Consider the following 220,193-nt stretch of genomic DNA (forward strand, 5'->3'; position numbering starts at 1 on the left):
GTTCTAGTAATGGCTTTGGTATTGGAAAATATATCTCAGATGTGGACTTTGCTTTCTAATCATTACTTCAGCTGCCTTCAAAAGAGCCCCAGAAAACCCAGGGCCAGGATTCAGCTTTGTCCTATTAAGAGATGATCTGCAAAAAACATCCTTTTGGATCCGACGTCTCACTGAAAACCTCAAATTGACAAAACTGATGAAGTACTATTTTGATTGGTTCCATGTCAGAGGAAAGGAAAGTATTCATTTATCCCTCCAATATTGATACCACACACTTGATTTCAGTCTGTGTGATAACTCACTTTTAGGTTGACAACTGGAAACTCTGATTGGATGGAGGAGAGATCTCAGTTGAATGTGCACCAGAACCTGGGTAAATGTGCTTGTGTTTAAGTAAATACCTTTGGCCTGATGGAAACCTACACTTCCTTTAGTGCATATTGTCTGCTCAACAGCTGGTAAATAATATAAAACAGTAGTAGCTGCCAATATTGAAGGACCAACGTGTAAGATTTTGTGCCATCTATCAGAACTGACTTGGCAGAAATGGAATATAATATTCATAAGTATGTTTTCATTAGTTTATAATCCTATGAAAATAAGAATCATTGTGTTTTTGGTACCTTAGAATGAGCCTTTCATATCTACATAGGGAGCAGGTCCTCTTCCACGGAGCCCGCTATGTTGCATCGGCATTTTTCTACAGTAGCCCAGAATGGACAAACCAAATAACCGACCAACCAATCAAACTGGCTCTAGAAGGGGCCCTTCACATTTTTCTGTAGGTTCTCCTACACGCTTGGAAGGGGAGAGGGAGGTGAATATTCAGTTGGATCTGCAACCTCACTGCTAGATGCCACTAAATCCTACACACTGGTCCCCTAAGTTATCAAAGCAAAATGACGTGCAAAGTACAGAAAAATAATATTTCAAATCACAATTCAGGGTTGGAAACCTGTACAATAAAACAAAATCCAATATAATAATTAGGGGTGTCAGTTTTGGTTTATTTTGCTTTCAACAGACTAACTACCAGTTTAAGAAAAGTTGTCCAACAGTCCCTCTTCTCTCGATGGCATGACGTAGTCTGGCTCGAGGTATCGAACTAGCTCTTTCAGTCCTTCCTGACCTCTACCACACTGATTGGCAGCACATCAGTCTCAATCATTCAGCACACCAACTCTGCGATGGCCTAATAACAAAATAACACCTACATTGTTATTACAAATAGACCATAGACTTAGCATGCTAGGCTAACAGTCCGTCAGCTGTGTGACTTTACATCCATGCCATGAAGTCTTTCAGAGCACACAAACACCGTAAACACACCTGTCATTTGCCCAGCATGGTGCTGTTAACCCGGGGACACTGCAGCTACACTTTATTTTCATACAGTATATGAGCTACACACAGCACGGCACGGCTATGCTAACAATGCTGGACATGCTAACTAGCTGCTAGTCACTGTGCAGGTTGGTAAAATGGATCTGTTATGTCTCTTTGTAACTGCGAGTTGGTGCTCCTGTCAGTATCAGAGTATCTGTGTGAGACGCTTTGGTTATTTCAGGGCTGCGCTCATCATTCTCAGTCTGCAAGGTACCGAAATTTGTCAACGATGATCTAACGTGAATAATGTGAAGTAACAAGTTCAGTACCCAGTATGGAAATTAACCTATAGACCAACATGCCTGACCAGTCAACAATATTCTTGACATCCATAACAACAATAGCTTCATGCAGTCAACATGCATTTAGATCAATATCTCTGTTACACACCTGACTCAAAATAAACAATGTATGTATTATTGAGTTTTTGCATTAAAGTTACAGTCCATCAAGCTTCTCTAATCAATATTTTTATTATGTGTAATGTGAAAGGGGTCATTTGTAGTGATGAACCTACAGATAATTATCGGCTAACTCTGCAGTTCTCCTCAGCTGTAAAGAGCATTTTAACATCTTTTAACTGATGGTTTTGGTCTTTATGGCCCACGATTTTACTGTTTTAGTTCACTCTCACTTCTCATCATTGTCTTTTCCAGTGAAGAAGCTCTGATAAACCCACTGTACGCTACCTGTCCAGTATCAAACTGCAGACAGACAAAGTCATTGACGAGTGAACACAGTGCAGCAATTAGAGCAACAGCTAAAGGACAGTGAATACAACAGTTGTCATGTGGCAAGTTTGTTGCACTGCACCCAAATGGCCAAAAAATCTGTACATTAAGATTTAAGATTTTCATTATGTTAGACCTCATTTTTGACATTCCTTATGGCTGGCGTTTTTCAGAAATATCCATCGAATGTATTTATGTATTCATAATTGTCTGTCTTTGTGGTCATTTTCATTGTCACTCATGTCTGCCTTTCTTGCACATGACTTAAATTACAGGCACACAAGGGATTCACAAAGTGATGCCTGCAGCTACTGGATGAGGGGAAATGCTGGTACATGAGTGCATTTCATGTACTGCAGGAGAAAACATACAACCATGATAGACAGAATTACTGACTATCCTTGTCAGTCGCTTTTATTAAAATAATGCAACGCAGTGACTGAGCCATTGTTTTCTCTGTGTAAGCTGTAAACAGATACATAAATCTTCTTCTGTCGTCTTTCTAACAGAGAAGCTGCTCGAGACATATTTTCTATCCTGAGTTTCGAATGGAATGCTGGACTTGTATTATCAAAATGAACTCGCCATGACACACTAACCATGTGTCAGCAGATCAACCAGGACTCAAATGTTAGAGAATAAGGCTGAAGATATTGACGAATCATCTGAAAAGACCAAAACCAATAATGAACAGATCCTATTAACATGTATTGTGTCTGTATACAAAGGCTGATAAATCTTATTCCTCTGTGCCGTAGAGCTCCAAAAACATTTCAATGAGCCACACTGTTGCACTGGGTGACATGTTCCTTCATTACCATGAACACACACACTGTAGTTTATTTTGACTCTATCCCACACACACACACACACACACACACACACACACACACACACACACACACACACATACACACCATCCTGCTGCCAGAAATACTCACCAGAGGCCCAAATGTGTGTTAATCTAACGCTGAAAATAGTCCCCAACAAATGCAGTATTTCCTCCTGTTTGAGAAACATTTGCTAAAAACTACAGTGCCCAGCTGTTTTTAGCAAACTATTGAGCCCTTTTTAAAAATAAAACTATATTTGTGAGCCTCTATTAAAGATCTGCATCTCCAGTGAGAACTAAAGGTCTTGGGCCACAGACGGTGTCGGTCAGTTGGGAAGTATTGAGAAAAGGACTAACCCACTTTTAGTTTTGGTCTTTTCATGGGATTTGTTGACAATAAGGATTTGTAAGGTCTTATCCTTTAAGGATTATAACTTTAGACTGTGTTGTGTTAAAGGTGTTGAAATATGACTCATCCTTCTAAAATCACAACGAATGTTGTCTGTGACTAACAACTCCCTTCCAGAAGAGGCTTTACTTACCTCTTTCCCCCTTTTGCGTTTCAAAGACACATCTGGGGAACTTGTGGATAACACTGTCTATTTAAGATGCAAATCCACATCCTCACATTAACAGGAGGAAACAATAAAGTGTTATTAAGACTTACAGTGCAAATATTTGGCAGCAAATAGGGCATCGTAACATGTCTTTCTTTTTTTTTTTTTTTTTTGCCACTTTTTTTCTCCAAATGTTTTGTTTTATGGATCTCTGAACCATGGCTGAGCTTTGAGGTTTTCAAAAGTGAGGCACTCCTCTGTTCTTAATCCATGTATGTGCCTTTAAAGCTGGTGCCATTCCCCCCGACCGCTATAAAACCATCCTTTGTATTTAATGCTATTAATGGTGTATTCTCTGTTTTATGGTGCACCATCAGTAGCCAGAAACCTAAAAGGGTCATTTTGGAGGATTTTGTGTAGGCAGCTATAATATGTGCTGTCATAAAGCAGGAACATGTATACAAATCGCATTTGGAAAGTAACATTAAAATGATTTCCTGTAGTTACAAATGTAAAATACATCCTCTTTAACACAGTTTAGACTGGATTCTGAAATTCTGATATACAACACTGGCATGACAACAGCTTTACCAGAGTGTGTGACTGCATAAATTCACAGTCATTTAAAAACAGAAGCATTTTTGGCTCCTTCGTTGACCCCGAGCTACAGAGCAAACCATTAATATCTCCGGCTCGTCTGCTGGATCCAGGAAGAGGGATGAGTCGACACACTGCGTTAGAGACCAGGTTCCTCTGGAATTCTGGGATCACAGTCAAATTGGCAGATTAGTCATATCAGTCTTCTGGCTGTTAACTGCCAAAGAAACCTCAGGCTGTTTGCCTCTCACTCGTGGCGCTCCCAGTGTGTGATTATGACTGCAACAGCCATGGAAATCCAGGGGGTAAAGGGGACAACCTGAGAGGAGAATAAAACAGAGAAACAATTGTTTTCTTTTTCACACAAGTCCACAAGGGAGCAGGGGTGGAGGAGGGGGGGCAGATGTGGGAAGGACTACACATGTGGCCGGCAGCCATATGTTTTTGAATAATAGCCATTAGTTTTAAGAGGATGATGTCATTGTAGGTTTGCTGTTCCAGTAACTATATTCCTCTATTCCTGGATCAGATCCCTGAAATGACTCGTGCAATGCATGATTCTTAGTCTTCACTGAGGAAGGTGAGGAAATATTTGTGATAAACATAGATTGATTGGTGAGTGTGTTTCCACAGGATGATTGCTTAAAATTATAATCAAATCAGGATCTTGTTGCATCGGGGGTTCAGCCTTCACGAGGAGGAAAAAGCCCACGGCTTCATCCAGCAGTGGTAGATTTTTGATTCACTCTGATTTTAATTCATAGCTTTCAGCAAGCAGTTAAATCTTTTCCTCTTTAGAAACCTCTCACTGAGTCTTGTCCTCTATGCCTGTGGACTTGGGCGAGGATGTGAGCAAATACGAGCCTCTGGAAGAAGTCGTGCGGTGCCAGTGTCAACATGGCCGTGCTGTTTTGGGAGCACTTTGCGGACTATCAATCACTAGTACCAGCCACAAGTTGTAAAAACATTTGGTGAAAAAAATGAGGATTTATGATTGGTCATTAAAAACCATGAAGACCTGTCAGAAATAACCACAGAGGGCAATTTCAAGTTGTGCTCCAATGGAAGCAGCTGGGTCAACTTTTGGGACCTGATCTTAAAATGTTTTGGTTGATTGATTCCTGGTGAGAATTAACTAATGTTAGATGCTTTTAGCAGACATCAGATCAGAAAAAAGTTGTATTTTAAATATGATTTTACTTTTGCAGCTGGTGATCATCAAAAACAAAAGAAATCCAGTCTACATTCCCACATAGCATTCATTTATGTCATCTTTCCTCACAAAACCATAAATTCACATAATGTCAATCAGTTTGCTACTTCTTGCTATAAAGATTGGCAAAATATTCCACAAATAAAAACGTAGGAAAACTAGAGTTGGGAGAGTTTCCTTTTTTTGCAACACACATAAGGCACATTTACAAAAAATTCTTCATCTACGTCAACCGTACAGCGCTTTAGTTGATGCATGAGGAGAGAGCTTCATGGCTCTGAATCAACCAAATCCATTATGACAGACTGTTAAAAGTTCAGTTGTTGCTCAATAATGCCTCTCCTGCGTCCAAAGCCAACAATTTTAAGTGAATTTCATAAATTGTTCCCCAATAAACCACAAGCAGCTGTTACTTAGCAAAGTTATGACCAGGATGTAGGGGAGGGTAAACCCGACCTAACTCACTTTCACCAGTATTTAACTGCACAGTGGAGGCAAGGCGAGGGAAGCTTATTTATAGAGTAACTTTTAACAACAAAGCAATTCAACGTGAAATATAAGAAAAAATATATTGTATACGTAGAATTTGAAACCAGATAAGTAAAATTAAGGGGGAAAATGGGGAAAACTGTATGTGAAGGGGTTAATCATGACTACACTGGTACCACCAGGAAATGATGGATATCAAATAAAGTAAAAATTTGCAACACTTCTATCAATTTCAAATGGAAAAGCTTTTATTTATTTGTTTGTGTGTATGTTTGTTCATTTATTTTTAGATTAGTTAGTTTTTGCCATATTTTCTAGTCTACAATGATGCAATTTCTTAAAGTTTTTTTTTTTTTTTTTTTGCTTTGGCTTTGTCTAAACTTTAAAGTTATAAAACATTGTTGGTGTTCCTTTTGACAGCTTCTTACCAAACGCTTGGTTTCACTGAGTTATTTCCAATGTGGTTTTTTTTGTTGTTAGCATGAACAGTGATTGCTGCCAAAAGACAAACAACCACAGAAATAAACAGGACAATGTGGAACTCAAGGTTTTATTGCCCTTTGAATTATGCCCACATCTTCACTGTGTTCAGCAATCAAATCAGTCTGGGGCTGTGCCCATTAACTCTGCTCATTTAAATGGGGACATCATCTTCCTACAAAGCTACATTCATGAAAAATAGCGTCAAAAAGATGTTGACAAGTGTGGATGAGATCGATGTAGCTGTACAAGTTGTTCATGTCCGTGTGCAAATGTAACAACTGGTGATGCAATATACAACACTGAGCTCCTCTAGATGTCGCACTAAAGCAACAGCATCTCAGACCAAAACAAATGTGCACGTTGTTTACTCAATAAAGAAAGCACCATCTGAACACACAGCTCACAAAACTCAGATCAAACTGTCAAACTAGGCAGTGCTGATCAAATACGGATCAAGATTTTGTTACTACATTGCCTTTTTCTTGCCTCAAATGTTTTCAGAAACATATTTTAGTGTATTGTTTAGCTATAATATGAGAAACTTTGTGACCCGGCCGCCATGTTGAAGATGGACGCAGGGAGCACAAGGAGGGATTCACATGCACTAACATGCATGCGCGCCCAGAGTGGCTTCCAAAACAAAGAACCGAGAATCTCAGATAACAACACACACAGGGGGAGTGTGACTTCATTCTCTGCTCAGGATGCCATAACTCCACTATATCTCTACATAGCAAATAGTTGTTTGCTGATATAGTGGGGGAGAATGTTGTGTAATGCACCTTTAAATCTACATATTTTGTTGATCAAAAGACTTTAAGTTAACTGCATGTAGAAATCACTGCCACAGCTTTATACCAACTGAGAATGACATTGGCTGCAAGGATACAGGAAATCAGTCAACACAAACAAAATGTCAGGCTGCATGAAAGAACTGCATCCAAACTGCAATTCAGCGTGATTATCAAACCATGACCCCACACTGTTCTCTGTCTGTGTTAGAGAGGCAGCTCTGATTTCTGCTTTTTATAGAAGCCTACAGGGAAATTGGCGGTGGATCCACCAGCAGTTACCGAAGGTTAGTTACTCATTTGTAACAGAACCTTTCACTGACCCTTGGACTATCTTTCTCCCCGGTTAGTTCCATCGTGTCCTTTGTAACTCCAACACAGTGGTAATTATTCTCCAGGTTGACTTTCTTACTCACTCCATGCGGCAGCTTTGAACTGCACCCGCCTACTTATTATGTTATTATGATATATTAATGCACAAAGATTTATGGGGGTTTTCCCCCTGAAACAAACGCACATTGCATTTTGTTTTCCTGGCACAGTTTCTTTTGGAAAATGATGAAGGTAAGGTGATCTTTGAAAAGTATAGACAAATTTAGGAGCTGTAATCATGAATGTACTATTTCCAGAGGTAGCAGGTCAAACTAAATGCAAGAGTCACTCAGAGGTGAAATAATGAACCATGTTTGATAGCTAAGTGCCATTTTTCAGGTACTGTATGTATCTTATGTGTTTAACCATGCACCAGAAACATGGCGGTGCAACATGGCGGGCTCCGTGGAAGAGGACCCACTCTCTGTGTAGATATAGAGGGCTCATTCTAAGGTAACAAACACACAACAATTCTAATTTTCAGGTGATTATACACTAATTAAAACATACTTATGAATATTATATTCCATTCCTGCTAAGCCCGTTCTGCTGGATGCGACTAAATTCTACACACTGCGCCTTAAATATGAGATAATAAGTCATTTAATGTGTATTATCATGCAATAGTATGTCACAACGGTTGAATTTTCCTTCTGGTTTCACTTTAACACAGAAAATTATGAAAGCTCCAGTCCTGGAACATACCCTTATCCTGAATTGTCAGGAATGGCCAACGTACAGTAAAACAGTGTATTACCATTGTTGATTTAAAGATTCTATATGTAGGAATCAGCAATTCGTTCTCATTAGTGACATCTGTGGCTGTTAAATGAGCTGCAGTCAACATCCTGGTGCTCGCACTTGCAATGTCATGCGCATGCTCAAAAAAAGATCTTTAACATTGTGTTTTGCACCGTGTTTCAACAAAGCATCTCTCACTCCCAGTCATTCAATAAAATCTGGCCTGGGTCCTTCACATATAAATATCATTCCATAGGCTGTCACAGACAATTGAGAAAGTGGCGGAAGGTCTCATTTTTTATGTTACAGTACTACCCGTTCACTTATTGGCAATAAAACACAATTCATACATGTAAATTGCTTCACAATTCTACATGTAAAACCTTTGATGTTTCTACTTGAGGTGACATTTATTGAACAAAAGCAGTGCTAGACAAAGCAAGCCTGAAATCCATCGGCAAGTAAGTCAAGGTTACCTGACTTAGTAAGTCAACATTAATGATTCAGTATCTCATGATTTAAAATCATGACTATATCTTACAATATCTCATCTTTTGACTTACCATGACTATTTCTATTTTTATCATTGCTAAATTCATTCATTGTTTTCCTTTTCCTGGCAGAAATGGGCTTCCATAAAAACTTGTTTCAGAGGTATAATGTGACACGTTTCCCCTCATCCAAAAAACAACTTCATCTTACAAAACCACATGGAACAAGGAGGAGAACGACCATAGCCATAAACATAACGTAGCCTAAAGGAGTGTTTACTGCGTGTGACAGGAAATGAAAATGGTCACTTAACAGGCATGATGTAATTGGTTGTTTTAGCTGGCTATATGAGCAGTTAAAACCCAAAACTCTGCACATCGCTGTCAGAACAAGTGGGTAAAAAAAATACTGCTCATTATTTGAATTCACACAGGGAGCCAAAGTCCTCACGTCACAGCTGGAATGCTAGCTGTTTTCTAATAGAATTGGTAAATCAATTCAGTGGCTCATTCAGGGTTTTTCACAGTGGTCTTTCTGAAGTTAAACGTTTTTCCTGAGGTTTACTATCTATATTCTAATATGAATACTACAGCACTTGATATTAGAGGTCAATTTTAAGTTAAACAATTATCTAGTAGAAAGAAATTGAAAAGAAATTTTCATTTGAGCAGTACATCTATATTTCTATATAGACAGGTAACAAATTAAAGGAATAATCGGTACAGGACTGAATGCTGGACCCCTACAGTGAGGGGATCTGGTGGCTCTGTTATGCTGTGGGGGCCATTTTGCTGACATGGTTTGGATCCACTTGTCCCCTTAGAGGGAAGGGTCTCTGCAGTATAAGGTAGCACTCACTTATACTCACATACAGACACAACAACCTAAACACACTCACATAGCAATGAGTGAACCACTCATGTATCCCGGTGCCTTTAATCACAGCAAACAGTGAAGGGACCTCACCAGTATGACTAGCCTCCCCCAGTAGACTGGCCCTCAGCGCCACCAAATCAAAGAAATAAAAAGAACTACAAACAAGGATAAACAAAATACAGATGACAGTTGGTTCAACCCCACTACAATGTTTAGAATACAACACAATGGCAACACTAATCACTTTTTTAATCATAGACTTGATGATCGACACTTACTGCCAGGGCCTAAAAATAGCAGGCACAGGTACCTGGGAGTTCATAGCCCCTATTGCTCAACTCCCTGCTACTTGGGGTAGGCAATGGAGGTTTGGGTGCCTCCCAGCATTAGCATGGGTGGTCCTTCTCAGGGATGCCTTGCTGTTGCCTGGGAGAACATCAGCTGCACCAGCTAGTTGATTTGCCTGGTGTTGGCTGGTAGAACATAGCACTGCCACCTCTGGCTGGGTTGACGGAAGGGATGAGCCTGCAGACTTGGTTGGCAATCTACTGGTGCAGGAGTAGGTTCAGGGACCAGCATGAACCATTCACCATCCAGCAAAGACTCATCCACTGTTTTACCTGGTGAGGGTCGTTCACAGGGGCAATGATGCACACTGATTCTCCCACTGCTGGAGCCCTTAGCACTTTGTACACTACTGAGCTCCAGATGCCTTGCATCTTGTGAAGTCCTCTAGCTCCAACATCCCTGCGATAGACCAACTGACCTTGCAGGGGAGCATCTTGCATATGTTGATCATAGTGCTGATGCTAATCGGCGGTAGCCTCCTGATGCTTGGTAGCACCCTCAAAAGCATGGCGTAGCCCGGTCTGGTGTTCCACGATCCAATCATGGATGCTGCCAGCTTCAGGTTCCTGCACTCTGCCCAAGAGGAAATCAACAGATAACTGAGGGTCTTGCCCAAACATCAAGAAAAATGAAGACTCAGTGGACTGATGCACTGTGGTGTTAGAGAAAATTACTTTTGGCAGGTGGCATGAACAATCCCTCTTCTTGGTGACAGGCAGCATATGTAGGAGGTTTTTTGTGGTGCATTTGAACTGTTCACATTGGCCATCAGCAGCAGGATGGTAGGGAGTGGTGTGGCTTCTCGATGCCGTACATACTGCAGAGTTGTTGGATGAGGTTGCTCTCAAAATTTCTGCCTTGGTCAGAGTGAATACGACCTGGCACTCCAAACTTGCAGAACCACTCGTTGGCCTACACCTTGGCCATTGTAGAAGCCCGTTGGTCGTGGGTTGGGACTGCCTGTGTATACTTGTATAAAATAAAAGAAATCTGTCTTGACAAGGACATTCTCCATCCCATTCTTCGATGGTTCCAGCTTGGTTAAGTCAACAGCAAGTATTTGATTTGGTTGAGAAGCAAGCAAATGGCCCGTGTAGGCGTAGGCAGCAGGTTGAGTGTCTTAAGCTACCTGACAGCATTCACACTTCCGACACCACTGCTTTATGTCCTGGTACATTCTAGGCCAGTAGCACCGCTGATGGACCAAATCAGTCATTCGTTTGACTCCTTGATGTCCATGTGCATGATGCAGCTGATGTAGGACCTGGCTCTTGAGCGACATGGGCAACACCTGCTGGAGAACCTCTTCTCCCTTGGGGCGGCAGACTCGGTGATAGAGCACACCATTTTGTTCTACTATCCGGTCCCAAAATCAAAAGCAAAATCAAATGCAGCAAGTTGTGCAGCCCAACACTGTTCTGTAGCACCCAGCTTGACTGTGCATGGATGACAGAGGGTTATTGTCCTTGTACACCACACATTTCTGTCCCAGAAAGTAATCTCTGAATTTCAGTCATGGCCCATTTGAAGGCCAGAAACTCCAATTTCATGGAGCTGTAGTTGCTCATGTAATGCGACTCTTCAATATGGGACAAGGGAAATGCATCCTTGCAGGTCTTACTATTCAAGAGCCAATAATCCACACACAAACGAAGGCTCACCACCTCATACTCTGAAGGAGAGATGCACCTTCTCTGGTGTACTGGTACCTCATCCACCAAAGGAATATCATGGAAGAGATTAATGCAACCTACATCTCCCTCAAGTGCCAAAAGGACTTTGCTATACTTTTGCAGTAAGAACCTGACCTGACACTGCTCCTGCTCTGCAAGTGCTGTTAGATCAACTGCAACAATCTTGTCCTGCACTAAACTGGTTACAGTTTGGGAGGAAACTGGCTTATACCTCCCTCTTCTCAAGACCTGTGGGTAAGCTCACGAGGTGGACATGACTCAGGGTGCCAGGGTGCAATACAACATCCTGGGACCCCACATCAACAATGGGAATGTAAACTGTACCTCTAGCGACATGGACCAGTGCTGGGGATGCTAGTAGATCTGCAGGCAAGCCATGGCTATGGGGCTCAAATAAGACATCTGCCACGTAATATTGGGAACATGTGGCTGCCACAATTTTCATGGTACCCCCTGGGACTCTGCAGAACCTCCCTCCCTTCACTTTTACTCAACCTGAGTGTTCAGGGGTGGCATGTGCCTGGACCTGGTGACACTGCTGGAGAGCCTGCCAAATTGGGGTGGGAGCCTGCAAAACAGAGGGTACGTTAAAGAGAGCAGGGCCATGATCTACGAACAACTTCCAGTAACATTCCTTGATAATGTTCATTCCTAGCACCCTAGGAACTGATGGTAAACTGCGTGGGGAATCCCTGACCACCAATGCAATTACTTTACCACAAAGCTGCACATCCAACTTGAAGTAGCCCACATACAGTATTGCTAGCTCATTAGCAGCACTTAGCCTCAACCAGTTGTTTTTCTGGGCCCTAAGGTTCAAAATGCTGTACAAAGAGACTCAGTTACGGTTGACACCACTGCCCCTGTGTCAACCAGGCATGGAACCCATTCCCCACCACATACACACACACACACACACACACACACACACACACACATACACACACATATATATATGTGTGTGTGTGTGTGTGTGTGTGTATTTTTTTTTCCTCCAACTGTTTGGCTGTAATTCCTGCTGCGTAAAAAAAATTATGGGGGCTAATTATGGCCCCCATGGACGTTTAACTCATGATGATGGGCTTATGGGAAATGGTGTGGACTTTTAGTAACTTAATTATTACAAATGTCAATGTGATTTTGTCTTATTTGTGGAACCCAAAGTTACGGTTTCACTTTGGCTCTCATTAAAGGGGACATATTATGCATATTTCCAGGTCTATATTTTTAATCTGGGGCTCTACTGGAAAGTCTTTGCATGATTTACAGTTCAAAAAGTTTCATATTTAACATTATTTAGAAAACTGAATGTTACTGAGAATTATGTTGTATATAATTTGTCCAAAAAGCAAAGTTCTCTGTGTGTCCAGTTGAGATCTGGTATTTTACTACATACTGTTGAAACTACTAGGTCAAAATCTAGTATGTGGCTGGACTGTGTATGAAACGCTAGAGGGCTTTTAGTTTGTACGTGGCCTGGTTACAATCAGACATGGTTATCGCAGCATTTTTAAGATGTTTGTTTATATGTTAGTTTGAGTGCATTTATTTGTATAGCACTTTTCATACAGTAGTTGTAACTCAAGGTGCCGTACACATAAGAAAAACATTAAAAATACATACAATATATTGCACCAGATTTTGGGTGTGGACTATAGGGTGCTGTTGTAAGAAGGGTTAAATTTTAGGCTATTTTTTAATATGTTTTATATATTATTTCACTTACCTTCAACCAGAAAAGTGCAGTAACTATCAAGTTAATCATTAATACTGAGTGTAAATGACTCCAATACAATGTGATTTATTTGTGTCAAGTTTGCATTCGTAAATGTATTTGTTATATTGCTTTTATTTTATTTACCATGAACACAGAAGTGCTTTATTTTGAGAAGACACTAGACACATGTTGCATGCAGAAATTGACAGGAAGACGGCACGACAGTCCCCTTCGGTATAAGTGGCAATATTCTTGCCTGAAAAAATATTAAAACTTAATAAAGTGACATATTAACAGTCCTACAGTGAAAATTGCAACAGCTTATTCTCTGCCATTGCTGCTTGCTGTCAGTTGGTGTGAAATACATTCTGGGATACTTTGGCTACCTTTGTCTGACCAATGGTGTACCTTCATCAGTCAGTCAGTCAGTGACTCAGTAATGGACAGACGCTTGTGTTGTTTTGTTGGTCTTTTTTGATTTTATTTTTTGTTTCTTTTATTTTCTTTTTCCACATGCTTCTGTCTATGCTTTGTTTATGCATTACCTGTAGATACATGTTTGGTAAAATACTGGTGTCTTGTAATCCCATGTGGAATGTGGGGGGGGGGAAATGTTTGGCATGACACAGAAATAAAAATAAAAAATAAAAAAAACTTAACTTGACATACTGACCCTTTACTCTGTCTAAAACCAGCTATTTTAGCTCCTGTCTTTTTAAGGTCCCCCATGTGAGGAGCCCACTCTGTTCTGATTGGCCAGCTCTTGGAAGCTGCACCTCATCAACAAACTATAAAAAAAAACTATAGTCGTAGGATTTCACTACTTTTTCTCGTTCTTTCCTCGAAATGTCAACTCCCCAAACACATCTGTACAAGTTCGAGCAGAAATCCAATCTGAAATATGAGAGTGGACAACGTGAGCAGCACATGGAAAAACCTTAGCAACAACGTTTGCAACCGAGGCTACAGAACGGACGGCAGTTAAGGGCTTGCACAACAAGCTGACGTCAGCTCGTTGGCGAGGTGGAAAATAAAGTCGCAAATGAAGCGTTCACAGCAGGTTGAAGCCCTGATTTTTGACTTGCAGGGAGTATTTCTACATACGCTCACCTCAAGTTTTGGACCTTTGACCATGTTTAACGCAGATATCTGACATCATAACAGTATATAAACAACAGAAAATCACTAAAAGCAGAATATGTCCCCTTTAAAAAATTTCACAGGAGCCAGTTTAGCCATTTGACTGACTTTGACATGGGTAGTCATCATGTAAACACAATGACAATGAGCTTGAAGGTTCATTATTGAGCCTGGATACAGTAGTTTGACAAGAAATTCTTAGCACAAAGTCCTCTCAGTGGAATTTTACAAAAATGTTTTTAGAAAATTGGAGAAAAGTGGAGCTAAGTATTTCTTGTCAAACTAAAATGACGTCCTTTCATCATTATTATTGTGAAAACACTATTTTGCTAAGGCAGGGTGTCATCTTTTCAAGGATAGCACACAACATCATGTATCCTTCTCTTTTTTTCAGTGTTTGTTCACTGCCACAGTTAAACACTGCTAGTGACTGCCAAGTCAAAGCTCATGAAAAAGAACCCGAGGCTGGTTGGCACCCTGTGATGAGACTATCAAGTCTGGGCACGGCTTTTGACAGTGGTTTGTTCACAACATGTCTGACGATTTGGATCTTTGTGTTAACTCTGATTAAATAAACTTGAAATCAGAAGCTGCTAAGAAAACACTCATAAATTTTATGTCAGAATGATATTTCAGTGGGAGGATTTTCCATCTCTATCTGTTTATATAGTGCACTTACAAAATATAAAGATTCCCTGTGGGCCTCTGTTTAATGTGTGTGGGTGCTCACACACAGACATACTGGCACACACATCTACTGAAGTGGAAGACATGCCTCATCAACTCATGTTTTTCTACACTTACTTTTCAATATACAGTGTGGTCTAACAGTCACAGAGTAGTCCAGGGTTTCTCAACCTTTTCTCACCAATCATCCTGTTTTTAAATGCACAACTTCTCATCATTCCAGCTGTCATGAGCACAGACAGAGCTCCGAACGTCCATACGTCAGTGTCAGAAATCTCCTGCAACTCTGTGTTTGTGCGTTATATCAAGTAATCAAGAAAACTGCTTGGTGTTCTAACCCTGAGCTTGAGAGACTTCATTCCTGTGATGTCTGTTGGGACCCGTTGACAGTCCTTTTCAGCTACGAACGGCCAAGCTGCAAGTTTCCATATTCAACCTTCTGATGCTTCATATTTTCATTTCAGTTGTGCTGTGCTTCAAGAAATAGTTGAAGACATTTATACTTTGACATTTATATTTTCACCCTTTCTGAATATTTGATTCTCCTCCACAGTTGATACTGGATTGTACAACTTGCTTCTTCCCACACTTTCCTGCAGCACTTTATAAGAGTGATGGTTGTAGATGTGATGACACACTTTCTTAACGCTAGAAGTCGGTTCCTGGAACTCAGATTTAGTAGTTCTACGTTCTGGGAACTAATGATGCCTAGCCGGTGAATGAATCGAGGTCTGACGTGGACTAGTGCAACAAACTGCTTTTCATTCTTGATATTTGGGTGAATAGGACCTTCTTCAGGACCTTCTTCAGTTCTTGTTCCTGTCCCAGACATATCTGAAGCGGTGTGAACATGTGATGCATTTTGGTTTGCTTGGATTTTTTTTCTGTGTGAAAAGAAACTGAACCGAGGGAAAAAGACAACAACTTTACCAACTCATCCACTGATGACAGAGCAAACAAAGTATAGGTGTGATGCCCTCAGTTGCTCAGGTTTTGAGATATCCACGTCTGAAAATGAAAATACAAGCGAGATGAATAGAATTTTGTTAATGGAGATCATAGCATTGACAATTACATTAAATCAACAAAACTTCTTCTTCTAGAATCAGTCTAACCCTGAATAATCCAAAGACCTCACTGTAAACAGTTCACATTGGAGCTACTGTACTTTCTACAGTCCCAATAAAAACTGTTGACTGTGTCTTAGGGTGGTTATCTCAAAACCTGTACAAATAAAGGAGGAGATTGTCATCGATGCTGCTGATCTAACAACAATGTTGTCACAACTTAACTTGAAACATTGGAAACATGATGTCCCATGTCCATAATATGACTTTGTAAGTTCAGTTTGAAAGGAGCAAAACATGCTGTCGTCCATGGAAACACTTGTTTTCAGGTACAAGCTCACATGTAAAAAGTAAATTAGACATTAAGTTGAGGAAATCACGTTTCTCTGTCACCCTACTCCAATTACAGAAAAAGAGTTTGTAGTTTACGTGATGTTTAAAAAATCTGGTTACTGCAGAAAAACAACGTTAACCCAAGTCCTTCAGTGCAGGTAAACACACTGTTTGAGAAGCAATGGAAATAACTAAAAAATGTAATTGAGCAAGACTCTAAGCCCCTATCTGCTTAATTATCAAATATCAAAGATGAATTTCTGTCACAATAGAGTGATGACAGGGTCTGAATGTGCCATAGATAACATAATTTGTTGAGCTGAGGTCATTTTTTCTTGGTACACATCACAAAACAATATCGTGTGAGCACTGTTTGTTCATTCTCAAGGTAGTTCTGCGAACATGGCAATGATTTGAGTCAAAACCAGCGCAAACCAGTTGAAACAAGGTTTCTAAATTTGTAGCATCACAACCTAAAAGTCTGCAGATTTGAGGAAGAATAGGATGTTTACAACATGCTGCCCCAAAAAACCAACAGGAACTGACTGACACTGGGGAGTCATCACAGACTAAAACTCCCATGAAGCCTTTCCAGCACCTTGTGAATCTGCAAACCTTTGAAGAATTCAGGCTGCACTCCATGCATCAAAAAAGCACATTTCCTTAGCACCAAATGACCAAATGAAAGAGATGACAATCAAGAGGCAGTTTGGCTCTGAAAAGAAAGCAAAATTGAGGGGGTTAGATGGATGAATGCCTTCACTTTAAACTATGATGATCTGCTTTTAATTCTAACCTCATGCCAGGATGTTTTCTTCTGTGAGTGAGGTTTACAATTTTGGTGGATTTTTTTTGTTATTTAACCATGACCAGAAGCTTACACTAATTTTAAATAAATTGTAGCTGTCAAAAAAATAAACCACAGCCTGAACCTAATCTAAAATCCAACTCAAGTATTTCCACTCCAGAAAACTTGGGCAGCATTTCATGTGACAAACATGAGGAAAAGGTGTGTGTTCGGCTCGTATTGAATCGCATAACGCTGTGAACACCTAATTTTTGTATGAAAGCAGCATTTTATAGTTCATTCATTTCACATAATTTTATGAGACTTTGCCAAGAGCAGGATTACAAGTGTAGGACTATAATGATTGAACTGGAAATATATTAACCCCACTCCTCCCCAGCAACTCCTAAGACTTCACACACCTATTGTAAGATTGGGAAACTTTACAGGAAATAAAGGAAATAATTATAAACAATTGAATGACATGTACATCTGCAATGGTTTGTGTTCTTTTTTGAGCAAAATATACAATACAGAAAGCTTTAAAGGCATTCAATATCCCATCCTAACAAAAAACAAAGAAAGAAAGAACAACTGTTAAAACTACAGCTGGTTCCCTGCCTGGTAACATAATGCATACCTTGTGCTGCGATGGCCATTATTAGCTCGGTTACAGTAGAAATAGAGGAATGCCTGTGCGAACCATGGACTGCAGGATAATCTGAAGAATGAGTCTGGAGAAAAGGCCGGATCGTGTTTCACTGGCCCTGAATGGGAGATTGAACTGCTATTTGTCCAAGCCTGCAGGGCTCATAGTGAACGACACGGCGCTGCTGTTAGGGCAACAGTATCAGGTCAGATCAGCAGCGTCAGCGAAAGCATTACTGACGAGGCTTCCACCAAGACAGCAAACCAGTTTTCATACCGAAGCCGCTGATGGTAGATGTACGTATACTGGAAAATGACAGACGTGTCAGTGTGTAAAAACCCTCAGAAACTGCATTTTAAAAAACCTCTAAATGAAACATCCATCAAATGGATAGTTGATGACACTAAATGATGTCTGGCATTTACCAAAAGGTCAGTATCGACGTGCTGATATCAGTCCAACTGCCTTAGAGAGGAAGAAAACAGCAGGAGGTGGATCCTGCTGTTGGTGGTACCATAGAGATGTCTCCTTGGATGGATTTTGTGCCAGCAGCAGCTTGTGGCAGAACAAAGCAGATTATGAAAGGAGAGTACAATATGGTTAAAATTTGGTTCACCTCCCTGGATATCCCTGTGGGCATCACACCCTCCATACATCTCCTTTTCAAACCTTTTTTTTTTTCCTCCTTTCCTTTTCAAATGTCATCCCACCAAAGGGAACATTTTCCATCACTGACATACAAGAGGAGAGGGAAACCCCGCATAAACTCACTGTTCCTACCTTAAAGGCTGACATAAATCTTAATTATGGAAAGGCACAGCACACATCACAGTAAGAAGAAATGCAGGGTTTTTTATGTGGAAAAGTTATAAATCAGTGTTTTTCTACAGAGAGAAGCGATTGCCTTGTGATGATTACTGACAGGCCGTGGCTAACACGTCTTTTAGTTTTCCGCTGTAACACTAATTATAATGCTTTATCACACACAACACTGTTGCTGTTCCTGCGAAAATATGTCACAATGACTAGATATGAGAGGTAAACAAGGTAGAGTATTTCTATTTTATGCTACTTTATCTGACAGTCGTAGGTACTTTTTAGAATAAAACTTTCATCCAATGTACAGCGTCAAAAGTTTGGACACACCTTCCGAGTGAATGAGAAGGTGTGTCCATGTATGTGATCATCTTATAAAACATGATGCATTACTATGAATATTTAAATTAGCTCCATCTCAACAAGCAGTTAATGCAGCTTACACACCAGCATAATAACTACTCTGGATGCTAATTTACTTTTATTCAAGTAAAGTTTTGAGCACAGGGATTTTTAAATTGTGGTATTTGTACTTAAAGCTGCACTAATCAGTATTTATATATCTAAAATATTACAACCATTATGGGTTGGTAACTAGCTAAAATCTTCTTTAAAGCTGCACTTATCAATATTTTTATATATACAATCGCTCAAATGACTGTGTGTAATATGTAATGTGTAGGAAAGGTGACCGTCACCCAACTCTGCTGCTTTTTCACAGTTTTTCAGCTCGTTGGTTTTGTTTTCCAGGATGAGAATTCGTAGTTTGATTCATTGTTGTTGCTCTCGAGTCCCTTTCCAGCACCCAGCAGCTGTTTTCAGCAAAAATGTTCTGATAAACCCACTGAACGAAACCAGCACTAAACAAATGACAAACAGACAAAGTTAGCGACTAGCTGGTGAACATAGCTGAGCATTTGGCAGCTAAGGAATCAATTATTTCCCTCAGTGTTATATGGAGACCAAAAACAACGCTAAAAGTAAGTGAATGTTGGACTCGGCTTCATCAGGTCGCTTGAAACAAAAAGGGTGAATGAATGCTAATGTTGCTCTGTGTGTGCTTGGTTGCTAACATGTTATACTATGAGAAATATGTTTGTGGAGCTCTGCAACCACGTAGTAAGAACAAAAAAAACTGATGAGTGCTGCTTTAAAAAGAGATAAGATAAATTAAGATAAAGAAAGGTAAAGACATACTTACAAACTTAACAACATCCTTACCGTCATTCATACATAAAATCCATGATGTGACGTATCTCCTTGCACAGCTGTTAACAAGCAGCTGAAAATCATGCAGTCGTCTATCGATCTATAATGTTTTATGTTGCACCTCTAGGCCATTATTAGCATTCATAATTACTCCCTGCCAGTCACATTATAACGGCACCATGACTGTTACTGAAGACATTCATCGGTGATAAGTTAGTGTTTTGTCGTGTCCACCAGTGACTCTGGAGGGATTTCATTCACAGAGGCCTGTTCATGCTGGTCTGAGGGTCTGGCATGGAGCTCCCTCTAGTGCCACATGAGAGTCACAGCAGGGCACAGCAGGAATCATGCAGCTGATACAGTGATAGGGACTTGGGAAAAGAGACTAGATCAGTTTCATTTGGTTTGTTTTTTTCACTCAGTTACAATAAAAGTGTATATGCTATTTTTTTCTGGGGTGACATCTACTGATATTCTAAACAATAAACAATATGCAATTGTTTGCATTAAAAAAAGAAAATTAACTTATGGTCTACATAGTAGCTTTTAGGATCTGAAGACGAAGAAAAGGGCAAGATTTTGGTTTCAAAGTATATATTTTGATACATTTACATGCTCTTGGACAACAAATGTGGCTTTTTTATGGAAACAGATTATTTCTTTAAATCGCCTGCATTTACCAGATTGGGGATTTTGCCACGTGGAAAAATACAGAAGTTATAAAAAGTTGACACTATTTCAATTTAGGATGCTTTTCTGGGTTACAACTGATCTGGCTGCCACGTTGTGGTGAATCCTACCAAACCGGGAGTCCAAGTAACTCAAACCAAATGATAAAATGATTCTCACATACTGCCTGACCTCAGGTCTGGTCTCTGGATACTGGTCTCTCCTTCTCTCGGGCTAGGAGAGGATGAGGTGAGATGCTGTTGGACATTTACACTGATATTCAATCCTCACCTTGGCAGCACAGGAGGCTCCTTATTCTCATTTCGCTCCAGGCCGGGATGCCAAGACAAACATGCAGCTGCCTGGCAGCCCTCCATGTCTGTGGGCACGGCTGGCGTACGACCGGCAGCCCCCCACCGACTCTCCCAGCCTTCCCTGCGAGGTGACGGCCATGTTTGTTCCCAGTGCGCTTCATTTTCTTTCCCTTCCAAGGTTAGGCTTTTTTCTGTTTTCTTTTTTTCCTCCTGGAATCTTGTTGTTAATTGGAAACAGTCCTGATTGCCTGACTGTGGTTGTTGGAAAGGGGTGGCGGTGGTTTGGGTTGAAATGCTGTCAAATGAGGTGTGGAGAGGTGAACCCTGATATATTTCTCTTCCTTTACTCTTTTCTTCCTCTACTTGTTTCCGTTCATCTCCACAGAGGAGGAAGAGTGAAATATAATAAAGTGAAATCAATTAACCTCATTTAATGATAAACGTTTATGAAAATTAATAGATAAATCCGAGTAAGTTATTTTTTAATATCTGTAAATAACATTTCAAATCATTCATTTTACAATCATCCAATGTATTTTTGAAGTTTGTGTGCCTGTATTTTCAAATAAAATACCTTAAGGGTCCAAGTGTGCACTGAATAACAGGCCTACCACTAATATACACGAGCATATAATCTGACTCACAACCACAGAGCAAAACAAGTTCTTCCTTCCTTCTCCCATCTTCACATCCTGCCAAATCTTAGTTTACATTAATGATGCTCTCTTGGACAGCTCAAATATACATACTTACCTTTGTTTTTATCACACTTAATAGTACTTGATACTTAATGACTTTTCCCACTTTGATGAGAATTGCTTATAAACATGATTTTAAACTGAAATGTTGCACAAGTCCACTATAAAAAATGACTCTCAGAGACTTCAGCTGTAAAACACAGTTAAATAAAATGCATTTTCATATTATCTACATCTGGTGACTGGGAGTATTTTTCATTTTATTTGACAAAGCTCTACCCCTCCCAAGTCCAAAACAAGTCTATGTGGGTTTCTTTTATTTGGGTTTATAATAGTTTGTTCTAACAGGGAGGTCTAAAGATGAGCAACACCCTGTTACATACATTTCTTACAAAGGAAGGAATATTTATCTTATGCACAGACCATATAACATGAAACATTACATATTATCTTCTGTGTAATAACAATTCTTTATGGTTTTATTTGCAAGCCCAGTTTGTGACAGAGATGAGGATTACCACTACAATACTTCTCTACATGTTGCATTTTTATAAGGTCAGAGGTCATACAGTACAGTGCTGCATGTCAGGGTGACGTACTGTTGTACTAACAAATAATAATTAGAATACAAATATTTTTTTCTATTAAAAATGAGGGAAAAAAACAAATAAATTCAATGAAATAAAAATTCAAAGATTATAAATTGTATTAAGTATGAAATGTAGGTGGGCATGCATGTATAAAAATGTAAAATGAACATATGTCACAGTTGTAAGGCAAACTATTTTTGCATTTCTGCATGTGCTCAAGTGCTGATATGAAAATGTACAGGGCGGTTTTTATTATTATTATTATTATTATATTTACGTCTAAAATTCAATCCTCCTGAAATATACATAATATAAATAATACATAATTTGTATGATCAAATAATGACTTGTTTTGACTAATGTATAATTTTCATGTTATGCTAATCATGGGGGAAACATGTTAAAAGACATTCAAATAACCTGGAGCCATTAAATAATGCACAGATTCAGTTCACATACATAAAAGATCTGCAGGATCTGCATCATCTATATGTCTTGTGGGCAAACGACCTCAGGATGGTGCTGTTCTCCAACACTACTGAAGACACCATCATATCTTTATCAATAACACTTCACTATAGGCACATGCAGTACAGTATATTGCATACTCCTCATATTCCTCTCTGTATCTTAACGTACATGCAAAAACTACATATGAGGAGGAAAAAACAGTCGTTCTTTGAGGTTCGGATGGACTGTCGCAAGAGTCATAGTTTATTCATCATCATGGACCAGGGTGGGTGGAAGAACAGGGCATCGGGTCCCATGTGTCCAAATGATTGATGGTATGTTTAACTGTGGAATATTGATCTGTTGGTACACAGAGATGTGGTGGTTTCCTCTCCTCTGTCGACTGTATCCTCCCCAGAGGACCGCTGATCCTCTAACAACAAGCCGTTCTGCTGGTTGAACTGTTAATCAGCAGCTGCGTGGTCCACGCTCACCACAAGCAGACTGACTCAAGGGACGGTTGTTTCAGTAGATGGAGGAAGACAAAAAAATAAAATCAAGACTATAAAAGTAGATGATTGAGGTTGCTGCTTTTGTGGTGAATCGACTGTTGTTGTCGACTGTCAGTCAAAGTTATTTACAGAACAATAAGGATTACAAAGCAGTTCAACCATCAACAGTTGTTTTTTTTTTAAATTTTGGGATGAGGTTGATATTTTAGTACAATGGATCAAATGACTGTACATAATGTGAAAGAGGTCACTCATGATCATGAATTATTACCCAACTGTGTTGTTGCCCTCAGTTCTGTGGAGTATTTTAGCATCTTTCAGCTCATTGTTTTGCTTTTACAGTCTGTTTTAGTTCAGTCTCACCACTCCCATCAACTGCATTTCTATCCCAGAGGAAGATAAGCTGCTCCAGCACCAAACGGCAGTTAGCAACTAGCTGGTGAACATAGTGGAACATTTAGCAGCTAAAGAGCCAGATATTTTTCTCAGGAGTTGGTGGAGATGAAACAAGAGCTAAAACAGTGAATACTGGACTGAAGCACAACTCAGATCAGTTCTAATGTCAGTCTGTGTCTGCTGAATGTGTAAATAGGTAACTGTTAGCTAACACGTTAGCCACATTAACTTTAGAAGCTGATGATATGTTGATCATGTGTAGAGCTTGTTCCACAGTCTTGTGTTGAACATGAAAGTTTATTTTTTGACTTTAGAAACAGTCGGGGGAAAAAACCTGACTCAAGGTGCACTTAGTATCTTCATGGGAGCTTTCAACCACACCTCATGGACTTCATCAGTGGATGGAGTCAACTCATTCAATTCTCTGTTTCACTTTACTATTAACAAATGCCATTTGCTGAGATGGTTGAAAGCTACAGTTGAACCTTGAGTTAGGTTGTGTTTTTTGTCAAAATGAATATTGTTTCCAGCAGTTTTCCATCTCCTCCTACTACTTCCATACAGCTAGTAATAATTATAGTAAAGCTTATTATATGTGTGGAATTGTCATTGATTTAATGTTGCACTGGATTTAACTCTTGGTGCCAGGCTTTCTACAGATAACCCCTGAGGTATTGATCAGTTCTGCAATCAATATATAACACACTGCATCATATTAATCATATTAGAGGTGGACAACATTGACAGGCTGATATCACATCTTCATAAAACTGCCAATATGTCCCTGACATGTGATTGTCTAACCCTTGAAACGGGCCCAGGTGATTTGAGCCGATGTGTCATTTGAGCCGGACTAGAAGCAGTAAGAAGTCTGTTTTGGTTGATGGCAGCTCGTCCTCCGCTAAAACCTTAATCAAGAGAATTGGAGGACCGTGTTGCTGATAAGGAATGATGAGCCCTCTGTCATGGCTGAGAGCTGGGGGATTTCCCCTTTCTGCCTCAGTTATCTCCTTTTGAGTTTATAATGAGGTTAGCGGAGGATTTGCTGAGTGTTTTTCACCTGGCATTGTTTTCTTCCCTTCACCCTGGCAGAGGTACTGAGCTTTAATCCTCTTCTCGTTTTTGTCTGTCTGGCAAGGTGAGGATAAGTGCAAGGTAACAGCCTGGGGATGATTTCAAGTAAATGTGATCCACTATCTCCTCTAGCAGCAGCTGCAACACCGCCACCACCATGAGAGCCAACAACAAGGTAGGCAAACATGTTGCCACCTGCAGTTGGCACAGTCCCCCTCTGGGCCAATCAGGTACAAATGTGTTGACCTGAAACTGTCCTCACCTGGAGAGAGTCTTAAAGTGCAGAGAGGCAGTGACAATGTGAATCATTTTTCCACGTTCATGTAATCAGAATCAGATGGAGATAGACAGCGAATGAAGAAACAAATGAACAAATGCAAACCAATCTTACAAACCAGTCTTAAGAATAACTCAGATAACCCCACAGCTGTCATTATTAATTTGTTCATTCTTCTGAGACCTACCTATTTAGCCTAATCCCTATCTGAAATAAGGATTTCGCACAAATTTCTGAACTAAATAGAATAAAAATCAAATAAACAAGCCATGCAACCCACGAAATAAGACAACCAGCACAACCTGTATGCTGTCAGATCTACCTACACACAGGTTTCTGCCTAGAAGGAGATACTGGGTCTGCTTTTAAACTGTTTCTCTGCTGCAAGCTCCTCTGTGGAGCTTTCACATCCTGATACCTGGCCTTGCCTTAACCAACTCAACTCAATAGCAGTTTATCTCGACCGCTGTAGCTGCCTCTCTGCCTCGCAGAAAGCATCCTATGATATGCCTCCACTCACCTCTCTATCTGGGCATTACAGTCGACATGAGCAATATTATTACTCCATCACACTTATAGTACTCATTTTTATCCAGATGATACAATCTTGTATGCACATGGCTCTTCTCCAACTCAAGCCATGTCTAGATTACAGTCTGCTTTTAAAGTTATTATTGGTACTGAAATTGAAGTTGTTAAATCTTATAAGTATCTGGGAATTTGATTAAATAGCAGTCTTACTTTTAAAACTCATGTGGAACAACTGGCACAGAATCTGAGGATAAAAATGGGCTTCATTTCATATTGGAATAAGCTTTTCTGTTGAGGACAGGAAAACCACTGTGCAATCGACCATCATGTACTGCACTTATGGAGATATCCTGTACTCTCATGCCGCTCCTTAAAATAACCTGATGCAGTTCACCACAGTGCCCTGTGTTTCATTACATTACATTACACACCACTGTGTAGTACTGTACAGGAGAAAGTAGGCTGGTCCTCACGAGCAACCAGATGATTGTTTATAGATGTTTCCTACTATCTCATCTGAAACTGAAGAACTACTGTTCATAAGAGCAGATCCCAGGTCCAGCTACTGCATTGCATTGGATGAATTTTATGGGGGTTTTTTTGTTGTTGTTTTTTATTTATTTAACATTTTATACATTTTTAGGTACATCTGTGAATGTTTTTGATGCTGTTTGTATGCACTGTGTGCTTGTGTGTGACTTGCTATATTTGTGTGTCTTATCTTTGTTCTTATTTCTTGTGCTGTACTCAGCTTCCTCTCACAAAAACAGATCTTGATCTCATAAATAATGGTTGTAATATAATAACAACTAGCTCCACCGATTTCTTTTAACATTGTTAGACTCATGATGGAAATGATCAAAACAGATGCAGTTGTCTTTTTATTGCACTCATTTTTCTTCCTTATCATAAGCTGGCACCTACATTAGCCAAAGGTTTTATGCAACTTTTTTCACAGATACAGTAGTCTGTTTAAAGGTCTACTCCCCAAGACCTTTAAACAGACTTTGATGTGTAAAATTGGTTGAATTTCCCTTTAAGTCTCACTTTAAGCACAATGACTTCCACCGTCCTGTAGTGATAATCTGGGATGCATGCTAAAAACTGGGGGCTACTTGCAGATTTGGCCCTTGACTAGTGATATACTATACAGAGTGCTATAACTTAGCGGGGTCCATAGTATATCCTCCATGAACGGCAGACTGGCTGATCAGAACTCGATTGCCTGCTCCCAATTTCACAGGGGCCTGACCACTTCATACCAGCACTCAGCCTGTTTTCCAATGATCACAGCACTCCTGCAGATGAAAACATCACGGTCTATACCTCCAAAAAGCTCCACGCCAAGCTAACCGCTCTCACTGCAATCATTTTAGGAGTCGAATCAAGAGGAAATTAACTGAAAAGTTCAGCTCTGTCAAAAGACTATAAATCAGTTCAGTGGAGGTGACCTGGACACTCTTTGCATGATAAGGCCTGACGGAGCCGTTCACAACCAATAGGAATCGGCTTTTCACACATGGCATGTTTCCAGTAATGGTGCTGGCATGAGACACGTCTGACCTGAGCTCTGTAGCGTAAACCTTAAAGCTGTGCCTCCACTGCACTAAATAACTAGCATGCAATTGGTTTGTTAGCACCCAAACACACATACTAAATAGTTTATGTGACTGAATACATATTTCACTCAGATTTTAGACATTTAGTGCAGGCTGTGTTTCAGAACGGTGAAAGCAAATATAGGTTGACTCTTGATTAATATTGGCTGTTGATGAGGACTAAATTTGTAAATTTGCCATCAGGCAACTCTGCTTCAGCATGAGTGTCAGAAGTTTGATTGGATTTTCACTGTTAGCTCATAATTGCTGCCCAATGTTAATTTCCCTCCCTCTGAGCAGAGCAGGGGGGAGGCATGATGAATGAGATTTGCAAACAGAGCCCACAGCCAGCCGTACAGGTCCGTGTAATGCTGCTGGGAGCTGATCTAGCATGTATTCCCTAATAAATCACCCTGTTGGACTGAAGGCCCACTGTGGCAGAAGCTCCACAGATACTGCACAGATGCCAACAACACAATCCATACACAATGCAGGAAATGGACACAGGAGGCCATCATCGGATCCTTCAGTCAATCCATATCATTGATTAATCCATCCAACAAAAAGAGGACACATACTGTTACGAGGGAGTGGGCATTGCTGTATATTTTAAAGGATGAATATTTTGTAAAGCACTTATTTGTGTAGTTTTGAACAACACACAGATTTGTGTTCTACTCAACCAGCTCTGTCTGATGAAAAGCTAACCTGATGCGTCACAAAATCTGAGAAGTCGTCCTTGGAAACTGTTTGTAAAAGGGCAGGAGCTTTCAAAAAATACTTGGCAGGTGATTGGATGAACCATCTGTCTATCACTGTCTCACCTTGTGAGGCAGCTGATTGGCCCAAAACCTGCTCAGCAGACAGAAAAAGTTAGCGATTAGCTGGTGAACAAAGTGAAGCATTTAGCTGTTAAAGAGTCAGATGTGGGAGCTGGTGGAGACCAAAACAGAGGGAAAAGGACAATAAACAAAAAAAACTCCAAATGATGTTGCACCATGTGTGGTAAATATGTGAATACGCAACTGTTTGCATGTCTAAAGTACCTGTCAAAAGTGACCAGTACTGTATATGAATAACAGCTTCATAAGGTCATTATTTGAAAAACATTTGTGTGATGTTTCAAAAAAAGGCAAAAAAAACCTAATGAATGCAGCTTTAAAGCCTCAACAATTACACTCAGGAAAATCTTTGACTTTGGCGCCCCCAGTGGTAGTATCATTATTTTATTATTAGTCATTATAGAAGATGTTCTAGTCAATATTAATAATAGCAGCAGCAGTAATAGTATAGTATAGTAGTTAACAATTAGTATTGGAAGCACAGTATCGTAGCCTACTACTAACACTGATGTGGTAATTCACATTAATAGTAGTAGTTGTCGATGTTCTAGTACAATAACAACAGTAGTAATAGTAGCAGCAGAAGTAGTAGAAATAACACAAAAAATAACCGTTAGTGGTACAAGTGGCAGTTGTAGTGAGCGGTAGAGGTCCTGGTCCTGGTAGTATCAGTAGTACTCTTGGTAGTTGTTCTGTGTAGTTTTTTCTGTTATAGAGTCCAGTAATGCAGAAGTGTAGTAGTGAAGCACCGAGGGTTGCAGTCCTCATTTTTTGCACTTCACAGAATTTAATTGCCTTTAATTCCCAGGTAGAGATGACTTAGACGTTCTGGCAGACACATTTATTACAGCGGCAAAGAAATGTCTGTACTATTGATTTATGCAGCAAAATGAAAAGCAAGCAATCTGGTTTTCACTGTCTGTCTGAGTATTAAAGCCTGTATGGGTGTGTGTGTGTGTGTGTGTGTGTGTGTGTGTGTGTGTGTGTGTGTGTGTGTATGTGTGTGTGTGTGTGTGTGTGTGTGTGTGTGTGTGTGTGTGTGTGTGTGTGTGAATGTGCCTGTTCATATAAGAGTGCACCTAAGTGGAATGTGTTTGCATGTATGTGTTGTCATGCAAACAGCTGCACCATGTTAAGCATAGTAAAGCAGTGTAATGGCTGGAAACATGCCATGTGTGTTTATGTGCATATTCACTGTTTCTGGACTCACATGTGAAATAAGGCACTGAGAAAAAAAAGTTCTGTATGAGCAGAGACAAAGAAATCTATTTAATGAAGATAAATGTACGCAAAGTAAAAACATTCACTAACTCCATTACCTGATGCCAGTAAAATGCTGGGGCTTATGACTTTTGTCTCTTAACATCCCTCATAAGAACAAACTGTGACTCTGATAAAGAAGGATGAATGAAAGGCAACAAAAGACGTCTTGAACTCTGCCGTACACCCTCCCAGCAGCAGGGACTCAGTAGTGGCCACCAGCCTTATACAGTGTGCAGAGTGATGCCTGTGATGACCTGCAGACTCTCACCCTTGGGGAGGAAAGATGGGAAGACAGTGCACTGCCAGGGGATCCCTGACTCAGACCTGGCAGTCTTATTTTGGGCTCAGAGTGCATGTCTGCCAGATAGCAGAGATCTTGACTCAGAGTCTGTAGAGTCTATATGACAGCACAAGGATTACCAGATCCATCCTTGGCCCTGTTACATTCTCCTCTGTCATTGTTGAAGACACACATGGCACAGATTGCAGAAATTACCACACCATGTTGTACATGGATGTGTTAAAGACTAATAGGGAATAAACACTTTGATGTTGTGTCACTGATCTCTTGGCTCTCAGGTCCATTTGAGAATTAGTGAAATAGAGAGTCGTGCTAAAAAGAAACAGATCGAGCTAATAAACATTTCAGCCATGTGGTGCTCATGAGTGTGTCTGACACATTAGAATTTAATACTGGATTGTCTTTACACTCCCTCATCCAAAATAGTTACAGATAAAAGCTGCACTTAATATTTTTTTTATAAGCAATGGATCAAATGATTATGTTTAATGTGATAGGTGTTACTTGTGTCACCCAACTTCATCTCTGCTGAGCATTTTAACGTATGTCAGCTCATTGTTTTGGTTTTACAGCAGGCACATTTGGTTTTTAGCTTCACTCTCACCATTCCAATCAAACTAGTTTCCAGCTGAAAACAGTTTCCAACAAAATATTTCTGGTAAACCCAGCGCAGAATACCTGGCCTTGCACCAAATTAGAGACAGACCAAGTTAACAACTAGCTGGTGAACCAGCTTCATGTCGTTGTTGCCCACTAATAGCACGGCTGTGATGCTTGAAACTGCAGCTCACACACAACATGTGGAAAACATTTGGCACAGTTTGATGTTTGTATACACTTAGCAAGCTAACCAGCCAGCATGGTTAGCCAGTTCTAATCATTTGTCATATTAGAAAAGCTTGTACATTTTTTTTACTTGTTTACAACAAGGAAAAACACAAAATTTGTTGAATTTAAGCGTCTATTAAAGCAAGACTATGTTAGCAGCCACTATGACTGTAATTACAGAATAATGGCCCATTGAATTTTCCTTAATTTCCCAAGATTGTCAGTTGCTCTAAAGGCATAATCATGAGGCAACATAAATAAGAGCGACTGCAATGGGACCACGAAAAGCAATCAACAATCAACAAACATGTCTGCTGATGAGGTGTGGAGTGTTTCCTTCTTGTTTTCCTCTTGCAATAAAAGAACTGGAATGAATATCAGTATCGTTCTCAAACACAGTGTAATGGCAGCACAATAGTAAGTCCCTAATCTGTTGCAAAGCAGGTTATATAAAAAAGTTTGCTAACATCAGCTAGCATTAGCCACCATAAGCTAAAGGCCACACCAGATCAAGGGAGGCTGTAGCAGAAAAAGAGCAAGAGTGTGTTTTATTGCTCATGAATTCAAATGTCTTCTTTCTGAACACAGCCTCACTTTAAGTCTAAATTTGTATGTTTAAAAAGGCAAACTGAGTTCTCTGATATATTCACATTGCCAGAAAAAGTTAATAGTTAATTGCCAGTGACAAAAGCCACGACTCAGTCACCAGCTGCAGACCTCCACTACGGTCACCTGCAAGCTCTTAATGCATCAGTGAGCATGTTCCTCTCCACAAAGTGTGTTTTGTGCTTGTTTTGTACTCAACCCCCAGCGCTGTTGTCTGTAAATGCATATTGTCTCATAATTGCAATGTGTGTGAGTAATTGCCTGCTGTGCTCCCATGATGCACCAAGCAATTTCAATCAAGTACTCAACAATGGAGCACTAGAGTGTGTCCAGCCATCTATGTCCGCTTACCGTATCTGTCCATTTACCACAAGGGGTCTGCACAGAATATAAATCAGAAGCCCTGCATTATTTAGAGAGTCAAAGACACACCAGAGAGGAGGGACGGAGGGAGAGAAGGATGCAATCAAACTCACTAGTCAACTGTGAAGCTGTGTGATCAGCCTGCATGTGATCTGTGTTATATTAAAGGATCTTACAGGAGGGGAAACTGCCAAATTAAAGTCACTATATTTGACGCTTTATATTTTTGTTCCTGAAATATTTATGGTTTACTAGTTATAAGAGATAAAAACACAGACCTAAAAAAAAAAACCCTGTCTCCCAGAAATGATGTTTATATACTTCTTATTTGCAACAGCAAATATATTTTGAAAGAAACATAACGCCACCCGAATTTCTATCAACATAATGGGGAGACATTTTTGTAATATATGTTATAGTGAGTGTTTCTGCAAAATGTTCCCTTAAAATGTATTTCATATGCTTTTCCTACATTATCTGTGTGTAGAAATATAATATCCACTTGTATCATCTAAGAGCAGGATTCATGTTTTTAGGTTCAGGTTTAGGCACTTAGTCAAGATATGACAGATGGTGACCTTGCTTAAATATTGAAAGAGTCAACTCCAACTTAAACAGGTATAATTTTTCAATATTTAACCAAATCACCGTCTTTCTCTACCCTTAACCAAAGTGTTTAAAGATGTCAGTGTGCTTCAGACAAAGTGCTTATTGGATTGTCAAAGAGCATCTGAAACTCTCTCACCTACACCTTCCAAAAGCAGTCAGGTATGTAGTCTGTCTTATTGTCCAAATTTCACAGTTTTCCAACTGACAAACATTTAAAAGGAGATAGATTTTGTCCATAAGAGGAGATGAAGGAGCAGGATTTACCGTGAGGAGAGGCAGTACTTTCACTTTAAGGAGGACGATGTCCTCCCCCAGCCAGAGTCACATGCTGTCCCTTCCAGAGTTCTGTGGAATAACTGGGAGGAAATAAACTATGCCAGACACAAATGACAAAAAGAAGTGGAGATGATGGATGATGAGTTGGAGTCTGTTTATGCTGCAGTGCTGGTGCAGGAACACGTCTACCGCTGCCGCCCTCCTCCAGGTCAGTGTAGCATGTTGCTAACGAATTACAGTCGTCACAGGAGTCAATGACAACTGAAATATTAACATTGTAGATAATTTGTTATATAAGATAATGTTACACAAACCTGACAACCTAATGTTTGTAATATAAAGTTATGTTAGTAGTCAAGCTAGTGTCAATTTAAACAGATGTAAGAAAAGTTCAACTCGCCTCCATGTAGGCTTCCAGAAAATCTAAGAAAATCTGATGTGACTGGTTTTTTTACTAGATAGAGTATTTATTCATCCCATCTGGAAATTTTACCTTTACAGCAGTTTAGAGCAAAAAAGACAAAGCAAAAAACTACAATACTTATCAACAATATCTTAAAGTAAGTGACTGTACATATATACATATGTAATTATCTACATAGTTATGGATCAGATGATTGGAAGATGTTGAAAGGTGTTTGAGTCCAGGTGAGAGTGTTTGTAGAATAAAACATGTATTTACAGGGACATTCTAACTGGTTTTATATAAATGAATAGATCATTCATGTAATTTACCAAATTGAAAGTTGACTGTGTAAGATTTATAACCTTGATTTTCTATATTTAAAGATGTATTTTAGAATAGAATAGAATATTTGTCATGTTTTTTTTACTCTTTGCTTTTATTTAATCAGGTGAACCTGATGAGGCCCCGGATGAAATACAGGAGGAACGAGTGAAACGCCTTATTTTCTCTGGACCACGATTGGAATCAATGATGTGTGTCAGTGATAATCATCTTTATATTCAGCACTGAGTTCCTCAATGTCTACTGGTTCCTCAATGTCTACTGGTTCCTCAATGTCTACTGGTTCAATGTCTACTGGTTCCTCAATGTCTACTGGTTCCTCAATGTCTACTGGCTCCTCAATGTCTACTGGTTCCTCAATGTCTACTGGTTCCTCAATGTCTACTGGCTCCTCAATGTCTACTGGTTCCTCAATGTCTACTGGTTCCTCAATGTCTACTGGTTCCTCAATGTCTTGCACTGCCAGTGAGCTGAGTACCACTGGTGCATCATGTTTTTCCTGTTAGACATCAAACATAGTAGATATAATAATATACAGTCTTAATAGTTATAAGGTAGTTATTGTTTTTCATCAGCTCTTATGTAGTGAGAACACACAACAGTCAGAGGGATCCCCAGAGGTCCAGGACCAGCTCTGGCTTTGTACACACACATGATCCACTCTGATAACATCTGTAGAACTTCTGTATCTTACAAGCGCCTCCTTGATTGGAATCAACATGGCTACTGAACATAATCCAGGAAGTCTGTTTCATCGAAGACATATATAGCAAACCAAATTAACATTATATAAAATAATTTTGATATTATTTCTACCTGTTTTTAAACAAGCAGCAAAAATGACTAAACATGTCTTCATGCACCTGAAGAGTCTCTGCAGTGATGTACGAGACTTTTGAGTAAAAGAAAGAGATTAATTTATAGTTGAAAAGTACGTTCAGATGTAAGTGCATGTGTGTGTGTGTGTGTGTGAACCCTGATGGCTTATTCCCCTGCTCCCTGCATCAGTGGAACTCATATTTCACCTGTCATCTAGATCTGTCATCTCCACCGCTGTCATGCGAGTCCCCAGAGCCCGATGTCTCCTCTGACTGGACTCTCTGTGCTTTTTTGGCAGATGTATATACATATATATATATGTGTGTGTGTGTGTGTGTGTGTGTGTGTCTCACCCCAGATGGACATTCCTCTCTGATCTAGTCACTATATTAAAATGTTTGTTTTATTTAATTGTTGTTGTTGTTTGTTTGTTTTTGTATTGAGATTGTGAAACTTCAGCCTGCCGTGTCCACGTTGTGCATAATTCATGCATATACCTTTGGGACCTTTAACTACATACAACATACTGTTAGTCAAGTTTAACAACCTGTTTAATAATCACTATTGAATACAAGAGGGGTCACTGCTCCGTGTTAGAGGTCTGTCCGTGTTGTGTTAGAGTGTGCTGACACCTACTGTGCAGAAGGGAACATCAGGTTAGCCCCCACACTGAGTGAGGAGATCTAAATTCTGAGCATAAAATTAAGGAGATGCTTAATCCTAACAGATAATGTGGGGCTGTTGATGCCAGAGGGGGTTTTGGCAGCAATGTCTGTAGTCAGAATGTGATGTAATGAATGGTGTCATTTTCTTCCAGCTACACAGCAGGTTGCAGTCCAGCAGTGGCACCTTCTGAAGCTGAGTCTAACAGGGTCACATGTTCTAGTTATATGAAATATCCATATTGACTGCATGTCTTGTAGAATATGTGTATCAATATAAAAAGTTACATTTTTACACAAAATATATGAATTCTTTGCTATTATGACATTTCCGATGGACGCTAGTAACGAATACAACAATCTGCTTTTAACATCCATCCAGGGCAGCAACATGATCTTAACCCACAGCGTAGCACCATGAAAGCTTCTGGTAGTTTCTTCAGATTACCTGAAGAAGAACTCGACTGATATTACTGGACAATAATAAAGATGTCTCGTCTTCTCTGTTGGTTTGTAGAGGCGCTTTGCATCCAAAATGTTGCGTTACCGCCTTCTACTGGATTGAAAATAAGACTCAATTCTCCTTGTTAATCTAAATTATTATATATAAAACAAAATAAATAAAGTTCTTCCCATTCTCTAACATAACTTCTGAGTTTAGGATCTGAGAGGACCTGAAAGCCTCTCTCAACAGGCAAGGCACGTCCTCCAGTCATTTCGGCGATATCCAAAAATTCTCTCACTGCATCCACAACTATCTCTATTTTCTTGGATTTCCTTTCTGCCTCAGCAGCACAGTTAATCACCATGGCCAGAAATGCTAAGAATTTAATCTTATCCTTACAAAACCAATATTCATCATGCTTCCCACCTGATTTGTTCTCCTTTACTTCTTGAATCTTTCCGTTCCTGGCTGCTTCCTCATGGCTCAGCCTTCTCTTGGACCTGATCCTCATGACTTCCATCTCTTTCTTTCTCTTTGGACCATCTGCTTTCCAGGTCTCATGACTCCCCCACACTGATTACGCTTGGGTTCTTTTTCACAGTTTCTGCCACTGCACTTCTCATCTCCACATTTATCACATATCCCCAAATCATGTCTACGCACAAGCGAGCTGTGTCCAAATTTCCAACAACGTCTGCACTGAAAGGGAACAAAAGGCCTCACTGGATGACTGATATGATCTAAGAATACTCTGTCAGGCAGATTCAAAATGAAACCTAACAGATCTAGTTGCACATCTTTCTCTGTCACTCATCCTGATCGTTCTAGGACTGTTAACAACTCTGTTACAACCTTGACCACGTCCGGCACTCCATCAACAACGATCTGTACTGGAACTCTTCTATGAAGTGGGAAACATGACACTTGGTAACCGTCTAACTTAGATATTTCCGATGCCATCTTCACTTTCTGTGACACACATCCAACAATGATCAGTCTGCTTCTTTTAACATCAACTAAGTTGACATTGCCAAGTTTGTCCTTAACCAAACTGATTATGTTTGTCCAAACCTGTCCTTGTTCCCAGTCAGTTTTATTCCAGCCAAGTGGATTTCTCTTTCCTTCTCACTATCACCACTGTAACTTGAAATTTCTCCTCTTTTCTTCTTTTTTCCTCCCTGATTTCTTCCTGCTGCTTCTTTCAAACTCATCCACCTCCATCTCTCCTCCTTGACTCCACCGTGTGGCATCAAGATGTCTCTGCATGGATGTGCTGTGTTATATGGGGAAGACTGGCCAGAGTGACTGGGAAGCTGGTAGGAACTGGCCAGAGTGACTGGGAAGGTGGTAGGAGGCAAGTCCAAAAAAAGTGATTTATTTACATGTGCCACCATAATACACACACACACACAAAAACACACAAGTAACCAACTTCACCCCTCATATTTGGTTTATCCCATGACCTCATCGATGATGTCAGCACTAGTGTAAAAGCAGGAAGTGGTTGAGTGCCTTTATCACCTGCAGGCGTGGTCAGTATGGTCAGCAAGAAAACTCAGGACTTAATTTCAATACAATAACTTAAACAATAGTAAGTCTGTGTTTTACTTTTACCAGAAAATTCTGCAACATAACACAATCATTCCTAAGATAGTGTGTGCTTGTAGTGCTACTGAAAGAGATAAAGACTAAAACAATTAACAACGATAGTTATGAGAATTGTAAATATAAATGGTGTCATTGTGTTCTCACCCACTTCGTCACATATTAAAAGAACTGGACAGATGATGCCCCCTCTATTCCAGTGTAAGCTGCTCAAGAGGGGCTTATGTTGAACAGCACGCTTTCCCATTTTTTTTTGGGGGGGGGGGGGGGGGGACACTGTCCATCATTTTTGTGCTTAATCAATCTGACATGTATTTGTATGAATATTATTACTTTAAAAATTTACATCTTTGCACATGTGACTGTCATGGGTGCAGCCAAGTGTAACTGGTGAAAGGATTTGTGTGGGAAATTTATATAAAGTGACAGAGCTAAAATGATCATTATTGAAGACAGTTTTGTGATTTCATACAGTATTTTGTCCTTGAAATTATATTTGCATCCCTGACATTTTTAATACCCAGCAACAAAAGTGCTGATGTATGCCATCCCATAACAAACAGGTCACACATACAGCAAAGATGCTGTAGCTCCTCTGATAAGATGGTCCAGTGTGTGAATTAGAAAACATTGTCTCAGTTTGAAAAAGTTTTTCCACTCATGAGTGTGAGATCCTGGTGTTTTGGGCCACTCGTCCTTTTTATTTCTGCATGCTGATGCATTCAAAATAGTTGCAGATTCAGTCGACACTATTTTCACCTCACACACACACAGAACAACTGCTGTGACGAGTAGAGGTGCCTTCATTTTTTGTTCCTGGTTTCAGGGTCACTGTCAGTTTGATGCCCGTGGTGTTGGTTGGTTGCTATGGGTTACGAGGCAGAGATTGACTGATGGTGGCATTCGCTCCCTTTGTGTGGCAGCTCATACTGGTGGAAAAAAAAAATCACGAATGGCAGGTGCCAAAACAGCATGCCAGCCACAGACAGGCATATGTACTGCAGGCTGACACGTAGGCTCCCACAACAAACTGGGCCAGTTTTGAAAAGCTTAATTGTGAGCTGCCTGCTGTGTTCAGAATAATCTAACCCCGTCCAAGCACACATGTTTGAACTTTTGGTAAAGATTCAATGTCTATGGAGAAATGATTCCTGCACCTCCTCAGGGAGCCCAGAGAAATTGTATTCTATTACCAGAGGCAGGGATTTCACCCATAAATCCACAACCTTTAGGAATGGCCTATATTTTGCTGCTCATGCTTCATGACATATGTGGGAGTTGGCGCTCTTATTTCCATGGTGTTTCCTCTTTGCATTCATATCTTTCCTCTGATGAGTGCAGCAGTTTGTGACAAACCTAGTCAAAACGCCACTGTGCATGCGGCAAATTTAGCTAACATACTAAGCCTATAAAGGAGGTGGAGATCTGATTTTGGAAATCATGTAAAAGATGTAAGAATTCATATTCAGTTCTCTGCTACAGCCACTCCTCCATAATGCATATCATGAATATATTACACTACTGAGTACTGAGTAATGAGATGCAAAGAAAGCTACAAATGAACAAAAATAGATCATCTGGCCCTGACACATTTTCTCTTCTCACAGCTATGGGAGGCGTTCAGTGGCCAACATGCAGCTGTGATCAAAGAACAGTTCTCCAGAGGGAGCACAGAGGCCTGGTGGCGAGGCAGGCTCTGTTCCTAACTGGAAGGTCGCAGGTTTGATTGCTGCAGCAGCTGAGGTGTCAATTATCAGCCAGGTACCACACTGAATGCCTAATGCTCGCTAACAGAGTAAGATGCTCCGGATACATGGCAAAAATGTAAATGTGGTGCACGGAGCCAAAGATATGACGTTTCCTGTTGCAGTTCCAGCTTGTTGGGACTGTCCGACCATCTGGACCATGGGCACTGTGCTCAAGGGCAGATGAAGGACATTTGCCTGTCTGCTGTAGCTTTTTTTTCTCCCCCTCCACCAAATGCAATTCTGTACTGACCTGGTATTCTGACCTACTTGAAAGAATCAGCAGTGGAGATATTTTACAAATTACATATTCGACCTACTTGTTTTACTCCAAGAGGAAGAGACAGGTTCATTTGTACAACTGTCAAAGTCTGTATACATGTACAGAACTTCCATCCTGACATGCATATGGCCATTAAACATGTTGTCAATGACAACTGTCACAACTGTATGACAGGAAGGCCACCTCCGTCTTGCCCCGTTTGTTTTGACTCTTGAGTTTTTAATTTTTTTTAATCATTTTTGTGAGCTTTTATTTTACTTATTTAACGTAAAGTAAAAGGGCTCATGCTGCAGTAAACACTTCAGTGTATTTTTGGACCTTTGATTCAGATAGTTGTCCTGCGATTTCTCTCTCTGCTTATTTAGCAGTGTGGAGCTGCATCACCACAGTGTCCACTGTTCAAGAACTTCAGCTTTCCAGTATCAGACAAAATCCAACAAACTGAAGGTTTGTCTCCTTCAGCGACAAATCCAGTTGAAGTCCCGCTCAGCCAAGCTGGATCCAGTAAATGGAGCTGCCTCAGACCCTGCAGGCCGTGACCCAACTACCTCGGCTTCAGCTCCCACTATACGACCAAAGCCCTTCTGCTGTTGAACCCCTTTGGTTCCTTCTCCACAGACAACAAACTTCTTCAGAAGATTGCAGAGTTGGAAACCAAAATTCACCAGTTAGAAGTGAACGTGGGAGTGAATGGACTATGTGGGAATGACACCACTTTAACATTGACTCAAAACAGTGGGCAAGAGCATGCTAACACACAGCTAATTAGCACCAACAAGACTCCCAAGAAACAGGAGGTGTACCAGGTAATAAATCTACAAGTGGTAGTCTTCTCTGGAACTCTCTTGGTGCAAAGTCTAACAGTAAATCATTCCACTGGGAAATGGGAGGACAGGTAACAGGCAGAGCCCAGCGCCCTGAGATTTGTGATGTGACTGGCTGGCCTGCGTTATCATCCAGGCAGAGCCTCTCTTCAACCCCTGCTCTCAGTAGGACACAGCTGTGGACAAAAGGGAGATCTAGCAACAAACCTCCCCAACGACTGAGTGTGCAACTGAAGAACAGATTTGCTCCACTGTTGCAGGACCCGGATCTCCATCTGATGACCTGGATTACATTTCATCTTCACACAGCAGGGTAAGAACTGAGAGTAACTCAGAAAGTAAAAGGCTACAGGGAAAGCTAAAAAAAACACCCAAATACTCTGTTTCCCAATGATATGGTCTCTGACATGACAGAAATAATCCTGCGTATCATGGCTGCACATCCAACTGTGAAAACCATCATGGGGCACATAGGGGGCAATGATGTTGTGAAACAACAGTCTGAAGTACTGGAACGAGACTTTATTGATCTGTTGAACACAGTCAGCTCCTTGAATGCTGAGGTGTTTATCAGTGGCCCTCTACCACCAGTCAGAAGAGGAGTTGAGAGATTCAGCAGTGTGTTGGCAGTGAACACATGGCTTTCAACAGCATGTATCATCCATTCAGTGCACTTTATTGTCAATTTCAACTTTTTCTGGGACTGCAGACATCTTTTTAAGGCACAGGACTTTGCCTTAACAAGTCAGGAGTAAAACTGCTCACCTCTAACCTATTTTACTTCCTGCGTCACCCATCTGTTCCCTCTGCCAAGGACAAGAGACAAGAGGAATCAAAACAGGAGGAAGACATAACACAGCATGGTAGAAACCTTGGAGAGCTGCCTCAGTGCCGCCTGAAGAGAGCTTTAAACATGAGAGACATCATTCAAGATTCACCTTCTTCACCCCCCCCAAACCACATCCAGGTCACCCTCCTCTCCAGTCACCCTTTCCCCCTCCTCCCCCGTCTTGGAGTTCACTGACCGGATGAAAGAGCCGGTCACTGCTGGGACCAAACTTACTTCCACAATCGGTTTTAAGTCCTCAGCCAGTTTTGACAGAATTGTCACACCCGCTCCCTCCCTCCATGATGGAATCAGAATCATCCTCTCTCTCCCGAGCCTGATAATAGCACAGCACGTCCAGCTGTCTGTGTACAAAATACAGCGAGCTCTAACTGATATCTGCTGGGTCCAGGCTGCAAGGTTGATAGCACTCATGACTCTTCCCAGGAGGAGCTGGAACCCAATGTGCTGGCAGCTTCCTCAGTTCCTGTGTTGATAGGTAATAGAAAAAGAATTGTGAATCTGCTAAGAAACAGGAAGCACTCAACCGGTTCTGCAAACTTATAAATTTAGCATCCATTCCCCGTCAGCCACAGCTTGTCGCAAAAAAATGGGCAAATAATGCTTTTAACACACGAAATCTAACTTTATTAATAACATCAGGTCTTTGACAGTAAAAACATATATGAAACTTGTTCAGATAACAACCAAGATAACAGTGCAGCTGTTCTTATCAAGTCGACCCCTCACAGCGTCAGTTTTATGAGTGAAGCTAGAGTGCGTAAGAAAGGAGGTGGACTCACCATTTTGTTTAATGATTCCCTCCAATGCAAGCAGATATCTGATGGAGATGTTGTTTATTTTGACTGTGTGACTCTTCAGCTGAATTCCTCCTCTGGAGTTTGTTCCTAAATATCTACAGGCCACCTAAATACTGTGAAGACTTTTTGATGACTTTGCTGAACTGCTGTCTATAATCTGTATTGACTTTGACTGTGTAGTTATTGTTGGTGATTTTAACATCCATGCTGACAACCCCCAGGACAGAGGACTAAAGAACTGTGTTGTGTTCTTGATAACTATGGACTGACCCAGCATGTGACGGAGTCCACACACAATAAGGGGCACACTCTGGACTGAATCATCTCCAGAGGTCTGAACATTTCTGAGGTTGTGGTGACTGATGTTGCTCTCTCTGATCATTCCTGTGTCGTCTTTGAGAGCATTATCTCTGTGCAGCCAAATGTTCAAACAGAAGTAATCACAATATATATAGAATATCACTGAAAACACCTGTGAAATATTTATTCAGGCTCTCTCTTCACACCTCCCTCTCTTGGATCTCTTGGTCAATGAGCTTGTAGATCATTTCTACTCTAAAATTACAAATGTTATTGATGCCACTGCACCCACTAAGGTGAAGGTTGTCTCTGGTAAGGAAAGATCTCCATGGAGAAACGCCACGCCGGTCAGAATAGAAAAAAGACAAAAACAAATCTCCAGGTTCGTTATGACATCTATAAATAGAGACTTCACATTTATAATTTGGAGCTGAGAAATGCAAGACGGTCCTTTTCTCTGACATCACCACCAAAAACAATAATAATGCACGTACCTTGTATGCTGCTGTTGACAGGATAACAAACCCTCCTGTGTCAGTAGCATCTGAACTTGCCTCCTTCTTCAGAATATTAGACAAACAGTCAGTGTCTCCATATCAGGTACAGGATATGTGTTGTCCCTTTGTCCACTTGAAATCAATACAAATAGTATGACACAATTTCTATTCATCTCTATTGTGCAGAGATATGTATATTTTAATTAATTTATAATGTTATACATTAAAGATGTAAAATTTCCTTCTTATATTTGCAATAAAATAATATAAAGTAAAACTACTACCAAAAATAGGCCATTTTCTCTGTGTGGGAAATTTAGTAATCTGGTGAGTAAAATTAAAATACAAGGAGGGATTTGATTGGTTCATTCCAATATTTTGGAAGGACTCAATAATAAAAATCTGCCTCAAATGATATTTTTGGCCATTATGGGGCAGCACAACATGATGTAAACCAAACGTTGCCACATCACCCTATGAAGTATTTTTAGTGAATACAGACACGGAGCAACTTCACATCCTTTACGAGTCGTGCTTGTGGCTCCTTGATGCTCTGGTTTGGTCTCCACCAACTCCTGAGAAAAACATCTGTCTCTTCAGCTGCTAAAGGCTCCACTGTATTCACCAGCTAGTCACTAACTGTGTCTGTTGTTTGGTTTTTAACTTTTTCACCGGAACCAGCTGGAAACAAAGCTGAAGAGCACGGTGAGAGAGAACCAAACCAGTACAACCCATAGAACCAAACCAGTACAACCCATAGAACCAAACCAGTACAATCCATAGAACTAAACCAATACAACCCATAGAACCAAACCAGTACAACCCATAGAAGTAAACCAGTACAATCCATAGAACTAAACCAATACAACCCATAGAACCAAACCAGTACAACCCATAGAACTAAACCAATACAACCCATAGAACCAAACCAGTACAACCCATAGAACTAAACCAGTACAATCCATAGAACTAAACCAATACAACCCATAGAACCAAACCAGTACAATCCATAGAACTAAACTAATACAACCCATAGAACCAAACCAGTACAACTCATAGAACCAAACCAGTACAACCCACAGAACCAAACCAGGACAACCCATAGAACCAAACCAGTACAACCCATAGAACCAAACCAGTAAGGGTTCATCCCAATGAGCCTTTCACATTACAAACAGTCATTTGATCCATTGTTGATATAAATATATTGATGAGAGCAGCTTGTTACTACTTTTAATCCAACAAAAGTAAAAATAAATAATGAATTACAGTATTTCTCAAAAAAGATTTTATTACTGGCAACATAGACAACCCACAAACAACATTTTGACTTTCATTTTTGGAAATAAATTTGATGAAAAATCCAAACAATTAATTGATTTTGACACTTTCCTTTTGGTGTTTGGTCAGAATTTTCTAAGGGGGAGAAAATAATTGCTACAGTCCTGCTGCTACTACTACTAATTATTATTATTATTATTATTATTATTATTATTATTATTATTATAAAAGGCTACACTTAAGTGCATCATCAGTCCCTGCTTGTGGTTTGAGTGCAGAGTAGATGATATTCTTCCTGACGCCGCTGATGAGCGCCGTGCGGCCAATAGGAGCGCAGCGGGGCGGAGAGCAGCGGCAGATTGTACTACAGTGTAGTACTGCTGCCAACAGTAGACGCGTCTCCCGCTCAGTCTGTCGCTATTCAGCATCCTCTGGTTAATGGATTATACAGTTTCCCTCCAAGTGCAACATCAGCTGGCGGTGTTCCCGACACACTTCTATCAGGGCTACAGTGTGGAGTTACAGGTACATTTATTTATGCTTCCTACTTCCCGTGTTGTTGTTGTTTTTTTTTTTTAAATTTCTCCCTTCTCCTCTCCAGTACTGTCAACGATGAGAGCCGTGAATGTGTGCAGAGAGTAGTGTGACTTTGTGGAGATGCGTTACTGCAGGGGGAAAGCGTGGTTGTCGTGTTGCATGCTGATTTTTCCCCCTTTCCTCACCGAGATTCTTGTTGCGTGCCGCCGGGAGATGGAGCGGAGCGGTGGCTGTCTGCGCGGCGCGGTGCGGTGCGGTTCACACGGGGGTTAAAAAGTAAGCAGAGCAGCCCGGAGGAGGTTGACCTCTGAGGGGCGTCCGAGGACACCCCAGAGTCCCTCCCCCGACTAAAAAATAAAACTTTCAATGTGTTTTTTTAGGATATGACTTTAAATAATCCAGCATGTTCAGCGCACCCGAGAGATAAAATCTCATCAATAGTTTCCCTTTTAGAGTCTGCTCTAGAGTTCCCAGATTCATCCCTCAATCTAACTGTGGACAAACACTATTGAATATTAATCAAAATAACAACGTCCGCAACAACACCCCCCCCCCCCTCTCCATCCCGGCTGGCTGAGGACAGACTTGTCGATTCTGTCAAGGTGACATTTAAGGTGGATTAGAAGCAGAGATGCAGAGATGTAGCGGAGAGAGCTGAACCTTCCTCACCTCTGAGGAAGAGTTTACAGCACCTGATCCTCATCAGATCAACTGACACAGTTTAAACTCTCAAACTGTCTGAAGAGACACGTGGACAGGAGATTGTTTTTATTTTTCTTTTGTGGTGGAGTGGAGGTCATCTGAATCACCATCAGCATCACAGGAGAAATGACTCTCATAGTGAAGTTGTTTCTGGAAATATTATTGGCAAAGATATCAATACTGCAAGAAGCTTTATTGATTCATGGTTTTGTCTATAATATGTGAAAAATGCTCAATATAATTTCCCAGAGCTCACAATGACTTTTTCAATTTGCTTGTTTTATCTGACTGTTAGTGGAAAACCCAAAGATGTTCAGTCATCTATCATATCCGACTGAAGCTATCAGGGACACGTCGTTGGCATTTCTGCTTTAAGGAAATGACAAACCATTAATTGATCATCAAAATAAATCAGTTGACCAGTCAATTCATCAGCTAAAGCTCTAAAACATATTAATATGTCAAATGAATAGTTGATTCGGTTTATTCCGTCATTTCTTTCTGGTGATTTATTTGCCTTTCAGGATTGAAGCAACCATTTCCCTCTTGCACAGCAAAGCAAACAAAACAAAAAATGTAGAGGAGGGTTGTTACAGTCTTTGCTTTGATGTCTCTCAGGTGGCTTTTTCTTCTTTTTTTTATTAGAAGCAGCATTAAAATTCTTGTAGCTTTGTTCAGTTTTTCCTCCTGCACAGCTACAGTCTGTTTGTTTTTCCTCCATCCTATGGGACGCACATTTTGCTATTTAAAAACAGGGCTGCAGCTAAAGACTGTTTTCAGATTAATCTGCAGATTATTTTCTCAGTGAATCCATAATTTAGTCCAAAAATAGTGAAAAATGTGCAGGTTTGTTACGTTCAACTAATGGCTGAAAACCCAAAGATCTGTAGTTCATAATAATAATAATAATAATAATTCATAAAAGACTAAAAGAAAAGCAGTAAAACTGAATCATTGTTGCTTAAAAATACTTGAACAATTAATTGATTATCAGAACGATTGCTGATTGATTTCAATATTTTACTGTTTCATTCAGAGCATCTAATGAACTGTGAAATGAGCTCTAAATGTGTGTAATCACACGCAGATACATGGGAAAGTGCCATCATTTGTTTTATGAATAGGTGTCATTTTATTCAAACAGTAGATAATTCATCTTCATTTTGAAACAGGAGCTTTCCTTTTCTCCTACAGCACCAGTTAAACACATACTTAAGATCCAGATATGGATGATCTATTTTATTCTGCAGCCTCCAGCGTGATGAGAGAAAGAATAATGCAGCATTTCACCAACCAGGCGCTGCGAGCTCCATCTCCATCTGCCTCATTTAAAGTTGACTTTCCCCTGAGAGGCTGCATGATATTATCGCCATCTCCTCTCGCGAACCACAAGATGGCTCCATCGAAGTCCCTCTAGAAATTTTTTTCTGTGACACAAACCTGTCTCCATCACGTCTAAGACGGCGCGTTAATGTTCTGCAGCGCCCGGTTGCTAAACGTTACAAACAGCCTCAGATAATAAAGCTCCTTCATCGACCCTTTCTTTAATATTCCAGTGATTCGATGCGTCTGTTCAGGCCCTCCAGTCATCTTTTCTATTTCTGAGAAAATTGAAGTGGGGAAGAAACACTTTCATTGCCCCGTCTGCTGTCTGTAATTTGTGATGCCTATAAATAAAAGACTTTGAAGCTCCGCGCTTCGATGTCATCAGTAATTGTTTGCTTTTGTAAAGTTAAAATTGCTCTGTTCCTTTGCTGCTTTTCCCGCCGTTGTTTTCAATTCTATCTCCATTATACTTTCATAGATGGTCAACTGAGATGGGTCACGGGATTTTTATAAATAGCACAAGTAACAAAGAGCTCCAATAATCAGAGCTGAAAATATTTATTTTGTAGAAGTGGTTTTGAAGAAGGCATTACAGACGAAAAATGTGTTCTTTATCAAAGGCGATGAATCTCTTCTTCCAGCTTCCAGAACACTAAATAAACCCAAAAGGGTCCAGATCGGCCTTTGATCTGCAGAACTTTATCTTATTAAAAACTAACTTGTGTTTCCAAAGAAATATCTAACAATTTGTGCAAAAGTGACGCTTATTAACAGTGACTGACAGCACTGAGTGGGGGGGGGGGGGCGGCTTGAGAGAGACAGATATTTTTTTAAATTGTCAGAATCGATGCAGCAGATGCAGAGATAACTTGCAAATCCATAAGACCACCCTCTGGGCCTGCAGACTGAGCCCTCGCAGCCATCGATCAAACATACTGTAATGTGTCTGAAGAGTTCATCGTGATCATGCCAAGTCTGTGAGGGCGCCGGGCCAGGCGGGCATGAAATGCACCACATGAGATACTGACTCTCCATGTTACATGAGTTTTTACTCAGTTTTGTCCAGCTGGATGAAAAACCTACCGTTGCTCGTCCAACTCTGCAGATGATGTGTTTTAAAGATAAATATTGCAAATATCAACAATAGCAGAGACTGGTTGTTCAATATTCATGTTGGTATGACTGGTTGGTCATTAATCATCTGAGCACAGTCTGGTGAAGTCTTCATACTCCTTGCTGACTTCATCATGACAGTTGTAGATACTCACAGACTCCCCAGGGATGTGACTGTGTGAAGTGTGTGAAGGGAAGTCCAGACGTTTGGATTCAGACTTTTAGCACCGAGTAATGATGCAGTGTTCTGATAAGTGGGTCTGTTATCAGTACCGATACTGACCTTATCAAGCAGGTCCAGTATCAGCCAGATGTGAGCGATTCTTAGTCAGTGCAGTGAAGTATACACCTTTTAAATGTGGGGAAAGAGCATCAGAACTGGTGACAAGAGACAAAGATTTGGATCAGTAGCAGTAGAGGCTGAGATATCCTGGATCCTACACTTCCCATGATCCAACTCAACAGCATCTGTCATTAGACCCTCCCTGGCTTGTGAACACCCACATCTTTTAAAGACCCCCTCCAGACATGTTTTCAAGACAAAATGACTCTGCTGCTTTGAATTATAATTTGTGTTTGATATCATTTTTCTTCAAAAAAGTACAATTACCTAGCTAGAAATCCAGACAAACATCAACAACATCCATTTCAAAAGTGTATCTACTGAAAAAAGATCATTCTGCACCAGAAAGTCTATTCTCAGTGTTTGTGCAGGTTGCATACTGGACAACGACTGGCTCCAGCCTAGTCGTCATGTCACAAATCATGCTCATAGAACTTGAAACTTTCCTCCTTCAGCAGATGAATGTGAAAGCAAACTCTGCACAGTGAAGCTCAAACATCCAAGTGAAGGAACAATAAGCAAAACACATTTTTGAGTGGACTTTAAACTACACTTCTCCAGTTTGTCATCTCCTAAACCCAAATGACACCACGTATGTCCACTTCCTGTGTCCGTCGTTTCAAATTAAAAGCCCTCTAGGGTTTCATACATGGTCCAGCCATACTAGGTTTTGACTTAGTCTTGTTAACAACAAGGCACACCTCCCGAACGGAGTTTGAGGTTGTTGTTTTTTTTCCTGCGACTTAACCGACCAATAAAAACTTGATCGACTAACGAACGGTCGACTATCAGGGGGCAGACCTAGATGTTACACAACAGTTTTCAGGCTGTGTGTGAGAGCAAAAGTCTCCTCAGTTCCTTTTCGGTCACCATTACAGGTTGATAAGTCATATATTACTTAATGACCTTTAAATAATGATTTCACATTCATATAATGTTATAAAGTAATTGAGCAGCTAACTGGTTGCATTTAATCTGCATGTTCAGGAGAAAATATATTATTTTGTATTCCCTGATGTCTGTTGCTGCAGCAAGAGAGTCTTTTAAATCTTAGATGGAGTCAGTAAATGGATCTGCACACTTCACCTTATAGTTAAGTGCTTTGAGAGTAAGATTTGTGAGCCTTTCATCAGAAAAAGAACTTAGCAGTAGAAAGCTGTACAGGGTGTAATCTGAGCGCTACTGAATCTACAGTCTCTTGCAACAGGTTATGGCTGTGATATTCAGGCTGTAGCTTTTCCTGGACAGCCGATGATTTGAGTTTGAATTCTCCAGCTTCATGTTGTGCCCACACCGGAAAGAATTAATGTCATTAGGCTGACCAGTGTCACAATTTTATTGTCGCACCGACTCAACATTTGCCCTAAATGTCTGCACTGGCTGAACACCAAGCTGATTATATTACTGAAGTGTAGGCAGTCTGCCCAGTGCGCGTGCTAATGTTTTCACTCAGCAGATCTGTGGACAGCGCTTAGGTCACACTGCATGGGAATAGGCCACTTAGCAGCAAACACAAAGTAACTGCTCATTGTTTTGACCTCCAGGCATGGCATTACAATTTGGCTTGCCTTCGCCTCCCCAAAGCTAAAGTGGCAGAATGATAGAGAGAGAATGGGAGGCAGATCAGTGCACAGGGCTCTGGGATGGGAAGTACAGTCTCTGCCTCATTCTCACTCACCCAGTCTGGCTAATTTGTTTCCCCGGGAGCGATGTTGGAGTCTGTCGCTGTCCCCGGAGCACCAGCTGGACAAAATGCTGATTATGATGGAGGTAACAGTTTTCATGGACCTCACAGGTCATAGTGAGCACAGAGAGGCCAGACAGCTGCTCTCTTTCATATATTAGCAGCAGTTCCTTACTAACTGAATGGCCTACAGTGATGTATCTACATGTGTATTCTATGTAAGATTTGGTTTCTTAGCTGGATTTATTCAAGCCAAGTTAACACTGAACTGTAAAAGGACAGTAAGTGACATTTAGTGATCTAAACGTCGACTGGAACCAACCGCTGACCATCCCTCCACTCCCTGAGCTATGATGGCCTGTAACTGAGTGTGTTTCCATGGACTTGAGTATCCTCGTTACGATGGAGTTTTTCAAGAATCCCGTTTTTGTGTTTATGCGTGTAAATATCATATCCTGATTTCAGAAACCTGGAAAAGCCCTGGAAAAGATACCCTAGCTGGAGTACTCTGATCTTATCCCGCTTTCTGACCGCCGCTGACTACCTGCACAGGCGCAGCTTCAGCCAAGTGACGAAACAGAAACACGAACAATGGCGGCAACAAGAGGACCCCACTTCTGAAGCGATGAAGAAACAGAGTTTTGTCTTTCGGTGATAAAAGAATTAATATACCTGACAGTTTAGACGGGATATGGGACGCTGGTTTACCAACACATACAGTAGAGCTGAGCCATGACTACGTGGCCAAACACCAAAACAGAAGAAGTGGCTCTGATCCAGCAACTGTCAAATTTTACAAAAAATCCACTGCTCCCTTGTCCTACGCGGTGGCGGTGACAGCCTGACACTGGTCAAAGTGGAGAACATGTCGTTCTCTTCTCTTCTATGATGGTATTTGTGTAAACATAAAAACAACAAACATAAAAGCCAAGCTGCTGGTGATGGAAGTCATTGTAGCATGGCCAGGTTTCCGCCAGTATATTCTGCCTTGGCTTAAGCATCAGGACATTTTTAATTGTATTTTTAAGATATTTTTTAAACTAAAATATGTTATACAAGTAGCGTAGCTCCTTTAAGGTTCTGTGAGCGTGTGTGATGGTAAGGCTGTCGACTGGAGCAGAGAGTATGAAGTTAGCGGTATAGCTGTAACATAGTAGTGCAACGTGTGCACAGTTTAGGCTAAGTTCCTGTGTCTTGCTTGCCACCCAGCTGAAGTGCAGGGGGTTAGCCCCGAAGTTAGCGACGACTTCAACTAAGGACCAGCTATTCTCATTTTAGTGACAATCTCAGCAACCTTTACCTTTGTCATCGGGACTAAACTCAAAATACTCGTGAACAGGGGCACTAGTCCTGTAACGTTATCCACACCAGCCACAGTCACCATATTTGTCAGCTTAGCTGCCTGTTCCACCAGTAGAGACTGACCTCTGGTGGCGAGTGTTGTGCACTACGATATATCACCTCAATACAGCATCTCTGCATCAGTTTAATAGAGAGAGGAACATCTAACTACCCTGTATACCATAGTACCTTGAACTGTTGATTTCGCTTCTCTGCATCCCGAAAGGCACCTGACTGTGGAAGCCGTTTAGCTCAAACTTGCAGAATACGCCTAGTATTGGGGTCAGAGGTTGGATTACATCACCGCCGCAAATAAACCGCTTCAGAATTCATTTGTGACCCTTTACAGGAAGTAGTCTTAGGTTGTTCTGCCCAAACGAACTGTACAAAGGATGAAAATCCAGAGTCTGATTCAACTGGAATAAACAATGCAGGCTTGAAAACACCTTAAAACTACTTTGTTAATGTGAACAATTACACATGCATAACAGAAACATTTTACATTGTTTTTTTAAGGAATTATGACCAAGGTGTTTATGAACGGGATATTTTACAGGTGAAAAATAATCTCGTCAGTGCTCTCTGGTGGACAAACTATGGAATGGTGATAGTGTTTCTAAATTACCCCAAACATTTCTTTAGCTTTTCTCTCTCTCTAGGATGGCGACTCTCTTTGCCCTACTCTGCCTCTGATTGGTTAGTACTTATTTCCTTCGTTGGTTAGGTTGATTAGGTTGGTTAGGTTCAGGCCTGGGGGGTGAGATGGTTAGGGTTAGGGTAGGAAGATCACGGTCAGAGCCAATCAGAGGCAGAGTAGGGACGGTTCTTTGCAGAACTTGACTTCGCCATCCTAGGAAAAAAAATACTGCATCCAGTACACGTCAAGATTGATATTCCTGGGATGAGCTAAAATTGATCGCTATGTCAGCCTGTGCCAATTTATCAGTCGGCTTCTTCCTCATGACCAAAAGAGGTCATTTGTCAGTAAAGCATGAGCATGAATTAAAAAAATGGCCAATCCCCTCGTCTTTCTGGTGAGCCTCAGAGTAAACAAGCCACAAAACAGAATTTAGTGGGAGCTTAAAACAGGAGATGAGAGCCCAGTTGATCTGTGGGTGGCTCCCAGTCCTTAAAGGGATAGTACCTGTATGTCACAGGACGTTAGTGGCCTTTGACAGACACATTAGTTGTAGCTGAGCCTCGGAGCTCTGTCCTTTTGGGTTGTGTGTTACTAAGCAGCGGACCACCCCGGCACTGCACCGGCTAACGAGACATTCAATTAGGCTGAACATGGGACCTCTACTGAGACTGAGAATGAGGTCTGTTGCAATCAAGCGGCAGGGTAATCAACATTCAGAGAATGGCTAGAGCAGTGATTACTGACACACACACACTTTGCAGTGGGAGATTGGATGATGATGACAGAGATGCTGATGAGGAGTATGAGGATGAAGATGATTAAGTTGGTGGATAAACTTGGATAGTGGATTAGTTAGGTGCCTTGCGATGGCGTGTGATGCCATTTAGTGTTCACTTTGGCATCTTAGTCCTTTGACAAAACTGTATATTAGCTTTAGTCATATTTTTGTTGTTTTATTTTTGTCATTTTAGTCATTTTGAGGCTACAGCTTTTACAATCTTTTGTTATGCACAGTTACCATAGTAACAGGTGTAGTTATGGTCTATTGTGAGGTTAGTAGAAAACGTGCTGTTTACTTGTTCACACACATAGGGGCCATGTCACTTTGCTCTGCAGTAATACACAATAATACAAGTGACTCTCCTCAGTAAATCCTGCTGCCATTTCCAAACTCTGGCTGTTTGAACAGAAGCCTTTTCACTCTGTTGTCTCTGTTCACCAAACACAACCACAGCTCCCCCTGCTCACTAAAATACTGCTCACTGCCTGGGTTTAGCTTGAGAGGAGAGGCTAAAACGTTGGATAACATCGTGATATTTCTTTAGTGACCATCATTTAGATGGTTGGATCTTACTCATTCCTTCTGATAGCAACAGGAAAGCCAGCCAATTGAAAGTAACATTAACATTACATCCAGCACTTAGTAATGTTATGTTAGAAATGTCAGCGTGCTTCCTGCATATCTTCCCAGTTTGTCATGCTGTTTTGTTGCCACTTCTTGTCTAATTTTCAGTGGGTTGTAGATGAATTTCTTCCATAAATCTGTTCCTTTCAAGAACCGCAAACATCAGATAACTTTACTGAAGATGCTTCTAATTAACAGTAGTGCAAGAGAACAACAGAGGAAACTGTTTTACTAAATGTATGATGTGATAAATATGTAGATACATACAGATGGAAGACTTTGCATTGAAACATCAGGATTTAGTCAGTCTTTCATGTGATTGTTTTATTGGTTGACAAAAAATGTGTTTTAGTCGTGAAAAATGTCAACAAATACTTTTTGTTATAGTTTTCGTTGATGAAATGAATTCTGGTCCAGTGCACAAGACTTGAAATGATAGCTGTACTTAAGTTAAGGCTAATATATGCAACCAATATTGGCCTTTTAGTTCTAACAAATGTTAATCAACTTTAGATGGTGAAGCAGATATTTATCGGCTTCCTTTCAAAACATGCCTGTTCGGAACAGGCTGATTGCTTCTTCTATATGTGTATCAATTGACGAATGTATCAATTAAAACAATAAGGATTTAATAAATTAAATGGTTTTAATCCAGACAGAACTTCACCAGTGAGACTAAACTGATGTTGAACTATGGAAGCAGTTTTATGGCCTTCCATTGGTTTATTGTGTCTGCACTCCTATTGGCTAGTTTTACTTTCTCCGTCTCTGTTTTTTCTCATGTGTGTGTGCTTGTTCGTCTCTCTCAGGCAGTTTAATTGAGTGGGATGCAGCCTTTGTCCTGCCCGGCTGTGATGTGACAGTGTTTATATCGACGAGTCCCCACTAAACTCAGACATGGAGCTCACTGTTCGCTTGTTTATTCAAAGATTAATATTAAACATGTTGCGTGTCCAAATTGCACCAAAAGACAGAGAGACAGACAGAGATTCCTTCCTTCAGTAGATAGATGTATTCAGTGTGAGGTATGATCATGTACGTAATGTTTTTATTTGTTTACAGGGCCACAAAATTGTTTCACATGAATGAAAAGGAGACTCTTTCTTGTTCTTGTCAGCTGACCTCAGCCTCAGTAGAGACAATGACAATCTCATGCTCAGTCTTTTGTTATTTAACCGACACGGATTTCATAGCTCATTTGTGACAGAAACACAACTGTGAATGTTTTTCTGTCTTACAGATTTACATCTTGCTCGAGGTGTGCAGGAAGCAATACAAACACAAGGATGTAACTACCTACTTGGGCTTAAAGTACCTACGTTTGTAGACTCTATAATTGCTTAAATTCATCTTGTTACCATTGGTGTTGTGACTAAGAGGATCTCAGTGTAGACCTTCCTAAGAGGGCAGCATCATCTTCCACTCAGGACTGAAGGATGGATTGAGTGATTGTCTCTCAGCGCTACAGTTTGTGACTCTCAGATGGCATCTTTTTCAGCCTGAGGACTCTTGCCTATGTTAGGTTTATACTGTCTTTCCCCAGAGAGCTGCACTGGAGAACCTCCAAAATTCATGACCGACAAGCTCACTTTATTCCTTATCATCATTCACTGTCAGCAACAGGTCAGCAAAGATAACTACCATTCATTTAAAAAGCACTATTCTGGCCATTGTACCATATCAGTGATTGATTCTTTCTGCTGCGCTGAGCATTTAAAACTCATCTGTTTCACTTGCAAAGTCAGGCAAAATGAGAAAAAATTAAGGTGGTGTGGAGAGGACTTACATAGCAATATGGTGGATATGAATATATAGTAGACCATGAGGACCATAACCTCTGACAACTTAATCACTGGCTGTGCAAATTCCAAATGTTGTTACTTTAATTTGCGACACATCAGCACTCAAACCTGGATGATGTATTGATTTTAGAAACGTATATTGAAATAAGCCGGCACAAAAGTAACACATGATGAAAGTAACAACCCATATAAGGTTGATATGTCTAACTGCATCAGCAACACACAACACACAACACAGACTCACCAGAACCTCAACACATCACGAGGATATGTTATACTACCTGAAAAGCTATTTTCAACCATGATAAGTAAATTCACACAAGCAGTAAAGTTTTTTGAATGACAAGTTGTGTTTATGATCATTTGACAGATTATTCAGTACTTTAACACAGTTTTTCAGTAAGTCAGGTTTAACTGTCAGGAGACATTGTCGGGTTGATAGTAACAGCTGTTTCTTTTGTCCCGCTGCTAATGTGGTCACACTGTGTGTGTTACAGCAGGCTCTGCTCTGAGCAAACCACTGCACCTGCGGTTTCTCAGGATGTCTGTGTGTGAGGAGACATTTGTGGGTGCAGAGTCTCTGCACTGGTCCCACGAGACACTGAGGGCGCAGAGCACTATATCTGTCACAACTGATAATAATACAGCAAATTAAAGTGTTATTTTTACACTGTTATTCTGTTAAATTATCTTTAAAAGTTATACTGTGAATTGAAAATGAAATGTAATAATGTCTTATTAAGATAAAGGACATAATATATTTGCAATTACATATGAACGAGGACATTGCTATTGATGAGGTTGAAAGTAACAATGTGCAACTCTTGTTCAAAGTCAAATTATACTGAAGTCGTTCCACATTTGTACAAAGTTCAAAGACCACACATGTACTTTCTGTCTGTAACATAACATGACATTTATATGAAAAGTGTTACTGTCATACCAGCTCTCCCCTATGAAGTGCTGCCTGAAAAATGCTTTATAACTAATAATTCCCATGATTACCAATATCCAAATGACTGTATGACAGTCCCACATCAGTAAAATGTTATGTCAGGTACAGTCTTGACTTCCACCATAAACTCATACTCGCTCATACTTCCTGGAACTCGTTATTGTCAGCGTTTCAAGTGTCTTGAGAAATATGCCGACTATGAGCCTTTTTTTAAAAACAGGACCTCATCATTACTTTTACTGCATCGAGCACTTCAGCAGTTCTTTATGACAGTAACTCAAAGCCACAGCTTCACAGCACTTCTCTCCCAAGCTGATTCTCTTAATGTGTGAAGCAGTTCATGATTAATTGCCAGTTTTACTGCTTGTAATACTGCATATAGAATGAATGAGTAACTTCTAATTTATGAGTTACCAGTCGTCCATGTGTAGTGATCATTATTAAACAGGTCTACACTTTATTATTTTATCCTGAGAATTGAGGGACATTCATTACAGCAGTCTGCTTCATTTATTTTAATCTTTCAGGGCATTACGTCATTTAAAGAAGCCTGATAGAAATACAGCAAAGGTGGATGGTGGAGCTCAAGAGGAATTTATGCTGTTATAACTGGGAATCAAAACACTTTATGTGGATATAATGTAGAATGTAAAATCCCAATGCAAAACCTAAAAAATTATTAAGCCTGTTCCCTCAAAATTCTTTTTCACTTTTGCAGTATAGGTTGAGAAACTGGTTGTCAGGCCCTTTTATCATTTTGGAGACTGATTTCCTGTCATTGAATGACTGTGCAGTGCCCAGTGAATAGGAATCCATCCAGCTGGCAGCCAACCACCCGGAGAAGTCTGTCTACAGAAAGTGTACCCAAGGACACTTTTTTCCAAACTCTGATATGGACATTTTTCATTCCACAATGCATTATAGCTAATCTGTGTCAATAACTTTCCAGGGTAAAATCTAAAAAAATATAATGCCAGGAATGATTTTGTATCAACAATGTATGCGTCATTGAAATAGTCGATCACAGTTTATATTTTTTGCCTTGTTGCATATGACAAACACAAAATTGACGCCACAGTGATGCAGCCATCTGTGCCTGTTGTTGTTGAGCTTATTAATAATTTATTTTAGTATTAATTAACATTATTGTTCTATTAAAACCTGATTGCTTTTTCAAATACCTGAAGGACACTCATTGGCTTCCAGGACTTGCAGATTAAAAGCTCTGTCTGAGGTGCTGTATAATTTATAGACTTGTTTAATACGGCTTAAATTAAAGTCTCTTTGTCATGAATTATACAAGGTCCTCTATCTCCTAAATTCAGTAATGACCACGGCAGACTGTGCTTCTGGAGTGTTTTAGGATGACTGGACATCAGTGGAACATTAACAATCAGTCGTCCCTACAAGCTTTGTTTTTGTGTTATTTGGACACTTTTTCTTTGTGTATTCGTTACTCAGTCATGTTCATGCATTTGAGTATTAATTGGAGTTTTGCAGTTTCTCTGTCTTAGTTCGAAACTGACAGTAGGATTTTGCTTTTCTTCTTCTTCATGGTGGTACAGTGACAGGTGTTTGGACTTGATGTAGAACTGTAGCCAATGTGTAACTTATAAGTACTTTTACCTAATGTGCAGCTGCAGAGGCGAGTTAGTAGCATTGCTTTTTTGTAGATAATCCTGGTAATGCTGTGTTTTCTTGGGTCAGCGGATGTGGCAGCCAGTGTTTGGGGACTATGTGGCCAGGTGTGCACAGAGCATCTACAGTATAGTTGGAAACAGTATTCAGGGCTGGTGTCAGTCATGACCTTTAAAAACATTTCCTTCTGTGCTCTGTGCTGCAGCTCTCCAACAGTCTAATGATGGAAAGAAGAGTCTGGGGATGATCTGCCTCAACAGCTTCTCACGAGATACTTCTGAGGTGTCTGTGTGGGAGGTGGAGAATCACCTCCAGTGAATACAGTAGCGTTCTAAATTAAATGAGCTAAGGAGGAGATGGCACATTTAGTTGTTGTTGTAGCTCATATTACTCCAGTTAAATGAGATCATTGCTCAGTGTAGGAGAAGATTCAGTGGTATTAGGCAGACAGACGTAACCGCCAGGACAAGAATAATGAATTATATCATTCATTGCCATCCTTAGAGCCATGCAGTTGGCTGGTCCACCACTTTGGTCCAGACTTAAATATCTTGACAACTGTTGGATGTGCAGATATTCATGGTGCCCAGAGGATGAACCCGAGTGGCTTTGGTGATTCCCTGACCGCTTTGTAGCGCCATGAGCAGGTTGACATATTTGGTTTTCTGTGAATAATCTCAACAACTAGATGGAAAATGCAGACATTCATGGTCTCCAGATAATATATCCTAATGTCATGTTCCCCTCAGGACGAACTGTAATAACTTTGCATCCAGCGCCATCATCAGGCCAAAAATTCTAATTTGTTGAATACTTTCATTCAAAATACTAGAAAAACTACTGACATTCACATCTGCCTCATTTGTAGCTTGTGTTCAGTGATAATTTTAGAAAATGTCAAGATGATAAACGTTATCAATCAATCAATCAATCAATCAATCTTTATTTATATAGCGCCATATCACAACAGAAGTCATCTCAAGGCACTTTTCACATAGAGCAGGTCAAGACCGTACTCTTTAATTTACAGAGACCCAACAATTCCCCCATGAGCAAGCACTTGGCGACAGCGGTAAGGAAAAACTCCCCTTTAACGGGTAGAAACCTCAAGCAGACCCCGGCTCTTGGTGGGCGGCCATCTGCTTTGACCGGTTGGGTTGAGAGAGAGAAAGAGAGAGGGAAATGGGGAGGGGGGACAGAAGAAAAACAATCACAACAACAACAACAACAACAACAACAACAAGCACGAGCAGCAACAGCCAGGGAAGGATGCCATCAGGACTGTGAAGGACCGCGAAGGTTCGGCCCGGGGGTCAGGTTTTCCTGTGAGATGAGAAAGCACAAAAAACTCCGGGGAAGAAGCAAAGTTAGTGACATGCATTGATGTTACATGAATGCATACAGATGGAGAGGAGGAGGAGGAGAGAGGAGCTCAGTGCATCATGGGAAGTCCCCCAGTAGTCTAGGCCTATAGCAGCATAACTAAGGGCTGATCCAAGGCGAGCCTGGTCGGCCCTAACTATAAGCTTTATCAAAAAGGAAAGTTTTAAGCCTACTCTTAAACATAGAGAGGGTGTCTGCACCCCGGACTGAATCCGGTAGATGGTTCCATAGAAGAAGAGCCTGATAGCTGAAGGCTCTGCCTCCCATTCTACTTTTAAAGACTGTAGGGACCACCAGTAAGCCTGCATACTGGGAGCGCAGTGTTCTAGTGGGATAATACGGTATTATGAGCTCTTCAAGATATGATGGTGCCTGACCATTAAGGGCTTTGTAAGTTAGGAGAAGGATTTTAAATTCTATTCTAGATTTTACAGGAAGCCAATGTAGTGAAGCTAAAATGGGAGAAATGTGGTCTCTTTTTCTAGTTTTAGTCAATACACGTGCAGCTGCATTCTGGACCAGCTGGAGAGTCTTTAGAGACTTGTTAGGGCAGCCTGATAATAAGGAATTGCAATAATCCAGCCTAGAAGTAACAAATGCGTGAACTAGTTTTTCTGCATCTTTTTGGGAAAGGATATGTCTGATTTTTGTGATATTTTGTAAGTGAAAAAAGGCAGTCCTTGAGATTTGATTTATGTGGGAGTTAAAGGACATATCCTGATCAAAGATAACTCCCAGATTCCTTACGGTGGTGCTGGAGGCCAGGGTAATGCCATCCAGAGTAGCTTTATCATTAGATAATGTGTTTCTAAGGTGTTTAGGGCCAAACACAATAACTTCAGTTTTATCTGAATTTAGTAGTAGAAAATTGCAGGTCATCCAGGTCTTTATGTCGTTAAGGCATGTTTGGAGTTTAGTTAACTGATTGGGTTCATCTGGCTTCACTGATAAATATAATTGGGTATCATCTGCGTAACAATGAAAATTTATGGAGTGTTTCCTAATAATATTACCTAAAGGAAGCATATATAAGGTGAATAGAATTGGTCCAAGTACTGAACCTTGTGGAACTCCGTGTCTAACTTTTGCCTTCATGGAGGATTCATCATTCACATGTACAAACTGAAATCGGTCTGATAAATTGGACTTAAACCAGCTTAATGCAGTTCCTTTAATGCCAATTAAATGTTCCAGTCTCTGCAAAAGGATTTGATGGTCAATTGTGTCGAATGCAGCACTAAGATCTAACAGGACAAGTATAGAGACAAATCCTTTGTCCGATGCAGTTAGGAGGTCATTAGTGACTTTCACCAGTGCTGTCTCTGTGCTATGATGCGCTCTAAATCCTGACTGAAAATCCTCAAATAAACTATTGTTATGTAGAAAGTCACATAACTGATTAGAGACTGCTTTCTCAAGGATCTTGGATAGAAATGGAAGGTTAGATATAGGTCTATAATTGGCTAAAACACCTGAATCAAGAGTAGGCTTCTTAAGAAGAGGTTTAATTACAGCTACTTTAAAGGACTGTGGTACATAGCCTGTTACTAAAGACAGATTGATCATATCTAGTAAAGAAGTGCTCACTAAGGGTAAAGCTTCCTTAAGCAACCTAGTTGGGATGGGATCTAAGAGACAGGTTGATGGTTTAGCTGAACAAATCATTGAAGTTAGTTCAGACAAGTCTACTGGAGAAAAACAGTCCAAATATATGTCAGGATTTACTGCCGTTACCAAGGTTCCTGTGTTTGGGGAGAGAACGGTGCCTGTTGAGGGCAGGAGGTGGTTAATTTTGTCTCTAATAGTTAGAATTTTATCATTAAAGAAGCTCATAAAGTCGTTACTACTGAGAGCTATAGGAATACATGGATCAATAGAGTTATGACTCTTTGTCAGCCTGGCCAAAGTGCTGAAAAGGAACCTAGGGCAGTTTTTATTCTCTTCTATTAATGCTGAGTAATAGGCGGCTCTGGCATTACAGAGGGCCTTCCTATATGTTTTAAGACTATCTTGCCAGACTAAGCGAGAATCTTCTACTTTGGTGGAACGCCAAATCCTTTCCAATTTTCGCGATGTTTGCTTTAATTTGCGGGTTTTGGAGTTATACCATGGAGCTAACCTCTTACGTTTTATTATCTTCTTTTTTAAGGGGGCGATGGAGTCGAGTGTTTGTCTTAGTGAGCCTGCAGCACTATCAATAAGATTACAGGTGCAGCAAAGCACACTTTTAACCACACCTTATCAAGGTTCAAGGTTTTTATTGTCATATACACAGAATAATAGCAGTCATGAGACGACACCAGCATCTACAGTCATACCATAGTAAACAGTAGAAAGTAGAAAGGAAAGAGCAAGAGGTTAAGGAAAAATGCAAGGTAGAAGAAAAGAAAAGAGAATAGAGAAGAATTATAGATAAAATATAAATGGCAATAAAAACAGACTATAATCCTGGGTATGCACAGTACCCTGCAGGTTGTATTACACTTGATATATTATGGTATTGCACTTGATATGATTGCACATTGATGCAAAAACAGCAGCTTAAAGGCGATTGAGATGGAATAAAACATTTTTAGTTTGTGCCCTTTATTTTCCAAGGACTGAAAGTTAACAAGCAGAATGATTGGTAGTCAGGGTTTAAAGCAGAGGAGAGGTGAGGTGAAACTTCCAACCAGAGAGGGAAATGAAACACTTTTCAGCCTGATGTTGAGATGCTCTTTAACATGTCAGCACGCTAACATAAATATAGAGCACAAAGCACTGCTGAGCCCAACTAACACAGCTACTAGTATGTCCATTTGTTCATCCACACACTGTCTGGCAAAAGCAAACAACATGACTGTGCTTTTGGTTTTGGACCTGATCTGGACTTCTGCAGAATCTAGTTATCTTTGAACTTTGTTAGTTGGTGTTGAAAGACACCTGGCCTTTCATTCAGACACAGTCAAGATGAAGGAGAGTCTCCCAAAGACACACGTTCTGGCACAAAGGCTCACCATGCAACACGGGCCATTACAAGAGTGTCCATTGGAGTTTATTACAAGAGGTTTTAGTCAGAATCTGTTGGTGTAATGGACAATGAAGGGGAAAAAGGATCCGATTTTAAACTTACAGTCTTCTTGTGTCACGACAGCAGCCGTGGAGGTCAGAATCCAGAATCAGAGCTTTCCTACTGAAAAGGCCAGTATGAGTCCAGCTCATCTATGCAGGCATTTGTCCAGCATCCCAGCTTAACACCCTCCCTAACGAATTACAACCGACCTTTTATAGCTGCAACATCTGCTGGGCACTCGCTGCTGTGACCTCCCTTTCATCTCTGCACTCCACCTCTCCCTCAGCCCCGGGCTTCCAGCTCCGCGCAGCTTGCCTGGGTTGATTTGCCGCCGGCTCGTCATAGTCAAAGGCAGACAGTAAACAGGGTTGACTAGGTGTGAGAGACAAGCTGGCTTCCTGCTAATTTGATCATCAACTTGAGGAGCGCTGCATTGGTCCCTCTATGACTCTTCTGTGCCGTGTTTCTCCTTGAGCTGACGGTGTTAGGCTGAGAGAGACCGGCTGTAACGATGTTGACAACAGCTGCTCTGATCAGATATTGATGATTGAATTGTGTAGAGAACCCCCTGTTGGGTTTACGATTGTGATGCATCCCCTTATCCAATAACACCGGGTGTAAATGAATATTTTTCTCAGCATCTCATTTAGAGGAGAGTCAACGTCTTGCAATCATAGCGGTGTATCTGACAGTAAAATCCATTAGCTTAATGAATTGATGGCCAAGGAGAGGGACATGTTAATTTGGTTGCTCTTTAGAGAGCTGAACTTCACACACAGCTGGACCTCGCTTCCCTTCCTCTGCTGCTGACTGATGGACACACGCAGGGACGAGGAAAGGGTTAAAAGTATCAATTTGGTTTATTATTTTTCAGTTTTTAGCTTTCATTTCAATCCGTAATAACAATATTGCTTACAATTACTTTCTTATTTGAAAGAGAAATTAAGGTGGACTTGAAATTATTACTCAACCTTTTTTTTATAAACATCTGTCACAGATTACAGACCAGAACTTCCTGGTTGAACTTTGACCTTCTCTACCTGTATGAGTCAGTAATCACCTCCTGCATGGTTACCAACTCCCAGGCTGAAAATTGGCACCGAGCTTTGAAATATGTTTGCCAGGAAACAATATAATTATAATAAAAAAAGAAAAAAAAATCAGGATAATTGTGTAATTTTATTTCCAGTCCAAACATTTTCCAACCTTAAGCTTTTTTTTCCAACTTCTCTGCTTGCTTGCTAACTAGCTTTCACATCCTCTCAGTCCAGTGATGGAAGATGTATTAAGATTTTTTACTTATGTAAAAGTAGCAATACTGCAGTATAAAAATACTCCTTTACAAGTAGGGCTGTGATGGTATGGACTTTTTCATACCGTGGTGAAAAAGCAAAGTATCCCTGCGGTTTTGGTGGTTTATCAAGTAGAAGTACCTCAAAACTGTACTTAAGTACTTGAGTAAATGTACTTATACATACCACTACTGTCTCAATCACAGCATGTGCTGTTAAGATGTTGTTGAAGGTACGTCCTGTTCAGTCGGCACATAGCTGCTAGCTTACCTCCAAGTACCATCTGGGCTAGAAGTACCTCTGTCACTCTGGGAATCGCTGTTATCGGCTTTTTGTTCGGTCCTTGAACTGAGCGAAGTCTGTTTCCTCGTCAGGTCCTGTAGATGCAGAGTGAGGCTCTCTGGCACAACTTCACCTACTTCTAAGGTGCACAGAGAAGGGAAATAAGTCTAGAAAGATGAGAACTCCAGCAACACTTGTAGTATGAGGAACAACTTTATTAGTTAACCGACGCGTTTCAGCTTGTGGCCTTCATCAGAGTCATCATAAAACACATTACAAACACCATTGAAATAAAGTAAGTTGGGTATGAAAAAAGGTAAAAAAAGTAAAAAAATATATATATAAAAGACAACCAATCATATACAAGTAGACACATATCAGCCAATGGGACATCTACAAAGATGTGTTGGATATATGGTCATGTGGTTTCAGGCCAATCATTGTCCAAGATTAACAGAGGCAAGTGGAGGGTGACGCCATATTTGGTCCCTTAACTATGATATAATTTTTTATGATATAATTTTTATGATGGAATTTTTTAATGATGTATTATGATTTTTTATTTTTTATCACTTTTTAATTTTTACTTTTTTTTTTTTATTTTTTATCAATGTATATTGTTGTACTCTGCATCTTTCTGCTCCCTCTATACACAGCACTTTATAAAGCCTGTATGTCATATCTAATAGGCACATTTTTGGATGAACCCAAGTACCTAGTTGCACCTTTCTAGTTAAGGGACCAGATATGGTGTCACCCATGTCCCTCATCAGGTCCTGTCAGACCCACAACAGAGAGAGAGGGGTGCGACATGCAACACAGGCCCCCCGGCCAAGAGTCGGACCACGGACACTGCGGTTATGTGGTGTGTGCCTGAACCATGAGGCCACCAGGGTGACCCCAACTGTATACTGATGAGGAACAACCTCCAGTCGCTGCAGTGATGTACAGTATATGAGTGTACTACTGTTGGCTGTGGTTAATGGTACAGCAGAGTACATTTGACCTCATTCATCAGTGATGGAGTAGAGACAGACATGAAGCTTTCAAACAGAGAGAGCAGTGAAACTCAGCTTTCAGTCTGTCGATCAAAAGAAAAGAAAATTAATCACCAACTATTTGGAAAATTGATTAATAGTAAAAGTTATTTTTCAAGCAAAAAGGCCAAACGTTCTCCTGATTCAGATTCTCAAATGTGAGAATTTGCTGTTTTTCTTTGTCTGACATTATAGTGAATGTAATATTTTTGAGCAGGATGTTTGATGATGTCACTATGTGCTGTAGGATAACGTGATGGGCATTTCCTTCTGTTTTCTGATGTTTTAATCACCAAAAGATTAATTGAGAAAATAATCAGAAGATCAATCAGTAATGAAAAGTTGCAGCCCTGGTGTGGTGTGTAACTTTTTAAAGTAGGTCATCAGTCAGTCAGATTGAGTACCCGACTCAGGGACTGGATCTGCATGTGCAGTGTAGCTATTACTGTAGCGACAAGCTAACATGAGTGAAAAAACAAAACTAATTGAGTTTTATAGAGGAGGGAAGATAAAAGACATAAAGTATGTGTTATCCAATTGTTTGCCCCGACCCCCCCCATCCCCATCCCCAGCCCAAACACCCCCACACACGACTGTCCACAGGAACTCAATATAAAAAGGTCGGGGACCTTCAGATAACCTGGCTGGCTGCTGTTGTTAGGATGTCACCTTGTTCCCACAATCACAGATAATACAGGAACATCAGAACATGTAGAAATGATTGTTTCTCTTCTAGTAACAGTAACATAAACTCCCATCTGGCTTTACAAGCAGACAAAAGTTTGGGTCAGAGGTCACATTTTGACAATGGATGCAGCTAAATGCTTCTTGCTCTGCGGCGTGATGATGCATTATTGAGACATGCAAGGGAAACAGAAAAACTGTTAATTGTCTTTATCTGTTTGTTCCACATTGCAAGGTCATGACAATTCAGTCTCCAGCCGAGCAGAAAATACAAACTGCACGATGACAGAACTATGAATAAACCCTTCCTCCATCTTTGGAAAATAACATCTGAGATAAGAGTGGTTTTATTTTTCTAGGCCGCTGCTGCTGCATCTCCTCGTCCTGCTGCTGCTGCTGATGTTGCCTCTGATGCTTCTTAATAGAATTTAGGGTGATTAATCATTCATTTCCAGCATCTGTGCACCCCCTGCTAAAACAGGCAGTGAGCCCAACTCTGGTGCAAGGTGATAGAGCTCTCAGAACTGCTCATTTATGTCATTTGTCCTGTAGAATCTGAATAGGAGACAGTGCTGTTTTCACTGATTACAAGACTGAGGAGGAGAGAGATTTATTTATATTTCTTTTCTTGCGTAGCCTTTTGTCTGCACACGCCTCAGCCCCTGACGTGTTTTATCCTTGTCCCGTCAGTTCGGCCGCAGCCTCTGGGCTGCTGGATACCAGAGAGCAGCAGGGCAGCAGCTTAGAGGCGTCCTGCTGTAACTCAAGGTCCTGGAAAGGTGACGCTGAATGCTAAAAGTGTGAAAGAAAGTCTGCAACTTGAAGATTATCCTGATGTAATGAAGACTATACATCGATCAATGAGATACATGAAATCAGCTTCATATTGAGATTTTTCTAATTTCATGAAAGCACGTAGGAAATAATATGAAGCTAGAGCCTGAGCTTTATGTAAAGGCCAATTTTAGCTCATCACAATCAGCATATATGTTGTTACATGACAAGACATTAGAGTACAGAAATGTCAAAGATGTTTTTCCAGCGAAAAAATGTATTTAATGTGCATAATATGGGCTTGTCCTCACCAAACAGGAGTTAATTACAAGGGCCAAACCAGTGATTTAGTGCTGCACTTAAATATAGGTAGAGAGACAGATTTTAAAAAAGAATAGTCAAAATCTGTACTGCAGAGTCTGACGCATCCTGAATTTTAGTCCCAAGTGTGAGTCAGGCTCTAGAAAGGCTGCATCCCGTTTCCCATAGTGCATCTATAACCAGTTAAATGAGATCCTCCCCTCCTGGTCCAGTCAGGTTCTGTGTCAGGTTGTTTATTTGCATATATAGCTTCCTCTCTCTGACTGTGTCTCAGTCAGTGTGCGTGTGTTGTAATTGGGTTCACGATGGCCAGTGAGAAAAGTAGAGATGCACCGATACTGATATGGGATATCAATCTGATACTGACTCACACAGCTGGATCGGGTAGCCGTGACAACGGGCCTATCTGGTATCGGATACCGTTATTTTAATAAATAACAATTCAGTAAATTTACATCTTTTATTTGTTACATTTTGTTTGACAAAGTTGAGAAAGCAATGTTTAAGTCCCAGTCTCTTCCAGACAGTGAGGCATACAGCTTATTATTAATTAAAGGGGGGGGGGGGGGGAATTAGCGGAATTAGCAAGCAGCTACACATTTCTCTGTTTTGTATTTATCTGTTTAGCGTCGTCATGCTAGGCTAACCCATTGTTGCTAACTCTGGAGCTAACACCTTCACTTTTCCAGCAGTTGTGGAAACAACAGACGTGACTTTTCATGGTTTTACAAGCTGCAGCGTTTATTAACTGACACACTGTCGTCTGAACTGCACATTTACCGCCAGACTGACAACTTCCTGTTAACCTTTTCCTCTGCTCCGCTCGCTCTCTCGCTTAACCACTCACTCGCTTACGCTCTGCCTTATTCCTTAAAAGGAGTTACGCTACCTGCAGTTTCCCCGGCAACAACACAGACCTTAACTCTTTAAAAAATTATTTTTTGGCCTGGCGGGGGTTCTCGTTGTACTATTATAGGGGAAACACTGCAGGCGTCGGTATGGGGACTCGCCAGTTTGCTTCATTAATCTGGTGAAAACATATATACATATAGCCTCAGGTCTGGGGTTGCGTTTGGGTCTGAGAACCTGGCGTTGGGTCTGGGAGTAGTGGGGTTATTTGTGTCGGGCAGTCATTGAATGCAACAAGACTTAAAGACTCAGCTACTGGACAGTGCAGGTCTCAGTTTTAGGCCCATGTGGAACTCTGGTTCCCAATAAATGATCATGTCTTTCAAACTCTGAGCCTCCAGCTTGTACCTCAGGCTTTCAGTTAAAACTCTGTAGTCTCCAAGCCTAAGCTGAGATAACCCTAATGACATCACAGACACAGGCTGAATTACTGCCCATTATGGGTTTACTGTAAAATGGGGAAATTCCTCTTTAATGTGGGTTGTAGTTCAGATTTTGAGCATTTTGCCTCACCCAGCAGATGAGTGGGGAGCTCTGGGTGCAGGCAACATGTAGGGAAGTCAAACATTGTTCATTTGCATAAACTAACCACATTGTAATGATACAATGCAAAGTTTCCTTAAGTATAAATATCTGCATCTGTTGCAGAAAAACAAAATAATGCTAGCTGTAATTTATAGAACATATGTCACAACACTGACAGCTGCGCTATGGTCTCAAAAGTTAAACATTAACTCCTTTCGCACTTATTTTCCATTTTCTTGAAGACTATGCTATAATGTTTCTATTTATTATTTACCATACCTGTAACTCCAGGCTAATAGCAACATGTTGGAGGAGAACTCATCTTTTATTTACACATCGCCAGGAAATGACGTCGGGGAAACACATCGTGCACCTCACAGCTTATAACATCCAATATGCTTAACTGCATTAAATAATAACAGAGGCTCTTATTTATGTAGTTAATGTCAAAAATATGCAGGTGTATCCACAAACAGGAGTCCAGTCAGCTGAAGAAATGAATCCTGCCCTCCGTTTGTGCCGTGGCTCAGCTTCCAGCTCTGTGCATGTGAAGAACTGATGATTGCATTCTCTCTGGAAAACATTTGAAAGCATTGTTTGTATGTGAATCTGAACAAACTACAATAACATTTAGCATGAGCTTCAAAGGTTCTGTTTTTGTCTTCTTTTTCAGTGAAGTAAAATTCCAACAAGTGGGAGAAAGTCTGCTTTTATATCCACGTGTTCTCATCTGTCCCGCTGCTCCTAATGAAGACCTGCATGAGTAAATGAGGATGAGTTGAGCCTGACTGCTTCCAAATATGAAATGTGAGCCCCTAATGGAAGCTGGGCTGAATTACGCTAGTAATAGAAAGCAGAAATGTCTGAGCTGTGTCCATGGAAAAGGAAACAAAAGCTTTCTGCAGCAGTCTGTCTCTGAATCACTTCTTCAGTTTTACATTTTAATGAATTTCCAGGAAAATCTCAGCGTCATTGTGATCTGTTGTTGTTGTTATTTATTGATCGTTGTCAAATATAATTTTGGTTACACGGCTGAAGTTGTAGTGGGATGTTTGTCCTCGGCGGATGCTCGGTATTAATGTTCTGAGTCATTGCTTGTGAGAGCTGCTCAGCGTTGGTCACTAACTCAGATACTTGTGATGAAATATTAACAGCGACCAGCGTATGAAATGAGATGATTGTTTACTTGCTCGATTACATCTTGGTTGGTTTGTCTGAGCTCCTCCTGCAGACCTACACAACACAAGTCAGATGGCTTTTTTTGTATAAATAGTTAATTCTATGGACATAACTTTAATACTGATGTATTTTTCAGTAATTGCTTTGGTGAGCGAACAAGCTCCAAATCTGGATGAACTTCCTGTTGGGACCTGTGCCAACGTTTGTTGTTGAACCCACAATACATAGTCGCACTCTGAAGCTGAAATGATTAGTCGATTAACATCAAAATGGTTACCAATTCATTTTCAAAAGGTGAATATTTGCCAGTTTTCCCAGTTTTCCATGAATTAAACTCAACACTTGGGCTTCAGGGAATAGTGATTAGGATTTTTCACCATTTTCTGACATTTTATACACTGAACAATCAATAGAATATAACTGTTAGAGCTATTAATAATGACAATAACCATTGGTTGCAGCCTCACAGTATTCCTCTGGTTGAATAAGGTTCCCAGTGTATGTGTCAGGCTGAAACATCGTTTTCATGGAGGCTTTTTCCATTTCGAGCTCTTCTTGAACTCCAGTAAGTGCGTCCATGTCAGTGATCACGTCTGTGTTTGTTTCTTTCTCCAGATGAAGTCAACAGAAGTGGACCAAGGGCTTTTCACAGACAGCTACTGCAAAGTGTGCAGCGCTCAGCTCATCTCCGAGTCCCAGAGGGTCGCTCATTATGAGGTGAAGACGCCCCCTCACATTACCTCACACGGCTGTGATACACTAATGAAAGGCTCAGGGTCACGCTGTTTTGGCTCTACCTCCAGAGACAATCAGCTGATCTATACACCTGAGCCCTGCAGCTTATGTACTGTCAATAAACACACAACACACCTGAGTTTACCCGCTTATTTTCTAATTTAACTTTAGCGGAGAGCAACACTGGAAATACAGTAATGACAGCGATGGAATTTTAATTTGCGTTGTAATTACCTCTTTGCTCCTGCTTGGAGTGGTGTACATGCATCATTTCCAAAAAAACACTTATTAAAGGTGCTTTGAGTTGCTTTGTAACCCCAAAAGATCATTGCCATATTCATTATGACACATTAGTATGATTACAGTAAACAACCGTCACTGAGAAGCTGCAATGCATTTTGCATTGTGTGGCAACCTGCTCCCATATGATGTGATTGGGTTTAAACTCTTATACAAATGTGTCTCACTTTGTTTTGCAAACTGAGGAAGTGTGTGAATACAGGTGAAGAAACTTCCTGATCAGTTGTTTTTACACCGGAATAATAATCAACTCCACATACTGAAGCCATTTCTGTCACCTGTGTGTTTTGTGGCCGTGTTTCATGATAATTGGATATTCCTGGTGATGTTTTTGGCTCTTGAGACACCATGAACTGGTGAAAGCTTTGCAGTTGTAGCAGTGTAGTCATGTAGCGTTACGTTTGTTTCATCGTCTCCTTCTCTCGCTGTCGACTGTCATGTGTCATTAAGTGTATTTCCTTCCACCTTTTGTATTTAAAAACCTGAGTGGAAATGCAGAAAATTCAAAAAAATCTTGGAAATGCTGCAAAAACATTTTTTATGCTTGTCTGAGGTGGTAAAAGTTAAATCATAACATCCAACAGTTAACACCCGACGAAGCCTCCGCTTCACTGAAGAGATGAAAAATGGCAGACAAAGACCGTCAAATAGCTCAAATTAATATATGAAATGGACATAAACTTTTTCACGTTGTGTTTTCTTCCTTGTTTTTCACCATTTGAGGTTCGATTGGCGCTCTGTTATTTACATCATCTTGTTAAGCTCCTTCTGCATCGGTTTAATGGCCCCAACTGGACAATTAGCAGCACCGGCTGTTTATCTCAATGCTCCAACTCCAATAATCTCAGAACAACAGTGGATGAAAACTCACATTAAGTCAAATTTCCTTCTGCTGATTTTCTGAAAATACATTGTTATGTGCTTTGTTCACTGTATACCTGTGTATACACACATTAATAAACCTTTATTTATTAGCATGATGCAGAGTGAGTAAAGCAGCCGCTTGGTTTCCTTCCTCCTGCCTGAGCCTTGTCAGGTTGTGGACCTTCCTTTCTCTGCAGATGCTGCCTCTCACTCACTGTCACTGTGACTAACAGGACCAGTGAGTCTGACTGCAGGCCCGCTGCTGTCGGACATTTGCAGTAACAGGAGTTGAAAGGACTCATATGAGACACTGTGGTCCACTCTTAAACCCCCAAACCAGTGGCTGTTGTTCCCTCGGAGACGAGCTTGAGATGGTTTAGCATTTTTATTGATTTTCTGTAGTCGTTCCTAACAGAGAGCAGGTTGCAACTGAGGTGAAATCTCATCAAAGGTTTATTAATGTTATTCCACAATGTCACGTTGTCCTTAGTTTGCTTTACTTTGTTTTTGAGTCAACTTTTCCTCTGCAGCTCTTAATAAGTCAAACTCAGGGCGATGTGCTCACTGTGCAGCTGTACTGTGCTATTTAAAGTAGTCTTAACTGTCCGTGGGTAACAGGAGAACTGCTTTGTTCTCCGGGGCGTTGCGGGAGACAGGAAGTGGCTGTACCAATCCAAATCAAATATTCATTTTGTTATTGTGTGGTGAATGCTGAATACAGCACTTGGCCTGTTGCCTCCTGGAGATGGGGCGTTTTTGGATTCTCTTTCAGCACAGTTAGGGTCTAATGCATCGTGACAAGTTTGGGTCATGGTGATGAGAGCAAGAACAAAAAAAAACAGATGGGAGGAAAGGATGTGCAAACTCAACTTTCATGCAGCTATAGATAGTTGTTTTGCACTTAAGAAGAGGAGTCATTTCAGTTCTGTTTGCAGAGCTTTATCTATAATTATTCCTTCTGTACTGTGTTTAATGATTCACTCTATAAAACACTGACAATAAAATCAAATCCACTTTGTTGAATATTGAGACTGTGATGTAAATAATGTCTTTTTCTAAACAGATTGTCCCTGACTCGCATCTCAACATGTAGCACAGCCAGTTTCTAAGTGGGAGAAGCTTTTTGGGCTCCTCTTGTTCTGTAAGTAAGGAGCACATTCATTTCCTCTACAGACAATGTGACAGTTAAAGCACCTCTGAATGGTTAAATCATCAGTGCGCGAGATGAACAACAGCATTAGGAAATATCTAGAGTCCAAAAGGTACAAGACTGTGTACATAAAAATGCAAAGTGAGAACTGAACTATGAAGAACCGTCTAATTACTGAGCTTAAAACTCTCCTCCATGTGAGGAAGCTAAAGATTACGCTGTTGAGAAAGGAGATAATCCACGCTGCCGCTTTCATCAATTCACTTCTGAATTTTGGGTCAATTTTGGATGAATTTGGCATTTATAAAACTGTGTTTTGTTCAAAGCTGCTATATCAAAGAGCTTTTCATTTGCAACAGCGCTAAATACTATAGCAACAGTAGCTGAGGCTCATGGGTATTATAGTGTTTAGAGCCGTCCACCGGGCCGAACTGAAGGAAAAAGCAAGATTTCTCTTCAATAACATGATTTTGACATGATGACAAGCTTCAGAAGTCCACTACAGAAAATGTCACATGTCAAATGTTTACATCATATTCTATACATATGTGATTGGTGTTGGCAGCACTTTTTATAGTTACAATAAGTTTATTTGTAATTCTGTTAGTGGAGTTTAATAAGTCTGTTCATCGTCAGTAAACATCAACTTCCTTTATCTGTGAATGACTTTTTATTGTTAGATTTTCCAATTATTACTGTTTTTTTTTTTTGTGTGACCTCAGAAGAACAGAAATCTCAACATAACACAAGGGTTAAAATAAAGATTTGAAATGGGAGAACAGAAAGTAGTAACTCTATGACGTCTCTCAGAGCTTTTGGTGGATGCTGGGGTGGAGGTGGGCTTTTTGCAGCAGCAGCAAGTGTTAGCGGAGGGTGAAAAAGGTGCGTTAGATATATGTTGCAGTGAGAACAGCTTGCCATATGAGTGCAGTGGGTGACTCAAGTTGAGGCTTCGCTTCTTTTCCATAATTTGTCGTGTGAAGACTACAAAAGCCGTAGAATTCTTGGAGAGATGTCGGGAAGGGAGTGGGATGCAGGAAGCAGGAGGCAACGACGGCTGGTTTCTCTTCCTGCCTTCCAGTGTGCACATTTAGAAACTAGGTCATACAGTGTGTTTGTTTGTTTGAAGCATAGTGAGACTAAAGCCAGGTGTGATCAGAAACATCTCACAGGACATCACTTAGTATTCCCATGTTAATAGATGCACAGCTGCTTTACTGGCAGTTATCTTGTGTGTTTTAAAGAAGGAAATACTTTATCTGAGCTTCCTCCGTGTATGAATCTCTATAGTTTATCTGGATGAGTTTAAAAATGGCAAAAACACTGATAGAGAAATCTTCAGTCTTTCAGTTTTTAAAGCCTTCAGATTTAGTCCATATCCCTCGTTTAGCTGAAACGTTTTTGACAGACAGGTCGTCTAACTTGCACTAATACGGTGATCTCTGATCAAGTCAGTGTCCTTTTGAATATTTGTACATTGCTGTTAATTGAATTTTTAAACTCCAGAGTTCAAGCAGTCCTTGGGTGACAGAAGAGACTGAAGATGTAATTGATCTTTAAACCTCCTTTTCAAACACATCAAAGCCGGAGCTCTTCTGCCGAGTGGATCAGAGCGGTCTCTGGTTCACAGTTCAAAGACTCATGTGGCTCATGTTAATTTATGCATCCGTCTCTTTGCATGTGTACTAGATTTGGTGTGCTGAAGCCTCTCTTGACAGGCTGCCCTGCCCTGCTGAAGGCGCCTCAGGAGAGCTTCTTTTAAACTACTGCCTGAGACTTCACAGGGAAAATAGAACGGGGAGTGACCGGGAATAGTCATTAAGCGAGGTGTGGGAGTAGTAACGTATGTGCGCTGCTAGAATACTAAATATCGAGGGACGATCAGACAAATCTATTGCAGTTCTTTACAGCAAATGACAATGCTGCATATTTCAAAAGTGAATGCATGATAATGTTTTATATGGATGTCCCGTTTCAAAGGTTTTCTCAAAGAGGTCAAGAAATACAGCCTTTATAAAATAATACAGCCTTTATAAAATAATACAGCCTTTATTCAATTCTCCTCCACTCCAGAAAGCCTTCAACAATAAAAGAACGAGCGTGTATGTAACCGCAACATCCCCAGTTTGATTAACTGGTTGCATGTCATGTTTATTTTACTGAAATTTAAAAAAGCAAGAATATATTCATGTAATGTAGTTGATGCAAAAATACACTGATTCACATTTATTTTGTTAAGATTAGAGTGCAACATCTTAATGCTAGCATAACTGTTCACTCATAAATACATGGCATGCAGGGCTATCTCTGGCTAATATAGTCACAGTGTTTTATTTAAAGCTGCATTCATATATTTTTGGCCAAAAAACTGTGACACATATTATCATTATATAAAGTTACACATTCAGCAGACTAGGAGAAACATTTATATTCATTTGGAGTCGTGTTTCTGGCCACCAGAGAACAGTAAGTCCAACATTCACTCTCCTTTTAGCTCTGTTTTTGGTCTCCACCACCTGGTCAGGGAAATATGTGGCTCTATAGTTGCTAAAGGCTCCACTATGCTAACCAGCTAGTCGCTAAGTTGATAGTCGTTTAGTGCTGGGGCAGATAATGGATTCTTAACTGAAAACAGCTGCTTGATGCAGCTGGAAACAAGGTTGATGAAAGCTGAGTTTGCAGAGTTTGTTTCTATGATCAAACCTCTCACACCACAGTCATCGGATCCATTGGTAATATAGAAATACTGATTAATGCAGCTTTAAAGGGCATCTGAAACCTGGGATAAAGTAGTGCAGCTTTCCAGTTATAGAAACTGAAAATCTTGAATCCTGAAAATGTCAAAATTTTAATTGAGGGGTTTCTAATGTACCACAAATTCTGATCATTATATATATATATATATACACACATAAGGATCACAATCCAGTGTTTAGTTGAGTAAAATTCATTTTTAAACAGTAATAGGATTTGTTGAGTGCAGCAGTTTGGTGTAAATGTGCACAATCCAGACACAAGCTAGAGACCGAGTGCAACTGAAATCTGTTTCCAGCGATGAGACATCTACGATAGGAAATATATCAGTGTTCAGGTCTTTGAGGATGATTTATTTAAAAGAGAGACCAGAAGTAGTGTATTTTAGCAGCATGCACTATACATGCCACAGCAGACTACCTTTAGCACCGTGTCATCCATCTACTGTGTATTTCATCCGCTTCAGCCCAAATAATCTCATCTCCCACATTCAGGCACAATGCCTGTCAGCTGCTATTTTTCATCACTTCAGAGCCTTTTTGCAAAATTCCACCACACTAATACAAAAGCTGTTGTGTGTTTGATTTTTTCTGTGCAAGTTGTGCTTGTACCACATTCACATTTTGTATTCTCAGTGCATTCAATCATGATTCTCCTCGCAGTATGGAGACGCAGCAGCCAGCCACAGTGACAATACCAGCAGTGTTCAGCTGCATGTTCTACTGTAGTTTGGCTGACTTCTGCTGCTCTGACTCCTGTGCTCTTTGTCTACTTCATGTCTTCACTAATTGGTTTCCATTATCTTGGATGCATTGCAAAATGAGTTCGCCTATCAATGTTTTATGTGGTGTTTTGTTAGTGCTGCTGACCGTAGAGCAGTTGTCTCGGCTGGTGTGCAAGAGGAGGAGAGGAGTTCAACAGATATACAGTGTAACCTTACAGTACATCATCAAATATAATGACGCTCAGTCCATTTTTTCCACTAATTACCCTGCTGTGGTTTGTAGGTTTAATGGCATGTTCACTTGGGATTACAATTAGATTATAGTACTTGTTAATAGGTAGGTAATAGAAAAGAAGTTTACGCTAAGCTTTTAGATTTTGACTCGCTCCAGTGAGTATGGTACCAATATATAAGTTAAAGTTGTGTGATCAGGATGTAAACATTTAGCAGTTCAAAAGGTGTTTTAATAGAGCTGTGCAATAATTTGAATTTATTAAATTAATGACATTTTAACACCTTGCATTAACAAGCAACCTGCATCTGGTTATCCTGCCGTGATAAAGAAAAACACGTTAATATGCGACTGGATCAGATCTCCGCCGGGTGTAATCTGTACATCGTGACCACATTCTTAAGAAGAAATCCACCTAAATCTGCCTCTTCATGCCGGCGTAAGTAGTCACAGTAGCTGTAAGTCTTTTGTTGACGAGTCCACCACTCCTGCTGAGCTAATTGCATATTGAGATCCAATCACAGTGGCTAGAATCAAGATAAGGAGAGCACTTATGAGGCGTGATTACAAAGACCCGTGGATTGGATGTCATTATCCAGTTAATATTCAGATCACATGTTGCAGTTGAGGCCTAAAAGCCCAGAAAACATATTTTCACAGTCAGCTTCTTACTACGTGATCACACAGTTGTCCACCAAAGTTTCAACAACTTATTTCACTTGAGAGATCACTGTATTAGTGTTAATGCTCTTTTCACTAGTGTGAAGTGAGAAAAGAGGATATTGCATACGCTGATGCACCAATCAGGTCAGGCCACTGTCAATCAAATGTGATTAAACCACACCCCCGCAGTCCTGATGACCTGTTGTTATGTGCATTGTGAAGTATCGTATTAGAAAAGCTTAACGCCAAAATTTTGCAAAAAAGTTTTTACGCTCACTTGAGGTGGATTTTGGACATTTCGACAAAGAGTTTATGAGAGAAATAGGTCGAATAAATAATGACGTAAAGAGCATTTAACACACATGACTGATCAGCTGTTTGGCGTCTCCAGATAGCATGAAGCTAATATTAGCTGACCACTGAAGACCTCTCTCCATCTTTCTCTCGTCAAGGAAATATAACTATTTGTTTTGTTTCTACTCTGTTTATTGGCGGATGATTTAAGCCAATACCGCCATCTTCTGACAGAACTACGTGTTGTGTAGCCGAGTTTATCCGCTTCAAACCATCTGATGGAAACAAACCTAATTCATATTTTCCTTTTTGTGGCGATTCAAATGTTCGCTTAAAATTCTCCTGGCTAGTGAACTTTTAGAAAAGATTATTCAATGTTATAGAAAAATAGTTAAAGTCAAGTTTTCAGGGGCTTTAATTTACTCAAATTGCATTTTCAATAAATTGAATTAATCTCATATAAATTCAAAATATATAAAAAAAATCTAAGTCATAGAAATCAGACTTTGCTTAATTGAAATAAACAGATTAAAAATGAGCCGACTCGGGTAAGGAAACATGATCTTTGTATGTATAGTTGTTTTTTGTTGCTATTTTAGGTCTAAAGTCTCAGTAACACACTTCCTTTATAAGTAGAGGCTGTTGTTGAATTCAGGAGTCGTCCAGAAAGTATTTAAAGGAGCAGTTTGACATTTGGAGAAATACAGTTAGTTGCTCTCTGGTTGAGAGTTAGATGAGAAGATTGATACCAAATATGTCGATCTGTTCCTTTAAATGGTGCGATTGGTTACATAACAGTCACATGTTGCTGTTTTTTTATGTGAAAAACAAAACAACAAACTGATGAAATGGTCCTGAGACTTGTTGGCCTTTATTCTTACTTTTTACTGTCCTGTAAATATGATACTGGTCCTCTCTTCTCTCCCCCTGGATGTGAAACACTTTCTCATCATTGTCCTGGATGCTCTGTTTGCAGTATCTCCACATTCAGCAGTCCAATCAGGCTGTTGAATATGTATGAGGCGTTAGATGTGTTTCTGCACTTTCGTCTGGCGATATCATCTGCCCTCGAGGAAGCCTGGATAACTGTCTCATCTCCAGTTTTCCCCAGTTTCCAGCACTTGCGTGTTGTTTGTGTCATCCTGTCAGGCGTGCGTGTCATTCAGGGTGAATGTGCACTAAGACGTGTGCCTTCTGCATATCGAGTGGCTAGTTTAGAAATGATGTTGTTGCTGTCAGACAATGCTGGCCACGTTTCATCATCTCATTTTAAGAGAAAAACTAAGGCTCATATAGCAACGCTAGAGACTTGCAGACATGCAGATTGACACTGAAGTTATATGAACAGTGAAGTCTGGTGGTGGCTGCAGCTGAGAGCTGAGAGCTGAGTTTTAAAGGGCAGAAACCAGGAGCTGTGGTTAAAGTGACTTTTTGATTATATTCATTTGTGACATTTGTGATGTTAGAAAGTCAGCAGGCTGTCTAACTAGTACAGGACACCTCAGTAGTGCCTACAGGTGTTGACAGCTGACATTTTAATGCTACTCTCATTACTACTGATAGCATGAAAGTGACACATCACAATTATTTTCATTATCTGATTAATCTATCGATTATTTTCACGAGTCATCGATTAGTTGTATGGTCTATAATATGTTGACCACTGTTTCCCACATCTGAACGTGTCGTCTGCAAATATCTGTCCAGTCCCTGACCCAAAGATGTTTACTTTACTGTCATAGAGGAGTAATGAGACCTCGGAGGAATTTTTCTTCTTGAAATTACTCAAAATGATGAATTGATTATCAAAATAGTTGGCAATCAATCGATTAATTGACTAATCGTTGCAGCTCTACACATCACATATAAAACCTTTGATGTTATTTTAACTTTTCAAAATGTCCCTGTGATGGCCAGCCTGTTTCTCTGGTTTGTCCCGACTGATAAATGTTGTCCAGGAATCTGTTACTCATTGACTGTTATCTTATACAGACTACGTAACGTTAGCTAACATCACTGGCGGAGACACAATGCTACTGAATGCAGGTCGAGGTGAACAGCTTCTGAAGAAGAGGAGATGGTTTTAGGAGGCTGAGGATTCAACGTGTGATGCAATAGAAGCATTCAGGTCATTGACAAAGACTTTTTACTTCTTTATCTGTCTTTATCATTTAACATAGCGAAATATCACGGGAATTACTGCAGGAGCACTTGCAGTAGTGCTTGTACCACAGAACTTGAATGTCAGGGATGTATTACATAGTTTTTGGTAGGTTACTTTGTTTTTTAGTTTTGTCATAGAACAGGGTTGTCAACATCTTTTTATTTGTCGTACGTTTTGTTGATGAAATGTACACAGCTGGAAGGAGGAGCAGACCTGAGTCTAATGTTGCTAAGCTACCACTGAGCAGACTGTTTGTTGTCTCTCTGACTCACATACATTCACTTTCCTCGTTCATGCTGGCTACTGCTGTTCATTTTCCACACAGTCACTTCGTTTCTGCTGCCTGAAACATACAACACACTTTTCTAGAATGATGCACAAAACCTGGTGTAGATTCAAGCCTAAAAACACAGATATGCATACACAGCCTTTGGACAGATATATAAAAGCCTGTGTTGGCATAGTTTTGTGTTATACATCTCAGTCATCATGAAATTGTGCTCATGTGCGTGTTGATTGATGACACATAGCTCAAAACTACTATTCACAGTGCTGAAAATATGAAATGTGTCCCAGTGTACAGTATATCAAAGCTAAGTTTAGCCCATAAAAGGCTGTTTCAGTTAACAAAAGAGATTATTTCTACTTCCACAGAAGATCTGCCTCTAAGAACTGATTCATGTGATTAAAACATTTAACCACTTTTACGCTTTTTCATCCATTGAAGGTGTTATTCATTCTGCATATTATTACCTTTCTGTTGCTATTCATCACATAATTGCCTCCCATAAAGAGAATGAAAACAGGTTTTAACAATAATAATCAGACTGTATAATGTCTGCTTGATACTGAACAAGAGTACTGGCAGCTGGAAAACACCTAGACAGTCACTGACAGACAGTCACTGACAGACAATCATTGACAGACAGTCATTGACAGACAATCACTGACAGACAGTCACTGACTGACAGTCACTGACAGACAATCATTGACAGACAGTCATTGACAGACAGTCACTGACAGACAATCATTGACAGACAATCACTGACAGACAGTCACTGACAGTCACTGACAGACAGTCACTGACAGTCACTGACAGACAGTCACTAACAGACAGTCATTGACAGACAATCACTGACAGACAGTCACTGACAGTCACTGACAGACAGTCACTGACAGACAGTCATTGACAGACAATCACTGACAGACAGTCACTGACAGTCACTGACAGACAGTCACTGACAGTCACTGACAGACAATCACTGACAGACAGTCACTAACAGACAGTCATTGACAGACAATCACTGACAGACAGTCACTGACAGTCACTGACAGACAGTCACTGACAGACAGTCACTGACAGACACTCATTGACAGACAATCACTGACAGACAGTCACCGACAGTCACTAACAGACAGTCATTGACAGACAGTCACTGACAGACAGTCATTGACAGACAATCACTGACAGACAGTCACTGACAGTCACTGACAGACAGTCATTGACAGACAATCACTGACAGACAGTCATGACAGACAGTCATTGACAGACAATCACTGACAGACAGTCATTGACAGACAGTCATTGACAGACAGTCACTGACAGACAGTCATTGACAGACAATCACTGACAGTCACTGACAGACAGTCACTGACAGTCACTGACAGACAGTCACTGACAGACAGTCATTGACAGACAATCATTGACAGACAGTCATTGACAGACAGTCATTGACAGACAATCACTGACAGACAGTCACTGACAGTCACTGACAGACAGTCACTGACAGACAGTCATTGACAGACAGTCATTGACAGACAGTCATTGACAGACAATCATTGACAGACAGTCATTGACAGACAGTCATTGACAGACAATCACTGACAGACAGTCACTGACAGTCACTGACAGACAGTCACTGACAGACAGTCATTGACAGACAGTCACTGACAGACAATCACTGACAGTCATTGACAGACAATCGCTGACAGACAGTCACTGACAGTCACTGACAGACAGTCACTGACAGACAGTCACTGACAGACAGTTGTTCTCTCCTGTGGTATTTCTGGTTCTATCAGTTATGATAACATTCTACTAACCATGTTAAATATTGGGATCTTGGGACGTGACGACACTGAAGAAAAGACAAGATGGGGCAAGAAATATGAACATTCAGAGAGGTTGTAAACAAACTCCCGGGTTAATCAGACTAATTTAGAAGAGAACGTGAGGATGACTGGTAAAAGTATTACCCAAACTGGATTATTAGTCTGGATTATTACTGATATTTTAGGGCATTTTTGTCCACATGTACCTTTGACTTCTGACTGGACGTTTGTGTTGTTCATATCCTGTTTCACTGTCTGACCAATCCTTGATTCACACCTAAAAACTAATCACTTATTCCTTGATTCCCCGTTGCCCAATTTAACTCCAAACTGCACTGAGATTTGTGAACAAGTTGAAATATTCTGCATGTAAACAGACAAACCATATCCAGAATGGACGCGCACATACAGTAGGTAGGTATCTGCCAACATTTCTCAGCTTTCTATTTTTTTCCAGTATGACCTCAGAAGGCCTGTGAGTTAACATTTTATAAACCCTGAGCTTCTACACCCCCTCCACTCACATGGTTCCAGCATGTGGGCGTAGGAGAGTGTGTCAGCTATCGACGAGCTAATCTGCATTTTCCATGCCCGCTCTGTTTGACCTTTACAAATATTGATTTGTGAAGGAGAGGATTAGTGAAGCACAGTAGCTCAGTCAGTACTAGTGGTTGGCCTCTGATTCAGATTACATCTCTGGACCCGACACACACAGAGGATGAGGAGAGGAGAGCTCTTTTTAAATTTAGAGATGAACCCTTTAAACTTACATTTCCCCAGTGTATCACTTTCACTAGCACTCGGCAAACATGTGACAGCTCATTTGTAAACACACCAACTGATCTGATTAAAGGAGAGCACATGCACTAATATATATATATATAATTCAGTGAATGTATACTGACGCAGGTGTTTGATATTTCCTGAAGGGCAAAGTTGCACTGCTGGCGGTTTCTGTGCAGCCCTGCTTGGTCCCGGCTGCACTGTGTCACAAGCTGAACGTGTTTGCCAGATAAAGAAAGAAACTAATTTCCATGATCCCTTCTTAATTACTTGTCATGCATCATTAGCCCATTGAGGTTTCGTAATAGTTGCGGCAGGTTAGAGTTTATAGATGCTCCTGTCTGCGTCTGCATGAGTGATGTCCACGCTGTCGCCATCCATCATCTGCTGTCATCTTCATAGGCTTTGTAGTTAATGGGATGGAAATATTAACCATTTGCTGCTGACAAAAAATAATCTACAGTCCTGAAATGAGACTGAATCATCACAGCGGCTGCTGATAATTGGAGAGGCTGAAAAGTGCAGTTCCAATGAGCCTTTGGTGTGATCAGTGAGGAACGGAGAACATAATCAAGAGTAAAGCTACTTATGAAGGTCCTTCTCATTAAATTAAAACGGAAAAAGACAAACGTGACCTCTTCAGGAGTCTGTCTCCATGCCATGTACTAATAACACACACACAAAAGGAAGGTAATTAAAATGCTTCCAAACGTGTTGGCACAAGGAGAAGTGGCCCAAAGCTTCTTGTGCAAGCAAAAACTGAACCGCTGAGATGCTTAGCCCTTTTTATTTAGTTCACTCTAATGCGTCGGCATTTACACAGTTTAATTATGAGTCTGTCTCACTGGGAAACAGTGGAGCGAAGGAGGGGTTATTAATAGAAATAGTCCTGAGAGATCAGTTGTTAGTCCACCCTTTAAAAAACGGCGCTGGTGAGTGGAGAAAGAGAGAGATAGGTGAAACGGCCCTTTCGGCTCTCAAAAGATGATTAAACAAGTTGGAAACAGCCTGGAATCTTTCTGACAGGAAGGCGATTAGCCGATGGGGCATGTCAAATTAAAAGAGCGTGAGATGCAGATTCCACTCGCACTTAGATTGAATTCTTTCACAGTTTCGGCATGACTCAGCTCATAATCCCAGGCAGGATTTTAATTTCAATATAACACCCCCCTCTTCTTCCCCACATGTGCCTCCAGCCCTACGAGGCACACATTCAAAACAACAAGCTGCGTTTTCAACATTGTGACTCTTGCCGTCGGTGGTGTGTTCAACTTGTTTTGTTGCATGCTATAATAATTTTGTGCTTTATGGTTGCTGTGACATTAGTGCAGTGCATGGATACAGAGGATGTGCAGTTTCCTTACTAAAAGCATTTAGTAAGGAAACTGCAGTCATTAACATTAGAGATGGAGGTTTGACTCTTATTCTGACTTGTGCTTTTATGAGTCAGTTTTCAAGTCTCCAAGTCAGTCACCAGAGCCCAGAGAATCCCCCAGCAGTGAACCAACACTCATCTACTGATTACAGCCTGCAAACAAATAATTAAATCTCATGAAATATTTCTCTTGAATAATGTTGGTGATTTGATGTTTCAGTGCTTGAATTAATAGGCTGATTTTACAGACTCAATCAGAAGTGAGTTGCAGTAGTAAACTACTAAAAAACGACAATTTAAAACGGTTATTGACTGCGGCGTGGAACTTCTAGGTTAGTGAGTGATTTGTGCAGCCGAGTTAAACCTTCAGCTCCTGGCTGGGAGAGGTCTAGGTTAATACAGTAATATGCTTGATACATCTCCACAAACACAGTTAATATAAGAGTTGCAGGATAGTGAGACGTTGTCTCGTCTCGTCTTTGCAGTTTGCGCTAGCTAGCTAGCAAGTCAGACAGGTGAGTTGGTGAACGAGTTAGTGGAGATGAGGACCTGTCACTCCTGAGTCAGTAAAAAGAGTTGCACATTTCAAACGTTTTGTTCATGACTTGCACATCACTAATTAACATATCTTACAGGACTTGATCAGGTTATTTTGAGGCTTGCGAGGGACTTTGATTTTTTGGTTGAGTTTGTTTCTTTAGGGACAGATTTGGACTTCATGGAGTCTTATCTTCACCACAAGGTTGCCAGGAAATCACTGAACCCCAGAGTTGTCGTTTTCACACTTGGATTTTTGTACGGATTAAATAGATAAGATATAACAGTTAGCTTAGCTGTAAAGCTGTAGCTTCATATTTAGCATACTGTAAAGACATGAGAGTGGTATCAATCCTTTCATCCAACTCTTGGCAACAGAGTGAATTGTGTATTTGTAGTAGATGTTTAACTCCTGGACAGATGTGAGGCCACATCCAGCTCTCCAGTCAAATAAAGATGAAAGCACAATACTCAGACCAGCCGGGTAAAATATAAAGTTCCAATGTAAAAACAGGCAGAAGTCTGGCAGGGAATGAATGTAAATGGACTGGTTATATATGAAGTATGAACAGATGTGCAGGTGGGTGCGGAGGACAGGTGATGGGGAATGGCGGGAGCACAGGGGTTACTGCAGGGCAAGTGGTGGCAGGATCTGAAATGACAGGAAAGTTAGTATACAGAACAACCTGGAGTAAAACATGTGTATAAGAATATGAGGCCAAGAGTAAGGAAAATCATGTAACCATTAATATATTTTATGGGCTTTGATGGAGTTATTTTGGAGGTTTTGCGAGGGATGTATTTTGTTCCATAGTGCATAAGAGGGAAGCGGTCCACACTTTATATTGCAGTGCTCACACTCTGTTTTCATCAGTCCAACATTCATGAGAAATCATCATGAAATCCACTGATGGAAAGAACAAAAGCTTTTTAAGCTCTGGGGAATAGGAATGAGATATAATATTAGGAGCTGTCAGAAGGAAAATCAGTGGAGTGAAAAGTCCTCAGGCATGGCGGGGAGACATTGTGCCGAATCACCCACAGAATCATAATATATTTACTCTTTACATGTGTGTCTGCTAGTGCTCCATTTCCCTTCAAACATCCGAAACCTTTTTCTGGAATGTAACTCTGGCTTTTATGGTATGGTCATGGATAGAGAGATATACGCAGACCTGTAAGAGAGTATCGTCCGTGCATTGACATGATTGCTCTGCAGGTGACATTTTCAGTGATGTAAAACTACAAGTGAGGCAGCCTGAACATCCGTATGATGCCACTTCTTTGGAAGCCAGTGAAATAGCCACATTTGTGCTTTCTAATATGGGATGTTGCATAAGGCCGACGGGCCTGTTCTCTTTGATCTCAGAGGGTTTTGTTCAAGGTACTGTGTTTTTAGTGGGAGTTTGAGAATTGACTGCATGGCCTACTTTCGTGACAGCGCCCTGTCAAGCATCTCGGGGTTTGCTCCTTACATTGTCTACTGATCTCTGCCCAACAATCCTCCGCCTACTGCCAGGAGGTTTTGTCTCATGTGAGAAAAGCCCTATCAGCTTCCAGCGCGCTGTCTTAGTGTGGAGAGGGTTGAACTTCACAAAAAGGCCCCAAAAAAGATCATGAATCCATCTAGTAGTCATATGAGGTTTCAGATTTGTTGTAAAAGCAATGAGGTTGTGAGGTTGCTGTTTATTCATATCAGACTGTCAGCAGTGATGAATGAAGTTGGTTCCTGTCCTGAGAACAAACTGAACTCCTGCTGTGATTTATACTCTGGTTGCGGTTGCTTGTGTTGGTTCAGTATGAGCCAGCAGAAGTAAGGACTGGTTGGCAGGTATTAACGTGACAAATGCAAGACAACAGTGGAAATTATTTGAAATGAGAGGTGTTGGGCTAATATATACGGCTTCTCCCAATGCTACTGATGGGACAAATGCAGGTTCTGGTGATGTATGGGTCTATTCCAAGCTCAGCTCAGCAGGAGCATGGATGCTCCTTTCCCCCGCCGCTTCTATTAGTCCTCCACCGTTTCTCATTCTATGTATACAGACATCTTATGAATTCATGATTCAGTGTGAAAAGTGTTTTGCAGAACAAGTTATTTAGTCTTGTGTTCTTTCTGCAAGTCCTATGTTTTTTAAAGCTTACTGTGAAACCCGTTTTAAACTGTAATACAGCAGGAAATCCAGTCCAGTGTTTCCTGGAGATGCTGCACCTCTTCACACGTTCACAACTCCTGACTTTTGAAAATAAGTCCTATGAATATGCAGAAGTATTTCTCTTAAAGTAGACAGACTTCGGTGTGCAAAATGGAAAAAACTTCTTGTAAAAGAAAATATACCCACATCACCAGATTGTGCTGCGTGAGAGTTAACCTGCTGACTCATGGTTAAGATAACATTCTCTCGTGCAGTATTTAAAACAGACCTCTTAACAAAAACATGCTGAAAAATGTCTGAACCAACAGTAGATGTGGATCAATATTTTATTGAACAATGAGTTAGCATGTGGTTGCTAACCTTAGTGACGATGTCAGCACTCTGTGTAAGTGCTTCAAAAAGTGGTTTGATTGTATAAAGCTTTTTAATGAAAATCAGCAATGCTGTAGAAAGTTTTCACTTCTGGTTTGCTGTAACACTAGCTGACCACAGTTACATGAAAAATATAATTAATTCATTAGTGTTATCTCATTTGGAGTATTGTTCAGTCACATGGTCTGCTGCAAATAAGAAAGACCTTAACAGACGTCACCTAGTTCAAAACAAGGCCTCTAAGAAGTAAAGCGAACAAGCTCTCAAGGAGGCAGGGATCATTTCATTGGTCAACACTAAACCTGGCCTTCTATTGGTTGGGGGATTTTGACAGCGTTGTTGCACAAAAAATCCAAGAGCAGAGGAGAAATCCGAGAGCAGAAGTTTCACGAGCGCGCAGAAGAAGAGCTGAAGCTGGAGCAGCAAATCTGTGCAAACAACATTATATTTGAGTGCAAGCACACAGTTTGAGCAGAAACAGAGCAAATCTGAGCTAAGCAGAGGCTATTTGAGTGCGAGGGCAGGGTTTTGATATACCACGCTCTTGAATAAAGATAGGGAAATAGCTCCATAACGCTGTGACATAAGCTAATAGTGATCCAAATAAATAAATATATAAACAGTTTTAATAGCCCAGCAAAGGAGAACGCACCAGGAAACAGCGACGCTACTGTCTAATAGGGGTGCGCCCGAATACAAATGCGTTATTTGGCAAAGCACAAATAATGGGGTTTTTTGTTTTGTTTTTTTTACGAATATTTGTTTCATACATATTATTCAAAAAATCATTTGTTTTCAAGAAGAAAAACAAAACATGTCAGATACCAGCGCGCAGGTTAGTTACATCACTATCTCAGTGTCTCTCCTCTGCTCCGCTGTGACGTCTATCAGCAGGTCTCAACGAGGGGAGTCACATCCACCTGCTACATGACGCACATTTCCTAATCTGGACATCAGTCCTGGAGTTGGGGGTGTTCCCCAGAGATAAAGCTGAACTACTGACACATGCAAACTGCTCCTAAAGGACTCTCCATAACCTGTTGTTCCTCTTCTCCTTTCACAAAGTTAGGTTGTAAAAAATAGGCAATAAATGAAAAGTGCAAAGCAAGAATCACCTTTGAAGTTCTTCTACATGTTACACACTGTGCTGTCTGTGTGTTATGGGTGTATAAATAGGTAGAGGTCTGTCTGCAATGAGGTGATGAGTAAAGTTTTATCTCAGTAGTCAGCGCAGTCGTCTATGATCTACAGTTTGAGACCCGGTGTGTGGACCTCCTTCATAAGGTAGTTTATTCATGAACACTTATTGCAACACTTTAATTTTCTAAAATTAAAAGTGTAATAAAAACAAAAACAGGATTTTTAAGCCTCTTTCCACTTTTACTTGAGTATAAAATACAAATACTGGAGTCTCTGCACATCCCTACTGCCTATTAGATACAAGTTTCTAGTCTACTGCTTGACCACAAATGTTGAACCAATCAGTTTAATGTAATGACACACTTGCAGGTTGCTAAGCAAGAGCAGAAAGCAGGTCAACGTGGGGCTGCTGCACACCACAGCATAGCTACAGCATGCCATACGGTACATTTCTGAAGGGCTTCAGAAACCAGATACCATGAAGGATGGTGTCATTATTTTCTTCTTTGTATCTCATTTTGTTTTTAAGACACAATTAATAAATGAATTGAATAAATATGCCGTACCAAAGAGCCACAGTGTGGGTACCTTATGATCCTGACATGGTGTCACAACTTGCCGCGTCAGTTTGGGAATGTAATTAGCCTGAAGTCACGCGAACATAGACTAAACCCATCTATGTGTGGTGCACATATTCATATGTTTTAACTTTAAAAAATAGTTGAATCTTATTTAAACGGTAATGTTCTTTAAACTAATAGATGTTCACATCAATAGATCAATAGAAGAAGCCAAATACAAAGAAAACAAAGGTTGAAGTATTTAATTTAAAGATTGAAGAAGCTAATATGGGTAAATGGATGCACTGCATGTAAAAGGTCGAGCTTTCATGTATTAACCTTTATTTTTTTAAGTGCTCACTTGAGAGCTGCACTGTAAAGGCTGGTCTCTTCACTGCTGTGTTCGGAAGCAGCCAATTAATGGAAATCAGTAGCGGCGTACTGATGCCTTTTACCAGGTAAATGTGCTGCTGATGTTAGGCAACAGTTGAACAATTATCTGTGCTCTGCTGCTGTGTTGAAAAGCTTTACCAGAACTTTCCTTTATTCTCTGCTGGAAGCGTCAAATCCTTGGAGGTCTGTTTGAGTAAACACACTGTAATCCCACCACAAAACCCTGCATAAGCCTGCTGTTTTGATGTAAACGAGCGATGATTCATGAGATAATGCCTGTTGGAGTGTGGACAGCGGTGCTTTTCCCAGGATTGCATGTGATGGAGAACTTTGTTATAGACCGGGGGGGGGGGTAACAGCACAGAGCCTGGGGCTAACTAGTATGCACAGAAACCCTCTGCCTAAATCATTGAGGGGCAGCTGAGTACGACAGCTCAGCCCAGGTCTGGCATGTCTCAGAGCTCACCTGACCTCTGTCATAACTGTTTTTGTCTGGCTCTCTATAATTAGAGGGCTCATCGAGGCTGCCGGCACATAGCCACTGGTCCAGTCCAAGTCACACAACACTCCAGGCTGTGTTTGGGTAAAAGGCTCCAAAAACGACCAGGGGGTAGCGAGGTGCATCAGAGTTGTATAACAGCCGTCAACACGAGGCAGTTCGGATGCTATGATGAGCGGAGACGGTGCTAATAATGGAGCTGGGCTGGTCCTTCCAGGCACATGACAGGCAAACCTTTGAAGTTGGAATGAAGATGAACTGCTTTGATTACATTTTTATAAAAAGGGCAAGTCAAGTTTAAAGCTGGTAAGGTTGTTTCACCCAAAGGAACCTAAAACCATGTTTTCTTAAAGCTGTAACACTAATCAGTGTTTGACTGACAAACCCACAGATCTGATCACCAGACACCTGCTCTACACTAGCATCCAGCTGCTGAACACATAGATTTTCTCAGGAGTTGGTTGAGAGGGAAAGAATATTGGACTTCATTTTCTGAGTTTGCCAGAAACCAGACTCCAGATGAATGCTAATGTTGTCGTGTGTCTGCTGGCAACTGTTTACAAAAGCAGCTTACGCTGTAAATACGGCCTACAAGCCCACATGCCATATTTAAAGCAATTTTGTAGACTGATGTGACATGATAAGCACCCCCCCCCCCCACACACACAACTTAAAATGAACTTTTTCACATTGTTTCATAGTTTATTGAAGTGATTTCATTTTGCTTGTGCACAAGAGACAAAGATAGAGAGAATACATTTATTACAATTATCTGAGTAGGCGGAACAAGTCGAGCATTTAATCTTTCTCTGCCTGTTCTACATTGTGCTGCTGCAGCCTTTAGGTTAATCTGACAGCAGTTATTTAGACTTGTGATGTGAAGATCTGAGTTCTGACTGAGATTGAGCTGTGTATGTCAGCCATATGCCTCTTTGTGGTCATTTATGTAGCATATACATTGTGTTTGACATTATGACCTTCTACAACAGCAAGTTAGCTCATTTGCATATATATATACAGGCCTTTCAACATATTCGTTTCAGTTTGACATGTCACTCCAGGACTCACACAGTGTTACTGCACTATTAACACACTGTGTGCACAAAGACACAAAGACGGTGTCGCTAAACTAAAGTGGTTTTGCTGTTTTCAAGGTACGCCTGCAGTACCACAACGTTTTTTTGAAATATGAGATAAAAGATAGAAGATATTGTTTTGGAAGCTAATGCTCAATGAACACAAGGAAGAGGATGCAGCCAAGCTCGTTTATAAAAAAGTGGACAACCAACTCTGCTGGTAAAGCTTAAAATAAATGTTGCTGCAGTAGATCTCATCAATGAGAGATGTGTACTGAATAATTATGAGCATTAGTATATACGTACTGTACCGGGCAGTCTCTCAACCAGCTGAGTGAGCTGCTGGCTGTGGTCTCTGAGGGGGAAACAAGGCCCCTGTGATCTGATAAGAACGGTTGTAAGCTGGGCTGATAACACCTCTCGTGCATAGTGGACGTGCCCTGGATCTGATGTCCCTGGCTGGCCTCGTCCACATTTCCCCCACGTCTCCAGAAAGATTTACCGACTGATGATGGTTGTATTATCAGTAATAATAATAATAAATGATCAGGTGATTGATATTTTTGTCAACAGCCTCGGCTTTTAACATACAACAGTCAATAATTCATTCATGTAGCACCACAGAATGTTAAGCGTATGTGCCGGGAAAGCTCCAGCAGTCTGTAAAGAATAACAGGGTCATTTAAAACATGACACGGTGCTTCTAAGTGTACATGATGATAGTGTTTGGAATTTCAGCCCAGTTGCATCCAGTGTTTATTTGGTTTTTTTTCATTATTTTCAGCACATTACATTTTTATTGCTTCATATTCTTACAGGTGAATATGTTCACTTCAAGGATCTGCATTCTGCTGCTGGCAGCTTCTGAGTCGCTGCAGTGGAGCAGTGTAGGGTGAAGTTCTTTACTCAAGAGTACCTGGCTGGCAACTGTTTAGAGTTTCCTGCTACACTGCTGCCTCCCCCACACATCATTTATACTACTGAAGATCAGTTTTTATATGTGAGAAGGGTCAGTTTTGTATTATTTCCTCTGTAGTCTTTCATCCAGTTCTACTATGATACACACTGTGCCCACATGGTCTCAGTAGAGCTGGTTTTTGGCAGTGGTGTTGCAGCTGGGTTGTGGATAGCGGGGAGTGTTTGTGCCCCGTCCTCTGCAGTGACCACCCCGGCCCCGAGGAGGGGGACGTCTGAACCATACAAGCGTTGATCAGCTCACTGATGTGGTGATAATGCAGTATGGATTTTTCGTCAGCTCTGATTATGTGAAGCGAGCTCTTAGCTTCCATCTCATACGATGTCGTCCCACTGAGGGCCTGTTTCGATATGGTTTAGTTACATTCCCAGTCTGTGGTCATTCTTCTCATCAGAGTCTTCAGACAAACCCATCAGCTGAAACATGCCTGTACAAGGCGACCTGCAGCATGCAGAGATACACTGTGTGCTAGTAACATCAGTCCTCCATTAGTCAGTATCTAATGATACATGTGTCTGCTCACTGATCTACCTGCACAGACCGTCTGGTCTGCTGGTTTCCTGTCACCTGCGTGTCTGGATTAATACTGTATAAAGTGTTTTAAATGCTTCCTTCATCCAGTCCATTAGCTTCCATTCGTTTTACTATGGCATGAAAATTCAATCTGCAAAGACTTGTATGTTGAACAGAAAATAATACAACATAATAAACATCATTTTGACTTGCAGTCATTGCACAGTGGTGCAGTTTGAGTTTTAAAAATACGGCAATGTGGCACATTTAAATGTAGGAACCTATTTAAGCTTTTAAATGACAAATATCTCAAATCTACAGATGGATTTGTGCAGAATTTTGTACAGACATCTATGTTCTGTTGGATAGATAGACAGAAATTTTGGCACAGAAATTGGTGACTTTCACGATCCTCTGACTTTTCATTTTGCACCATCATCAGGTTACAATTTCTATTAGTTCAAAACTTTGGTTTATGACCAAATACATACAGATCTAATGACATTCTCATCTTCCTCCACTAATTAGCAAATGTTAAACCTGCAACTGATTTTTTGGCCAGTTGAGGGCAGTGAAAACACAAACTCATGTCATCACCTTTGAAGTTAATATGTTGAACTTGTTAGCAAGCAGTTGCTTCTTTACACATCCAGCAGTTATGGAGCAACATTATTGGAGTCATCATGTAATGATTATCAGTAATATTCAGTCTCTTTTAGCTCTGTTTTTGGTCTCCACCAGCTCCTGAGGGAAATATCTGGCTCTTTAGCTGCTAAATGTTCACCAGCTAGTCTACAGCTAACTGTGTCTGTTTGCTGTTTGGTGCTGAGCAGGTAGTGCACAGTTGGTTTTTACAGCTTTTTCTCTAAAAACAGCTGCCTGCTGTGGCCCAAAACAACATTAATAGAGCAGTGAGAGTGAACAAAACAGTAAAGTTTCAGCTAAACAATGAGCTGAAACTCACTATAAAGCTCAATAAAGCTGAGAGGACTCACTGATAATTCTCTGTAGGTTCATCACTACGAGCAACACCTCTCACATTACACATTAGTTGATGCATTGTTAATGTAAAAAATATCCATTGTAGCAACTTTAAATGTTAGCATGCAAACAAGGTGACTTTAGCATTTATCTCAAAGCACCTCAGTGCCCACATACAGCCTCTCAGAGTTGCTAGCATTGCGTAGACTCTCAGTCTTGTTAATACAAGAAGCTGCCATATTATCTGGACCACCACCAGGACCTGAGCACACCACCCTCAGTCTGCACAGTCACCATATTTAAAATAACTTATTGGGATCTTTCTGCCTTTTGTAATCATCACATCTAACTCAAGCTTATGTCACACACACAAGCTATTTTTAGTATGTACACAGGGTTCAAGTATATATCAGTAGTTCTCAGCTTGTTTTGCAGTTTGGAAAGATGCATTCATTTGGTGAGGTACAGTGGGAGGAGGCAACAGGGGACATGCTGGCAGATACCAGAGCCAGGATAGAAACTCCCACGTGAAAGACAAACTCCTTCCAAAAGCACACTTTCATCAAATTTTCAAATGAACCAGTGATAGAGCAAACTAATCATAACGTGTGTCCATAACTTATTTTTCTACCAAAATAGAGACCAGTTAAACAAGGACACCATACGGTTGTACAGTAATAGTGTTGTTGTGTTGCTTTACTGTAAAACAGCACAGTTTAAAATACTGTGATTCCAACAGGGATGAAAATCATCTTTAGCAAAGTAGCTGAAACTGCTCCAAAGGAACTCTTCCCTGTAACAGATGTGGCCTAGATGTTTTGTGTAGTCTCCTCTGTAGGATGTTGAAGACTCTTCTGGGAAGTTTCCTCCTCTCTTGATCCCAGCTCATCCCAGAAAAAAACAGGAGCACTGGACCATCCTCAACGATGGCAGAGCCAGTCAAGTTCTGGATCCAGGAATATTGAGGATTTAGGAGTGATGAGTTATCAGATAAGGGGATTGGCATGCACGCTACGACTGCTCATTGTGATCTTTCGTCTTGGGATGAAAAATATATCACTTAATGTACAGCAGTTAGTCCGTGACCCACTAGACTCTGTGTTCTGTGTGATGTATTAACATCGCCTTGCCTCTGGGCAGAGTGCAAAACTAATTGCAGTTGCATATGCAGCTGACCTCATTCGGTCAGTAAGAAGTTATGCAAAAAAATGAAAAATAGTATATAATTATAATATTTAAATGAAAAGAATTTGCATATAAGTAGAATTTCAAAAGTGCAAATATAAAGGCCAATGTGCACAGCACAGTAGCCCAGTTACAGTTACCAGTAATGTATCTTTGTAAGCAAGTGAAAATTTCTATCCAGCTTGGAACCGGAAGTGTTTGCGATGTACAAACTCTAGAAGCTATCTGCTGGAAAGAAGAGACACATCGGGGTGACAGAACATATCATGATGTGTTCAGGTACCAGAAGTGCCGTTGATTCCAGTTAAATGATTTCAGGCCACAGATGATGATGTCCTCACTGGAAACAGATGTTAAACTTTGGTTGATTGTCTTGTTCCTGCTCCATGAACGGCAAACTCGTCATTATCTCTAATCACATGACAAAAGAGATCTGAGAATCGTATTTTTAGCACAAGAACAAACAGTTTGAACTGTACAAAGCATTATATAAAGAAGAAGCCCTGATATTTATTTTATGCTGACTGTTTAGTGGTAAGTAGGGGAGAAAATTATCATTTCAAATGCTCAGTTTTTGTCTTCTCTCTTCACAGGGAGTTTGAAACATTTCTGCTCCTGCAGTGGCCATGTTATATTCAAAGAGTAATGCAAAATGAATAGGACCACTTTACATTCCCAAAATACATAAGTAACAGGACTGGTCTTTATTTTATAATAGCAGAATAGGCTTTGTTCTTGTTCATTTGAGCTAAAAGTGTCATCATCATTTTTATGTAAGTATTGCAAATTATTTATTTAAAGGTGCAGTGTGCAGGATCTAGTGGCATCTAGAGGTGAGGTTGCAGATTGCAGCCGACTAAATATCCCTCCGCCTCCCCTTCCAAGTGTGTAGGAGAACCTACCCTCTCTAGAGCCAGTGTTTGGTTTGTCCTTTCTAGGCTACTGTAGAAACATGGCGGTGCAACATGGCGGCCTCCGTGGAAGAGGACCCGCTCCCTATGTAGATATAAAGGCTCATTCTAAGGTATTATACACTGATTAAAACATACTTATGAATATTATATTCTATCTCTGCCAAGTCTGTTCTGCTAGATGCCACTAAACTCTACACACTGCACCTTTAAAACAAAGCGGATCAAAACAGAGCAGCTTTTAATGAAAGATATACCGAGTGAACGACCATTTATCCTTTACGCTTTCAGAGCTTGATCTTTTTTTCCTTCTTGAAAAAGCAGCTGAGCTCATGTTGCCGAATCTCTGCCAGGAAACCAGACAGGCAAGACAAATAGATCCCTGCAGCCGCGCTCTCACCCCCTGACCAGGCGGGATGAGTTTGCCTGTCATGCCCTTGTGAGGAGAAGCCGGTGGCTGTCCTTCTGCCTGACAGACAAATGCGCCAGCCACCTGTCCACGCTGCAACACGCCTCACTTGTAACTATAAACTCTCTTCCTATCTCTATTGGAGAGCATGGTCTTTCAGTTTGAGAGCATGATTCACTGATTTCACATGCACATTTTGTAATTCTTTCCCTCAAAGCCCTGCCCTTGTACGTAAATAGCCCCTGCTTGCACTTAGAGTTGCTGCTCGTAGTGTATGCTTGTACTCAGACATATTGTTGCTCGCCCGGACTTCCTGTTCCAGCGTCAGCCTTCTCCTCACACTCAGGCTGTTTCTGTGAAACATCTGCTCTTTGATTTCTGCTCTGCTCCCCAATTTTTTGTGCAACAACCCTGTCAACATCCCCTGACCAAAAGAATGCCAGATGTAGTGTTGACCAGTGAAGTGATCCCTGCCTCCTCGTGGGCACGTTCGTTTTACTTGTGAGAACGTCCCGTACGGGCGGGTACTCTTTAACCAGGTTCATGCACTCCCGTCCTCCAGGGTTTTATTAAATATACTTCCTTTGCTTTCTTGTGCGACTATAAAAGGACAGTTCATGTATATAGCAGCACCTGTACTTATATAATAGTAGCTGTATGGCAGACCGTCGGTGTGCTGGAGGAGAAAACGACGTCCCCTTCATGACTCACGAGTCTCGCTGATCACCAAAGTCAAGGACCTCAAGTAAGTTTATTGTTTTAATGGTGCTGTTACTTCCTTCAGATTGAATATTTGTCATATTTGCGGCACAAGATACATCCATGATGATATGTTTGGCTTTCGAATGTTGTATGTTACGTGAACACTGTTGCTAGGCAACTAAAAAAAATGGACACCGCTGTATTTCTTTTTTTTAAATCTATATTTCATTGTTTAGGAACGCTAGCTAACACATGAAGACTTCAGTGAGCTATGAGCAGTGGTGAGGTCGTGTATTGTGTAGTTATATTGACTGTTGTCTTAATGTGTTAGCTAGCATTAGCTACTGCTGCTGTTGGTACTTTTCCCATTCCTAAACAATGGAATACAAGTTTTAAAAAAAAGAAACGCGGCAGCATCCTTTTATTTCAAAAGTCGCACAAGAAAGCAAGAGAGGTACATTTAATGAAGCCTTGGAGGGCGGGAGCAGATGAACCTGGTTAAAGAGTAACCACCCGTACGGGACGCTCTAAGAAGTAAAGCACACGCGCCCACAGAGAGGCAGGGATCATTTCATTGGTCAACACTACACCTGGCATGTTGCACAAAAAGTCAGAGAGCAAAAATTTGAGAGCAGATGTTTGATGAGATGCACAGACGCAGCCTGAGAGAGAAGAGCTGAAGCTGCAGCAGCAAATCTGTGCAAGCAACAATATATCTGAGCTGTTTAAATGTGAGGGCAGAGGTTTGAGGGAAAGAATTACAACACTCTTGAATAAAGATAGGAAATAATACCCCTGGTGATAGAATGAAAATATAACAGGAGGTTTTCCCCTTTGGCTGAATCTTACTGCAACCTGCTGTCTTCTTCTCCTTATACCTCCTCCTCCTCCTCTTCCTCCTTCTGCATCACATCTCTTGACAACCGAAGCTGTCCTCATGAAGCAGAATCATTCACAGATAAACTCATCTGTCCTTTCAAATCCTGTCTTCCCTCTGTTGTGGCTGTGCGATCAGATGCTGGGGGATCGATGGGCTGCTGGTTAGAAGACTCTTGCTTCACTCACTGTGAACTGAATGCTAATTATCAATTCAATCCAGCATCAGTGAGTAGCAGCGACCACTTCATCTGACAGTCTTCTCCTGGTTTTAATGGGCTAAGCATGAGCCAAATCTCTGAGACAGGAGTGTGTCTTGGTAAGGCCATGTTCAGGTAGACTCTTTGTAAATAATGTGTGACTTCCTCCAGAAAATACTCGTTCACACGTTGGTGCAGCAGCCCATTCATTCATCCTGGTTCAACATCTCTTGTCCTTTTGCTCTAAAAGCATATTTTAACAGGGAGTTAACTGAATTGTGAAAGCAAAGCACTTAACGTGGCAATTTTTCATCACTATATCATCAGTGTTATATATATATTATCCAGAGTGTTTATCCTCCGCTGCGACGGGGCGCTCAGGGTCCTGATGATGCAGATTAGCGTAGCAGGGTTTTAGTTGTGAGGATCCTTTATTGTGCTGTTTGACTGTGGATGGATGATACATTTTCTTCTTGATTAGTATTTTTAAGGAATAACCTGCATCACTTTAACACACTGACTGATACAACATAAGGTCATCATTTAGCTACGGATGCTCTGATCACACTTTTTCTCTCCTGAAGCCAATTCTGAGCTCCGTAATCGACTGATTTAAAGAACCAATCAGATACCAGAGGTATTTTTCCTTTTTGGCCAATACCCGATTTGTTTAATGAAATCAATACCAACACTGATACTGATTCAGTGGACCAAATCTGTAAAGTATATACATTTCCTGTTGAACACATCCTGTGTCAGGTAGGACGTCGGTGGGAAAAGGTTTGGTGTAGATAGTGTAGACTATGTGTTGGAAGAATTAACAGAAGAGCTGGAGAGTCAGCCTGAGCGATGGCTGTCACCTCGGCTTTACATAGAAAGGAAACAGGAGCTTGTTTGAAGTCAGTGAGTGTATTTCCACACCTTTAGCTAATAGCAAGAAACAACATAGCTTGGACCCATGTGTGAGCATGCAAGAGGACCACAAGGACTCCCAAATTTATCTGCAGCTGTGAGTGACAGTCGTTTGCGTTCTGTGTGTAAGGAGTGCTCACTAATCAGCCCCAAGTAAACAAATACTGTGTCTGAAATCACTGTGCTAGTGCACTTTATTTACTGTCCACTAGGGTTGTGCGATATGATGATATTAGATTGTGAATGATTAAAATGTCTCCACCATCGTGCTGTAGTGTACATCGAATCAGTTCAGCTCTGTGACGCTAGCAGGAGGCTAGCAGGAGGCTAGCAGGAGGCTAACAGGAAGCAGGAGGCTAGCAGGAGGCTAGCAGGAGGCTAGCAGGAGGCTAACAGGAGGCTAACAGGAAGCAGGAGGCTAGCAGGAGGCTAGCAGGAGGCTAGCAGGAGGCTAGCAGGAGGCTAACAGGAGGCTAACAGGAAGCAGGAGGCTAGCAGGAGGCTAGCAGGAGGCTAGCAGGAGGCTAAGGGGTCAGCATCAGTTGATATTAACAAACTTTATTTTACTTTTCATTTACAGTGTAAACAACAGAAATGAATAAGAATATATTTTTATCATGTTTGAAGACACTGATCTGATGATCACATGTTTCAGTTCTACATGAAACACAGTCAGTGACATAAACTGACAGTTATTCACTGAATAGCATTCGTGGAGCCTGCAGATGAAGGCAGGTGCGTTCCATTTTAAGTCTTCTGCTTCCCTTGGGCCCTGCCCCGGTAAGTCATCACCAGCGTAATGTAATATCAAGTGGCAAACAAGGGTAAGTGTAAGTAAAGTATAAGAAGTATGCACTATACAGTTTTGTGCCTTCACATGAAAGACAGAATTTTCTGTCCTGACCCGACCAGAGGAGACAATATCAAAACAAGAATCCACCACTTTAACTCCGCTTTTCTTATAACTCTTTTCTTTTGCCTTCTTCCAGAGTCGGAAACACGCCAATAAAGTGCGGCTGTATTACATGCTACATCCTGTGGATGGAGGCTGCCCTGCCAAGAAGCTCAGAACAGACAACGTAAGTCCGCTGTGAAATATACATGCTGTATGTTTCCCCACGGCCTCAGTAATCACTGAGCAACATGCACACATCAGTCTACAGCTGCCAGTCTCACATGGACACCTTTATTGTTAATGGATTTTCCTGCTTTTCCCAGAGCCGAGTGTCTTCATGACCCCCTACAGTCCCTCTGTGTCAGAACAGCTGACAGATAAACAGCAGTGCCATATTTCTAGACCAATGAACAATGCGACAGTGACGGTGCTGCTGTCGGATGCCAGGAGATGCCAACTTTTCATCAAACACAAAGACACATTGCTCGGTATCCGGCCCTCCCAGCCATGCCTGTCATATAAATTGAAAATACATGACGTGTTTGACAGACGCAATTATGTGGCCTGTCATTCCTTGTTCGATAAGCGTTTGGGTGGTTCTGTGTGCTGTTTGGTTAGTGTAGCCTTTACAGCTTGAAGCTACTTCTGTTCCTCTTTGTCTCCACTGGGGAAAGAAAAAAACATGGTTTTTACATCCACTTGCAGCTCAGCTCACACTCAGATAAGCATCATGGTGTTGAGATCTCACTGTCATTTTTATTCTGAGTTCCTTCAGAGTTGCAGGTTGGGGTGATAGAGGAGGTTAGGAGAGGCTGTAGTGGACACAATGGAGTGAGGGGACTCTCTGTTGTGGTTACTGGGGGGTTTTACTGGGAGCAGTCAGACTTCTCAACCAGATAAGGACACATGAAGGGATCCTGCCTCAGCTCAGCATCCAGTTTTACTGTTCTGTTTCTGTTTCACTGTGCGTTTTCCCATCGAACTCATCCTCTCTGGGTCTTTTTTTGTTCTCATCTCATCTCTGTTCCCCCTGTCGCATGCCTTCACTCATCTTTTTTCCTCCTGCCTCCTATTTTCCTTCCCTTTCCTCTAGTCTTCTGCTTGTCTGTCTTCATTTTTCTATTCCTAATCTCTTTCCTCCTACAATTCTCTCCTCCATTTCTATTTTTTCTTCCCCTTTCACCCTGCTCCTTTCATCCCTCCTCTGCTCATCTCTTCTCCTCCCTTTCTTTAGTCTTTTCCTATTTTATTTCCCCTCTACTCTCCTTTTATCTGACTTCCTGTCTAGGGCTGGGCAATATGGCAAAAATGCTATCTCTATTTTTTTTCCATATCAGTTTGATATCAATATATCAAAGTAAAAATGAAGTCAGTATTTCTGTCAAGTTAAAAGATTTCTGTAAGTTTAAAATTCAGAGTCGGAACAATTATGAGATTTGCATGAGCTGCAAACACAAAGTCTAAAAAAAATCAGTCAAATGAGTCAAACCCAAAATCACATCTTTTCACCTTCTGCCATAAAACATCATGTGATTTATCTATTGAAAGGGTCAAAACAGAGAAGAAGAGCAACGTTGCAGTTTGTTGCTGTTTGTTTCGAGGGATGGGTCTAACTTCTGATGTTTAACTGGAAGCGTTTTTGCTCAGTGTGCTTTATTGGATGGTAATTGTGAAAGAAGTGATGGAGAGCTGGTTGACCCAAAGTGCAGAACTTGTCAGGAGAACCAGGATGTCTTACGCAGCAACATTTATTGAAGCTTGATCAAGGAGAAACACTCAGTTCTGCAGTCTACTTCTGGACAAGAGTATTTAAATCCTCACTACCTCCAAATAAGGTTATTCTTCTCATGTCTATGCCTCTATTGGTTATTGAACTATAAACAAGACACTATGCTGGCTAACGTTAACTGAAGTCATGTAGTCTGTACACAGGTCCCTGAGAGGAGACCCACAGTAATCCTTCAGGTTTGACGCAGGTTCATGACAGAGTTTGTTTTTTTTTGGCCACTTCTGGGCAGCAGAAACACAACGCTGATATATCGTCACCTTTGAAGTTGATGTTGAACTTGTTTGCAAACGTTTGCCATTTCCACATCCAGCAGATATGGAGCAACATTATCTCTCATTTGGAGTCGTGTTTCTGTCCATCTGGTGAATTTACGTCCAATATTGACTCTCTTTTAGCTCTGTTTTTGGTCTCCACTGATTTGTGAGGGAAATATCTGGCTCTGTAGCTGCTAAATGCTCCATGACAATGTGTTCACCAGCTGATCACTAATTTGGTTTGTTTGTTGTTTGAAAACTGAAAACTGCTGCATGCTATCTGAAAGAACTGATGAGAGCCAAGAGACTCAACCAAAACAAACCAAAACAATGAGCTTAAAGACACTAAACAGCTCTGTAAAGTCCTGTCATGTTGTTTTGTGAATCCGTCACTATGGACGACCTGATATAAGCTGTTACATTTCCTCATTTATCCATTAAATTACTGTTGGGTTGTTGGGATGCAAATTTTAAGCAATTACTTTAACCCAAAGTTAGCTGCTTTAATAATCAATTATCAGTTATGTTATCAGAGTAGGCTACATTAGGAGATAAAAGAATAGATCAAGTTAACACCAGGTTACTCGAATGATAAACTAAATAACACAAAATTATGGAGCTCCCATCTGTCATTCAACAACTGGTTCAACAAAATCCAAAGTATTACACACAGCAAACAGCTGCACAACTTCCAGCTTCACTAGAGGACGTTAATTAGCTCTGACTACATGTGTTTGACAGATCTAACAATTAATTAACATTTAATCCAAATTGCTGTAGCCTTCAACAGTAAATAACCTGCAACATTATTGAATAAATATCAAACATGTTCCCCCAATAATCTACATACCTGATTTAGCTACATGATGGAGTGATGTGTGTTATTGACTGTAGCTAACGTTAGCCCAGCTGCTGGAAACAGCTGCTCAGCTGCAGCAGATGTCCTGGGGACGATCAATATGTCGCTCCGACTTCATCAGTCCATTTACTGCCACTGCTAAAATGCATTTATACTCAGAGTGGGAGAGTGTCACTTATACAGTTCATCACTTTTGTGTTGATTTTGTTGGAAGCATGTGTAATTACAGTCCTATCGTATGACACTCAGCTCTCAGCCTGCGTAAACTGAGCAGCTGCTTCTGTTGAAGATGCTAGTTTACCGTTAGCATGAGCCTCAGAAAGCTAAACCGGACAGCCACCAACAACTTCATCAACACGACACGGCGAGCAGAGTGAGGCAACGTTTGTCTTCCTCGGAGGAAGGAGGTGCGTTTATTTTACAGTTTGTGCGGCCAAACACAGCAGTAACTTCATACTGCAGCAAATCTACACAACATTTACACCACCCGTCCCTCATCTTCATCCCCTCCCCTCATTTTCACTAATCATTTTACTCCCTCCTGTTTTCATCCTCTTCCTCCCCTCAGCTCTTCTTTCATTTCCTCATCTCATTTTCTCCTTTTCTTCGACTCTTCCCAACTACACGTCCTTGTCTTGTCTTCTCTTCCTTTTCCCTCCTCAGATTTCCTCTACATAAGGTCCGTCTGTCAGTGTGTCTTTGATGTGTTTGTTTCTCCGAGACACAGGAGTCCACTCGATCTCCTGCCGGCGCTCCACTGATGCTTTTATCACTTGGGCTGAAACCATTTGGGATTCAGACCAAGTGAGCGATGAGTGATGTATGAACATGGACGTCACAGCTCATCATTCTTTCAATCTCTTTGTGTGTCCTATTACCTTCCTGTCATGCTACACAGGTACGACACACTGTTTGACCGTTTAATACACACTGTGGTTCTGTACTCTGTCACTTCATCGTCTCTTCTTTATGGTTGATATTATTGGTATTAGTTTGAAAAGGACATCATGGCACCACTGTGCTCCCAGTTTAAGCCTGGACAGGTTCATTTGTTGCACCTTTTCTCTCTCTTTCTTTGTCCTTATTTTTCCCGCCACAAAATACTGTTAACAGTAAAAATTATTCAGTGGTAGAGGAATGGTGCAGATCCTTAAAGGTATCCTGTGCACTTTTTGCCCACTAGTAGCAGTACAGAATAATGTTTTAATGTCCCCATTTTGTTTGTATCTTGTGCTCGCCAGGCTCCCCGGAGCAGCGCTGGGCTGTAAATGTGATTTTGGTGTAGAGGTCATGTGACACACACTTGCCCAAAAAGACTTTTTGCTTCTGAAGGACTTGCGACGCTGCAGAATGCTCCCTTTTACATGTAGGAAGAGTAGATAGTTACTTCATCAGGTACAGATGGATCACGGATGGCACCGGATGAAGAGTTAATGTAATAAAAATAATAAAATATTTTTAAAAAGGAGCATTTTAGTTTTACAGTGTTGTGAGTCTTTGGTAAACAGACAGTATCTGTGATTTCTTGGACTCGTGATATGAAAGATGTTCATTTTTTCTGCACACTGATTCCAAAAAAGACTTTTTCCCAAACACAATAATTATAAAAGAAGAGGCTATCAAGCAATGAGTGTTTCTGTGAGCATCACAAACTCCCTGAAACGACTCTTTTTATGATCAGAATTAAATGATCAGAACAGGAAGTCAGCCAGCTCAAAGTGACTCAGCACTTATCCTCAAAAGTCTGATATTTCCTCTACATGTATGAACCCAGTGAGCAACTTTCATCAGAATAAATAAACAGGCACCATCAGGAACTCTGTGTACAGTTTTATTAATACATTGATTATACCTGCACATGAGGATGTAACTTTCCAACCTCTCTACTCTCCTCCTTCTGTTTTCTTTCCCTCCCTCAGCTGTGTTATCTCTTCAATACTACTTCCTTCCTCACACGTCCTCTACAAAAGCTTGTTTTTGTCACTGTCTTGGACATCTGAGACACAAGAGACAGCACTCAGCTGATGCTTTTATCACTCAGATCAGCAGGGAACGAGGCAAGAAACTACTGGAAAATAAACATGGATGTAAACAATGCTTCAAAATATTCAAATGAATATTATAAGTATTAATGAATCAATGTGTAAGCTGCATTTTAATATTATATCTGGTAAAACTGAATAAATGTTGTGCAGTATTTCCTTTGAGATGTAGAAGTATAAAGCAGCAGATAGTTTCTAGCACTGCAGCATTCAAAGCACACCGGACACTAAACAGTTAATAAGGAACATATTCATGCAGAGTGATTCAGAATTGTGCCTGAGGTGAAAGCAGTTGTATTTATTGTATTTTTTTCCTCTGTGGCAGATAGTATTAGTCCAGCTGCTCTCAATATCAAAGCTGTTAGTATTTTGTGTATCGCTGTCAGGTAGATTCTGTGTCTGCTTTGTACCTGCTGTGTTAACAGAGATGGCAGACAAATCGCTTTCTACATGGATACAGTTGTTTCCCCAGCATCTCTGTCCGTACTGCAGCATCACTGAGCAGAGGAGTGAACAGGAAAAGAGCTTTCCAGCCTGGTTCATGTGAGGTGACCTTGATGGCTTGTGTCATTTAAAGGCCTTGGTGTGTGTGAGGGCAGAGCTCAGGGTTTTCCTGCAAGTCTATGTTGTAAAGGTCTAGAAAGCGCTTAGAATAAGTAAGACAACAAAAACATACACAGTGGATACACATCGTCACGCCATGTTTTACTACCTCGTACTCAATGACTACAGTAAGATGATTAATACAAAAGACTGAACATTTGTTTAAGAGATTTCTGCTTTTCAAAACTGAGATAAAACATGTCTACTCCCTGCACATAGTTGATCATTCCTGCTGATTTTAGTATCCAGTAAGCAGCTGATTATGTGTGAGGTTGTCCTGGAGACGGTGGGAAATATCTGTCATAAGAGTCCTATGCTAGGAAAAGACAGACATGCTGTGGAAATTCATCACTTCCTGCTATTAAATGAGACGTTCGTAATCATTTCAGTCAAGAAAAATGATTACAACAGATGAGAGGCACATATTAGCTCTCAATCCAATAATCCAGTGGCTTTTCATACAACGTTAAACTGACATATGCAGCAACACACTATTGATTGTCTCATGCACATGGTGACATTGAGGTTGCCAATATAAATATACACTTCACAAAGAAGTGTTCATAAAGGTCTTCACTCTGCAGTGTTGCATGTTGTACTGTAGGATGCTCTGCGTAGGTTGCATGTGCATGATTAACAGGCTGCAGGTAGGAAGTTATACTGTACACCTAAAGCAAACAACTTCTTACCACTTAGTCAGAAGGAAGATTTTTAGCCACGTCAGCGTTAGAAACGGCTGTTAGTAGTGGTGTAACAGAACGTAGTTGATCTGTGATCCGTACGGATTAACTGCAAAATGTAACGTCTCATTTAAGACAAACTGCTGTAAGTACAAGTCATGGACAGACAGCATGTCACCAAACCAGCATCTAACGGGTTCGAAGTGACATTCGTGTCATGTTAACCTGCTGTTTAACGTGCTGCAGCTGAGCAGCTAATTAGCTACCATAGCTAGCTGCTAACTGACGTTAGCGGTGAATGTTTGTTTGGTGGCTCATTTAACGAGCTGCAGGATAAGACGTGTGTTCATGATTGTAAGTTATCATCAAGTTCTGATGATGATGATGTGGACACAGGTTGTTGTTTGATTCACTACCTTGTTTAAAGGAGGAGATCAGGCCTCATATTGTAATCTAATATAACAATTGAGCATTAAATATTTTATATATATTAGGATTTTATTTAAACATTAGACATCTTGAATGTTGTTTTCATTTGAGACTACAAAGTGTTTTACAGAATATATGGAAAGCAGTGTTTTATTTGTTTCCCTCCTTTTTTTTCGCTGATCTGAAAATTGATCCGATCTGTGACTGAAATCCATGATATGTTCTGAACCTTGAGTTGTTTTTGTGCAGCCATGCTTGATTGTAACTCAGTGAAGGCTCAGATGTGCTCGTTTCAGGACCTTTTGCATTTGATCTGAGCTTCCAGACTAACTGTTGAGGATGTAGCAGCTTCATGTACAGATGTTTCCCAAATTGTCCTTGACTGACAAATTGAAGCATAAGAAAACTCTACTAATGGGATTAGGTCACTGACCTGCCTGTAAGCTTATTGAATAGATCAGGGTGCATTAAATTTGCCTTAGGATGTATTTCATTTCAGAGGTTAACATGATTTGTCTTTGGTATTTTAGGATTAGAGGTCCAGTGGGACTGGTGGATGTATCTGGGGAATCACAACTTAAATTCAATGCATATGCAGCCAGTTTGGGATTTTTCTTCAGGCTTTTTTTCTCTATATTTAGCTAAACTTTACATATTTATCTAAAGTTTACTTGTGTGTCTGCAGTGGTTTACAGTAAAAATCATCACAGTTGACACCACAGTGAATGTAGTGCTTGTAACGAGATGCCATCAGGACAGCGACCATCACATTCTCCCATAGAGACGAGCTCCCTCCCACTCTCACCAATCAGCTCGCTAACAGGCATGTGAACCTCTGTAGGATGACAACAGAAGAGTCTCGGGGTCGTGTAGCTCCGTGCTGAATCCTATCAAGTGTGAGAGCCAGGGGAGGAGTTTGGAGCTGATAAAACAACTCCTTTGAGCTTTACTGCCATTCAAATGAAATCAAGCTTGGGGTTAATATGTGTTCCAGGAGAGACAGAAGGCTCCTGTTTCACTGGGAGGAGAGGGAACTGGGGCTGAGTAACGTTGGGGGTTTGGACTGAGAGCGAAGTAGAGAACCATCCTTCGCTCTTCTCTGCTGCAGCTGCTCAGCTTCCCTCTGGGAGCTCACTGTCTGCAGTCTCTTGATCTGTTGTGTGTCATCTATTATGCATTTAGATCATGACGATGAGTTCAGTTTTACACCCAATATTTTACAGTGCATACATTAACGTTAAAAGTGGATCTTTGGGGTCCAAGAGAAGGTCACTGAGTAATCAAATGAAGGGCTAAATTGAGTTAAAACTGCCATCAGTCTGTCCACTTATTTGGCCCTGGAGAGTAACTGAGAAGATTGCTATTAAGTTTCTTTGGTTAGTGTAAAACTGTGAGCGGTTTGAGTTATTTCAAGCATTCAGGAGTAAAAGTCGTGTCGATTTTCTGCACAGGAAATGTTTGGTGATTTGAACACATCCACGTCTCGGATCATCAGTACAAAAGATGACCAAGATACAAGCATGTGTGTATAAAAACATGAGGATGAAGGTTAACTACTTTTCATTTGCTGCTGTTGGACAGCAAAAGTAAAAAACGGGATAAATCGTTCAGCAGTTTGAATCATTTTGGATTCTCAGTTTGGGTTCAGTAATTATGACACAGCTCTGGTTTGCACCTCTTACTGCCTCTGAGGCTGCGTCACATGGCTTTAGTATTTAAGAGATCAGTATGCTTCATGCTACCTCTCTGACACTGGCATTGCAATAGCTGCGTCTGACAATTTCTGTTACTTTCTGAGTCCGACGACCCAACAAGCGCAGCCTTCTCTTGCACCGACTGGCCGGATGTGTGCAGGTCAGAGAGAAGACAGGGTTTTAACTTCCCTCTTAAATTATCTTTTCATTCTGCACACACAGCTTTTTGCTTTACTTTTCATGTTTAAGGACCAAGTGAAACACCATTTATGCCTTGTGATGTTATCCCTGTTTGTATGATTCAAATTTTCACTCCCAAGAAGGTGAAGCCTTTTGATTTCAGTGAACTTTCCTCAGTACAAACGGTTTTATAAGCGCTGCTGGGAAGGCTCTAGGAGTAGCCTACTGCAAAGACTTTAGTCTTGTTAAAGTAAGGAGTAACAAACCTCCTCTATCTGCTATAAAACCATCTTAAACTTCTAAAGCCTCCTACCTTACTGCAGTTTGGCCTTTCTCAGTATTGAAACTGTGCAACGAAATTTGTGATCAAACCAGGAACAACCTCACACATTGTTTCTTCTTTGTTTTTTCAAGTGTCACTATAAATCTATGTTGGGTCTGCAGTCTGACCTTAGGCCCTCAGTAAAAGGGCACATTGCCTTGATGGGAGAGGGCTCCACTTAAACTATACAGATGTGATGCGACCAGGCTGTGCTTATAAGGTGGCACTGTCTAAAAATACACTCAGCAGCACCGCCTCCAGAGCCTGTGAGAGTGCGTACGGCCTGGCATGGCCCGGCGTCTGGACCTGGTTGAGCTGATGGCATCTGACAACTGTACACGCTGCTGGTCATGCTAGTTGCTGTGATAACCTGCTCTCATGCAGGGGGGAGGGGCTGTCAGTCAACTAGTACTATATGTTCTCGGGGTCTTGCAGCCATGGGGACTAAGATTGTACATTAGAAAACAAGTTAGATTATTATTTTTTTGCTAATGCATGAACTGCTGAACAGAATCCTGGTGATAGTCTGAAAGAAAATAATCAAACCTGTAAGACAAACAATGAAAGAAACATAAACCAGCATGGAGGCTGCAGTTTTTCCTGTTGGAGACGTTTTCAGTGTCGCTGGTTTCTCATTTGTCACTGCAGTTCTTTTAGTCTTCTGTTCTAATGTTTCGACAGCCGCCGGGGCCCCATTTAAATCTTTTTTTATGCAAATGATGAAATAGCTGTGTGAGAATTGCACATTTCAGCAAAACGTCCTTAGCAATGCTAACAAGTTTTCCGCTGCCAAGTGTGTAGGAGAACCTATGGTGCCAGTGTTTGGTTTGTCCATTCTGGGCTACGGTAGAAACATGGCGGTGCAACATGGCGGGCTCTGTGGTAGATATAAAGGGTTCATTCTAAGGTAATGAAAACACAACAATTCTTATTTTCAGGTGATTATACACAACTTCAAACATACTTATGAATATTATATTCCATTTCTGCTGAGTCTGTTCCGCTAGATGCCTCTAAACTCTACGCACTGCACCTTTAATAGGAAGTAATAGTGATTTATTAAACATGTGATGAAATGATGGATCCAATAATTGATTTTGTTTGTAATTGAGTTTGTTGAAAGAAAAATGATCTGACAGGTTTGACAGTCATTTGATATAAATACCAAACAGCTTCTCAGATGATCACAGAACGCCACTTTTAAACATCGGCTCCCAGGAACCATCACAGCTTTGTTTCTGCAGATGTTTTCATCCATCTCAGTATAAAATCTTTGTTGTAGACACCCATTAAAATGCAGACTATGTTTAGATGGTGCCTTGGATGCTTTGCATCCCCAGGGTTCTGCCCACACTAATATGGAAATGGTAGTCATCACATTACACCAGCATAGGAGGAGACTTCAGTCTCCCACACTGCTGCATAAGTAGAGGCAGCAGATGGCTACAGATCATGGTATTGATTGGTTTGGCACATCTAAGAGCAGCACTTCATGTCAGATTTGCACCAGATTAGTCTTAGACTAATCGTGTGTCCTACACATACTTGAAGATTAATAAAAGCCAATTTTCTGAAGAAATACATGAGCTTTTGGCAAATTAGCTCTTCCAGTGACTTACAGTCACAAAAGATTTACACAGTGCTTCAACTGCAGCATGGACCACAAATGAGTAAGAGAGGTTGGTTTTTAAGAGAAATGCTGATTTTAATTCTTGCAGCAGCTTAAAGGGTGAAAACTTAACAAAAATAATTGTTCTTTCCATCAATAATAGCCGTCAGCAGCCCTTCAACAGCACTTAAACCCAGAACTGCTCCCATGGAGCTGCTCACTGGTCACCAGTAGAAGACTGACTCTACAGCCATGCTAGCAGTACATGCTCAGAGTGACAATGCTAACATGTTTATGTTTAGCAGGTAGCATGTTAGTAGACAGCTAATAGCACCATCCTGAGGGGAACTTGATTATCTGTGCCAGTAGCTGTCAAGATAGAAACGTCAGCCTCATGGTGGCGCTAGAGGGAAAGTCAGGTAATTTGTATACATGGTTTAGGAATGAAATTTTGTTGTAATCAACTCCTACTGGTTGTAGGAGTTGAAATATTTAACTGGATTAGTGACAACTTGACTGGTTGTGCTGGATGAAAAGTCGAGATCTTCTGGGTTTGAACAAAATGTAGAAAATGTAGAAAATGTAACAGTGATCCATCCAACAGACCCTTCTCATGGCAGACATTTTGACTTGTCAGGTGGAATTAATAACTTTAAAGATGGCTGTATTGGTTTAAGGTGAACAGTGCTCATTCACTGACATGGCTTACTGGGACAATGAATGGAGTGGAGATATTGTTATTGATATTATTTACACCTTAATCTCATGCCTGGTCCTTTACTTTTACAGATCACTGGCAGCACTTCTGTCCCATCACCACTGACACCTCCAGTTATTCTCCACCTGTCTCTAACCCACACACAAAATCCCTTTCTTCTTTGCATTATATGTTGCGTTTTCTAATCAATGCACAATTTAGCACTTTGTCAAGCAGAAGTAATAACCATTATAAATGTTCACGTGTGCAGACTTGCGCAGTCGGTCGGCTGGTGCTGGTCTTCGCCTGTCAGTTTGTTCAACTGCCAGTTTCCATTAAATCAGGCCTCCAGCGTTGCCACTGGATCCCGATGGAGAGACGGGGCAGTCGTACTGGAGATGGCACAGGTGTACCGCGCTGCCTTGACTGAATAAGAAGTGACTGCAGTCTTATGCTTCGTTGCCTCGACCTCTCCTTGAGCAACATCCAACAGATTGCACACTTGACGCACACACACTTCTAGCAAGTACACACACTTCTTATATGTAGCATGTTTGCACACAATCTGTGGTGTGGTTGTGTGGTTGTGTTGGCCGGGGAGCATCAGGCACAGGAAAAACAGCTTCTGGAGCTTTAAGTTCAGAGTGAGATCGCATGCAAAAAGCTGGAACTGTAGGAGGAGTTGCAGCTTGAAATACTGCTGGCATGCAGTGACTATTAAGATAAGGTAACATACGGTGGCTCTCATGATCCCTCAGAGGAAATATACTGTATGTTGGTGCCACTGCCAAAACTACACCAAATAGTAGCAATACCCACATTTGGAGAACAAACATTTAAAATATTACAATACTAAGTATTACTGTACAAAGTCAAGTGCATGAATTGGTACAATAGTACACACTGAAACACAGAAGTGAATAAGAAGAAATGTCTGCAGGAGTAAATCAAGACAAATGTGATGCATAACATGAGAAGAATAGAATCAGATCTACAAATGGCCTGACTGTGCATAAAGTGCCCAGCTATGCTATTACTCAATCATGCCACAATATATGTGCAGACTACACACATTTGCATATTCGCATTACCACTTGTTCAGCATTTAAACAGCAGATGGAGGCAGCACCTGTACAGGACATACTGGATTATCTGTCTCATGTATCTTTGTTTCTACTCTTATGAATTTCATGTCAGGTTGCACAACACAAACAAAGATATGGACAGATATTATGAACAAAAACAGAAAAAAAAGGAAAATTAGACTGAAATCCTGCATGTCAATAAGATCAATATGGTGGATGTTTGTGTTTCTTCTGGAAAAATTCTAAGGATAATGAAAAATATAGTGTTATCGCTATATGCATATGATTATTGAGCCAGCCAATATGATTATTGGCTCAATGATTATTGAGCCAGTCTCTCTACTAGAGAGACGTGTCCGTCAGTTAGAGCAGCTTTGTTCAACCAGGGTTACTGTAGATGTGATGGGCGCTAGCTGTAGCCCTGCTAATGTTAGCACTAGCCTAGCCTAGTCTGGGTTCCCTGTTTACCCGGGGACAGGCTCCGACATAGAGGCTAATGTGAGGACATCCACTTCATTCACCGGTAGCTCAGACGGTGCTCTGGGCGCATGTGCTTTGACGTGCAAGCCAAAAACTGAAGACTGATTGGCTGTTGCTTGGTTTATTTCTGCTGTGTGTAGATCTGTCCATATCCAAAGTCTATCATCGTAATCAACATAACTTTTGTTGTGATCCTGTATCGAGACTGTTTTATTGCCTGGCTCTACATCGTAGTTTGGCGAGGCAAATTATTTAGTTGAATATTCGCGTCTGTTTCCTTAATTTTACTCATTGATTATGTGCTTCTTTCTGGCTCGCACGACAGCTGTGTTGGAAGAAACAGTGGTTGTGTCTTTATAGTTTCCAGTAATCTTAAACTCTGATCCTAGTTTGTCTGTATTCATGGCCTCATAGGAAGACGATGGGCTTTAAGATTAAACATGTCAGTCTGCACAGCCGTAACATTATTCTGTAGCATGAACGGCTTTTGAGTTTTCATGAAGTTAAAGATTTGCTCTGAACTCTGTTGTGTTCTGCTCACATAGTTTATAGAGACATTTTCCTGGAAACAAAGCTTTAAATCTCACTTCATCTGTATTGTGTGACATTTAAAAAAAGGACACTTAAATATCGCTGTAAGACTGAACACTGTTAGATAAATGCACATAGAATATAGTGCACAATGCTGAATACAAGTAAAGGCACCTCAGAGTCTTAGATATTATATATATGTATTATCAAATGTTTCCCAAGAACTGAAGTGTCAATCCTCTGCCAACTGAAAAATGAACAGAGGAGAGGATGAAGCCTTCTTTCCTCCCTAACTTCCACTCTTTCATTGTTCGTCCTCCACATTTGAAATGTCCTCTGAGCTACTTTGCAAAGGGGATGAATGTGAATTGCCTCTCTGTGAGGGAGGTGGGCCATTATTCCCAGTGAAGGGCTGTGATTTAGCAAAAACCTCACCTCGCAGGAAGCAGAGCCCGGCACAATGAAGGCGGGAGCCCAGAGGTTTGTATCTGAGGCTAATGAACCATCCGAAGGAAAAGGAATATAAACAATGACTGTTGAAAGAAAGACACATTTTCAGCTACAGCGAGATGTGAGAGAGCTGACAGCATTGTTCCTCCTGCACATGATCCCCAGACCACATGGGACTGTATCTCTAGTTTCTCTTGTGTGACGGTTGAACAATCAGTGAGATTTTAATATTCCTCACCCTTTCAGAAGAGGATGGATGGTTGGAGAAGCAGGTGTGAGGTCAGCTAGAGTCAGAAATTAACAACAAATTCCTCTTAAAATATGTTTAAAATTCCACCAGTTTTCTGTCTAAAAACTGGTGGAATTTGCAACATATTTCACTTTGGTAGACACGTTGCTGGATTTTGCACCCCGCTCACAGCAAGAGGTTTAAAACCTGTTTGGACTGCCCTGAGCACGTCTGGCAGCCTGGGCGGTCTGGGATGTTTTCCACAGAGGGACTCCAGTAGACTGAGGAGACACATCTAACATTAGTGAGTTCAGCTTTCTCTGTGTAACTCAGTACAAAGGTTTGGCTTTGAATTTATCAGAGTTCAATGAGGAGCACTCTTCTCTTGCAGCCCCAGTGTGGGATTTAGTCTGATTGGATGGAATTTGACATAAAGGGCTTGCGGGTTTTGGTTTGAATATTTGCTTATCAGTCCCAAGTCATCTTCAAACTGTGTGCTGTCTGGACCTCATCATCAAGGTGAAGAGCGACTCTGACAATGGAGAACTCATTTGGGTGAATATGTCAGCTTTATGTGGTTCATTAAAAGAGCTGAGCGTGCAATTATCACAGCTGTATGTTTTGCTGAGTTGGTGTAACTGATCAGAATATCCTCCGAGTCCCTCAGCTGGGTCATCCACAGTGTGAACCTGCTGTTCACAATTATGTTACACTGTGAAAAGCTTAGATAAGGATGAGCAGAGAATTGCTTAACCTTGTGGAAAGACAAAGAGAAGACAGGAGATGTGGGATGAAGACAAATGCGTCAATCAATGAGCCACATTCAAGGACCTAAATCTCTTTATTCTGTGAGTTCTGCCCATACGAGTGTTCAGTGAATTATTAACGTGATGAATGCAACCTGAACATGAGTTATGTCTTGGTCATGCTGCCATTTAAAAAGAGTTTCACAGTGAAATCAATTAATTTCAAGATTGGCTGCAGCGGCAAAGCAAATCTTTAGCGTCAAGTTCAACTTTGGTGAACATGTGAATTTGCACCGTCAGCAAACTCTCAGCTGGAGAGTCCAAAACAGCTCAACGCTTATTAACCATGTTGTACCCTGTACATCAACCTGTTGAGACATAGTTCTCAGACAAGTGACAGACAGTTAGCAAGCTCGCTACCTGTTGTGACGGGCATTTTCCTGTCTGGCTAGCTACATACTGGTTCAGCTCACCAGCTATAATAGTTCACCAACCAACCGTGCAGGGATCGACTACATCACCAAGCTTTTGGCACCACTTAATTCCTGAGGAAGGGTGGATGAACGTTGCTGACTGGTACGATCAGGCCTTATGTTTATGAGGATCAGTCATTTGCATAACTGATGCCCCCAAATGATATAAGCTGCCTGTTCGGCTGTATTTGTGGATAAATCTCATTCACAATAGTGTTACACAAGCGTAAAATGAAGAACTTCACACTACGGTGCTTTAGCTCCTTTTGTCAGAAATCAGCAGAGGTAAATATTATGTATCTAGCAGCATCAGCAGGGGACTGCAGGATCCAAAAAGCTAATAAATTAGAAAGTGTACAGGCGTCAATGCCGTGTTGTTAAAAGAAAACTACATTTAACAGTATAAGAATAGCTCTACGGGGCACAAAACACAAACAACAATCTCTGGTGAGTCAAAATCAGTCAGAAGAGAAAACAAACAGTAAAATTATTACCCAGACTGTCCGTTGTAAACATCCATCACACTTCACAGACTTACTGGTTTAACTTTGTCCCATGTTACTGTCTGTACTTGTGCAGCCTCACGGTGCTCCTGTGCAACACTACAGATGCACTCAGCAACCTCAGCAATGACTTTGGTCATTACCATGTTATTATAACCAAAGCAACAAAAATAAAACTCCAGTTGTAATAGTTTGTAGTTTTCTATTAATGGATTCACATAAAATCAGAGGGATGAGGAGGAGAATGCTTCCAGTTATAGGTGATGCTACACAAGCCTGGAGCACTTGTAAATTTCATTTCTGCCCAAGAGAGATTACAAGCATCAGTAAATGTGTGACTGCAACAAGTTCTCTTAAATCACTCCAATGAATATGATTGTACGAGGGATTCTGACATGATGCTCAGTGTTGTTAGACAAGAAATTAAAATGTGCCACTTTTACTCTGTATACAAATAATCATTTGTATTATCTGTCCCTGTTGCCTTGTGACACACTTTCCAGTGAATTCCAGACAGGGTTTGTCCTCTCTCCCTGTCGGTACCGCCTGCTGTTTAATGTGAAGGTCACTTGATTGTGTGTGTGGCTAAAGCAGCAGCAGCAGCAGCGACCACTGTGTCAGCCCTGCTTAGTGTTCCTCTGTATGCTCCGCTTGGCAGCAATAGACTACATTGTCCACAGCTATGTTAGGAGCAAGTCCTTTTTATCCTTTTTTGCAGGGATACCCTTGCACTTGGCTGTCCTGTTTCTTCTGCGAGTGCCTTAGGGGAGATGCACATGAGTAGTGAGTGTTCCCTGACCTCCAGATTTAGCCCAGGCATTATACGGTGCTAAGCCAGGCCAGGATCAGGCCAATCCAGTTCAGGCTTGCTGCAGCCCAAAGCTATTACCTCAAGGAGCGTTGCAGCTTGTTGACTTTGGTACTAGAAAGAAAATGTAGCATCCTAGATGTAGTCTCTGCAAGCATGAGCATGTTGGCACCGTCATATTTCTGACGCAGTGACAACAGGAAAGAAAACAACAGTCCAGCGCAGTAAGACATCACACAGCCCGTCTACATTATGCCACAAACACAGGCAGGCAAGGACACGCTGCTTCACTTAAACCAAGATGAAAATGTGCAGCGCAGCGCTGACAGCAAAGAGAATTTACTGCTTGCAAATCAAAAAGATTATTTTATTATGCTTCACATGAATGAGAATGAGGCAGACCCCCCTTCTCACTCACTCTCCTAAAAAAGGTTGTCTCTCTCTCTCTCTCTCTCTCTCTCTCTCTCTCTCTCTCTCTCTCTGTGTGTGTCTCCCTGCCTCCATCAGTTACATATTCAGAGAAGTGCAGCACAGCAGTATATTCTGCCAATGCAGAAGTCCAATTATTTCTCACTGTTGGGTTGAGATTACACACACACACAAAAGCTCCACCATACATGACTGCTGAAATATGGCAGAGGTTGGATGTGTTTCAGATGACTCACAGGTTTTATGGAACCAAACCGGAGATAGTTATAACCGTGTGTTGCCGAGCTTATCGTAAATTCCTCCACATTCCTGAATGTAGATAATCATTCCACATAAGAGTGATTACTGTGCTGTACATGCTCCATCTTGCAGGAATGTATGCACCCAAACACAGATAAAGCTTCTGTCAGGAAGGTTTGCACCATATTACACCATGATTGGTAATGTGGCAACATACACCTATCTACCGCTTCATTAATTACATTTCCCTGCAATTAGCTCCTTGTTTATCCAGTTTTAATTAACCATGAAATTATATATCCTTCCTATTTGGAGGTGACGTCTCATCTCCTGGTGTATTTTGGTCTCTTCCTGAATATATATTTGCTCATTATGGAGTCCTGCAAATAAGATGAAATAGTGGGTCTTCTGATCCTGCCGGTAGCTGAAGGAAGGGTGTGTGTGTGTGTGTGTGTGTGTGTGTGTGTGTGTGTGTGTGTGTCTACATGTGTGTGCTAAGAGTTAGTGAAGGACGAGGCCAAGGGCAGAGGGAGGGGCTATGTGTGTGTGTGTGTGTGTGTGTGTGTGTGTCAGAATGACTCAGAGTGCAGCAGTGTTTCTCTGTTATCACACTGTGGGAGGAAGAGCTGTGTCTTTGTCTTCTCCTCATCCACACACACATGCACACACACACACACACAGTGATTTGCACTAGATTACAGCTTACTACAAATAGCGTTTCAGTCAGGGGTCCAATATGAAATTGCAGTATGGAAGCCCCTGCTGGTACCAGCTTTGTTTACGATGTGAATTTCTCCAGTCAGAGATGTTTTTTTTCCTCTGATGTGTTCACATTGTTTGACTTGATATTCATTTGCATATATTTCAAAGCTGTGGATGATGTCAACAAAGTAGGGCAACATGTATTTTAAGATGTTTGTATTATCGTCCAGATCTGTGAGAGTCTTTAAGAATGTGACACGATAAATAAGCATGCTGTGATTGATCACAAGTCAGTACATCTGTACATTAACCCCTTAGGACCCAGTGTCCTTTGTAATAGACTTATTGATTGTTTTCAGCCAATTAAAATGCTGTTTTAAATGTTGACTGCTTGGTAACAAAGTAGCAACTTACTGATAAATTGCAGACTCTGACGTTCTTTTTAAATATCAGTTTACATCCATTCAGAAGTCACTTTTTTGAACTGCGTACTAAATAACCAAGGTTATATTTCAATCAGATCAACTGTAAGTGTACAACAATATTTATTGATGTCAGCAACAGAGACTGTGAAGCGTCTTCATGAAGTGAAGGCTCTCATGAGAATAGGAGACAGGAGACAGGCCGGGATCCCCCCAGAGTCCTGACGCTGTTGGTGCTGGAGTGAACCCAGCAGGGGGTTGATGGAAATCTTTGGATGAGTCTCCGTAGATACCACGGAGGTCATGGTGGTGATGGGAGGATGTGGGTTGCACACTAGCAGATCTGAAAGACAGAATGGCAGAACTGCAGCAATATTCAAAGAGACGCATCTAAAGATTGATTGGCTGGAGGAACTCAGGCAGAAATATGATTGGTCAGGTACCGTGATGTCAGAATTGTGAATGAAGTGTAATGATTTAAATAACTGTTGTGAAATAGAAGTGAAATGCAAGAGAGGAGATCTGCCCTCTTCAACTTCCGTCAAAGCTTCATTAAAAGTTCATTTTTTCTTTGATATGAAGAATATGAGATTATCTCAAACACACATTTAACAAATACATAGTTACAGCAACCATTGATGGGAGAATCATCATATTTGTTTACATCTCATATTTATTCCATTGTAATCGATGTGAAAAAATATAAAACAGCAAGATGAGTTGACTTTTTTATGTTTACATGTAGAAACAGATAAAAAACTGATCAGATCTGAAGGAGTTCATATATTAACGGCAAACTAAAGGAACAATCAACATAAATATAGCAGTGCATCTTCATCAGGGCCAGTACGTCTCCAGCTTCAGTGCTCCTTCAGTGCATCAACTCTCCAAGTATCTGGAACGCTACTGGAGAGATTAATCTTCCAAAAGTCTTTGAAGCATCGGCATATATAAGATTACATTAATTTGACTTTTTTTTTTCCTATGCATAGCTAGAGAGCATGTCCTTTCATTTATAAATGAAAACTAACCCAACATGGACAAAGCTTGATGCATTTCCAACAATTTAGAAATCCAAACACACAAAGTGGGAAAGGTAAGGAGTCACCTATCTGACCTTCACCATGACCAGGATTAGCGTGCTAAACAGTGTTTTTAAAACTTTTAAACTCCAGTTGCTAAAAGTTTAATGTAACATCAAACTGAGTTTTCGGGGCCATTTTCCTTCATCAAGCTTTGTTAAACTTGTAGTAAAATGTATTCCAACTATGCAAAGTATATGGAGTAAAGTAATTTTGCACACTGATGGTTTGACAGTAATGCATTCATTGTGCAGCACATGCAGGAAGTTCCGGTATGAACTGGATTGTGCCGTACGCTGGGATAAAACTGCATGATGTCAGGCTGATAACGGCCAGACCGGCCAGAGGCCCAACGTCTTCCACTATAGCACACAAACATGTATCCCATGTTTGTGTGCTATAGTGGAAGATGCCTACAAGCATGTTGTAATTTTTTTTGTACTGTAATGTTTTGTTGCCTAAGCTGACAACCTCATGATCATGACGTGTTGCAGTAACTGGCGTCTCAAGTTCTCCGGTATAAAGCACATAATGTTCTGGGATGTTCTCGTGGCCTCTCAAAGTGCAGCAAGAATAATCAGATCCTAATTAAAAAGCTCACCACCTCTTTCTGTGGATGATACATTGGCCAGATTGGCTTTGACACAACCACAGAAACACATTAACTAAATGTATCATCCCCCCCCTCAAGTGCTTTAAACATCCTCTGCCCTAAGCTTATTTAGGGAACTGGATGTTTGCTTACTGACGTTCAGCACCTCCCACACAATGACATTACTTTCCTCTCGGGAGACTCTTTTGTGTCTGAGCCAAACTGTTCTCTTCCATCATGAACATTCGGAGCACTCTCACATTGAGTGCACCGCTTATGAAAGGAGGGCAAGAGGTGATTGGATCAGTCACACTCACCTGTGTACTGCTTGATTACCTGTTGTACCTGTTAAAACATTAATTAGCTTAATTACCAGCCATTTTGTTGCATGTCCTGGTCATGTGGTTCATGGTCATGTTGCCATATCATGCCGAATGTTTATGAGGGATGCAGGTAAAAAGTCACATGACTCACTGTTATTGCTGGGTACCTAATGATGTGGAAAACACCGGCTGTCTGATGAAGAACGGGGATTTGAAATGTTAATGTAGTGGCAGATTTTCCAGATCAGAAGTGTTTGCATGCTTCCAAAGTAAACATTTTGTACGGCTGGAATATAATCATGAGTCAAGTCACACACAGTCGGCGCTTGTAGTTCAGTCAATCAATGTTGCTTTGATCCAGTGTATGAAAGCAAAAACAACACTGTCAGGTTTTTCCAATTTAGTTTCAGCAATATGAACATTACATTTCGGTAATTTAATGCATTTCTCCCCACAGTTACCACAGTGTCCAGTATGTATACCAGAGCAGCAGCCCTGCTGTAGAAAGTAGCAGGATTAGATGAGCAGCTTTGCCAACATATGGGATCATTTTTTGATTTTTATTAAAGAAATGTACTGGCCAGTTAAAGGAATTATTCAAATCAATATGGGAGTCACGCTCATCCGTTTGATTGCCAAGAGTTAAATGAGAAGATCAAACTGCTCTCATGTCTCATGTATGCTCAATACCAAGCTACTGCCAGCAGGCGATTAGCTTAGCATGAAGCCTGGAAACAGCTAGATTAGACTCATTAACACTTCATATCTCATTTGTGCCTCCTCTGGTTGAATGAACACTTCTACATCACTGCAGCAAGGTGACCACATGATACTGTGCTCAGGGTTTTACTTCTGATGGAAACAACACATGATAACAATAAATATAGCAATCAATTTAAACTTTTAATGAAAAATACTTTTAAATTTCAATACAAATAAATGTCGAGGTTTCTTCCTCTGAAAAGGGTGAAGAGATGATTCATTCTTTCTTTTACAGGTTGTGTTTGTTATTGTGTTTACTTTGTTATCTTGCATGTTGATACAATATGATGCAATGTCTGGTATTTTTTCTCTCCGTTTACCAGAAATGTGTTGGCTCGGTTATTTCCCGGGAAACTAAAAAATATGAAATTCCATAATATAGAATATTGATTACTAATATTAAGTAATAATACTAAGAAAGGGTGAGGTGATAAGAAGTTAGGGATGCGTGATACTTTTGCCGATATGCTGATATTTCTCAACTCATGTCAATACTGATATATCACATATTACACATGCAATCATAGATTGTACTAAGTATGATCAAGAAACACAATATATGAAGGACAAACTTCTGAGTTCCGGAGCTCAGCATTAAAACTGGCCAAGTGGGTTGAGCAGTAGTTTTCTTTGAGTGTATTAGATACGCTAGCCGAGGCTAGCCGGGGCTAGCTGGGCGGCTAGCGGAGCGTTAGCCGCAGCACGGCCAGAGGGAAGCACAGACAGCTAGCCTCCCCTAGCGTCCCAGCTAGCCACGGCTCTCTGTGTGGATCCAACCGGAGCGCAGAGCCCTGCTTTGCTATTCAGCTTAAAGTCGGGCAGCTGAGTGAAGTGGAGCCGGCGGAGGAAGCACAGCCAGGCAGCAGAGGAGAAGGCAACAAATCGGCCTGTCATATCGGCAGAAATGTTTATTTTGGGCCGATGCCAATATTTCATTTTAAGCCTAAAGATACCGCTGACGTGCCAATATTACTGTGCATCCCTAGAAGAATTCCTTGAAAATCTTCTGCCCATATTAGATGAATAATGAACCATTCCATTCATCCGTGTGTGCTTTCTTCAGGACAGTGAAGAAACTGCTTCTGTATATGAACTCATGGTTTAATGCAAGAGTCCTTCTGCTGGCTAATTGAAAGTGATTGAGTGGTGCTGAGAGTAATTGAGTGCTGCTGAAATCACCTTTGAGCAGAGTAAAAAGCAAATACTTTTTAAAAGGCTCTAAAATAAAGTCATTGTAAACGGGCAGCTGTTCCATTTGTCCCGGCTCACATCCAGCATTCTTAATGAGCACAAGCAGTGTAAAGATGGCTTAAATCACAGCTTTGCATTTGTAATTAGTTTGGCTACTGTCCAAATTATTTTTGACAGCAAAGAGAGATACATGTGTTAACCCTGAATTAGACCACTATTAGTTAACAAATGAGGTAAATCAACCTTGATTACATTAGACTTCAGTGTAGCCGACATGAATTTCAGCTAAGTACATGTGCTGTTGTCTATACAGGATATGATTACCACCTTTTAAAAGCCCTGGTTTAATTCAGGGGTGCACTTGCCTAAATGTTGCTTCAGAGGCATTTCAAGTCAATACAATATAATTGTTCAAACAACTAAACACAGAATCCATATCAATTTGTGACTGTTCTGGTGTCAGTAAAGACATGCTTCATCCTCTGGTCCAACCAACGAGCAGATGAACCAACAGCTGAAGGACTTCTTCTTTATTTAAGCAGCATTGTGCTGAATCAGATCCCAACGTTTCCACTCTAGCCTTCATCAAGGGCCAAACAGGAATACTGGGTTGAAAACAACTTTTTATATGTCTCCAACAATTTCCAACAAATTGTGTCAAAACTAAATAATAATAAACGAAACAGATGTACCAACATGCCAACATTGCCATCCCTTGAACCATGTCGGTAGTGTGGCTAAGAAATCATCATACTTCTGCTGCATATATATATACATATACATATATTCTTTTTTTCAAGAGGGGATAAAACCACTCATGTACATATTTTTGGAATCACATTTAAAGCTTGAGTTAAACTTCTGTGATGCCTCTGCAAACCCACACAGAGGAAGTTGTTAAGGGTAACCATAGGTCACAGAGGCTTGCAGAGGACTTGACCTCCCAGATCTCACCAAAGCAAGCTAACTGATTCATCCAACTCCTGTCAGGTCGCAAGTTGAAACAGAAATTAAATAAAATGTAATCGTATACTTAAAATCTGTATAAAAGAAACAGCCAAATGAACATCTGTGAATGACCCATGTGTACATTTGCCTGCATGCAGCATGTTCCATCTTTAGGTCACATTCAGACTGGCGATCGCCCTGCATGACAAAGTGCAGCATGGCGTTGCATCAGTGGTCCCAATGCAGGGTTGTCTTGTCACTGTGCATTGTTTTGGCATCTGATAACTAGCTAAACTTCCCAATATCATACATTGTGCATGCTATACCAACACCAAGGTCCTCAACATGTAGTGTTGTGTTTTTCTGTATTATTGAAATGAGGGTTTCTAGCTAGCGATGTCATTCTTTCACTACTTGTTAGGCTGTTTAGCACACTACTTTAGAGAGTTGAAATTAAAGTAAGTGTTTTAAAAGCTATTTCTGTGTCAGTCCACACTAAATTACATTATAGACATTTTCAGTTGGTATCAACATGACATTTTTGAACAGTTTTGGTGTGTTATGCTAGTAGCGGCTAATGTAGCCTGGAGCTGCTAGCCTCACGCAAAGATGAGGAGTGGTCTAAAGAAGTCTGGTAACCTCACTTCTTTCTGTCTCCACACACCCATATTTTTATTTTTATAGTTAAACCTGAATCTTCAGCCCCAGTTGACACTGCCTCAAGTGACATCACTTGAGGAAATGTATCAGATGTCGCACAGCTCAGGCTTTAAAACAGCTTTATTCACACATGCAGTCCTACTCCCCAACATCTTTAAACAGAATCTGATGTGTAAAATCAGTGCAGTTCCCTTTTAACAAAAAATTATTTTTAACTTAAGTTTGACTTTAATGATATTGAAAATGAAAAACATCAGTATCATTGACCTACAAAAATCCACATTAGCAGGAGTGCAGTGTAAAATCAAAACTGTTAGTGTGAGAAATACATCATGAAGGTGAACGGGCTCATTATCTCAGTTGGTCTCAAGCTGAGACAATTCAACTGAAAAGACATGCACACACTCACATTCCTCCACACTCAGGCCCACTGTATCTGGTCGAGTGCACCAGGCGGAGGAACAGACATCTGAATGAGGTCACGGAGTTCACGTGCCTCTCCTCATGCTCCACTCTGAGTATCAGCCCTTCCTTGACCCAGCCTGCATAGCAGGGCACTGTTTCCTCTCCTCCCTCTCACTTTACTGCAAAAAAGAATAGCATCCATCTCCCACTGCATGGCGGGCTGCTCTGTGTCCTCCACGTTCTCTGAGGATAATGGGTTTTGGTGCAGCTTGCACAGATGGAGGCTCAGGGAGTGGTCCACCATCAGCTGTATTGGCCTCACTATCACCCCTTAAAACACAGAGTCGACTCCATTTGCATCCCAACAGGATCTAAACACTTTAGGCGAGGAGTGTTGCACCCCTCCCCTCATCTGAATCAGACGTGGTAGAGATTAGTGATGTGTTCAATGTGCAGCTGTCTTGCTAGAATAGTATACTGTGCTTTCTTCAATTATATATTTGACATGTTTGATTGAATCCTGTTTTAAAAGCTCCTATAATGATGGATTCTTTGATGTATCATTGATGTTTTAAACTGGTGTCACTGTGTTTTTTTAGGGCAGCGACGAGGGCGATGTGGACAAGAATAAGTGCTGCACGCTGTGTAACATGTCCTTCACCTCAGCAGTGGTTGCACAGTCACACTACCAGGGTAAAATCCATGCCAAGAGGCTAAAACTGCTACTGGGGGAGCAGCCTGCCATCACAACCAAAGGTATAGCCTCTGTTACAAATGCATTGTAGGTATAAATGATAAAGGAGCTACATGTGTCCAAAGGGGATTTATTATTGAAAAGAAAAATAATTAAGGAATGAGACACAAGATGCCATGTGTTGACAATGTGTGGAGGTGTTGCTATGTACGTGTGAAGTGGAGTAGAACCTTGTAATTGATTTTAAATAATTATGTAGCACTCAGTTTAGACTGTGTGTGTGTGTGTGTGTGTGTGTCTCTGATGTGTTGTTTCTTAGTTGGAGTCCTAACAAACAGCAGTGTCTGATGTATTACTGTCCAGTGTATATATTAGTGTGCTGGCGCAGTGTCTTGATTCAATGCCCTGAAACACCACATACACACAGAGGTGCTGTAGGGGTCAGAATATACTGCAGGAGCCCAAAGGCCAAATCCATACTGCAGCATGGCCCAGGGCTGCAGGAATCATTACTTTTACTCCAGTTGTTGTTGATGTAACTCAGCATCTTCTGTGTACGTGTTCTGTTTTTTAGTCATTTGTTATTTGTGGTGGTGTTATCCATTATTTATCTAGCTGCCGCTTCTTCCCATAATATACTAGTCACCTTGCATGCACGGTGTATGCTAGCTAGAGACTGTTGTCCTGGAGAAGCAGCTTCTTTGCTGGATATTGTCATTAGGTATTCCAGCTGCCCCTCAAACAAAGGTCTGTGGTTCAAACCCACTTCAGCCTCGACATGTTAACACATTCACAAAGACATTCTTAGCATTGCCCTTTTCCAATACACCACCTTAAATTTAAAGCTCCCTGACATTTCTAGTTTGCCAGATAGATATGCAAAACCTACTTTTGTCAGTCTGGCACTGGTTTTTCAACTTTAAGATGTATTCTAGGTGTGTAGTCTAAGATGATTTTTAATATAGTACTTTGTTTGCTGGTTAGCTGACTTTGATCTTTGTTTGTACAGTATCATTGGGAAATACAGTGTATATATAAGAGTTTCTTGACACCAAATTGGAATTTTCGTACTAAATTTCATGGCAATTCATCCAACAGTTGGTGACATATTTCACTCAAAACTACAGATATCAACCTGCTGGCAGTGCTTGTGTAAAAGTTGAAGGATCAGCAAAATAATTAGGATTCCTCCTCTGGGAACCATGAATGTCTGTAGAAGTTTAAGTTGAGATCTTTCACACACAAGTGAAAACTTTGAAGAGCTGGTGGAGCTAGATGAAAACTCAGGGGATCACCAAAGTCATTAGGGTTCCTCCTCTGGGGACCAGGGATATATGTTCCACATCTCCTGGCAATCCATCCCATAGCTGTTGAGATATATTTCAAGGTGATGGTCCAACCAACCAATCAACCAATATTGCCATCCCTAGAGCCAGAACATGAGAAAAATCAGTTTTTCTGTCTAGATAACAGTAGTATGACCAGAACAGTACTCATGTACTATATATTAGTTTTACAATGATTTACAATGTTTTACACATCCACAGTTCACAGTTTTATGTGTGAATTTTACACAGCCTTTGGCCTGTGGGAATAATCTGACCCTCTATTCTATAATATATATATATATATATATATATATATATATATATATGCGCAAGTCATCAACTAAAGCTACTTTACTTGTCAGATCTGATAGGAATGTTTATGACATAGAACCTGAGTAATTTATGGAAGTAATGAAGTCATGCATATACTCTATGAATTACATTGCCAGCATTGTTCACATACAATGCATAGTTCTACATTTCACTGCCAGTATTGTCCTGCAGCACTAATCCCATCTGGACATCATCCTGCGGTCCTGACATTAAATGATAAATCAGCAGACCTCTTTTGTTAAAGCTAACTCTGTTTTGAGAGGAAAAGGAATAATGAACAATGCATAAAATGCTGGGATTGTCTGGAAAATGGGACTCTGGTCTGACATTTATAAATCACTTTCATCAACATTATCATTTTTTGATGGTCAGCTGCCAACTTACTGTATCGGTCTCCAATTCACTTTCACTCTTTGCATGCTTGCTGCCCTGACTCCATCATTACTTCTGAACTCACCTTGAGGTGTAAGCACTGCACTTTCTCCTACTGCCCTCTTCAGGAAAGTTACCACAAACACTTAATACAAAAATGGAAGTGGGATATTACAATGGGAATGTGCAGAGAGGTCCATAAATGCTTGATTGTAAGTTTAAGTGGAAATCAAGAACAATTTTGCAAATCTTGGCGATCTTATGTGCTGTGGTGCAGATGGATGGAGGCTCTAAGGATGGCGTTGTCAATCTGTTGGTTTGTCAGTTGCTCTACCACTGTGGTACAGACTGAAATATCTCAACAACTATTGAATGAATTGCTATAAAATGTTGGACAGACATTCATTGTCCCCAAACGATGAATCTTACTGACTTTGGTGATCCCCTGACTTTTCCACTAGCACCACCACGACGTTGACATTTGTGGTTTTGAGTGAAAAGTCTTGATAATGTCTTTTTAATTGACTGGCATAAAAATTGGTTCAAACATTCACGTTCCCTTTAGGATGAATTGTAATAACATTGACGATCCATCATCAGATCAAAATCAGTGGTATGACTTCCCCAGTCGCCTAACCTGTACTTTTTAGTGCTAATAAGCAAATGTTAGCATGCTAACAGGTAAAACTAAGATGATACAACATTATAACTAAACATTAGCATGCTAGCATTTTTCATTGTGGATATGTTAGTAGGTTGATACAGTAGTATGACTGTAGACTCTTCGTATGGTTTATGAAAATGTCACATGTTATGATTTTTTAGGCCAATTACATCTTACTAACAGCAGCCCAACAAGCTGGTGTTGTTGGCTGGTTTTCCTGAGTCTGTGTGTGTCTATGTGTTATTTAGATTTAATCACCAACTGCTCTTTACCTTGGGGTAACTGAAGTCTGCTGTTGTTGTGATCCTCTGACAGCTGCTCACCTTGAATCTGCTTACAAATTGGCGGTTGTGAGAATAATGAGCGAAGGTCACCGGGGGAACCAGTGAATGAAAAACACAGCAAACATTATATTTTCAGATTGTTCTGGAGCCCAACACCTGAGTCCACAGTGAGCAGTGTGAATGTGAATAAATCAGCCTTGAGCTATGTTTGTTTACTGGGCTTGTTGGCGCTCCAGTTGACCGAGTCATTTATATGCACTACACAGCTTTGTGTTTTACTTTGTGCTCTCAGATATCCCTTAACACTTCTTTATTTGTCGGAAGTTTTCTGTTGACTGATAAGACGCTGCATTTTTATAGTGGAATTATCTGAAGTCTCCTATTGTTGGGCTGAATTTATCCTGCATTATTATTGCCTCAGCCACTGTAGCCTTCTCTTCCCTCTAAAGTGGTTTGAATCAGTAGATCAGAACAGAAACCTCTTGTCTTTTGAGTTAATGTCTGTCGAACCAATCCTTGAACCCTCTGGCTGAACAAAAGAAATATTATAATTCCTGTTACTGCAGTAGCACCAGAATAGCATTTAAGCATAGAAAGTAGGACAGAAGAAGTTAAGTCTGAAGAGCTTGTTCAGGCTGAATTCAAAAGCTAAATAACAGTGTTTTGCACTGTTAAAACCAAAGGGAAATATAATTGTCTCTCTGTTGTACATCTGAAATGAAAGAACTGAAAAAAAAGGTCTTAAATTTTGATAATAAGCAGCTCTGTGCTCTGGATCACCTCTGTTGGCTGGGTTTGTGCAACTATCATGACTAAATGTTCAGCAAGCGCTGCTGCACCACCCCGCCGCTGCTGCACCACCCCGCCGCTGCTGCTTCCTGTGCTGCATTTACCGCCCAGCATCCACCTGTGGGCTCTGTTCTTTTTTATTGCAGGTTAGCATCGATCTCTCTCTGCTCTTGCTTTGGCTGGTTGAAATATTTATGTTCTCAGGGAGTGATCGAAACAGAGTCTGATGCCAAAGTGAAGTTTTTATTTATTCTCCATACAATGTTCCTTTTCAATTCATGGCTAAACTACTGAAGGGCACATTTTACCTCCTTCTAGTGTGTATTGACGCAGTGCTCCAACAAAAGTAGGAGAGTCACACTTGGTGTTATGTGTAGGTTCCCCAACACCAGAGACATAACATGCATTTGCTTCTAGTTAGCTCTGTTTGCTTACTTATTGTTTAATCTGTTGCAATTCCAAAAATGTTTATGTAATTACACTAACACTGTTCCATAACTCCTGGTTTTAGTTCAGTAATAAAATCCATTGGTGCTTCTCTGCGTCACGCTGTTCTGCCTTCCTCCTCCGTTATCCGTCTTTACCTCCATTACTGTTTGTTTGCAGTCAGATCAGAGGAAAAAACGAGGTTTATAAAGGTTTATAGTCTGCTGTGCTGTTTTCCTGTGTTGCTCTTTGTACAGTGATGCAGTAAAAACCAAAAAGTCTGATGCTTGAACTAACAACAGCTTTGAGCCTAAATCGATTAATCGGTAAGTCAATGGACAGAAAATTAATCTGCAACAATTTTCAGAATTGATGATTTGTTCAAGTCATTTTTTAAGCAAAAGGTTCTCGATAGTGAGGATTTGCTGTTTTTTCTGTTTTATATCTTTGAACATCTTTGGGTTTTGGAGTAAACCAAAAATCACTAAATAATACTTGTAATATTTCTTTGAGTGAACAGAATTTGTGCAATATTTAACAGTTATAACAATGTCTTGGACACTATGAATTGGATTTTTACAAAACTGCAACTGTAGTCAAGTATCTTCATTGCTGCATTCTGGCATATTACTCATGTCATTGCTGGGATGGCCTACTGTAGCTTCAGATTGTTGTTACATGCAGTTGGTTGGGTCAAATGGTTGTTGGTGACTGCAGGTTCAAAAGACAAATGGACCTGATTGAGAACAGGAAATAATATGTATATTAGCCAGACACTTTCTATAAACCTTTATAGAACCAGTCTTGCTAGATCCAGCAGAAAATTATTTGGACGCACACAGGTCACATGTTTTTCTCCACGCAGATATTTTGGTGACCCATACATCTAATAATCTGTCAGTAGATCAGTTGTGAAACTTGGCTTCAGGTTTAAAGAACTTAGATACTATTTGTTTGGGTTGTTATACTTTTCTTTCTAACAGCACTGGTTGCACTGATGATGTGGTGTTCAAACAGTGCCCGTTGCTATTTGCTCTCTTTGCCCCTTGTCAGTGACAGACACAGCCATTAAGCATACCATCTGTGGCCAATGGTTCAGAACAGAGGCAGCGCCATCCTGGCCAGAAGACGAGGTGACATGGCCATCAATCATATTGTCACCCAGCAAACTACTGGGACACTGTGGAACCTGCTCCCCACCCGACAGACACATTAGAACAAGACTAAAAGTCTATATGCTGTCGGTGTAATGATTACCACATTCACTATCTTAGGTTAACATGTTAGCATGCTAACACTTGCTAATTTGCACTAAACACAAAGTATAGCTGAGGCTGATGGCAATGTCATTAGTATTTGTTCTTAAACCAAAGTAATGGATAAACTGGAGTTTTGACCTGATGATGGTGCGAGAGGAGATCATCAAAGAGATGACTATTAATCTATCCGAACGTTGTTGAGACACTCTAAACACCAAAAATGTCAACCTTGTGGGGTTGCTAGATGAAAAGTCTGAAAACTATGAATGTGTGTATCAAATTTAGTGCCAATCCATCCAGCAGATGTTGAGATATTTCACAGGATAAGTGAAAACTTTGACCTGCTGGTGGTAATAAAGGAAAAGTTAGTGAAAGTCATTAGAACTCATAGTCTAGCCACAAGGACATCTGTTCCAAATTTCATGGCAATCCATTTATTATTTGTTCAGATATTTCAATACAGACCAAAGTGGTGGATTGACCGACTCTCTAGCATAGCCAAAAAGCATTTCTTAAACAGCGTACTTTATGGATCGCAGTGGCTGATATCAAGTTTTTTTTGTTGTTGTGAGATTCAGAAACATCATATTTGACAGTTTTCTCCTCCAAAAAATCAAAAGGTGCTATTATTCAGTGCTTTACTTGGATCATTTTTAGAGTGGAAATGTATGAAACAGCATTTAGAACATAATGGAGCACTAAAGCTCCTCGTTAATATTCATAGATATGATGGAATACCAGATCTCTCACACACTCACTATTAATACTTATAAATAGGTGCACTTATACTACAATAAATTGATAAAAGAAGGATACTGAGTCTGTCAATAAAGGAGTCTGTTGCTCCTGTCCAAACGACCCATATTCCAGTTGAATTAATAGAACTGCTAGCTCTGGGCTGAGCTTGTTTTATCCTCTGAAATAGTAATTTAAAGCACCTCTATTGTACAGGCACCCAGATCTGTCACAAATAAAAAATGTCAGGAAGATAAATCCAGGGCATCAGGAGGCCCGGGATATTGATTTCTACATAAGTAATGTCAGCGGACGGGCCGAGTTCCTGTGTTGATCCGCCTGCCTCTCGGGACGCTCTGTTGTTCCTGAGCCTGCTAGCAGCTTCATACAGTTGCACAAACTCTGGCTTTCCGAGTCTTGTTTTCCTCATTCACCCCAAACACCCATGAAGGTGCTGCTGTTAAAAAAAAATCCTCAGTGAACTCTGGTGAGAACATAGTGTATCTGTTGTCATGGGAGAACCTCCTAAACTTTACTTGTTACTCTTTCCCCTTTGAACAGCTGATGGACATTAAATGATTTGTTAATAGTAATGTTATTGTGTAGCCTAAATAGTTACAGCACTGTGGTCTAAAACTCTAAAACCAGTGTCACCACAGGATTTGAGTCAACCAGTGATGTGTGTCTCACATGCACAAGTGGGTCCACCATCTTGGACAGCGAGGTACGGCAACACCACTCGGACAAACCACACACACCCACCCGACTCAATTACACCTCATCAATGCACATCCACTAAAAGTGCTTGTTTGTGCCACTCAGATTGTTATTATGTCTGTTATTGTGTCTTACAGACCAAAAAGAGGAATAAAACATTTCTTTTCACCTGATTCAGTCTGTTTGTTATTGTCTCAAGCTAGAAGAGTTGAGTTGTTGCAGGAAGACAACGGTGGAAACGTGAAGTGTTGTGTTGGAGTACAGAAAACAGCTTAGTGTTATCTACAAGATTGTCATGGCTGAATGTTTAGCTGATTATTGAGCTGTTGAGACTTCTCCTTCAGCGGGACTTGGTTAGACACAATAACAAACATACGGTAAAGAAAACAGTTTTAAGCACTTTTAGTTGATGAAGATGGAGATAGTGGTAGAGAGAGATAGAGTGTTATTGGTTCCTGTTATGATTGTTATAATTCTGTGCATTGATAGGTCAGTTATGAGACCAAAAATATTTTTTTATTTCAAAAGTGAAACAATAAACAATGTTTTTTTTTTTACTACATTTAGTTGCATTTGTTAAAAATGTCTTGCTCATCTACATTTCCTAGTTTTAAAATCTGGCCCAATTGAATTTGTAATTGAATAATCCTGGTGTACATCATCCTTTTCGTCCATAAACCCCGTTAAAAACCCCGTGATAAACATTTCAAAGTTGCAGAGTCATCAATCTGAAATGATAGAGTTGATAAGCTGCTGTTCTCCTGCAGGCTGCATCCTCAGCTACTGGATTACACACATTACACATATCTATAATCTAACAAATAACCCCTCTGTGACCTTTGAAGGCTGATTTATGATAGGTCGCACAACGTTTTCAGTTTATGCTTCGGAGAAAGGTTTCAGTCGTCTCTATGGTAACCAGAGGACATCCTCCAGCTGGCTTGTTGAGTTACATTATATCATCCCAATCAGGACAAATTAAACGTTACAAGTTATCTAAAGTTACAGACCAAAATATGAAATTATGTAATTCCAATTCAGTTTCTTTATTTCCAGCTCAGGCAAGCTGAATGAATGTTAATCAGTCATTTGTATTTTTATGTAATCATGTATTTTAATATTCCCCCACATGGCTGATGGGGTTTCTTTGAGCACTAGTTCCACATTCTGGACGGTTTCCAGTTGTCTGGGCCGTAAGCACAATAGCTGCCATGAATGTCACTTCCTTTCACATCTGCAGCTTAATGCGGGGAAATATTGTCCCTGCACTGATTTACTGGTATGTGATTTGGAGAAAATTGAGCTAAAATTTTCATAAGACCATGACTCTCTTCCTTCACATTTAGCTCTGCTGACTCTAAATGTCTCAACCTGTTAACAGTAACCAAAAGTTAGAGTGAATGAATCATAGCAGTAGCGTTTAAGGGGCTCCGTTATTTTTAAATTGCCACCTTCTGGTTCCCTGCAATTTCTCGAAACTATGAAATGAGCTGCCTCAGCATTCAGACTGTTTTACATTTTCATACATTTACATTTTGGGGATTTTGCTGACGTTCTTATGCAGTGCAGCAGTACATAAGCTCAGTTCTGAGATCCTTATAAAGCTCAAACCAATTTATGGACCCTTTTGGTTTTATTTTGGTTTTATTTTGATGGAAAAGTAAATTAGTTTTAGTCACAAACCAAGTTTAAAGACATTTTAGTCACGTTTTTGTTAGTAAATTTTGTTCATTTCTAGTTTAATGTCTTCTAAGCCATCTTTAATGTGTACATGGTTGCAGGTGTTGTTGGCATCTATTGGAGGGTTAGCAGATCTTGTGCAGATCACCTGTGAAGAGTAGCAGATTCAGTTCCCTCAAAAAAGGCCTTAAGAGGCATTAAAGAGTCATAAATTTCATGTACAAAAGTCTTGGCAGTGATGTTAGTTGATAAAATTAATCAGTAGAATATTTTTGAATCGGATTACTTGCTGTCAGGAGATGTCATACACCTGTTAACTAAAAGTGGGACTGTTACAGCAGTGGATTGTGTTTTGTGGAGTTTCAGTCAGCACCATCAGAAACTTTGAAAGCACTGTCACTATACTGCTCACTACAGTAGCTCGAGAGTTTGTCTCACAAGTTGTTCACTGAAGTACAGATTCCTGCCTGGGTGCTGCTGCAGATGAGCAGCTGAAACATCTGGCAGTAACGTTTCTTTAGTGTCCTTCTAGGAAGGTTTAGATGGTTGACAGTCTGTTAACGCTGCACTCATTCCTACCGATAGTAACAGAAAAGATAACTGACTGAAAGTAACATTAACGTAACATCTAGAGCCCATGCTAACGGTATGTTAGCTGTTTTTGAAACGTCATTGTGCTAGCCTACATGATGTTGTAGTTTGTGCCAGCTGTTTGGTCTTGTCTGTTTTTATGTTTGCCAACGTTACTGGCAGAGACATTAATGAAATGCATGCTGCTTATTCATGCAACAGGGCAAGAAGAGGTATTTTTGGGGGACAGAGGATATCTCAGAAGTATACAGTGTGTGTCTCTGCAGATGCATTTAGCTTGTTGAATAAGACTTTGCATTAAAGCAGTAATTCATTTGTCAGTTTGCTCATCTTTTACTTTATTGTTTAGTTTTTATTTGTTTAAGTATTTAAGTCTCATTTTCATCATTAGAGAAGTCATCAACAGATCAGGACCATAGTACTGCAGTAGTAGTAGAACCTTCAGACTACCAACAAGGACCACCGACCGGGGTCCCTGGAGACCCCAAGAATAAACTACCACCATAGTTAAATGTTAACATTTCTTCTCAAAACATTATCAGTTATGTAATAAATGTCATCTGAAAAAAAAACATATTAATATTATTTAAGGAAAATTACAATTAATTTGCATATTGTGTAAAATGAAAAACTTTTCTTTAATACAAATTGCAGCTTTTATCAGTACAATCATTCCATAAAGCCTTCAAAATGACTGACGGGACCCCGATACATTGGTATCTTTAAAAAGCACTAATTAAAACAGGAACAGAAAACAATGATATGAAGTCATTAGGAACACATTTATTGACAAAGTGATGAATGATGGAATGATTGAATAAATCACCTGTGAAACATTATAAAGAGTAAAGCTGTGGTCTGCAGGTGCAGCAGTCAGTAGGATTAAAGGTTAACAGCTTTTACCTTTTCTCAACTTCACACAGACTAAAGGATAAAAAGGTTCAGCCTAACAGACTCATACATCTCCAGGATGGAGATGGGTATTTTGTTGTTGTTGTTGTTGGTGTTGTTGGTGTTGTTTACTCTCCATGGCCTGCACAGCTCGCAGTGAGTCCTCCTCAGAGACAGAGTGAAAATATGAGAAAATGTTTCGTTTTCTGACTCGTTCAGGCAACGTTTGTAGGCAGAGGAGAGGGAGAGGGAGTGGAAAGCCCAAAAGGGAACAGCATTATAGGAGGAGATAACTGCATGGATTCAGAGCACTTTGATCCCCTCTCCTCAAAGATGCTGATTCTCCTCAGATTTATAACTCTGTTCACACTAAATAGGTCTACTTTGTACTGCATCTCTGTCTGCATACAAATACCATGCAAGGAGAGGATTTGGCTTTTAAACACAACTCAGAGCTCTAAACTAGTGCAGGCGGTAAAATGACATGTTCTACTTCAGCTGAGGAGATGTGGTATTAGTGTGGCACATGGAAACATTTGATTTCAGCCTTTGAGGGAATGAAAGAAATGTATTTGCTCTACTGTAGATTTTAATGGATTTTTACTGTTCTTTCATTAAACCAGGCTAGCCAATGATGAGCTTCATTTTCATGTAAACAGCCTCCTAAAAGACAAAAGAGAATGTAAATTAGAATATGATGTAAATTGACAGCCGACCGAGCCAACACAGTATCTATACAGCGACCATAAAGCCGAGTAATCTGAGTGTTTAGCGCAGAGTGTTCTTTGTATTAAAACCTAACCTAATTTACTTTTAACTCTTTGTGATGAAGCTCAAACAAAGCTGCTTTATACTTTGTAAAATGCATTTGCATTAATGTGGAAATACAGTACGGCTGTTTGTGTAAAGCTGCCTTTTGAATTGTAAGCTTTTCATCCAAGTAGGGTGGTATTTGGTGCATCTCCCTGGAGACAGTAAGTGATGTGAATATGAGTAATTATTGCCATGGAAAATGTCCTGTGAAGGAGAGGAGACCCGCTATCTGAAGGCATGAGAGTTTCTGTTCTACCTACCAGCAGATCATGTATGTAAGTCTTCACATTTAAACAGCTCAGCAGCTACCAGCGTCCCATTCTGCAGAAATATTAATGAAACTTCTGTCCTACACTGGAGTCAGGCACATGCCTATAATATATTTATTTACATATAGAGAATCCATTATGTGATACCATCAGGGAGTTTATTCATGACATGACGATGACCCCGAGCAGACAGCTAGAGTCATAAACAACTAGAAGAATGATGATGATGATGAAGATGATGAGTCCTGCAACAGATGGTCTCTGATCTGAACATCATGGAGTCAGTCTGGGATGAACATGAAGAAGCACCTGAGATGTTCTAAATAATAAATCCACAGAAGAAGATTCTTCCTGCAGGATGGTTACAACAACCTGCCTGCAAGTCACCATGAAACACTTTGTGTTGAAGTGAACTGAGGAGAAGCTGCTGTTTTAAAGGCAAAGCTGCTCACAGCTAATATTGATTTACTTTCTGCTGTTTACTCAATTTATATACAAGAATTTGCTTGCATAAAAAAACAAATTAGATGAAAGGTGGCAGTGGGTAAATTAAGATAAGGAAAAAAAACACAACAGAAACAAAACTAATGTTCAGTGTTTCAGTCTTTTTATTTTCATCTTTACTGGTGTAATTGTATCAGTCCTAACATTCAGAGAGAAAAGCATTTGTCTGGCCAGTTACATCTTGAAGATCTGGAAAAGTATAAATGTCAGCGGCTATTCTGCAAAGGTTCTCACTGTATAAACCAGGAGTCTTTGGAAAAGCTGCCAGTGTTTAAAGCACAGAGGCTCAGTTACCTTTAAATCCTGGTGCTGAGATTAAAAAATAACACGGGGGGTATTTTTGACTCCACTATCTGCATGTATCATTGCATTGTTAGTGGCAGAGATGGCAGTCAGTCCATCCACCACAAATTTATCTCAACAACTATTGGATGGATGGTTGTCATATTTGGTACAGGCATTCATGTTCCTACTGTCTGATGCCACCAGCAGGTTGAAACTTGTGGTGTTGAGTAAAATGCTTCGACAGCTGTTGGATGACTTTTCAGCTAGCGCCATCATCAGGTCAAAATGTCGATTTGTCCAAAACTATGCAGCAGTTTGCCGCTCTACACGGTGAGCATCACAACACACTGCAGTAGACTGTAGTCCTGTTTTTGTGTGTGTGTGCACATTATTAAGAGTCTTACTTTAACAGGATGGACCCAGAATTGATTCAGACAGAATTACTGTTTTGTCTCTGCAAAGACAATACCTGAAAGCATGAATGTTGAGGACATTCACAGTGGAGAGCAGAGCAGAAAATCTTCTAGCAGCCTTAATCCAAAAATATTCAGAGAAATATCAACAGTAAAATACTCACATTGCCCGATGTACCCTTCATAAAAATGTATCACTAAAACACCTATTGAAGAAATGCATGAGCACTCGACTGAAACTGAATTTCAAGAAATGCTGCATTTTAAGCCTCTGTGCTGGATCGCTTCATTCTTCCCTCCTTCTTACAATCTGAACCAACAGGCAGAACCCTTAACCCTCATCTGGTCAGACAGCAGTGAGGCCTATCAGGCCAATAAACCACTGCAGTGTTTGTGTTTGTGTGTCCTCTGACTAACCAGCTACAAGGCTGTCATTATGAAATGTGGCATGTGTACTGTCTCCTTGACTTGATGATGATAAATCAAGACCATCAGGCTAAGATGATTCATACCCTGATGTACTGATGATTCTCCCCAAAAAATGTTCTTAGACTTCAATGTCAAAATAATTCTCGGCTGCAGGAGGAAGCTGCGGTCCTGTCGGCGTGGTTACCAGTGCTAAGTGCTATACATCCAAAGCTCATGAAATAATCTCTGTGCAGCAAAATAAGGCACATTTCTATCTTGCTGACTCTTAACCCTATAATATAGAAACGGGTGAGGGCTTTTTCACAGAGTTTAAGTGTCCTTTACGCAGCAGGTGCTGCACCGAGCCGACACCATCTGCCTCCTGGCGATGGCGACGAGCCCCGCCTTCTGAACTGAGCTGAACCCTCAATCAAAGCACAGAGGGGTGTTAAACAGTATGACTCTAATGATGCACTAAATGGGAGGAAAGGGTTTCATTCCTTTATGTGCCTGCTGGGTTATCGATGAGACCGAAGAGCCATCCTGCAATAACACAGCCTGGTATGAAGGAGGAGTCTGCCACCTCGTACTGAACAGAAAGACTTTAAAACTAGTGGGCTGCTAGACAAAAGGCTGGGACGCTGTGGTAAAGGCTGTAAGAATATTAAATCAGGGTGTGATTACACGTGGCTGTATGGAGAGGTTGCACTGATGATGATAAATGATCTTTGCTCAGGTCTTGTAATCATGTCCCTTTAATTCTTTTGTATTCCAAGAAAATGATTTGCCAGAGTTTCTCCTCTTTGCTTCTCGTTTCCTCTCTGCTCTTCACTTGTGGGCATCTTTAACACAAGAGGTTTGACCTGTAAACTTTCTACAATGTTTTCTTCACACTTCTTTTTAATAAAATAGATTCTAACCTAAACCTGAGAGCAGTCTGCTGTACTAGTGTGGTGGTCTGGGTGGATGGTGGACGAACAAAATGCAGGATTTTGATAGCAGAGACTTTGGTTTGTGTCTTTCATCCCACATGTGATTATGTTTAGGCTGCAAACTCTTTGGTTAAAGTTTCACTAATCAATATTCTTATATCAATAATGATTATGCCTTATGAAAGGTGTACCTGGTAGTGACAATTCTACACAGAAATATCACCCAGCTCTGCAGTTCCCTCCGGCTCAGCGGAGGATTTTAGTGTCTTTCAGCTCATTGTTTTGATTCGCTCCCCCCGATCTCTTCAACTCCATCTCCAGCTGCTCCAGACAGCTCAGAAAACCTGCTGCACACTACCGGTCCAGCATCAAAGCAGACAGAGAGAGTTAGTGACTAGCTGGTGAACACAGATATTTGTCTGAGGAGTTAGTGGAAATAAAGATAGAAGATAAAGATAGAGTCTGTACATATTCCACACAGAAACATACTGATATACTCGATACATAAACATTATATTCTGCCTGTATCCCAAACCATATAAACATACAGACACACACAAAGTGAGTCTATATTTACACAATCATGTCAAAGAGGCAAAAGGGACAAAACTTCTGCTAAAGAAGCTCTTCTTCATTTTAAAGTCCTGTATTTACAACCAGATGTCAGTAGTGTGGATTCAGAGGGTGATCGTGTTCATTTGCTATTATGAGTGTAAGATGTGTGATGGTTCTGTTGTTAAGAGAGATCGGGGGAGTGAGGGAGATGATTTTGGAGGCAGTACGTGTAATCCTGATGAGTTTGTCTTTGTTGGAGAAGAAACAAGGAGAACAGTACAACAGGATGAGTTGAATTACGCTGTAGAGCAACAACAAGAGGTGTTGGCCAACAGACAGTGTCAGATATGGATTGTTCAGCTCCAAATGGAGCCAGCTGGATGTCTAAACATGCACGTTGTGCTAACATGTTCACTAACAACTTTATAAGGTGATAATATGTCAGTGTTGTATTTAAAGCCTGGGTGCTGCCCTCAAATGGCCAAAAATAAATGAATAAATATGACTTTGGTTACATTTATTATAATGTTATAATGTCTTGTGTCATTGTTGAGGTTTTCAGTATTTAACACAGATGATGACCTTTTCCTGACCTTTACTGAGAGCTTTCAGTTGCCAAAACATCACCATGAAAACATTCATCATGCTTCAGTTCAGTCCTGGAGGAATACTGTAGAAAAACAAATGTATCAAGTATTACCTTATTAGTGAACATGTTGGGTCTTTATCATGTTGATTTTGACAGTAATGTGAGGTTTCGTAAACCATGAGCATAACCTTTGAAAGTAAAGGGTTGCATGCATTGACACTGTTACATTTCTAATTCCTTTTATCATTTGTCAGTTTTGATTTATTTTATAGTGACTGTTGGTGCCAGTTAACTGTTGAGCACATTTACATTGATGTTAAACGTCAGTGTTGGTTAATGTCCCGTTAGTTCTCACAGCTGTAAGAGAATTTGGGCTTTTTCAGGTTTTCAGGTGATTTTACTTTGCACTTCACTGCTTAAAATGCTTTGCTGGTGTGTGATGGGACTCCTGTGTATAAACTAGGACACTTGAATCATAGTTGTTTAGAGACTGGAAATGGAAAAGTCAGTACAGCAAACTCAGAGTTTCAAAGGAAGCGTTGGAGTGAAAAAAAACACATAATCATACATAAACATGAACTGTAGTTTTTACATTTTGTTTTTTGTACAGATTGAACAAATGAAATAGAAAGTGTGAATGAATGAGTTTAAGAGGTGTTGTAGGTGGACAGAGCTAGGCTAGTTATTTATGCTAAGCTAAGCTAACTGTCACCTGGCTGTAGCTTCATGTTTATTGTACCGACATGAGAGAGAGCAAATAGGCATGTTTCCCAAAACTATTCTTTTAAAACTGTGACTAAATATTAATAACCAGCAGCAGCATCATAAACAGATGAAGAAATGTTTAAAGTCAAGTTGTTTTAGAATCAATGGTTCCTTTCCTTTTGTTCTCTGACTTCTTCATCTCCACAAACAGTGAATATTTCTTCTTCTTTGAGTTTTCAGCCTTTAAACTCTGCTCTCCACACTCTGTCATCTGTCTCTGTACTGGAAAGTAATTGCCTGAATGCTATTGTTGAAAATCAGAGTTTTGCTTTCAGGTTATGTTTCATATGCCAGAAGTGTCTAAACAGCTTTGATGGAGTGTTACACTATTAGCTCTTCCACTATTTAAAGCTTCTCACTGTAGTTTTATTTACTGACTGACAGCGAGCTGGTGGGTCACCTGGTGTTGTGCATGCTGTATGTGGGGCAGTTCTAATATACTATACTGTTAGAGGGTAGGCTGGATATAGAGTTGCTATCTTGAGCTCTTGGATTTAGTTTAGAAGTGTACAGCAGATATACATCACTCCCTAGAAAAAGCTACTTTCCTTTGTGCAAGACATCAGATTCATAACAGCTGTAGGGCTGCTGTTCTCCCGCTGACCTCGTTGCAAAGGCAGCTACGGGGATAAATGAAGTCCGGCAGTTTACATTGGCCTGTTAGTTAGAGGGGTCACCCTATAACCACAAAGTTACACATTCAAATCCTACATAATTTGCTGTGGATGAGAGCATCCGCCAAGTGCTGAATGCAGAGCGTAATGTAAACTGTGCTGTGCCGATGGCTCAGCTGTGACTCACAGAGAACTTATAACAGAGAGCAAAACGCTGACATTTGAGGTTATATACGTTCTCTCTCCCCTTTGTTGTTCACTGGATTTACCATTTGAAACATCGACTGGTGTAATGAAACGCTAAACGTTGACTTAGGGTGGGCCGAGCGCTCGAGTGTTAACAGTGATTAAACTGATAGAACCGTTTTGCGTTTGCAGAGCGCTCAGTTGCAACGTGGCGCTCGTTCAGGGGTTAATGCCGTCATCCATGCATGAAGGCACAAGTGGGCAGCAACGAGAAGAGCAGGCTCTTTATTCCGTTTGCCAAGTAGAATTTAGCTTTTCCTCTTCAGGCATTTAATGGAGATAACAGCTTGTTATTCAGAGGGCTGCACTATAGCAGGGCCGCCGCCGCCGCCGTCGCTACGTTGCTGCTGATCAGCGCTCATTAAAGCCCTCACATTGTTCTCTGTCTACTGGCTGCAAATCTCCACTTTAAAAAGCCAACTTGTGTTTTTAGGCTGTGTTGACATACCATTAGTAGTCTGCATTCTGGTTGCTTTTTTTTAAAAATATTGCTAGCATCAGTTTCTTTTTAAAAATTATGATGTCTTAAGGCAGCATGCGCTTTTATTCCTGTTATCTTTAAGCAGTGTTTTCCTGCATAGGAAATAGAAAAGCCACCACCTTGTTAGAATTTCATGTTGTTTCAGCCAAAACTTGATGATGTCGGCAATAATAATATAAAATGATTGTACAATTATTAAAAAATAATATTTGCATTTGCATTGATTTTTTCCTCTCTCTAGAAGTATGAAGACACCCAAACAGTACACCTGTATTTGATTATTGACCATGTAAGCATCAATCTGCAGCTAGAACAGCCTCCCCTGGCTGAAGGGATTTGCTCCCATTCAGCCTCCAGTCTGAGTGTGGTTGGCTACTGGTGTTGGCCCGTCTCACAGTCGGCGTTCCAGTTCATCCCAAAGATGCTGGATGGGGTTGAGGTCAGGGCTCCGTGCAGGCCAGTCAAATTATTCCACTAACTGATAAAACCATTTCCTTATGATGGCCCTCAGTTTAAGCACTGATGCATCGTCATGTTCAGTTTCATTTTGATTTGAAAAATAAAATTCTGCTTATAGGATTTTGGTTATTCTGGATTCCATTAGACTCTCCAGGTGATCCTGTTTTACTGGCATTTTAAAGAATATTTTTAACAACACACTGTGAAACAAAGAGCTTGCTTTGTGGGTGGCATTTGTGTAACAGATGATGTGGTGCATCACTGACTTTTTTCAATTACAATAGAAATAGATTATCAAAGCTGGTGCTTCTTGTCGGCAGAAGATCAGGATGTTACCATTTATTTTCCATTAAAACAGTAAAGGTTCAGGTTCAGTAGCTCACTGAGGCACCTGTGCCTGTGAGTTAAAACCTTGTTCAGCTCTGCAGGGCCTCAGTTTTGTATTTTGTTGTTGTGTTTCCTTCAGAGGCCTCCCCCAGTCCTGTAAAGAGCTCCCCAGAAACGTCTCCCATGACCTCTCCACGACAGCGCCGTGACTCAGACCGCTACTGCCAGCTATGCAACGCCTGGTTCAACAACCCCGGCATGGCTCAGCAACATTACGATGGCAAAAAGCACAAGAAGAACGCCGCCAGAGCAGACCTGCTAGAGCAGCTGGGCAAGACCCTGGACATGGGCGAAATGAAAGGTATGGAGGCACAGCTGAGGTGACTCATTACATTTCACCATGTTACTGGGATTTAGTAGAATTCATGCAAGTCTGACTGTTATGTTTAAACCATTGCCATTGCATGCATTTTAATTTTTATTCATATACGAACCACCTTATGGAGCTGATTTTTGACCAACGTCTCTGAACCTCATCGCCTCAGTGCTCAGGACGGCTGTCGTGTCTCTTTGCCGACGGCTGTGAGACTCAAACTAACAGAACAGTCATTTCAAGGTGTTAAGTAACGATACACAGTCCTGCTGACCACAGGGCTTCTCATCCACTGTATAATGTACTTAAATGGACAGGAGAGTGACCTAGTGGGAGAAGAAATCATCCCTTAATAGAGTGATCTTCATGGTTCAAGCCCCTTGTCAGCAGACACGCTGAAGCTGAAGTGGCCTCGAGGAAGATACTGACACCCTGCAGGCTGCAGGGGAGCCGTTCAGTGACTGACCCTGACCTCTGACTTGCCTGATAGGGAGGTGACGGAGGATCTCCCTCATGGGGATCAATGAAGTATTGCATTACTATTTGTTATTGCACACCATTAAAAGTTAACCACGCAACTGATTATTTTCTTTGGAACCAAAGATTATACATCTATAGTTTGTATTTAATGCTGATTATCAAATGTAAGCATGCTAACACGCTAAACGAAGATTTTTAGGGCACATCATCCATCTAATTACCTCACTAATTGTTTTATATATATATGAGTATATGGAGCAACTGTTAGTATTTTCTCTTCTATACAGTTTTACTTGGATATTGAAGTTGTAATTCTTGCTTTTGCATTTTTTGTCTTTGGCTTTTGTCGACATCTTTATGGATGAGGGACTGTGTAGTCAGATATGGAAGCCAATAATGTAACGTGTAATATTGATCAGTTGTAAAGAGCAGCATTCATTTGGAAACATTGCAGCTTTTTGTAAGTTGTCCACTGCTGAACTGGCTCTCAGCCCTCTCGACTGGAGCTGTCAGCTGGAGTCCTTTTGGAGTCCACCAGTGTGTCACAAGCTGTTAATTTTATGGAGGAGGAGGAGAGAACGCTCTTGCTTATGGTCTCCCAGTCACAATATGTCCATAACAATTACACAATATTATTCCAGCCGGTGGAGGGCTGGCTGCCAGAAGAGCAGAAGGAGCCCAGAGGTGCCCCAGAGGGCGTTGGCACATGACTGCACCGCATGGGTGAAACAAGTCCTCACAGCTGATTGGACACAGACTCCTAACTCCAGGCCTGATTGGTTCTTTATGTCTATAGGTGCATTGTGGCTGGTTGAGGGCAAATCCAGTGTCTGATGTCAACTCGGCTTCATCATGTTAACTTTTGATGTCTTTATGAAATACAGTTTGGTCTGTTTTGGTTCATGGTCACATGTCATGAACACTTTTAAGCATACAGGTTATATTTATGCACCAAAGTCTCGTCTCCACCGCTCCACTTGGAGGCTATGGTCTGTAATGTAAAACCGTCTTTATCTGTGGCTTCATCTCCTTTGCACAGCGCCTGGTTTTGCACTGTGTTAAGAGACTGATTCGCCAACATCAACACAGTCATTGGATAGGCTGAAAATGTCAGCGTGCTAGCTGAACTATTCAGCACTTGGTCTAATGAGAGTTTCTCTCCAGCAATTATCAATTAGTAATGAAGTGGCAAATCATCCTATCAGGCAAAACCACCACTGTGAGCCTGTGGATAGGAGAATGGGAGCGCAGCAGGCATAGCCGGGTATCCATGCAGGCGGGACATGAGGGGAGGCAGAGGATGCTGCTGCTGGCAGATGCTTCCTTCACAGCTTCTACTTGAAGCACTTTTCGATATTTCCTCTTTCATCTCTCAGCCCATCCTCTTTTTGCTGCTTTCTTCTCCTCTCTGGCCCATCCGACGCTGCCGTTCCCTTTAGCTGACCATCAGCAACATCCTCTTGCACTTCTCAACTTACTGAGAAAATGTGCAGTCTGACTCTGAAGATTGCCATGTGATGAAATATTCAACAGCTCCCACAAAGAAGAAGGTGGGAGGTGCCATCATCCTGGGGTCTGCATATTGTTTGGTGCACAGCCACGAAAAGTTGATGGTAAAGAAATGAGAGGGGGGTGGAGGGGGTAGAGGGAGAGTATCCGCAGAGGAGGAAGGCCATTAGCTCTCCTCTGCTCCTGTGTTTGAAGTGTAGAGAGGACCCTCCAGGGGTCAGCTGTACCTGCTGCCCACCTAGCTCTTAGCTCGGACCGTAATGAAAAACACACCCGCTTTTTTTAAAAGGAGGTCTGTAAATGTTTTATAGCTGTCTGTAGATACAGAAAGGGTACAGTTATGTAGGTACAAGAAAATATAGCTTTACTTTACAGCTACCAGAAAAATGGATGCGACTGTACACCTGCGCTCTTTCAAATGGCTCCAAATCATTTTGGCATAACAAGTCTGCAAAGGGTCCAGTAGTCAGTTCCATCCTTACTGCTCATTCTGTGCAAAGTGTATCGTAGATATTGTCGAGATGAAATGTTTCATTTACTGTAACAGTGAGGACTGTGATGTTTGCAGAAATGTAAATGGGGTGGAACATTAATTTGCGGGAGATAGTCCATTAAGACACTAATGCAGACAGATTGTGTAAGCACTTTTCTCTGGTTACTGCCGCTGGTTACTGTTCTCTCAAAGTTCATTCTGTTATTTTTTTCTGAGATGAAGACAAATATGAGCAATTTTACTCCATAATCAGATAAAGTCACTCGTTCCTAACTGTGAACGCAGTTATTTGTAATATTCTGAACTTTTAGCTCGGCCAGTTTTTCGACACATGGATAGATTTACCTGTTAGCTGGAACCTCCAACCCTCCCGCACTGTGTTTACTCTGCCACCCCCAAGTTCCCACCATGGCATCCATGGCACCTTCAGTATATGCCCAGAAACCAGTGCTTATGCTGGAATGATACTACGCCAGGCTTTCTGTGTGTAATTTAATCTGTGATAGATTGATTAAACTGTATTTAGGATAATGGTTTATGTAACCACACAATAAACTATAACGTTGAAGGTTTGACACAAGATCAAATAATAATGCATCAGCTGCCTTAGTTGATGGTACAAATTTAAATAGTAATTAACCAAATTACCAAAAATCAGTTGACACAAACTGAATCTGGGGATTTTGGGGCCCTGCAGATCCGGGGCCTGGTTGGTAATCTCTAGTCTTACACAAAGGTCAAAACACAAGATTTGAACTTGCTGTCGCTCCCAAATTGATTGACGGCATTTTACAAGGACGAAGACTTGGCAACAACCAATTCTTCAATCAACCAAACTTATTAAAGCTCTCTGATGGTGTTACTGGTTTGTTCACACTGGCTGCTGGTAATCATGGCAGGAATAAAGGCCCCATACTGTTCAGTTATCAGAAGTTGACTTTTTTGACTCAAAATCCTCAATCATGTGAATAGACTTCAAACTGCAGTAAATGAATTATAAATTGGCTGTGAGAATGTGTTGATCACAAATCTCTTCAAGTATTTCCTGCATAGTTAAAGAGAAATATTTTAGTGGAGTATCACTTTCAACCAGAGTCTTTCTCTGGCAGAGGCCCGGCTAATGATGGCACATGGTTCCATAGATCACTTCAATTATCTAAACCTTGAGGAATACAAAGAGATGATTGCTACTTAATTCTCTTAATTGCACAGGAATATAATGGAGCGCCTATAAGGGGCTGAAACATCAGACACACAGAGCTTTTATCTCCCTTCATTCTGTCTCCATGCGGCAGCTAAAAGAAATCTGCTCTGCTTCAGTGGTGGAAGCATCTGAGTAACAAACTTCTCTGAGGTTTTCTCACAGTGACGAGCAGACACTGCAAAGCCAGACGGCAGGCTGGTCGGATCAGCTGTCAACAAGCCACCAGGTCATGTTTATCTTGTCTTGACTTGTTGGACATTAAAAACTAAATGTTGATCTTTGAAAAAAGCAGAAAAGCTCACGATAAACTCGGCATAAGCAACATTTTACACACTGATGTTTTATTTCATGAGATGCCATTTGGTGAACACTGAATCTTTAAATATACCTGCATGCTGTCATTTCCCTTGTTTTATTAATTAGTGTTACTGTGTACTCTAGCTAATGTGATTTCCAACATCAGCAGACACAAGAATCATTCACTAGTCATGTAATTTCTTGCCAGAGAGGAAAATATTAAACATAAAATAATGCAACGTAGGCAAGAGTGTGATTGTTATTAGCCATTACAACTACTATTTCCTGGGCTGTAATACAGCATTAATATGCTCTTTCAATAATATCAATATATTATTGAAGGAAGATGTGCAGCAAGGAGAGGATGAGACAGACGTAATTGACTGGAGGAAGGTGATGTGTGAAGGTTTTGATGGAAGTTGAACCATTTTTCTGTCTTACAACTCGTATGTGTCGGTGCACAGGTCAGTTTATTTGACACGAGTCTGTTTGTTCTCTACAGGATAACAAGAGATCACAATCGGCACTAACAGATGCTTCTTGTGTTGGATGTGAGGGAACGGTCAGCATCTCTTTATTCTTACTGCTGCATCCGTTTCTATACAGCTGACTTCAGTGATGACGTTAAATGTGTGAATGATGATGAGAATCAAAACGATCCTGCTGCCTGCAAAGCACATGAAACTCTAGAAATACAGAGGATGATGTATGCTGTATATTTATATTATCAGGATTGGTCATGTGTGTTTTCACTATGATACATTCGAATTTGAGATGAATGTTGAGGTTAAGGTCAAATAGAAAAGCTCTTCTGAAGATTACTTCTGGATGGGTCTGAACAATAAAAAGAGATCAGAAACAGCTAAAGGAGGACAGAAACACGATTCCAGATGAATGATAATGTTGATCTGTAACTGCTGGATGTGGAAATATAAGTTAAATATGCAGCATCAACTTACAAGTTGATGTTCTGATGTTGTTGATGTTCTCAACTCGTTACTTGGTTATTGCAGGTTTACTGATAATATCTAAATGTTATTTTTCTCACCAACATAGCGATTATAGCATTATGACTTCTCTGTGTATAAAACTTCAGACCTGTATTTGTGGTTGACATAGTTTTAAACATCTGTGTAAACCTTCCAGTTTCCTATAAGAACACTGACCAGTTCTCACGTTACTGGTCTACATAACATCACTCAGTATTCAGACATTATCCTGCCATTCCTGGCATCAAAGGTGCCATTATATTCATCAGGCATAGTTTCCTATTTAATGATGACAAACTGACGGTAAGTCTGGTCTGTAACACAGACACTCATCAACCTGCTGGCTGCACGTCTAAGATTAATGTTTATGTAGGAAAACTCATCACTCTGCTGGTCTTTGACCAGTGAAACCACAGCTGACGGATTATTACAGTCTGTTAATGAAGTACAGCTGAGAACATTTTCTGGCCACAGTTGTGATTATAGCCAGTAAAATTAGCTTTTGATTTGATGTTACTGTTGTAGCCTTCTCTACTCTTATTATTAATATTAAACACTTGTAAAGTTATATGGGGCACCGCTCTTTGCTTTCAAGAGAAAAAACTGATTAATCAGTGTTATATCTGAAAGTCAGTGACCTCTGCCTCTCACTGCAGAGAAACATAACAGGACAACTTCCTAGGAGACATTTATTTAACAGCTAAATGTCTTAATAATACATGATAAAGAGAATAAGAAGACAAATGAATAACAAGGCTTAAGTTGTGAGATAAATTATTCACTTAGTTGGCAATAGTGAAGTGTGTAACTTAAAATTATAACAAAATGGAGGGACGCTATGGTCTTTAACTTCTCTAAGGAAATGAATCTAAAATAAATCTGCTTAGTTGGATCTGTTGGTGTGCAGGCCTGTGAGCCTGCAGGGCTCCTCAGCTGAAGCTGTCTCTGGGGCCGGCTGAGCTCCGGGCGGCTCTGTGGATGCGTTTTGGCTGCCGAGCCGTCGGTTCGACAGTGGAGCCTTTGGGCTGTCTGGCTGTCTTGCTTCAGAGCGAGCAGAGGGTCAAGACGTCACTGGCGCAGTGTTGCAATCAGTCGGATGTGGACAGCATGCATCAGCTGTGATCTCTGTGATTTCTGGTGATGTTGTGGTTGAGTGTCGAATAAAATTATTTCTGGCTAGACTGCTTTGTATTCCGTTTGGGCTCGGGTAATTCTTCAAAAGGAAAACTCTAAAAAGACCACAAAAATATAACAGAAAACAAAAGGAACAACTCTTCAGTTGATTCTGAAGCACTCTGAGTCTCATTTCAGAAAAAGATTAAAACAAAATGCGCAGAGTGCTCCTCAGAGAGGGTTGAGGGCCAGCCTCGGGGCTCCTCAGAGAGCAGGGTTGAGGGCCAGCCTCGGAGCTCCTCAGAGAGGGTTGAGGGCCAACCTCGGAGCTCCTCAGAGAGCAGGGTTGAGGGCCAGCCTCTGAGCTCCTCAGAGAGGGTAGAGGGCCAGCCTCGGGGCTCCTCAGAGAGGGTTGAGGGCCAGCCTCGGAGCTCCACAGAGAGGGTTGAGGGCCAGCCTCGGAGCTCCTCAGAGAGCAGGGTTGAGGGCCAGCCTTGGAGCTCCTCAGAGAGGGTTGAGGGCCAGCCTCGGAGCTCCTCAGAGAGGGTTGAGGGCCAGCCTCGGGGCTCCTCAGAGAGGGTTAAGGGCCAGCCTCAGAGCTCCTCAGAGAGCAGGGTTGAGGGCCAGCCTCGGAGCTCCTCAGAGATGGTTGAGGGCCAGCCTCGGAGCTCCTCAGAGAGCAGGGTTGAGGGCCAGCCTCGGAGCTCCTCAGAGAGGGTTAAGGGCCAGCCTCGAGGCTCCTCAGAGAGCAGGGTTAAGGGCCAGCCTCGGAGCTCCTCAGAGAGCAGGGTTGAGGGCCAGCCTCGGGGCTCCTCAGAGAGCAGGGTTGAGGGCCAGCCTCGGGGCTCCTCAGAGAGCAGGGTTGACGGCCAGCCTCTGAGCTCCTCAGAGAGGGTTGAGGGCCAGCCTCGGAGCTCCTCAGAGAGGGTTGAGGGCCAGCCTCTGAGCTCCTCAGAGAGGGTTGAGGGCCAGCCTCGGGGCTCCTCAGAGAGGGTTGAGGGCTAGCCTCGGAGCTCCTCAGAGAGGGTTGAGGGCCAGCCTCGGAGCTCCTCAGAGAGGGTTGAGGGCCAGCCTCGGAGCTCCTCAGAGAGCAGGGTTGAGGGCCAGCCTCGGAGCTCCTCAGAGAGGGTTGAGGGCCAGCCTCGGGGCTCCTCAGCGAGGGTTGAGGGCCAGCCTCGGAGCTCCTCAGAGAGGGTTGAGGGCCAGCCTCGGAGCTCCTCAGAGAGCAGGGTTGAGGGCCAGCCTCAGAGCTCCTCAGAGAGCAGGGTTGAGGGCCAGCCTTGGAGCTAGTCAGAGAGGGTTAAGGGCCAACCTCGGAGCTCCTCAGAGAGGGTTGAGGGCCAGCCTCGGAGCTCCACAGAGAGGGTTGAGGGCCAGCCTCGGAGCTCCTCAGAGAGCAGGGTTGAGGGCCAGCCTCGGAGCTCCTCAGAGAGCAGGGTTGAGGGCCAGCCTCTGAGCTCCTCAGAGAGGGTTGAGGGCCAGCCTCGGAGCTCCTCAGAGAGCAGGGTTAAGGGCCAGCCTCGGAGCTCCTCAGAGAGCAGGGTTGAGGGCCAGCCTCGGGGCTCCTCAGAGAGGGTTGAGGGCCAGCCTCGGGGTTCCTCAGAGAGGGTTGAGGGCCTCGGGGCCCCCTGAGGCTCCTGTTTTTATCAGTTCCGAGAGTTTTGGGTGTGTTTTGAGGCGTGGATAAGCCGCTCCCACCGAACCTCCCAGTGAATATTAATTCCTTTGTTTGGGACTTCTAAGGTGTGGCTGATACTCTGACTTGAGATGGTAAATTAATTTCCTACACTGGGGAATGAAGAGTTTGTACACGCAAGAATCACATACTTTAGGCATCACTACGACCAACCAAACATAACATTATGCCTCTAAGCTTCCTCTTACTGTACTTCAGCACACTTCAATCATTCAATAAGACTTCTTGTCTAATATGCTTATCAAAATATAATTGTCTAACACTACAGTAAAACACAAATTAAAACAATTAGGTGATTTTAACCTACTGTTTGTATAGTGATTATATAACATATATATATATAACATTCAGAACATATCAACATAAATTCAACATGACATTTCTTCAAACATCTCTAACATTATCAGAAATATAAATGTCTATAAGATAAGAGTGAGTATAAAAGGTTAAAGCAGCAGTTAATGTGAAATGAAAGCAGTTCATGAAACACCACATTTCTTCACATTTATAATGAGACAAGCAGATCCCAGATGGAGAGTCTTTGGGGATACGAGAGACCCCAAAGGGAGTCTGTGTGTCCATGTTTAGAGTTGTCTGGTCCATTTAAATACTTTTCGCCCAATCATTAATGTTGGTTATTTTGTCAGCCATCTGACTTTCCAAGAGTTTTGACGCAGTGTTGGTCTGGTCAGCGTCATGCTGTCACAGCCTTACTCAGGGAGGACGTGAGAAGGGAAAAACACTCACTTCCTCACTGAGGGAAGAATTTAAAAGGTTTTCTCCAGTGGAATTAAAGAAAAGAAACAGACTGTCCTCTACACTGTACAGGCCTTGTTACACACACACTTTGAAACTGTGTTTTTCAATATAAAAACATGCAATCAATCTGTCCTACCAATGGATGAATGCTAGCATAGCTGACAATATGTGAAAATGAATCAAAACACATAAACTCAGTTAACTTCCTCACTGTGCCGCATCTGGTGTTTTCACTCCCGTCCATTAGCATGACTGCCAGAAGAGCAGTACATTATACTTCATGTCTGCTCTGCGTCTGGTGCATCTCTTGTTTGAACAGGCCCTAAAGATGATTTCAGACCGAGCAGCTCATAGTCATGAAGTGCTTCTCCTGGTGAGGCCGGTGAGACAGCTGCAGGGAGGAAGCTCTTCACGTGGCGAGAGGCAGGATACTGTATGTTCCTGCTGAACATGTAATGCAATGTTAAATCTGTTTCTTTATTTAACAAAACAACAGCAGACAAAGCAAAGATTATACAGCCATCTCAACTGTAATGACAGAACTGACATGTTCGGTAGGTTAAGTCTAATATTTTTGCATGTTAGCAACAGCCTTGTGATCTTTATTTGTTTTTTTAAATGCTTTAGTAGAAAGTGATGTAAGGGGTTTGTTTTCTGCTTGGTGTAATTCATTTAGGCAGGTCTGAACTCTGTAATCGTTCTCGGGACGCAGACCAAAACAACTGCACCAAGACCCAGATGAACTCTGGAACGTGATACAACCTCGATCAGACTCGACTATGTATACTCTGCAAGTTTGAGCTAAATGACTCCCATAGCCAGGTGTACTTTGCATGCTGGGATTTAAATGAGCAAATTTAACAGTTGCCAGCAGCCAGCTGGAGAATTAATTGAGGTCCGACCTAGACAAACATCAAAGAATGTGTTTGGTTACAGGACCTTCTTCAGGACCTTCTTCAGGACCTTCTTCAGGACCTTCTTCCTGTGTTTACGTTCTCACTCCTGCCTCAGACACATCTGACCAATAAGTGGAGTGAACAAAGGTTCTCACACAGCTTTTAATGATGCATTTTGGTTTGCTTGGATTTTTCTCTGTGTGAAAAGAAACTTAACCGATGGGAAAACGTACAAAGTTTAACCAAATCATCCACTGATTTAGACCAGAGCAAACAAACTATAAGCTGCTGTGAAGTCTGATTGGAAACATGTAGAACATACTTTCATGTTAATCTCACTGGCAATACCATCAGTTCCCAACAGACACCTGCCTTGCTTTTGATGAATAAAGTGAATGCTGGTTAGCGAAGCGGCCGATCCAACTGAAAGACCCTTAAAGACGCCGTATGTAGAGTTTAGTGGCATCTAGTGGAACGGACTCGGCAGAAATGGAATATAATATTCATAAGCATGTTTAGTTAATTTAGTGTTTAGTTTTAGTGTAAAATCACCTGAAAATAAGAATCATTGTGTTTTTGTTGCCTTAGAATGAGCCTTTATATCTACAGAGGGAGCGGGTCCTCTTCCACGGAGGCCGCCATGTTGCACCGCTGTGTTTCTACAGTAGCCCAGAACGGACAAACCAAACACTGGCGGTAGAGACGGCCTTTCATTTCTCACTGTAGGTTTTCCTACACACTTGGAAGGGGTGGAGGGGGGGGGGGGGGGGGGGGGGGGTACTCAGTTCTGCAACCTCACCGCTAGATGTCACTAAATCCAACACACACACTGGTCCTTTAACTCTTAACTGGCATTTAATTTGATTGGTCCAACAAAGCACAGAAAGCAAAGTGGGTCAAATACAGAACAGAGAAGCAGAGAAATAACACTGAACAGTCATAATAATAACGGTCCAAGTCATCATGATCAAGCACTAATGAGAAGTTTAGAGTTTAGCATGGCTTATTCTCAGGTAAAACAGCATGATTGATCTGAACTGTTGTCACAGTGTATTCTGGGTAATGACGTAGAGTCCTTTCTTAGTACAGTACGAATGGAGGATTGTGGGAGTTGTGTGAAAATTAGCAGCTGTGGTGTAAAAAATTCATAGCTAATGTTGAATCCTGTTAATAATACACCCTTTACCTCCTTTTATTAACGAGGGACTGCTCAGAAAAACACAGATGATGATGTTCACACGCAGGTTGATTCATCTCACAGCTTGCTCGGATGCACAAAGTGTCATTAGTGTGACAACTATCAGTGTGCACACAGAACAGGAACTCCTCACTGTTTTAACATCTGTAAGGCAGATACAAGTTGAATATAAACCATATAATATTATTTACTGTAAGAGTCCAATGAACAACACGCTGTGGTTACATTTCTAAAAAAGTAGAAATTGTGTGTAAATTTCTCTATTTTTTAGTGCACTAACCCTACTTTAAATCAGATTTTGTTTTTGTTGCTACTTTGTGTATGTATGTGGATATTTATTAAAAATTCACTAAAAAGAACATCTTATATTTAATTAATGTTCAGTTCCACAGCAGCATCTTTTCAGGAGATTTTAGTGAGTAACTCTAAAGCCCTCGGGCCAAAGCAGTTAAAAGAGAAAAAATACACACATATAATGTCTAAAGTCTACTGTCAGTCATGTTCTCCCAGATCAAGCAGCAGTCAGCTCGCTCGTTCTCATTATCCTGGTCACTCAGTTCCTTTTGATTCCTCATGTAGCTGCCAAAAGAAGACACAGTGCTCTTTGATTTTGTCAGCGCTCACTCCAAAACACTAAATTTAGATTGTAGTCTAGCCTGTCAAACACCCCGACAGACAAATTGTGTTTTTCCAGACTCCATCACACCCATTAATAGGAGATGTGTTTCTGGCAGATGTGATTTAGCACGTCTCCCTCTTTCTCACTTTCTCTGTTTTCCAGCTCGTCCTTGTATGGAGCCCTGAAACAGCAGCTCTCAAGCTGTTGCTCTTGGCTGTGTGTTATATTTGCTACTCCCCCTGACCCTAAAATAGATCTATTACTGTCTTAATAGTAGTCTCAGAGACTGGCAAATTACAAATGGCTGATCAAGGTCCTCTTCAAGAGGAAACAAAGGGCAGAGCCTGTCCCCGCATATACTAACTGGTTCAATTTAAACACTAGATTGGACCAGCAGAAGTCCAACTACTGCCTGTTCTCCTCAAGATATTACATCTATACTTAATGCACATTTCATAAGTGTATGCAATTTCAGAGGCTAATCTTATCCGTCATTTGGTGAGCATTCAAGGCGATGAAAATACTTTTGAGTGATGATTTGATTGTTAAAGTCCATTTCACAAAGTAATCTATTAGAATATGCCCCACAGTTGCAACTTACCAAACAATTTGTCTCATTCGTATGCAGATTTAGCATATGTGCTTTCATCCTGGGTGTCCTGCTGCAATCAGAGAGGGAATGAGCTAAACTTGCACCATCTGAGTGGGGCAGATGGCTGCTGGTTAATTTACCATGAACCATGGACCTGCATCACCTTTTCCCTGCTCATAAACAGTCCTCACAGAGGGCTACGCTGCTGATTAGTCATACTGCCACCATGTTCCCTCCCAGTGGCTTAGGCAATAGGTCTCAATTAGCTGAGAGACAACCAGAGATTTACTACCGAGCAAATGAAATAACTCAACTCAGCGCCCGATGAGAAAGCCCCATTGTTATTGTTGAGTCGATGTACAGGCGACTGTGGCAGATAGAGTCTAGCTAGTGGTTACCATGTTCTGTTAGCTTTCCATGAGATTGGATAGTTTATTAACCACTATTCAAACTGCCTTTGACTTAAACTTTCTATATGTTATTAACCTTTCAGTGCAGCTTGTAAGAAGTTGATGGTCTGTGTTCATGGAAAGGGACTTTTTCTTCCAATTAAATTTCATCTTGCTGTCAGCTGAGTGACCCCATTAATGCAACAGACCGAGGGGAAAAAATTATCGGTCCGGTTCATGCTCACAATGGCTTTTAATAGAAGTTCAGCTTTTGAAATTATGCTAAAATTACAAATCTACTATCCCAACATCCCGTGATTGGTTCATTTTGCTTTAAGAGTCTGCTGGGAAGCAGACTGAGACCCTCCTTTTCAAGTGGTCTCTGTCCTTTTGTTTGGTCAACACCAGAGTTTGATCGACAGCTTTTACACCAGCCTAAACTAAAAACACTAAACACTCCTCTGTGGGAGGAGGAGGCGGGTTCGGTGGTAAACCAGGCTAGATGGAGCCAGTAACACATGGCTAGATAGATAGTTAGATGGCAAAAAGTTGCAAAAGCACGACTATTCGAGACCACTGGTTGCTTCCCATTTCAACCGGACATTTTTACCACATTTTACTGCATTCATAACCAACGGTTGCCATGTATAACCATGTCTCTGATCTCTTCCTAACCCTAACCAAGTGGTTTTTGTGCCTAAACAAAACCAGATCTTAACCACAGCGTTGTCACATAATTATTTTGTAACGGCATAGAGTGTAGCATAACATAATGTACGGTCCTATTCCACTGGGTTCATTTTCACCTGTTTGTAGTTGCAGTCTGCCCCGTCTGAAGCATCATAATGGCAGTAATAACAACGGATAACAGCCATTTAATGTGCCGATAACATCCGAAACAGGATGGTTTTACCCAGCAGCTGGTTAGCTTAGCTTAGCACAAACACTGGAATTGGTGGGAAACAGCCAGCTTGGCTGTGTCCAGTGGTAACAGTATCCGCCTACATGCACCTCTAAAGCTTATTAATTAATACATTTTATCTTGTTTGACAAACAGAAAACAGAGGAAACCAGGAAATAGTCAGGCACGTAAGCATCTGTTAACGTTTTTTCACCTCTCTCTCTCAACCCAACCGGTCAAAGCAGACGGCCGTAACACTAACCCACCAAGAGCCGGTTCTGCTTGAGGTTTCTACCCGTTAAAGGGGAGTTTTTCCTTTCCGCTGTCACCAAGTGCTGCTCATGGAGGAATGTTGGGTCTCTGTACGGTCTAGACCTGCTCTATGTGAAAAGTGCCCTGAGGTGACTTTTGTTGTGATTTGGTGCTATATAAATAAAAATGGATTGATTGATTGATTGACTGCGGTTTCTCATCTAACTCTCTGCAAGAGAATAAACGTTTTTTCCCAAAATGTCAAACTGTTCCTTTAAAAAGTTTGCCCATTGGCTCCTTTCTTTCAAAAGTTACCTCTGTGACTATAAGATCAAATTAAGACATCACTCAGCATTTTTCTCTGCATGCATCAGCTCCACAACCTGTTCCTGTGGTTATACAGTAATACAATTCCAACTTAACCCAAATAAATGAGACTGCAGAGCACATTTCTCTTCTTCTGCATCCTCTCCTAAGCTGCTTCTCTTTTCTCAGCTAAGGGAGAAGTTAAACAAAACAAACGAGTCTCCGATGACTCACCAGCAATGCCTCAGATGACAGGAAGCAAAGGTGATTGAGGGGAAGCCCTACCGAGGCCCGAAGGCTCCCGGTGCTTCATCGCTCATGCAGGGCAGCGCCATGAGGGAAGAGCCACAGGTGGCTGGCAGTGATGGATACCAGGGCCGCCATATAATCTTTCACCCTTTCAAAAATTGTTTGAGAAGCAAGCTGTCAAAGGGCCACTGCAGAGCAGACCCTCACTGCTCGCTGCAGAACTTAAATGTCAGCTCATGACTGCGTCTGGGGACGCCAGTGCAAAATTGAAATCTCAGCCCTGGTGGCAGCCATCTGACAGAGTGGTTATTGTACAGCTTATCAGGAGGGAAGTGAAAGAGAGAGATATGCCTCCCTCTCTGTGTCTGGGGAATGTTGGAGGGAAATAGCTGACATCAACATCTGAAAAGTAAGTTGTTAGCAAACGGAAAATTTTCACTATCACCTACACTTTCTACATTCCAGCAGCTCATTGCTCGGTGCGTCGATTTAGAGTAAAAGATGGTTCATATGGGAAAGTTGATTGAAGAGGATATGGAAATGTGATTCAATGAGTGCAGGGTGACATTTATTTTCTCCTGGCCTTTTGCTCTGAGGCATATTTATGGGGGAGTTAACTCAATTGTTAGAGCAAGACAGTCAAGACGGCCATTTTTCACACCACAATAAGATTAGTACAATATGACAGCAATTACATAGGCTGGTCATAATATGCAGCAACAGAACACTGACTCAATCCAACCATTATCACACAGAGGATGGTGTTGGTGCATGATTTTTTTTTTTTTTTTTTTTTTAAATAACTTTTTTGTCAAATGGAAATGACTTATGCATGCCTATCAAATTAAAAGCATGATTATTTGCGTTCATGAGAAGTTAGTGGTTACAGAGCTGAGTAGCTTTTAGCAGACTTTTTAATTTGGTTGTAAAAGTAGTGATGGAACTGCAGGTAGGACGTTCCACTGAGTTTCACACAGAAAGCTGACCGACCAGTGAAATGGTACAATCTGGTCTAGAGGATATTCTGGAAGATCTCATAGAACTTACTGAGCGAGTGAACACAAAGCCACATAGTGGAGGAGGACAAACCATTTAACATTTTATAAATCAGGCACAAAAAATTCTTATAACTCAGTAATTGTATTTGTCCATACAGAGTGTTTAGAGTAAAACAAAAACAATAAACTTATAGATACTAAAAACTAAAAGACTGTAACCTGCTCGCAGTTGAAGGGAAGTGTTTGAAGTGAACACTAGTATGGAAAGGGTTTGAAACTCTTTAAACTCTTTGATCCTCCCTCTCAATGATCTCGGCGTTAACAGTAGAAATACACTGTTCACGTTGCAAAGTAAGTATCAGGTTTAAATACCAGGCAGTGATGCCAGACAACGACCCAGGTTCAGCTTTTTGCCTGAACGTCAGGTCCACATACATCAGTGATCTTTTTAAAACTATTGAAAATATATTTGAGTAATAGTAACATAATAAAATGTGCATATAAACACTCTACTGGGGGAAAAAAAACTAATCACAGGTCTCTGCAGTTCTACCTTTCAGATTCAGCTGTGAAATGTATTTTCCTGAGATTGAAATGCATGACATTTCATTGTCTGCATCATTCTAATTGATTTTTTCCACTCCAGCAGAAACCACTATCAGGTAAGGCAATCATGAAAACCCACAAGGACGCTCACCTGAGAATGAAATGTATCTGCATCGAATAAATGTTGTTTTTATAGAAGGACTCTCTAGGTTTGATGGATTCTGCATTGATTTTATGCAGGAGAATGAAAATCATATTATTGGGTAATGATTCTAAAATGTCATATTTTTATTTACAAACCACACTGTAACTGAGGATGAAATATAAGCTGTGTTTATGGAGTCTACTCATTTCTTATTTTATTTCATTTGATATGTATTTGTGTGTGATTCCAGGTCTGAAACGAAGCTACTCCTGTGAAGTCTGCAGCGTCACACTGAACTCGGTGGCACAGTACCACGCACATCTGCAGGGCTCAAAGCACCAAAACAAGTGAGTGGATCACGCCACCGTGCACTGCAGCAACACAACTCATTTACACTTTTAACTATTGATGCTGCGGTGCTTGATGCTAAATGCTACACCTCATCTTTGGCACTAAGTATGTTGTTTTCTTTGCTTTCATCTGTGTCCTTGGAAGCTCCTTAAGGAGGCCTGTGCAGTTTAGATACAGTGCGTTTCACATGGCATGCATAAATGATGAGAGTATTGTAGAGACTGAAATTTTAGATGGGCTCGTTTTGCTAAGGGTATCCTGTGATTTATTCCTCATTTAAGTTCAGTCTCATTAGACACAATTTTAAGGAAACATTCTTTAATTGAGCTCTTTGCTGCTTTTACTGATGAGTCTGACGCCTGCGAGAGTCAAACTGGAGCTGAGAATCAACAGTTTGGTCACAACAAACAAACAGCCTGCTGGAGTTCACTCTCTAGCAGACTCCTGTCTCAAAACCAGCTATAAAACAAAAGCTCATTTAATAAATCTGCACACAGCCAATTTCCTGAAACTCACAACAGATATATTAAATAAATACTGAGAGGAGCTTTTGAAAATGCATGCACCATTAAGCAAGTTCTTCTAAACAAATGGGACTGGTACTGCAGTGAGTAGCTTCAGTCCTCATCTGTTTTAAAATCACAAAACATAAATAACAAGCTAGTTTTCTTATTTTCATGTCAAAATGAAACAAGAAACAACCTGATGTTTGATTGTAAATGCTGCCTTATTGTTCAGAGCAGTGATACTGGTACCGCAGGGCTTTTCCTGCAGTCACCAGCAGGTCTGTGGAACGATTGTGGAGTTCAGCTACTCAGAAAAAACTAGAAATCATGATTTGATCAAGTATACCTATGTATTTGCATTTAGGAAGACTATGAATAGATGAATAGATTTACAGTTGTTGTGATGCTGATCTTTAGAATATTTATTTATAACAGGTCTTCCACCAACCAGAGTGAGGTGTAACACCTTAAATGAACCATTCATTCATTTATTTCCTTGGAGTCTTTCTTCTCTGCACTGGTTACTTGACCTAAAGCAGTTTCAGTAGGAGCAAGAGGACTGCAGACTGTCTGGGGTTTTGCGTGGGCTCTGGGCAGTAGGTGTGAATTGATGGGGCTTACATGGTGCATGTCCTGGAATTAATTCCCCCTGTTGGGCAGTTTCTGGCTGCACACATCCACAGGGATGCTGGCATCAGGAGACGTGACACGCCGTTTAACAGCCCTGTGCTTTAGTCACAGATGCCTGCGCCGCCTTGTTGGAGCCACTGGGTTTCCATGCAGATCCTCTCGTACAGTCACACACACACACACACACACACCCTTCCCTGAGCAGGGCAGAGCTCTCAAAGGGAATCCAGGCCACATGCGACCCCCCTCCGAGCCCCCACCTCCACCCCAATCAGCCTGATTTCACCCACATAGCCCACAACGGTGCCTCGGGTCTATTTAGGTCATTTGCTTAATGCTAGTTTACACGGACAGAATAAAGGCTTATCTGCTTTAGAAAACTCCAGAGAGGGGCTGAGGATAATATTTTATGTGTCTGGTGTCCTTTATCACAACAGCACCGGAAAAAGATTACACAAAGGCATTTATTGTCTGTCTAAGCCTGAGAGGAATGGCTGAAAATTGGAAAATTTGCCATGTATTTGTTTTTAGATAAAAAAAATCATAATTTGAAAAAGGGAAATTTTCAAACACCCTGAGCCATGAATTGTATTATAATTATAACTCTGTCGTACGAAGCTAGTGGAGCCATCGCTGGAACATTAACTCAACTGACTGACATTAACTATGTGAGTTGACAAAGCTATGAAATTAAATTCTTGACTGGCTGGTACATATAACCTGCATGTCAGTGTGCTATTTATGTTCAGCCAAACATGGTTTAGTCCAGTGGAATGGTCCTTTTTACTGCCACAGGGTGGAGAGAGTCTTTCTCTACATGAATCTTTCTTGCTAACAGGTTAACAACAAAGTTAAGAAACTGGTTTGGGAAAACAGTCGGACATGAATACTGACAAACTAAACTTATTTTACAACAAGTTTGTAATTGTACTTGTTTAATACTGAATTTATAGAACATAGTCACAACTTAAAGCTGCCATAATATCAATAATGGGTCAAATAGAGTATTCAGATTACTTTTTTGTTGTAATGAATAATGTAATGAGTTAGTTTTGCAATTCAAGTGATCAATTAATTAGTTAGATTTTTAAATAAGCAATCCATTACTGTTAAAATATTACCATATTTCTCTGTTTCTTTTGTTGCCACAAAAAACAAACAAAACAAATAAAATCCCTGATTCATTCACACTGTTTCTCTTCTGGTAGCTGCGTACCAGTAGAAGGTGTCCAGTACCTTCGAGGTTTCCTATTTACTTTCATGTACTTTAAATAATTCAACTGTTTTCATTGCAGCTGAATTGCAAAGATGACACGTTGTATGAACTTGTTAGGCTGCATGCATTGAGCCCCGATACGCTCTTGATTTTATTTTTACTTCTAATCAAACGTAATTGTTAATAAAGAGCTGTAAAGGGGATATTGCATCTGTCATTCCCAGTTTACGGGCCATTGATTAGGATACGCAATGACGCTAAAGTCAATACATTCAAGGGCAGATGACAGACGGGGACGCTAAACGCAGGTCCAGAGAGGCGGAGACTGTGGATGGACCGTTCAGGATAATGTGAGTGTTTAGTCGTTGCCTTGACAACGTGCGTCCATGAATTTGAAGGTGGCGCTTCTGGAGGAGCACTGAATGGATATTAAGACTCTACCTTTAATATTGTGCAGAACACCAATACAAGCCTTGAATTTAATTTCTAGGCTTTATTAGTCCTGACAATCATATTTTATGCTCAAATCACTCAAATCTCTTAGCCGAAGTAAATTAATATCTGCAGTTATTGATGTGTATTCTTCCATCTGTGTGTGTGTGTGTGTGTAAGTTTGATTATGTCACATTGATATGAGGAGGGTCACATGGATGGACCACAAAACAGGAAACAAAGCCCACTGGCTGCATGGCTATGTAAGGTGAACTAAGGGCAGAAAAGAAATAAAGAAATCCAATTTTGACTCAGGAAGGGAACAAATTACCCGTTCATGACAGGCGTACTAATAAGAAGTGTGATCGATACTCCTCTAACGAGCCAGCTACATGAGTACAACAACCCTGATGCTTAAACCCTCTGATTTGCTTCTGGCATCCAAAGCAAGAGACTCTAAGCTAATGGACTTTGATTTACAAGATTATCAAGATTTACAAGTTTGGTCTGGCTTTATTGGCATATTTCTCTACTCTCCCTCAGTCATGCTCTGCTCTTCTCTCGCCTCCTCAGTTTGCAAACCTGAAGTAGAAAACTTAAAGTAGCTTCTTTCTTTTTTGACTGTGTTGGAGCGTCACAGTAAGCCTCTCTCTCCAAGACAAAAATAGCCGAGCAGCTTTGTGTGGTCCCTGGCTGAGGAGGAGAGGAAGAGCTCAGTGCTGAGTGCAGCAGGGAAGCCATGAAATGCTGGACTGGTGTGACTGGTCAGCATTAACTAAGGGGAAAGGAGAGGAAACCCAGTCGCCCTCTGGATGAAGGGAACTGCTGGAGCTCTCTGTTGATCTCTGTCTGACACCCAGTGACTAAGACAAAGTAAACACTGGATGGCAACCATTTACCGATCAATTTAGTGATCTGAGCTGTTTTTTCAAAGTGTTGACTTCAAAATACTTCAGCAGGATTAGTCTTCACTCATTAGCATGTTGAGAATGGGAAGTTATTGGATTTAATAGGATGTGAGGATCGAATATTCCCCACATAAGTAAAGCAGTGTGGTTCTTTACTTGTGTTGTTTGTAGTGACTGTGTGTGCAGTAGAGGTCACCAACCTGAAAGAAACATCTGCTTACTCAGGGCTCAGGTCAGCCTCAGGTTGAATTATCTCTTTCTTTCTTTGTTTCTCTCTCTGATGCTGCCAATCATCTGTGTCGATGTGTGTCCTGTGTTGCAAGTAGTTACACAATAAAACACAGCTAATGTGTTGCATTAGCCTGGTGAGCTAGCGGACAGTAATGGATAACAAAATGAAAAAGGAGAGCTTCTTATAATCCCAGATGATTTGGACTGCATTGTGGAAACATTCTGACCTTGTTGTGACAACAGATAAAAACTTCCGACCTTCGTCCACAACTGATCACACGGTTCAGCTGGGAAAGATGTTTACGAGCCACATTCATCTGGCAGATATTCACAGAAGATGAAGCTGATCCACTAACCCATAAGGCAGCTAATTTGTTATTTTGAGATGCTGCAGTGTTGACTGGAATGTGTGTATTGCCACTAAACTTATGGCTTATCAGCGAGGATAAGTTATATAATGTATGGTTTGGTGGGACACCTTCACATATTCTGTGTTGTCAGATTAGTCATTTTTTATGTGAGAGAAAGTCTTTTCCAAAGCAAAGGCCTGCAGATTTATATAGTGTGCAGTTCTTGGCCAGCTGCGGTATTCTCCAGTGGATACACTGGTAACCCTTCTTATCTTGTCTGATGCACTGGTTTTAAATGATCAGCCTCACTGTAACTGATGGTGGCCTGATATTCAATCACACAGAGATTATGATCTGTGTTACTCTTTCTTTTTGTAATAATGTGCCCCACAGATGTCTTCCATATTATATAATAGATGCATACTGTAAATGAATATGATGACTATTAGATGTCAGTTTGAACTCCAGAACAGTGAGATACCACGATAACTGACTGTCACTCTGTTAATATACACAATATTGTTTATTCATCCTGTTATAGAATAAAGGGTCTGAAGACTCACCATCAGTGAATGTAAGCTCAACCAGCAGGAATCACTTCTTTTACCAAATAATGATCTGCTTTGTAAGAATTTCTCTCTTAGTGCTGCTGCTAAATGTTCTTCTGCTTCATTTCAGGGTTTCACTTAAAGGTGCAGTGTGTAGAATTTAGTGGCATCTAGTGGAATGGACTTGACAGAAAGGGAATATAATATTCATAAGTATGTTTTAATTAGTGTATAATAATTATGGATATAGCTACCATGATGTCACCCATTGGTTTCTGAAGACTGGTTTTGAAGCTCAAAGGGGGCGGCTCTGGCCGTCACCATCTTGACATTGCCTGACTCCGCCTCCAAAATGGGCAAAGAGGTGGAGCTGAGGCTGCTGAATGAAGCCTGGTTGCTGAAACAAGCCAGATAGTGGCTAGCGACCTGTCACTGAAAGCAACCATGTCCTTAATTATACATAACATTATGGCTTAATAAAATTTAAACAGATGAATTATTAAAAAAAATTCACCCCTGTACAGTTGTCATGAACGGGGAAATTAGCTACCAATACCAAAACCGTTTTTTGTACCAGGCTGTAAACATGTTTATTTCTGCTGTAAAGTTGGGCATTTTAACTCGGGGGTCTGTGGAGTCTCAAGTGGCCGTTCAAGGAACTGCAGTTTTCGGCACTTATGCATTGACTTCATTTTCAGCCTCAGAGGTTGCCTCTAGGTATAATCCCATGAAAATAAGAATCAATGTGTTTTTGTTACCTTAGAATGAGCCTTTTATATCTACACAGGGAGCGGGTCCTCTTCCATGGAGCCCCGCATGTTGCACCACCATGAATGGACAAACCAAACACTGGCTCTAGAGACGGCCTTTCATGTTTTTTGCGGGTTTCGTGGCCACCTTAGGTTCTCCTACACACTTGGTAAGGGAGGAGGAGGGGGAGGGGGAGGGGTATTCATTCGGTTGCAGTCTGCAACCTCACCACTAGATGCCACTAAATCCTACACACTGGTCCTTTAAATTTCATTGCATTGCGTTTTAAACCATAGTTTACTGTATGGTCAGCTGCTAGAATGATGCTGCATCGTAGACAGATGACTTGTTAATATGCGTATTTCTGCAGTGCAGTTGGACTCGGCTGCTATCGACAGGTCAACTCAAACTGACAGTGTAATTATTGTGCCATCACTTCATCCCAGGACAACTATCCATCAAGGGTCAAGCATTCCCACTACATGCATGTGTTTTCATCCTACATGCATGAGCACAGACACATGTGTGCATGCAAATAGGTTTTAGATTCAACCATGCTGATGGGTCACATATCTCCTCACTGCTGAGGTGGATGAATCTGTTTCACATCATTTTACACAGCGGTTGAAGGATTTATTTCATAAACACTATGCAGTGTATCTTTGTTGTTTATAGTTGTTATCTGCAGATAAACATTTACAGTTTTCACCCCTTCAAATCTGACATCATATTGACTCCAGCAGCCAAACATCTGAGATCACTGTTGTGGAAAAACAATGCAAGTGTAAATGTATTGTTTTTCTCACTGTTGAGTTGCTTTCATGACCTTTGGGCACTTGAAAACTGTTAAAAGCTCGGCTGTGTAACGTCAGACACAGTTCACAGAAGATGAATCCCTCATTTCTGAAAAACAGGCTTTTTGATGAAAGTTGAATGCATCGACCCTGCCAGCAGAGAGCCTGATAAATCACTTATGTGAAGGATTTCTTTTTATCCAGAGTTTTTTGTTGCTGCAACATGCTGTATTGTGACAGTCAACACTGATTTGGAATAATATTTACCTAATGATAAGGCATATCAGTCTCCAGATACTTTCCCCTGACTGATGTGTACACTATAAAAAATTCACACTGCATCTCAGCAACCCATGTAAATGCTTTACTTTAACTGATCTCACAGCACTGCAACATCACATGCAAAAGACAAATTACATCAGTTTGTCTGTGAACAGCAGCTCCGTGAGGCTGCACTAAATGCTGACATCAGCATGCAAACATGCTCATGATGACTATGTGAGTTGAAAATGTTAGTTGATGTTTATCATCTTATTTTAGCTTTCTAGCATACTGATGCTAACATTTGTTAATTTGCACTAAATACAAACGAATGTCATTAGTTTTGTAGGTATGAGGTCATAAAACAAAGTATTGGACAAATAAAAATCTTGTTGCTCGATGAAAAGTCACAGAATCTAAAAACATTATTAGAATTCACTCTGCATCCTGCAGGCACCATGGACATCTGTTCCAAATTCTATGGTAATCCATCTAATAGTTGTTGAGACATTTCACTAATGACCAAAAATATCAGCCTCATGGTTGCACTGGAGGAAAAGTCAGTAGGATTCATCCTCTGGGAACCATGAATGTCTCTGGCAACCCATCCTTCATCTGATGAGATATTGGACCAAAGTGGTGGACCAACCTACCGACAGACGTTTGTCATCAGGAGGAGCCACAGCTCTAGCTGCGCTAAAATTACATAATAGCGAGGCAATGTGTTTCACTTTCACTGCGTGGTGTCATTTTAACTCAATATGGTTGTGTGAGGGGGGCGATATGGTTGGTGTGTAGAGTGCTGTACTCTGACTCATGCTGTGTCTCCTGCTATGCCTGCAGAATACACTGTAATGTCTATTATATTCATCCAGGTTAAATCCAGCCGGTTGTACTGTCTGACAGGAGGAGAAGGATTTATTCTGTTTATCCTGGTAGCTTGCTCCATGCTCAGGCCAGAGATATGAAACAGAATGACATATTGTGATGCCAGAGCTTGACTCCCACCTGTTTCCCCCCTACAGTCCCTTGTGTCTCTGCTCCACGGTCACTAACAGAACAAGCACAGATGCTTTCATCTGTCCACTTTAACACCCAGTGCTTTCACATCACATACTGTATGCCTCCTTTTAGAAACAGGCGCATGGATTCTACAGTTCAGCTGCCTGATGTGTCTTTGTCATTCATGATGCCCAATTTACCAGCAGTTTATCTGTGGCTTGCTCCTCAAGATAATCCTCTCTGATTGCTGGACAGCAGATTCTCTGCTCCCTAAAAAGGAGTCTATTCCCATAACAATGACTCACATATTGATGTAAAAATGAACGAGCTGATCAAGAGATGGCCAATTATTGACAAATGGTTATTGATGAGGGCAGACAGGTCTGTCCACAGTCTTCTTCTGTGTTCTCTCAGGAATGGTAGTCGATGTGCGAGGTTAGCCTGGGGAGTAATCAGCCCCTTGAGGCTCCATCCTGCCTGCCACAAATCACCGTCACCACCCTCATGATTCCTCTCTTCCATTCAGCCTTTTGTCAAACAAGTAAAACATGCACATACAAATGATCACATCTTCAAAGCATGAAAGAACACTCTCTAATAAGCCTTGACAGTTTCTCTCATTGCAATTCAGGCAACATATTTACTTTGTCTGTTCAAAAGGAAGCTGGATTCTGCTGGTAGCATTTGTTATCTGTACAGAAGCAAAGGCTGGTGCAGCTGTGGGAGAACTCTGCTGGGAGATAGACTGGTGCTTTGGACCATCAGGGTATCCCTGGGAAACATCCTGCGCCACATTTTAAAGTCCAAAAAGTTCAAATGGCTGTCCCATGTCTAAATGAAATATGGCTCTTGACTCATTATAGAGAGCAGTATTAATTCATCCTTTGCGGTCTTTAGTTTAGCCAAAATCCACAGCACAATGATCACTTTTTAATGGTGCTTTCAGGTGGAGCCATGAAACGCAGGTGTAAATAACAGCAGTATTTGTTCTTATTAGCAGCCTGATGTAATGTTTTCTCACCGCAGACAGGATTTTATGACATTTTACAACCTGGCACATTGTTCTGCCATTTGTCCATCAGGTGTTGTTGTGGACTCAACTCCGGACAACTAGTGATCACCAGGAACACCATAGCAACCAGATAGCAGCCACTATCAAACACCATGGCAACTCGACTCTCACCACTGATATTTATCACTAATTGAGTGCAGATTTCTGATGATATAAATTGTCAAGGAATCCCAGAATGCATCATTACTTTTGGTGTCTGTCTGCTAGCAACACAGACTGGTTGGAATAACTGTCTAGTCGTGTGCCAGCATGATGATTAGTGTTAAGGTTAACTCTAGAAACAGGACCAACCCGTCAGTATGTAGGTCAGTGCAACACCTTTAGATTTGGGAAATGTATAAATTGACTCGTCTGCCATACATAGCATGTTGAAATTAATTTGATTTGAATTTAATTTGATTTGAAAACGACTAAAGTGTTCATTTTTCCTTTTATATCACAAGACAAAGAATAAGAAGCTTCGTTGCGTCTGTCGCTCTCTACAAAGGCAATTTGTCATCGAGGTGTTGAAAGTGTTGAAATGAAATTGAATTTTTTTTTAATACTCAAAACTTCCCAGTGCTGACAACTGCAACGGCTTGATTTGAAAAATGACATCACCCTAATGTTGTAGAGACTGAATAATGATTTTCAGGTAACGACTTCATCTAACATAGAAAATGGAAAAGAATAAAATAAGCTTGGAGATATACAGTAGTGTTTTGAAATGAACTCATCAGTTGGGGAGCTGTGGAATGACTCGGGGGGGCACCTGTGGTTCTGGAGGCACTGGGAGGCTAAATATTGAGCATGTACAGCCCATTGTGTGCTGAAGCAGAAAACAGCCAGGGCTGAGGCAGGGGGAATTTTCTGTGCCATATTTTCCCAGCACTCATCTCCCGTGTAATGGCTCCGTGATTTACAACAATGCACAGCAGGAGCTCTGCAAAGAGTCGGGCCATTTTTACACCTTGGGCCCATTAGCTGCTCAGTGGAGGGACTTTTACAAACCACTTTATGAGTGCAAGGTAGGCAGATATTGATGACAAGAGCAGCTCCCAGGCATGACAATCAAAGGTTGGCTAGGACAAATGACAAAGGCAGCAACACCACAGAGAGAGATCGCCATGCTTTTTATTATTCGGCCCCATTTCACCGATCATCAAGCCTCTAATTAATCCCCCAGTGTGCAAAGAGATAACTCAGTTGGCTGTGCAGAGCAGGCAATTGTCAATCTCCAAACGGGGCAAGTGCCTGTCAGTACCTGCTTTCTTCCTCTCTTTCTTCTTCATTCTTCCATTGATATTCTCTCTGGGGCCTGCTGAAACTGATGCTGGATGAGATGCCAGCCCTCATTTCATTTAATTAATTTAATTCCCCAGATTCGCCACTCACCGAAGGGTAATCAGATATTCACTTTCATTTCTTTCACTGTTGAAGAAGGCTGGCCCGTATGGTATGTATAACGTATAGATACGTATAGATACGGGGATATATGTAGAGGGTTGCCTTAAAACAGCCTCCATGCACCCGACTGTCCCCCATAAAATCAAAGGAAGGCTCGATGCTGTAAGCAGACTTCTTCTTTTTAGATTTTATAAGCTGTCATTTAGGTAAACTTTGAGCTGCCACAGATGATTAGTTGGAGAGAAAAATGCTACTTTGTATCATTTCTAGTTTTGTAGGTTGTTTCTGTTCAAAAGGACCGAGAAGAATGATGTCAGTCAATTACTGGGCTCCATTTGTTGTTATGCTTATTTTCAATTTGCACATAAAACTCAATATATCACAAAAAGGTTTTTATGCTCTGTTGAGGTGGAAAAGCTGATGAAAAGCGACAAAGTGCAACTTAAAGAGACTGAACAAATAAATCATGACGTACATGAAACTCAAACGTCCAGTGAAGCTTCTGCATAGTGGAAACATCAGATCAGTGTGGACCAATGAGACATGAGACAATAAATACATGAAACAAACAGAAACGCCATGCGGCACTGGGCTGGGAAGCAAAACCAGGTAATTACAACTTCTGGGTCCAAAAATTATTTTTCACAAACACAATCATTAGAAAAAGTAAATTTAAGACTAAACATCACTAAATATGAGCTACAAATAGAATGAAATAAAATATCCATAATTTTCTAAAATTCTCATTTTAAATGCAATTGAAACTAGTTATATATATATATATACATATACATATATATACATATATATATATATATATATATATATATATATATATATATATATATATATATATATATATATATATATATATATATATATATACATAATATCTCTAATATAAATTCTCATGTGCATTTTTCACAGTGTTGTTTATTGTTATTTATTGGAAAGAGCAGTAAAGAAACGGGCCGGTCTGACAGAGACTCCTGGATGCATCAGATGTACAGTAAATGTACCAGTCTGCAGCTTTTCTTCCATACATCCTCTAGTGAAACATAAAAGGTTTCTTCTTTTTCCTTTGAAGCTTTTTCTGCTGCACAAAGTAGCTTCAGCATCTTCTGAGATGTCCCCTGTTTATTATCAGGAACAGTGGTGCGTATGTGTGTGTTCTGTAAAACATAAAACTACTGTCCTGCATTTTCACACCAAAGTCCTCATGATGCTTTTTCTGGGTTTTTTTCCATGGTGGATTATTAGATGCAAATGTGTCCAGCTCTCCAGTATTGTACAATAAAATTGTTTCGGACAGGTGACTTCCTCCAACACAGACAACACAGACAATGATAAGCTGCAACACAGCCGAAGCAAGCGAGGCTGTTTATCACGAAGGGGGAATTAACTTCAAAGGGATTTGAAAATGTCCATGTGGAGTAGGCTTGAGGATGAATTATGCATGAAATATGCTTCACTAGAGTAATGTGCTGACACAATTTGTCACACGCTACAGGAATACATAAGTTGCAGAGTAGCCATGTTGGAGGAGTTGATGCAGTCAGGTGGTGTGGTTTCTCTGGGCTGTTGGAGGTCATGCAGCTGTGTAACCTACACCGACTGCACAGTGAATTACTTATGAGACCCTTCCTCGCCTCGGAAGGAAAGCTGGAAGCCTTGATATACAGTAGCTTTGAAAATTCTTACTCTTGACTTTAAGTCTGTGAGTTTGCTTGTGTGTGTGTGTGTGTGTGTGTGTGTGTGTGTGTGCAGGGCAGTGCAGTGCTAGCAGGATTTGAAGGCTGGGCTTGAGGCCATGTATCATCCCCAAGCTTCTTTAACAGCCTGTCCTGCTGTCAGTCTGAGGAGGATGCACATTTGAGAAATGACACTTTGATGGAGAGGAAGGCAAACAGCAGCAAGGATTTTAGATACTTAGACAAAAATCTGTTTTCTGATTTCAACACTTCTCACTCACAACAAGATGTTGTTGTCGATGCTCTGAGTGACTCATCTATTGAACATGTTCATCAGTAATCTGTGAGACATCATGCAGCGCTGGAGAAGCATTTATTGAATAAATACTTCTTCATGTTATCCAGGAGTGGATAACATGAAGAGTCAGAGCACTCAAATGCAACACAGTATAAAATGTTCTCCTGTACAGTAGATATATATTCAGGTAGTGAACTGCTAATAAAGAAAAGAGTGACTCATTTCACAGTGACAGCTTTTACATGTATAGGTCATAATCTGCCCTCAGCCCCATGGAGGAACGTCTCATTCGCTGCATGGACTCAGTCTCACATTATTCACATAGAAAAGACAAAGATGGGCGAGTTAACCAGACGTACATTTACCAAACCAACCAGTTCGTCCTCATCCTTCACAGAAAAATGTAAAACCACTGTGGCAACTGATATGATATGATATTATTTTATTCATTTATTGACAGACACAAAAACAAAAATTGAAGAGATAACGTGTTAAAGTGAAAAGACTTATTTCCCAAGTTATGAAAAGATAAAGAAGCATAAAGAAGCTCCAGTAAAATAATAACTCCCACCTCAAAACACACTCAGAAGTGAGATTTATGCTTTATGATTAAATAATGATACTTTTATAAGCAGAAATAGTTGGATGAAGACTAAGTGGTTGGTTTGGTGAATGTACATCTGGTTAACTGCTGCACCTCCATTAAACAGCAGCACACAGCTGCTTGTCTCGCTGCTCCATGTGAAACATCTGTGTCTGCCTGCAGGACTATCTTCCTACTCTGACTCACTTATTCTTTTACACAAATGATTTGCTGTAACGCAGCGTTGATGTTACCATCAATAAATCAGTTTACAGTAGATTCCCTCGTTTCACTGAGCAGCAGCAGCTTCATTAATGACATTTGTGTTATTAAACACTGTTTGTCACCATGTTGTTGACATCAGAAGGTTTCTATAATAACAGGTTACCACTCTGTAATAACTGGATGTGGGATGAAACCAGGCATCATAACTGGCTTCTCCAAACCATAATATGATCTTATAATGAATAAGATGGTTTGACTCTGTTGTGCTTTGACGGTTTTTATTGTGTTGAGGATGTTTCATGAATCAGAAATGTTAGTGACATGAGTTGACTGGAGTAAATGCTGACTAATAGTTATTTTGAGTGTTTATTTATTGGTTATAATGATTAGGTGAATTATTGTAATGAGCTATAATATCATATTTAACACCTTCAGAATTATAATAAATGCTTTTTGTAACAGATTCTTTTCAGTGAACCTAAATAATCCATCATGAATCTTTAATTAAACTCTTCACAACAACATGTTTAATAGTTCTGGTTATCTTGAGAGAGAAAATGTGCAACACATCCACATTTGAAGCTACTAAGATGCACTGGGAAGCAGATAACTGGAAGTGGTGAATAGAACTGAACTATTGAACGATGTAGAGGGAATCTGTAAGCCAGAGGAGAATCATTAGTGTATTTGTTATTTTCAGGCCAGCAGAGATGTGCAGCGACTGCTGTAGGAATCAAACCTGTGTCCTGCTGGTTCGCAGGCTGCAGTTAGCTGTTAGCCGCACAAACAAGAGGAGAGAGATGTATGCATAGGTCTCCGAGGTGGCTCGTAATCCAGCTGTAGGCTGTGAGTTTGCTCACTGGTGTAATGAGGTGCTAAATTAGACAAATTGAACTCCTCCTGAGACCTTAACATTGAAGCTTACTATGTTTTAACTGGGCTTTGCCAGCTGCATCATATCAAATTAAATATGGCTTAATTTAAGAAGAAGTGATGTAAAATGCCTTGAAGGGGAAAATACACTCTTTGAATGAGATCATTTTGCTGAGAGAATATTCCACTAATCCTGAATGTACTGTAATTAAAGCAGGTTTTACAGCAATGTAAAGCATTAGGTTGAGTGTATATTCATACATATGAATGACACCAGTGGATCAGAGCACCTCAAGTTAAAGCAGAATACAAAATGGAAGGAATCCATTACTGGTGTTTTTTCACTTTCAGTGCCTTTTCTCTGAGGTCTTGAGGTGGTTTTCTGTTTTTTGTAGATATTCTTCCTTCTTCCATCTTACATTATTGTGTGCTTGAAAAATTAGGTTTATACTCATATCTCATACATGGAGGTATTTGCCTGTAAACTCACAGTCATTTGAAGTGTCTAGAAGAGAGAGGATGGATATATAGAGGACATCAGTAACGGCTGAGATTGACACTTAAATGAGAATAGCTGGTCCACCTTAAAGGTCAATCCACCTTAAGTGAGCACGGTCAGGTTAGGCTAACCCATTGTTGCTATCTTCAGGGTTAACCTCCTTCACTCCTGCAGCAGTCGGGGAAACAACAGATGAGAAGCTTCAGCATTTATTGACTGACAGACTGCAGCCTGAACATTTACTGACAGACTGACACCGTTTCCTCCGCTCACATCCACCGTCACTTTACTGCTGCTCGCTCTACTTGCTAAACTCTGAGCTGCCAAGAAAAACAGCATTTAAAAGTGTGTTACTTTTTTAAAAAGAAAACATAAAGGTGAAAAGTTAAAGAGTTGCAAAGTTTCTATCAGGTTTTACTGACTTTCTTTCCTTTGACTATATCTGCATTAGAAGGACGTTGTGTAGAATAAAGTCAGTGAATCTGTTGAAAGTGTTTCTGCTGTCGTAGTGAAATCTTAGTGAAACTGGAGCCACATTAATGATTTGTGTGTTTTTGTCCTACATTTTTGTAGTTACTTAAAAGTTATGTTCAGGAGATCTAATGTTCAGGAAGGTTCAGTACAAAAGACAAATAATTGTCTGTGTACAGGCGGACGTCTGACTGTACAGTATGTCGTTGTACTCGTATATGCACCACATTAAACTCTGCACTGAAACGAGTGCGACAGTTTGTTGTGTTGTCGCTGTTGATGAGACAAACACAGCAGGATGTTCCTGTGATTACTCTGCTTACCTGAAGACAACATGTAATTCTCACTGCACAGACAGAGGAAACAGCAGTGATTACAGGCAGTAAAATAAAGCAACAAAAACAATGCTAACTGTCTATCTGCTGTGTTTCCGCCCCTGGTTACACTGTCACTGTGTATCCCATCGGGGCACACTGCAGGTTTCCTCTCGATTCATTCCCATCTGCGCTCTGGTGGTGCTGTTTATACTGCCTGTGAGACAGACAGCTGCTGGTTTGTCTCGACAGTCTTCAGTGGTTTGAGCGACTGAGTGAATCTTTTCTGCTGGCCAGAGAGACATGAGGACAGAAACTGTGTGATGATAAACTGATAAGATGAGGCTCTGTGTTGGTCCAGGCTGCAGGACTGATACATGAAGGCTTCCACTCATCTACTCAATCACTCCACAACGGGGATTAGACAGCAACCTTTTGATACCGACTGTCAGAAGATAACTGAGGGGGCTTTGTTGAACGACCCTTGTGACCCTCATAAAGGTGCACAGGAAAAAGGGATTTTTGAATCTTGTCAGCAGTGGATAAAACCAGCTGCTCTACTCTATATTTCTACCTTGCTAATTATGCCATCAACATATTGCTGAGATGTACAATTTTAGTCCCACATCTCCAGGTATTTTCTTTTGAGACTTATGGATAATTTCTATGCACTGCTTTCAAAACCAATCAACTATAGCCCCTTCAGTTTCTTTAGTCATAACTGAGTCTTGAAACTAATTGAGGAAAAAATTCCTTTGGGGTTTGGTTATTTAATGTTCTTTGTGAAATGGAGCGATACAGTTGCTGATTTGTGCTGCTACTCACCTGCAGCAGGTCTATACTTTTAAAAGGTCAGCCTAAATGTTCCTTAAGTGCCCCTCTGGTGTTCCTGTAGGGACACACCACACCTTATGTGCAGACATCTGTGGCTAAAATGTGAAGCTCAGCATTTCACTTGACTTGCACTTCTGCTTGCTGCAGGAAAATAAAACCATGTCTCTCTTTTCCTTGTGTGTTGCAGTCAATCACAGCCTACGCTGTCACATGGGCGCATTGTTAACTTCAGCTTTGGTTGAACAATGAATCACAGTTTGTGGTGTGTTTCAAATGTCTGTATGTTAGATTACCTAAACCATGTGTTGAGAGTCTGAGTGCACCTCAGACAACTAGTGTCATATTAAAAACTGAGTGTTTTGGGGAAAATGTGGCAGAAAAATTGCTTAAAGGATAATTCTGGTTTATTACAGGCTCTTATTTTAGTAGTTTGGTTACAATAAACAACAACAAAGTGATACGCTGTCATATCAATACAACAGCAGTCAGATGATCAGACAGGTTGTAAACAAGCCAACAGTTTAACAAGATTATCTAAACTACTTTATTTGGAGGTAAAACTGAAAGTGAGTGCACGTGTAATATTGGTAACAAGTACAGCACAGCAAGTATTGTAAATCAAAGCAGGCTGTCTGGTCTGTAAACTGTAATGAATGTTTACAACAGATAGTTTGGGTGATAAGTTTACTGCTCAGCTTTACTTTATCTACCAAATAAGTTTGACTCACCTGTTTGATCATCTGACCTCTCAGGATTAGCATGTTCAAGTAACTTGATGAGTACAATATATTATATATATTAAAACTTACAAAAATAAGACTGAAGTTAGATACAATAAACAGTAATTATACTTTACATTGAATGAATGGTTCACAATCAGCACTATCAGCAAGTATTTTTGGGCAAGTATGGAAAGTTTATGGATCATTTGCAAATAAGGCTGATAAATTGTAGACTTTTACATAAATAATGAGCCTTTAACTCTACTGTCTGAATATGAGACCTGTCGTGTATCACTGATCAGTCTGACCCTCTCTCTCTCTCTCTCTCTCTCTGTTTCCCTCCTACAGTCTGAAGAATCAGATATGCGTCCAGTGAGCGTGGGACGAAGACAAAAAACAACTATTGGATTGATGTCAGACAAGCTGTGGTCAGCTTGCCCTGCTTTTTCTGCCTCTGCCCTGCTTACGCTCCCCTCCACATCGTTTCGATTTCTCTCTCTCTCTTCTGTCTTTCGCTCTGTCAGTTTCCGGCCGTCCTGACAAGGAGGAAAATAAAGAGATTTTTTTTTGTCACACTGTAGCACTGCATCTACTCTCACCTGTCGGTATACGGTACAGTTTAAACAGTTTCTCTGCATTGCTGGCCACTCTTAAATCATTGACCTTTGACATTCCACAGCAGCTGTGTACTGCGGTCTTTTATCCACTGACAGTCAAGAGCGCTGAAGTGGATCTGATACACAGCAGCCTTTCTAAAAATGCATGGACTAAATTATACTTTACTGTCCACAAGAGATGCTAAGAGTACTGTAAGTGAAACTTTGACTTGAGAAAATGAAGGTTTTTTTAAACTATATATAGTTTTTGTTTGCTTTTACTTGAATGAAACAGCATATTTGTTTGAAATTAAAAGAAAGGATATACATCATTCAGCATTTTTGGGCTTTAATTTTGAATTATTATGCTCTTTTGCCCTCATATATGGTACACACAGTGTAACTTAACTGTAATGCTTTTAGTGCATATTTTCAGTTGAGTTAAATCCCTTCGTGGCCTAAAGGGGTTGATGGCAATAATGACACTGGTTGGACTCTTACTATACGTTGTAATGGCATTATCTTCTACTGGCTGTACTGAATGGTAAATGACTTCTGTGTAGTGCTTTAAGGAGACCAACAGAATTGATACGATATGTCTGCATCTACACAGGAACAGGAGATCATTTTGAAAGCTTAAAATGTAATTCTTGTTACTTACAAATTCGGTAGTTTTAGTCTTGATCCCAAATAATGATAACATCATACTCACCAGGTTAATTTACTGACATTTATGAACAAAGCAACACTGCTAAAAATAAGTGAGACAAAGCTAAAAGCAAACAGACACGTCGTAAGCAAACTAAGCTTAATGCTAAAATTATTACCCAAACTCCATCCATCCATCCATCACTTTCCCCTGCTTGTACATGTCCAAGTCATAGTGGCAATACAGGCTTTATTCCCAGCCATGTCCTCTTATCACTCCAGTCTGTTGAGGGTCTGAACTATGATCTTCTTCCAGTTAGACATGACAATCCTAATCAGACGCCGAATCCACTTCAACTGACTCCAAAGGAGCAGCAGTGCTACTCCAAGTTCCCTTTGGATGTCGAAGCTTCTCACATTGTCTCTAAGTCTAATTCATTACAGCCTCCTGCATCTCTGATCATTTTCCAAAGCACATGACCATCAACTGGTAAATCATCACTGCAGTCTGTGTCAGCGTCCTAATTAATGCTGACGTGACACCAATCCATGTATTTCTCCATCTCATGAGTCATCTTACCTTCACTCATAAACAAAACCTCAAGATACTTGGAACTCCTTCACTTGTGGCATTGATTCCCAACTCAAAAGGAGCAGTCTGCTATTTTCCCACAGAGCACCGTGGCCTCAGTGCTGATAGTCATCCCTGACATTTCATACTTAGCTGCAAACCAACCCAGTGTGCACTGCAGGTCACTCCTGTTGTAGCCAACAGAACCACATCATCAGTCCTGAGACCACCCAACCAGGCATTCCCCCCCCTCCCTGGCCGGGATCCTGTCCAAAACCCAAAACGTCCATCGCAGTTTAAAGCCTGACTTCCTTCTTTCCTTCCTACCTAACGTGGTTGTGCGCACAGATTTCCACTGCAATAATAAAAATATTTGTGACATTTTTGGAAAGCTTTTGGCTTGTTTTCAAGCTGTTCCAATCATCTGACTACTTGAGTTTCAGAGCGGTTGCAGTGTTCCCAGATCTTAGCAGTTATTTTGGTGAGTGTACAAAACAATGAAAACAGTACAAGAGTACTCCACCAGTTTAGCATCACATTCTCATAACGTTGTTGGACTCACCATGGACAGATTATCTTAAGGGTTAAAAATGCATCCAAGAGAACCGGAGATAACATCTTGTTTTATTCCACACATTCTTCTACCTTATCAAAACCTGGCGCCTACATTACACACAATGCACCACGGCTCAATTCATTCACTCTACACACTGTACAGATTTGGGTGTGTACTGCTAACAGCAGCTAATGTAGCTAATGGAGCTGCTAGCCTCAAGCAGAGATGAGGAGCAAGATGCAGAGGTCTGGTAACCTCACGTCTTTCTAACTACACACCCCTACATTTGTTTTTGTCATTTTCAGACTTCAACGTGATGCCGACTAAAGTGACATCGCTTCAGTCTATCAGACTTTGTGCGTCTCTCTCTGGAGCCACAAAAGTCTTTATATGACTTTTTTTCATATGTGCAGTAGTACTCTCCAACACCTGTGAAAAGATTTTGCTGTGTGAAATTGGTGGAGTTCCCCTTTAATCACTAAAGACCCAAAATTACAAAAATAACACCCCGATTCAAATAAACCAGGGTTTTACTCTAAAGTGCAGGTCACACATTATTTCAAACTGTTTAAACAGATATTAGAAACCATAAATAAAACATAAGAGTTGTTTTCTTTTGCTGTGTAAATGCAACATATACAGTCTGCTGTATGTGGTCAGTGTTATAGGCTTATATAAATATTTCCTCTGGTTAAGATGCTATCATTTCAGTATGGTCTTCATCTCAGGGAGGTGTAAGTGGTTGCTTTAGTAAAATTTAACACTGCTGTTGAGAGTCGAACATTCACGTACTGAATCCATTCCACTATAGAGCCTTGTAGAATGTGTTGGTAGATAAGGTGCAATGGACTGAACCATCACTGTAATGGTTTCACAAAAGAATATTGATATTGTGGAGTGTTTTTAAGGGTAATTCAGCTTTATATATATATATATATATGTATCTTATTCGAAGCTTATGTAGCATTCTTCTTTCTTACATGTCATGTTAAGAAATTAAAGATGTTGACTTTAAAGCCAGTGTTGTATAAATGAGAACTATGAGGAAAATTATAAATGAATATATTACTGTTGTGGAACAGATTAATTTGTAACTGCTATCAGTTTACAGTATAAGTGATTTATTCTACTGTCATTTTCAGTGCTGTGTCAACTGCAGAACTGTGTTTGATCAAAATATAGCTTTGACTGATGTGTTAAAGCGTTTTTATTTTGCAGAGTCCTCTTACATTTATTGACAGTAGAAATCACTTGAACATAGAGCTGGAGATTTGTACTGTAGAGACAGAGAAAAGAATCATTGCAGAACATCATGGACTCAAAACAAACTGTTGCTGGCTGATGTCAGAGCCGCCAGCCGATGTGAGAGACACCACCGCCGACGACATTAACAGTAATTTATAGAAATGTGTTTTTTAATATTGCAAATAAGAAGTGCACGTATGATTTGTTATTGCAAGTTGACATAAAAAAACTCTACTGAATTGCTTTGCTCAGCCTGAGTGATAGCATTTCTGTCCAAACATTGCATTGGATCAGTCATTTCTCTATCATCACAGGACATACACGTCTCATACACCCTCTAGTCCCCTTGTGCTCTGGGTTATGTGCTCTATTGTGTCTGAGAAAAGAATAAAAGACACTTGCAACTACACAAACTCTCTGTTGTACTGTATTGCTTTTATTATGTTGCTTCTTCATCTTGTTTACAATAAGTATAGTGATGCTGCAAAGTTAAAATAATTACTGTAATTAGTGTTGGTAATATGCTAAACACTTCCTTAAAAATAGCAAAGGCAGAAAGCTAATAACTTACCAACAGTCCTCTACAAGTGTTCTGTTTTAATAAGATAATATTTAGAAACAAATGTATCTGCATCTGGATACACAGTTGATCAGCTGAAGGCTCCATGATTTCTGGAGAAAACAGACATTTAGTCTCAAAGATTAATTTCAAGTCATGTTGCTGAATTCCACGTATATGTGAAAGATGAGGATGATGTGGAAAACGTTTTCAAACGCTTTGTATGTCATTTTATGTTGCAGTTTCAATATATATTGGTATATAGTACATTTAAATTCATTTAAGAACCCATTCATAGAAAAATCAATCATTGCTGTAAAACTTCTTTAAAGCCAATAATGACACAAAACAGTCCTGCTCATTAATTTACAACATTGCCAGAAAAATACAACCAGAGATTTTAAAGGGATCGCTGTTTCAGTAGAAATTAGATAGAGATAGATAGATAGAAAATAGAAAGTCTGCTACAACTGCATGATTTGTTTTAACATCGACAGCAGTTTATGCTAAATAGACCACAGCTAGAAGTATATGACACCAAATTATAGGAAAAAATAATCCTACCGCCACACAAGAACACTGAACATTTCTGCAAACGATGGATCACGTCCAATGACAACAGTTTTAAAATTGTCACTTCTGTAATATCGGTGCACGGTAACAGTATGATTAATGTTAGGTAAGGATTGTGGTTATGGCAAAGACACTATGGTTAAATTATGGTTAAGCAACTAAACACTTGGTTAAGGAAAAGGTAGATTATGGTTACTGTTAATAAAAGGGTACGTTAATTACAACTCTGTGACGGAAAGAGAACTTCTGCCTCGCCGCCGCTCGTTGGCATCAGACGTCAACTGTGTGGTCCAACTTGGACGTAATTTGTAGGAATACTAAGATGAGAAAAAAGGCATATGTCACATCAGAAACATTCATAATTTTAGTCATAATGACATATTTGTCGAGGTAACAGTGTGCATAGCCGAGAGAAAGATTCGTCTTGAATCAAGAAATCAAGGAAAAAATAATATTTTTTTCTTCGAATTATTAGCAAAAATGCAGTGCTTCATACATGGCCATATGTAGTCACTCAAACACAGATGTAAGGTCATGTAGGACTGTCATGTATTACTGGTAAACATACTGCATAACTAACTTTTGGAAGATCACCTCACCATGTGTCCTCTGCACGGTTCCCCGTTGACTCCAGTGAAGTGTCTTACCTTACATTTCCCAGTGAAATGTCCCAGCAGGGTTGAGCTTTGTGAGTCCTGACCCATGAAGATAGATTATTCTAATTAAGCTATGCAGACAACAGTGGCCCATCAGGAAGCAAGTCTAATTAATTCACTCTTTTAAAATTTGAATAATAGCATATAAATGGGAAAGGGTCCCAAATTGGTTTCTGCATGAGGAGGTGTGTAGGGAAAGAAGCTGGAGATGCTGCATATCTGTACTGACCTCTAAGGGGTCCTTAAAAGTCTCAGAACACGCTGGAGGATCTGACTCAATTCAGCAATTTGTCAGTGACACTTTTTCATGCTGAACCATCAATCATACATTACAGTTTTTCTCGATCGCTGAGACACATTTCTTGAAATTATGCTCCCAAAACTCTAAACACAAATGCAAAACTGCACACTCATCTTCACAACATTCAAACTTCAATGTCAAAACCAAACCCTCCACTCAAAACCATGTAATCTTACATCTAAACCAAATTAGCTTCAGACATCACACAGAAGCCATCAAATACACAAACACTACAAAACAGCCGGTGCACACTGGTAGCTAAAAACTACCATAAAAACCTGATACTGCAATGAATAATGGTGCTAATGGTTTAATATAAAGACACAACATATGAATACATTTTCAAAATTAATTCCTCAATGTACTGTAGTAAAAAGTAAATTAAAAGAGTTAATGATGTTGAATGGCAGTGCTTTCTAAATGAGCACATGAGTGAAAACAGGGGAATAGTGTTTATAGTTTTGGGAACTGGGTCTGTCTTTTGGTAGATGACGTCATGGTTCGGGGTGTTTAGTTAATAGTGTGATCAAGAAAAACTGTAAAACAACAGAAGACTGCGAAGGTTAGTCTAGGACAGGATATTTTTGTACTGATCCATTTCAGGAAACTTTCTTTTCAGCTTCGTTGGATAGTTGAGGACCAAGCTCTGTTATTTAGCTACACCTTAATCCTATTTCACGTTGTAGCCTCCTGACTGGCCAAATTACACCTGATGTGTAGGTATCCTTTTGATCTAGAGAAGTGTGGTTTCCAGAGATGGAATCAGATCATCTCTAATGTTCTCCCTGAATGTGATAAGAGTGATGAAGAGGACTCGAAGCCCGCAGGCTGGAAAACATCTGAGCCAGGGAAATTTGTGGGGGTTGGTGCAGCTCTATCCCTGCCTTTGAAAGAAAAGGAGGATGGTTATTTCGAGAACCAGGGCTATAAGGTGAGTATGGGGATCTTTATTCCTCTTCCCAGCTCATACCCTCACATCTATGATCACTGACGAGAGAACAAGAAAAGTGAGAAAAGAATGCCTACATCTGGGACAAAACCCTATGTGTTCCTCTACTATGCATAGAAAATATGCATAATTACTGGTTTCCAGGACTGAAGGAATTAGGGAGTGATTTAAGAAGCTTTGCTAAAGCACTTGTGTGCCAGTGGCAGAGTTTACAATCTGAGGGAAAATGTGCAGCCTCTCTGTATTCCATGCAGACACTATCTATTGTATATGCTAAGATATATGTAGTTTATATTGTGAGGCAGCTGGATTCACAAGATCACAACATCACACTAGAATCCATCCAGTTATGTTCTGCTCTTGTGTCCAAACTGCCGGCGGTCCAGTTTGGATCAATCAGGGAGGATTCTGGTTCATCCACTCACCTGCCAGGTATTTTTGCCCTTTTCCAAGCAGTTTTCATGGGTGACTTCTCGGATGGTTCTGTGTAACAAACCATCAGGTGCGTCAGGTTAATATGTAGTGTATTGTAGTATTATTGAGGTTATTTTGGGTTGGGTTTGGACCCATTTATAATACCTACAGGCACTGAACTGAATGTAACATGCAAAGTAAAGCATATCTCTGCATACTTACTTGTATTTCTATGCACAAATGCATCAGAAGCTGGTGCTCTATATGCTTCTCTAACATCGTAAAGACAATTCAAGGCCAAAAATTTTTCAACTGCCTCACTAAGCTCTAAATTGAGATAGGAGCATAATGATTATTGAGTCTTTTATGGCCATGTTTCATGATTGGCAGATTCTCTGGTCTTAATTCATCCATCTCTGTATAAAGAATATTTAGCACTCATTGCGTCTAACCACTAATGCCTCTTCTTGGAGGAAATGAAATTCTCTCTCTGCATACAAAGTGGATGAAAGTTATCAGAGAAAGTAATGAACATGAATCAATTTTTAATGGGGCATTAATAAAATATTTTTTGCCTCATAATTTCCTGAGGCTGAAACACAGCCTGCCTAAACTTCCCTGAAGCCGAGTGCTGGCTGCGCTCTCATTACCGCGGCGAATTTTACATGTGATATTCAGGGAGGGAAAGCGGCGCTCACCCCACCGCAGCCACAGCACTTACATACAATACATGTATGAGGACACATATTAACCATGCTTACAAGGACACATGAATGCATAGATACACACAAAAAACCTTAGTCAAGAAAAGTAAATCACTTCCTCAGCTTACTAAAGATAAGAAAGAGCAGTAGCATAAAATAAATATGATCTCAGTTACTCATAGTATACCACCAACCACTAACAGCATCATTACCTGCACCCTCACAGCTTAATGACATTGCCCTTTAGAAGTGATGCTGATGACTCCTTTTGAAAAATCCCCTCCAGACATGATACGATATATAAAAATACTCTGCTTTGAATAATAATTTGTGTCTAATATGTTTTTTGTGTGTTGTCTGAAGACATCCAGATGCCTACTAGGGACAGACAGTGCAGCAGGAAACTGAATGCATCAATGAATTAATTGTAATAAATACCGTTCTAGATATACAGTATGAGATGCATATCAACACAAACCTAAATCACAAAGTGGGACTGCAACTGTGTGAAATACTCAATAGGCCTCATGCAAGAATATTTTCATGCTCTTCTCCTAAATCTGTTTTTGTCTGTGAGGTTTGATGATACAATTGTTCAACATCAGCTTCAATAAACCCTCTTAACAGGACAAACTTGTCGTAAATGGCTGGTTTCAGCCTGATTGCATCACAAAAATGTCACCAAGGAGTAAAAAGAGAAATTTCACACTGCAGAGTTTCAAGTCAAATTTAGCAGTGTCAGTAGTCGTATTAGAGAAACCTAAAAATTGCCAACGATGTGTCATCAGAGCAGCGCTGCACTGTGACAGAAGAAATGTTTTCTAAAGCAAAGTGGTCCAACTTAGATGAGTCAAGGAGATAAATAGATCTGTGTAGTTTGGTAGCAATCCACTCCACTTAGCAGCATCTAACAAATTACATAAAAATTATATTTATATAAAATATAATAAATAGTCATAGTCAAATAAAATGTTGCAGTTGTTTTGGAGGGGGTTGGGGGTGGCATGGGGGGGGGTTCTCTGGGGGAAGCCGATGACCCACTGAGCCGTTTTGCTGCAGGTCTTTCCTGTCTGCCGCAGTGCAACTAGACGACCAGACTGTGCAGCAGTAAGTCACGATGCTCTCAGCTGTGCAGCGCTAGAAGTTGATCAGCAGTTTTTGGGGTCTGTTGCACCTCAGGGTCCTCAGAAAAAAGAGGCGCTGCTGGGCCTTCTTAACTACCTCCAGCAGCAGGATGATGATGTGTGTGAACAGTGTGTATGTTCATGGTAAGGAACATGTCGCCCAGTGCAACAGAGGAATAATCCTAAAATCCTTGTCTGTAGGATCAGTTCATTCAACAACAAAACATGGAATATCACCAGCTTTATTCTAAAAGATCCTAAACCAAATATTCTGCCAAACAGGAAACCACTTCACTCCATTTCTTATGAGTCATATGTTGCTGATGAAAGATCCAGAGAGGGGAATAGATTAGCAGGCTGTCTTATCCACTTTGCTCTTGCATGGGTGGACTCCCAGATAATATCTGGAGGGAATTCAGGTTTGTCAGATGTGTGTATGTGTCCAGCCACCATCCTCAGTCCACTGGTGCCCCTCACATGTCATGAAAGAAAATCCTGTATATAGAAAAAGTGTTATTCAATACTCAATATCTGTACTCAATAACTTTCAATAAGAACATTTTCTTGCTCATAAATTCCAGAAGATTAAGTTGTTCAGTGTTTTCAGCAGAAGTAAGATGATACTGTAGTCAGATGAATTCATAATAGCTTCTAACAGACAACAGGTACAATTAACTGTAAGTAAAAAGAAAGATGAACAAACACTGATTGGCTCACTTCCACCTTTTTAATCAAAGACAAATGTATTAAATATGAGCAAATAGAAACACAAAAAGCAGAAAATGACATGACAGCAGCATAATTATGTTTTTTGTACTAATACTAAACATGCATCCCCTGCTTGCTGTTGTCCTAGGGGTCTGGACCTGTCAGACTGGCTTAGTGTCGCAGGTGGGTTGTGTGTGTGTGTGTGTGTGTGTGTGTGTGTGTCAGTCAAATAGGCTAAAGTGGAGCAACATTCCTGTGGTGGCATAGCGTGCCAGAACAACTCCCACCAGTGAGGGCCAGCACCATCAGGCACAACACCCCGACCTCCAGAGCCCCCCGGGGACACACATGCAAACACGTACAGCGCCGTTCCTGGAAAAGCATCACGTCAAACTCTTTCAAATCTGCAGCAACAGTAGTGTACAGTATGTACCGGCCTCGGTTCCTGCAGACACGTGTTTTCTGTTTCTGTTAAAGATAGTGGGAACGTGTTGAGAACAGTGGATTGGGGGGGGGGGGGTCTCTCTAGGAGGTCTCTCTGGGTCTCTCAAGTATTTCTGTAAGTTTTTGGGTGAAAAATCGAGTGTAACACTACGATTGTCATTCAGGAGAGATTGTCTAAAAATATTAGTTATGCTGGTATTTTGTCATAAAGTATTGGACAAATTAAAGGTTTGACCTGATAATGGCATTAGATGAAAAGTCAGACGATCACCAAAGTTATTATAATTCATCCTGAGGGGAAACATCAGTGTGAACACCAAATGTCATGACAAACCATCCAATAGTTGCTGAGACATTTCACTCAAAACCACAAATGTCAACCTCATGATGGTGCCAAAGGAAAAGTCAGCAGGTCACCAGACTCATCAGGATTTATCCTGTTGGAACTATGAATGTCTGTATAACATTTTTTCTCAATCCATGATGTAGATATTAGGATAAATGATAAGTTTTACTTTTTATTACATAAATTACTGATAACTTTGACCTGCTGGTGGCGCTACAGGAAACATCAGTGGATCACCAAAGTCATTAGAAGTCATCCTCTGGGGACCATGAATGTTTGAATAGTTGTTGAGATAGTTCAGTCTCCACAAGGTCAAAAACAGATAGAACAGCTGTGTGTGTTTAGAGCCAGATAGCAGGACAGACTCTCAGACTTCTGCACGTAATTCACCAAATCTCTTCAGTCATGGCCTTTCAGGACCTTAATAATAATGTGTGTTGTTCTCCTGACCACAGAAATCTCAGATCATAAATATATAAATCTCTACTCTAAATCTTAGAGGTTTTGAAATGTGTTCAATTATTCAAGGTAATCTTCCTGGAGTTTTATAACAAATACCTGGAAGTGTTTGCAGCTTTGAGTTCACTCACCAACACTTTCAGGTTCATTCTGCAACAAATGTTGTTTGTTCATAATTGATGAGCCTAACAGGCGGCAGGATGGCCTCTAAACTAATCACATTCGATCTCAAACCCCCGGATAGCTTGAAAACATTATTACTGGAAAGCATCGAGATTATTGTAATAGCAGAGCGATGCCAGAAGTAGGAATTTGACCTTTTGCTGAGGATGATTTGTTTCTGCTGCATCTCGTCTTGAAAGCTGTTCTTCAGAGATCCATCAAGTGGTTGTTGGTTAGATTACTGTCACATTTTCTCATAACAGCAGACAAAGACACCAGAATTGATTTGTCAGCTCTGCTGTGATGCATGGAACGCTTTGTTTCCCAGAGAGTTGACAACAGTTCTGGTTGAATATAATTTTTTTTGCAAAGGGTGCATGTTCAACAAGTCTAATTACATTGTGCCGTGCTGTACGTTGCATGTAGAGTAGCACGCGATTGCCGGCAGCATCTTCAGGGTATAGAGTAATGTATGCAAATTTGAAGGCCCTCCTATAGGCCAATCCATGTATTTTTAATTAGCATTTCACTCTTTTTTTATTTTTTGCTTGAAGGCTGTGTGTGTGCGTGCTTGCGTGTGTGTCTTAGGTAGGCTGTGTTGTGATTTCATGCCGCTCATTTGCGTGCAAGTGCACATCAGGGAGACTCCACAGCACACCGGCAGGAGAAGACTCCTGACTCACTGACTCAGAGATTAATTAACTACACTGATCAGGCACAGGTCTATCCCATCTTGGCACATGTCACTAATTTTCGTACTCGTTCATTCCCCGCGGGAAGACGATCTTAACCTCACCTATAGAAACAGTCCAGCAGGGAAAGCTCTGCACTGGTCCAGTATTATATGTACACGCCACGAGGGCTTACGAGACGCTTTACATCCATGGATTATGTTGCATCTAGAGCCTGTAAGAACATTTATATATTTATTTAAGATATTTTAAGGCTTTTCGGGTAATGTATGCCAAGTTGAAATCCCCTGGTTTGGTGCATTATGATTGGCTGATGGATGTAGACTTAAAGGATAGTTTCAGGTTTTTTCAAGTCTATCTTACTACAGTACTGACGTGCCAATATGTGCATGGAAACAATTCCTCCTCTCCACACTGACTGAAGATATTCCACTGGAACATGACTGCATTGTAAGAAATGGAGTCCAAAATTCACAACCCTCTACATGCACTCTAAAGTTCGGCTGAAGCTGAAGTCTGTTAGGTACAAAATCCTCTCTTTTTGTTTCTGCAGACTGAAGTAGAGGGACACATTCTGCTAGTGGAGTGTAAGTTTATTGCCTCAGTAGAAGAGGGTTACATGTGAGTAAAAAGCTGCTTCCAGCAACAACTACTAGACCGTATCCCTCTGCTGCAGCTCGGCAACAGGCTGTAACTTTAGAAGATACCGACCCGATTGACTCGACTGAAACTGCTGAAGGATCACGTTAGCGTCAGCTGAACTTTCTCCCCATGTTTGCGTGAGTTTCCTCTGGGTGCTCCGGTTTCCTCCCACCATCAAAATGGTGTATGTATGTACGGTTAATCCTCCTGTCAGTGGCCCTGATCAAAGGCTTAGAACTGGAACTGGTCTCCAGGTGTTGCACAGTGGCTGTGTGAAAAGACACTTGATGGAAAAGTCTGTTTCCGTCTGTCGGACGTTCTTTGACATGCAGCTGAGTTAAGCTTGACCTTTAACCTGCCACAGAGCAGCTAGCTCTGCTGACTGAGTTACCATGGTTACCATGGTTACTGAGCTGGGACTCATATAAGCCGCAGTGATGGAACAAACTCTCACTTAAATTAGCGAAGCTTATCAAAATAAGCCAGACTATCCCGTTAGCCAGCCCCCCCCCCCCCCCCCCCCAAACAAATGTTTTGTTTGTTTGTTTATTTGTTTTTTACCAGTCACTTTTTAATACTGTTGTTTTAGATATAACCCTATAGGAAGAGAGCTACTGATAAAAAACATGGCACCTACTCTGGTTAAAGTCGCCCTGACATGAAAGATAAGCTTTTATTGGGAAATAATTCGTCTCAGGTAACCAAAACAGACGCAGAGCGATTTATAATTAAAACTTATTCTCTTGCCTTCATTTGCTGCATCAGCTCTACATGGTCATGTAAAAATCTGAATACATCTGTTTTGCATTGTTCTGGCAATTTATTTGGCATTAAATATGAGGTGTTTCTGCTAATTCAATTAAGAATCTTTTTCAAATGGAGGTTATTTCTAAGCACATTCCCACAGAGACACATCACTTCATTCTGCTCATCGAAATAGATGGAAGTGCTTGAAGACTGGCCAACTCCAGCGCTCGACACTCTCCATGGGGTAAATAGAACTGTCACTTCTAAATCCCGAGGATAAAATGATGGGGGGACGAGTGTGCATGTGTGTAGGATACAGAGTGAGTGAAAGAGAGAGAGAGCAACCAAAGAAGTCATTAGAAACGTCTGATTCAAAGGCAACCATCTCTCCACACAAAAAATAATCACAGCAAGAATATCGGCTGTCTTGGATGTGATTGGCTGTATCTTGGCGACAGGATATATTTGGCTATTTTGTTGTCTCCGTTCAGAAATGGTCCCTGAAAACCTGCAGACTTCTCATCAAGAATTCATGGCTCTGTTGTCAGCTAAAAAATGAAACTGCAAAAATAAAATGGGAATGAAAAATAAGGCCTATTTTCTCACTGGCGCCTACCTGCTTTCCATCTGTACGATTAAGTTCACTCAAGATATTACAGTAAGTGACCACAAAAGAGGACGTAAATTGATGAATGAACACAAAAAAAAAGACTTCTTTATTGCTCTGAATAGGTGAAATGTGTGGAATCAATGCCTCCATGTGAAATGCACGGTGGTATTTGACTATTGGAGTGTTTTAAGAGCCTTCATTCGCCCCAAACAGCTGATATACAGACTGTGCAGACGTTAGCTGCAGCTAGCTAGCAACGTATTTGCCTCCAGTCTCTCTTTTTTTAACATTTTCATCTAGATCAAAACCTGTTATTATATTCTATTTAGTTGGAGGTGGCAAGTAGCTGAAATTTTCAACTCATTCATTCACTGAGTTCATAAATTGTGTCAAGTTAAAGTTGATCCAGGAAATCACTTTTCAACAGTACAGAGTTTGGGTTAATAGCTTAATGCTAACCTTCGTTTTCTCTTCCAGAATAAGTTGTTTCACTAAAACAGGTCAATTTGGCCACATGTGTTTGGCCCTTGTTGTCCTAAATCTAATTGATTACTACTACTTTAATCCAACATTCTCCCGCCTGGTGCTCGTTAAGAAAGCTACGACCTGCGAGGGAATGCACAAAAACAAATTCAAGGGAGAAGTGTTGCATGTTTGGAAGCAAGAATGCAGAGCTGCTTGTTCAGTTTGTTCTTAGACGAGCTTTGTAGAGTTCAGAGCATTAACATCCTGCTGTTGACAGGATGGATGTTCAGTTCTGCATTAAACCTGTTTGTTTACATGTTGCTAATGTGCGTATCCATTTTTCATGTCTCCCAGGAAATATATGATCTTCAAAAACATAGCAAATGAAGCACATGTATAAATAATTAATGAGGCTTCATAAAATGTTTTTGAAAAGACAGAGCAATGCCTTTGTTTTTAATTTATTTATTTATAGAGTCTATAAAGTCAGTCATAAAGCCATTTACAAAGATCTGAAAACACAGAGGGAAGAGAGGAGCTGGAATAAAGCCTATAAAACATTCACAGGTTTAAAGATGTAATTCTAATGATGTTGATATTGATTTAGCAGCCGGGGCCCCTTTGGCACGTTGATCCAAAGTTTAGCAGTGGAGATGGCTCAGTGCCTGCTGGTAATCTAAGACCAAACCCTGCTTTAAACATGAGCAGCAACATCAGGAAATGCTTTGATGCAATTTAATCTCTCTGTTTCTCTAAGATTTACTAATGTGAAGACAAGAGAATGGACTACTGAGGCAAAGACAGAGAGTTATGATTTATCCAAACAGTTGAGCTGCAGTAGTTTGGTCAGGATGCGTCCTGGACACCTCCCTGTGGAGACAGTTCAGACACGTCTAACTGGAAGGACCAGCTGGGGCAGACGGAGAGAAAGCTGAGACACGGCTGGGTGAGGAACATGTGGGCTAATCTGCTGCTTCTGCAACACACACCTGAATAAGCTGCAGAACACATTTACCTGTATTTTACCACAATTGTAATAGTAACAATTCAGCAACGGTTAAAGCTCACAGAAGGTTTTGTGAAGCTACTGTAGCTGCGACAAGGCGACACGTATCTGGTCCCAGTAAGTTTCACATCTAAAGTCTGGATGTTTTTTTTAGATGTCTCAACAGTTTAATCCCTAGCACTGTGTATTTATCACACATTGAAGCACTCCACTGCACTGAAATATAGCAATTTCATTGTTGTTGAAACAATGACTGTACAGTATGGAAGCTTCAACCTGTCTAGAAGTCTTGATGTTTTGACTTGAAAATCACCAAATCATTGCGTGTCAGAGGCTGTTTGTGCCAAACAGACAGCCAGCGTGAGAATGAAGGCTTTTTCTATTTGAAATTCAAGCTACCATTAGAAAAGGTGAAAAAATGTAAAATTTGATTCAGTTTTATTATTAGAATTAGAATTGTTCTGTCTTGTACCGTCTCATTGAAGTTAGGCTGATGTTATGTTATCGTCGTTCTCTTAATGCTAACTGTGCTGAACAGATAATAATGACACCGAACCATCTGAGTCAGGTTGTGAGGAAGCATTTTGACAGAGAACAAGGTGGGAAAAGGTGAACAATGGTGAGGCTGTTTGCTGAGTTTGCAAAATTAAACTGCTTTAGAGAAACGTTAGCTGAAAATGAATTGAGTGTCAGTTTGAATAATTTTTTGTCCATAAAAATGATGAATTTCTTTGTGGAATTTTGTTTCCAAACATTAGATAATTAACAGATCTTGATCTCATCCAGGACAAGAGGACTGATGGGCTCAGAGCAGTTCATCGCAGCAGAACGAGCCAAAGTGACTGATATGACACATCCTGTTGATTCTTTCAATGACTAACTGCTGAATCCTTAATAATCAGAAACAAGCTTATTCATAATCCAGAAAGGTCTGATAAAATTATTTCAAGGTTTATATTTCAATACACGTAATCTGAATTTGCAGCAGAGAAATGCTACATGCACACAATTTTAATTTTAATACATTCCATCTTTCAACATAAACATCATTAATACAGTAATGCAGCTGCAGATCCGCGGCCAGCATCAACTGCTCTGACTTTGCTTATTGCTTGCAAACGCTCACTGTCATTAGGAGTAAAAACATCCTGAAATATTCATGGGATTCGCTGAGATTTGTCATTTCAGAAGTACAGAGGCCAAAAAGTGTGTGTGTGTGTGTGTGTGTGTGTGTGTGTGTGTGTGTGTGTGTGTGCGTGTGTGTGTGTGTGTGTGTGCGTGTGTGTGCGTGCGCGTGTGTGTGTGTGTGTGTGCAGCAGTAGATAGAACGGAGACTAAACTTTTGTGGAGTAGCTATAGTTTACTTGTACTGCAGGGCGGAGCAGCTAACTAGTGCTGAGCCTTTTTGTTAAATTACCCAAAACTACGAGTTTACAGGACGTTAAAACTTCTGCAGCTGAGTAACAGCAAGCATGTTGTCCTTGTGTTGTAAGCAGCTGTGCTCCAAATCCATATTTAACAATAAATCAGAAAAAAACATAACTTTCCTACTGCTTCACCTTTGCAAATTATCAACACGCCATGCCGTTGTGAAAATGTCACTCATAGCCTTCGATAGCCAAAATAAAATGGAAGCACCTTGATTTCCTTTATTCAAAAAGGACTTAAACAACACAACACACAGCTTTGAAACAATTGTATTGGTTGCAGTTTATACTGTATGCATTTGATTTGTATGCAATGTCCTCTTTGATGAGATTAAAATGTAAATATTCTTCCAGTTATATGTTTACCTGCTTTATTTTACCTAATGTCTTAGAGTGGACGGGAAAGATTGAAACATCTATTTACCGTGAGTGTTGCAGTATCGGGGCATTTGCAGGAATACAGTGATTCACGACTTAAAAAGAGCGTGGGAGGAGGGTAAAGTGGGGGCCCCCTACTTCTGGCAGCCTTGAGTTGAAGATATGTTGAGTCCAGTTCCCATCCTTAGTGGGACTGGCTCAGTGACCTTCTCCTTTGACCTCTGGTAAGACTGTCAGCCTCGAAAATGATGTGTGTCAATTTTAGTATCAGTGTGTTTCATACATCTGGTTCTAAACGATACCATTACTTTATCAAACAAATAACTAGATGCTCCCTCCATGTCCTCCCTGTGTTTCATGTGGGTTTGTTAAGTGGAGGAGTGGATGCTTCCTTGGAGACTCTTTGTGGTGTTTGGCTGCAGCTGTCAGCTTTCAGTTCATGAAAAGCTCCACTTCGGCCAGAAGTATTTCAGTTAAAGAACCCTCGTTAGAAGAAAAACTCCCACTACACATATGCAACGTGTGTATCGCCACCTGCTACTCTAATTTAAAAAGACATTCATCAACTTGTTTTAAAAAATAATGTTGTTTTGTGGATCTGCTGTGTGTTTATGCAATCATTCTAAGATAAAGGAGGGGCTGAATGTTCAGTGTTGGTGTACAGACGGCAGTATTCAGCTGTGTGTGTGTGTGCTTCTGGCATATTTAATTGACGTGATGATGCGGTGAGAGGAATTCTCTGTGTGTACAGAACATACAGTCTGACATGCTGCGTTTGACATGTCTATCACATGCTCCAGCCTTCCATCCCTCTGTTTTCAAGTGTTAAAGATGGAGACAGATGATCAGTCTAACACCTACTATCCAGATTTTTCCAAGAAAATGAAATGTCATTTACATTTCTGTGGACTTTGATTGGTTTGTCTGGTATGAGGCACAGTACCTGCCTCGTCTCTCTCCTGTATTCTGTTTGTGAATCTCACCTTCATCATCTTGTTATCCCATTTTATTGGTGTTAAAGTGTCAGAACAAGGAACCTGGCTATTTTGATTGACTACCTTGCATTTGGGACTCTAAGGTTGAAGAAATAATTAGCAGCCCGCCACACTGCTTTGACATTAAATTGGTTGTAACTGCCAGGATTAAATGGCACAGAAATTCTCTCCAGTCAAATGTCAGTGTTTCATCTTGTTAGAAAGGCTCACAGATCTGGCTCGATGCGGTACAGAGGCTGGATACGCACCGATCACAGGAACATTCCTGGCTAATTAACAGTCTAATGACACAGCAAGTTTACGCACATCTCTGTTCTGGAAAACCAACTGTTAACAGAATTAACAACTGTTAACCACATAATGCTGACTGAGTTAACTGTTTGCTTTCTGTCCTTATTGCTGTTATCAGTTGAGAATACATCCCAGAGTTATCTTAACCACAGTAAGTAGTTGTTGAGATTCGGAGGTGCTTTGAGTGAATGTAATGGTTTATTGTGATCAGTGTTGGCAGGACATTTACATCAGTGTATATTTGCTGACCTGTGTTAAATACTTGCTTCCCAGACATTAGATCACCTCTTTACAACCAGCAGTTTGCACTGCATTGTTAATGTTTCCATATGTACAGATAATGCACATGCCTCCTCCAGGCTCGCTCTGCTGTGCTGTATGTTTCACACTTAGGAGTGTAAGTTATCCATCTTGACTTCCTGTGTTTTGATTGACACTCCGGGGTGAGGGGCCAGCCTATATATCCGGACCTATCCCTATAAATAATTGGAAATATCAATTGGAGCCTAAAACGTTGTTATTTAAAGAACAGCACTAACTGAACAAGTAGCTGCTAACAGATCACTTTACATACCATGTGATAATTGGGACAGATTTGAGACAAATTGAGTCTTGGAGACTACCTGAGGGTTTTCCTTTCTCTTAAGCTGGTAATTGTTCAATTAGTCTAATGGCTGGTGAAAAGACTGCTCCTCACAAACACTGCCCCAGGTGTAAAGAGCTCTACACCTGAGGAGGGCTGCAATCCTAAACCAACCAGCTTCTGAATGCCAGAAAAACAGAGGCCTGAACTTGAATAGTAGAGTTTAACACATTTACCACCATCCAGCAGGTCACTGTTTAATATATATATATCAATTTAGCATCTTACTTTGACCTTTTGAACCCCAGTTCTCACCTTGTTTTTGAAGTTGTTTCAGAGTTAGAAATAACTGTCACACACGCCACATAATAACACTTCACTGCAGCTATGGTATATTTTGTTGAGTAATATTTTTAGACCCATTTTTTAGTCGTCTACATCATTTAAAGTAGATTGCACCGATTTAGCTTAGCAAGAATAAAAGTTGATGCAGCAGAACCAGAGATATCATCTTTTCTATTCCATGCATTCTCCTTCATTGTCAAAACCTGGCAACATTATACATGATGCTACTCAACCACTAACATATCAGTTGGAGATGCAGATGTGTTATGCTAGTAGTGGCTAATGAAGTCTGGAGCTGCTAGCTTCCAGCAGAGACGAGGAGCGTGGTAACCTCACTTCTCTCTAACTCCACACCCCCAGATTTATTCATCTTCAAACCCAAATGATAAAGACTCAAATGACTTGGGGCAATTTATCTGAAGCTACAAGTCTTAATACAACTTTTTTTCACATATGCATTATTGCTCCCCAACACCTGGAAAGACACTTTGATGTGTAAAATCGACGGAGTTCCTCTTTCAAAGACTAACTCTGAAGTGTTTGGCTGCCCTTTCTGGTTGAAAGTTTCGAGCCTGTTTCCCCTCTGACTCCAGCCTGGTGGGCGGGGGGGTTCAGTGTGGTCAGATGTTTGCTCTGAAGAACACCTGTAGATCACCACTGGAGATGTTAAGTTTTTCATTTATACTACGTTTCCACATGAATTCAGACATGACTTGTTTTAGAAACCTCTGGATAACCACTAGAATAATGAGGAAAAACATCTCATTCTGCCGTATATGTGTTTTTATATGAATATGGTTGAAATGACAATTAAATTAATTTGAACATGAACTTGAGAAATTAAAATAAGGTTCTGAGAGTTTGACTAGTGCTTCTCTGCACAGCATACATTAGTAATGACCCATGGTTGCAGAGTTAATGTGGTGAATGCATACTGTTCCATGCACAGAAAAAGTTTTAGGTGTAAGATACTAGAAAAGTGAGTGTTGTGACATGTAGTTAGGCTACAGAGGTCGAGGGATGTGTTGGTGAATACTTGGATATGGGAGGTGAACATGTGAGGTCATGGTACACAGAAGGCAGTCTGAGTTGTGAGCATGCAACAGTCAGCATCTGTCATCACGCATTTACATGAAAATAAGAACATGGAAAACACTAAAAAGGCAAAGAGCTGTTGTGCAATCAACTGTACAAACAGAATCAGGAAGAATCCAGGCAGAAGTTTTTACTAGACTCTCGTGTGAAACATGCACACCCTCTATAATCACGGCATCTACACGTCTATCCTGTCATAATGACACACAATTTGTTTCATTTAATGCTCATGTCACAAAATGGGATTAGATTTTCTACCAAATAGCACATGAAACATTCACACACACACACACATGTGAGTGTATGTGTGCGAGTATTATGTGCAGTGTGTGAAGTGCTGCGATGAGCTCCCCAGGAAAGATATGAAAGCCTCTTGTCGACAGGATCTCGACTGGCTTGCTGACGGGCTGAGTGTCTGGCTAGCTGATATCAGCACCCCCTCAAAGTGTTTCCTGAACCCTATCAGGTTGTGTTCATCAGCTGAAGTGAGATGGGACAGGCCAGGAGAGTGTTTCTGTCCCGCTGTCAATCCTCTCCAAGGACACAGCAGCAACAGCAGCGTCAATCCAGGCCTGTACAGAAGCTGTCCTGTTCTGGATCCAGTGTCAGTTCAATAGACAGGCGGCCTGTGCTGGCGGCCAACTGTGACTGCTCCGGTTACAGCCGCTCTCACTGAATCATATCATGTTCATCTCAACTTCTTTATTAAACTGTCCACCATCATCTCCACCATTGACAGATACAAGATGAAATATTTTAATTTGGCTTTATTGAAATGATCAAGGCATTTCCTGTTTAACAAAATTAATAAATAAAAACCTTTAATTCCAGTTTTCCACCGAGCAGACACTGAATGTCTCTGTCTGTTTTACTCACAGTGACATATTCCTCAACACTATTTTACTACCTTTTGTAAAACATCTATAATATATCAGTGGGGTAGATTATTTATTCCTGAACTTCAAACACTAAAACATATCTGAAATATTTTGCAGGATCATAGAGAAAGAGAGCAGTTGACTGGAAGGCACATGTTCCTACTAATGAGCAGGGATCACAGTGTTTGTGATATCATCTCAAACTTTAAGTGTCCACAGATTCTGCGAGGATTATATACTGTAAATAAATATACTGTAGTGTGTCTGCTAAATAAAGGATACCCAGCAACAGAGGAGTAGCTGTAGTGTGGCTGACCCTTGACCTCTCTCTTCACAATGTTCGTTTGCATGTGTTTATATTTATATATTCATATTTGAGTCATATGTAAGGACCAGGCAGCCATCATTATGGCTCAAAGCTGAAGCAATGTGGGAATGAAGGAAGTTACTTTGTTTTTTGTACGGATTAAACAAATGAGATATAATGTGTTAACTAGTGAGCTTAAGAGTTCCTGGTAAGCAGATTTAGATACTGTTACACAGAGCCAGGCTAGCAGTTTCCAACTGTTTCTAGTCTTTGTACCAAGCTGAGCTAATCGCCTCCTGGCTCTTCTTATCTTACAGACATGAGATTGGTATCAATCTTTCAATCTAACTCTCGGCATGAAAGCAAATAAATGTGCATTTTCCAAAATGTTAACTTAAGATGGAGTACCACTGATGGATAGTGCTGGCTTCAGGAAGCATATTATTCTATTGACACAGCCTCAATGACTTTCTTTAAATACATATTTCCAGAATCACATAAAGTTGCACTGATCAATATTTTAAATAAAATAGTGGATGTGTAATTCAAAAAGTCTCTTTAAAAGACAGTTCACAATTTTTCACGTCTGTCTCAAAAAGCAGTCAGGAGCCCAAATGAACACTGAAACATGTTTATCTTCATACTGACCATCAGAAGATCCTTCATAATGACCTTACAGTCCTCCTTCTGTGCAAAAATGTATTTAAAAGTTTATCTGAAGCTAATATGAAGCTTCAGCGTCCAAATGAGTCAAATCAAGTAGATATCTTTCAACGTTACAGTCTTTTTAGTGCCAAAGTCCCTTTTTTTGTTACTATACTTCCACCTGCAGCTCAACAGGGAAACACTGTCCGAGGAAACACAAAGATGCTAAAAAGACACCACTTGATATCCACTTGATATGACTAACTCAGACTGCTGAAGCTGAATATCAGCTTCAGATAAAATGACTGTGTGGACACACTGTGGATTTTGGCCTCCATCACTTCCATTGAAAGCACATTTGAAGATCTTTTAAAAGCCAGTATGAACAGCGAGGAAAACCTCTTTCAGTGTTAATATGGGCACCTGACTGTTGTTTTAAGACACACTTGAAACATTGTGAACCTGTCCTTTAAGTCTACGGTGCATTTTAGCAACTTTACTGTTTAGTTCTGTCTCACTGCTTTCAACCCTTGTAGGCAACTAGCAGGCAGCTGTTTTCATCCAAAACTAAAGAAAACTAAAGAGACAGAAGATTTCCTCAGGAGTTGGTTTTAGAAGAAACTGAGGTAAGCTGACCAGAAATTACCCAAAAAATGTTTTTGCTGCTCCCCGTCTGCTGGATGTGTAAATAGGTAACTGTTTTACCTATTTACTTGTTTCCTATACATTCGTTAGCTAACAGCAGTGTGCGGCATTTGACTGTGTATTTTAGTATCGTAGGTTTCTTTAAAAGCTGCAACATGACAGTAGTTTGTGTTTTGAAACATAAGCATATTACTGATAACACCCGGCCAAATTCAATTATTGTACAATAAGGTTTTTCTTTTTTCTGTGGCATTTCAACTTAAACCTATATGGAAAACACTTTCAGCAACCAACAGTTTAATATAGCGTTGGAGTCGATGGCTATCTGCTGAATCATTTACTCTTCCTCTACAGTTTCATCACCCGAGGAATGTGACTTATACATTATGAAACAATGTCTCTGCTGGGAAATCAATGGCTTTGTGTTGGAGTGAAAACAATATCTAGCTGTACATTAATGATAAAGCTACACAGGAGAAGGTGCCTTGTGAACTGGTTCAGTTGGCACTTCCATTAATTCAGCTCACATGAATGATATTGATTGTTGGTGCAAATGTATTTTGGTAATTTAAAAGTTTTGTCAGAAGTGTGAAGCCTGAGGAAGCACATTTGTTTGGGTAAATTAAATTCCATCCGTAATGTCAAATGCAATTTCGATGTGTGTGCTTTTAAAGGATTTTTTTCTCAGCCTGCTGAATCAACACTCGGGTTCACACACACATACACACAGCAGGCATCATATTTAGAGTAGAATGTCATTTTATCCAGCCTTTGTTTGATGCAGTGTCATCTGAAATGTCACCTGGTGTAGCTGACAAATTGCTTTCATGGAAAAGAAAAAAAATGAAGGAAAAATCTATGAAAATGTTTCTTCTCTAGTAATACCTGCCCATCAATCTCCCTTCTGGTACATGCTGCAGAGACAGCAGGATTTAGGAAATGTCCTCTTCAATAATGCAACAGAAATTCCGCTTAACCCGACCTGGAACATTGGAAATTTGTCACGCTCACAAAAACCAAACCATCAAATCATTTCACTGCAGAGTCCTGCTGCCGGATCGTAGCACACTTGCAGACTGATGTGGTACTAATGTACTGTCCTTAAAAAATTGATAAGATATTTTTGCAGAGAACTGATTGAGCATCATCAGAGATGGAAGCAGAAGCTCTCTACTTGCCGAGTGTAATAAATGAATGCAGCTGGTCTTGGTCTTATTGGTGCAGATGTGTATTGATCGCTCACAGAATGCTGACACGCATGGCACAAGGACAGCAGGAACTCACGCTGGACAGCACCAGAGCCAGGCAGACCTTGGGCAGTGTGAAGTATAGTCAACTGTCAGTCACTGTATTTATCACCAGTGTTAAAGAAGCTTTACTTCAGAGAGAGTTAATGTGCTGCACAGCAAACTTCAATAGAAAAACACCATTTTAACATATAGAATACAATGAAATAAATCATTACCACATTAATGTTGGGACAATAGTTTAATAACTACAAACAAAAGGGACTGGCTTAATTAACTGGTCTCCATTCTATATTTTATGTTGTGTGGCACTTGAGTAAATTGGGCCTTATGTCTGTAGGATTGCATTATGGATCAAAACAGCAAGAGGACAGAGACAATGTTTTTAATTAGAAGTTAAAAGAGGGATTTTTTAAAAACCTAGCAGGGAATTGCTGATTTAAAAAAAAAAAAAAAAAAAAACTACCACTAACATGTTTATGAGGGATTTGAGGAGCAGAGAGAATAGGAAGCAACATTCATGCACCAGCAAGCAACAGATGTAGAAAACTCACACTTACTGGTACGAGGAGACGTGAGGGACCGTTACAACCTGCAAGGTTTACTTGACAGATGGAGACATGCGTCAGTAGGCTTTCTGGCAGCCTTGTCAATCTATCTGTGTCTGTTAGTTATAATCGGAGACACTAAAGACTTGAAGCGAGCCAACCTCTCCCCAAAATCCCTTCAATATATCTCTCAGTTATCTCTAGTAATATCTATCCATCCAGATAGTTTTGGTTTCACATGTATCTGTCTCTGAGGTGTCAGAAGTTGCTGTTGACTAAAACTAGACTAATATGAACAAACCTGTTTCACTCTCAAGATCTGACTCGGACTACAAACTACCCTTCCTCATTATTGTAATGCTGCCTTCAAGGACTGTCAAAGGGGACAAGAATAATACATTCACCATGTTGTTTTCTTGCTAGCGATAGGGAGAAGCAGACACTAAAACATCAGTATATTTGGAGGACGCTAGTTTTATGATATGATGATGGAATCAGAGAAGTGGTGCCACTGTTATGAGGCCAGATATCATGGTGTGGTTTTAGATACTACAGAGTATGGAGGAGAAAGTGACCACTGGAGCTGCTGGGGTTGCTTTGCAGTCAGCGTCGACCGGTGCCCGTTGATGACTGGTGTTCATGTCTGTGGCAGATGCACCATGATGGAGACAGAACTGAAAACTCTGCTGCAACAAACTTCATGGTGCTGAGTTTCTTTTGGATAAACTTTGTGCCTCACATGGACATAAAATCTGAATCTAAAATGTATTTGAAAGGAAACTAGCTTTAAAATATAATGTTGGAGTCATGCTGTACATAGGCTACAGTACTACTGTTAAAAGTCTGAGTACTATGCTGTAGAATCAGACACAGCAGAGAACGGAGGAGGAAGCAGTTTCAGTTACAGCTGAGGCGCTGCGGCCGGAGTGTCTTTGCAGCATCGACCGGTGAGGACCGTCAGAAAGATCGTCTAGAAGAAGAACTAACTTCTCAGTGCTGTGTCTCTACAACTATGTGTTACCTGTTACTTATGTGGCTGCATTCAGCTTGAGCACAGTTGGGTCCTGGTTCTTTGTCGTCCATAGTGATGAATGAAACAGTGTTTGGTTGCAGCTTTACACCCCTTCGTCCACCACTGTTTTCCACAGCGAGCTGAAATGGAGGCTGCAGACACTGAGGATTTTTGACTGTGGCAGCATTCTGGCTCGTGTGCAGCTCTCAATAAATTTGCAATGATCCGCATGACGAACTCCAGCACAGCATTTGTTTTTATGATCCTTGCACACCAGTACAATATAACTGGACTCGATGGGAAAAACATTTTGTAAATGAAAATAGGTCTCGATAGCGATTATAATGCTGTTCTGTGCTAACTTTGTCTCTGCTTACTGGCCGCTCTGCTGGGAAATGCATTTGCCACCTGCGTTCCATAAACACACCATCAGTGACCTTGGACGGCATCACCTGCAATGCATCCTGGTTGTTGTAGGATTTTCCCCCGTAGAGCAATGGGGGAATCAACAGCCTTTTTCTCAGTTTTCTATAGTCAAAGGGCACCAACTTTGAAAATCTTTTATTGTCTTCTAATTTGAATTAAAATACTTTCTACTGACGAAAGAGTCCCTATGAAAATGGATCACAGTGAGGTTAAACTGAAAGTTTTTTGAATGGGACAGAAAGCTGCAGTAAGGTGTACATTAAAATCTTGCATAGTGCAGATCCCCAGTCCTGCTATATATTGTTTATATATATATATATATATATATATATATATATATATATACATTCACCATCCAATTTTCTCTCCTTCCCACTCCCTTATTAATGATTCCATTAGCTCGAGGCAATTCTAACCCAAAGGTTAAGAATAGCTGGTGGCAAATATTCAAGATTCAAAAAATCTTTATTGTTTATCACATAATGATAGAAAATTGTCTTAGGTTAGGGGCTCACAAATAACAAAAAACATACACCCGTAAAACCACATAAAATTAAATTAAAACACAAGCAGTTTCATAAACATATAAGAACAGATGTAGTGACAGTCTATTTGGCCTTGTTTAAATGGATATTGCAGAGGGAATAAAATAGTTTTTATAAGTTCTCTTTTTGGCCAGAGGTGCTCTGAAGTGGCGTCTGATGGGGGTTTCTGAAAGGAGTGGTGAAGGGGGAGTGATGGATCTGTAGTGATGGAGTCTGTCTTTCTTTTTACTGCGTGACTGTAAAGGTCTGAGAGTTGGGTTTGAGTGGTGCTGCTGATTTCGGTTGCATGCTTAATGACTCTTGTGATTTTTTTCTTGCTTTTCTCTGTTAGGGAGTTGGATGCAATGTTGAATGTGAGGACTGATTCAATGAGTGACCAGTATACTCCTGTTAAAACATTCTGTCTGACATTAAAACCATTCAGCTTCCTAAGTAGAAACATCATGTGAAGGACAGGTGGTGGTTAATCTCATTGCCCAGGTACTTAAAGATCTCAACCTGCTCCACTACCTGCCCCTCCAGCCTTAGTGGTCTACAGAGAGGGTGTGGGGTGTCATGTGCTCAGAGCCCCCCACAACACAGCTCTTTGGTCTTACCGAGGGAGCACTCATCTATCAAGTGTGCCACCTAGGCCATGATGAGCACTCTTTCAGTACAGGGCCCTGGTGGCCACGGTGGCTACGCCTCTGCACTGACTGATACAGAGACATAGCTGGCGTTGGTCGGGCGCCAGTCCTCCACGATGTCAGTCCTGTTGAACCTGGTTGAAGTTGTAAGGTAACCTCGTTTTACTTTGCAGACCTTGGCCAAAGTTAGTAATAACACTTTGAGATTGGCTAGTCTATTAGCTGCTGACATAACCAGGTTTAATGATCCAGTTCTTCAAGTTTAACACTATGCAGAGTGAAACTCAGTGCATTGTACTGTGTGAATGTGTCACATTAGGCACTGTAGTTAATATGAATGTAACTCAAAGCTACTCTGTATCTGTTTATTTCACAAAAATATCTGTACTTGTACTTAAAAAAAAGAAACTATTGAAAAAACATGCCATTAAGCTCATTGTGCCAGAAATAAATAAAAAGTGGAAGTTGTTCATGTAAGGAGAGGAGGTCAAGATGAATAGTTGCTTTCAAGTGAAGATTACTGACAACAATCAAAAAGCTCTCTCAGCCATTTTGCACTTTAAAGACAGTCCCTAAGGCTTCAATATCAGATCATGAGATAAAAAATAAAAAACTGTGCAACATCAGTTAAGGTTTATCCTGCTCTCCTCAACAAATCTGGTGAAAACTGATGAAAAAGTATTGACGAATGGTGTAAGAGGGGATCGGGGAGGTGGGTATAGTGTATTTGTGGTGGGTTGGAGGGTGGAGGAACCCTCAGCACAAGGCTGACTGCGGAAGGCTGCAGGGCTGAGGATTTGTTCTCAGTGCTGCCATCTGGATGTCCAACTTTCACACTGTCCTGTTTGGGATCCTCTCGGATCCATCATGTTCTGAAAGCTCCATCTTCCTTTACAATCCCATCCCTTCTGTCAAAATATCCGTCCATGAACGACTTGGCTATGACAAACTCCAGCTCTTTGCCTGTAAGACAAAACAGCTGGCAAAGGCACTCTAGAGACACTTCATCATGATGATGTTTTAAAAATCTTTGGACACAGCTGTGCAGGACCGCCTCACTCAGCAGTTTTAATTTCAAGAGCTTCCTATTAAATTTAGCGACTGAGTAAACGGAGGCTTTGGCCTCAACTCCATCTTTTGCTCCAGCTTCCCTACCTGTTGACAGATTACAAGTTAATTGTTTAAAGGGAAACTTTACTACTTTTCAACCTGGACCCTGTTTTTCCATCATTTTGTGTCAAAGTGACTAATGGGGACAACAATTTTTGAAATTGTTCCAGTACTGAGCAAGAGTGCTGCAGCCAGTAGCCGCAAAACATACATTAACAGGGCACTATCGCCCCAAAGGATTACATTGCAGCCCGTTTGGCGGCTGCCGGCTGCAGCGTTCCTGTTCAATACTGGACCAATTTCAAAAATTGTTGTCCCCATTAGTCACTTAGACACACATAGATGGGAATGTAGGGTCCAGGTTGAAAAATACCGAAGTTTCCCTTTAAGTGTTCATTTTCAACTTTTGGGTTGTCTGTGGTTGGGACATGAAACCTTCTCCAACATGAAGTCAATGAGGTCCTCAAACTCTCCTCTGCGTCCACTGCCAGCTCTCTGAGCATCAGCAGCTGTAACATCTCAGGAGCCTGCTAGTTGAGCTCTTTAGGTTTGATCTGCTGGACACAGAGCAGCATCTCAGATGCTTCAGAGGGAGCTGCACCTTTTGGTTTCTCTTTGATGGAAGTTGAACACTTGCCCAAAACAACAAGCTCACTCTGATGGTGTTCCATTGGTTGGATATTCAGAATCAGTCTTTGCTTCTTGTTTCTTGCAGGAGGTTGAATGGTCCACAAAAACAATGAGCTTTCTCTGATTGAGCTCTTTTTTCGGTCCTCGACTTGGATGAATATTTAGTAACTTCCTGCTGGAAGATCCACAAAAATAACATAAATAACATAAGCGGCACTAGGACATTGTGCTTCGGGGAGTTCTTGTGTGCTGCAGACAGAGGAAACTTGCACTTCTGCACTCTTATAGGCATGACCAGATTAACCTGATTTAGGACCTGTGACAAAGACGAGTTGTTCTATTTTTCTTCCTCCTCCAATTTTGACTAAAAATGTGCCCATAATATCCCAATTAAAGTAAAGCTGGTTTGAAGTGACAAAAAAAATACCACAAATATGACTCCTTGCACAATTTGTATCTGTCCAGAAAATGTCTTCCATCCCTTGTTTGCTTGTAGTAAACAGGAAATCCTTAACAAAATAGAAATTTAAACTAAATATCTTTTTAAAATATTTCATTATGTCTTGAAAGAGCTGTCTGTGCTGCCAGTTATGAAGACCCATACTTTGTTCAAGAGCCCTCCATTAGAGCAATGTGCATGCGTGCACGAGTTTTTGTGCCCCCCCCCCCCCCCCAACTGCAGTTGCACCGGCCCAGAGATTTAGCACACATTCTCATAAATATTACAACTACCTCTTTGGCTATACTTAGCCAGTTGAATCATGCATCTTGTACAACAGATGTTTTTTCCAGCTTGGTTAAATGTTTCATGTCGATGATGACACAGTTTGGATTTCTGAGAAATATCCGACAAATCTAGGTTACAAGTATCACTCCACAGACTGTGTTTCAGGCTTCTACACTGATTACATTTACATTCAAGGCGTTCCGCGGATGATTAGCAGCAATATTTGTGCTAATGTTGTCTGTTCCCATCACAGCATGTACTAAATATTATGTTTTTCATCAACCATAAGCTCCGCAGAGAAGTTTCAAGAGGCCAACAGCTAATGCAGGTGATACTGAACAAACCAGATGGTGCTTCTTAGCTTGGCTACGATAATTATTCTGTAAGTGGTTGAATTTCTAATCAGCTGAGGCTTTTTACACCTGTTGGCACAATCCTCTGGCTGCTTTTGCCATTTGTAAGTTGAATACATTAGCAAGCGTCTGCTCTTTTGTGAAAGCCCTTTTTCTCTCTCTCACAGCCGATCTATTGTACCCACAGCGGGGGCACATTGAAACTTGAGTGGCCACAAGGGGCTAGTTTTGGCCTGTAATCATATCATTTCTCAGGCGGTGCAGTAAACACAGTGTGATTCAGAAGTCTTAACAGCTCTGTGATGTACCGCAGAGACAACAGCACACACCAGAGAATAAACGCTAATGAATGGACTTGAGCGTCTTTATTTACAGGGAGACGATTCCATTTTTCATTTCAAGATCAATCAGCACACCGGGCTCAGTCCCATATCAAACAGTAACTGAATCATTTAGCATTAGAGCAGAATAAATATAATCACATAGGCAAACAAATTACACGCTGCTGCTGCTTATCTGCAGAAACATCAGCAGCACCTCTGGTTTCAAATTAGCAATTCATATCAGGTGAAGGTGTCTCCTTCTGATAATGAGATTAACGGAGCATTTACAGTTGTTATTCAGTTCATTCCTGCTATTCATCTATTCTGTCCATATTTACAGCTTATTTTCAGTAGCAATGCTTTGTATTTGTTTTGTTTGATTCTATCTCTTAAACAAGAGATTCTGTCTCACTTTGTGCATTCAAATGTCTCATTTGTTTTTTTAATATTTTCTTGTTTTTCTGAGAAAGGTTCACTAGCAGGCATGTACAGACGGGTTACAAATTAAAGGAAAAACCGGTCCAGGCCTGAATGCTTGACCCCTACAGTGAGGGGGTCTGGGGGCTCTGTTACGCTGTGGGGGGCATTTTGCTGGCCTGGTTTGGGTCCACTTGTCCCCTTAGAGGGAAGGGTCACTGCAAATCAATACAAAGTTGTTCTGTTCATCCTATGATGGATCATTTCTATCCTGATGGGAGTGGTCTCTTCCAGGATGACAATGCCCCCATTCACAGGTCACAGAGGGGTCACTGAATGGTTTGATGAGTATGAAAATGATGTGAATCACATGCTGTGGCCTTCACAGTCACCAGATCTCAACCCAGGTGAACACTTATGGGAGACTTTGGACTAATGTGTTAGACAGCGTTCTCCACCACCATCATCAAAACACCAAATGATGGAATGATGTTCATCCCTCCAGTAGAGTTCAGAGACTCCACAGCTGAGGAACACCATTTAGCTTCAAATGCATTCATCTACGCAGTGCAACTAAAGTTGTGTAACAATATTGAACTGTTCTGTTGTAGTGATTCGACTGTACTGTCATTTTGATATTGCAGTAATTCATATTTGTTATAAAGTGTTTGATTGTGTTGTCATGTCAGGCCACCACAGCTGCGACTCAAAATCTCTCACTCTGACTTATCAGCTGACTTGCAGAGTTTGACTGAAATGAAGAGATTATATGTGTAATATCATAGAAGAGACTAATGGAGTGTAGCAGGACATGACATACATTTACTCTAAAACTGTGAGAATGAAGTGACAATGCAGACTGGAGACTGGAGAGGCTAACTTCACATCTTACCGAAATTTGGCCTGAGGCCTGAAACCGTCAGGGATTTCTGCCGGGGCACCATAGAGAGCCTTCTGACAGGTTGCTTCACCACCTGGTATAGCTGCACCAGCATGGACCGCAAGGTGCCTGGGAGCAAAACCTCTGCAAGACCATGATGGTCATGAAGGACCCACCACATCCACACAACAGCCCATCCTCCCTGCTGTCCTTAGGTAGGAGGTACAGGACTCTCAAATCATGCACCAGCAGACTGAGGAACAGGTTTTTCCCTCAGGCCATAAGACTACTAAATAAATAACACACACACACAAAGTGCAATCTATCCTCTGGTCTACCCTCTGACCAGTGATTGTATATGCAACCTTTCTGTGCCTTCTGCAAACTTAAAAACTGTCTGCAGGAGACTTACAGCGAAGTTGTGTTTATTACACATCAGATAGTTCATCTGAGAGATGCATCTCAAGTTTGATGCACTTCTAGGGTACAACCAAGCGGGAAGCTCCCGGTCTGAAAAGTGAAGCCAATGCTGAAGTGACTTAAACTTGCATTCTCTCTAATGGCCAGCAGGAGGCGACTCCATTGAAAAGTGAAAGTCAATTGTAACATTTTGGTCACCTAAAAGAAGTCTTGTTCAGTGATTGGTTGTGATAAAAGACCCTCTAAGGAGTCGGATTTTCAGTTTTTGTGGTAAGTACATTTTTCTTTTAATGGTTTGAAGCCTGTTTTTTGCTAGTGATAATTAGCTTTAGCATTAGCATCATCACAGTTAACCATAGACTATAAATGCACTGTGCTAACCAAGCTAGCAGCTAGCACTAGGGTCAGCTCCATCCTCTCATCCAAATATGGTCACTTCAGGCTTCAGAACGACAGTCCACAAATCAGTGAGTGACTACATCCATATTTTTTAACAGTTTATGGGTACATTAAAGGCCAATACTGTTATTACATCAAACCCCATTTTTTTTTTACAATTCATGGCCAACATTTTGTTCAATGATAGTCATTCAATGTATTTGTATTCCATGATTGTCTCTCTATACGGTATACTGGTGGAGTCTGCCTTTACCATGGGAGATTCAGATTGCAAGCTTGATGAATTCACAGGAAATGGTGCCTATACATACAGTAGTGGATTTAGTACTAAAGATAAACTCCGTGTAGGTGTGCATTTCGCACGTGGAAAACAGCATTTGATCCTGAGATCAGTATTACAGTAACTTGTACCAACTCTGTTGACTATATTCTTTAGTCTTCCGCATTAAAAGAATGTGACGCAATGAGTCCTCTCAACCCACAGATTGTTTGGTTGGGTCTGAACAAATACAGAAGTTGCTCCTCTTGTTTTCTTGTTTCTTGTTTTTCTGACAGAGTAGCTGTTCAAGATACTGTAGCTACAGCATGTGTTTCCTGCCCTGAGACCTGTGCTGTTAAAATGCTCTTGCCACCAGGAACCACAGGTGTCTTGAACACCTTGAGTTTCTACCACTAGTAGTGCTGTGGAGCAAATATTAGATTTTAAATCTTTTTTTTTTTTTTTTAAATCTGCTTTGCAAATGTTTTGTGAGGAAGGAAATGCATTCAACAAAGACCTGAAAGACCTAAAAGATATGATGCATTTTGGTAAAAAACACTAAACGTAAACATGACATGTTTGTTTACAAGAAAACTACACAAGGACCGTACTTATTCGAAGAGATTTTGAAAAAACATAATTCAAAACAACTTTATGTCCACCTTTGTTGCCATCAGTATGCATTACAATCATCATCAATATCACATCATTCATATCCTATGTCACAAGAACAGAAACACAATGTTGTAAAAAACATTTTACACATTTTATTAGATTAAATTCAACTTCGTAAAAAAGCAAGGAATAAATTGCTAAAAGTGACTTGAAATAATTTAAAACAATTTAAGAGGTAAAGTGCCAGGTACAAGGGATTCATGGTAGTTAATTACCAGTGTAACAGATGTATGGCATGTGGGATGATTGATTTTTTATTGATATTTTTTTTTGCACCATCTCCCTGAAGGCAGGAGCTGACAGTGATGATACAGGGGATGTCATAAATCCAAGATTTTGTCTGTTATTCATTCAACTGTTTTGTCATAGTCATAAAATGCAGTGTTTTCTTGGCAGTGTGAGAGTTTACAGCAGTCAATAGAAACCCAGGATGATAATATATCACATGATACAGTTGAATCTGATCCAAATGACACATTACTGTCAATCCAGGTTAATTCTGTTTTTCTACTGATAATAATATTGATCATGTCATCAAATAAATTGTATCGTATCCCTGAAACCCAATGCCAAACCATTACTAGTCGAGGCATAAGTGGTAGAGATCTTTTAATATGTACAAACTGAATTTGTTTAGTTCTCTACTCTAAATGAAGTGTAAATACATTTGTCTGTCTCTTCATTATTCATTATAAAACCATATCAATATCATATTAATCTTCATCAAGTGAAAATCATGCATGAATGCTCATCCATTTATGCAAATTGATCTTTAAGGTTAACAAGCAATCACTTTAATATTTCTCTTTGAGACGCGTCTCCCTGTCAATCACCGCTGTGAGACACTTTTAGCTCTGTCCTTGTTCTGTAACCTTGCCCTCATTCATCACACATTCAGCATGATCTCATTTGACATTTCGACCTGAATCCATTCCTCAGTCATACTCTGACCTCTTGTCCAACGGTAATTACATCAAACATTCATGAAGACCAAAGGTATGAAATATATCTGAGATGATTTCTCAGCAGGCTAACAGAGGTGATGTGCAGAGGACACAGGAGAACCACGCTCTCCTCTGTTCATGAAGTTAACAGAGTTATTCTCAGAACCAGGACGGGCCTCTCTCTCTCTCTCTCTCTCTCTCTCTCTCTCTCTGAAGTTCGCCAACAACACCAGCTGTGAAGCAAAAGGACATTCCCTGCCTTGGGTGGAAAAGCTGGAAAACTAATCTTTGAGTGATATCGAACAGGTTCCAGGCATTTATCAAGGTGAAGTGAAGGGCTTTAGATAGTGGCTGTTACATCTTAGTCAGCCGCCTTCAATTTCACATGCTGTGTGTAACTCTCAAAATGCGAGCAAGTCACATTATCTGCAATCCCTACACTCAACAATAAATGAATGACTGTCAGCAGTCATTCGCATCTATTGCTTCATCTAATGCAGACCATTGGAATACTCTTACAAAGTGAATGAATGCTGCAGGAAATGGATGTAAATATCCCCTGCACCATCACTTACACTACAGTTATCATTAGACTGACCTTACCAAGGAAACATTTGTAAAGTGAATAGCAGCTACCTGAACTGATGCAGCTGGCAGCTTTTATGTTTGCAATTTCCAGCTACATGTCAACATCTGATAAATGCTTATACTGGGTAATTTCAAGCATGAGCTGTTCGGTTTTATGGCTTAATCACATGGTTTGTGACAGCTGGTCATTGTAGATGGAGCAATATTGTCCAACGTTTACATAAAAATTTGAATAACAATCCCTGTGACATTGACCACAGGTACACTGTATCAAAACAATGCCATATATGGTCATTCTACAGGCTCGATACTGGCCACGACTCTCTGACGATTTGCTGTTGTATCTGTTGTAAAATAATCTATAGCAAATATTCTGTCACAGTAAAGGTCTGTTGGAGAATTTGCATGCTCAGTATAGTAACATACAACAATGATTAAAGCCGCACTAATGTTTGCGTTTTTATCTACACTTGGTCATGCTAGCAGCATGGCTCAAGGGATGGCAATGTCAGTATATCAGTCTGTCCACCACTTTGGTTCTGACTGAAATATCTCAAAATAAACTAAAATTTTGTACATCCATTCACAGTTCACAGACAATCAGTCTTTGAAGACTTTGGTAGTCGGGACTTTCCTCTACCACCGTGGGGTTGACATTTGGCTGACATTTGTGGTTCAGTGAAATGTCATGGCGACTACTGGATGGATTGACATTCATGTCCCCCTCAACTGTACTAACTTTGGTGCTCCCCTAACTTTTCATCTAATGCAATCATCGGGTCAGAATCTTATTGTGTCCAAAACCTTTATGTATGACCAAATACCTGCAAAACTCATTTTCTATCAACCTCAGCTGTAGTTTGTGTTTAGTGCTAGTTAGCAAATGTTAGCACGCTAAACTGACTGTAGACTATTTGTCTTGTTTAATTAATAATGGATCACATGACTACGTGTAATGTGAATGGTAATGCAAGAAGACACAAACCCACAGAGAATTATCACCTGACTCTAGTCCTTTCAACTCTACAGAGTGTTTTAGCCTCTTGTGCCAGCTGCTTAATGTGTAAGCATGTAAATTTGTTTGCTAACACTTTTGCAATAGCAACTTTGTAAGGTGAGGATATGACAGGTGTGTTTTCAGATAGGTCTGCTGCCTAAGTGGCCAAACAAAATCATCCAATGCAGCTTTAGATGCACAATATGTCATTTCTGCCAAAAGGGTCTCTCAATCAAAACAAGGACAAAAGATGGAGTTTGATGATATTGTGAAGTAGCGTCGGATCATAGGAGTTGTTATCTTCATTGCTAAACAACCAGCTTCTCCAGGATGGGATTACTTCAGTGTTCAGGATGTTTTTACCGGGAGCTGAATTATCCACAGAGGTCTCCTCCTCTCCAAAACAAACAGATCCAGTGATTAAAACAGGTAAAAACACTGAATAAAGCAGTTCAATGTTAAAAATCAGTGTTTCTCCCACGTTGTCACATTGTTCGGTGGACACATTATGTCCAGTAGGGACTGCGAGCCAAGCTGCTGTTAACATTTGCTTGTTTCTCTGATAACTTAAGATACAGATGTTCTGCAGGTTTTTACCATGAGCCAAATTATCCGCAGAGGTCTCCTCTCCAAAACAAATGTACATGGGGAATAAAACTGTAAAAACAGTGAGTAAAGCAGTTTCATGTTAAACGTCCATGTTTCTCTGACACTGTTCGGCAGAAAGAAGACGTCCGGGAGGGACTGCTAGCCGAGCTGCTGCTAACGTTTGCTCAGCTTGTTTCTCTGATAACTTAAGATCCAGACATCCAATGACTAAAATCCTTCATCTGGTTAAAAGATACAGTCCAAAAAGTTAATCATAAAAATGTGACTTAAAACTGAATAGTCAATTTATGACTAGTTTCTGGTGAGCAAACACAACGCCGATGTATTATCTTGTATGTATATACTCTTTGGTAGACGCCATTGTAGCAGACAAACACAACGCCGATGCGTGTGTCTTGTGAACGTAAACTCATTGGTAGAGGGGTTATGACGCCATTGACAACCAAAACCAGGCAACCAAATTAAACAGACTTTGATTAAAATGACTCTGATTTCTCTGGGTTTGAAAATTGTTGGAAACATTTGGGATGATGTAAGTACACAACTCAACAAAATATATAACATAGGTCTAGTTGTTTTTAGACATTTTAATGCAGAATAGTTACATATTATAGCTTTAAATATGTCATATTTACATGGTTACTTAACATCACCTAAAAATCTTGTTTTTACTGACCTCCGGTGGTTTAACCAGTGTCGCCTGAGAGGAATCAGCTCAGGGAAAGAATTCTGGATTTTTACATTTTCCATTAAATGTCATTTCCTTTTTTTGCATGCATGTAACACAACTGACAACATATTACAGTGCTGTAGTTCTGGGGCTGATTGATTTTCATTCAGTTTCAGTGCAATACCTTTAATTTAGTGGTAAATTTATCAACACACACATACACTCACAAATTAGTTACACCTGTGCAATCTAATACAACAGCTCTGCCCTAAATTCTACATTTATGAAGCTTACACATTTTCAGTTTTTGTTGACATTGTCAGAAAGATGATAATCCTACTTTATTCATTATTGAGGTTATAGTGGGTGGTGATGGTGGTGGTGTACTGGAGTGCATTATATTGGATAGTCTTCCTAATATTTTGTCCAGTCCATTAACATACATGATGGGGGCAAAATATCAGGTATACTTTTCAATGTAATGCACTCCAGTACACCACCACCACCATCCACTACAACCTCAATAATAAAGTAGAGTTATCACCTTTCTGACAATGTCAACAAAAACTGAAGATATATGCACACCCAGCTAAATGTCTCATGTTCTTGGTTTGGGTGACACAGATCCTCCTGTTCTGTTGCAGTATTAGTCTGAACAGTTTATGCTTTGGCCCTCACAACTTAAAATTGGCACCCTTTATCTCAACTAAGTCTCTTGACATTTGCGTTTGTTCTAAAATGTTATCGTTGAAAAACAATCAAATCAACAAATATCTCGTATCATCACAGCAGTGGGAAACCCATGTTCATGGAAATGAGCAAAACCTCCATCCATGCAGGAAGTGAAGTGTAAGTAATGGCACCATTAGAATTACTGTTGTGTTTATGATGCTGATAATGGCAGGAAATTAGCCAAATCAAGTCCTTCTTGCACCCTGTGGGTGTTGGAAAATGACATAACAGTAGTTTTTCAGCCAAACCCTGTACAGAAATGTAACATGTTTGCTGTTTTATTCAAATGAGGCCAATTCGTTCATTTTGAAACTCATTCTGCTGTGGCAGACATCGCATGAAAGAGCTGCGTAAACACTTTTTTTTCTGCAAAAGCTATTCCAGCACTGATCTTTTGACTGATAGAGCAGCATTATTCTGCTAGACTTCAACAAAAAACACCACATTCATAATCTTGATACAGTAGGTTCATATCAGACAAACATGAAAAGGAGAAAGCTACACTCAGAGTCAACTGACGTTTGATAAATTGCTGCATGTGACATTTGTGCCTCCAAGCACAGCGGCCTGACTCCTGATTAGCAATGCTTCAAATGAGGACCTGTCATGATCTGGATCCTGTTGATAACGGCTGAAGCTGAGGAGACGGAGTTGACGAAAAGGAGAAGTAGTCTCAGCTAATCATCATCTAAGAATCTGAGAAAAGGGGATCTCCTTAGTCTGGCAGGAGACAGCGTAAATAAAGAGTTGTCTATCTAATCTCCAGTCCTCTGCCAAAATGTGGTGTTAAGCTGCAGTTGAATCACTTCCGCTAATATAGGCAGGAGAGAAGTAATTGCCACCAGTGACTGACCTATGGACCTATATTGATTTGGAAGCCAGTGTTGTTGTTTTTCACCCCTGCTGATACGAACCCCTCATTTGTTAGAAAGTAATTGAATTCTTCCTTCTTCACAGAATTACTGCGATGAATTCAAATGACAGTCAGTTTGTGCATCAAACTTTGGTGGAAACAGTCAAGATTCAAAGAAATCTACATGTTAGGGTTATATAAAAGTAAAGTAAAGTTATATTTTAAGCAATATGAGGGATTGTGACAGAAAATGCCGAGAAATGTTCAGGATGAGTATCAGAGGAGGATCAGACTCCATGTGGCTGCAAATGTTTATTTTAAAACTGTTTCAAGTTTGTATTTCTCACATTTCAGTTAGTGTATATATATATATATACAGTACAGTAAAGTGTGAAGCCTACAATCACACAACAGATACACTAGTGTTGACTTATGTTAGGCCTTCAATCAGCATCACTGACAGAACAGCTGTGAGCTAGCTCTTGGACGGAGTGATGTGGTTGAAATTAATTAATATTTTACCCTGTTTCCTTTCAAAGGGCGTCCAATCACATTTCAGCTAATCAAAAATCTTAAACTTAATTTAAGATAAAAAATCTTAAATCAGGGCCTCCAGGTTTGGTTTTGTATTCTAGTTCTGAGTAGTAATTACAGTACTGACAGTCCTTTCACTGCCAGGATATACATACTTTAAACTATGTCATTTTAATAAAAGTGTCTTCAATATTGATTCAAAGTGTGTATTGTTTTTTTCTTGAATATAAAGGTTTTGTTTCTCTGGATAATCCACAGTCTTGCGATTTTCTCCTCATCAGAAGTGTTGCCTGTGGGTTCTGTGGATTATTCAGAGTAACTGGTCTTGAGTAGGGGTTGATAATATGATGACATGTGTCATGAGATTAAATTTATCTACCGTCAAAGATGCTGCCATACCGTTTACACCCTGTAACCATCACTTTAACATCTCTAGATATATCAGCCCATTGTAGACAACCTCTGTGTTCAACCCAGCTGCTACCGCTTATGATGTGAACGCAGTCTTAGCACAAAACCAGTAAACGTATAAGCTAAAGTAGCCTTAGCATTGTGTAGTGAATGCTAAAGTGTTAGCACACGGGAGCCAGTAATCTATGAAAGACACATGGATGGTTTCAGTGTCTGAACCTCTTCTTTGTTGAGATGGAGGTAATAATTCATCATCTTTTAACTACAGATTCCAACCTAAGCAATCCATCATGCCATCAATAGTAAATCTCCTTTTACCAGAGGAAGGGAAAGGTATATGAACATCCAATACTCTGATTCTTCCCTTTTGCAGAGTTGGAGCAGGAGATGCTGGAGAAATGTGCTCTTGGGTTTATCTGGAAAATAAATGATAGATAAGATTGCTGGTTTCCTCTCAATTTACTGTAAACTCCTGCGAAAGAAATCAGACCTTCCAAAATGAGTTCATCCATCTGGCTGGCTGACAAAGTCTATCTGCCAGGCGGGACGAGGAGAGATGACCTGATACTGCCTTCCCCACTTGCACTGTGGTAGGAGCCACTCTGGTCTTCAGACACATGAGTAATAGATAGATGAAGAGAGGATCCTGCAGTGTAATGGACTGCAAAGGGGTTAGACCAATATTCATTGGCACTTTTATTAGTTTTTATTAAGAATCTGATTATGAGCAGGGTGTTCCACGCTGATGTTATGCAGCTTGTTTAATTGCATATTTATATCATTACTCATTGTAATAGTGTCATTAGCGAAGTGGTAATGTTATTTTCCTGTGTTTCACTGTTTGATAAGGAGCAGTTCCAATGGTGGAAGAAACTCTGACTATTATTTGTCCAGTTCTATCCACCCTCAGATACTCAAACACTTTTAGACTGTATCAATCTGTGATGCAAATTCATTCTATAACTCTTCATCTTTTTGTGATAAAGGGCTTTATTTTGTTTAGTTTTCCTCGACCTGCTTTCATAACTGTCACAGCAAACTATACAAGATTTGTCTCTGTAAATAGAGTTCAAAGAAATGCAGATACACCTCAACCCTGAGCACAGTCTGAGAGAGCTGAAACTGAACTGACTGAAAGCACTTAAATCTGTGTGAGGGGTGTCATAAAAAAAACTATGTAGGGGTGCAGAGGTTTTAAAAAGTTTAGGAAGCAGTGTGATGCTGGATGTCCCTGCTCTGTTAAAATGACACATCTTGTGCTGAATGAAAGTAACCGTAGGGGACACTAGGGTGGCACTAGAAAGGGCTACAGACCCACCAAGGAATTACTTTGACATATAAAATCCTGTCTGATCTCCTCTATTCAACTGCTGTTTCCCCCGTACAATTGATCCAGTTCCCATAGCAACCTTATATGCACTGGTATAACCTGGGCAAGTTCACAGTGCTGATGTCATGTGAGTACAGCATATTTACTTAAGTAAACTGATTATTCAGTTAGCTTTGTGAAATATACTTCGTTCCATCATAAAACCTCGGCAGGAGTAACGAGAAACTGGTGAAAATGAGAAAGTGGAGGCATGGAGAGAGAGAGAGAGAGGTAACAGCAAGGAAGACCACCTGTGAGAAGCTACAGTAGCTCCTCAGGTGCTGCACACTCCTGGCAGCGCTATTAGCAGTATTACAGCAGCCAGCAGCCGACTCTGAGCCTTGAAAAAGTACAAAAACTCTACAACCAGCGAAGGTAATCAGAGCTTGTATGAGAAGGACTCCTGCCTTGAATATTCTCACTGAAAAAATGAAAGAATGAAAATGAAAAAATATATATATTTGAAAATATTCCTTTCAGTGACTCTACGGAGAGTCCATAGCTCATCTCCTGATCTATAATCTATGGCATTTCATCTGTGATTGGAAAAGACTTGCTGACAGACGATTATGCATTAATGCTATTTTTCTGGCAGGGAACATTTAAAAATGTTATGAATAGAATTTGTGGAGCTTTAATAAAAAAGTGAGAAAAGAAGTGGCAACTCATCATACGTAGCACATAGCTGCTTTGTATTGTATGGATATTCTTCAGCATCCTCTCCCAGAGGTGTTATTCAAAGAGAGATGACCCTGTGAGAAGCACAGACGTATTATTTATCTGCAGAGCGATAAACACAATTCTGGGAAAGGATTGGAAGCCTGTGCTGTTTTTGATATTACTTCATTACCTTCAGAAGCCTCTGTAACTTCTCTAGCTTCTTGGAACTGGTTGAATCTCTGGGTGAAATGAAAGTGCAGCAGTTCCTACAATATAGGAAGACTGACACCAGTGTTTCTGGACTGAAGCTGTTGGAATATTTTATCCCCTGCCAATATTCAATATATGTCAATTAAACTGGGAAATAACCTGTTAAAGGGTGCCATTGGACTGTACTGTCTGCCTCTGAGAAGCCTGAGCCTATTACTGTATTAAGGTTGAAATAAATAACTTTTAAACAAGTTTGAGAAGGTTGAAAAACTCTGAAAATATAATTAAGTTAGGTGCCTGAACTGAAAACAGCTAAGCAACAAAATTACTACTCAGGGCCCAGAATTAAGCTGACCTATACTTCATAAAAGTAACAAACTTACTGTACTGTACCTCATAGAAAGAGACATTTTTAAGGTGTCAGAAGATGTGCATACAAGATCATATTATTGCAAGTAGACCTAATTGTAAAGAAAAGTCAGACGGCTTAGTATAAACACAATGCACATTAGCTTATTTTTAACATAAAAAAATTAAAAAGTGATTATATATCAATGCTATGTTTTCAACTTGTTTCTGCTGCCCCCAAGTGGCCAAAAATCAGTTATTGCAGGTATTAAAGGGGGTCTATTTTGGGTCTATTTTTGCTAGAACGTATCTGAAGCACAAAATTCCCTTGGAAATGTATATCAATGCCTGCCTTTTTTTGGCAATTGACTTAAAATGAATTTTAATTAGCATGTCATATTTTAGTGACACTGCCTTCACATATACACAGCAAAACTAGTTTTAACATGTTTGTATGTATAGTGAGAGTGAGCCTGTTTCCATACAGTAGAATTCATGATAGAGTTGTACTCATTTATATATTTTTCTGTTTATGTTGTCAGATACTGGTACAAATGTGAAATTTGATGACCAGCAGTCATCAACAAACTGTTGATAAAATCATTATTTTATGATCACAACATTAAGACAAAAGAAACAAAAACAGAGATGTGCAGATGTGCTGTTAGATCAGCTGTACTGACATTTAAGATCACTGAGAATACAGACACAAAAAAAGGTCATATCACACCATCACTTTCCCAGGCAGTTGTGAAAAACTCCTTCATGGTTTTACAGTCATCTGGATTACTGAGTGCACATACTAAACTCTCCCCATACTAAAATCTCTCCACTGGCTGCCTGAAAGCTATGACTGATGTTAAGGTGCTTTTCATTGTTCTCAGATCATGACCTCACGTTCCTAACTAATCATTCAGTCATTGTTGGGTGTTTATAGCACTCCAAAGAAGGTTTTCAATGTTTTTCAGGTGTTTATTTTGTAATCATCGTGTTTTTGGACCAGTAGGCAACATGTAACCTGCGATTCCATTGCAGCCGGTAGCTATGCTTCACAGTCCAGCACTCTTCCTGGACTCACAGTAGCTTTGATGTGTTGGATTGACTGACAGTTTGCTCACCTGCTGCTCTATCCAGCTCTGAGACTGACTCTGAGTCAGACTATTGTCACAGTGTTTTAATGCTAGTTTAATGCTACTTGATTACGATACCTGCCCTGTTAGCACAATTTAGCTTAAGTAGCTAACGTTAGTCAAAGTGTGTACCGCTTGGTGTTTGCTTTGGTCCGAGGTAGCGCAACGTGAAAGGCGCCAACATGAAGGATGATGTGAAAGGTGCCATCACACTTCGCTACATCCATCTTTATTCACAGTCTACTCCGCCTACCAGTCATGGAGAATCTAATGAACGATGCAAGTGTATGATCTTGCATTTTGGGGGGGGGTTGGATATTATTTTTTAAAGACTGTATGTCTTTCGCAAATCCGCCAACTTTGTGACAGTGCAACACTAAATCTCTGGACTACACCTTTAATATTTTTTCCTTCCAATAAGCAAACATTGAGGTCTCATTATTAGCTTCTTGAATTAAAAAAGTGTGAAGCTCCAACATCAAACAGACCTGGACATGTTCAAGTCAGTTCACACTTTCAGCCGCATTACTAAACAATGAAAAATTTTGACAGATATTAAATCAAGGTTCATGTCAATCATTATGGATTGCCTATCTTGAGCAAGTTTTAGTGTCATGAAATTGATTTTCACACCATTCTGAGAAACATTGTAGTTATAGTTAAGCTACTAAATCTGCTACACCCTGGTCCTATAGGACGAGTCAGTAAATATACTTAATCAAGATCCATCACATCCATCATATTTGAGGTGGATGACTGCACCACATCATTTTTTAATAAAAAGGACAAAATCAGTGTCATTTATCAGTCTCCATCTAGCAGCAGCAGGGCCACTGACTGGAAGTATAGCAACAAACTTAATCCCTCTTGCCCTGGGACGTTGAGGACTGACCTTCACTGAAGTGATGAAGGAACATCTAATCCACTTAAAGCTCCATTAGTGGATAGGCTCTTGTTTTTCAGATAGGGTGCCATGTCCATGTCATCCTCCAGTTTTAGAGGGATGAAAGTAAAAGCACCAGAGACACAGCGGTTCAATACTTTTGGTTTGACTTTTAAAAAGAACCCGGTGTTGTTTCCTGGGAAGCATCCTAACAAATCTTCAGAGGACTGTGGAGAGTGTGTTCTTGTAATGAAACATTAAAGGATTTAAAGGAAGAATTAACACAGCAATAAATGTTTCAAATACAATATGTCGCCTCACTCTGGAGACAGTACTCAAGCTGACCTTGCTTGTGGTTTTGAACCTTAGCTATCCAGGGCAGTTTTCCACCTGAGACAAAATGAAAAGGCTCCTGTGAAGGACGGATCAAGGCTTGATGGGAGACACTCCTGAACCTGCATTCTTTTCAAACAGGCGACAGACCACTGCAGTTGCACAGATAATAAAGAAGTCTGTGCTTTCCCAAAGGCTGCTTGACATGACAGATGACTCGTTAAAACCAACAAGTTACACACATTCAGTGCCAATACAGGAACTAGTGTGTAAGGTGTACAGCAAGGAGGAAAGTAAAGGTGTGGAGGTCATATTCCAGCACTGACCTGCACTTAATGTTGCAGGTTGCAGGTTGAAATACTTTGATCATAATGCCTTGACAATTGTTGGATGGATTGCCATAAAGTTAAGTATAGACATTTATACACTTTGTTTTAAAAGCAGTAATATTATGCTTTTTATGATTTTCTGTTATTTGTATAATGTTATGATTTCAGATATCTATGCTAAGGTCATGGTCATGGTCATGGTATGTAGAAATGTTCCCTGCAAGTCTCTGAATGTTTTATTTGTGACATTTTTTTTCTACCTTGTCGATGAGCTGACGTCGGCTCGATGCTCATAAACAGCCGTCCATTCTGTTGCCTTTGTTGCTAAAGTTGTTGCTAAGGTTTTTCCATGTGTTGTTTGCATTGTCCACTCTCATATTTTGGATCGGTTGGAACATGTACAGATGTATTTGAGAAGCTGACATCTTGAGCAAAGAACAAGAAAAAGTAGTGAAATCTGAAGTTGGTTGTGACGCAGCCTCAAAATTTAAAAAATCATCAGTCACATCTTTTAACAAAGTGCTTTACTTTTAACATGCCTTAAAGCTGCTCAATCATCACTAAACAATGCATCATACAACAACATGTGCTGTGAAATGGGTCACTCATAGAATCATCACCCGACTCTACACCGAATGGCAGACAGACAAAATTAGTGACTTGCTAGCGTCATAATGGAGCTTTTAGTAGCTTTAGATTTCAGGAGTTGATAAAACCTAAACAGAGTTAAAAGAAGAGAGTGAGAGACTTACTTTCATCAGGATGCCTGAACATTTCTCTGTGTCTGGATGTATAAATAGGCAGCTGATTGCTAACATGTTTCCCATAACAACTTCATAAATTGATATTATGTCAATGTTGTGTTACAAGCTTGTTGCGATGCCATCAAGTGGCCGGAAAAATAAATGAATGCTGGTTTAACCATACTTTTGTAACTTTTTTTTTTACTATTTGCCATAACTGTGATCTTACTCATTCCGCAGTTGCCATGCATATATACTGAAAAGTTCTCATTGAACATAATCCTGGGGTTTGCTAACCCTTTCAATATCAATGTTATTGTCTGGTAATAGGTTGGTACAGTATGTTGCTGAGCCACTGGCTGTACAATAAGGTCAACACTATTTCTGTTTGTATGAGCTCACATGTAGCCCTTCCTGTGAAAAGAACACAAACACATTCAAATATGTAAGAGCCCAGTTCATGCCTCATTCAAGACTTAAGAATTTAAATGCATCCTTGAAGAGGACGTTTCTTTCATCCTGTAGGCTGAATTTATAGGATCAGAACTGTGGAGTGGAAGGGCAGCACATGGTAAGCAGTTTTCTCAAACACAACCTTCTCCTTTTTGCCAGGGCCCTCATGTGTGACTGCAGTGCGAGTCAAGCCTCTATCTATGGAGAGGCTTTTAAAAAGAACATTGAATCTAATTATTAAAAATGAAGCAGATATTGTGGAGCAGGCCACAGTGAAGCTTGGAAACAGGAGGGCCGTCATGTGTGGATTAATCAACCTTTGCAGACTCAGCAGAATCTTTGCAGAGGTGGGAAATGAGATAGGAAGCCAGTAGAGAATAAAAGTGTTGACATTTTGCTCTCTATTACACTTTAATGTTTTCTCTCTTTACTTTGATGCCAGAGTAAAGGCTCGAATCGGACAGAATTTGCAGAAAGATGCTATAAAAGCAGTGACCTTGAGCTATGGCTGGGGGGTTAGCTCCAGGGTGATAAGAGTCTGTTCACACACTGTATGTCTGTGTCATTATGTGGCTGTGTTTCTGTGTCACAACTCATGCTGTGTCCATATCACACTGGAAATATGAATATCTGACAGGTAAACAGGTCAAAAGTAGAGGGACCCACAATAAAATACTCACAAAAACACGTTTTACTGCAGGGTAAATTGATTTATTTTATAGACATGATTACTATCTTTATAGCAAACAAAAAATCAATTTCCCCATTACTATGACAATCAGTGGCAGAGTGTTAATCTGAAAAGTCTGGACTGTGGGTGTCCTGGTCAATTTTGGCAGTATTCCACACACCCCTGCTGAAGATAGAGACAAAGAAATGGAAGGAAAACAATGATTAAAATTTCAAAAAACACTTTAGCGGGCTACAGCAAAGTGCTTTGTAATAGCAGAACTATTCAGTGCCAACTATTAACTGTCAAGATTATGGCTTATATAATGACTTCCTCCAATTTTC

General features: G+C 40.6%; 1 protein-coding gene across 2 annotated transcripts; it reads left to right on the top strand.

Moving 5' to 3' along the window:
• Positions 1-43,435: 43,435 nt before the first annotated feature.
• On the top strand, positions 43,436-177,049 carry zmat4a (zinc finger, matrin-type 4a). 2 transcript variants are annotated; one of them, XM_067601742.1, is made up of 7 exons: positions 43,436-43,585; positions 68,600-68,701; positions 97,522-97,611; positions 122,246-122,402; positions 140,209-140,430; positions 156,324-156,420; positions 173,369-177,049. In XM_067601742.1, the coding sequence occupies exons 1-7, from the start codon at positions 43,499-43,501 to the stop codon at positions 173,394-173,396; spliced, it is 783 nt and encodes a 260-aa protein (XP_067457843.1). In that variant the 5' UTR covers positions 43,436-43,498; the 3' UTR covers positions 173,397-177,049. The 2 variants fall into 2 exon arrangements, with proteins under 2 accessions (XP_067457843.1, XP_067457851.1); XM_067601750.1 differs by lacking the exons at positions 43,436-43,585; positions 68,600-68,701 and adding an exon at positions 96,438-96,629.
• The last annotated feature ends 43,144 nt before the right edge of the window (positions 177,050-220,193 follow it).

The sequence above is a fragment of the Thunnus thynnus genome, chromosome 2 (genome assembly GCF_963924715.1).
Source record: "Thunnus thynnus chromosome 2, fThuThy2.1, whole genome shotgun sequence".
Classification (NCBI taxonomy): Eukaryota; Metazoa; Chordata; class Actinopteri; order Scombriformes; family Scombridae; genus Thunnus; species Thunnus thynnus.

Excerpts from the sequence above, each read along its gene's own strand:
- zmat4a (XM_067601742.1), top strand. The coding sequence starts at position 43,499 with ATGGATTATACAGTTTCCCTCCAAGTGCAACATCAGCTGGCGGTGTTC. Across the intron at positions 68,702-97,521 it reads AGAGGGTCGCTCATTATGAG|AGTCGGAAACACGCCAATAA; the intron begins GTGAAGACGCCC and ends GCCTTCTTCCAG. Across the intron at positions 97,612-122,245 it reads AGAAGCTCAGAACAGACAAC|GGCAGCGACGAGGGCGATGT; the intron begins GTAAGTCCGCTG and ends GTGTTTTTTTAG.